The sequence below is a fragment of the Fundulus heteroclitus genome, unplaced genomic scaffold (assembly GCF_011125445.2).
Source record: "Fundulus heteroclitus isolate FHET01 unplaced genomic scaffold, MU-UCD_Fhet_4.1 scaffold_64, whole genome shotgun sequence".
In the NCBI taxonomy this organism is placed as follows: Eukaryota; Metazoa; Chordata; class Actinopteri; order Cyprinodontiformes; family Fundulidae; genus Fundulus; species Fundulus heteroclitus.
Genome location: NW_023397077.1, coordinates 1,071,554 through 1,351,239, shown reverse-complemented (window position 1 = coordinate 1,351,239; position 279,686 = coordinate 1,071,554). Strand labels below are relative to the sequence as shown.

Below are 279,686 nucleotides of genomic sequence, written 5' to 3'. Positions count from 1 at the left end.
AAAGCAAATCTGTCGAGCTCTATCTGGCATTGAGACATCAATTCCTATTGCCACATTGCTAGACAGGACACTGGGGGGAAAAAAATAAATATTTCATAAGGGATAACCAATGTAAATAAACTGTAATTATAATTCTGTTTTGTACTTATGTCTAAACACTCAAAGCAACATTACATGCCCTATTCATTGCCTGTCATGTTCACAGCTGCCGCTATGATTTTTTTCCTGTTGTCTGCTGCTGTAGTCATTCTCAGTATTTCCAGCTAAATCTCCTGATTGCATGCACCTGTCACTGCCCTGATTACTGCCTTGGTTTCACCTGTGTATGGCGCTACTTAAGCCTGCCTTCTCCTATGTTCTGGTGCCAGATTCTCAAAAACCCTTTTGTGAGTAGACCAACCAGCATTCCTAGCCTGCCTTTCTGTGAGAGACCCTGTTTGTATTTTTGCCTATTTGCCCTGCTCCTGCTTCCAACTGATTGAGGAAATTAATTCCTGCCAGCAGAAACTCTTCTGGACCACGTCATAAAAACCCTTGTGGATTCTGTGCCCTCTAACAGGGGATGGCAAAAACCGATAAGTCCCTCAGGGAAATCCCACTCTTGGCCAAACTGAGCCAGAAGACCCCATATTGATTTTGAAATTAGCATTACAATGTATTTTAAGGATCTTTGGTGCCAATCAGCTCCTGGTTCTTCCTATGTCAAAGCAAAAGATTGCATAAACCGTAGGTCTGTGTATGTGGGTCTGAAGTACACCATTCCCGTTCTTAATCATAGAACCATCAACATAATTCAATGTCACAGTATGACTGTCATAACACATAAAATGAAACAGGATCTTGTAAGTCAGTGGTACAGGGAAGTTAAAATAAAACAGTAATATCATGAAAAGAGTCCGTACACCAAGAACATAAAGAAAGCCTTCAAGCCATAGTAAGTGGTTGGCTTAGGGTTCTTAGGTATCTCTCCTCTGTATCAGGATAATAAATCATAGTTCTCTGTTTTTTTCCTTTCCCAGCTTCATCAGTCCTCTTGTTCCCCTACTTGTAGGAGATGATATGACTGGACGGGAATCTGTGTTTGTTTCTAGCTAGGGTAATCAGCAGCTCAAGTTGCATTTCTCCTTAATAAACTGCTCCTTGAAGATGCTGCAGAAAAACACAAGGCTTTGTTTGCTGTTCTAAAACAGAAACAAAAAGTGCAATTAGTGTTTTTGTCAAGCTCCTCATTCATGTGTCATTTATTCAAAACTTCCTTCAAGCACTTTCACTTCCAGGTATTCCTGTTCACAACTACTTAGCTTTCTGCTTAAAAATCCTGCTTTGTAATCATTAGATCCTGGAAGTAATCTAAATGTCCAAATGTATATTCTGTCATGATCTTGGCATAGATGCTGGTCTGATTACTCACGCAACACACCTGCTCAGCTCCGCCCAGTTTCTCATTACCTCTCACCTGATCCACATGCACCTGCCAGTATATAACTAGCCTTCAGACCATACATCAATGCCAGATTATTTCAAACAATCCGGTAAGATTTATTCCAGCGTTCCTTCCTGACATCTGATTGCCTGTTCCCGATCTGTTCTGCCTTTCGACCTCTGAGCCTGCCTGATCCCTGCCTGACCTGACTGCTTTCCTGTTCTGCCTGACCCCTGCCTGATCCGACCACCTGCCTGACCCTTGCCTGCTCTGACTGCCTGTGTACCAGACCGGACCTGCTACCTGAAACTGAGCCTGACATACCCTGTTCTGATCGTAAGCCTGACTGTGTACAGAACCTGGAACTGTGCCCCGACCTCATGCTGGATTTCCCTCTAGCGCTTCATCTGACCTCTGACCACCTGGCTCTGACCTTGGACTTCGTCCTTGACATCGGCCTCTAGTTTGTCCTCCTGATCTTCCTGCCCATGATTGTCTTCACGGTTCTGACCCTCCGCCTGTCCTCTGACCACCGTCTGTCTACAAGAGTTCCGCACTGGGACTTCCTGATTGCTGCACCGCCTCAGCAGCCTGCCAGCTGGAACCTGCACTCATCACTTGTCCACAGAGCTAAGCACAGAGTAAAGGTTGGCAACCGTTTGTTGGTCCCAGAGGTTCCTGCGGTAAACGCCGACGCAACTTGCTTCAGTTTAGTCTTAAAATAAACTTTTTATTTTCACAACTCCCAAAAAATAAAGTGCAGAGCAGCAGGGAAAATTTTTAAAAACGTATCTGGATACATACGTAATATTTACATCTCTTCCATCCGTTAAAAAAAATACTTATTTTTGTGCTGCACATCAACGTTACCTTCACTGTAACCAGGCCAGACTGACTCAGTAGGGCCAGTAGGTCTTCTTATAAATCCTAAGCTCCGCCCCACAATTAGATCAGCAATAATACACATAATTACACTATGAACTCAGTAATTTATTAAGTATTCAGTTCTCACCTCACATGCGGTAATTTAAACCCTGCAGAAGGAAAAAAAATTAACCAGACAGTCTTCAAAGTGATTTTCTTACATTTTCATTTCTCCATTATTGTTACTATTGTGTTTCTTCTAAAGTTAGGCCGCAGAGGTTGTGAATTTTCCTCACCCAGTGATGCATAAATACTTATTTTATATTTGTGCACTACATCTTATCCCAGCAGATTAATTGTGTCATTAAATTAGAAGTTTTGTCCAAATCAACAATTTGCATTTATCAAATAGCTGTTTATCGTGAATATTGGAGAAGTTGTGTAGTTCCTTCAAACCCTTTCAATATTGACCACCTGTGTTTAAAATGTCAGCATTAATGTCAGCAAAGTGGATCGAGCTCACACGAGGCACAGGCTTGCAGGAACGATGAAAGGAACGTTTCCTTTAAGTTGTTATTATCCAGGCCAATAACGACCCTAATGACTCCCTGTTACAGAGGAGTGGACCAGTTTCGGTTCAATCTGCTGTCTTAATGACTTTAACGACTTCCCATTACTAAGGGGATAGACCTGTTTCTGTTGATTTTGCATGTTATCTTGTTGGGCAGTAGTATAAAGCTTGATACTCCTCATTACTCCAGTCAAGTCCAGTTGTTTTGTTTTTTACTTTTTTTGGAATGACCATGACCTCGATGACTGAGAATCTTCATCAGCATTGAAATATACTGTTAATTCAGATAAACAGCATTCTATAGTGATGTTCTCTGGATGTTAATTTTATTTCTGTTATTAAATTCTTGAACTTGAGAAGTTGTCACTCTTTTATTCTATGTGTGTGCAGAGTTTGCTGTTAAAAGATCGCTAGTGCTCGAATTATCCCTTTCAACCATTGTCTTGATATCAGCTTTAGAGCTGATATTCACCAGACAATAGGCTATTTAACAGACAGAGCTATTTATTAAACATTAAATAACTTTAAACAGCGTATAATTGCACAACACTGATGCTTCTTCTTTTGGCAACCCCAGCAAACGCCAAAGAAACTCCTACAGTCAGTGTTAGGTTTAAGGTAATCCATGTGGGAACATCTCGTCGTCTCCTGTGTCCAACCTGGTTCTAAGTACCTCGGTCGTCGAAACACCTTCACCACTTGTGATAAATTCATAATAGTTTCTAACCACAGCAGCTTGTCCTGGGGGTCTCCACACACCCTGTGTGTGAAATGTCTCTCCACATCATCCTCTTGGAGCAGTTACATTCGTGCCTTCCCACAGGCTGAATTATGAAGCAGAGTTGTAAGCACAGGACATCACCTCATGTCCTGTTAAGTGTTCTTATGCCGATCCCTTAGAATATTGACTCTAATGGATCTGGATCAGTTCCTAAAAACATAATATTAAAACAAAACAGTATTTTGTTTAAAACACATTTGTATAATACATGCACTTATATTGCTCAGCTATTACCAGCTTTGGAAATTAGATTTTTGCCTTTTCTGATTATACCTTTGTCGCAATATGATGTATTTTAAAGATTCAGGGGGGGAATCTTCTGCTAGCTGGACATTTTGATTTATTGGCTTGAGGACAGCTCTCAGTGCTTGACACTTCATACACCTCTCATATTCATCATCAGCATGTTGTACAATTTAGCCAGCGGTGTGAAGCTAAATATGGAGGGAATATAGTCACTAGCCAGGATTCTTTGGATCATCAGGTGCCTGGCCTATACATGAATAACACACCAACTGTTAACCCTGGTTTGGTACACATTTACATTTATAAAAACATGTATATAATATACAGTTTAATGGCCTTCTAAAAGTTGCTGTCCATCTGTTGAATATAGCTAATTCTAGTCTTCCATGCTAACTATGCTAGTACTATCAGTGGCTTTGCATAATAGGTGACTTTGAAACACTGAAATGTTCTCATTATATGATGTTATTTAAACTTAAACATAGCAGAAACTGAGCAGATTCTATCCTGAGACTTTGCCTCCCAGGGTTTGGATGGATCATCCAATCGAACTCTCTTCATGACTATTAGCTATTGCTTTCTCATCATTTCATCAGCTAGATATGCCATTTTATGACTGTCTTTCTTCTGTCATTTGTGCACCCTACAGCGCTGCATGCATTAACCATACTGATTAGATTATATGACACACATACATTTGAAATTTAGAGCATTTTGTTAAAAATTTAACAGCTAAAAAGGCAGTTATTGTTAGTAAGTCTATAATTATGAGATACAAAGTCATAATTTCTACTTTCAAAGTCATAATGTTGAGATTCAAAGCCATAATTTGACAAAGTGATAATTTCTAACTATGAGATAAGCCTACCGGAGCCGTTGGGAGTCAAGCCTCCTTGGAGGAACAGAATGGCCGATTGAACAGTCAATGCTCCTAAATACTTGGTAAACATGATTAGCATCTATAAGTCACTGCGCCCTTTGAGGGTCATACTTCATGAGAGAGCGATTGCTGCAGGGAACCTGCTTTGATCACATGGGTTGCATTGTAGGCTACTTGTGTTAATTTTCTGTCTCTACTGGGACGTCTGCAGACTGGACTTACCAAATCATACAAATGTTTTTGAGGGAAATGTAAGTATCAGAAATAAGCTGCTGGGTGTTTTGGTTTGAGTCTTTCGTTTTAAAGTGGCTTTAGAATACTTGTTAAGCTTGTGCTGCTGATTTCAAGTTAGCATAGGAAAGTTAGCTAGCGACATGCTAGGCTGTTTAAATGGCTAATTTGAAGGAAATCATTTGTTAGATTGTTTTTATCTCAAAGTGTGAAAAGAGGTCGGTTAATGCACTGATTAAGGTGAGTTAATGTGTACGATTCTCAGCCTGATATTAACCACCATCTAATATTATCTTAAAACAAAGCCCTCAGCATGCATGTATGCATAGTGACGAGGTGTATTCTTGTTCGCAAATTCGGCAGCAAAGGAACAAAACAATTATCAGAGACAAAACACTTGGAATATACATATATTTATTAAAATTGGAATTCCAAGGGGAGACATGCACTTGCAACTTTATCCTAAAGCCCCATGTAGTAGACTACGGAGTCCCCCCATCTGTGTCGGCTGCAGTCTCTAACAAGTCCCCCAGTTGATGTGCCCAAAAAGCACTGCACAATGAAAGCAGTTCCAAAAAATGGGCTGGAAAAATATCAATGGAAACATTTATCACCAATCAGCATAACTCAAAATTCAGCATTTATCACTCAACTTTCCCACCAGAAAACGCCATCCCCTCTAAGAGATGGTAAAAACTGATAAGACCCTCAGGGAAATCCTGACTGAGCTCCTCACCCCATCTCTAAGGGAAAGCCCAGACACACTACGGAGAAAACTCATTTCGGCCGCTTGTATCCGGGATCTCGTTCTTTCGGTCACGACCCAAAGCTCGTGACCATAGATGAGGGTAGAAACATAGATCGACCGGTAAATCGAGAGCTTCGCCTTTTGGTTCAGCTCTCTCTTCACCACAACGGATCGGTAGAGTGCCTGCTTCACAGCAGACGCTGCATCAATCCGCCTGTCGATCTCCCGCTCCATCTTCCCCTCATTCGTGAACAAGACCCCAAGATACTTAAATTGCTCCACTAGGGGTAGCACATCCTCCCCAGCCCGGAGAAGGCACTCTGCCCTTTTCCGACCTTTACCATGGTCTCAGATTTGGAGGCACCGATTCTCATCCACAGTGATATAATATGAAAAGAGTCAGTACATCAAGAACGCAACGTAAAGAAAGCCTTCATGCCATTTAGAGCACATGGCAGACATAAACCTAATTCCCTAACTCCCATTTACGTGTAATTTGTTCAAAACCTCTTTTTGTCATGATTTTGTCTTTGGATGAACCAAAACAGAGCACGCGCACACAGAGCTGGTTTAAGAGAGTATATTGCAACAGTGGATGATGATGACATGAAGAACCAGAGTCAGTTACCAGACGGGAATGTAGGATGCAGGAGCTGGCTGGCAGTTGCAGAACGGAGTTGATAGTCCATGAAACAGAGGAGCTGCGCTGCTGCAAGATCGGGAGTGAGGACCAGAGACCAGGAACACAGGAACGGAAACCAGCAGCGCAGCAAACAGAAACTTAACTAACCAGACGGAAACCAGGACAGGAGCAGACAGGCGTGGTGTTGGAGTAACTGAACATTACGAGCCGGCAACAAAGAACAAACAGAGGTGAGCTTATGAAGGGGTGTGAACAGGTGGAACATGTCAAGGAATGATTACAACCTGACAGGTGCTCCCAATCAGAGCTGCGCTGGGAAGGGAGGAGGCAGGAAATGCTCAGAATGCAGCCTTCAGGCTGCATCCTGACACCTTCAAGCATTATTAAGGCAAGGCAAGGAAATTTTATTTATATAGCACAATTCAGTACAGAGACAATGCAAAGTGCTTTACATGATTAAAATATAGGAATAAAGCAAGTAGGGATAGAATGTAGAAACAAAAAAGAACATTAAAAACAGTAAAACAGTTTAACTGGAACATTCAAAGGCAATTTCAAACAAATGTGTTTTTAATCTTGATTTAAAAGAACTCAGGCTTTCAGCACTTTTACAGTTTTCTGGAAGTTTGTTCCAGATAAGTGGAGCATAGGAACTAAATGCTGCTTCTCCGTGTTTGGTTCATGTTCTAGGTATGCAGAGAAGGCTGGAGCCAGAAGACCTGAGTGGTCTGGAGGGTTTATACGCTGAAAACAAGTCTGTGATGTATTTAGGTGCTAAGCCATTCAGGGATTTATAGACTAACAGAAGTATTTTAAAGTCTATTCTCTGAGATACAGGGAGCCAGTGTAAGGACTTTAGAACTGGGGTTATGTGCTCTACTTTCTTAGTCTTAGTGAGGACGCGGGCAGCAGCGTTCTGGATCAGCTGCAGCTGTCTGGTCCACTTTTTAGGCAGACCTGTGAAGACACTGTTGCAGTAATCAATTCTACTAAATATAAACGCATGGATTAGTTTTTCCAGATCCTTCTGAGTCATTAGTCTTTTAATCCTGGAAATGTTCCTCAGGTGATAAAAAGCCGACCTTGTAACTGTCTCTAGATGCTTTTGGAGGTTCAGGTCTGAGTCCATCACTACTCCCAGGTTTCGGGCCTGATCAGTGGTTCCTAGCTGAAGCGACAGAAGCTGTGAGATAACTTTTGATCTCTCCTCTATTGGTCCAAAGATTATTAATTCAGTTTTATTTTTATTCAATTGAAGAAAGTTTTGACAAATCCAGGCATTGATTTCTTCTTGGCATTTACTCAGTGCCTGAACTGGTTCATAGTCACCTGGTGACATGGTGATTTAAAGCTGTGTGTCGTCTGCATAGTTATGGTAGCTGATGTTGTTATTTTTTATTATCTGAGCTAGAGGGAGCATGTAGATATTGAAGAGGAGGGGACCCAGGATGGACCCTTGGGGAACCCCACATGTATTTTTTGTCATCTGGGATGTAAAGTTACCTACTGATACAAAAAAGTCCCTGTCCTTTAAGTAGGATTTAAACCAGTGGAGAGCTGTACCAGAGAGGCCGACACAGTTTTCCAGGGGTTCTAACAGGATGGAGTGATCGACAGTATCAAATGCTGCACTGAGGTCCAATAGAACCAGCACGGTGGTTCTTCCACAGTCTGTATTTATATGGATGTCATTAAACACCTTGATAAGGGCGGTCTCTGTACTGTGGTGAGCACGGAAGCCAGACTGGAAAATGTCAAAGCGGCTGGTTGTTGTTAAGAAGGTGTTTAATTGTTGAAACACAGCTTTTTCCATAATCTTACTGATAAAGGGGAGGTTTGAGATGGGCCTGTAGTTCTGGAGTAGTAGTTTGTCTAAATTGTTCTTTTTCAGCAGTGGTTTGATATTTGCTGTTTTTAGGGACTGGAGGAAAACACCTGACAGAAGGGACGTGTTTATTATCTGAGTCAAATCAGACGCTATGACAGGTAAAACTTTCTTAAAGAAAACTGTGTGGAGAACATCAAGGCAGCAGGAGGAGGAACTTAGCTGCTGAATGATCTGCTCTAAGCTTTTGTGGTTTATTTGGCTGAATTGGGACATTTTGTCAGAAGTAGTTCCAGCTGAATACAGCATTGGTTCTGGTGTTGATATGGAAGTACAAAGTGATCCTCTAATTTTTAGGATTTTCTCAGTAAAGAAGTTAGCAAATTCATTGAAGGCCCTGGTGGAGTGGAGTTCAGAAGCCACGGACACAGGAGGATTTGTTAACCTGTCGACTGTGGAAAATAAGACACGAGCATTATTAATGTTTTTCTTGATGATCTCTGAGAAGAAACATTCTCTTGCATTTTTCAGTTGTAAGTTATACCTGTAAAGTCTCTCTTTATAGATGTCATAGTGAACCTGGAGTCTGTTCTTTCTCCACCTGCGTTCAGCTTTTCGACATTCCCTTTTCTCACCTCTAACTGCTGGAGCATTTCTACAAGGAGATTTTTTTCTTCCCGGAAACAACTTTCACTTTAACTGGAGCAACGCAGTCAATGATGTCTGAGACTTTAGAATGAAAGTTATCTACTAGCTCATCTACTGAGTTGCAGCCCAAGGTTGAAGTATCAGAGTAAGCTTGAATAAAAGTTTCCGCGGCATTGTCCTTAAAGGTGTGTTTTCTTACTGTGTCCCTTTGGCTAAATGAGTCCCTGGAAATTGTGCTTTCAAAGGTAACAGAAAAGTGATCAGATACACTGACGTTAGAAATCTTTAGACCTTTAGTGATGATTAAGTCTAATATGTGTCCCTGTTTGTGTGTTGGCTGTTTAACATGTTGAGTTAAATCAAAGCTTCTAAGTGTGTCACACAGTTCTATTGGACTTCTGTCTTCAGGGTTGTCAACTTGAAAGTTGAAGTCTCCCACAATAATTAAACAGTCATAATCAACACATATCACAGACAGGAGGTCACTAAAATCCTTAAAAAAGTTTGATGTGGACTTAGGAGGCCTGTAAACATTCAGAAACATAGTTCGTACCGGGCTCTTTACATGGAGAGCCAAATGTTCAAAAGAGTCAAATTTTCCCAAAAACACCTTCTTACACTTTAGTGAATCATTAAACAATGTTGCTACTCCTCCACCTTTCCTTTGCTGTCTGCTCTCACAAAGAAAATTGTAGTTTGGAGGTGTCGACTCCATCAGTATAGCTGCTTCACTAAATTCATGCAGCCATGTTTCTGTTAAAAACATTACATCAAGATTATTGTCAATAATGAAGTCATTAATTAAAAGGGATTTTCCTGACAGAGATCTAATATTTAATAAACCCAGTTTATATGACTTAGTGGTTGATGATGTCTCTGTGACAGGTTGCATCTGACAGTTTATGACTTTTAAGTATTTGTTCCTGTTTATCTTTTTGTTTTTCTTATTTCTGCCACGTGTCATCACAGATATTCCATAATCTCCGCCAAATGGCCCAGGTTGAATCTGTATCACAGCGAAGTAATTTGGAGTTCCTCAGTACCAGAGTGTTCTGTGATACGTAGAGGAGGAGGATCTGAGGCTCTCAGGCCTTTGGAAAATCCTGGTTTATTCACAGCAGAATGGCTATGTGGAGAGGATGTCATCTGTAGGCCAATCTTAAATACTTTGTTCATGTTGTGAGAAAATTCCAGAAAAGGAACTTCTGGGCTTTGTGGAGAAGAAGGCGAGGCGGGTGCAGTCTGGACCGGTGTTCGTGACGATGGAGGTTCTTGGTCCTCTCTTTGTCCTGCTGAGATCTGGGATGAATCCTCCTGGGCTTATCATTTGTTTTGGCACTGGTTGAGTTTTGTTTTGGAACAAAGCTGCTGGCGCATGGTTCACAGAATAGAAGACGTTTGAAATCAGCCGTTTTGCACCTGACCTATTTAGAGAGAAACCATTGTCACTGAACAGATGTCTCCTCTCCCAAAAGATGTTAAAGTTGTCTACCAAGGTTAAAGCTGTTTGTTTGCATGTTTTTTCCAGCCATTTGTTTAGCATCAGAATTCTGGAAAAAATCTCGTCTCCACAGTTAACGGGTGTATGAGGGCTGCTGAGAAACACCTTGACATTCAGGCCATCAACTAAGTTCAACAAACGAATGTAACCCTCTTTCAATACTCCTGATTTTCTTATCCGGATGACATTCTTCAGGGCTTCAGCTTGTATTATGAGTTTTTCCAAGGCCAGGCGTTCTTTCAAGATCCTTGGAAGGATGTCTGAAACATCAGACACCGGGCCACAGTTCCTGTCGTTATAAATCAACACCTCTGTGTTTTTCTTGTTACAGAAATGTTTAATCCCCCTTACAGATCCATTGCATAATATCAGGGTCCTTGGCCCTGTGGCATGTCTTTTCTCTGATGTCTTAGAACGAAAATCGTTGACATACCTCTGATTTTTGTCCTCCTGGGTCACATTTTGGAGCGGAGCGAATCTGTTTAGTAACGGAATTCCAACATTTCCAGCAGGTTTACTCTTATCATTTGTTTTGAGAACAGCCAGCTGTTGTTTCACTTGTCTTGGGACATCTCTATGTAGTCTCGGCCAGTTTTCTTTGTCTAGGCGTGGGGTTTGTTGATCCTTTGGTCTTTCACCCAGAGTTGTCCAGGGATTCTCATATTCCTCAGGGAACTGTTTGTTCGCTGAGTCGCTGGGCTGGAGGTTACCATTCGGAAACACAGGCAGGGTTGTTTCATTTCCATGCGCGGCGTTTACATCATAATTCACTTCGAGTCGACAGATTTTCTGTTCCATAACAGCTATCTTCTGTAAAAGCTTGTCAAAGTCCATTGTGGTGAAGGAAGGCATCTTTTCAAAATCAAAATCAAAAAATAAGTAAAAGTAAATTAATAAAATAACTAAATCCAACTTTCTGTGGTTTAGGTTAAGAGATAAAAAGGAGATAAAAAGTAAAAGGCAAGAAAATGCAAGCAAGCAGGGAGCAGAGAGCAGAGAAAAAAGTGCCTGAACAGGCAGAGAGGCGGAGAATCCTGCTCTTTAATTATTAAATCCTGCATGACCTATATAAAAGTTCAAATGTGTTCGCAGAAGTTTTTCCACTGTAATTCTTAAAAGAATTCATCTAACATATTATTCATCTTACCTTTCAATGTCTGACAGTTGAAAGTTCCCTACAACATAATTTTATCATCTTATTCATTTCATGGCCGTTTCTACTCCTTACTGTCAAGGTTCACCATAACTCATTCAACGCACAGTCAATCTCAACAAAGAACTAGAAAAATTTGCATTTCCTGCGAAAATGCACTGTGAATGCAGATGGCTGAATGATTGAGCAAAGATGCAGAAGATCTTTGAAGAAGAGAAAAAATAGCTGAAAAGCATTGAAGAAGTTGAAAAAGTTGAAGAAGTTGAAAAAGTTGAAGAATTTGAAAGAGCTGAAGAATTTGAACATGAAAGAACAATAGCTGAATGATTACAAGAAAAAACTGAGGGAATGGCACCAAACATTTCCTAACTCATTCTAAACACTGAATCGTTTAACAAAGCAGAAGTAGAATTTCAAACTTGAATATACTGTAGCCAGTGTATGAATATACTGTAGTGGGCCTAGGAGTATAAGGGGTTTCGCCCCCATTGAAAAGCATTGGATGTTTGACACCTCCTAACTTAGAGATGCTTTACGTGACGAGGACCAAACTTATTGTGGAGCATTCTGTATAAAGGAGGTACAGACTCTGTAAAGCAGAAGTTTGTCCGAGCTTCCTAGAGCTACTTCCAATTAGCAACATGCTAACCATTAGCCGCTAACATGGTTGTGCTCAGGATCACCGGGTGATTGTACTCTGTCAGTTTGGTCCAAATCATGTACTGGGAAGTGCCTCAAATAGGGGTGCCAATACTTAATGTCGCCAAACGTCACCAAAGTTCATGGGTCAGATTGGCCTCCTTTAGCAACTCAGCCTCACCACATCTGGGCCCAGAACTCAATATTTGACCAAAATTGTCAGTAGCGCCATTTCCCACATGTGGGTGGTGCTGTATTGGCCAATTGGGTCGTGTCTGGGCATCATGCCAGGTCCTGTTGGAAGCAAAGGCCCAATAGGAAAGCATGTGAAATCCAAAATGGTACAGAAAAATGACACATAGCTGAAAGTCACTTGAAAATTTTAAAATGTCAAGAGGAAGTGACTGTGCGAATTTCAGATTCCTACATTAATCACAGCAACTGCGGTGAGCGTCGAAAGTTGCCATTCTATCTCAATTGATCCTCTCCCTCTGGCCCTCAGAGTTCCGTTGTCATGGAAACTCACTCACACACCTGCAGCGGCCAGTCTACCCAAGTGCAGAGACTTTGCTCACAATAAGTCCCATTGGATTATAATGGAGAACTTTGCCCCGAACAACGCTTCATATCTCCTGATCCCTAAATGGTAGAGACGTAATTTTTTCTGCGTTTAGTTCGAAACGGATAGGGGAAGAAGAAAAGCTATCGTTTTTTGCTGGAAATACTTTAATAAAGGCGTAAAAAATTATGATCTAAAGGGGTTTTTTAAGGAATTTGCAAAATCCTCTAAAAACAGTCCCGAACAAATCGCTCTAGCTGAAAAAGTATAAGAGATATCAAAACAATTATTTCACTGTGAGTATCAGCAGGCTTTTGAGGACTATGTTGCTCATTTTTATGTTTGTACAAAAATCGGTGTAGGCACAGCGACGATGTAAAAAAGTGGATCATGTGGAACAATGCAGCTCTAAAGCATTTTCAGGATTTTGCACATTCGCTACTCCCGAACAAATTGTTCCTGCGGAAAAACCGTAACAGTTATCCACAAAATTCCTTTTTTGTGAGTGCCAGAAGGGTTGGGACATTCATGTGTGAAAGTCTCATGTCTGTACATAAAACGGTTTAGGAGTAGCGACGATGGGAAAACGTGTGATGTTTTGGATTTTCAGACGTAATTTTTCAAAACCGCTCCATAGGAAATGAATGGGGGAGGTTTCGGGTTTGTGTCGCTCTGAGGTGATTTGCGAAAAATCTATAAATGCTACACCAATGAGGGTTACATTTCCTGATTCCAGACAAAAATTCCTACGTTTTGATGTATAATTTATGTGGATAGGTTGAAAATTGAGCGAGTGAGAAGAAGTTGTTCGGAGAAGAAGAATTTGTTGAATTTCTAGAGTGCGCACTCTATAACTGCCTCCTTGACGACCATAGCAACGCATGTTATTTGCTGAATTTCTTGAAAAGCCAAAATTATTTTAAGGAGGTTCTATATGAAAATGGTAAAAGATATGAAAAAGCTGAAATAGACCATAATAGCTGAAAGATATCACTACATTTTAAAAGTTGAATGGCGTTTCTAGCTGAAAGTAGGCTGAAGCAGTAAGCTGTCAAAAAGCAGCTGAAATGAGCGGAATTTTAGTGAATTACATTCATTTCCTATAGGAGAAAAAAAAGCTGAAAATGTGCAGAAAAAGCTGAATATTTTAAAAAGTTGAAAAGATATAAGTACAAAAAGATATAGCCATCGATTCCAGAAGAAGCTGAATAGTTTAAAAGTTGAATGGTTGAAATCGGAAAAAAACTGTAGGAGGAGAAGCAAATCAAACTTTAAACAGTAAAAAGGTGGAAGAGGATCTCAATAACTGTGAATGCCTACTGCATTCACAGTAATTATACTAAAACCTTTCGGAAACTCCTTGCCGAACCAGCTCTAAAATACTTCACATGTGTTCTTAATACCCAAACAGTAAACCCCTAAGTATGTAAAAGATGCACCACTCTTTAGATTTCCAGAATTTTATTGTATTTTAATCAGAAGCATTCCTAAATATCTATTTTGAAAAGCTCAGTTGAGAAAAAGGAAGTGTTTGCATGCCCAAGAGCACACCAATCGTCATTGGTTGATATTCAGGAAGTGGGCGTAGCCTAGGGTGGAGACAGGAAGTAGACCGTACTCCGAGTGATTTTGTTACTTTTCATTTATCTCTTATTATTACCATTGCATTTCCTAAAGTTATTCCGAATTTAGGCCACAGTATTTGTGAAATTTCATTACCCAGGGATTCGTAAATCCTTATTTTATGTTTGCATTACATCTTGTCCCAGCAGATTAATCAAGTCTATATGTTTAAAGTTTTCTCCAACTCGACAATTTGCATTTTCAGATCATAATCAGTCGCTGTCCATCATGAATATTGAAGAAATTGTGTAGTTCCTTCAAACCCTTTAAATATCGACCACCTGTGTTCAACTCATCAGCATTCATTTTGTGCCTCTTTTAATTCCCTGTTTCCTGTTTTATTGGATCTTTGTGTTTTAAATAGAGATGTCCCGATCCAGGTTTTTACACTTCCGATCCGATACCGATATTGTTTTTGGACTTCCGATCCGATACCGATACTGGCCGATACCAGCCTATCCGAGCATGTATTTAAGTTTAGGTTAAGGTATTTAGCCTTAGTTGTAAGACTCATGTTGAAAAGGGTTTTAGTACTCTTGATAACATCTTGCCAGCTGAATTAGGTGAGATTGAGTAAAACACAATGATTGGTAACAACCACAAACTTACCCGTTTATTAAGAGATAAACACAAACTGGACAAAATTATGAATAGCAATCTGAAATTGCACAGTGAACAGTAAAACCATGAACAGTTAAAGGTGCAAGTATTACTGTAAATTGTAATAAAAATGCAGAACAGACAAGAGTGGAAAATAGTCTATTAACTCAGAATCAGTACTCTACTCTTGGAAAAAAAAACACTGCTTGAAAAAAAATCAGTGCAAATAATATTGTGAACTATTACACAAAAATGCCTTATACTCCCCAATCTCCTCCACACCTAGTCTCCATCTACACACTCCCTTCAACTGTTTGCCCTGACTGCTGTCCAAGCATGATGGGGAGATTCTTTTTTACAAAGACGAGCATTTCAAGATTCTCAGGTGTCAGCCTGCTCCTGTGTTCATCAATGATGAGTGAGACTGCGCTAAAAAGCCTTTCGCTTTCAACGCTGGTGCAAGGAGCAATGAGGAACTTGGCTGCTGTTGCTGCCAGGGTGGGTAGTCGAGCCTGATTGTCTCTCCAGTAGTGAAAAGGATTGTTCTCACGTCCAAGTGGAGGCTCACTGAGGCAGCTCTCCAACTGAAACAGTGCCCCTGGGGTGATCTGCTGCTCAGACGGACCTACTGTGCAGTTCTCCTCCAGTATCTCGTCAAAGTAGTAGCCCAGGCTGCTGGTTGAGCTTCCAGCCTGCATTCCTGGTGGTTGCTTTGCTGTCTCAGCTTCAGCCACACCTTCTCTAGAGGGCATGGTCTTCAGCTTTTGTTCCATTTTCCTCGCCTCTACTTTTACTGCCTCCTTTGCCTGATCCAGGTTGGTAGCAGTGAAGAACCTTAACATTTGGATAAAATGTGATAAAGATGTATCAATTAGTTTATATTGTTTCAGCCAGTGTCCACATATTAATGTTCAATTACAACAAGTAACACACAAAATAGATCACATAGATCAGATAACTGAACAATAATAACAATAATAATAATCAGCAGTCGAGTTGTAAAAAAAGAATGGGGACGATGTTTTTTTTTTTTTTTGGAAGAATTCATAGCCTAATTAATATATTCTATTAACCTAAAGCACTATGCCTGGTCTGGTTGTTCCATGTCAGGTACGCCATAGTTGGGGACTAATTTCCCACTGGGATCAGCTTCATAGTCATGGTAGGACACTTTATTAATAGATTTTACAGTGGAGAATCTTTTATTTAGAAATAAATGACAACTGTTGAGTAAAATATTTTAATTATTGTAATATAGCTTGTAACTCACTCAAATAATAATAATAAACACTTACTTGTCTTTGTAGCGTGGATCCAGCATTGTTGCCACGGCATAGAGGGGTTCAGTTTCCATGTAGTTAAAACGCGTGTGCACAGCATCCAGTAAGGGAGCCTTCATGGTTTGAAGCATGCTGTATCGTGGTTCCAGGTGTTGGATGGTGCGTCTAAAGCCTACTTTACTGATGAGAGATAATGGCTCGTCATCCAGAATTATTTCCACAGCAATGACTCTTGTTATCCCCTGGGCTTTAGCACTATTAAGTGGCAGCATGTCACGCTTCCCAAATGTTTCTGCTAGAGTTAGTTGTGTAGGACCTTTCTTTTTCTTGTTGTCGGTTTTCTTTAGAAACTCTTGATGTTCTTTATGATGATATTTTGCTAGATGCTTGATCATATTTGTTGTGTTAAAATGTCTCACAGCCTTACGCTTGACTCTAATGTGGCATGTTTTACACTCCACTTCATCATCTTTTTCGTTGTGCAGGATAAAATAATCCCACACCGCTGACATTTTCCCGGTGTGTCGAAGGTGTTCTGGAAAATGCGGACCGGATTAGGGGAACACTGCCGCAAAATAGTGGAATGGATTGTTTCAATCGGCGTAACTGGCAAATACGGACCGGATTTTTTAAAAACTGGATCGGCAGTCTGGATCGGCATTTTTATATGCCGATACGCATTTTTTGCCAATATCGGCGTCCGATCCGATACGTGGATCGGATCGGGACAAGCCTAGTTTGAAACGTGGACCTGGTCAGGACAGAGATAGTCTTCTCCGGTGCTTCTTCTTTCGGCAACCCCAGCAAACCCCAAAAATCGTTTGCAGTCAGTGTCAGGTTTCAGGTAATCCCTGTGGGACCACCTTGTCGTCTCCTGTGTCCAACCTGGTTCTAAGTGCCTCGGCCGTCGAAACACTTTCATCACCTGCAATAACTTCATAACAGTTTCAAACCACAGCAGCTTGTCCTGGGTGTTTCCACACCCCCTAGGTGCGAAATGTCTCTTCGCATCATCTTCCTGGAGCAACTATATTCATGCCTCCCCATAGGCCGAATCATGAAGCATCGTTGTAAGCCCAGGATATTGCCTCATGTCCTGTTAAGTGTCCTGCTTTAGACCCCATTTACCCCAAGATGCATGCTGCTGAATCACCATATTTAAATGTTCTTTCCTCTAGAATCCAAGAGTGTGTTCTAGGTGTGTTCCCTGAATGCCAACCCATCCAGATCACGTTCATGACCCCTTGCAGTCAAAATCCATCACCTGTAAAGCAAAGCAGTTCATGCATAGTCCTGATCAAGATGTTCCAATGTTGGGTGCCATTGCAGCTTTTAATGTTCCTCAGGGTCAACCTTCATGCATCAATTTAATCTTCAAGCTGTTATCCTTTTATTATCACCTTGAGTCCAGGAGTCGATCCGCTATCCTGACTAGATCCAAATTGTCCTACTAATCTAATTGGCCTTATTTCTTTTGAATAATGTATGTAAGAGGAAAATCTTTTCGAACTCTTCTTTGTTTCTGTTGCTAACAGGTCCGTTGAAGGTTCTCCAACAGCTCAGTCTTAGCCCCTGCCATTTGTTTTACATTTTCAGTGTCCTTTTCATGGCCCCCGTGTCTGAATTCTGGGCACCAGCACACCATCTTTCCAGCAAGAGCACTCATCCACGATCCCCATCATCCAGCCTTCGTCTCTGAAAGCAGAATGCACTCCGCCAACATTTTTGCCAAAGGAGGTTCTTGCAAAAATCCCATTTTGTTTAATATAAACATTGCACATTCTTCTTCACCCGTAGTGTAGTTTCCATAAATTGAAAAAGATTAGAGTAAAACAGTCACAAACAAACAATTTTAACCACAGTGTTCCCTCTAAAAAAGTGTCATAAAAAGGTCTTCACCTTTCCCCCTGGTGTGAATCCCTTCACACCAGGAGGTGTGTGTGTTTTGACGCGCGTTAATCCCACATCAAAACACACACACCGTTCCCTAATGTTTTTTTCCCCACAGAGCTTTTTTTTACCCTCTGCTCTTTCCGTAGTTTCAAGAATGCTAGAGACTGTAGCATTATAGACATTATATACGTAGACGCCTTATTGGGCAGGTTCTGCCTATGCTGCGGATGCGTCAGAGCGTCCGCCATCTTAAATGTGGCAAATCTGCAGTTACTCAGTCACTTAAACAGTATCAGAGGGACTTTAATCTCAGAATATACTTCGTATTCGTAATATTTTTATTTTGGTAATATTACGTGTTTATTTTCGTATCCCTTTGGCTTCAATCTCCTGACTTTATTCTTGTAAAGAATAAAAATAATTATAAGAATCTAACCTGGTCCTATTACTCCAGAACTAAGATAGTTCTGCAAACTGTGACTATTCTGGAAATGTTCCCCCATAATTGTCATAACTACTTTTGTCTTTTTTTAACTATGATTTTTTTTCTCATTATTTAGTAAGTAACTTTATCTCTTTAATACACCCCAAAAAGTCTGTTGCTAATCTGTGTCTATACCAGATCTTAAAAGATTCACACAGTTTTATGAAATAATGAAGACCACAATGTTTAGATTTAACCAATTGATTTTAATATTCATAACACATACACATATATATATTTCTCTCTCTCTCTCACATACATATATTATATATATATATATATATATATATATATATATATATTTCTCTCTCTCTCTCACATACATACATACATATATATATATATATATATATATATATATATATATATATATATATATATATATATATATATATATATATATATATATATATATATATATATATATACACACACACACACACACACACACACATACATACATACATACATACATACATACATACATCTATAATCTGTACTTTTACTTATACATAAACACACACCTATTTTTTTAGAATACTTCAAAATCTATATTTGCACATCGATCAAAACATCGATCAAAAACCAATCTGGCTGCTAATCTCGATCAACTAATTTATAGATTTTAAGTATAAGTATATTTAAGCTCCATCTATATCTTTTTATTTGAATACTTAAAACATATACACACTACTTTCTGCCACATACAATATGGCGGTGACCAGGCCCGGCCCTAAACAATTTGGTGCCCTAGGCAAGATTTTAGGTGGCGCCCCCTTGCATCACTGTACAGTACTTGCATGTCTGCTAGTGTACATATACTCACAATAAACTAAAAAGCTTTGTCTTGGACATTTTTTATTTACATAAAACAATATTCATATTAATTTTTTTTTAAATAATTAAAGAAACAAAACAAATGAACTCAACATATTAAATACAATATAAATAGCTTATATAAAGTATTAAATTAAAATACTCCCAAAAAAGTGTAAACAAGTGACATTAACTTAAATACAATATAAATATGGCACTGTGCAAAGTAAGAAATCAAAGAAATGAGAAGGCACACAAAATACAAGGATTTAAATAAAAGAAAAAAATAACATGAAAATATGATCTTACAAATAGCTCTAGTGGTGATTTTAGTCTGCCTTAACTTGAATTACTTCAAAAACTATATGCCACCACTTTTCTCATATCCTTACTCTCACATGACTACAGCTTTACTCTCCTGGATTTTCTTGAAGCAAAGTCATCTACAACATCATCATGTGACAACTGATTTGAGACCACATGATTAATGCTTATGATAGAAAGTGGTTCTTGCATCATAGTAGATCTCAGGTAAGTTTTAAGCAGTTTAAGCTTGGAAAAGCTGCTTTCAGCAGCAGCCACCGTAACAGGAGGAGTGGCTGAGATTCTTAAAGCAACCACATGTTGGGGTAAATTTCTGCTAGCTTCTTCTCATGCAGGAAGGCTAAATGTTCCAAGTTTGTCATATTTGTTGATGGCAATGGTGGGACATTTTGCATTTCCCTTGTAAGTTCTGCGCCATCAATGTCCTGCTGGCAGTCCTGGGTCAGAGCGGTACTTATGGTTTGGCACTTCTGTAGCAGCTCTTTTTCTTCTAAGTTGGGGAAATCGAGGAGCACACCAATGTTGTTCACGTCTCCAAGATTCTGAAATCTCTCATCAAGTGAAGAAATGGCAGTATCCATCACTACATTAAAAAATGTGGTTTCCATTTTTTGTAGTGCATCTTGAATGGGCTCATCTGGAGACTCATAGCTAAAGTGAGTTTTTGTGGTTCTCAATCGTTTTATTTCTAGTTCAGTCTCCACGTTCATGTCTTCACTCATCTCCCTGGCTGTTATCTGTGCATCAGAAAATCCAGTGTTCCTGTAACTGCTGAGGGAATCTCTGGTTTTCCTCAGCAGGTCGACAGTTACGGCAAGCTGCATGGAGGGTGACGGCATCAGTTTACTGACATGTTGGATTTAGCAGAGAACGTCATACCATATGGCTGTAGTTTTTCCCCTCACCTCCAGAAGAACCTCTTGGATTTGCCCAGCCTGATACCTTACTGCCTCAACGCTTTTTATCCTGCTTTCCCATCTGGTCTCAGTCCATGATTTCAGAGTGATTTTCACATATTTTAAGAGGACATCCCACCTTTGGGTGGAGGCTGAGAAGAGCTTGAATAATTTTGTCAAATGCCCAAAGTAGCTAAGGGCATCTGGTGAGCTTTTTGCAGCATCAGCTACTACCAGATTTAAAATGTGGGCACCACATGGGACATGAAAGCTCTTGAGTTCAGCTGAAGCAACTTTGCCTGAACACCTTTATTTTTTTCCCTCATATTGGCGTCGCTGTCATAGGACTGGCCTCTGCAGTCCTCAAATGGGATATTAAGTTCCTCTAGCCTTTTTAGGATTAGCGATGACAAATGTTCTTCAGTTGACTGCTCTGCCACTAGAAAGGTTAAGAAATGCTCTTTTACTCGAGGAATGTCTTCTTGTGACACTATCCTGACTACGACAGAGAGCTGTTCCTATGACTCAGATCAGGGGTGCAATCTAAAATGATGGAGAAATATTTGGAAATTTTGATGTCTGTCACAATGTGTTGTATTATTTTAGAACTGATGGAGTCAATCAATTCATTTTAAATCGTTTTGCCAAGATAATGTAGATGACGGCCAGCTCCACTTTCCACCCTACTGACATGCTGCTTCATCACTGGATCAAATTTGGCCATGAGCTCCACCTCTTTCAGAAAATGTCCATTGTCTGGTTTATTTAATGTGTCTGTGAAACCCCTAAAACCCATGTTTCTTTCAGCTAAGGACTGAATTATTGCCACCAGTCGGTGTAGAACGTCACGCCACCTTTTTCTCTCAGCCTAAGCAAGTGCCATATCTCGTTTATCTATTTTAATTCCCTTTGCAAACCGGACCTCCAAGTCCTTCCATGTTGCCATGTGAGCATAATGCTCCTGGCTATCCTCATGGACCTTGAGCAAGTGACTTGCATCTTCTCAGTCCTTTAGTCCTTCCCTGTTAAGTTTGTACTCTCTTTTAGAAAAAAGTTTGCAACAGAAGCAGTGCAGGCTATCATCTTTTTTAGAGAACATAAGCCAGCTTCTTCTGACTTTTTCTCCATTGATTTGGAGTCTATTAAAATAGTCATTGCTGACACCTTCGTCCGTATTTTGTTTTAGGGAATGTGAAATGGTTTTCTATTTGAAATGGACCTCTGTGAACCAACTCTGTTCGTACCTTATCAGTTAAAGGATGTGGCCAGTCAGCCGGGTCTACTGGAGCAACAGGAGGACCGCTTGATGCTTCATCACTGCTGGGTTGTGCTGCTGAGGTGGAGGTGACTGGAGGATTTTCAGGGGTTTGACTGAGAAACCTCAGCAGCGCATCTGAAAACATAAGAGGAATATGTGACACCAGTCTAATAATAAACACATGATTTCAAGAATAAAGTAAAGTAAAATTAAATTAAATAATATAAACAAAAAAGAGATGCATGCATGATGTACACTATCGTTTATAATTGTCATGATATTGTCTTGGATGAACCCGGACACAGCACACACACACACACACACAGAGCTGGTTTCCAAGGTTTATTGAGACAGCAGGTAGTGGATGATGAAGCCAAAGTCATTTACCTGACGGAGGTTGCAGGGGTACAGGAAAACTGGCAGGCGAGAACAGACCGGAGCAGACAGGAACAGAACCAGGAGACGAGCATGAACGAGACAGGCATGGTGTTCAGAACGAGACGAATCGGCGACCAGGACAAACTGAAGGTGAGTCTTTATAGTGGTGAGAGCAGGTGGAGTGAGTCCAAGATGATTGCAGTCCTGTCAGGTGTTCCCAATCAGGGCTGCACTGGGGAAGGAGCCAGGAAGTGTTCAGAATGCAGCCTTCAGGCTGCATCATGACACTACCCCCCCCTCAAGGTCGGCTTCCAGACGACCCATAACCTCCTCGACTGGGCGGGTGGAGGGGGGTATCCGGACGGCAGGAAAAAAACAAAACAAAAAGCCTGGAACCTTACGGGCGCAGGAACCTCACGGGAGCAGATACTCAGGAGCGCAGGATCCCTTGTCGGCGCAGGAACCAAGAGGACGCGGGGAAGGCGTCGGAACCAATGAGCGCAGGACCCTCTGTAAGCGCAGAAACCTTGAGAGCGCCGGAACCTTTGAGAGCGCCGGAACCAGACGAACCAGAGGCGAACGTCGCAACACAGCGACCCAGGCGAGAGGAATTCAGAGGCGAGGCGTCGCAACACAGCAACCCAGGCGAGAGGAATTCAGAGGCGAGGCGTCGCAACACAGCAACCCAGGCGAGACGAACCAAGATGCGGGGCATCGTGGACCACGATCCCGGCGAGACGAACCAGAGGCGAAGGCACCCACGGAGATCTGGCGCTGAAGCAAAGGTGAATCCAGATTCCGGCCAGCTCCCGTACCAAGCTCTGTGTGTGACCGGGTTCATCCTTTGGCCGATTCGTCCTGTCAGGATTTTGTCTTGGATGAACCCGGACACAGCACACACACACACACAGAGCTGGTTTCCAAGGTTTATTGAGACAGCAGGTAGTGGATGATGAAGCCAAAGTCATTTACCAGACGGAGGTTGCAGGGGTACAGGAAAACTGGCAGGCGAGAACAGACCGGAGCAGACAGGAACAGAACCAGGAGACGAGCATGAACGAGACAGGAATGGTGTTCAGGAGACTGAGACGAATCGGCGACCAGGACAAACTGAAGGTGAGTCTTTATAGTGGTGAGAGCAGGTGGAGCGAGTCCGTGGCTGATTGCAGTCCTGTCAGGTGTTCCCAATCAGGGCTGCACTGAGAAAGGAACGAGGAAGTGTTCAGAATGCAGCCTTCAGGCTGCATCATGACAATAATATACAATATAATTTTTGGTTTAGTAATAATTATAACTGTAATTTATTGTTATTACAGTGAAATGCTAATTAGAAGAATGCAAAGGATCAGTAAACTGCAGTATAATGTGCTGTAACGTGGGAGTGCTAACTTTGCTGTAACATTAATGATGTACACTTTAACACTAATATAGTTTAACATGATGAACACACTTTAGATAATATGAGCTGTAACACAGCTAATAGCTACGTTTATAACTATGGGAAATTAATAGTATTTTGAATGACTATTACCACCTGGGAAAAGGTAAAATAATCATGTCAATGCAACTAACATTATATCTGCTGAATAAATCTAATATATACACACTTGCCTGAGGATGACAATAGGGGGCACTTAAATCACTATTTTCCAACATCTGGGCCCTTCCATAACATTAACTGATGTTAAAACTAACAGATAACGCTCGCTATTTATTGATTACCCAACTATGTCATGCTAACGGCTAATGCTATTATCGATCATTGTTCTGCAACAGCAAAATAATATCATTATCATCATCTTTACTGTAACATTACCTCTGTCTTTGTCACATTTTTCCTCCTCTTCTTTTCTCTTTTTTCCTCCCCTGGGCACCAGTCAGTTTAGGACGCTTTGACATTATGAGATTTTAGATGCAACAAAGACCGAAAACCGAGTTGCAGGTAAAAGAAGTCAGACTTTTTTTTTTATTAAGGTATAGGTACAGGCCGGCGCCCCCTGGTGGTTTGCGCCCTTAGCATTTGCCTATACTGCCTAAGCCACAGGCCAGCCCTGGCGGTGACGTTGACGTGCAAACCTGCGCCCAATGAGGCGTCTACATATATATGTCTGTGTGTAGCATAACAAACCCGCGCTCACTGTTGCCAAATCCGCTTGTTTTATGCGACTTTGAGCTTCTTTTTCTAAAGTCGCTTGTAAATGTCATGAGTTGTTTCTGATAATGAAGTCGCTTATTTGGGCTCTAAAATAAGTGACAATAAACAGGAGTTATAAAGAAACCTGCTTGCACTACAGACACAGTGAGTATAACCAGCTGAAATATCCCTCGTCCTCATTACGTGCTGGAGCGCATCCTGAAATAGGAGCAGAGGGAGCAACTCTCCCCGTATTTTCTGCAGTTTACGGTTGCAGTAGCTGATGATGACTGCAGAAGGTAGATCATGCGGTGTAGATCACCATTTTGAGCAGAGATTGTTTCTGAAGATGTTTTTACACCCTGGAGTTACAGTGTCAGCACATGAAGCTGTGCTAAACAGTTCTCTTTCAAGGGTTTTAAGCTCCTGTCCCAGATGGAAGCAAAGTGTAAGACTCTGGAATGACCTGGAAATTTAAAACTTTTTTCCACGCTTTAAAATAACTGTATGTATGTGGATATAAACAGCATGCGAAGACATACAAAGAAATTATTGTTGATGTGAAAGCTCAGGATTAGATGTGTAAGGGAGACTGAAGAAATGTACAATAAAACTTGTGACTTTAATAAAATGTAAAATTAGTTTTAATTTATATGTAAATGCTTAATACCATGTCTGTCTTTGTTTAAGAGGCATAAAAAATATTTCAGCATGAAATATTAATTTATTTACACATTTGTTACGCATTGTGTAAACATCAGGGTGTTATGATTAATGATTTAGCCATTATAGGCCAGCGTTTAACATTTTATGGCACCAGGATCTTTTCATTCCGATTATGAAAAGTGCTTGAAAAATAAGAAATATTCTTTTTTTGTACAAGCATGTTTTTACTAGTGTCATTTATTGCAAAATTGTATATTAAATGCCCAAATAAGCTTTTACACTTTCAGAAATAAAAAGATAAAATATGCGATTAATTTGCGATTAATCTTGAGTTAACTATTGAAATTATGTGATTAATCACGATCAAAAAAATGTATTGGTTGACAGCCCTAATTATGACTTCTTACCGTATGCCTGTACCGTAAAGCTTACTTCTCACAGTGTTCTGTTGGAAGAAAGGTGGCATTTCAAGATCTCCGTCCAGCTTCTGGAAAGCAATAGCTCAGAAAATCATTTATGTTAGTTATTTAGGTAAGGCATGCAGTCAAAACCTGGTCCTCTTAGTGTCAGTTTAATGTGATGTTTCTAAGTTCTGGCTAATCCTTGGAAGGTATAGCAAACAACATATTTTCTTTCCTTTTCTTTTTAGTATTTTTTTTTTTGGAATAAAGTCACTTTATGTTACTGGAGATGACAAAAAATAAAAGAAAAGAAAAATGTAACAATGAAAGAACCAAAATACAAGAAAACAAACAACGGAAAAATGTCTCCTAAGGAGAACAATTATGTCTATTTCATTATTACATAGATTATTGACTTATTTCAGACTTTTGATTTCTTTCTGGTTCTTTTGACAATGTGAATTCACTGTTGTGCTTTTAAATATGTACAATTTTCAAAATCCCAGTTGATCTGAGGTAAAACTTTAAAGTGAACTGATTTACACTTGTACTGATGAATAAGTTCATCAGTACAATTTTGGAGTTTCTAGTGCGTTTTGCAATGATAATCGAGAGCACTACCTAAAACAAAGCCAAGAACAATAATCGAGCTATACAGAATTTGAATCCTTCAGATCTGAAGCTTCCATCATTTTGCTAAAGCCAGAAACTCCACCCTAGAACATCGTTTGACCATCATGCTTAACAGAGCACAACTCTATAAACAACACAAAACTCTCTAAGCAGAAAGCCATTCACTTATTATGTGACCAGGCTACATTTAGTTGATCTGATCGCAGACACTTTGTGTCCTTCAATAATAATAATAATAATAATAATAATAATAATAATAATCGAGTTCCCTTTCACCCCTCCGGTGTACATCTACTGGTATTCTTTTCATGCTCCAGTCCCTGACAAGACCAGAACACACAGACCCAGCCAAGCAATCACTTTCAGATGTTTACATCATGGTCAGATTTGTTTTTATCATATCTTTTTGTCGCTTTTCAGGTTAAACCGTCCCTCTGAGGTTCGCCTCAGCTTAGTATAACTAGATAATATCAAATGATTGCGCAACAGATGACGTGTTTAACGGGGTTTTTTGATTTCTTGAAGCTCCTCAAATTTCCTCTTTTAGCTGTATTAAATCAATATATATATACAGTAGATCTAGTAAAAAATCTCCCTTAGAAAAGGTATTATATCCAATTAAATTGTATACAGTTTCATACACATCAGAGCCAAATTACACACTATACCTGCATTTTTACATGTAATAAATCAAAAGCCATGAGCCTTGCCCATAATTTCTCATATTTTCCTCATTAATTTTATCATTACTTCTCAAAGTATATTTAAAGGCTTTTTTCAAATGGACTGGTTTTATGAATCATTGTTACAAGCAACATCATAATTGTAGTGGTAAAGTTGTTGTTTCAATTTGTTTGTTTTTACCATTTCTTTGTTTCTTTGTTTGTTTTCCTTAACAACCTTTCCCACCTTGGGTGTCCAATACTGTGGTCTGACGCGTGAAATTAAATCCGGGAGATGATTATTGTGTGTCCTTTGATGGTTTATTGTAACAAATTAAACTTGAGTATAACAAAAGATCAGTCCAAGTTTGCAGTGCCAATCACGGTCAATGACTGTCTCAGCTTGTATCAGACACAGCTGCTGTCCTGCATCACAGCCTTTTATAGGCGCAGTTCCCGCCTTTACCTATAGGTGGAAACATGGAAACAAACTGGCATAGAAATTAAGATATATAGAAATTAAGAAAGTATGTTGTCAAATAATTAAAATAAACAAATGGCTCCTACACACAGGCCCCTAACTGGGACCTGAAGTAACAATTACCATTAAAAAATAAAAAGAAAGGAGCCTAAATCTATAACAAACATAACAAATAAAGAGAATAAACATTGTACTCATCTTAGAGTTCTTTCAGTTGGATCTGGGTCTTCTGAACCCTCAAGAAGCAAGCAGACCTTGGTGATTGGCCTCTCTAGGAAACCAGTCTTGGTTCTAATGGTCAAGCTTCTAGCCAGGCCTTTAGAATCAGCTTGAACTTCAGTGACTCTTCCAAGGGGCCAGGAACCTCGAGGTGCAGTGTTGTCCACTATAAGCACTACATCTCCTCTTTGGAACCCCCTCTTCACTCTGAACCACTTCTGTCTCTCTTGCAGCATTGGGAGATATTCCTGGGTCCACCTTTTCCAAAACAAGTCTGCTAGATATTGCACTTGTCTCCAGCGTCTTCTTGTGTATTGGTCGGATTTGCTGAAGAGTCCTGGTGGTAGCACAGGTTGGGTGTTCAACAAAAGAATGTGATTGGGCGTTAGTGCTTCACCATCCTGCTCATCCTCCTTCACAGTTGTTATTGGACGGCTGTTTAGGATTGATTCAACTTCGCAGAAAAGTGTTTCAAGGCTTTCATCATCAAGTACTTGTTGCTTCAAGATGGAATAAAGAACTTGTCGCACCATGCGAATGAGTCTCTCCCAAACACCTCCGTGATGGGACGCTGCTGGTGGGTTGAAACTCCATTCCACTCCTCTCTGCAGCATCACACTCTGGATTTTGTGTGTGTTCCATTCAGTTATTGCTCTTTGAAGTTCATTTTTTGCCCCAACCAGATTAGTGCCGTTATCCGACCTTATGTGGGCTACTTGGCCTCGTCTGCATACGAATCTCCGTAAAGCATTGAGGCAGGAATCCGTGTCCATGGAGCGAGCCATTTCAAGATGGACGGCCCTACTTGACATGCATGTAAATATCACACCATACCTTTTCAGGAAACTTCGTCCCTTCTTTATCTCAAAGGGTCCGAAGTAGTCAACTCCAGTATTTGTGAAAGGTGGCAGGTCTGGTGTCAGTCTTTCTATTGGCAGATCTGCCATCTTTTGCTCTCCCAATTTGCCTCTCCAGCGTCTGCACACAACACCCTTGGTCAAGACCTTTCTAGTCGTGGAGTTGGCATTCACAATCCAATATTTTTGACGCAGTTTGGAGAGGACATGATTTCTTCCACTATGGCCAAGCTGCTGGTGGATGTGTCGAATCAGCAGTGTTGCCACATGATGGTTTTTGGGAAGAATCACGGGTCTCTTCTGTTCAATGGGCATTGCTGACCTGTTCAGCCTGCCTCACACAACATTCCATTTTCCAAAATGGGATCTATCTTGCAGATGCTGCTATGTTTGCTTACAGCCTTCCCTTCCTTCAACATTTTAATTTCCCTTGCAAAGCCTTGAATTTGACAAAACTGAACGATGCTTTCCTCTGCTTTGTCCAGATTAACCAAATTCAAAGTTGTGGGTTGGTCTATGTTAATAGTCATGTCCAAGCTAATTTTTTTGTTTTTCACCTTTTGCAAAAGAGTTTCTTTGAATTTCAAGTACCATGCTACTGCTCTTTTTAGTTTGTGCCAGTCTGAAAAGTGCTCTATTAGCTGGTTTGTTGGATTGTCCGTTTGGTACTCCTTCACAACAACACTGAACACAGTGGTGCTCCTTTTTACCTCTGGGTCATCTTGAGCAAGTGAGAGGGTCTCCATGGGGTTTTGAGGCCATTCCTCTTCCAATCTCCACAGAAATTCTGGTCCCTGTAACCATTGCTTGCACTTCACCAATGTGCTTGCACTCACTCTTCTTGACGCCATGTCAGCTGGGTTCAGTTTGGTTGGTATGTACTTCCATTGTGTTGTTTCTGTGTGGTTTCTAATAAAGGAAATTCTGTTTGCAACAAAGGTGTGGAATCTTGTGGTGTCATTTGCAATGTATTTCAATACGGATTGACTGTCTGTCCAGAATGTGGTTGCACTGAGAGGATATTCAATTTCCTTTTTCAGCATTTTGTCCACTTTTGCTGCTAGCACTGCAGCAGTGAGCTCCATGCGTGGAATGGTCATTTGCTTTAGTGGAGCAACTCGTGCTTTACCAAGCATAAACACGACATGGATCTTGTTGGTGGTAGTCATTCTTAGAAAGCTTACTGTGCCATAGCCATGGTCACAAGCATCTGAGAAGTGATGGATTTCAAAATGCAGAGGTAACTTAAGGTCAGGTGGTTTCAAACATCTGGACACATTGAAGTCCTTCAGAACCTCAAGACTGCTCAGCCATTTCTGCCAGCTATCAGAAGCTGATTGAGGTACTCTGTCATCCCACTCACATTTAGACTTGCATGACTCTTGCAAAAGTAGCTTTGCTGGAAGGATGAGATGGCTCAAAAAACCTAATGGGTTGTAAATTGAGCTTACTGTGGAGAGGATGTTTCTGCGTGTGTGTGGTCTATCCTTCACAATGATGTTGAATTTGAAGACGTCCTCCTCAACACTCCACAGCAGTGCAAGCGCTCTTTCAAGAGGCAGTTTGTTTCTGTCCAACTCAAGCTCTCCAATGTCACGTGCTCTATCTTGCTTTCGAACGCTTGCGATTACTGCTTTGCTGTTGCTCTGCCACTTGGTCAGGTGGAATCCTCCTTTTTCACACAGTGAAGAGACCTGCTTGACCAATTCAATGGCTTGTTGTTCTGTTGAGACAGATTTCAAGAGGTCATCCACATAGAAATTGCATTGCACAGTTTTAACAATGTCTGGATGGTATAAATCACTGTTGTCTTTGGCTGCTTGCTTGAGTGCAAAGTTCGCACAGCTTGGAGAAGAGGCAGCTCCAAAAAGATGCACCAACATCCGATATTGAAGAGCTGGCTTACTGATGTCCCCATTTGGCCACCATAAGAACCGCAAAAAGTCTATGTCTGATTTAGTGACTCGGACTTGGTGAAACATCTTCTGAATGTCTGCCATCACTGCGACGTGCTCTTGTCTGAATCTCAAGAGAACCCCTAGGAGAGAGCTTGTCAGATCTGGACCTGGCAAGAGTTCTGAGTTCAAAGAGGTTCCACAGTAAGTTGCACCGCAGTGAAAAACAACTCTAAGTGTTCCCTTCTTAGGGTGGTACACCCCATGATGTGGAATGTACCAAAGTCTTCCATCAGTTCTTTCAATTTCATTTTCAGGCACAAGTTCAGCATGTTCATTACTAATAACTTCAGAGAGAAAGTCAGTGTATTCAGCTCTGAATTGACTGTTCTTTAAAAATTTATTTTTCAAGGAAGCAAGCCGCTGTTCCGCCACTTGGTAGTTGTGTGGCATAACAACGCTTTTGTTTTTCGAAAAGATAAGTCTAAAACATAATGTCCATTGAGTAATTTAACAGATTGTTCTGCTTTAGTCATAAACATCTTGTCCTCAAAAGACATTTCAAGCCTTTCCTCTTGGCTCTCATAAAAGTCATGCTTGTATTGTTGCATCAACAATTCTTCTAGGCTTGCAACTGAGATTCTATTTGCAGAGACAACTGTATTACCATCATACCTTGGTCTTTGCATTGGTCCATTTATGTCCCATCCAAGAACTGTTCTCCAGCTCTGAGTGACACCTGTGCGCTGTTAACAGGAGCTGGAACAGATCGCTCTGCATTAATATGTAGCATACTGGGATGATTATTTTTACAAATTGAACAGTTAAGCCGCTTTGGGCAATCTTTACTCAAATGTCCAACCTTTTTTAAGCATCCAAAACATACTCCATTTTGTTTAAGGAATGCAATTTTTTTCTTTATGCAGTTTTGATTTGAAATGCAAGCATGCTTCCAATTCATGAGCTCCATTACAAAACATACACGAAAGATGTGCATTTCTGTGTTCTTGTGGACTCACATTTACATTTGTGGCAAATGTTCCTTTAGATTTTGGTTTCGGTGTTACCTTGGGTTTTCCATGGACAGAGCTTGCATCCTGGATGTTGCCATAGATTGGGTCTGACAATATGCTGGATTGTCTCTCAATGAAAGTGACTAAATCAAGCATTTTAATCCTACCCACGCTCTGCAGCTCGTGTGCTTCTGCACGCCATTTTGCTCTCAACCTGAATGGGAGTTTCAGCATAACATTTCTTAAGTTAGTCACAGTGTTCAATTCATCCATGTAGTGTAGATCTTCCATAGCATTACAACATGTTCTGAGAAACAAAGCGTATTCTTTCAATGACTTGGGATCTTCCGATTTGATCACAGGCCAATTTAGAGCCTTTTCCATATATGCACAAGAAAGTCTATACTCATTACCAAAGGTTTCTTTCAGCAGTTGCTTTGCTTTGAGGTAGCCTCTACTTGTCGCCATGTGCTGACAACTCTTCACAAGATCATGCGCTTGACCCTTTGTGTACTGCATTAAAAAGTGAAATCTGTCTTGGTCATCTTTGCTCTTCCTTTCAATAACATGTTCAAACGTTTGCATGAATGACTGATACTGAAGAATGTCTCCATCAAAAACAATCAGATTGATTTTTGGCAGTGTAGAGAGTCTTTGTTGTTTAACCATTATGTCTGTTAATTGATTCTGCTTTTCAAGAACAGTTGTTAAAATTGCAGCCTGTTGACTTGTGTTCGTTGAGAAATTATTGGGACTTGTATGAGTGGGAATCTGAGTCGGTAACGTAATTCTCTGCGTGTTTTCTTGTTGTAAGCTCTCAATATTTAACAATTGCGAGAGTGGTCTCCCAACAGGTTCTTTGGGTCTCACTACAGGCTGATTTTCCTCTGCCTGAACAGGTGAATTATGCGCTGCATTAAAGTATGCGTTCATAGCATCTTGTGATGTGCTCAGTGGGTCCATAACTTCTACATTCTCAGTGTTTTTCAAATAATTGATTTTCGCTGTTGTTGCTGCTATATCAGTAAGGATGTCTAGCGTTTCTCTTCTCTTTCTAAGTTCAGCACGTTTCTTTTCAAGTTGTTCTTGTTCGTGTTCTAATGCGTGCTTATCTTTTAAAGCTGCTGCTTTTGCAATCAGTGCGGCGCGCTCGGCCTCTGCCCTTATGCGTAAAGATGCGCTTGAGGCATTGCTCCTAACAGAGGAGCAAACAGAGCGCTTGTCGTCTTCTTCAATATTTGTTTGCGTATCTGGTGATGCCTCAGACAAAGGCGGTTCGACTGAGACACTGTCTTGCTTCAAATGTCTGAAATTTGCGAACCATGTTTCCACATTGGCAAGGAACGCGTTGATTTGCTCCATATGGGGCTCCAACCACGTTTTTGTATCAAGGATTTTGTCTTCTTCATCTGCAAACATTTCTTGATACGATACATTTATGGCTTTGAATTCTTTCAACATATCATTATACTTAAGCATATTGCCTTTAATCTCTTCCACATGTTCATTGTTTTGCATAAGCCTGTTCACAATATTCATCCGTCGCGTTAGATGCGACATTTTACCAGACCTCGAGGCACGGAGATTTGCTGCAACCTCTCTTGGCTCTGCAGACGGGCCTGGAGCTTCCTCTCTGTCGGAGTCATCCATTTCTCAACACAAAACAGTTTGTTAGAAACTTTCCAAACAAAGTAAATACTTTCCTCCTTTAGTATTTAAAACGAAATCAATTATTCGTCCTGCAGCGTTTCTTTCAACATTCTTGTTCTTTCAAGCAAAACTTAAGCTCCACGCTCATCCAAAATTAAACTTTCGTTTCTTAAATAATTTCTGAAATAATTTTTTTCCAACTGAAATCCATTTCAATCCAAGTTCACTTGTATAGTCCAAAGAACTTAATGTGGCACGTACCTCCTTCAAGGTGTATTCCTTTGTTTCCAGTTGGCGTGGCGGCCTCATTCAAACAATTCCATCTTTCGGCATCCACGCAATCCAATCTTCAAAGTCGTTTCCATACATCAAGCGGAGTCATTGACTAATTGTAGTGGTAAAGTTGTTGTTTCAATTTGTTTGTTTTTACCATTTCTTTGTTTCTTTGTTTTCCTTAACAATCTTTCCCACCTTGGGTGTCCAATACTGTGGTCTGACGCGTGAAATTAAATCCGGGAGATGATTATTGTGTGTCCTTTGATGGTTTATTGTAACAAATTAAACTTGAGTATAACAAAAGATCAGTCCAAGTTTGCAGTGCCAATCACGGTCAATGACTGTCTCAGCTTGTATCAGACACAGCTGCTGTCCTGCATCACAGCCTTTTATAGGCGCAGTTCCCGCCTTCACCTATAGGTGGAAACATGGAAACAAACTGGCATAGAAATTAAGATATATAGAAATTAAGAAAGTATGTTGTCAAATAATTAAAATAAACAAATGGCTCCTACAATAATCTAAATTTTTATATTACCTAGGGCTAAAAACAAGTGATAGGATCTCAGCTTTGTTTATGTTTGCCATTTTATTAATATTCTATAATCATAATATAAGAGCCTCTAATCTAGTATTTCTACAGCTAACTGTCATGAATCCATTGTCAAACACAAACTCAGTGCAGTTTTATAGTGTAACCCTGAATACAGCCCCAACGCCTCTGGAGCTTGATTATGGAGTAAAGTAAACAAAATAATTCTATATGTACAACTTATCCCCAATTATTTCTAACAAACCTGAATTATTTATTGTTCAAGCCATGTTAATCTCTCCGCATTTCAATTTAATTTGGGCCATACATTTAATGTGAAACGCCAAAGTCTATGTTATTAAGGTCTCTCTTTTTTTTCCTTCTTTCAAATCTTTCATGTATGTTTACGATCTCTCAAATGAATTTGTGCTCAGAGCTGCGGCCATCTCAACACAAATAAACATTTTTGAAACCATGGTATTTATGATTTAAAATGAATTACTTCATACAGACGAACAGCGATTCAGTAACATACAATGACCCATTCAAACAAACAAACAAACACACACGAAGGCCTGTTTTTTCCACAGTATTTTTTCCACTGATCTGTGGTCTTTCATTTTGAAATGTTTCGACTCAGAGCCAATGCTGAAATATATAGTTTTGTAATATCTGAACCACATTACTTACTGCAGAAAGGAGAGTGGGTGGGTTATAACGACCCCGATTATTGGACTGACATGCAGTTTTACACTTCGACTCCGTAAGGATAAATCTCTTTATCTCACAGACAATTGTACCCTTATTCCTTTTTAGCATTATACATCTATTAGCCTACCTGGTCTAGCTGTGCATGATGGAAGTGTAACCGGTTTCATCCCTAAACCGCAACCCCCGCGCAAAACTGTGCCTCTTTTAAAGGTATACTATGCAACCGGGGTTGATTTTCCAGCGAGGCTCCCCCCAGAGGGCGAAAGTAAAAGTGCACTGTCATAAAGATGCTCAGCTGTTCTGGTTTCTCCATCAAGCCAGGCGCGGTTGTTATGAGCTTAGCAGACAGGCGAACGCAACGAAAAGTGGAAAAAACGGCAGTACAAACAATGACTAACACAGTGAAGGTATGAACAACAGGGTTTCCCGCAGCGCTATCTTGGTGAGGCGGCCGCCTCGCCAAACTCACTCTACCGCCTCACCAACATAAAAAAATAAATAAAAATAAATAATAATAATAATAATAAAAAAGAAAACTCGATATGCTTGCATGTTTCAAAATCCTGTAGATAAGCTGGTTTCTTTCTATTTCTCGGTGGGTACTTTTTGGTCACAGTTTCTGTCAAGTGTCCTATAATTTCATGGCTTCCTACACTTGAAAAGGAGGACTTGAAGACTTCAGGAATTCACTCAGTCTTTTTATTTTCACCAATGAGTGAGAACCACTGAACAGAACAGGTGAAAAACCTACAAAACACATACAAAATATTTTAACATACATTTTAGACATATTTATCTTAATGACTAATTCCATTTTTAACCTTAAACATACATTTCTCTTACAATTTTAACCATAAACTCACAGTATTAAATTATTAAATTCCATGTCTGGTTGAATTTGAATCAAACAAATCCACACATTTTAGAACTACATTTTTCTTTTTCTTAGGACATAAGGTTTTTTACATTAGATATCTTAACATACATTTAGTGGAACCAAACTATAAAACTAACAGTGCAAACTGTTACTTCAATAAATTCTTTATTCCATTTCTCAAATGCGAACTACAATCAAATTTCATTCAATTGAGCCCAGTTAGTGGCTTACTGTTATAAGAATTATTATTCTGAAGTCACTATGGCCTCACACCACTCGGACAGAGGAGGCCTGGAGACCTGATGTCTGTGTATAAGATCCACTGTTTTCTGATTGCAAGGCCAAATGCTGCAGCTGCTGAGGGATACTGATTGTTTACGATAGACTGTCTTTGTTTTGTCTCATGGGAAGGCCACGGTGCAGTATTAGGGGAAGCCCGAAAAGCGACACAGACAGAGACAGGGCAGACAGAGACTGCAACGGAACCGAAGGGTGCGATTACTTTCCAACTATGTGAATCTCTGCTCTGTTTCTCAATAAAAGTGCTGGAACGTTATACCACCGTCTCGTCATTTAGTAAAGATGGGAACTCAGTTACTATTGTTTAATATTCCACCCAAAACTCCCACAACAATTTGGCGTAAACGAACAAGATCTCCGACCGACGAGCGAGGGAGTCCGGGGACAGGAGCTGCTTTGGCCAACCCGGAGAGGTTATCCGGCCTCTGGTACCCCGAATGGATTTTCAAGGGATGTGGAGGAGCTCCTGGTCTCGGAGCGTCTCTGGGCGTCGGCGCGAAGATCCGAACCTTTCTTTCATGAGACGGTAAGGGGATTATTTTCCAGCTCTTTTAAAAACAAACGCAATTGGTCAAAAAATGCTTGCAAGCTTTTAAATTTTAAACCCCATTTTAAAGTATACCTCAAGAAATTTTTAAATTTAAAACTGTAAACCTAAAAGGTAGTAAAAGTAAAAGCCGGTAGAAATAATGAATTATATTTAATCCTTAAGGCAAATAAAACAGGGTTCGCAATACCGAACGGTGACTAAGGTTTAAACATTAAACTAAAATTCAAAATTTAATTAGAATACGTTTTCAGCTGAAATACGGACTTTCCCACAAGGGGGAAGGAGGGGCAGAGTGATTTTCACCTGGAGAACAGGTGACCGGCTGAGCAGTTTGCAGCTGGTCCATTAAAGTCCTCTTGTCTTGGGTTTGTGCAAGAGGCTGTCCACTTCTGGTGTGGATGAAAGCGGCAGGGGTGCTTAAGTCCTTGACTGTTGCGAAGACGTTTGCAGCTTTGATAAGTGGGGACCCCGACCATTATACCAAAAAGCCGACCATCAGATGTGAGGCCTTTCATTTTAGTTGGTCGATCGTGCTAAGGACAAGTAGAAAATAATAATAAAAAACAAAAAAAGGATAAAATAAATAAAAACAAACAAAAAAAAAAAGTCTGGAAGCAGAAGAGTCAGTGTAATGGGTAAAAGGCAGAGTTTCTCAGGGTCAAGCCTAGCCCCAGGGTGAGACGTTTGATTTCATGCTGAAAAACGTAGGGGCCCAGACGCATGACATGCATAAATGATTTGAAATGATTTGATTAAACATGCAGATTTCTCACATAGGGGTTATTATTATTACTATTATTTTATTTTATTGCAGTACTGCTACTAAATAATAAAAATAAAATTAAGAGAAAAAAGAAAAGCGAAAATTGAATAAAATGGATAAAAACAAGGAAACGGAAACGAAACTAAAAAGGCGTTGCACCGGGGAAGCGTTTACGTGGGGACCGATTAGGCACTTCCGTTGTGGATAAAATTGGTCTAAACTGCTAATAGCGACGTATAACTTTCAAAAATGGGTAAGCGTCCAAGTGTCTGCGAGACACAGAGTTGTATCCTTGCGGGACTGAAGCGTAAAACCGCGTGTGGACGAAGCATCGGGGGGTCGTAACCAGCGCACGCTCTCCACCTTTTAAACTAAGCGGGAACTTAACGCGTTGAAAACATCTTTCGGCGTTGGCGTTTAAAAATTATGAAAAACATAGAACTATTTAAGATGGTGAAAAAGCAGGCCTGTACGTGTTTGTCTGTCTGAATGTCATTGTTTGTATGTAACCGTACGTGTGTATGTATCTATGTAACTAAACGTTCGTCTGTGTGAATTAATTCGGGGTAAAAGTAATGTTCATGGTTTCAGAATGTTCATTTGTTTTGGGAGAACTGCAGCTCCGTAATTCAAATGACATTTTAAGCATGGACTATGTTAACAATAGAGGTACAGTAAAAGAGAGATTTAAATAACAAAGTTTGTTTTTTAACATTAAATATCAGGACCAAATTAAATTGATACACGGAGAGATTAACATGGCTTGAACGGAAATATTTCAGCTTTGTTAGAAATTGGAAATAAGCTTTACATAAGCTTGTTAAGTTTACTGTTTTACAAATTTAGGCTGAGATCCTATAACTTGTTTTTTAGCCCTAAAGTAATTTAAAATTGCTGAGATCTCATTACTTATAATAATAATGATTTATCACAAACCAGTCCAGTTGAAAGAAGTTTAGATATACAAGATTTTTGATTTAAATAGATGAGGGAAAACTGTGCTTTGAACAAACTGTATGGAACTAAATATGGTTGCTTTTCTAGGGTTTTCTATTCATTTATTTTATTTCTTTTTACTTGGGATTTGAATGCAACTAATGAGAAATTTTGAGAAGCGTCAAAATATCAGAAGGCCACGTTACATGCGTCATCAGTTACGAAATCATCTGATGTTATTAGTTATGCTGCGCTGAGGCGAACCTCAGAGGGACAGTATAACCTGAGAAGGACAATAGATATGATAAACAAATCTGACCATGATTTAAACATCTGAATGTTTATGGCGAGGCTGGGTCTGTGTGTTCTGGCCTGGGGCCCGAAAACTATGTCAGAGGGAAAAAATAAAATAAAGCCAGCATCTGAAGGGTTAAATTCTAATTCTAATCTTGGTTTGTTTTGGGTAGCCTTCTCAATGTGCTGAATTATGGGGAAAACTCTTATAGAGAAACACTAGAAGCTCAAAAACTAAAAGGGAACAATCATTGCTTTAAAGTTTCACCCTTGACCAATTAGGTTTGATGAGGTATATATGAATAAAAGTATTACTAACAGCAAATACACATGGTCAAAGGACCAGAAGGATATCAAAAAGGTTTGTAATAAGTCAAAAACCTATGTCATATTGGAAAAGACATAATTGTGCTCCTTGGAAAACAATTTTGTTTTAGTTTTGTTTGGTTAATTTCTTTCGGGTTTTTTTCCTTCCTTTTGGAGGTGTTTTGAACAGAGTTTCAAAGGAAAGGTAAAGAATAGAAACCTTCCCAGGATCAGAGAAAAAAAAGGGGAAAAAAACATCATGTTAAAGGGACACTAAGGGGACCAGGGTTTTAACTGCATGCTATTAACACTCTTGTTTTTCTCTGAGTTATTGCTTTCAGATTAAAGGAGACGCCACCTTTTCTGCCAACAGGAGACTCTGAAAAGACAGTGATAGCAGTGCGGTAAGGAGTTATAATCAAATTTGGACACTAAATTATACTTAGTTTTAACTAAGCCAGGAGATCTTCCAGCAGGAAAGGTGGTGTCTTAAAAATGTTTGTTGCTTTCTGCTATTAACAGCTCTATCTTTCTGCTTCTTTTCTTTGCAAAGAAACCTGGTCAATATGATAGGATTGTGCTAACATAGAGATTTAGTCTCATTTTAGACATTCTCAGATGCGAGACAATGCAGAAACAGTGCCGCAGTGCCATGGGGGCTGATCCTTGGGACAAGGACTAAAGGTGATGTCATTGACTTCAGCCTGATCCAGTTTTGAGTTTTATTTTGTCAGAGACAAAGTTTGATTTATTTTTTTCTATCCTTTTGTTTCTTTTATGTTTGTCATGTTAGAGGGAACACTGTAGTTAAAATGTTTGTGACTGTTTTGCTGTAATTTCTTTTCAACCTATGGAGCGTTTTCTTTGGCAAAAAATGCTGGCAGAATTCATTCTGTTTGCAGGCGTGAGGACTGGAGGATGGACTCTTGATGAGAAGGAGAATGTTGGGCTGCTGAATTTAGACATTGGACTGAAAAGGACATTGAAGGACTATGACTGAAGCATCGGACAACCTTCGACAACAAACACAGATGAGTTCTGCAGACACGACTTCATGCATTTCACTTCAGATTTTGTTGTACACAATTAAAGCAAAACACACATTACGAAACACATTAAGATTATGTAAAGGTGAAAACTTTTAAAGAAGCACCTTGATGGAATCATGGAGCAACTTAATAAATTAAGTGGGTATTATATCAACAGTTAAATAAATAAATGAATGAATTAGTTTTCACTATATAGGTAGAGTAATCTGAACTTTTAAATAGCATTTCATTTAATGAACATCTTAGTGTAAGCTGATTTCTGCTACTCTGGCAGGCATCAATAAAACGCAAAGAAAAGGTTACTGGCTAAAATGGGTAATGTTGCAATAAAATTAGCATAATGACACATCCTACTAACTAACATGGGTAAATTTAGGATTAAAGCATCAGTGTAAAATGGGTACAATATTTATGGAGATTTAATATCTTTCAACTAGAACACAAATAACTCAATAGTCTTTTTAACCAGTTAAACATCCTAAGGGAAAAAAACACAACACTGAGTTTAGCAAACCTTTAACCTGACAGCTTTTAGATCAGGATAATTTAATGGTTATCGTTTTACATACAGAAAATAAGTAAGATTAATTTAATTAGATTAAATTATGGGGGCATTTTGGATCTGGTCAGGATGGTTGGGGGGCTGTGATGATAAAAGGGTAACAGCTTGAAGGTGATATCAATGAATGAAGGTTTTCTCTGAGGAACATTAAAGCAGCAAAGACACCCCACATTGGAACTCCTGTTTTGAACGGGACATAAGGTGAGATCCTTACAATGAGAGACGTTCCACACAGGGGGGTGTGGAGACCCCTGGGGCATGGCACCCAGGGACGAGCTGCTGTGGACTTGACACAGCTGGTGGAACCAGAGAGACGACAAGGTGGTCCCACAGGTTACCTGACACCTAAGGGTTCTGGGTTTTCAGGGTTGCTGAAAACAGAAAGCTTCGGAGAACCTTAACCTTTCCTGACCGGGCACTAAGAATACATAGATCATAGATCAGATTGCAGAGGCCTAGACAAATAGGAACGCAGAGACGCGTTCATCCAAGAACTTCTTAATAAAAGTCCTTAATCCTCAGTTTTAAGAAAATAAATAATCACATGTATGGTTTACTTTATTTTAGGATTAATTTGGGAACTAATTCTGATTTGCTTAAGTAGCTTTAGTTGTTCTACAATGTTAGAGCGTTTTCAAAAACTCCTGTTCTCTCCTGCTCTCTGCTTTGTTTTGTGTTGTAGAACCTTGGCATCCTTGAACAGTAGCAGCATGGTGTAAATATTTTGTCTTTTCTGTGCAGAACAGCACCTCACTTTAAAAAAAAAAAAAAAAAAGAGGGAGAGAGGGAAAAGGCTTTCACATGGAAAGTCTTTCTTTTTCTCAGTTGGGTTTTCAAAATAAATGGGAAATGTCATGAAACAAATATGTTGATGAAATTATGTTGCAGAGAACTTCAACTGTCAGACAACAACAGTTAAGACACACATTAAAAGCATCTGTTAAGAATTATTATGAATTTACTGCAGATACATTTGAACTTAAAGATTACTATTTTAATTAATAATTAAATTGCAGAATTCTGAGAGCTAAATAATTGTGCACAGAAATATCTTGAATGTGAAAGTGCTTGGAGAATGTTTAATAAATGACACATTAAAGGGGTTTTGATAAGAACACTAATTACACCTTGTTTCTGTTCTCCAGTGGAAACAAGGACTCGTGTCTGCAGACCATCTTCACAAAGTGTTTTATTAGAAAGAAATGCAAAATAAAATGCTCAGTGCCCATCCAGAACTGAACACTTATTACCATCCAGCTCAATCGTCCAGCCTGCGAGGAGGAACCCAGAAGAGGACTGGGGATGAAGAAGCCAGAGAACTCTGATTCCTTATTCTTCAACGGGAGGAGTTGCCTGAAGAGACCCTAAGCGCGATTAGATTAATTTCTGCCTTGTGCCTGAATGGCCTGAAGGCTTTCTTAACTTTGCGTTCTTGACGTTTAGGACTCTTCTCATATATTGTGTTGTTGCTGTTTGTTTAACTGCTCTGTTCCACTGACTCACATGTTTGATTTTTTTGTGTTATGAGATCTACACTTTAATATTACATCATGTTGATCAATATGGTTTTATGGGGTAAAAAATGGAAACTGTTTGCTTCAGACACACAAGGATCTATGGTTTATGCACCTTTTGATTTGATATAGGAAGAACCAGGATCGGATTGGCTCTAAAGATCCTTTAATATTAGCGGGTAATGATAACACTTAGATTCAATACAGGGTTTTCAGGCTCAGATTGGCCGAGAGCAGATCTCCCTGGGAGGGGGCCTTGCAGTTTTTACTGCCCCCTAGGGGTAGCGTTTTCTGGAGGTTCCCCTGCCCGCACTGAACCTCTCCTGCCTTTGCTCCTGATGTTGTAAGTTTGGAGTGGTGGATTATTGTCCATCGTAGGGGTGAGTGGAGAAAGGAGTAGGAGGGTATTCAGGGTGGGTCAGAGTAGACGGATTCGACCTTGGTTACTGAACAGGGTTTAGCTTACCATAGTCTAATGTAATTTTAAAATAATGTGCGCATAGGTACCTAAAACAGGCCTTACCTAATTAGATGAATCCTAAATTGTAGATGAAAGCTAAACCTTTGATCTTGTGTGTTAAAGCTCTATGAAGCATTCATGTTGATCTGTATTAAAAGTTCCAGCACTACCCGGTTCCAACACGGGAACCCTTTGGGTCCCACTTTACAAGTTTACAGAAATGGTTCCTCTGTGTTTTGTGATGGGTCATCTTGTTTTGTCTTGATGCTGACGACGCCATCATCAAAAAAAAAAAAAAAAAAAGAGAGGAATGTTATAAGAATTATTATTCTGAAGTCACTATGGCCTCACACCACTCGGACAGAGGAGGCCTGGAGACCTGATGTCTGTGTATAAGATCCACTGTTTTCTGATTGCAAGGCCAAATGCTGCAGCTGCTGAGGGATACTGATTGTTTACGATAGACTGTCTTTGTTTTGTCTCATGGGAAGGCCACGGTGCAGTATTAGGGGAAGCCCGAAAGCGAGGCAGGGAGAGACAGGGCAGACAGAGACTGCAGCGGAACCGTGGGGTGCGATTACTTTCCATCAATGTGAATCTCTGCTCTGTTTCTCAATAAAAGTGCTGGAACGTTATACCACCGTCTCGTCATTTAGTAAAGATGGGAACTCAGTTACTATTGTTTAATATTCCACCCAAAACTCCCATAACACTTACCGGTAGTCCTTATAAGTCCTTTGTCATGAGATGCTGCTTTGGAGGCTCTGTTTGCCTTCCTCAGCTCTGTTGCAAAAACCAGCAAAGTGGTTTGTGGATTCCTTATATACCTGAGTTGAGGGTGCTGCTGATTGGGCCAGATTTCTTTCACCTGCTGAGAAGTGCTGCAGAGTGGCATACTAATGTGTGTGTGTGTGTGTGTACACACCCAAATGTCTATTCATGCACCCACATCTAACCAATGAGCAGATCTGCGCAACAGTTTCTGTGACTTCACCTGGCTGTGTGTACTCAGTCTTTTCAGGTGAAGTCTCGGTAATACCACTTTGATCACCCTGATCTGGTACATTTTCCACATTTTCATCAACAACACTCTCTTCACTGTTGTCAACCCTTGGATGTACACCCCCATGTTCTATGTGTGACTAAGATGTTTGTGTTTCCCTTTCCTGGGTTGTTTTAATGGTGAATTTCACCAGTCTATGCTTTTGGACCCTCTTTGTGTCTGGATCGTATACTAAATAGGCTGGGCTGTTTTTCCCGTAGCCTATGAAAACGCCTTGCTCACATCTAGAGTCCAACTTGCTTTTCTCTTGCTTGTAAGTAAAACACTTTGATCCGAATTTTTGCAATTTAGATACATTCGGTACCTTGCAAGTGAATAACTCGTTGGGCGTTTTCTTTGTGCGTCTACTGTAGCACCTGTTTCTCACATAAGCTGAGGTCTGCACAGCATAGTTTCACAGCTCATCTGGCAGCCCGCTTTCTATCAGTAGGCATCTGCTCATATCGTAGAGTGTTCTCCAACCTCTCTCCGCAGTGCCATTTTGATGGGGTGAGTAAGGAGCAGACGTCTCATACCTAATCCTATTCTTTGTTAATATTGCCTGAAAGTCTCGACTTGTAAATTCAGTGCCGTTATCTGAACGGATAGACTTGACTTCTCCATAAGGCGCTGTGTCTGCCAAGAATCTTTCTGTGGCCTGCACCGTATCACTCTTAGACTTTAGAAAGTACACCAGTACAGTGCCTGAGTAGTCATCTGTGAAAAACTTGACGTGGAGAAGAATAAGCGGAGTGTCTATCCAATGTCATTTATTAAATGAACTTTCACATATCTGTGTCCCTCCTTGCTTGGTGTGGACATAGGTCCGGCTAAATCAGTGTGAACTAGTTCTAGGGGCTTCTTTGCTTTCCTATCTGGCTCCCTATTTCTTGTCTGAGTGAACTTTCCTTGTGTACACACATCACATGACTGATCCAAACCAACTGCACCTCCCTTAATCTCCATGCCCTTCACAACACCTTGTAACTTTTTAACATCCTAAAATTGCAGTGACCCAGTATTTGGTGCCAAGTCTGTAGATCATGACATACATTACACAGGTCAACATCTTTTTCAACAGTTGGCAAGTAATACAAATTCCCAGTCTCATGAATGTCAAACCTGCTACCATCCTTGGTGATCATGCGGCTGTCCCCCTTTTTGAAAGTGATTGTAGCTCCACCATTTGACGCTCTTGCCACTGAGAAGATGTCGTGTGGGTATGATGGCATGTAGAGTGTGTCTCTTAGCTGCGCTGTGTGTTGTCGTCCAGTGTTGTCTAGAAAGTGGATCACCGCCGTTCCTCTCTGTAGGGCCATTCCACTGCACTTGCTTCCGTCGGCTAATTCCACACAGTGGGTCTCTGGCTGGAACGAGCTGTCAAAGTTCTGGAACTTGTTGATGTCGTTCACAATGTGGGAAGTTGCCCCCGCGTCTACCATGATGCCTTTTGTTTTCACGTTAAGTAGTGGTCTTTCACTTTTCACATGTTTAGCCATGAACAGGTAATCTCCTTCATCGCCATCTTGTTCCGCAGCAACTTTTCTGGCGCCATCTTGTCCCCCCTTTTTCTTACATAGTGACTCAGCATGGGTATTGTTTCTACAGTAATTGCACCACACTTTCTTGTAACACTTTCTCGCCCTGTGTCCTTTTATTCCACATTTATAACAAGTCAAGTTGTCATCTTCTTCTTTTCTGTTACCTTGTGGCTTGCTGTGGCCTCCGCCCCGTCTTGTATGCATCTTCATCATGTTATCTGTAGTCTGTTCTGTCATTTTCATTTTTTCCGATTCTTCATAGACCCGTAGCCTTCTTTTAAAGTCCGAAAACGTAACGTTATCCTCATTCTGCGTTACATGGACTGCTAGCGGCTTGAATGAGTCTGGTAGCCCGCCTAGTATCATGGCTACGATTAATCCATCACTCATGGTTTCTCCAGCATCTCTTAACGCTATAATGATGTTCTCTGCCCTTATTAAAAAGTCTGTAACAGTTTAATTTTCTGCCATTCGCAGCTTTGTTAATGACGTGTACATATTTATAATCCGTGGCTTGCTTTTTCCTGAATAATGTTCTTTAAGTATGCTCAGCGCTTTCCTGCCATTATTAGCGGCTTCGTGCCTGATTAGCGATAGGCTTTTATCGTCTATTAGCCTTACCAGTTCGGCATAGCAGTCTGCATTTTTCCGGTTGTCCTCATCGCTCGCTTGAGTGGGCTCATGTAAAATGGTATCCTTCAACTTGAGAATGTGTAGACAGCTTAGGAACCTCGTTTCCCAAAGGTCATATTTCTCTTCAGATCCGTCGAATAAAAGCTGCGGTGCTGGGATTCCTGTTGCTCGGTTTGCCATCTTCCAACCTCGCCAATTTCTTAGTTTCTTGCTGGTTAGCTATTGCGTAATACGTCGCGTTAAACTTCCTCACACTCGCTTATCTTCGGCCCTGGGCCCATAACCTGTTAAGTTATCTTGCTGTCGCGCAGGATTAACTTGACGTGGTGAAGAATAAGCAGTGTCTATCCAATGTCATTTATTAAATGAACTTTCACATAGAGTACGGCTCTGTTCATCCGTCTCCTTCATCAACTACATACAAGTGAACACAGAAGTAGCATGGCATACATGCGGATATGAAAAACCGTAATACCCCAACACTCGACCAACGACCAACACTCTTTGGCTACCTTAATACAATATAAGAGCGCCATACACAAATAATGTTTAACAATAGATATGAAAAATTTACTGACCACCAGGCTATGAAGGGTAAATCTTGTAAAGTGCGTGTTACTAAATGCTTATCATTAAGCAGCCCTTACTACTATGTTTTACTGGCATTAGTAGATCTAGTTTCCCAGTGTCAGGGTTCTCTGTGTTGTTCTGCTCTATTCTACTCCTCAGGTGTGCCTAGTTGGCTGAGGGGGCGTGGCTCACACCTGCAGCTCGTTGCAGGCGGCTTCCTCTGGCTTCTTAAGCAGAGCGCTGACAGATGGAAGATGCCAGAGCCTTAACCAGTCGTGGTACGACGTGGCCTGTGACCCAACTCCTGAAAACCTGCTTGTGAGTTTTTCGTCTTTGAATTTTGACTAATTTTGGATCTCCCTGTTTTTGTCACAGTTTTTGGTGCTTGGATGCACTCACCCGTCTTGACGTCTTGTCCGAAGAGACAGAGCTACAGAATCCTCTTGCTCAGATTTTGCTCTGGCTCTCCCCTCATACTCCCTGGATGTTACCCAGCGGGGCCTGAGATTCCCCCTCCCGGATTCTGCTGGCTCTTCTCGCACTCTGGTCAATCCATCTGTCACCCACTGCCGAGGAGGCTCGCTCTGGATCCCTCACCAGTAACATCTGCCGCCCTCTGCCACTAGCCGCCTAACACCAACAGAGTAGGATCACAGAGTTCCCTCGGCGCAACTTCTCCCCGGTTTGGTCCGCCCAGCTTTATGGTAAGCAGCACAGCTTCTAGTAGTTCTCCTGGTTCACCTTTCAGAGTCACTTACTCTCCTTCTCTTTGCAGTCTCTCCAGCCGTGACGTTCTGACCCTGTCGAAGTTGCCTGTAGTTCCGTCCGTTATACCTGCCTGTTTCCTAAATAAACATCTTAAAACTGTGCCTTGCTTCCCGATCGTATCTGCATGTGGACTCGTCATCTGAAAACCATGACAGAAGAAGGCTCTGGCCACCAAAGTCCAGCAGATACGTTCGGGCGGCAGCTAGCCGCACAGCAGGAACAGATGCAGTCGCTTGGGTTAGCTGTTAATTCGACACAGGAACAGCTTCAGAGATTAGCCGCTCAGTTTAGCCAGTTGACGGACGCAGTCACTTCCGCGATGACTCCGCCTGTCACTCAAGACCCCGCCTCCCGCCGCTCAGAGAATTGAGAGTCATGTTCAGACTCCACCTCCTGAGAGCGCGTCACCTTGTCCAGAGAAATTCTCCGGTGACAGCGGGGATTGCGGCGGGTTCTTATTTCAGTGCAAACTCGTGTTTAACCGTTCCCCTTAGACATTTGCCTCAGATCAATTTAAGATAATGTATGTTTTACGACTTTTAACGGGTAGAGCTCTCAGATGGGCTAAGGCTCGTTTCCCTGATTGCCAGTCATTCGGGTGTTCCTTTCAGGAATTCGTTATTGAGTTCAAGACGGTTTTTTCAGCTGAGTTAGATTCGGCTCAACAGTCTCGTAATCTCATTTCTTTGAAACAGCGCAGCCGACGCGTATCTGACTTCTTGGTGGAGTTTCGCACGTTTGCCGCTGCAGCAGGTTGGCAACCTAAGCCGTTAAAGGCAGTATTTTTTCAGGCTCTAGATGAGGCTTTAAAGGATGAGTTAGCCCGAGTTGAGAACCCTGAGGAGTTTGAGGATTTTGTTGCGTTAGCCATTCGGTTGGATTCCCGGTTATGCAGTCGGAACCGGGCTCGACCGGACCGTATCCTGCGGTCTCCCCCTGTATCAACATTTACCAATAGGGTACCCCGGCCAGTAGTTACTCCACCCCCAGAACCTATGCAGTTGGGGCAGGTTCACTTAACTAATGAAGAGCGTAAACAGCGCTACTCGGGCAACTTGTACCTGTATTGTGGTGGCGAGGGTCATTTTTTAAGAGACTCTCTGGTTCGGCCAAAAGACCGGGTCCGCCGTTCGTAATGGGGAGAATGGCGGACAGTAACAGAACAATTCCCCAGGTAGCTATTAAGGCGCCGTCTCGCTCTCGTTTTTGTTTGCCAGTCACTTTAATTTTTGACCAGGACAGCTTTGACGTTTCGGCTCTAGTAGATTCGGGTTCTGATTTTAATCTTATCGACCAAGCCATAGTTGATCAGCTCCGTGTGCCTGTTGAGTCTTTACCAGAACCTCTACAGGTTTCGTCTTTAGATGGACAGCAGTTAACCTTGATCACCCATCGGACTCGACCCCTAGTGGTAATAGCCTCGGGTAACCACCGGGAACAACTCTCATTTTTTGTTTTTCCAGTGAAGCGTTCACCCGTGGTTCTAGGTTTAGCTTGGTTAACCCTCCACAATCCACAGCTAAATTGGGCCGAGTCCCGCCTGGAGTCATGGTCCCCTGCCTGTCATTCCAGGTGTTTACAGTCCGCTCGCCCCGTTTCTGTCCCTCAGACCGCCTTGTCTGAATCAGAGGATGTTGTAGACCTCTCTCGCGTCCCGGAGGATTACCACGACTTACGAATGGTATTTAGTAAGACTCAGGCTTGTTCCCTTCCTCCTCATCGGCCTTATGATTGCGCCATTGATTTGTTGCCTGGGGCTCCACTACTTGTCAGTCGGCTTTACAATATTTCGAGGTCAGAACGTCAAGCGCTCGAGAAATATATAGGGGAGTCTCTTGCTACAGGGTTGATCCGCCCTTCATCCTCCCCATTAGGCGCTGGTTTCTTTTTTGTCGGCAAGAAAGACGGGTCCCTTCGACCCCGTATCGACTATCGAGGGCTCAACCAGATAACTGTTAAAAACAAATACCCACTTCCGCTGTTATCTTCAGCTCTTGAACCAGTCCAGAATGCCACAGTCTTTACTAAACTCGATCTGCGCAACGCTTATCATCTGGTTCGGGTGAGACAGGGGGACGAGTGGAAGACGGCTTTTAAGACCCCACTAGGCCACTTCGAGTACCTAGTCATGCCTTTTGGTTTGTGCAATGCCCCGGCAGTATTTCAGGCACTGGTTAATGATGTCCTTCGGGATTTTTTGAACTTTTTTGTTTTCGTCTATCTGGACGATATCCTTATCTACTCTCGTGACTTAGAACAGCACAAGCAACATGTCCGTCTTGTTCTCCAACGACTCTTAGAGAATCGTTTATTCGTTAAGGCTGATAAGTGTGATTTTCACCAGACCTCTGTTTCTTTTCTTGGTTTAGTTTTAGAAGGCGGACAAGTAAAGTCAGACCCGGAAAAGATAAAGGCAGTAATGGAGTGGCCTGTCCCTGAGTCGCGTAAACAGCTACAACGGTTTTTGGGTTTTGCAAACTTTTATAGGCGCTTTGTCAGGAATTATAGCCAGATAGCCTCCCCATTACATGCTCTTACCTCCACCAAGGTCCCATACATCTGGAGTCCTGAGGCAGAGGAGGCCTTCAACAGACTCAAGTCCCGTTTCTCCCAGGCACCCATACTCGTTCACCCCAACCCAGCCAAACAGTTTGTCCTAGAGATAGATGCTTCTAGTACCGGTGTGGGTGCGGTTTTGTCCCAACACTCAGAGAATGACAACAAGTTACATCCGTGTGCGTTCTTCTCCCGTCGTTTGTCCCCTGCTGAGCAGAACTACGATGTGGGCGATCGTGAGCTACTAGCTATAAAACTAGCTTTAGAAGAGTGGCGGCACTGGCTAGAGGGATCCGAGCAGCCCATCATAATCTGGACAGATCATAAGAACCTCTCCTACCTGCAGTCAGCTCGTCGACTCAACTCCAGACAAGCCCGTTGGTCTTTGTTTTTCTCACGATTTAACCTCACCATCACCTACAGACCTGGCTCAAGAAATGTCAAACCTGATGCACTGTCTCGTCAATTTGCCCCTTCTGAACAACAGAAGGAGCCGGAACACATTCTTCCCCCCACATGTACTGTTGGAGCCCTGCATTGGGACCTGGAGGACAGGATCAACCAGGCCCAACTATTAGATCCGGACACAGGTACAGGTCCAGCCGGACTTAAGTATGTTCCCCAGTCTGTTCGCCCCGAGGTTCTACGCTGGTGTCATGATGCTAAGTTTTCCGCCCATCCGGGCATTTATAGAACCCAGTCTCGGGTGTCCCGGCACTTCTGGTGGCCCTCATGGACCAAGGATGTGAGAGAGTATGTTCTAGCCTGTCCCGTCATGCCTTTTGTTATGATTTCCACCGTGCCTGTCCCGAAGGTGGCTGAGTCCTCTACTCAGCCACCTTCCGGTTTGTTAAATCCTCTCCCCATCCCCAAACGTCCATGGTCCCACATCGCTATTGATTTCGTTACAGGCCTTCCGTTATCCCAGGGTATGTCAACTATTTTGACAGTTGTGGACCGGTTCTCAAAGTCATGTCATCTCATCCCCATCCGTAAATTACCCAACGCCCTCCAGACGGCCCAGCTCCTCATAAAACATGTTTTCAAACTCCACGGCATCCCAGTTGATATCCTCTCTGACCGGGGTCCTCAGTTCATCTCCCAGGTCTGGCGGCACTTTTGCTCTGCTCTGGGTGCCCGTTACACACTCACCTCCGGATACCATCCTCAGACCAATGGCCAAACTGAACGAATGAACCAACTACTAGAAACCACCCTCCGCTGCCTCACGTCATCTTCACCTTCGGACTGGAATAAGTTTTTGCCCTGGGTAGAATATGCCCTCAACTCTCACATCACTTCAGCTACCGGACGTTCACCCTTTGAAGTAGCTTTAGGATATCAACCTCAACTCCTACCCACGGATGAACTCAGGATTCCCTTCACCTCCGTCAACGATTACATTGCTCGCTGTCAGGACATCTGGAGAACCACCATCACTGCACTCACTCGCACCGCAGAGCGGAGCAAGAGGTTCGCCCTGCACTGCAGACCAGCTCCTCAATATCACCCTGGTCAGAAAGTTTGGTTATCTTCCAGAGGCGTCTTATCCAACCCGTCCGCTAAGAAGCTTGCTCCCCGGTTCACTGGGCCCTATGAGATAGTCACAGTTATCAACCCGACCACCGTCCGTCTACGTTTGCCTCCTCACTCCCGAGTACACCCCACTTTCCATGTCTCCCAGATCAAGCCCGTTTTGGACAGCAGCTTCCTCTGGCTTCTTAAGCAGAGCGCTGACAGATGGAAGACGCCAGAGCCTTAACCAGTCGTGGTACGACGTGGCCTGTGACCCAACTCCTGAAAACCTGCTCGAGAGTTTTTCGTCTTTGAATTTTGACTAATTTTGGATCTCCCTGTTTTTGTCACAGTTTTTGGTGCTTGGATGCACTCACCCGTCTTGACGTCTTGTCCGAAGAGACAGAGCTACAGAATCCTCTTGCTCAGATTTTGCTCTGGCTCTCCCCTCATACTCCCTGGATGTTACCCAGCGGGGCCTGAGATTCCCCCTCCCGGATTCTGCTGGCTCTTCTCGCACTCTGGTCAATCCATCTGTCACCCACTGCCGAGGAGGCTCGCTCTGGATCCCTCACCAGTAACATCTGCCGCCCTCTGCCACTAGCCGCCTAACACCAACAGAGTAGGATCACAGAGTTCCCTCGGCGCAACTTCTCCCCGGTTAGGTCCGCCCAGCTTTATGGTAAGCAGCGCAGCTTCTAGTAGTTCTCCTGGTTCACCTTTCAGAGTCACTTACTCTCCTTCTCTTTGCAGTCTCTCCAGCCGTGACGTTCTGACCCTGTCGAAGTTGCCTGTAGTTCTGTCCATTATACCAGCCTGTTTCCTCTTAAAACTGTGCCTTGCTTCCCGATCGTATCTGCATGTGGACTCGTCATCTGAAAACCATGACACCCAGTTTATTATATCTGTCGACAGATATAATAAACTGCAGAGAGGTGTCTCTACAACTACAAAACTATGGTTACCAACTATGGTTGGTATGGTTGCTACAACCATAGTTTCCTCAAAATGAGTCTCCCACCGCGCTGGGTGAATTACATCGGACCCTATGCAGAGCTCGCTTGATAAGAAAATATTGTAGTTGATTATAAAAGGCACAATATGAATTATCAGATTCACATGCAGGCAATAAAAAAACACTACAGATTATTATTATTCTATCCATCTTGGTCTAATTTGTGAATGAGGCGGAGTTTCATCAAGCCGGTCCAACATTTCCCCCTCAGCTGCAACATTTGGGGTTCACGCTGTGTCTTTACGCATGATCTAGCACCGCGGTGAAGTTGGTTTGAAGTTGAATGTTGGACATTCAAGCTCCGCGGAGTCAGCGGGATCTAGCTCATGGTTGAGCCGATTGAGGGACTCCAATGGGGTACCGCGCGCAAGCTATTTTTAGAAACACAACGTCACGATGACGTCACATCACGTGGTACGCAGTAGGGCAAACTCCCAAACCCGCCGCTGTTTTGCTGTGGAAGAGACGTGCACTAGCTTAGGTTGTACTCGGTTAAACAACTGCTTTTTCCAACATCTAAGACCATGGTTTATAAACATTGTTGCTATGGGACGTGCAACAGCGACTCGAGGTACGCTCATCGGCCGCATATGAAGGATGTTTTCTTCATTAATTTCCCGAAACTCAAGAGTGCCAAGGAGAAGTGTGTGCGCTGGGTACACTTGTGCGGGCGGCCTACACAGCATTTCACCCCGGAAAAAGCTACCAAATTCACCTACATATGTAGCAAGCATTTTGTCGGTGGAAAGGGCCCAACTGAAGAACATCCTGACCCAATTCCAGCGACATCAAGCAGTGAACAGGTGAGAGTATTTTGGTGTTTTACTGAAGCTTAAATCTGCTCAGGCGTCGAAGAGCTAACGACGAAACGAGCTATCCTTTGTTACACTTTTGTTATGTCTGCGTGTCTATCCTGCCGCGCGATATTGACTTAGGCCCCTAAGTTGACCATAGATTTTTTGTTTTGTCATCATTTTAGCTGGAGAGGTACGCCCGATTCAAAAGAAAGGCCCCAAAGCAACGACTTTTCAACAGTCCACCAGGCTCTAAGAAGAGGAAACAACTCGTTGCTGACGCGATACACAGTGTGATCTTGATGCAGCTGCTGCTTTGCTCGCACTGAGCTCCACTTCTGTTCAAACAGAGGACATAACTGCAAATTCCTCCATGGCAACAGCCGGCGATTAGCACTCCAGTGTATTATGTAGCTCTGTGATTTTAGCCACGGATAGGCAGGATAGGAGGCCGACATGTTAATAATGAAGCGCCTGCTGCCATGATAGCATATAGGCTAGCATGTTAGCAGGCGCTAACATGGTACCCTGCTACCGGGATAGCTTACTCAAAAACAAATGCCCTGAATCTCTTAAGCGAAAGATTCTGAGATGTGAACAATCGTTTTGTAGCTACCTATTGGCAAGATATACAGATTCCTGGACGTTGATTGCAAACAAACAAAAAAGGCACGGTGGAAATCATAACAAAGGCATGAACGCCGAGCAGGGAAAAAAACAAAGCTTACCGTTGAATCAACTCGGCCCGTCTTCCGGTTTTTTTGAGCCCTCGACACTCAAGCCACCGTTTCAGCTGAAGGTTGGTGTGCTCTTCCACAGTGCGACCAGTAAACCGTGCGCCTGGGACATCGTCTTGGGTAAGTTTAATGGCTGCAAAGTCGGTCATATCGCTGGTTCTGTTGCGCTTGTAATGGCTGGTTTGTATGTGCGTTCTACGACTGTTTGCCCTACCGGTGCGGCAAAAGGGGCGTTGCTCTTAAGGCCGTGACGTCACGTGCGCGGTACCCCATTTTGGCCAGCGGCTCTCAGCTGCTCCCTCCTCCCACACGCGGTGGTGCAGTGCGGGACCGTCAAAAAATCTTTGAAACAAGCACTCTTGAGAAACAAAAATCAATAAATTCCGTATCTTGTGACTACGGAAGAGTATTGCTGCCACACAAAAAATTTAAATTTCCAACTCATATTGTATAAACATGATAATTATATTGTATAAACGTGATGATTATGTTGTATAAACATGATAATTATATTGTGTAAACGTGATAATTATATTGTGTAAATGTGATAATTATATTGTATAAACGTGATAATTAATATAATATATAAACATGATAACTTTATCCAGATGGTGGCGCTAGTATGCTTTTAGTCTGTATCCCCTTTTTCCCCCTTTTTTAACTGTTAACTGTAATATTGTGTTTATTAAAAGAAAAGAAAATAGCAGAAGGTTTCTGTTTCTTGAAAAAACGGATCGATGGTGCAAGGCAGCAGTTTCGTGACGTTGCGTTCAGAAACGGAAATAATGACTTTGACAGACTGTCTCAGTTTAAATGATCCAGAAGTTACTCCGCTGTGTTTGTGGCTCTAAATAATCTTACAGGTGATGATGGGTCCTGATTATTTTTTTTCCGCTGTCAATTCAAGGATGTTGAATTGACAGAGAACATCTTTTCTCCTTCTCTACTGCATGTATCTTCTTCATAGGGAACTTACAAACATGCAACTTACAAATAAACTTACTATCAACTATACTTATTTGGCACACCTAATTTTTATTTTTGGCTATGCCACTGAGGACTGCCTTTCAGCACCTGGAGGTGGGTGTAGCCAATTTCCCCTATAGGTTATAGCTTAATGCAATGCTCAAAATCTAAAGTGGTATATTGGCCAGTCATCATCATTGGCAAGGCAATATTTGATCTCTGAAACCGTGTTTCCTCCTAATTCTTCCTCCAAGGTCCTCCAGTACTGTCAATGCATCCACCGCGCAGCATTACGCACAAGTATATTTGACCATTTATAACAATTAAAGTTATTGGCTCTCACCTTGTCACAGTAATTTTGTAATCTATGGTACTGTAATGCCGGTTCAAACGTGACAAACTGCATTTCCCATGATGCAATGTGGTCAAAATGGCCACCAACTCCCATCATGCAACACGGCCCAAAAATGGCAGCCGATCGAGATAAGGTTGCTAGGGTGATGGCTATAAAACCCAGCAACAGACCGAAATCTTCCTTCTTTTTGGCATTCCGTCGGTCAGGGAAGGCACGCAGCTGCTACTCCAACACCCCCTCCCCCCCCCCCCCCCCACGCCACGTGCTCGATAACTCTTTGCTGGACCGAAGATTAACGACGCAATTCCATTCCCTGCTCTGCTGATATAGAACAGGAGGTCGACTTAAAGAAGTACTTTTGATTTCCCTTTGATCAAAGACTGAGAGCCGCTTTATCTCCCAGTGATCTAAAGAGGACCCCACTTTTGTTTGACCAAAGAAAGCGACTATAAGCCCGGAGGAAGAGACAAAGGAATTTCCCCTCCCTCTGGTCCTCACTGCCGCCCGCTCCTGCCTGCATCTGGGTCGTCAAGACGCCTTCAGGACGCCGCGTTACTCGGAGGGCTCACGGACCCAGCCGGGACAGCCCTGATTCACAAGTAAACGGGGTTTTCCCCCCTTTTATTTCTTTTTTACCCACAGGGGTGGTTCAGAAGTGCCTGGGCAGGTGAAGGAACTTAGCAAATGCTTTTTACTCCAAGGCAGAGTGTTTTTAACCGTTGAATATCTTTCTATGTGTGTGTTATAAGAATTATTATTCTGAAGTCACTATGGCCTCACACCACTCGGACATAGGACGCCTGGAGACATGATGTCTGTGTATAAGTTCCACTGTTTGCCGAGTGCAAGGCTGAATACTGCGTAGAATGATTATTGTCTATGATAGACTGTCTTTGTTATGTCTCAAACCAAGGCCACGGTGCAGTATTAGGGGAAGCCCGAAAAGCGAGGCAGGCGGAGACAGGGCAGACGCAGACTGCAGCGGAACCGTGGGGTGTGATTACTTTCCAACTATGTAAATCTCTGCTCTGTTTCTCAATAAAAGTGCTGGAATGTCATTACCACCGTCTCGTCATTTAGTAAAGATGGGAACTCAGTTACTATTGTTTAGAATTCCACCCAAAACTCCCATAACAGTGTGTGCATGCCTTTTTTTATAAACGATTTTTGCTGTTTGATTTGTGGTGCGTAAAGACCCCGCCGTGGGTCCTTCTGTAACTCTTTTTTCATCTTCTTCCATCTTTCCCTCTCTCTCTCTCTGCTGTCCTTATCAGCGGAGGCGATCTTTTGTTTGAAACTTAGTTTGCGTTTTTTCTTTAAACTCACCAGTTAGCCGTGCCCTCTCGAAGCGAGGTAGTACCCCATCAGCGTAAGCCTGGTTACGTCATTGGGACTTCCCCTCATGCATCACACAAGGGTGCAGAGCATACGTCATCATAGTCGTCATCTTGGGAGAGTGTTGAGTAACTGACTGTCGTTAGCTCAGCTGAACTAAGATTTGCTACCTCTCATTTTAATCCATTGTTTTTTTTTATTTTATTTCCACATATATATTTTGCATGTTTAGTTTAGTAGTGAGTAAGAGTTCCAAGGTTGTTGAATCAGAGAATTACTGTAACAGGGAATTACGTTTGGTTTAATAAACAACAACTGCGGAATAGAAATTGTTTTGTGTTCATTCCAATTCACAGTTGCATGATTATACAGAATTCAGAGCTACCTCCTATCGGAGTTAACATCTGATATTAACACAGAGACATTATCATTGGATTGGTGATAAGGAATAAGGATTTAAACTCTAATTGCAGTTATATTGGGGTTCTCATAGTCTGCCGGATAAGCCTCTTTGGTTAAAATCCGACCAGATCATTTATTCCAGCATAAAAGAGTTCATAACAGCTAATTAATTAATGCATTAGTAGTGTAAATCATTACAAGCTTCTAGCTAACATCACCACCATTTGAACTATATTTTGTTATAGCTAAATTTTGAGTTGAATGACTTATTATTTAAATTATAATACCAAATTATAGTTAATAATGATAATAATAAGCATATTCAAACAGCTTCTGGCATAACAGCACACATCATCCTGGTAATCATTGTGGAGATGAATATGATGGTGGAAACCCTGACCAATTGTTGTGCGGACTTTTATTTAAGATTGAAGTTGACTTATGGGTATTTCATTTATTTATTTGCGAGTTCCTGTTGTATAGTTATGTGTCACTAGTGCATGCATGACTAACACTGCAATTCTGAACGCTTATGATAAAACTGATCTATGTCTGGTATGGAGTGAAATTGAATTTCTGAGAAGAATCATTAAGCAGTCTGGCTGTAATTCACCACTTCACCATCTGCATGGCCAATTTCCCCCCATCTCCAAAATGAGTTTACGCCTGGGCTACAGTTACTGTGAGGACCGCACATTTTCCCGTCAAGTTTTTAAAAAATAGATGCCAACTTTTTCGTGGAAAGTGGCATACGCAAGCTTTATAAATGAGACCCAAGGGCATTTGTTTCGTCCTGGCCGTGGAACACTCGATCAGCTCTACACCCTCAGCAGGATCCTGGAGGGTGCATGGGAGTTTGTCCAACCAGTCTACATGTGTTTTGTAGATCTGGAGAGGCACCAAACTTTCCGTGATTGATCATCATCAGGTCTTCTACAATTTCCAATGATCAAATGATGACATAATTTAGGCCACGCCCCCTGACAACAGAAAGTGTCATGTTTTGCTGTAAACGGTCGCTATGTTACCCCTCTGAGCTAATCAACATGAAACTGTGTCCATAGACAGAAGACATGTTGGTGTGTTGTGCATTCCAGCCCCAAGTGGATTCGATAGAGCAGGGGGGCGTGGCGGCGTGGCATATTCACCTCAAACACTGCGTTTGGCTACGTTTGGCTCTGAATTACACAGTTTTGGGTCGAACTGCTTAAAACTCATTTGGATGCATCCTTATCCACCCCCAACAGGAATCCACAACAAACTTTAGTGAGCGGGACTTAGTTTCTCTATCTCTATCAATCACACATATTATCACGTTACATCATCATAAGAAGTTATTGTAAGTTGCTCATCAGATCTATTCAGTCTTCCAGATACTGTAGGGTAACATTGGACTAATGTGCACTCACTGTGTAAAAAAGGATGCCAATGACAAAATTAACCAGAGAAATGCCTCACTTGTCATCATGGAAAGAAGGAAAATATATAATAACATAATATAAATTTTGATTTACTCAGTCATTTGTAAAAAGTATTTTATTTACCTAATTTCCTAATTTTCGATCATATTTTCTTTAAAATCGCAGACTTTTGCTATTTTTCATGTAAATCCTTGGTGACGCTTCATAGCGAAGCCGGTGAGGCCGCAGCGAGCTTGGCCTCCCCTGGGATTGCGCAATCCCATGTTAACTGCGCTGACTTCCATTCTGTGAATGCATCTTCCTGTCACTATATCATAAATTCAATTGTTCAAACAGTTATGAACTGATTTTCCACAATTTTATATATGTGGATTACAAATTGTGTTTTGGTCATCAAACTGTGTGCAGATAACATGTTTTTGTGCTGCTGGCCGATCATAAACAGCAAAGAACTGGTTGTAGGTGAGGCCGGCAGTTCCTTGGCCGCTAGGCAGGGGGCGCTCAAGGGGCACCGCTCGTGATCCCCAAATAATAGAGTCAAAACAAGTTATTGATGTTTTATTAGCGAGTTTTGGTAAACAAGTAAAGCACTAAAAGGACTCTAAACATCCAGCTGGAACAGGACTGATGAAGGAAGGCTTTCCTCCCTGGCAGTGAGCTCCACTGAGACTGAGAGACTTTTAAAACTGAAGAAGATAAAGAGAACCTTTACCGGAAAATGATGATATTTTTGTTCAGAAAGAGCGCCACAGGGACTTAAATTATAAGTAGAGGTAAGACAGCGATACTTATTCATGTTTTGTTTTTGTGATAAAATGTGCGTAATGTGGGTTATAGTTTTAGAATGTGTTACAAATGCAGAAATCCATCATAACTCATAAACTGTTACCAATCAAATGACAATTTTTTTTCATCAAAGAACCAATATTTTTCCATGTATCTTGGTGAATTTATTTGGCTCAATCAGTTTCCTTCAGCACTTTGCAACGAGTCTACTCTGTAGAGTGTATATATTAGTAAATCTGACTCTGATGACGTCAGTGCCTCACCAGCTATGAACTCTACCGCACGTACGTCACTGACTACAACCACCACCACCACCATATTTTACATCAGACACCGGAGCAGATGAGGGGCCTGCTGTTGGGAACATGTCAGTCAGTTTGACACATTTCGCAGCATCCGTTTGAAGAACTCGTTTCTTTTTTTCGTGCAGTTTCTCTGCGCCTCCCTTGCGTTTCTTATCCATTACTACTGTGAACACCGCTGCACAAAGTTCCACATGGAGCGTGAAGGTGTTTTTCTGCTTTATGATTGGCCTAGCCCTATAGACTGTCAGGAATGATAACCAATGGGCTGCAGTAGCCTGTGGTAAGGGCCGGATGATCGGAACAGACTCTTGCGCTGCTGATTTTATTTTTCTTCAGGCATTATGCAAATATAACGAGGCAGATATATAAAATAATAATAATAATAATAATAATAGTAATAATAATAATAATACATATTATTAATATACATGTCGGGTCTGCTGGCCCAAACAGCACGTCGGCCCACCGGGAAAATGCCCGGTACACCCGATTACCAGTCCATGCCTGCATGTCATCTAAAGGCAGTTTACAATGTCAAAATCAATCAGATTATACATATTAAGTCAGATTATCCAGATTGGTAAAAGGAATTCCTATATAAGGGAACCAGTTGATTGCATCAAAGTCGTAACAAGCAGCATTCACTCCTGGGGAACCGTAGAGCCACAGGGAGAGTCTTCTGCATTGTCCATGGCTTTGCTGCAATCCCTCATACTGAGCAAGCATGAAGCGACAGTGGAAAGAAAAACTCCCCATTAACGGGAAGGAAAAACCTCCAGCAGAACCGGGCTCAGTAAGAACGGTCATCTGCCTCGACCGACTGGGGTTACAGAAGACAGAGCAGAGACACAACAAGAGAGACAAAAAAGCACAGAAGCACACATTGATCCAGTAATCTGTTTTACATTAGATGGTAATAACAGGTGATCTGTCTTCCCTGGATGATGTCACAGTTAACAGAACGACAGACCAGGTGTACTTACTATGAAGAAAAAATAGAAAAAACAAAAAGTTAAAAGCTGAAATGACAACAGTCATGCAAAATTGAAGAAAAATAGACCCTGATGTCCTCCAGCAGCCTAAGCCTATAGCAGCATAACTATAGAGGTAGCTCAGGGTAACATGAACCACTCTAACTATAAGCTTTGTCAAAAAGGAAAGTCCCAAGAGCCAGCTTCTAGTGGAGGAGTTCAAGTATCTTGGGGTCTTGTTCACAAATGAGGGGAAGATGGAGCGGGAGATCGACAGGCGGATTGGTGCAGCATCTGCTGTGAAGCGGGCGCTGTACCGGTCCGTTGTGGTGAAGAGCGAGCTGGGAACGCCTTGGGATTCCTCCTGAGGAGCTGGCACAAGTGGCTGGGGAGAGGGACATCTGGGCCTCCCTACTGAAGCTGCTACCCCCGCAACCCGACCCTGGATAAGAGAAAGATGATGAATAGATGGATGGAAAAAGGAAAGTTTTAAGATTAGTCTTAAAAGTAGACAGGGTGTCTGCCTCACGGAACAAAAGTGGGAGTTGTTTCAACAGGAAAGAGCCTGATAACTAAAGGATCTGCCTCCCATTCTACTTTTAGAGCCAGTCTGAGAGTGAAGTGCTCTGTTATGAATTACGAAAGTTGGTACACAACATACACATGTGGAATATTGCTAAAGTGTTACTTTAGCAATATTCCAATGCGGTACCGCGCACGTGACATCACCGTCTCAAGAGCAACGCCCCTTTTGCCGCTTAGGTAGGGCATACAGGAGAGAACGCATACAGGAGAGAACACACGGATAACGGATATGACCGACTTTACAGCCGTTAAACTTTCCCAAGACGATGTCCCAGGCACACGGATTACTGGTCGCACTGTCGAAGAACACACCAACCTTCAGCTCAAACGATGGCTTGAGGTTCGATGGCTTAAAAAGACTGGAAAACTGGCCGAGTTGATGAACGGTAAGCTTTGTTTTTTTTTCCTGCGCGGCGATCATGGCAGCGTCGGCCGTTTTTTTTTTTTTTGTTGTTGTTTGCAATCACCGTCCAGGAATGGGTATATGTTTAATGTTTGTCTCATTTGAAATGTTTTTGAGTAAGCTATCCTGGTAGCAGGCTATCATGTTAGCGCCTGCTACCATGATAGCCTATATGCGATCATGGTAGCAGGCGCTACTTTATTAACATGTCGGCCACCAAAATACTCTTACCTTGACTTGATGTTGCTGGAATTGGGTCAGGATGTTCTTCGGTTGTGCCCTTTCCTCCGACAAAATGCTTGCTACATATGTACGTGAATTTGGTAACTTTTTCCGGGTTGAACTGTTGTGTAGGCCGACCGCCCCGGTGGTTCCAAGCGTACACATTTCTCCTTGGCAGTCTTGAAGAAAACATCCTTCATATGCGGCCGATCAGCGTACCTCGAGTCGCTGTTGCCCGTTCCATAGCAACAATGTTTAAAAACCATGGTCTTAGATTTGGAAAAAGCAGTCGTTTACCGAGTAAAACCAAGGCTAACGCACGTCTCTTTTAAAGCGAAACAGCGGCGGCTTTCCGGAGTTTGCCCCACTGCGTACCACGTGATGTGACGTCATTGTGACGTTGTGTTTCTAAAAATAGCTCGCGCGCGGTACCCCATTGCTAAAGTGTTACTTTTACATTATTACTTTTGGGTGTGTATCCACCAATTTAGATCTCAAACTTTCATAAAAGCTTTCCTATTGCAAGAAACAAAACCCTTAAACATATGAAATAACAATTAACTTTAAATAACTAAAAAGGTTTTGTTAACTTTTCACATTGAGCTGGATTAACAGCTAGTAAGATACCTTTAATTAAATTGATATACTAATGTTTAAACCATCATTGTCAAACCTATGGCCTGCGGGCCGAATCCGGCCCGCCCAACGATTTAGTCCGGCCTGATGGCCAAATGCATTATCATTATTCAACGGCTGTATCTCCTCGCTGCATCGACCGATCTGCACCAGATTTTTTGTGAGTCGTGGGGGAGCGCTGCCGAACACGTTTGTGTGAATCGGCCAGTGGACGGGCGGGCAAAATGCGTGACAGCATCTGCGGTGGCAGGCGGCCGGCGGTGCGCAAATCCCAGCAGTGGCCAATAGGCCAGAGCGGCGCTTGGCTGCGAGGGCCGATCATCACCGCTTGCGGTTTCAATTTCCTTTGTTTCTCGTTTAATAATCAACTTAATGTTCAAACTAAATGTAATGTGAATTGTAAATGAAGGGAAAGCATCGAAATGAGCTCAGCATTCAAGTGCAATGTATCAATGAATTTTTCTAAAATCAGATTTATTGCATCATCATGCACTGATTGCTTGTGAATGGATTTGACCCACCTTCATACTGGTGCTACAATGTGCTGAAGCAAATGCAGTTACTTGAGGAAATGTCTACTAATGTTCAAATCAGTGAAAATGCAGCAAGGTTTGAAAGAGACAAAATATGTATTACATTTATTGCTGCAGCTCCAAATCATTGGTAATCAACTAAATCTTATGTATAGATCAGTTGTTGCAAACACATTATCTGTGACACCCAGGTTATGCTCTGAAATCAGGTCCACACAAACACTGAAGACATCTTCATCACATGGAAAGTCTTTGAAAACAGTTTTCCAAGCAGGTTTCAACCTGGTTCAGATCTCTGCTGTACAGGTAGTCTCTGGTTCCATACACCTGAGGTACTGTGAACATGATGTATGGACGCCCATGAGAACTTTGTGCGCTGGATGTATCCTGTGGTTGTTCCAAGCTGAAGCAACCTCAATTAGTTCTTTCTAGGAGAACAAAAAAGCATCTATCTGAAAACAGGCAAATAAACAACAAGCACTATCCAGACATGCAATCTGTTGTATAGTTAAAACATGCTACATATTTAGTACCATACAGAGAAAAGAAGTCTTTGTATTAAAATCACTTGATAATATTAATGAATGCTATAAAAAGTATAGGTGAGATAGATCAGAGCAGTTCAAAGCAAGCTCACCTGTATTATGTTGAGAAAACAGAACTGAATCAGGGCTTTGTCCAAGAAGTTGTCTGACAAGTGTCCATCTGCTTTCAGATTGTCATAGAGGTTCATCCAGAACAGAACAAATTCACTTCGCAGGATCAGCCACCATCTTTCAATTTGCTGATTTCCAGTGCTTAGACCAAATATTATATTTGCTCTTTCAGTTTGATTTTCTGTAAAATGCAAAAATCTTTGTATATCAGCCACATGAACATTTTCTGTCCCTAAATTCAGTCTCAGTCTTTCAGGACAACCCTCGGCTTTAATCACAGCATCAATGACTGACTTTTGGATCATTATTTGTTTTGTTTGCCTCAAGCCATATAAGTCTTTTAGGAAAACTGACAATGCAGCCGCTAATTCCAATTCCAAATGGTTTGAGCTTATCATAACCATCCATATGTCAAACGTAGTTCGGGCCACAACTATGAAAAACTCGTCTCAGCAGTCGATTTCTGGACCTTAGGTCAACTCCTTCACCATCTAGTAAGTTTAGAAGAACTCAAACTATTTCCCTGTCCGTTTCAAGACTCCATCCATAGATATCCATGACATTGTCCAGATGTTTCAAGTTGCTGTTGGATGAATGCTGCCACAACACTAACATCAATTTTGTTCTTTCAGCGGCAAAGTTTCTTCTTACTAAGAATCCTTTCCAATGTCCTCTTGCTTAGAATAACCCCATGAACCTCGGCAAGCAAAGCAAGGATTTCATCATTTGTTAAACCACGTCGGAAATGACATTGAATCTCAATTATGACTTTCAAAGTTATGACTTTGTATCTCATGGTAATGACTTTGAATCTCATAATTATGACTTTGTATCTCATGATTATGACTTTCTATGTGGCATTTTTTTTTTACTTTCATGTGGCGAAACGGGCATAATTTTTGTTGTTTAATCGTCAGTTTTTAGATTTCTTTATCATTTTTGCAGCAACAACAGCTTTATAAAATCTAAATTGCATAATAAAAATAAAATAGCTAATAAGACGCATATAACTGTAAGCTGTTCAGGGGACACAGCCAGCTTGGTAAAAACTCAGTAGCTAACTTAAAGAAATGAACTAGATGAATGCACAAAAACACAAACATGTAGGAGTTTGGTCGCGTTTTCTGTGCAGCGTGTTGCTGTCAGTCTGGCCTGTTAATTCATCAGATCACAGAGGTGCGCTTTCCCTGTTTCACTCCGCTGTGCCAGAAAAATACCCCAAACTGTGCAGTCAGCGATCTGCTTCATAAGGGGAATGCATCCGTCTGCTCTAATCTTTGGCAGACCTCCCCCAACAGAGCCACAGCCACCCCGATTTAAGCATACTTTGCATTTGACGAATTCCTAACGCAAGCAAAACCAAATGAGGTTTGTAGTTTCAATCTGCAGGCAGCGCTCCGGCTTGGACTCCCGGATCCGTGCAGCTTCCGCTGCAGCTGAAAACTACGTCTTGACCGGGATCGTCGCTATCACAGGTTCGTGCGGCGTTTCACATATTTGTAGCAATGATGTAACATTGATGCAGGCTGTTGTACAACACAAACCAGGCTCATCTGGTTTTTTTTTTATTATTATTCTTGAATACTAACAGCAATTGATCTGGCGCTGCCGTTATGACTCACTGCGGCTCATTTAGACGTGAAAGGCGGGCATGAATTACGTAGTCAGCCAGATGCTTCTCGGCCTTTTTGGCTAAGCGCAGGTTTAAGCAACACACGGACAAGCGTCCGTGTGTTGTGGAAGGAAAATTGCTTATGCTGATGGGAGGTGGTTTTAGTAGTAAGAAGTCCTTCTGCAGAGCAGACGGTGGGTAGGCTTAAAGCCACAGAAAGAACTGATTAATAGCTTCACACTGTAAACGCCCTGATACTATATCTGCAGTCTGCTTTCTCTCAGCTAGTAAAAAAAGTACTATAGAAAACAAGGAAAAGGGTCAAATTAGTCTTCCATTCTCTAAACCACTGAGATTAGACTTTGGCCAAGTCTAATCTCAGTGATCGCTGTGTGACACACACACACTGTAGCTGTGTCTCAATTCTGATGCTGCGTCCTTTTTTTTATTATTGCAAAAAAGAACATACAAGAACAATATAGAACAATAGTAATTACAAACCGATACAATATCAAAGGGCTTTACAGAACAGAGCAATTATCTTACAGTGTCAAAATCAAGTCTGTACTCGAGGGTTGCAATTCTTTAAGGGCAGTTATGATTTGAATGGCTTTAGCATTTGAACTGAATTTTAAGGATTCTATATAGATATTAATAGAAGATAATAAAATCTGGAAATTAGGTTTTTGTTGTAAATATTTGGAGGTGTGTGTATGATATTTACCATAAATAAATAAAAAATTAACAACATATAAGGATTCTGTTTTGACAAGTTGACATTTCTCCATCCCAAACAAAACATCCTTATTTGTTAAAGTAATATTGAGATTTCTTTTATGAAAAAAAAGTGACATATCTCTCCAAAATATTTTTGTATAATTACAATCCCAAAAAAGATGAATAAGCTTTTCTTCATTATTTTTACAAAAAGTACACATTGGGTCCAAATCCCATTTATATCTTTTTATCAAAAATGCAGTAACAGGATAAACATTATGAATAATTTTATAAGAAATTTCTCTTACTTTGTTGTTTATTAAGTATTTTTTAAGGAGCAACCAAGTCCACTTCCAATTTATATTTTCAAAAGTGTTAGACCAATAAAATACACAAGCTGGTGAAAAAACAACATCTTGTAATATAATATTTCTTAATCTTTTGTTGGTTGTTTTCTTACTTATAAAAGGACAATCGTAATCAATATAAATGGAGTTTGGATCAAAATTTGGAATTGAGTGAATTTGATGTGTAGGGAAAGATGATAAAAGCTTTAATGATCCACTGGGGATTGCGTCAAACACAACAGCATATTCTTTAGGGGTAACAGGAAATTGGAAAAGTAACATAAAGTCAGAATAAGACAATAAATGACCATTTGGATTTAGTAATTGGCTTACAAGTAATATCATACCATTTTCTGTAAAAGATTGTCTAATTTTTGTATTTAATGTCTTCATTATTCCAGATATAATATTTATGAGGAGAAAAGTTGTGTTTGTACAAAAGTGACCAGCTTAACAGCATTTGTTTATGAAATGTAGATAATTTTAAGGGTATTTTGGGTATACTGTAATTGCATCTGAGAAGAAAGGGTAATCCTCCAATTTTGTCAAAGTTGTAAATGGGAATAGCATTCCATATAGATGTTGGGTTTTTTTAGAAAATTTTCAAATATTTAATTTTGAATTAATTGTTTAAAGATGTGAAGTCAAGGGCTTCAATTCCTCCTTTTTCAACTTTGTTCATTAGAATATTTTTCTTGATGAGATGGTATTTCTTTTTCCATATAAAGTTAAAGTTTATTTTATTAATGTTGGTACTGATCTGTTTGGGAACATCAAGAGCAAGGGCTGGATAAACAAGTCTAGATAAACCATCAGCTTTGACTAATAATGAGCGACCTAAAAGAGAAAGATCTCTCTGGAGCCATAGATTAAATCTTTGTTCAACTATTTTAATTATGGGGTTAAAATTTTCAATTGATCTTATATTTTGATCTTTAATTATTGTGATTCCAAGATATTTAACTTTGTCTTTTATAGGAGGGTTGAGGAATGTGCCTTTTAAATCAGATTTAATGGAAAGTATTTCACATTTGCTTAGATTTAGAGTCAAACCAGAAGCTTTGGAGAAGGTGTTGATGATTTCAATAGTTTTTTCAGTTTTTTATTTCACATTTATTCTTTAAAAAAAGTGCAGTGTCATCCGCAAGCTGGGAAATCATGATATTTCTGTGTGCAACATTAATCCCTGTAATTTTTTCCTTGATTGTAAATGAAAGGATTTGCATGGCCAGAATAAATAGATATGGGGAGACTGGACACCCTTGTCTAAGACCTCTTTTCAAATAAAATCTTTTGGAGCAGCCATGTGACAATTTTACATATGCATTACAATTCCTGTATAACATTTGACAACTTTTAATTAAGACTTGTCTGTATCCGAATACTTCTAATGCTTTAAACAAAAATGTATGTTTAACTGTGTCAAAGGCTTTAAAGAAATCTAGAAATAATATGAGACCATCCCCCTCTATTAAATCTGAATAATCTAGCAGATCCAATATAAGTCTGATATTATTAGTTATATGTCTACCTGGTATGAATCCAGACTGAGTTTCATCAACCACTTCTTCAAGAGTATTATTAATTTTTGAAGCAATACAGCCTGCAATAATTTTATAGTCATTTTGTAGTAATGTAATTGGTCGCCAGTTATCCAGAAGTCTTTTTGTCTTTTTGTGGTTTAGGGATCAGTGTAATCAGACCTTGGGTCATTGTTGGTGGGAGTGATCCAGAATTCAAACTTTCAAGATAAACTTGATGTAAAAATGGCGATAGATGTTCTGAAAACTTTCTATAAAATAAGGCCATCAATCCCTTACCTGACTCCGCCAGATGGATTTGCTCCGCATATCCATCTGGTAACCTTCCGTTGAAGTAATTTTAGGAAGGGGCGAAAATACTGGTTAGCTGATTGGCCTATGTTGGTGATAGACGGGCCAAATAAACCAATCAAATCAACGAAGCACATGACATACTCGTCAACATACTTCGTCGTCGCTCTGTTACGAGCGACGACGAAAACACAACCACAAGCCAAACTACTCTTGCTGCTGCAGGTAAAGGCTTGTTAGCTCAGCAAATAAATACTCTGTAATTCCGATAAAACTTGCTCGATAGCCACGCTAATGCTAGTTTCACCGGCTGAAGCCGCCATGTTCTTTAGACTGACCTGTCGCGCGTCTCCTTGCGTCACACCTCAACCCGCCTCAAAGCCAACGCTGATTGGACGTTCGTTTGGTGAACTGCTCCAAATTTTCTTTAACGGAAAGTAGCCAGACTGATCTGCGAGTGAAACCTTGAAAGCTCGCGAGATCAGGATGGTCTCACGAGGCTAATCAGTCCCCAGTGATTTATCAGTGAGAATGCTATACAGCATTCTCACTTATTAAGTTCCTTCAGGTCTTGATTATTATTCCGTACGTTTTTCAGCATCTAACTACTCCTGCATACTTCAACCGATTTAAACAATTTTCGTATCAAAACGTTCAGCTCGTTCACGACATTACTGCTATGTCTTTTTGTAATTATAACTTTTATAATATTTTAAATATTTAACTTTTTTTGCGTTTTTTGCTCTCATTGAAAATGAATGGAAAATCCTTCAAATTCTTCAAATATTTCAACTTTTTGACATCTTACTGCTTCAGCCTACTTTCAGCTATAAACGTCATTCAACTTTTTCAAATGTAGTAATATCTTTTCGCTATAATGGTATGTTTCAGCTTTTTCATATCTTTCACCATTTTCGTATAGTACGTCTTTAAAATAATTTTGGCTTTTCAAGAAATTCTGCAAATAACATGCGTTGCTATGGTCGTCAAGGAGCGTCTTTTAGAGTGCGCACTCTAGAAATTCAACAAATTCTTCTTCTCCGAACAACTTCTTCTCACTCCCTCAATTTTCACCCTATCCACATAAATTATACATCAAAACGTAGGAATTTTTGTCTGGATTCGGAAAATGTAACCATCATTGGTGTGGGATTTATAGATTTTTCGCAAATCACCTCAGAGCGACACTAACCCGAAACCTCCCCCATTCATTTCCTATGGAGCGGTTTTCAAAAATGACGTCTGAAAATCGTAAACATCACATGTTTTCGCATCGTTGCTACTCCTAAACCGTTTCATGTACTGGCATGAGACTTTCACACATGAATGTCCCAACCCTTCTGGCACTCACAAAAAAGGAATTTTGTGGATAACTGTTACGGTTTTTCCGCAGGAACAATTTGTTCGGGAGTAGCGAATGTGTAAAATCCTAAAAACGCTTTGGAGTTGCATTTTCCCACATCATCCACTTTTTTACATCGTCGCTGTGCCTACACCGATTTTTGTACAAACATAAAAATTAGCTCCATAGTCCTCAAAAGCCTGCTGATACTCACAGTGAAATAATTATTTTGATATCTCTTATACTTTTTCAGCTAGAGCGATTTGTTGGGATCGTTTTTAGAGGATTTCTGAAATTTCATAAAAATCCCCTTTACATCATAATTTTTTACGCCTAAATTAAAATATTTCTAGCAAAAACCGATAGTTTTTCTTGTTCTCCTATCCGTTATGAAATAAACGCTGAAAAAATTACATCTATACCATTTACGGATCAGGAGATATAAAGTGTTGTGCGCAAAGTTCTCCATTATAACCCAGTGAGGCAGAGTCTGAGCATAGTCTCTGCACTTCGGTAGACTGGCCCGCTGCACGTGTCAGTGAGTTTCCATGACGACGGAACTCTGAGGGCCAGAGGGAGAGGCTCCATTCGGACAGAATGGCAACTTTCAACATCCACTGCAGTGGCTGTGATTAATGTAGGAACCTGAAATTCGCACAGTCACTTCCTCTTGACATTTTAAAATTTTCAAGTGACTTTCAGCCATGTGTCACTTTTCTTTCCCATTTAGGATTTCACATGCTTTCCTATTGGGCCTTTGCTTCCAACAGGACCTGGCATGATGCCCAGACACAACCCAATTGGCCATTACAGCACCACCCACCTGTGGGAAATGGCACTACACACCATTTTGGTCAAATGTTGAGTTCTGGGCCCAGATGTGGTGAGGCTTAGTTGCTAAAGGAGGCGGATCTGACCCATGAATTTTGGTCACGTTTGGTGACATTAAGTATTGGCACCCCTTTTTGAAGCACTTCCCAGTACAGGATTTGGATCAAACTGACAGACTACAATCACCCGGTGATACTGAACACAACCTTGTTAGCGGCTAACTGTTAGCATGTTGCTAACCGGAAGTAGCTCTAGGAAGCTCGTACAAACTTCTGCTTCACAGAGTCTGTACTTCCTTTAGAGAGAAAGCTCCACAAGAAATTTGGCCTACATCAAAATTTTCAAATTCTTCAAATTTTTCAAATTTCTTCAAATTCTTCAAATTTCTTCTAATTTTTCAAATTTCTTCAAAATTTTCAAATTTTTCAAATTCCTTCAAATCTTTCACATTTTTCAAAATTTTTCAAATTTTTCAAATTCTTCAATTTTTTCAAATTTTACAAATTTCTGCAAATTTCTTCAATTTTTTCAAATTTCTTCAAATTTTCAAATTTTTTAAAATTCTTCAAATTTTTAAAATTCAAATTTTTCAAATTCCTTCAAATTTTTCAAATTCTTCAAATTTTTAAAAATTTTTCAAATTCATTTTTTTCAAATTCCTTCAAATTTTTCTATTTCTTTCAATTCTTCAAACTTTTTCAATTTCTTCAAATTCCTTCAAATTTTTACATTTTTTCAAATTCTTCAAATCTGATTTCAATGTTTTCTGCATCTTCTGCTCAATCATTCTGCAGATTAGCATTCTCACTCGCTGTTACGCAGGAACAGCTTTTTCTAGTTTAATTTTAATTTATTGATGGATTTTTGGATGTCTTCAAGCGTAATCAAGGAATCACATTGTTCTTTATTATTTTTGCTAATTTGTTGCATTTTATTCAGAGAGTTATTATATTGTGTGAGAGTTTCATCAGAACATTTTGATTGATGAATTTCTTGGAAAAAGTCTTGCAATAAGAAGAGATTTGACATCTTTGTTGGTGTATTTTCTGTGCTGACGGATTTGCGCTTACCACTTGCAGCCATTCTTTGAAGTTTTCAGGACTTCTTTTTTAAGCAACTTTAAGCACACTATTTAATGAAGGTTTCAGAATAAATGTTTCCCTGCGTTAAAACAGTAATAACAGCTCCTTATCCAAACAATCTCGGGAGAGCTTGAAAAAAATCAACCACTTACGCCGCCATCTTGCTCGGCTCCCGCAGGCTGCGTCCTTCAAAGGACGCATTTTAAGGCCAGTGACGTCACAACGATGCGCGGAGGCTGTCCCATTTGGCAAAAATTCTGAGGATGCTTAAAATGCAGCCTTCGAATAAGTCCTCCTTTTCCCCGAATTCTGAGGATGCACCGCTACCATCCTTAGTGGCCTTACCTGCCATAAGATTTTCCGAGGTGCTTTGCACGCTTTTTTAGTGATAGTGTAAGTAGTGATTTAAGTCAGTTATTTACAGGGTTTGTACACATTTAACTATTCAATTCAAATTACTAAAGTTACAAACCTAAGCTCATATCAAGTCTTACAAATAAATATAACATTTTATATCTAAACATATTTGTCAATCTGCTGACAAGCGTTTGTTTAATAACTGGTATATTATGATCATTAGCAGGCCCCTGGGTGAAAATAATATCAGGTAAATGTTACCTCTCCACTGCGCTCTCCCAGCCTGAGAAAAATTCGTCGCCGGTTTTACTGCCGCTAAAGCCGTCTAAACCTCCTCCAATAACAAGTAAATAAAAAAAATAAAATAAAAATTTCCATATCTATTTTTTTGTCGTCTGGCACTCCTTTTCCCAGGCTTGGGGACGTTGTGTCGCAACCAGGAAGTGCTCCAAAGGCTAGACCGTCCCATTTACCAACTGTTGAGGATCCTCCGGAGCATCCTCCGATGGCTGGGTCCTCCTAAGGCTGTCTAGGCTGGGTCCTTCGAAGGACGCAGCCTGCGAATTGAGACACAGCTTGTCTGTGTCATTTTTCCCCACACTTTATCATAAAGCTTTATCTATCAAGCTTTATGGTGTGGGGAAAATACGGTGGCCCTGAGGTGCAAAGCACTAGAACATTAACGAAAGCATAGACATCATATACGTAGACGCGTCATAGGGCGCAGGTTCGCACGTCAACGTCACCGCCATATTGTATGTGGCAGAAAAAAGTTGAGTTCTGTTATTGTGAACGTGAATCAGAAAAGATGCCTCATCCCTGTGCTGCATGGAAATGTATTCTGGCTGATTTCACTACTTGTATCTGCCTTCTATAAATTAAGGCTGCACCATGTTGCAAAACTGGACACACTAAAGCTGCAGAGTGGCAACACTAGAAAAAAGCTGTGCTTTCAAGGTTTTTAGCTTGCATACAGTACAGACTATTGTATTTAAACATAGATGTGCATATATAGATTTTCAGGTATTATAAATAAGCCAAATAAATAGCTGTGTGATTATATATAAATCTAAACAATGTGGTCTTCATTATTTCATAAAACCATGTCACATGTGAAACTTTAGGAACAGACTTTTTGGGGTAGTATTAGAGGTAAAATTACTAATATGAGAAAAAAAGACCTAGGACAATAAAGTAAAAAACAAAACAAACAAACAAACAAAAAAAAACACAAAAGTGTTAATGTTATGAGAAAAACTTCATATTATGAGAATTAAGAGGGAACATTTCCAGAATAGTCACAGTTTGCAGAATTATTTCACTCCTGGAGTAATAGGAACAGGTTAGATTATTTTGATTATTTTTATTCTTTACGAGAATAAATTCAGGAGAATGAAGCTAAAGGGATACGAAAATAAACTTGTAATATTACCAAAATAAAAATATTCTGAATACAAAGTATACGCTGAGATTAAAGTCCCTCTGATACTGTTTAAGTGACTGAGTAACTGCAGATTTGCCACATTTAAGATGGCGGACGCTCTGACGCATCGCAGCATAGGCAGAACCCGCCCAACGACGCGTCTACGTATATAATGTCTATGAACGAAAGCACTACAACATTAACAAAAACATTACAACATTAACGAAAGCGCTACAACATTAACAAAACGGAAATGGTACATCCCAGTGGTAAACCTAAGAAATCGCTGATTGGACTACAGTTAATTCTTACTTTTGAACCGGAAGTTATTCTGGCTTTAATCTATTTAAAAATAAATAGATTTTTGATATGAATACATTTTATCTGTAAAAAATTAAAATCAAAAACTGCAAATTTAATAAATAAATAAAATGTAGGCGGAGGTAGACACAATAATTTTATTTCCACAATTTTTGTTATGATGGTTGTGTTGTTGTAACTGCAAGCAAACTTTTTTTCTTTTTTATGTTATTGTAGTTCATAATGAAACTACAGTTTATCATTAATCTATCCATGTTGGTCTCATTTGTGAATGAGGCAGAGTTTGATCAAGCCTATAAGTGTCAGAATTTGTGTACGGATTAAACCAGAACCACACACACAGGACTAAAGTTGAGTCTTTATTGAAAGGTTGGATGTGATGGAGGGTAATGTAACCAGCGAGGTAGGACTGCACGGGAACCAGGGTGAAGATGATGGCAGGAGCTGATGGCCCGGAGCATAAGTTCATGGAGCTAGAGACAGGCAGCAGTGTCCACAGCTTCTCAGAGACAAGGCAGCAGTGTCCACAGCTTCTCAGAGACAGGCAGCAGTGTCCACAGCTTCTCAGAGACAGGCAGCAGTGTCCACAGCTTCTCAGAGACAAGGCAGCAGTGTCCACAGCTTCTCAGAGACAGGCAGCAGTGTCCACAGCTTCTCAGAGACAGGCAGCAGTGTCCACAGCTTGTCAGAGGCAGGCAGCAGTGTCCACAGCTTCTTAGAGACAAGGCAGCAGTGTCCACAGCTTATCAGAGACAGGCAGCAGTGTCCACAGCTTCTCAGAGACAGGCAGCAGTGTCCACAGTTTCTCAGAGACAAGGCAGCAGTGTCCACAGCTTCTTAGAGACAAGGCAGCAGTGTCCACAGCTTCTTAGAGACAAGGCAGCAGTGTCCACAGCTTATCAGAGACAGGCAGCAGTGTCCACAGCTTCTCAGAGACAGGCAGCAGTGTCCACAGCTTCTCAGAGACAGGCAGCAGTGTCCACAGCTTCTCAGAGACAAGGCAGCAGTGTCCACAGCTTCTCAGAGACAGGCAGCAGTGTCCACAGCTTCTCAGAAACAATGCAGCAGTGTCCACAGCTTATCAGAGACAGGCAGCAGTGTCCACAGCTTATCAGAGACAGGCAGCAGTGTCCACAGCTTCTCAGAGACAGGCAGCAGTGTCCACAGCTTCTCAGAGACAAGGCAGTAGTGTCCACAGCTTCTCGGAGACAAGGCAGCAGTGTCCACAGCTTGTCAGAGGCAGGCAGCAATGTCCACAGCTTCTTAGAGACAAGGCAGCAGTGTCCACAGTTTCTCGGAAACAGGCAGTAGTGTCCACAGTTTCTCAGAAACAATGCAGCAGTGTCCACAGTTTCTCAGAGACAAGGCAGCAGTGTCCACAGCTTATCAGAGACAGGCAGCAGTGTCCACAGCTTCTCAGAGACAAGGCAGCAGTGTCCACAGTTTCTCAGAAACAATGCAGCAGTGTCCACAGCTTCTCAGAGACAAGGCAGCAGTGTCCACAGCTTCTCAGAGACAAGGCAGCAGTGTCCACAGCTTCTCAGAGACAGGCAGCAGTGTCCACAGCTTCTCAGAGACAAGGCAGCAGTGTCCACAGCTTCTCAGAGACAAGGCAGCAGTGTCCACAGCTTCTCAGAGACAAGGCAGCAGTGTCCACAGCTTCTCAGAGACAAGGCAGCAGTGTCCACAGCTTCTCAGAAACAATGCAGCAGTGTCCACAGTTTCTCAGAGACAAGGCAGCAGTGTCCACAGCTTCTCAGAAACAATGCAGCAGTGTCCACAGCTTCACAGAGACAGGCAGCAGTGTCCACAGCTTCTCAGAGACAAGGCAGCAGTGTCCACAGCTTCTCAGAGACAGGCAGCAGTGTCCACAGCTTCTCAGAGACAGGCAGCAGTGTCCACAGCTTGTCAGAGGCAGGCAGCAGTGTCCACAGCTTCTTAGAGACAAGGCAGCAGTGTCCACAGCTTATCAGAGACAGGCAGCAGTGTCCACAGCTTCTCAGAGACAGGCAGCAGTGTCCACAGTTTCTCAGAGACAAGGCAGCAGTGTCCACAGCTTATCAGAGACAGGCAGCAGTGTCCACAGCTTCTCAGAGACAAGGCAGTTGTGTCCACAGTTTCTCGGAAACAGGCAGTAGTGTCCACAGCTTCTCAGAGACAATGCAGTAGTGTCCACAGCTTATCAGAGACAGGCAGCAGTGTCCACAGCTTCTCAGAGACAGGCAGCAGTGTCCACAGCTTCTCAGAGACAGGCAGCAGTGTCCACAGCTTCTCAGAGACAAGGCAGCAGTGTCCACAGCTTCTCAGAGACAGGCAGCAGTGTCCACAGCTTCTCAGAAACAATGCAGCAGTGTCCACAGCTTCACAGAGACAGGCAGTAGTGTCCACAGCTTATCAGAGACAGGCAGCAGTGTCCACAGCTTATCAGAGACAGGCAGCAGTGTCCACAGCTTCTCAGAGACAGGCAGCAGTGTCCACAGCTTCTCAGAGACAAGGCAGTAGTGTCCACAGCTTCTCGGAGACAAGGCAGCAGTGTCCACAGCTTGTCAGAGGCAGGCAGCAATGTCCACAGCTTCTTAGAGACAAGGCAGCAGTGTCCACAGTTTCTCGGAAACAGGCAGTAGTGTCCACAGTTTCTCAGAAACAATGCAGCAGTGTCCACAGTTTCTCAGAGACAAGGCAGCAGTGTCCACAGCTTATCAGAGACAGGCAGCAGTGTCCACAGCTTCTCAGAGACAAGGCAGCAGTGTCCACAGTTTCTCAGAGACAATGCAGCAGTGTCCACAGCTTCTCAGAAACAATGCAGCAGTGTCCACAGCTTCTCAGAGACAAGGCAGCAGTGTCCACAGCTTCTCAGAGACAAGGCAGCAGTGTCCACAGCTTCTCAGAGACAGGCAGCAGTGTCCACAGCTTCTCAGAGACAAGGCAGCAGTGTCCACAGCTTCTCAGAGACAAGGCAGCAGTGTCCACAGCTTCTCAGAAACAATGCAGCAGTGTCCACAGTTTCTCAGAGACAAGGCAGCAGTGTCCACAGCTTCACAGAGACAGGCAGCAGTGTCCACAGCTTCTTAGAGACAAGGCAGCAGGGCAGCAGGACTAACCTTAAAAGAGAAGCAGAAGTGGCAGGGTTCCTAAGGTACACAGGTTGACAGGCATGGGGAAGGTGTAGAACGATGACGGACCGGTACTGGAGTGAAACAAAGGGAGGCTTAAAGGCATACTATGCAGCATTTTTCAGTTAATTAATGTGTTCCATACCGTTTTGGATAATTAAATGAGTCATTTCAGGTCAAACTAAGGTTTTCTCGGCCGCCCTGGTGGTCTGTGCAGGAGCCCTCGGCCCGCACACACAGGCTCAGAAGTCTGGTGCAAGACCGCGAGAGTTGGTCTTGCTTTACGGCGAGAACTCCATGTGTTTTTGCCCTGCCATTCACTATATGCACGCGCGAAAGCAACAAAGAACCGCGTGTTAACGTCAAATAAACATGCAAGCATATCGAGTTTTATTATTATTATTATTATTTTTTTTTTTATGTTGGCGAGACACTACCGCGGCGGCCGCGGCGAGGCAGCGGCAGCTGTGACTTGGCGAGTCGGCGGCGTCAGCGTCTCGCCAACATAAAAAAAAAAAAAAAATAATAATAATAATAATAATAAAACTGGTGAGGCGGCGGCGGCGGCCGCCTCACCAAGATAGCGCTGCGGGAAACCCTGTTGTTCATACCTTCACTGTGTTAGTCATTGTTTGTACTGCCGTTTTTTCCACTTTTCGTTGCGTTCGCCTGTCTGCTAAGCTCATAACAACCGCGCCTGGCTTGATGGAGAAACCAGAACAGCTGAGCATCTTTATGACAGTGCACTTTTACTTTCGCCCTCTGGGGGGAGCCTCGCTGGAAAATCAACCCCGATTGCATAGTATACCTTTAAATAAGGAAGCTGGCAGGTGAAATGAGTCTGACTGATTGATTGACTAACTACCAACAGGTGTGACTGACTGCAAGGGGAGTGAAGTGAAGGCTGAGTGAGAAGGGGAGGAGAAAACTAAAAACTAACAATAAATAAAGTCAAATCATAACTAGAATCCAAATAGAGAGGAAAAACTGAAAACTAATAATAAACAAAAGCCGAGTCAAAACTAAACCATGACAATAAGGTCCAACATTTTCCCTTCAGCTGCAACCCTTAAAGCATACAGGGGTTCATGCTGTGTCTTTACGCATGATCCAGCTGCTGGATTTTACTCTCGCGCGCAACGCACGAGGGATAAACTGGGGAAAATGCATAAATAAAGACTGTAAAGGGCTCCTTTAGAGGAAAGAGAAGGAATAATGGGTTTGAACTGAAGCCCTTGATGTTACAAGTTTATTGAAATTACCCTTAAAAGTGCGCACCTAAATTACATGTAGCGTAATTTTGCGCACCTGAATTTAAGCCAAGCCAGCACGCCCACCGAAGCTCCACTGGTTCAGTGTCGTTAAAAAATAAAAGAGCATGAAACACAGCTACTGACTCTACTATTGATTTTAATTGGGACATTTTGGTAGGAGTGGAAAGACATTCAGAATCAGACATACTTTAATAATCCCAGGGGGAAATTATTGAAATTAAACATTAAACGTAGTGATAAGGCTGGCCGCTGATAGAAGCCCCTGGGTCCGAGGGAAGGGAGGGGAGAGGAGCAGACCAGTTAAAGCGTTGAGGCACAGAAACACAGCGCACGTAGTTAAAAAAGCAGAATTGATAAAAACTAAACTTATAAACAGACTAAGTAGCGTTTTAGACTGCATCTTATGGTTTGGATCACCGAGAACATTCATGTTTTTAAAAAACATTAAAGCCAGAATAACTTCCGGTTCAAAAGTAAAAACGAGCTGTTGTCCAATCAGCGATTTCTTAGGTCTCCCACTGGGACGTACCTCTTCCATTTTGTTAATGTGGTAGTGCTTTCCTTAATGTTGTAGCGCTTCCGTTAATGTTGCAGTGCTGTTTTATGAAACTTTTATTTCAGGGTCGAGAGAGATCGGTGACTCACAAGTAATGACTCAAACACTGATCCTGCTAGAATAATTGTGCCCTCTTTATTATTCCCCAAAGAATACAGCAAAAACAGCAAGCACTTTGCAAACACCAATTCTACTAGGATAAATGTCCCCTCTATATTCCCCACAGAATATAGCAAAGTAGCAAGCATTAAAGCAACAAGCTTTCAAACAAGCGTTCCCAGCATCTCAGCAGTGTGTGAAACAAAATAACCTCGCGAACTCAGAGTGCAAATATAAGCAAAATAAGGAATACAGAGATTGAATCAGTCTTTCCCACAACACATTGTCATAAGTTCCCACCACAAGTTAAAACAAGTTATAACAAAATAACACATGTTGTTCTTAGTTTTATGTGAGAAACAAAATAACAGGCAAAACTCAGAGCATGAGCATATATGTTGCTTCCAGTTTCATGTGAACTCAGGCAGATTAGCCTGGGAATATAAGAAACTCAGAGAAACAAAATAAGGTATGTTGCTGAACTACCAGTTCTTCCCATAATATAAATGAAACAAGTTATATAACTGGTCAGTTTTTACCATAATATATTGTCAAAGAGCAAAAATAATTATTTGGTATATCAAGTGCTTTCCTTAATGTTGTAATGTTTTTGTTAATGTTGTAGTAATTTCTTTAATGTTGTAGTGCTTTCGTTAATGTTGCAGTGCTTTTGTTAATGTTGTAGTGTTTTTGTTAATGTTGTAATGTTTTTGTTAATGTTGTAGTGTTTTTGTTAATGTTGTAATGTTTTTGTTAATGTTGTAGTGTTTTCCTTAATGTTGTAATGTTTTTGTTAATGTTGTAGTAATTTCTTTAATGTTGTAGTGCTTTTATTAATGTTGTAGTGCTTTCATTAATGTTGTAGTGCTTTTGTTAATGTTGTAGTGTTTTCCTTAATGTTGTAATGTTTTTGTTAATGTTGTAGTGCTTTCATTAATGTTGTAGTGCTTTTGTTAATGTTGTAGTGTTTTCGTTAATGTTGTAATGTTTTTGTTAATGTTGTAGTGCTTTCGTTAATGTTGTAGTGCTTTTGTTAATGTTGTAGTGTTTTCGTTAATGTTGTAGTGTTTTTGTTAATGTTGTATGGCTTTGCACCTTATGGACCACCGTAGAAAAAACACGGTCAGACCGCCATTACAGGTTTCATCTCGCGCACCCCCTAGTGGCAGCTCGCATGAATCCCTGTTATACAAGATATATGGAGCATCTTGCTGCAAACTTTGAAAGATCTTAGCTTCCTCAAAAGGTACAGTCTGCTCTGTCCTTTCTTGTAGATGGCTTCACTGTTGCGTCTCCTGTCCAGTCTGTTGTCCAGATGAAAACCAAGGTATTTATATTCCTTAACCACCTCCATTTCTTCTCCCATGATGAAAATTGGGTTTGATCCAGTTCAATTAAATTCGATTCAGTTTCATTTAGATACCGCCAATTTATGATACATGTCATCTCAAGGCACTTTCCAAAGTCAAATTGAATCAGATTATACAGATTGGTCAAAAAGTCTCCGATCTAAGGAAACCCAGTAGATTGCATCAAGTCTTGACAAGCAGCATTCACTCCCCATTAAAGAGGAAAGAGTTACAGTGGACAGTCGTCTGCATTGTCCATGGCTTTGCAGCAATCCCTCATACTGAGCAAGCATGAAGCGACAGTGGAGAGGAAAACTCCTGTTTAACGGGAAGGAAAAACCTCCAGCAGAACCAGGCTCAGTGTGAACGGTCATTTGCCTCGACCGAGGGTAGACAGAGAAGACCGAGCAGAGACACAACAAGAGAGACAAAAAAAGCACAGAAGCACACATTGATCCAGGAATCTTTTCTAATTTATATGGTAATAGCAGATGATCTGTCGTCCCGTGATGATGTCACAGCTAACAGAACGCCAGACCAGGTGTACCTACTATGAAGAAAACAAATGGCAGAGAACAAAAAGGTAAAAGATGAAATAACAATCAAGCGACAACAATCAAATTGGAGAACAGTAGAAGAACTCAGCAGAGTAAGAGAAATAGACCCTGATGTCCTCCAGCAGCCTAATTCTATAGCAGCATAACTATAGAGGTAGCTCAGGTCAACCTAAGCCACTCTATCTATAAACTTTCTCAAAAAGGAAAGTTTTAAGCCTAGTCTTAAAAGTAGACGGGGTGTCTGCCTCACGGACCAAAACTGGGAGTTGGTTCCACAGGAGAGGAGCCTGATAGCTAAAGGATCTGCCTCCCATTCTACTTTTAGAGACTCTAGGAACCAGCAGCAGACCTGCAGTCTGAGAGCGAAGTGCTCTGTTAGGAACATACGGGGTAATCAGAGCTCTGATATATGATGGAGCTTGATTATTAAGGGCGCTATATGGGAAAAGGAGAATTTTGAATTCTATACTTGATTTAACAGGAAGCCAGTGAAGGCAAGGCAAGGCTAATTTATTTATATAGCACAATTCAGTACAGAGACAATGCAAAGTGCTTTACATGGTTAAAATATAGGAATAAAAGCAAGTAGGGATAGAATGTAGAAACAAAAAAGAACAATAAAAACAGTAAAACAGTTTAACTAGAACATTCAAAGGCAATTTCAAACAAATGTGTTTTTAATCTCGATTTAAAGGAACTCAGGCTTTCAGCACTTTTACAGTTTTCTGGAAGTTTGTTCCAGATAAGTGGAGCATAGGAACTAAATGCTGCTTCTCCTTGTTTAGTTCTGGTTCTAGGTATGCAGAGAAGGCTAGAGCCAGAAGACCTGAGTGGTCTGGAGGGTTGATACACTGATAACAAGTCTGTGATGTATTTAGGTGCTAAGCCATTCAGTGATTTAGAGACTAACAGAAGTATTTTAAAGTCTATTCTCTGAGATACAGGGAGCCAGTGTAAGGACTTTAGAACTGGGGTGATGTGCTCTACTTTCTTAGTCTTAGTGAGGACGCGGGCAGCAGCGTTCTGGATCAGCTGCAGCTGTCTGATCCACTTTTTAGGCAGACCTGTGAAAACACCATTGCAGTAATCAATTCTACTAAATATAAACGCATGGATTAGTTTTTCCAGATCCTTCTGAGTCATTAGTCCTTTAATCCTGGAAAAGAAGAAAATGTTGGCACATCCAGGCATTGATTTCTTCTAAGCATTTACTCAGTACCTGAACTGGTTCATAGTCACCTGGTGACATGGTGATGTAAAGCCCTGTGTCGTCTGCATAGTTATGGTAGCTGATGTTGTTATTTTTGGGAAGCTAAAATTGGAGAAATATGATCCCTCTTGTTGATTTTCATCAGAACTCTTGCTGCAGCATTTTGGATCAGCTGAAGACTTCAAACTGCATTTTGTGGACTTCCTGATAGTAAAGAATTACAATAGTCCAGCCTTGAAGTAACAAATGCATGGACTAATTTTTCAGCATCACTCCTGGACAGAATGTTTCTAAATTTGCCAGTATTCTGGAGGTGAAAAAAGGAAACTCTGGAAACCTGTTTAATATGGGATTTAAATGACATGTCTTGGTCAAAAATAATACCAAGATTTTTTACTTTATTACCAGAGGCCAAGTTAATGCCATCCAGATTAAGTGATTATGTAGTTTATTTTTGAGGACTCTGCTCCAAAGATTACAACATCTGCCTTGTCAGAATTTAAAAGCGAGAAATTTAAAGTCATCCAGCTTTTGATGTCATCAAAACATGTCTTTAGTCCCATGTCTTTAAGATTCTACATGCATCCATTGGTCCACGTGCTTCCAGCCTCCTTTGGCAGACATTGGTCTTATTTCTGGGAACAGCTCCACAAACGTTGAAAAACAGACAACCTTATCTTGTCAGTTGACCTCTGTTTGGCTCACACAGGATGTCATGTCCTGGTCGTATTCTGGACTTGTGCTCCCTTCGCCTCGCTTTCAGGACAAACAGACTTCAGATGTTTTCCAACCCCCTGCAAGAGCAAACTGTCCTTATAGCTGTCTGTTACCGCTTATTAGACCAATTAAACCCAAAAAGTAATCATTACTAGCCTACATGCAGTCTAATTAAAAGAACATTAGATATGAGAAAAATTTCACCAGAATAATGATTGACGTGACGTCAGCATATTATTTGTAATGGAATAACCTTTCGCGCCCCAGTGTTGCCAATTCAGCGACTGACGCTATATTTCAGACCCCTCCAGCGACTCTTTTTCAAAAAAGCGACTAGTAACAAATCTAGCGACTTTTGGAGACGCTTACGTGAAAGCACGTATCGTTCATACTCTTGTCCTCCAGCGGCAGGTGCTGCCGTGGGGCGCCTCCCCCGTCCCAACCCCGTTCTCCCGCTACCGCAGGAGTCCCTCTCAGCGCTGCAGTCAGAGCCACAGCATGTTTACCCTCAGCGTCCAGACTGCAAATAAAGCGCACATGCGCTGGGATTGACGGCGCAGGTTGATCATAAATAACTGAATTTGAAATATTTTATCTTGAATAAATAACGGCGTTTGATTCACACAGCCACATGTTCATGTTTTACCGTGATTTGTAGGCTCCTTGGTGGACCACAAGGGAAAAAAGAAAACGTTAAAAAAAAGTTTAAAAAAAATTGTAACTCCGCCATAGTGTCTCTTTATGGTTCATTTTGCCGGTCTTAAACCCGGGTAAAGGAGGAGGGTTAGTATTGTAATAAATTAAACATTAATAAAAAATATCCATCCATTTTCTGATCCGCTTTATCCCTCATGGGGTCGCGGGTTGCTGGTGCCTATCTCCAGCGTTCACTAGGCGAGAGGCGGGGTTCACCCTGGACAGGCCGCCAGTCTGTCGCAGGGCAACACAGGGACAAACAGGACAAACAACCATTCTCGCACACACTCACACCTAAGGACAATTTAGAGAGACCAATTAACCTAACAGTCATGTTTTTGGACTGTGGGAGGAAGCCGGAGTACCCGGAGAGAACCCATGCATGCACAGGGAGAACATGCAAACTCCCCTATCTCCAGCGTTCACTGGGCGAGAGGCGGGGTACACCCTGGACAGGCCGCCAGTTTTTTTTTTTTTTTATAAAAAATAAATAAAATAAAAAATAATAATAATAAATAAACATGGACAGAAAAAAGTAGCTCTATATATTCTGAGTGTTTTTACTCACTTTTTGTCTCTCTCTAACAACGTTATTTCTCCCACAGCGTCAATAACTTGCACATCACATCATGTGGCAGATTATGCAAATTAGGTGATTATGTCATTCAGCGACTTCTAGCGGCTTTTAGCACAGCCAATAGCTACTTTCCTTACTGAGGAGTTGGCAACACTGTTGCGCCCATATATCTGCATCTGTATACATCTGTTTCGCGCCAATGGGTAAAGACTCGGTATTGCAGATGTCAGGGGGGAGAGAATTCCAGAGTGTGGGCGCAGAAGGTGAAAAAGCTCTGCTCCCCATGGTTTTAAGACGGGCTGAAGGAACAACTAAGTGAGTGGTAGAAGAAGATCTAAGAATGCGGGAGGGAGTAGAAATTTGAAGTAAATCAGAAAGGTATGGAGGGGAGAGATTGTGAATACCTTTAAAAGTAAGTAGGAGGATTTTGAACTGAATTCTATACTTCACAGGTAGCCAGTGGAGCTGCTGCAGGACTGGGGTGATGTGATGAAAAGAAGGGGTTCTAGAAATGATGCGAGCTGCTGAGTTTTGTACTGACTGAATTTTGTGAATGGATTTTTGAGGAAGACCGAAAAGAAGAGAATTACAGTAATCGATGTGGGAAGTGACCAGACTATGAACAAGAGTGCAGGTGGAGCTAGTGGAGAGAGAGGGGCGAAGGCGATTGATATTGCGTAAGTGAAAGTAAGCGGAGCGGGTAAGGTTATTAATGTGAGAGGAGAAGGACAAGGTGCTATCAAGGATGACACCCAGACTCTTGACCTGAGGTGAGGGGGAAATTATGGAGTTGTCAAATGAAAGGGAGAAACTGTCAGCTTTGGATAAAGTAGATTTTGTTCCCACTAAGAGGATTTCGGTCTTGTCATTATTCAATTTAAGAAAGTTGGAGGTGAACCAGGATTTTATTTCGGTTAAGCAGGAGATTAATGAAGGAGGTGGGAGTGAAGAGTTTGGTGTACAAGAAAGATAGAGCTGGGTGTCATCCGCATAACAGTGAAAATTGATGTTGAATTTCCTAAAGATATTGCCAAGGGGGAGAATGTAGATGATAAAAAGTAGGGGTCCTAGAACAGAGCCTTGGGGAACACCGGTGGTAACTGGAGAGGAGCTGGAACGATATGACTTAATCTGAACAAACTGAGTGCGGCCAGAAAGATAGGATTGAAACCAGGCTAGGGGAGTGTGAGTGATGCCAATTGTATAAAGTCGATGGAGTAGGGTAGAGTGTGAAACTGTGTCGAAGGCTGCACTTGGATCAAGAAGAATGAGGATGGAAATTAGACCAGAGTCAGCTGCTATTAAAAGATCATTGATTATTTTTAAGAGGGCGGTTTCAGTGCTATGACGGGGACGGAAGCCAGACTGGAACTGTTCATAAAGGTTGTTGTGAGTTAAGTGAGAATGAAGTTGAGAAGCGACTGTTTTTTCCAATATTTTTGAAATAAAAGGTAAATTTGAAATTGGCCTGAGATTATTGTAATTGTTGGGATCTAGTCCAGGTTTCTTCACAATAGGAGTGATAACAGCAGTTTTGAAAAGAGATGGAACAATTCCAGAACCAAGAGAGGAGTGAATGATGGCAGTTATGAAGGGGAGAAGAGCGTGGAGGTAGGATTTGACCAGGGCAGACGGAATGGGATCAAGTGGGCAGGTGGAAGATTTAGATTTGTTGATAAAATCAGAAATATCGGAGAGGGTTGGTAGATGAAAGCTGCAAAAAGGCTGGCAGGGTGAAGGGGTTATAGGGGAAGGGGGTGACAGGATAGGAGGCAGGCACTGGTGAATTATTTTGATTTTATCATTGAAAAACTGCATAATCGAATTGCAGGCGTCAGTTGAGCATAGGTGGGGAGGAAGAGAAGCTGGGGATTTGAAAATATTGTTAAACACCAAAAACAGAGTCCGAGAATGACCTTCGTGTGAGCAGATCAGGTTGGAATAGTAAGTGGATTTAGTTTTAGTGATTAGTTCTTTATACTGAGTTATCTGAGTTATATACATTTCGCTGTGAATTGTTAAACCGGTTTTCTTTTTAAGTCTTTCAAGTTGACGGCACTTAGCCTTCATGGTCCGGAGTTCAGGGGTAAACCAGGGGGCAGAGTGGGAAAAGGTGACAGTCTGGGATTTTGTTGGGGCAAGGAGGTTCAAAATGTCATTTAAGCAGTTATTGTATTGAGATGTCAGTTCATCCGGTGAGGAAGAAGGATCCAGGATTAAAGTTCTTAGGATGTGTGAAGAGAGAGTGTCCAAGTTAATGTTCTTAATGTTCCGGTATGAAAGGAGCCGTGGGGTCTTTGCTGTGAAGAGACGAGGGGAAATGCTGAATAAAAGGAGGAAATGATCAGATATGTGAAGATCCTCAGCTGAACAGTTAGAGGGGGTGAGACCAGAGCAACAAATTAGGTCAAGAGTATGACCTTTAGAGTGTGTTGGAAAATTTGAAAACTGATCAAAACCAAAATTGTCCAGACAAGATAGGAAATCTCTGGCGAGGTTCAAAGAAACTGATTTCTTTGTGTTTATTATGCAATGAAAAATAAAGTAAGTCTATTTTTTTCTATTCTGTCTGCAGCAGCTGCTGATTTTAGGTCTGCTGAGGAGGACCAGTTTATTGATATGACGTCTGACTCCACCCTGAGGCTCAGGTTTAATGCTCAGACTCTTAGTGAATTCTGGTTTGGAGTGGAGAGGGAGTATCCACTCATCGGGCAGAGAGCTGTGTGCATTCTTCTTCCCTTTGCCACATTTCAGCTGTTGCTTCACTGAAAACAAAATACAGATCTCAGCTGAACATTGAGCATGACTTGAGAGTGGCAATATCAAGCCTGCAACCCCGTTTTGAGAAACTGTGCAATGCAAAACAGACTCATTGCAGCCACTAATGCAGGGATAAATAGACCTGTCTTGCCAGATGGATTTCACTTCTTTTCTTTTATTAACAAATTGCAGAGTGGCACTTTAATTTTTTCTATCTTTGAGCTTGTTACAAATTTTGACACAGCTGCATTTTTATTTTCTTTCATTTTTGAGCTTGCTGTTATTTGATGTAGATATTTTGTATTTAGATACTACTTGTTACTTCAATAAAATTGGAACATTTTAAGATTGTTGCATATTTCATTAGCATTGTGTTGGGGCGATGGGGACAGGTGGGGCTTGGAAATTCCCCCTTGTCCAAAGTGGGGAATGACAGAAAAAGTTTGAGAACCACTGCTTTAGTCGAAGTAACTGATTGGATTCATCAGGATTTATGGATAAATATAGCTGAGTGTCATCAGCATAACAGTGGAAATTAATCCCATGCTGTCTGATAATTTTGCCAATCGGAATCATATATATAGTAAAGAGAATTGCCATAGACTGAACCCTGTGGTACTCCACAAGTAACTCTAGAGTTTGAAGAAGATTTATTATTAACATGAACAAACTGGAATCTGTCCGACAGATAAAATTTAAACCAGCCTAATGCTTTTCCTTTAATCCCTGCAATAAATTCAAGTCTTTCAACGAGAATATTTTTATCAACTGTATTAAATGCAGCACTGAGATCTAACAGGAAAAATATAGACACAAGTCTATTATCTCAGGCCATGAGAATATCATTAGTGACCTTCACCAGAGCTGTTTCAGTGCTATGATGAGCTCTGAAGCCTGACTGAGATTCTTCAAATAGGTCATTACTTTGTAGTGTTCACATACAGGACTGTCTCAGTAAATTAGAATATTGTGATAAAGTTCTTTATTTTCTGTAATGCAATTAAAAAACAAATATGTCATACATTCTGGATTCATTACAAATCAACTGAAATATTGCAAGCCTATTATTGTTTTAATATCGCTGATTATGGCGTACAGCTGAAGAAAACTCAAAAATCCTATCTCAAAATATTAGAATATTTCTTCAGACCAAGTAAAAAAAAATTATAACAGCAAAACCAAATCAAACATTTGAAAATGTCCATTAATGCACTCAGTACTTGGTTGGGAATCCTTTTGCACAGATTACTGCATCAATGCGGCGTGGCATGGAGGCAATCAGCCTGTGGCATTGCTGAGGTGTTATGGATGCCCAGGATGCTTCAATAGCCTTTAGCTCATTTGCATTGTTGGCTCTGGTGTCTTTCAGCTTCTTCTTCACAATACCCCACAAATTCTCTATGGGGTTCAGGTCAGGGGAATTGGCAGGCCAATCAAGGACAGTAATGCCATGGTCAGTACACCAGTTACTGGTGGTTTTGGCACTGTGGGCAGGTGCCAGATCATGCTGGAAAATGAAATCATCATCTCCATAGAGCTTTTCAGCAGATGGAAGCATGTAGTGCTCTAAAATCTCTTGGTACACAGCTGCATTTACTCTGGACTTGATGAAACACAGTGGACCAACACCAGCAGCTGACATGGCTCCCCAAACCACCGTTGACTGTGGGAACTTCACACTGGATTTCAAGCAACTTGGATTTTGCGCCTCTCCAGCCTTTCTCCAGACTCTGGCGCCTTGACTACCAAATGACATACAAAACTTGCTTTCATCTGAAAAGAGGACTTTGGACCACTCTGCAACTGTCCAGTGCTTCTTTTCCATAGCCCAAGTCAGACGCTTCTTCCGTTGTCTTGAATTCAGAAGTGGCTTGACCATGGGAATACGGTTATTGTAGCCCATTTCCTGGACACGTCTGTGAACAGTGGCTTTTGATACCTGGACTCCAGCTTCAGTCCACTGTCTTTGAAGCTCTCTCAAATTCTGGAAGCGGCTCTTCTTCACGGTCACCTCTCTTGGTTGTGCAGCGTTTCCTGCCACATTTCCCCCTTCCAACACACTTTTTGTGAATGTGCTTTGAAACTGCACTCTGTGAACAGCCTGCTCTTTGAGAAATTTCTTTTTGTGTCTTACCCTCCTGATGGAGGGTGTCAATGATGGTCTTCTGGACAGCAGTCAGATCAGCAGTCTTCCTCATACTTGTCATTTAGTTTACTGAACCAAGCTGAGTGTTTTTCAAGGCTCAGGAAACCCTGCAGTGTTTCCAGTTAATTAGACGATTCAAGTGATTAGTTGAATAGCCTACTAGTATACTTTTTCACGATATTCTAATATTTTGAGATAGGATATTTGGGTTTCTTAAGATGTAAGCCATAATCAGCGATATTAAAACAATAAAAGGCTTGCGATATTTCAGTTGATTTGTAATGAATCCAGAATGTATGACATTTCATGTTTTTTAATTGCATTACAGAAAATAAAGAACTTTATCACAATATTCTAATTTTCTGAGACAGTCCTGTAGTTGATTAGCAACTACTTTCTCAATAATTTTAGATAGGAAAAAAAGATTAATTATAGGTCTGTAATTTACTAACTCATCTTGATCAAGAGATGGTTTCTTAAGTAAAGGTTTAATAACAGCTACTTTAAAAGCCTGTGGTACATATCCATTTACTAAGGATAGATTAATCATGCCTAAAATAGGGGCAATAATCAAAGGGAATACCTCCTTAAATAACATGGTTGGGATTGGCAGTATGAGGGATTGCAGCAAAGCCATGTACAATGCAGACGACTCTCCCTGTGGCTCTACGGTTCTCCAGGAGTGAATGCTGCTTGTCGGGACTTTGATGCAATCAACTGGTTTCCTTATATAGGACATTTTTGACCAATCTGTATATGATTGAACTTGATTTTGTAAAGTGCCTTGAGATGACATGTTTCATGATTTGGCGCTATATAAATAAAATTGAATTGAATTGAATTGGGTCTAACATACAAGTAGAAGCTTAAGATAAGCTTTTAGATAAATCAGAAAGCTCTACTGATCAGGTGCTAAACATTCCTCCAACGCTGCCTTACTTACTGAGGATGAGGTAATTATGTTTGGGAGGTGCCAATGATTTTATTTTTAATGGAATACATTTTATTTATGAAGACTCTAATAAAGACATCACTGCTGAGAGAATGGATGGATCAACAGAGCTATTGGTAAGTTTGGCATCTGTACTAAAGGGAAACCTAGGATTATTTTTATTCTCCTCTATTAATGATGAAAAATATGCTGCTCTAACTATGTTAAGGGTCTTTTTATACAACAGAAGACTGTTTTTCCACATTAGGTAGGATTCCTCTTTATGTGTAGAGCACCATTTTCTCTCCAATTTCCTAACATTGTGCTTCAAAGAACCCAGCTCTAAATTACACCAGAGAACCAGCCTCCTGTAAATAATCACATTCTTTTTCAAGGGGGCTATTATGTCTAATACAAAACGCAATGAGGAAGTGACAATGTCAACAAAAGCATCAATTTGTGAATGGGAAGAAATAACATTGCTGCCATCTACTGGCCTTTCTGTGATACTGAAGAAATTAAAAGGAATCTGAAATCTACAATCATCTCATTGGTTTTGATCACATTCAAGATAAGATGATTGCTTCCACATTATACCACAAAGCGGTCCACCAGCTCTCTGTACTCAGCTTCTCTTCTGTCTCTGATGCACCTGACAACTGCAGAGTCATTTAAGTATTTCTTTAGATGACAGGAGTCAGACTTGTGCTGGAAGTCTTAAGTGTACAGAGGGAAAAGGAACCGTGAGAGTAGAGTCTCTTGTGGTGCTCCTTTGTTGCTGACCACCTGGTTAGACACACAATCCTTCACTCTCACAAACTGTGGTCTGTTTGTCTTGTAGTCTTTGATTCAGGTGATTATTGAGGCATTTGCCTTAGTCTTCTGGAGTTGCTGACAAAGCAAATCAGGCTGAATTGTATTAAATGCACTGGTGAAATCAAAGAACATGATCCTCACAGTGCTGCCTGCTTTGTCCAGATGATGGGTTTGTTGAAGCAGGTGTATGATGGCATCTTCAACTCCAACTCCACGGTGATAAGCAAACTGTAGGGGGTCCTGATATGTGATGGTTTGCTTACAAAGGTGTGCCAACAGGAGTTTCTCCAGGACCTTCATGATGTGGGATGTCAGGGCAACGGGTCTGTAGCCATCATTGATGACTGATGGGTAAGTTTTCTTTGGTACCGGAACCAGCTAGGATGTATTTCACAACAGCAGCACCTTCTCTTGGGTCAAGCTTAGCTCCTGCAGAGTCCCAAAAAGCTGCTCTGTACAGACCTTCAGGACTCTGGGGCTAACACCATCTCGACCTGCAGCCTTGTTCCAGTTCAGTCTCTCCAGCTGCCTCTTTGCCTCACTTCTAGAAACAGAAAAGTGGGAGGGGGAGGGAGCAACTGCAACTCCTGGTTTGGTTGAAGACAAACTTCTGGAAGCAGAAGGGTCCATGACTGAGGTAGAGGATAAAACATTTGAGGTGTGACAGGAAAACCGTGGGTCAAAGGAGGAAGGATGGTGAGCCTCTTCCCGAAGTGAACCTGTTGAAGAATGTATTCAGCTCATTTGCTCTGTCCAGACTTCCATCTATCTGATCCTCTTTCTGCTTGAAGCCTGCGATCTTCATCATCCCTGACCACACCTCTCTGATATTGCTCCTCTGCAGTTTACTTGGCAGCTTCTTCCTATACACCTCCTTGCTGTCTCTGATCTTGATTTTGAGGTGCTTCTATATACTCCTCAATAACTCGCATCCTAAAGGCTCTTTTTTCCTTTTCAACAGTTCCTTCAGGTCACTGGTGATCCAGGGTTTGTTATTAGGGAGGCATTTGTTGTGCCATCAAGCCATCAGTAAAAATCTGAATGGCTTGTGTTAGATATAAGTACATGGCCTGCTCCTGCATATCTATTTGAAGGCCCATCTTACCCCGGTTCCAGATTTGGCAGTAAATGAGGAATACGTTGATCAGAGGTAAAACATTGTAATATGCATATTTAATTTATTGGAATTCCAAGAGACAAAAGTGTACATTACCGTAGTATCTACGTCCTTCTCCTAGGTATAGCAGCTTTTGTCTGAAGTAAGTTTTGCCATGACATCCTTTTAATACAGTGTCTGCCCTCCTTCGCTGAGTTAGGGAGGGAGGGGTTCTGTAAGCTATCTATTTCTCAAACAAAGGGGCTGCTCTGGCCTACTCCCCCACCTACCATAAAACTAAAGCTGCGTGTTATCTTACCCAGCAACAGAGGTAAGACATACCTGGGGGGTTTGTTCTGTTATTTCCACATACCGCTGCCTGACTAAGATATTTTCCTCAACACTTGTAAGCAAAGGAATTTCACACTACTGCACCAAGAGCTGCCCCCCTCAGCAGGGTGCCCTGCTATGAAGCCAGGCTACACCTCACTCATCCTTCTTCTTGCCTGTGGACTCTCGAGGAGAGGGTCCGTGCTGGGGGACCAGCCACCGCATGGGGCTGAAAGACTCACAAGCAGGGTCGACCAAGCTGAGTAAAATGTGCTTTCAGTGAAACTCAGTGCCGTCTGTTCTGCCTGGGGTGACAAAGGGGGGATTTCTCTTCGTCCAGAGGAACTGACTGGACTTGGAAAACTGCCTGCTGTGTCAAGCTTAGTCTGCAGTCTGACTTCTACTTAACCAGACGTCGAAGTGAAAGAATCCGTCTATACCGAACACGCCTTGTTTTGTTTTCTCAGCTGTTGCAGGAAACTGAATCCAAAAGACCCCGAGCGGCCTCCCACCTGAAGCCAGAACAGGACCCATTTTTCCAAGCTGAGAGCAAAATATGGACTGAAATCGCCCGCTGCACCCAGGTCAGAGACTGCATGTAGAACCTCGGAGTGGCCTGCTCCAACCGTGTTTCGGCGAACCTGGAGCCACATGCCTGCTGCCCTTTGCTGAAATATGTTTCCTTGAACTGCTTCCAACTGGATGCCCTAAGTGGACCGAACTGACACAGAGGCACACACAGGTTTGGCAGATAAAAAAACAGGGAAAGTTGAATGGTTTATTTAGAAGGTTTACTTAATGCATTTTCACAGTGTTTTTAAACACATGGAGCTGACCAACATAGCTTCTGCTAGCTTCTTCGAACCATGCCATAACTGATGTAATTCGAGTGTGTTTTTACGGTTATAACAAACGTTATCTCCACAAGGGTTTTATACATTGATGGGATATTGATGTTTGTGCTATCCGGTCTGCTCATTACGACTAAAACAAAGTCGAAGCTTTTAAAATTTAGCCTTGAATGTCTGCTAGCTAATGCTATTAGCTAGCGGATAACTTCAGCTCCACCCGGATACACAACTACGGTTCGTTTCAATCATAAGGTTTGTTTCGTTTCACTCCACCATCGATGGATAGTGCTATGAGCGTTATTACCGCGTTAATATGGAATATTAATGTCGATTTAACGGTATTTTCGTATAACTTTAGGATTATCCAATTTTAGCGACTGATCGCTACAGCGACCCCTAGCCTCCCGGAGGGATAATCGCATTAATAAAATCAAGCGTTCTAGAAGTTTACTGATGTTTACTGAGAAAATGATTCTTTGAAATGTTTTATCATCAAAAAATGTTTTGTTTAACTCAGGGTGTGCATTGTGAATGGGTTGAAACACATACCAAATGTTGTTCTGAATTAGTTAAGCTGATTTAACCTCAATTCACATTCTTTGAGATGAACTTTGGTTCTTAAACTCAGATCTGCAGTGAACCAAGATTCACTTTGTTGATTGAAATATAGTGTTAATTCAGATAAACAGCATTCTATAGTGATGTTGTCTGGATGTTCATTTTATTTCTGTTAATACATTCTTGAACATGAAGAAAAGTTGTCACTCATGTATTCTATATGTGTGCAGAGTTGCTGTTAAAAAAACGCCAGTGCTCGAATCATCTCTTTTAACTATTGTCATGACATCAGCTCTTGGGCTGATATTCACCGGACAATACCTAACAGACAGAGAGTTATTTATTAAACATTAAATAACTTTAAAACAGTGTGTAACAGCACATCACATCTCACTGTTCTGGTGGGGATGATGCTGTCCACACAGAAGTTCATATAGTCGGTCACACACTCAGTCCACTCCATGGGGCTTGCAAAGACAAATCCAATTGGTAGTTTCAAAACAACCCTGTAGGGCTTCTTCAGCTTCCTGTGACCACTTTCTCACAGCTTTTTTATTACAGGTAGTCTCTTGACAAAGGCTTATTTTGTCAATCTGAGCAGAGAAAAACAAGGTTGTGATCTGATCTGGTCTTGATTTGGAAATATATGAATCTTTGACATTTCTGTAAAACAAATCAATGTCTTGTTTTCTCTGGTAGAGCAGCCGACAAACTGTTAAAATGTTGGCACTGTAGCAGAGAGTGAGGCGTGATTAAAATCACCAGATATTGCTATAAAAGAATTAGGGTGTTGTGTCTGTATCCTGGTAACAATGGAATTGATGACATCACATGCATTGTTGGCAACAGCTGAGGGTGAGATGTAAACAACCACCAAAACAACATTGGTGAACTCTCTTGGCAAATAATATGGATGAAAACTTACTGCCAATAGTTAAATGTCTGGACTGCAGAGACACCACTTCGCAGTAATGTGTGCTGGGTGACACCATCTGTTTTTGACAAGCACTGCCAATCCACCTCCTTTCCTTCTCCTGCTCTTTAAATCTCTGTCTGCTCGTATAGTCATGACAGGCATATCTTGATAACATGAAAACTTGGATGACTTTAAATTTTCTGCTTTTAAATTCTGACAAGACAGAAGTACTCTTTCGATTAGAGTCCTCAAAAAATAAACTTCTTAAGCATTGAATCTGGATGGCATTAAATTGGCCTCTGGTAATAAAGTAATACAAAACCATGGTGTTATCTTTTACCAAGACATGTCATTAAATCCCTTTTTTCATCTCCAGAATATTGCCAAAATTAGAAATATTTTGGACTGCGAAGATATCTCAGTGTGTATCCAGTGTCTGGGCATGGAATTGTGCACAGGGAACGGCTTTGTGTGGTACCAGGGATTCTCAGCAATTCAAACTGATAAGGGCAAGGCAAGGCAAGGCAAATTTATTTATATAGCACAATTCAGTACAGAGACAATGCAAAGTGCTTTACATGATTAAAATATAGGAAAATAAAACAGAATAAAAGCAAGTAGTATAGAAACAAAAAAGAACATTTGAAAACAGTAAAACATTTTAACTTGAACATTCAAAGGCAATTCTAAACAAATGTGTTTTTAATCTCGATTTAAAGGAACTCAGGCTTTCTGCACTTTTACAGTTTTCTGGAAGTTTGTTCCAGATAAGTGGAGCATAGGAACTAAATGCTGCTTCTCCTTGTTTAGTTCTGGTTCTAGGTATGCAGAGAAGGCTGGAGCCAGAAGACCTGAGTGGTCTGGAGGGTTGATACACTGATAACAAGTCTGTGATGGATTTAGGTGCTAAGCCATTCAGGGATTTATAGACTAACAGAAGTATTTTAAAGTCTATTCTCTGAGATACAGGGAGCCAGTGTAAGGACTTTAGAACTGGGGTTATGTGCTCTACTTTCTTAGTCTTAGTGAGGACGCGGGCAGCAGCGTTCTGGATCAGCTGTAGCTGTTTGATCCACTTTTTAGGCAGACCTGTGAAAACACCATTGCAGTAATCAATTCTACTACAAATAAACGCATGGATTAGTTTTTCCAGATCCTGCTGAGACATCAGTCCTTTAATCCTAGAAATGTTCCTCAGGTGATAAAAAGCCGACCTTGTAACTGTCTTTAGATGCTTATGAAGGTTCATGTCTGAGTCCATCACTACACCCAGATTTCGGGCCTGATCAGTGGTTTTTAGCTGAAGCGACTGAAGCTGTGAGCTAACTTTTGATCTCTCCTCTATTGGTCCAAAAATTATTACTTCTGTTTTGTTTTTGTTCAACTGAAGACAATTTTGACACATCCATGCATTGATTTCTTCTAGGCATTTACTCAGTGCTTGAACTGGTTCATAGTCACCTGGTGACATGGTGATGTAAAGCTGTGTGTCATCTGCATAGTTATGGTAGCTGAAGTTGTTATTTTTTATTATCTGAGCTAGAGGGAGCATGTAGATATTGAAGAGGAGGGGACCCAGGATGGACCACTGAGCTATATAATACACTGGAGTGCTGATTTTGCCGAAAAACTGAAGTCACTGGCCGCCATCTTGCTACTCCCTACTCTCACAGAATCCCATAGGATTTGGTTGCAACAACAAGCAGTTTTCTGGCTGTGTGAAAACGTTTCACAGGTAATTCTACAGTCAGTGGATGTACTAACACTATCAACTACTAGGAGATTAGGTGCTGAAATATTTTACAAGGTATTCATATTAAATATATATAAATGTATAAATAAGTATGTGTATATGTATATACGTATATATATGTATACACATATGTAAATATATGTTTTTGTATATTGTTATTTATATATTTATAAATGTTAAACATATATATTTAAATGAATAAAATGCAAAATATTTCAGCACATGACTTTCTCAGTACTTGATAGTTTTAGAACATAACATAAAACTATATGGCATTTGACATTTTAAAAGTCTTAAGCCCTCCTGAATATGAAAAAATCCTCGTTATTCGATGCTGTAGCGCACATATTCCCTAGTTACTGGGGGGAAATAGGGAGTACCAATATGGCGGCTGGTGGCTTCAAAGCGACTTGTTCAAACAGACGGTGATTAGCACTCCAGTGTATTATATAGCTCAGTGGGATGGACCCTTGGGGATAAGACGGCTCTACTTCTTCCTGTTTAATTCACTACGTCCCGCCTCATCCAGTTCGTAGATTTGGCAGCAGAGAAAGAAAACAATTATTAGAGACGAAACACTTAGAATATACATATATTTATTGCAATTGGGATTTCAAGGAGAGACACACACTTACAAGTGTTATCATAAAGCTCATGTAGTATAACCCGAAGTCCATCCGTCCATGCTAGTGTTTGCCCGAAACCGCCCAGGGGCACATTTTTTGATAGACTGTGTCAGTGGAGGGGTGGGTTCCACGCACAGTCTCAGTCACTATGGCGCTTATTTTCTCCCAACCAAAACAGATCCGTATTCCACTGTCAACTCAGGAACTAACCTTTAATTGACCAGGTGTTTTTAGGATTCTACCAATAAAAACATTCAAGAACAATCAAAAAACTTTCAAACCGTAAACCATCTTGAAGGTACCCTCAAGTTTGTTTGTTTGAGGTTTTGTTTGTTGAACCTCAGCAGCGGCAAGATGGCTCCAAGGAAGAACGCGTCTGAGGATATGGAGGAACTAAGAAGAGCGATTGAATTCCTAACCGAGGAGGTTTCCTCGGTCAAAACGCAGCAAAAAGGAATTTTGAGCTTAGTGGAGGAGATCAAGGCACTTCGTATTCAAAATGCAGAAAAGGACCAGAAAATCGAGCGACTACAAAGTCGGGTTGCAGAGCTGGAGCAACACGCGAGGTTAAACGTGGTAATTATTACAGGCCTCAGGGTGAAACCTCGTTCGTATGCTCGCGCTGTCACTGCAGACGAAGGAGAAACGAATATGGAGATGCAAGCGTCCACGGAGCAACAAGTTACTTCCTTTTTCCAATCTAAAGGAATTGAGATGGACAATGGGAGTATCGAGGCTTGTTTTCCAATCACGAAGAGAAATGCCGGTGATAGGCAAGCCATCCTGATACGTTTTTGCAACAGAAAACACAAGGCGGCACTGTTGAAAGAGGGGAGGAAATTGAAAGGAACCGATGTTTATGTAAATGAACATCTGACCAAGGAAAATGCGGAAATAGCCAAACAAGCGAGATTCCTTAAAAAACTGAAGAAAATACAACAAACGTGGACTGTAAACGGCAAGATATTCATCAAGTTAAATGGGGCTCCGGAAGTGGCTAAAGTTGTTCAAGTAAGGAGTATGGAGGAGTTGAGAAAGTTTGAATGAGGAACGTCTTGGGAGCTACCGTAAGGTAACGCAAAGACTACACCTACATGACAAGCATAAAAGAAGATTTGGCGGAGGCCAGTATGTCACACCTTCATAATTTACAGGACATTACGGAGTTAGGCCTACACCAATTTCAATACACAGAGCATACCCAACTAGATATGGAACAGGATATAGATCCCGACAACAACTTCTACACTCACATCAACAGTGACTGTCGTTACTACACCGACAAACAATACAATCAAATAAAGCAGGACGGGAAATTATCAGTACTACACATTAACAGCAGAAGCCTGTATAGAAACTTTGTAAACATAAAGGACTATGTGTGTCAAGTTGTACATCCCTTTGATGTCATAGCAATAACAGAAACGTGGATAAACAACGAAAGGGGGGCGGATTTTGGGATGGAAGGATATGAGTTTGTGCATCTGAATCGAAACAATAAGACTGGTGGAGGTGTGGGATTTTTTGTGAAAAATGAGTTGAATGCTAAGATTGTTGACAAAATGACGGTATGTGTGGATGACTTACTGGAATGCGTCACAATTGAAATTGGTTTAGAAAAAATGAAGAATGCTGTTATCAGTTGTGTTTACAGAGCACCGGGAGGAAATGTTGAATTATTTACTGAATGGTTTGGGCACTTCTTTAATAAGACACAGACGCTTTTATTCATCTGTGGAGATTTCAATATTAATCTCATGAATACAGGACATAGAAAGACGGAACAGTTTATAAATACAGTCTACAGCATGGGTCTATATCCAACCATTACCAGACCAACAAGATTAACTTGTCACAGTGCCAAGTTGATTGACAACATATTTACAAACTACATGGAAAATAGCATAGAAAGTGGTATATTAATTACAGACATATCTGACCATTTACCAATTTTTACATTATTTAATTGCAATTATAGAAGAAAGAAGCTTGCAATTAATGGGTTAAGATATAAAAGAATTAAAACAGAGGGAGCCATGATGGCTTTAAAACAAGATTTATTACATCAAAACTGGGAGCTTGTGTACATCGAAGAAAATGTAAATGCAGCCTATGAGAAATTTATGGATATGTTTAATATGGCGTACAATAAGCACTGCCCAGTAAAGAAATTTAAAGAAAGCATTAAACAGATAAATAGTCCATGGGTGACAGAGGGGTTGAGGAGGGCGTGTATGAAGAAGAACTCATTGTATAGACATTTTCTTAAAAAAAGGACAGTGGAAGCAGAAGTAAAATACAAGTGGTACAAAAATAAATTAACTAATATATTGAGGTCTTGTAAGAGGGAATACTACAATAAATTGCTGGAAGGAAATAAAAATAATATTAAAGGTATATGGACTATCTTAAACAGCATTGTGAGAAAGGAGTCAAAGGGAATAAAATTACCGGAATATTTTACTGAAAAGGACAAAATTATAAAGGATATGACTGACGTTGCAAATGGTTTTAATAGGTTCTTTGTCAATGTTGGACCTGAGCTTGCGTCAAAAATATCAGAGACAAATACATCTGTCTGCGAAGACATGGGGGAAAGGAACCCATACACAATCTTTCTGGGTGCAGTGACTGAGACTGATGTTAGAGAAATAATACAAAACTGCAAAAATAAAACCTCTGCTGACTGGATGGAAATAGATATGAAGACTGTTAAGATTGTTATGGAAGAAATTATTAAACCACTAACCTACATTTGTAACCTGTCCTTTCAAACAGGTACATTTCCAGACAAAATGAAAATAGCCAAAGTTATTCCACTGTTCAAAACCGGAAACAGACACCATTTTACAAACTATAGGCCAGTTTCTTTACTCCCTCAATTTTCCAAAATAATTGAAAAACTATTTACCACTAAACTAGATATCTTTATGGAAAAACATAACATATACACTGACAATCAATATGGTTTCAGGTCAAACAGATCAACATCCCAGGCACTACTACAACTCATGGAGGAAATCACAGATTGCTTTGACAATAAAAAAGTGGCAGTTGGGGTTTTTATTGATTTAAAAAAGGCTTTTGATACCATTGACCACAACATATTGCTGACCAAACTAGAAAGGTATGGGATAAGGGGAGTTGGGTTAAATTGGATAAGAAGCTACTTAGGAAATAGACAGCAATTTGTTCAATTAGGGGAACATAAATCAGAGCTCTTGGAAATTACATGTGGAGTACCACAGGGTTCAGTGCTGGGCCCCAAATTATTTATCATTTATATAAATGACATCTGTAAAGTTTCAAGGGCACTGTCATTGATTTTATTTGCAGATGACACAAATGTATTTTGTTCGGGCGAAAGTTTACCGCAGATCTTGGAGCTAATTACAACAGAAATGAATAAATTTAAAATTTGGTTTGACAAAAATAAATTATCTCTTAATTTGGACAAAACAAAGTTTATTATATTTGGAAGAAAGAATTCTGAGATTAATGGAAACATTTTAATTGATAATAAAGAAATCAAAAAAGTGAATGAAATAAAGTTTCTTGGTGTGATTTTAGACCACAAGATCTGCTGGAAACCACATGTAAGCTATGTAAAAAATAAGCTTGCCAAATGCTGTGCTATTCTTAGTAAGGCGAGTTATATATTGAACCCAAAATCTCTAAAAATGCTTTATTTTTCATTGTTCTTGCCATATTTGATTTACTGTGTTGAAGTTTGGGGCAACATCTATAAGAGCACATTACAATCCATATGTACACTACAAAAAAGAGCAATAAGAATAATATGTAAAGTAGGATTTAGAGAGCACACCAATCGATTATTTTTAAAGCTATATACATTAAAATTCACAGACCTGGTAAAATTTAAGACAGCGCAAGTAATGTATAAAGTAAAAAACAAACTCAAAACTAAAAATATAAATGAATTGTTTCAAGAACGAGATGAAAAATATAACTTTAGAGGAGATGCAGTATTCAGAACGAAGATGGTACGAACAACGATGAAAAGAATGACTATATCAAGTAGTGGAGTGAAGTTATGGAATAGTTTAAAGCCGTGTTTAAAGCAGAGTGTGAACATAAATTTGTTTAAGAGAAGGTACAAAAAATTACTTTTGGATAAATATGTAGACGAGGAAAGATAAAAAAACAGGTTTATGGAAGAGTGAATGTAATTAGTTAAATGAGCAACTTAGGTCACTTGAATCATTAGGGATGGGAAACTTAAAAGTTTATACTTCGTCCCATTCCTTTTCGAACAATTTATTATGGTTTATGTATTCATTGTGTTGTGTTGTATTTACACATCTTATATTGTTTTGTTGTTCGAATAAACTGAACTGAACTGAACTACCCCATAAAACCTCTTGTGACTTAGTTGCCTGGTATCCCACGAGATGGTTGGGTGAATTTATTGCTTTGAGTGAGTCTGGCGACTTTATCTTCTTTTCACTCCAAGCCACACAGTTTAACCATATTATTTAAAACATGGGTAATTCTTTACTGTATGGGAGTTAGGGTCATTTTGACCTTTTTCCCTGGCTCTCGCCGATGGGAGTAAGAGGAAACATCTGGAGTCGGTTTTTAATAGGACTGTTCCAAGATATGTCAAGTAGTGGAATTAATCGCTCTGTTGTTGTACTTTTTGTGATAAACACTTCCCAGAATTTAAGCCCTGTTGCCAATTGACGTCAATAGCGTGTAACGCACACACACCAATGGAGACACACAGACACTTGTGTTTAACGCACACACATTATGAGCCTTTAAAATTGCAAGCTTGTATTTGAATGTCAGAATTCGCTCCTGAAACCCGTTTGTACGTTTCTAGGCATAATAAAGACGAATTCTCGTTATTAAGACAAAGGAACGCCATTTTCTCGAGTCTTTCTTTCTTTTTAAAAGGTTAATACTTAAGTAATTCTCCCACAACTGCTTTAAGAAAAATACATGATTAACTAAAAAAATTGTTTTACATTTCTTTTTTTGAGGTTTTTACGGCACTAATGGCTTGTTTTTCCTATAGTGGGCTGAGAGGAAAGGGGGTACGAGAGAGGGGAGAGAGATGGGGCAAAGGACCACAGGTCGGAGTCAAACCTGGGTCGGCCGTGTCGAGGACTAAGGCCTCCATACGTGGGTTGTGCACGCTAACCACTGCGCCACCGAAGCACTCCTCGATTATATATTTCCATAACAAAACCCTCCTGTGTCGTTAAACTGAGGAAAGGTATCTTCAATTTGTGCCTTCATGATTTCCGGATCATAATCCCTACCTGTAAAGCACATTATCATCATTATTTAAAAAACTTATTCATAGTAAAATAGGGAAATGTTTGTACAAATGGCATGTTTGACCTTGGAATGAGATCTGTTTCTCTCCAAGTCCAGCTGCAGCAAGCACTTATTTAACTGCTTTGCCTTGGACACAGTCTGCAATGTGATCGTCCAACAAAAAAAAACTTGCGTGTAAATTGAGTGGCAAGCTTGCCTAAAAGTAGCGGTCAGAGGCGTTGATGATGGCTTTCGTCAGTAAGGGGCAAACAAGGTGACACTGTTTTTTCAACTTGCTAACTTTAGTGGTTGAAAAGTTTTACTATAAAAATAGGTGAAACCGTTGCCCTGATGACTGTATTAATTAAAGGTAGAGTCTGATTTTTCGAATAACTGCACATGCGCAAGTCCATCTTACCTGCTCTTTCACTCCAAATAACATCTGCAGAATTACAGGCCAATCTCCAACCTACCATTTGTCAGTATAATTATTGAAAAAGCTGTTTCAACAGTTAAATAGCTTCCTTTCAATGACAAACTGCTTTGATGATTTTCAGTCTGGTTTCTGTGCTCACCACAGTATTGAGACCACCCTCATCAAAGTGTTCAATGACAACCACATAAAAACAGACTGTGGCAGAACTACAGTGCTAGTTCTGTTAGACCTCAGCGCAGCATTGGACACTGTTTACCATGATATGCTATTAAACCAACTGGAGAGCTGGGTTGGACTCTCTGGTGCGGCACTCAAGTAGTGTAAATCCTACCTAGGTAACAGGGACTGCTTTATGTCAATAGATAAATTCTCATCAGAGTGGACAAAAGTCACATGTGGGGTACCCCAATGTTCAATCTTGTGACCCCTTCCATTCAAGATCCATATGCTCCCACTAGCTGAGGTTATAACACGAAACAGGATTAGTTACCATAACTACACAGATAAGATAAGATCAGATAGGCTTTATTGATCTCACATTGGAGAAATTTACTTGTTACATCGGCTCAATAGTCAGAGGAAGGCGCCAAAAGTAGGAAAAGGTGCATCAGTTATATACAGTGTATCTTCATATCAAAAAGATCAAAAAGAAAAAGAGAAAAAATAAAAAAGAAATAGACAAGAATTAAAAATACAGGCGAAATCGAAGTAGGCAGATGATGTCATATGTACATTCACTGTGATATGAATATATGTATATACATATGTATATTCACGTAGTGATAGCAGCAGAAGTTGCTTCTTTCAGGATTATTGCATGGGTTATAGCACAGTGTATTAAATAGATTATTGCACATTAGTTATTGCACATTAGTTATTACAGTTATGGTTACAGTTATAGTGCAGTATTGTATAATCTGGCAGCAGCAGGAATGAATGACCTGCGGTAGCGCTCCTTTTTACAGACAGGATGTCTAAGTCTGTCACTAAAGGAGCTGCTCAGCTCCTCTACAGTCTGGTGCAGGTGGTGGAAGGTGTTGTCCATGTTGTCCATGTCCATACACAGCTCTACATTATGATGTCACCAGGTGACTCTGATCCCATCCATGCACTGAACGGATGCTTAGAACAAATCAATGCATGGATGTGCCAAAACTTTCTCCAGCTAAACAGAAACAAAACTGAAGGTATTATACTTAGACCTAAAGAGGAACGAACTACAGTCAGCAGCTTCAGTTATTACAACTACAAACTATTGATCAGGCTCGAAATCTGGGTGTAGTGATGGACTCAGACCTGAACCTTCAAGGACACATAAAGACAGTTACAAAGTCAGCCTTCTATCATCTGAACAACATTTTCAGGATTAAAGGACTGATGTCCAAAGAAGATCTAGAGAAACTCGTCCATGGGTTTATCTTTAGTCCCATTGATTACTAGCCTCGTGAGACCATCCTGATCTCGTGAGCTTTCGAGGTTTCACTCGCAGATCAGTCTGGCTACTTTCCGTTAAAGAAAATTTGGAGCCGTTCACCAAACGAACGTCCAATCAGCGTTGGCTTTGGGGCGGGTTGAGGTGTGACGCAACGAGAAGCGCGACAGTTCAGTCTAAAGAACATGGCGGCTTCAGCCGATGAAACTAGCGTTAGCGTGGCTATCGAGCAAGTTTTATCTGAATTACAGAGTATTTCTCTGCTGAGCTAACGAGCCTTTACCTGCAGCAGCAAGAGTAGTTTGGCTTGTGGTTGTGTTTTGGTCGTTGCTCGTAACAGAGCGACGACGAAGCATGTTGACAAGTACGTCATATGCTTCGTTGATCTGATTGGTTTATTTGGCCCGTCTGTCACCAACATAGGCCAATCAGCTAACCAGTATTTTCGCCCCTTCCCAAAATTACTTCAACGGAAGGTTTCCAGATGGATATGCGGAGCAAATCTAGGGAACTTTTATCTTTCTTCAACAATAAGCTGATGGAAGCAAAGTTCCAAGATGGAGGCACACCTCCAGCCAAGATATCATTCATAGCAGATAAAAAGATAGGATGGATCTCGGGCCAGAACTTCTTAAAAAATTCCAGTGGAAATCCACCGGGACCAGGACACTTTCCATTAGGCATCGATTGAATTGCAGCTCAGACCTCCTCAGGTGTGAAAGCAGCGTCAAGAGCAGAGCAAGCCTCCTCTGAAACTTGGGGTAAAAGAACACCATCTAAATAGGAACCAATATCTGATTCTGTTTTACCAGCTGTATAAAGGGATTTATAAAAGTCTCTGAAAGTGTTATTAATAACAGAAAGATCACAAGTAAAATCTCCATTACATGTTCTTATCATATTGATAGAGCAATCGCTGATTTGTTTTTTTAACTGATAGGCAAGCAGGCGGCTAGACTTGTTTCCAAATACATAGTGTTTCTGTTTAGTATAGAGTAACAGCTTCTGAGCCTGGCAAGTATAGTCCATTTTCAGCTTGGTCCTGGCAGCAACCAATGCCCTGAGATTCTCAGATGTAGGAAACTGTTTGTGTATATGTTCCAGCCTAGACACCTCATTCTCCAGTTCTCTTCTGTTTTCCTCCGAAATTCTTTTCTGAAAAGAACTATAGGAAATGAGCTGCCCTCTTAAAGTGGCCTTGGCCGCGTCCCAAATCATGGCAGAAGAAACTGAGGAAGATTCATTATCAGACCAATACTGTAAAAGATTGTTCTTCACAAGGGCACAAAAAGAATTGCTATTCAAGAACGAGGTATTAAATCTCCACCTTGGAGTCCTCACAGTATTAAATGATGATTCAAGTCGTAAGTATATAGGCGCATGGTCTGAAAGGGTGATTGAGCCCACAGAGCAGGACAAAACAGAGTGTAAATAGGTTTTTTGGATAAAAAGTAATCAAGTCTAGAATAAGAGTTATGGGGGTGAAAATAAAAGGAGTAGTCTTTGACTGTGGGGTTCAGCTGACGCCACACATCAATCAACCCAATATCCGAACATAGTTCTTTAAGAGTAGATGAAGTTTTGGGGTTAGACACGTGAGCAGCAGAGGATTTATCTAAACCGGTATCCATTATGCAATTGAAGTCGCCAGCCAGCAAGCCAAAACCATCACAATACTGACTAAACAATAAAATTATTTGCAAAATAAAGTTGGGTGAATCACTATTAGGGGCATAGACATTGAGTATGGTTATAGATTGACCAGCAATTGAACCTTTAATCAGAATAAATCTACCTTCCGGATCTCTTTCCTCATGTAAGAGGGTAAAAGGGAGATTTTTATTAATAAGAATGGCTGTGCCCTTTTTGTTCTGTGGATGAGAAGAAGAATAGACATTGCCCACCCAGTCCCTCTTTAGTTTCAGATGCTCTACCCTAGATAGCCTGGTCTCCTGAAGAAGAGCAATATCAGCTCCCTGCTTCTTCAAAAAGGTCAAAATTTTCTTCCTCTTGATTACGTGGCCTAAACCATGGACATTACAGGAAATGAGACTAAGTGGCTGAGGCATAATGGCGTAAGGTAATATGAATGACGTTAGAAGGAGATGAATGAAGTATTGATATAAAAAAAAGACCTGAGGAGGAGATAATCAAAATTGTGGTGGAGTAATTAAAAAAAACAACAAAAAAACCCTTTGACAAACAGCACAAACCCTCCCATATCCTGCCCCCAAATGGCAGGGAAGAAACATCCCAAAAGAAGTCACCATAAAATCTAAATATAACTTCACAATACTGTGTCTAAACAATGTGATCACAGAAACAAACAGGACAACAAGAAACCGCATCAGTGCCCCCGGGTGAAAGATGAACAACACCTACAAACCACCCTCTATAGAAAATTGGACAGTAAAAATATAATAATATTGGTAAAAAAGTGAAATAACAAAGGTGCATGGGTAAGTGAACTAAAGACCAATAATTGCATGCAATGCTATGCTTATAATCAAATCCGATCTCTCTAACAGAAGAGAGAATAAACATTTAGATACAATACCGTAACTCAAGACAACTTAAGTATACAGAACGAAAGTGTTCTTAGTGTAGTCATGCTTACATAGTCAAAAACTTGGCCTCAGTTAATGGAGTCCAAAAACACAGCAGCTGACTCCGGAGTGTCAAAGAGGCGAATCCGACCCTCATGCAGACAACGGAGACGGGCCGGGTAAGCAAAACCACAATACTTGTTAAGCTGGGTCAGCGCTCTCCCCACGACATCAAATTCTCGTCGCTTACGCAGGACCTCAGAGGACAAGTCGGGGTAGAAACGTAGCTGAGAGCCACCATGCCAAATATCACGTTTCTTCAAAGCAATTATTTTCAGATCATTGCGGCGGCTACGGTTCTCCAAATCGTCAACTTTCAACAGAAGACGCTCCATTGTTTTCTCCATAGTGGCTAAGCGAGAGCTGTGATTCTCAAAGCGGTCCTCCGCAGCGGAAATCCTTTCCTCGGCCTCCTCCGTGCGCTTCTCCAGCTGAGACGTTCGGTTGGACAGAGTCGATAAGGAGTCCTCAACAGAGGTAATGGATATCTTTATCTCGCTCAAAGTGCCATCGATGCCATCAAAACGTGCACCGACAGATTCATCCAGTCCATTCACCCGGGAGACTACGGATTTTATCTCGGCCAGAATCTGCTCCATAGTAGCTCGGTTAGCTAACGCCGGCTCCGAAGAGCTAGCAACAGTTAGCTCTGCCTCGCCAGCTGTACGAGTATGCTGCTGAGTGGATCTTTGTTTGCCAGTCGATGAAAAAATAGGGAATTCCTTGTCACGCTGCGACTTCGGCATCTTCAGTGGGCAGTTTCACAGGCAGAATGCAGGTGCTGAAAGCAGAAATTCAGAAAATAATAAAGTCCTGGGGCAGAGCAAGTTCCTATGCGTCCATACTGGTCCGGATCACGTGACCCTCCTAAATGAGACATTTCTAATTGATTAATACCATGCAGCAAGTTTTAAGTTTCGTTACAGAACTCCTCATTGTCTAAGAGGCTGTTATTGAACTTCCATAAAGAGGAATTTCCTGTCAATTTCCTGTCAAGTAGAAAGAAAATTTAAATGCCACAGTGATCTGTTAAAGGTGATGCCAGTATTTCACATTTATGGACATAATTTATCAGGTTGGTAGAAATTAACCAAAAGTCTAATCTTGAGAATTGGCCATTATTGGCTGAATTATACGATGTGTATTGTTTGTTATTAGGCTGTTTCATTCTCCAGTAGTCAATCAGATCTGTTTTCGTGGTGAATTCGCATATGATTTCATCATAAAAGTGGCTTTGACATCTTGGGGGAAAGCGATCCATCCAGAGGTCGGGAACCAAATTAAAATCACCCCCAGAAATAACTTTGTCAGTAGTATAGGTAATTTTCCATTCTTCCACCATCTTGCTTAAGGAAGCATAAAGTTGTTTGTTTTGTAACCTTCTGTTGTATTCATATACACAGATCAAAATATAATTTACATCACTAGATTTAATCACCATAATTATCCAATGACCATTGATGTCACTTATGTGGTTAATCACATTTCCAGAAAACCTATTGAACATAATCATCACTCCAGCTGAATGTGAAGCGCAATGGCTGGAAAAAATACTGTCTCCCCATTGTTGTTTCCAGAATTCCGTGTCTGCCAACACTGAGTGACTTTCTTGCAGGAAAATAATATTGCTCTTTTGCTCCTTACAAAAAAAAATGTTGCCTTACGTTTCACATTGTTTTTTAATCCCTTTGTATTTAAAGAAGGAAAAGATAACATTTACGAAGTACCAAGTGTGCGCTGAAAAAAATTTGAGAAGGAATGAGTAGCTTATATCCCAAACAGAACTTAATAATAACATCTGCAACAACCCTTCAGGTAATCAAACATTTAATTAACAAGGTAAATTCACAGTACCTGTTATAGACCAATATAACTAAAGAATGTTGGTCAGTTAGGGTCCACACGATGATTGTCCATCAGAGCATAGCCCTCCTTCAGGAACGCTCTTTTCCCCTTTTTCCTGGCATCCTGGACCAGAAGCCATAGCTTAGAACGTGCATCCCGATCTTCTTTGGAAAAGTCCTCTTTGAAGCAGATATGCATCTCACTACACACCCGCGCGTCCTTCGACTTTTTCTACACTTCGGTTCTCATCCCGAACTGGATGATAATCGTCCTCGGCGTGTTGTTGGAAGTAGCTGCGGAGCCACGTTTACCCAGGCGGTGAACCGTGTCCACAGTGTCTCACAGCTGTCCACGGAGAGGGGAACAACTCTGGTAAGTATTCCGATGACGATTTCTCTTATGTTTTCTCCCTCTTTTTCTGGTAATCCTATCAGCCACAGATTCCATCTCCTTTTGTGCCGAGCCTGGTCCTCGGTTGCTCTTTTTAGCGTGTTGTTTTCTTTTTGAAGCTCATCGATCTTTTCTTTGAGCTGAATAATTTCTTGTTTGTTTTCTCTTGTAGCTGCAGTGTTAGCTTCAATGCGTTTATCAAATTTCTTGAAAAGTTCAGCCTGTTCATCCATTTTCTCAGTCAACGCCTGAACAGCTTAGAGAATAGCGGTACCGATATTTCCACCACCTTGGTCTTTCCCCTTCATTTTTTTAGGTTTAGGGCTTTTTTTGGTGTGTGGTCTCTGCCGCACTGGTCGTCGCCATCTTGGATAATAGCGTGCAGCGACACACAACCTCTTCTTCTTCTTCTCTTTTTTTATGGTGGTTGGCAAACAACTTTTAGGTGCATTACTGCCACCTTCCAGATTGGAGTATGGATCAACTTTCATTCTCCACACAGAAAAAAGGTATGATGATTGCTAGAAAATGTTGATAATGAGAAAACATGGGGTTCTTACAAGTTGTGTAAAGTTGTAAAGTAATGCAATTTTAGGAAAACTTTTTCCAGTGACGGGAAAGTTATAAAAAATTATTTTTTGTTGCACAGTTTTTGAAAAGTAATGAAAAAACAGTGTGAAGTTAAAAAAAAAATTAAGCAAAATTAGTGGACATTGACACGCATACAATAGTCATTGTGTAGTGTGTATTGTCTGGTCTAAACCTGTTAGTGCCACATGTGTTGTATTGTTAAAACTAAGAATGGTCTCCTTTATGAAAACATACTAGGCTTAAAACTATTGCCAAGCAACTTGCATATGATGAACGATGAGAGTTCATCATATGCAGTGAAAACTTTGCTAATGTCGACTATGGGACAGGAAAGGTTTGTGGCTTTGCTACTTATGTATGTCCACAAGGATATTAATTTGGACATCAACAAAATCATTGACATATTTGCCCAGAAGCATCCCAGAGTGTTGACATTTGTAAACCCATTATCATCGTCATCATAGAGTTGAAGGTGTTGTAGAAGACAACAGTATTCTTTGTCAAGTCTTACAGTTCTATTATAGACTTATAGCTTAACTTCACCATACATGTTGATTGGTTTAACTTACTTTAAAGTTTTTTTTTCTTAACATAGTTTATCTTGTTAAAATATATTCAAAACTCCTTTGTCACTTGAACCATACCAAACTGTTCTTAAGTCCTTGGGTCTTTTTATTTCATTTTCTGTATAAATATCATTTCTGGAAGTAAAGAAAATCTTTGTTTGATTAATTGTTGATAAGGCTAATTTTTTTCTTCAAACTACTTATTAACCTTGTGCATGCTGTAAAACCGAGATATTTTGGCTTGAAAATACTTTTTCAATTACAATAATTTAATCATGCTTATTCCACTTATGTTCATCCATTAAAATTATTATCAATTAAAAAAACCCTTAGATGAATAATCAGGGTAGTGTGAAAGAGTAAAGATGGCATTCTTTGGTCATTTAGCCTCACATTGTCTTGACATGACGCTTGACCCTTGACTCCATGACCCGTAGGTGCGCACCCCCCTTTGGAAAATCCTGGATCCGCCCCTGCCATCGATGTATAAAAGCCTTATAGAAATAACTTTTGTCATAACTGTGAAAACGCACACAAACTACATCAGCAAAACTAGCGGGAGCTAGGCTGTGAGCTTTAGTTTTTTTTACCCAATCAAACCGGACGTGGGGACCTCCACACGGCCTACCTGGTCTGGCTGCTTCTTGTTAGGGCTTTTGCACTCAGACTGCGAAGGGGGGGGGGGGTCGCAAAGTAACCTTCTTAGCGTGGCCGTATTCCTAGGTACCCTGCACAGCTTGAGGGGCAATTTTCAGATCAGCTTTTCTCCTGCAAAAGCTAGGGAAAGGTGACAAGCAGACTGTCTCCATGGCAGTCGGCTGGTTAAGTTCCGATGTTGGTTTTACAGAAAACAAACTTTACTCAGCTTGGTTGACCCTGCAGATGTTTGTGAGTTTCCGAACCCCATGCGGGCCCATAATGGCTTGTCTCCCCAGAGGAGAACTCCTCTCTCAAGGGTCCACAGGCAAAGAGGAAGATAAATCGTAGGAGGCTTGGTCCATAGCAGTGTTGGCACCCTCTGCTGTGGTGGGCTGTCACCTGTAAGCCTGTAAAAGTCTCACATTTCAGTGGCTTTAAACTTACAATCTGAATTTATGTTTCTGCATGGTAGTAAAAGTTTGTAAATGAAATGAGCTCAAATTAAAGCTATTAAAAGGTAGTAAAAGATAACAGAACTTGACTTTGCAGTAAGTCTTTTGTCACCCTTTCAGTATATTCTAATTTTTCCATTGATGGTGACTTTTTGTTTTAATTTTGTTTAACCCCTTAAGCCCAGAGGGGTATAGGAGCAATTTCCACCTGAAATTAGTACAACTCCAAAGTTAGAAAGTGTAGAAGGTGTAAATATTAGTATTTGTGTGACACATAGGCATCAGCTGTACAGTCTCCTGTACACATGGCAATTACGTCTCCAAGACACATTGGACAAAGATGTGCTATGCCACAGTCTCTAGTTTCTAGTCTGCAACAAAACCAGCCCTTGGGGTATGGGATGGAGGATACGTGCAGTGAAGCATTTTTCTGAGTCAGCAACTATTGATCGACATTTAAATGGCATGTCCTTTTTTTAAAGTGCTGTAAAACCAAAAAACATGTATGAATTTTTTTTACTGTTTCAGAAAATTTAAAGCCTCTTTTTTTTAGAAGGATTTAGAAAAAAAATGAAAGTTTTTTTTACCTAACTTTAAAACTGGACGAAAAAGGGACATGGGCTTAAGGGGTTAACTATTCGATTACAATGCAAATTCTAGTTGACAATAAAGATTGATTGATTAATTGATTGATTGATTGAACTATAAAATCTGTATAACAACACTCGATTGATTGCACTGTAGCATGCGCGCTTGTTGGAACGGCTTAATATATTGAGACTAGCAATTCATTTTCTAGTCTCACTAGCTCTCTGCTAAGGTGTTGCTAAGTCTTCACTAAGTTTTCATAACTTCCTGTCCAGTGTTTCCCATACCATTCTTCAAGGGGGACAACCAGCCCTGCTAACAAGACCCCTCTCCTCCACGAAGATCATGGCATGTAGTAAATCATTAAACATTTGTACATGTTCACAGTTAATTCTAAGAAAATTACTAGCCTAATTAGAACCGTATTCCATCCTAGACTATTCCTATCTGAATGTCATTGCTTCTCTACTTTCAGCTCACCATGTCTGAGTCACGTTCGTCGCGTTGTATGCAGTTAAACTCCAGCTTTGACAAACATATCTGCATTTTTAAAATACACCCAAGTTCTAAGTTTGGCTGCACTTAAAGCTCCCATAGAGTCAAGAATACAAAGAGTCTACTAGCCGTGCAGATGTTAGCAGAGCTTGTAATTGTAATTGTAATTTTATTAAGGATCCCCATTAGCTGTTGCCATGGCAAACAGCTAGTCTTCCTGGGGTCCACATTAAAAACATACAGTAAAAAACAGTTACAAATATAAAAATTTCCAAAAATGTAATTTCTTAAAAATTACTATAGGAAGTACAAAAGAACAAGTAAAATAAAACAGACAATAAAACAAGAACAAATATAATAAAACAGCCAATAAAACAAAAACACTTCAGGGCATCAAATGGAGTCTCAGATTCTTTTTAAAAGATAATTTACTATCAGTGTAGCGGATGTAGTGAGGTAGATTATTCCAAAGGTGTAATGATCTATATATAAAGGATCTCTTTAGAGCATTGGTTTTTGGACCTGGTAAAACAAGCTGCCCATTACAAGAACCTCTAGTGTTGTGATCATGAACAGAATTACTATAAACAATTTGTGAATGTATAAAAGCAGGAACATTACTGCTCATGACTGACTTAAACAGGATAAGTGTATTAAAAAGCAACTTGTTCTCAACCGTAAGCCAGGAAAGGCAGGAATGCATCTGGATGACAATAGATCTAATGGGGCAGCCCAGTACCAGCCGTGCTGCCTGGTTCTGAATAACCTGGAGCTTTCTGAGTTCACCCCTGGCAGCAGATGTCCACACTGTAGAGCAATAGTCAAGATGACATAACACTAGACTCTGAACTATTTGACATAAAAGGGGACGGGCCATAAAAGAGCAACATCGTCAAGTCACAAAACTTTAAGTCAAGCTTTGGGCTTGCGGACAGCTTGTGCCTTGAACCAATTACCATGCACTTAGTCTTAGAGATGTTGAGGGCCAGTTTGTTACTCACCACCCAATCATATACAACATTCAGTTCTCGGCTCAAAACCTGATTTAATTCACCGCATGAAGGTGCAGTATAATACAAAGTGGTATCATCTTCGTACAGGACAGTTTTGGCACTTTTTGTAGCCCAAGCTAGATCATTAGTAAAGATTGAAAAAAGTAAAGGACCTAAACAGCTGCCCTGTGGAACTCCACACTCCAAACTTCTTCTACTGGAGAGACTGCCATTCAGATAAACCTTCTGTGATCTAAAAGACAGGTAGCTTTCAATCCACTTTAATGCCGAAGAATTAAAACCATAAAATTTAAGTTTCTCAGTTATTAAAGTATGGTCCAGAATGTCAAAAGCAGCACTAAAATCCAGGTACACAACACCTACCTACATAGATTTATCTATCGCTTTAAGCCAGTCATCAGTCATATGAATCAATGTAGTAGAGGTTGAGTGGCCAGCTCTATATGCATGTTGAGAGTCTGTAAAATGTTTGTTTGTTACAAAATAATCTTAAACTTATGCATTTACCAATCTTTCCATAATTTTACTTAAAACAGGTAAAATACTTATTGGTCTGGAGTTCCCCTCATTAAAAGCAGATTTAGTACCCTTAGGTAAAGGTAATAACTTTAGCCTCCTTCCAGATCCTTGGACATAGGCCCACATCCAAGCAACGATTAAAAATATGACAGATGGGAGCTGCTATGACACCAGCAGTCATTCTCAGCAATTTACTATCCAGGTTATCTAATCCAGCTAGTTTACTGTCAGGAAGAGAACGGAGCAAATGTTCCACCCTATGGACGTCAACTTGTTTAAATACAAATTCACAACTTTTACCTTTCATTATAATGATCTTAATACATTCATATGATCTAATGTTGTGTGAAGTGTTCATAGCCTACCTTAATTGAGATACTTTCTCAACATAATAGTCATTAAAATGATTAGTAATATCACCTGGCTTTGTGAGAACAAATCCATTTGATTTAACAAAAGGTGTGCACACAGTTGTGTTCCGACCCATGATTTCATTTAAAACATTCCATATTCCTCTACTATCGTTCCTCGCCTCATATAACCTTCGTTTAAAGTAGTCCCTTTTTTTTTTACCTTATTCAATTTTGTGACTTGATTACGTAGAGAACAGTATTTCCGCCTGTCATCAATAGATCCAGAAAGTACAAAGAGTTTTTTAGCTGAATCTCTCTCTGCCATTAGCGACCTAAGACTAAGGTCAAGCCAAGGGGCAGACCTATTTTTGACAACAAACTTTTTTAAGGGAGCATATTTGTTTACAGCATCCATAAACATTGACATAAATAGATCCAGTGCCACTTCAGGGTTATGCTCACTACAAACCATTTTCCAGTTTGCATTAGCGATTTCACTTACAAATAAATCTTCATTAAATCGCTTATAGGACCTTGTTAAAATGATTTTAGCTTTAGGTTTTGGAATCTTTGTTTTTCTACTAATAGCAATTATATTATGGTCACTAAAACCTACAGGCACAGATATTGCCTTAGAGCACTGCAGAGCAGCATTTGTGTAGATGTGGTCAATGCATGTCCCAGAAATAGTTCCATCACTACCAATATTTATTCTTGTGGGGTCTTCAACAATTTGAGACAGACTACATGCACTCAATATAGAGAGTAACTTTTTCCTGTTAGGACAAGAATGCACCAACCAGTCAACATTTGCATCACCCAGCAAACTCTATTTTTATCTGATATTGTATCAAACATTTCACACAACCCAGTCATAAATACAGCATCTGCATTAGGGGGTCTATAGAAGCAACAAACTAAAAGTGGTTTTAAATAAGGCACGTGTATTTGTACACAGCATGCTTCGATGTCCTCCCTCATCAAATCAAAATGTATTTTGGCAGGTAAATTATTTTGTACATAAATAGCCACTCCACCCCCAAATCTATTTCTGTCTTTCCTAAAAACAGAAAAACCATCAATGGCTATGCTTGAGTCAGAGAAGGAATCATCAAGATGGGTCTCAGAAACAGCAATGATGTTAATACAATTATCTCTGACAATTTGCTCCACGTCCAGGTACTTGTAACGTAAACTACATACATTCACGTGAGCCAACACAAGTCCCTTATGCAAGTTCAACTTAATGCAAAGCATATCCTTACTGGGCACAGTCATGAGCTATCAAAAAGAACATTAAATATATCCAACTATAAAAACTAAAAACAGCATGACATCAAACCACAGACTCATACAAATTTTTCTAAATCCTTCTGACTCCTGACTACTAAAACTCGTGCCTGCTCAGGTGCACCATTAAGTTTTATATAAATCTTACAATTTGAGGACCATGTTGCCTGTATTTTTCCGTCTTTACGCAGGTAATGAGCTCTCTTTGCAATATCAGCATTGCTCTTGGTCAAATGTTCATTAATATAAACTGTTGAACCTTTTAGCTTCTTGGCTTGTCGCAAAAGACTGACTTTATATTTTCTGCTTGCAAATCTCATGATGATGTTAGGTGGTTTGCTTTTGTCTATTTGAGGAAAAGGGTGACAAGCTTCAATGTTCTCCTTGCTTATGCTAATGCCTTTTCCGTGGAGAAAATTCACCACCTGTTGCTCCACAGAGTCCAAATCCTGGTCCATGGGCAAAGAACCCTGGATGCCAGACCTCACTGCAGTAGCAAATGAAGAGGGTCTTGTTGAAAGTCCTGTAATAATAACATCATTCATCCGAGTATATTGCTCTAACTCAGACAATCTGCCTTCGAGTTGTACAATCTTAGCATCTTTCTCCTCATTTTGTTTTTTTTGTGTTTTGTTCTGTTGGAGTAAAAAAATACAGCAGTCATTAAAGCAATAAATGCTTATATGACTCAACTAGTTATCCTGACAGAACTCGTAACCCTTGCATCGGGAGCACATTTGTCTAATACAAATATGAGGATGGTTGCGTCTGCCTAAACTCAAATCATGAACATTAACGCTCAATATAACACATTCTCTACAAGTATGTGATCATTTTCAGGTGTCCTACAAAAATACAGTTTCCTCTGATTGTCACATACCACCAAATGTCTGCCTACTGGAAACTAAAATCTACCTTCTTGAGTCTGAAAACAGATGAAAATTCATGGTTGCGTTGTTCTTGAAAAAAAATTGTAGACTTTAACACTGAATAAAGTTACACTCACATTTATTCTAAACTCTGGCAGATCTAGATTTAGAAAGATTTCTATTCAATCAAGAAGTAGGAAAGAAGAGAGGCCTTCAAAATATAACCATGTATAAAGAGACATGATAGAGACAGAAACACAAAAGGAGACAGAAAGATGGATAAATAAGGATGTAGAGAGACAGAAGCTGGCTGTCCATTATGAGATAGTAATGGAAAGTTATGTGGAGAGAAAATCTTTGCCCTCCCCAAGACAATTCCTAGGGGAAACACTTCTGTCCATTCATCTTTTGCTTGTCTCCTGTCTCTTTTTATTCTTTCTGAATATATTTATGTTTCACACTCTGTCTTCAGCTGTATTTCCATCAAATTCTCATTAGAATTTTCAGCTTCCTTTAAAATGTCACAAAAAAAAAAAAAAACGAATCAGACGTGTTTCCACCTACTGGTTTATTGCAAATTAACCTGATGACACAAAGGGTAATGTCATCATACGTTGACATTACGGTGTGATAAACATGACATAGAGATTGCTAACTTTCACAGACCACAGATTAGTAATGGAGCGAGGGTTTAATAAATGTGTTGCTATTTTTTTTCCACAGATGAGACTAAGAAATGCTTGAGTCTCTTTGTCGTTCCACACATACCTGTTGTTTCTTCCAGTCATGTTTTCGAGCATTATGGGAACATCCGGGAATATTGTTAGCAGCAAAAACTGCTGATCAGTCACATGTTGTAAATGTTCGCTAAGTCAAAACTAAGTCTGGAAATAACATTTCCATCACATCTTTACAGTTTTTTTGAAAAAGTCAAAACCACCTAAAGTGAATAGACTTTTTTTTTTTTGCAAAATTTAGAGTAATTTTAAACTTACCATTTACAGCAACCTTTTCTAATGTGATATTTCAAAATGCGCATTAAAAATGTTGAGAGAAGCATGGCTTGTGTGTGTCTCTCTGTGTGAGAAGGAGTCCATTTCCCTGTCCGTATTTTCTTATTCTTCTTCTTCTTGTGGGAGGAGTGTGAGTGAAGGAGCGGAAGAGAGAGCGAGTGAGAAAACTTTGTTTGAGTGTTTTTTTTCCTACTTTTTTCTATCTTTCACAGGGTGTATGTAAATATTGTGTATATAGGTGTTTTTTGTGCTTTAGTGTTTTTTGGTGGGTTTTGTGGGGTTTGGTGGCCGTCAGGTTTTGCCCGGCGGCAGGTCGACGTCTTGAACGGCATGGTGGTTGGTGGTGGCTCTGGTGTCTTCTCCATGCCGACACGGAAGAACGGCATCAAAGTGTGTGCTGGTTCTCTGTGCAGCGTGGAGGAAGTTTATTTGGTGGTGGGGGAAATTATTGGTCATGGTGCGATTAAGTCCGCAGCCTGCATGAACTGAGCAGTGGTTTTGTTTGTGGAGAAGGTGGAGCAGGCACACCTGTTGGTCGAGTCGGGCATTTCTGTGAACAGCTCGTTCCTGCAGGTGTTGCCGCTCATGCAGCCTGCCACAAAGGTTATTTTGTCAAATGTCCCTCCCTTCGTCAGCGACGAGTTCCTCGTCAAAGAGCTGTCTCGGCATGGAAAAGTAGTTTCCCCGATTAGAAAGATCTTGTCAGGGTGTAAATCACAACTGTTAAAACACGTCGTTTCGCACAGGAGACAGCTCTATATGATTATGAACAAGCGTGACAAGGAACTCAACCTGTGCTTTAAGGTCGCTGGAGACCAGCAGGAGAGTTTGGAGGAGGAAAACACTGTGGATAAAACATCTGATCCACAAAGGAGTGATTGTGTGGTGAGTGAGGGCAGCACGGTGGTGTGTGGTGGTGGAGAAACTTGTGTGACTGGTGAGGAGGGGGAGAATCAGGGTGAGATTGAGCAGGATGGTGTGTGTGGAGAGCAGGAGGGTGAGACTGGTGGTGAGGTGACTGGTGTGTGGAGATCAGGGAGGGAAAGGTGAGATGGTGGCTGATGGAGGGGAGGTGAGTGTGGAGGAGCCTGTGGTGGCTCCTGTGGAGAAGAAAGGTGAGGGGGAGCAGTTGATGGAGCTGGAGGCTCCTACTAAAAGGCGCAGCAAGAGGAGGAATGTGGTGGTTGCTGTTCAGGTTAGCAGGCAGGCTGCAGAGAGGAGGGAGGTGTCGGATAGCAGCGACAATGAGAGCTGCTTCTCTGACACCAGTGAGGCATTGGTGTCACAAACTAGTAGCAAAGAACCTAGGTACCCTGTAGAATCTTACAGAACTTTTTTACAACAAACTAAAGGATTGAGAGGAGTAAAAATTTAAAGTTATTTTCCTGATGTGAGATTATTTTATTTCTCTGCAAGATATCATATTAGGAACAAGGAGGTATCAGGTTTTACATATACAGAAGTTTATAGACTAAAGAAAATAATGTCCAAAGCAAGAAAACAATTTTGAATAAAATGACGCACAGTAGCATTTTATTATTATTTTTTATAGTTTTTTGGTGTGATGGTTTTAGCTTCTTACCCATTATGGATTCTTTTAAAATAGCATCACTGAATCTTAACAGGGTGAGGGAGGCTGAAAAACGTGCTTTAATTTACCAAAAGTTGAACCAAAAAAGAATTGATGTAATTTATTTACAAGAAACTCATAGTGACCTTTTAACTGAAGCAGACTGGGGTAGAGAGTGGAGGGGGGAGGTCATTTTAAGCCACGGCACCTCCCAGAGTGCAGGGGTGGGCTTCCTGTTCTCTAAAGCTTTCACCCCAAACTCTACAGAAGTTGAACATGTCATTGAGGGGAGGTGTATTTTAGTCAAAGCAAAGTTTGATCATTTTAGCATAGTTTTTATTAATATTTATGCTCCCATCACCAATGCAGAGAAAAAGCGTTTTTTTTAACAAATTGGGGAAAGGTTGGGTGATTGTGGGTCTGAGGATTATGTTTTTATAGGTGGGGATTTTAATTGTACTGAAAACAAGTTTTTAGATCATAATCATGCAGAGCCGCAGCGGCCCAACATGCTCTGCGGCAGCTGGTCTCGTCTCACGGCCTAGTGGACATATGGAGGAGGATGCATGCAGGCTCCAGGCAGTACACATGGTCTCACATTAAGGAAAACCGAATCTTTTTAGCTCGTCTTGATCATTTTTATTGTTTTAAACACCATTTTAACGTGTTTAAAACCTGCCAGATTTTACCGGTGGCTTTTACAGATCACTCGTTGCTTTTAGGTAGTGTTTTTATTAGAAACATTTTAACTAGAAGCGCTTACTGGCATTTTAACTCAGCTTTAACTTATGATCAGGGTTTTAGAGAGATTTTAAGTTATTTTTGGACTGGTTTTAGACAAGGAAAGTCTGATTTTACCTGTCTGAGACAGTGGTGGGACCATGGAAAAGTTCGAATAAAACTGCTGAATCGGCAGCACACTCTCAATGTTACTCGCGACATTACCGGATCTATTAGAGATCTGGAGATAAATATAGTGGAATTAGAACAACCTAGTGAATCCACAGGAAATCGAGAGCACATTGAAGCTCTCAAATCTAAAAGGCTAGTTTTAGCCAACCTGCTGGAAAATAAAGTCCAAGGCGCACTGGTCAGGTCCCGGATCCAGAACATCTCGGAGATGGATGCTCCCTCTAGCTTCTTCTTCAGCTTGGAGAGGAAGCACGGGCAGAGGAAGCAGATCCACGCTTTGCTGTCGGACACAGGGCAGCAACTGAGTGAACCAGGGCAGATCAGGAGGAGGGCTGTGGGTTTTTACCGTTCTCTGTTCCACAGCGAATACAAAGAGGACGAGGAACTGTTCCAGGAGTTCTGCAACGAACTACCCCAGGTCTCTAAGGAGACCAATACTGAGCTGGAGCACCTGAGCGCGGCTTCAGGAGCTCCACAAAGCCCTCCTCAGCATGCAGGGCCAGAGGTCCCCAGGAATTGACGGATTCACGGTCGAATTCTACAAGGCCTACAGGGACCTTCTGGCCCAAGACCTGCTAGACGTCTATAATGAAAGTCTGCACACTGGTTCACTCCCCTTGTCCTGCCGCAGGGCGGTCGTCACCCTGCTACCAAAAAAGGGGAACCTCCAGGACATCAAGAACTGGCGCCCTGTGTCCCTCCTCTGCACCGACTACAAGATCCTCTCCAAGGTCCTGGCCACTCGGCTGGGAAGGGCTATGGAGCAGGTCATCCACCAGGATCAGACCTATTGCGTCCCCAGCAGGTCCATGGTAGATAACATCTACCTAATTCGGGATGTTTTGGAGGTCTCTGGTTCATTGGGTTTGAATACGGCCTTGATCGCACTAGATCAAGAAAAGGCATTTGACCGCGTTGAACACAGCTTCCTCTGGAAAACCATGAGGGGGTTTGGGTTCAGCAATGGTCTCATTGCCAAGATCCTGGTGCTGTACTGCTGGGCTCCCAGTTCTCCCTCGAGGTCTTTTATGGAAGAAAGATGGTTTTAAATATCTTGGTGTGTTTTTAGGCAGTAAAGATACTGTGAGTAAGAACTGGGAAGACATTGAACAAAAAATTAAAAACAAGTTGTCAAAATGGAAGGGGCTGCACTCCCAGTTGTCCTATAGGGGCAAGGTGCTGGTTTTAAACAATCTTATTGCATCACAGCTGTGGCACAAGTTGTCAGTTTTAGACCCACCATCTGGTTTACTTGTAAAAATACAATCAGAGATGGTCAACTTTTTTTTGGAACGGTCGACATTGGGTGCCACAGTCTGTTTTGTTTTTACCAAGAGAGGAGGGGAGTCAGGGCCTTGTCCACCTGGCCAGTAGAACAGCAACGTTTCGTCTACAGTTTATTCAGAAGTTCCTAACAGGATCACCTGTATGGAGAGATGTGGCCAGCTGTATTCTCAGACGTGTTAATTTTCTGGGCCTGGATGCTGCTTTGTTTTTAACTGATTTTAGTCGTTAAAATGTAAAAGGGTTGCCTCAGTTTTATCAAAGTGTTTTTAAATATTGTGCCTTTTTTAAACCACACAGATCAAGAACGCATAATTCTCTGCATTGGCTTTTAGAAGAATCACTAGTGTGTGGAGCAAGACTGGACGTCCACGACAGCACCGTGCCGGGCCTTTCTGAGGCGTTGTCCAGGTCTGGGACGGTGACCCTGCGGCGGCTGGTGGAGGTGGCTGGACCGGATTTTTCCAACGTCCAAGAGGTTGGCTCACTGCTTGGGGTCCGGTCCGCCAGACTGGCACAGCGTTTTCTGGAGCGGATGAAGGAGCAGATGACAGGTGGGGAGAGGCAGCTCCTGCGGCTACACATTATGAAAAAGTGCCTGCCCGACCCGACTGACCCGTTCCCGGACGTGTTCCTATATCCAGATTTTGAGGATGGTAGTGGTCCTTTGATGCAAAGCGTGGTCCCAGGGATGGAATTAGGCAAAACGCACCCAAAAGCACTTTACAAATGTTGAATGAAAATCCTGAACAAGAGAACTCTCCACAGCAGAGCAATCAGTGTGTGGAGTGACAAACTTGGAGGACAAAAACCTCAGTGGAGGACTCTATACAAGCCTCCGATAAAAAAAATGGACTGTTGACCTTCAGTGGAGGATACTCCACGGGGCTATCGCATCAAACTCGTTTTTATCAGTCATCAGTCCTGGGGTTTTAAATGAGTGTCCTTTTTGCAGATTGTCTGAGAGTGTGTTTCATATTTTTATGGATTGCGTATGACTGACTGTATTTTTAAAATTTTTATCGAGCATTTTTACCCTTTTTGGCGTGATTTTTACAAATTCCGTTTTTATCAACGGTGTGCAATACAGTCAAGCCACTACTTTCAAATCCCGGATTTTAAATTATTTAATTGCAGAAGCAAAGATGGCTATTTATTTAACACAAAGAGACAAAATGCAGGCTGGACTTCAACTCGATGTGGTGGCTCTGTGGAAGTGTAACATCAAGGCCAGGGTGAGGTTGGAGTTTTGCTTCCACAGAGCCACAGGGGATTTGAAGGTTTTTTTTACAACTGTGGGGTTTTAAGAGTTTTTTGTGCACCATCTCTCAACAAGAACTAAAATATAACAAGCTGCTAATGTAAACATTTACTATTTCTTGTTGTTTCTTTTTTTACCTGAATTTGTGAAAGTTTACTGTTAAATTATTGTGCAATAAATGATTTGTTAAAAAAAAATCTTCTTCTTCTTCTCTTGTCTGTCTCTCTTCTCTCAGCACTGTCTTCCTCCCTTCATCTGCCATCTCACTCCCCACAGCATACTCTCTCTCACTCTCTTCTTAATTTGACAATAAGTCAGTTTAATGAAATTTTATTTACCGTATTTTTCTGACCATAAAGTGCACTGGATTACTGTGAATTAAAGCGTCTATGTAATGGATAATGCTGGTGAACCTGGTATCCAGCCAAGCACAGAATTACATTTTAAAAGTTTTATTGGAAAGGATGAATAGTGGCAGGTGAGGCAGGTAAGCAGAACCAGACTTGACCAGATGCAGGCTGAACCAGACTTGAGCAGATGCAGGCTGGCAGGATGAGCAGAACAGGCAACGTGGATCGAGGAACCACCATAACGGGCAGAGCGAGTGGCTGGAACTCACTGGGAAACAGACAGACTTGTGCAGCACCCAGCTGGCTGACCACACAGGAACTGGTAGGGGAAGGGCACATCACACTATACGAGACAAGGTGAGATGAGACATTCTGGCAGGGATGAGTTGGCTGAGGCAGGTATATATGGACAGGTGAACTTGTGAGCCGGTTTGATTGTAATTAGTGGCAATAGGTGGAGCTGATCTAGAGCAGATTGGTGGTTGGAGGGAGACTGAGGTGATTGGATGATGGCTTAGAGGGGAAGGCTGATTAAGAAAAGTCCAGAAAAGTTAAAAAGCAAAACAAACAAAAACCTAAGTCATGACAGTCTATGTGTGTCTTTTGTTTTGTTTCTTACCCCCATGTTGTGAACCCCTGACTCCGCCTGCCACTTCTTTGATGTCTGATAATAAAGGCAAATGGACAGAGGTAACCAGCGCAGATGGAGCCGAGACTGTGATGAAAACGGCCTCACGTTTCTGGCTCTTCTGCCCTCTGTCTCTTTGAGAAGAGTCGAAAAACTTGTTTGTGTTGGCTTTCTTTCCAGAATAAAGGGGTTATTAAACTTAACTCTATCAGTAGGGGTTCCCCAAGGGTCCATCCTGGGTTCCTCCTGTTCTAGATCTACATGCTCCCTCTTGCTCAGATAATAAAAAACAACAACATCAGCTACCTTAACTATGCAGACGACACACAGCTTTACATCATAATGTCACCAGGTGACTATGGACCAGTTCAAGCACTGAGTAAATGCCTAGAAGAAATCAATAAAAAAAGTAATAATATTTGGACCAATAGAGGAGAGATCAAAAGTTAGCACACAGCTTCAGTTGCTTCAGCTAAAAACCACTAATCAGGCCCGAAATCTGGGAGTAGTGATGGACTCAGACCTGAACCTCAAAAAGCATCTAAAGACAATTACAAGGTCGGCTTTCTATCACCTGAGGAACATTTCCAGGATTAAAGGACTAATGACTCAGAAGGATCTGGAAAAACTAATCCATGCGTTTATTTTTAGTAGAATAGATCACTGCAGCGGTGTTTTCACAGGTCTGCCTAAAAAGTGGATCAGACAGCTGCAGCTGATCCAGAACGCTGCTGCCCGCGTCCTCACTAAAACTAAGAAAGTAGAGCACATCAGCCCAGTTCTAAAGTCCTTACACTGGCTCCCTGTATCTCAGAGAATAGACTTTAAAATACTTCTGTTAGTCTATAAATCCCTGAATGGCTTAGCTCCTAAATACATCACAGACTTGTTATCAGTGTATCAACCCTCCAGACCACTAAGGTCTTCTGGCTCCAGCCTTCTCTGCATACCTAGAACCAGAACCAAACATGGAGAAGCAGCATTTAGTTCCTATGCTCCACTTATCTGGAACAAACTTCCAGAAAATTGTAAAGGTGAGTTCCTTTAAATCAACATTAAAAACACATTTGTTTAGGATTGCCTTCAACTGTTCTAGTTAACTGAATCACCACTTTTTTGTTCTATTTTCTATCTACATTTTATTCTTACTTGCTTTTATTCTGTTTTATTTTGCTATATTTTAATCATGTAAAGCACTTTGCATTGTCCTTGTACTGAATTGTGCTATATAAATAAATTTGCCTTGCCTTGCCTTGTCTTGAGCTACCTATAAACCTGCTATAGGCTTAGGCTACTGCAGGACATCAGGTCCTATATTTCTCACTCTACTGAGTTCTACTGTTCTCCAGTCTACTGTTCTCCAGTTTTGCATGACTGTTGTCATTACAGCTTTTAACTTTTTGTTCTCTCTCTTTTTCCTTAATAATAGGTACACCTGGTCTAGCGTTCTGTTAGATGTGGCATCATCCAGGGAAGACTGATCACCCGCTACTACCCGTTACTACCATCTAATGTAGAACAGATTACTGGATCAATGTGTGCTTCTGTGCTTTTTTGTTTCTCTTGTTGTGTCTCTGCTCTGTCTTCTGTAACCCCAGTCGGTCGAGGCAGATGACCGTTCACACTGAGCCCGGTTCTGCTGGAGGTTTTTCCTTCCTGTTAATGGGGAGTTTTTTTCCCCCACTGCCGCTTCATGCTTGATCAGTACGAGGGATTGCTTCAAAGCCATGGCTCTACGCTTCTTCAGGAGGGAATGCTGCTCGTGAAGACTTTGATGCAATCAACTAGTTCCCTTATATAGGAATCTGTATAATTTGATCCAATGTGTATAATCTGATTGATTTTGACTTTGTAAAGTGCCTTGAGATGACATGTTTCATGAATTGGTGCCATATAAATAAAATGTAATTGAATTGAATTCAATAGCTTAAAGCATGGCTTGGGGCTGATCATTTAAAATATTCTAGGGGGCACTAGAGAGATATTGGGTCACGCCCACCAAGGTTTGTTATGGATTCCTGTCGGGGGTGGATAAGGATTCATCCAAGTGAGTTTTAAGCAGCTCGGCCCAAAACTGTGAAATTCAGAGCCAAACGTATGGCAGCGGCATTTGAGGAGACTTCGCCATGCCGCCACGCCACCCTGCTCCATCGAATCCACTTGGGGCTGGAATCCACAACACACCAACATGTCTTCTGTCTATGGACACAGTTTCATGTTGAGTAGCTCAGAGGGGTAACATAGCGACCGTTTACAGCAAAACATGACACTTCCTGTTGTCAGGGGGCGTGGCCTAAATTATGTCATCATTTGATCATTGGTTATTGTAGAAGATCCGATGATGATCAATCATGGAAAGTTTGTTGCCCTTGTGTGTTTCTGTGTAGGAGATATAACACTTTTTTTGTGGCGAATAGGTGAACTTTGACCCCTCCTAACGCCCCTTCAGCATGCTCAAAAACTCACCGTTTTGATAACTTTTAATTGGCCATGCCTTATGATCAGACTGCCCGAGTTTTAAGCTGCTCGCTCAAAATCTCTACGAGGAGTTTTATCAAATACCAATGCTATAAACGTCAAAAATTGGGTCAAAATCAGACCTTCAATCTAAAATGGCCAACTTCCTGTGATACTTGCACTATGACATTAATTGTAAATTCTGAGCGTCTTGGTGAGCTCTACAACTGCACCAAATCTCATGTCTCTACGATGAAGTAAGTGAATAGCAAAGGGTCCTTTGAAAATTGCTAGGTGGCGCCGTTGAGGCATTTTTCTTTAGATTTTTGTGACGACCTTAAAATACAACATTTTTTAACAGTCTTCATGCATCCGCCAAGTTTGGTGAGTTTTTGAATATGAGAAAGCCCCCAAAAAGGCCCCTCTGAAGGGTGGCAGATTAATAATAATAATAATTTACAATACAGATACAATAGGCCTTCGCAGCGCTTAGCTGCTCGGGCCTAATAATAATAATAATTATAACTACAGATACAATAGGCCTTCGCAACGCTTCGCTGCTCGGGCCTAAAGCCGCAAGCGGCATCGAGCGGCCCTCGCAGCCAAGCGCCGCTCCGGCCTATTGGCCACCGCTGGAATTCGGGCACCACCGGCTGCCCACCACCTCAGATGCTCTCACGCATTTTCCCCACTCGTCCACTGGCCGATTCACACTAAGGTGTTCGGCAGCGCTCCCCCACGACTCACAAAAAATCTGGTGCAGATCGCTCGATGCAGTGAGGAGACACAGCCATTGAATAATGATAATGCATTTGGCCACCGGACCGGACCGAATCGTTCGGCGGGCCGGATTCGGCCCGTGGGCCATACATTTGACACCCCTGGTTTCAAATGCACATCCTCCCCAACCCAGAGAAGGCACTCTACCCTTTTCCGGCTCAAGACCATGGTCTCGGATTTGGAGGCACTGATTCTCATTCCGGCCGCTTCGCACTCGGCTGCAAACCGCTCCAGTGAGAGCTGTAGATCACCCCCTGATGAAGCCAATAGGACCACGTCATCCGTGAATAGCAGAGACGCAATCCTAAGGCCACCAAAACGCATCCCCTCAACACCTTGGCTGCGCCTAGAAATTCCCTTGGACTCTGCCAAGGGAAACCTTGGCAGAGTCCAACCCTCACTGGAAACGAGTCCGACATACTGCTGGCAATGCAGACCAGGCTCTGACATCGGTCATACAGAGACCTAACAGCCCTTCTTAGAGGGCCCGGTACGTCATACTCCCAGAGTACGTCCCACAGGACCCCCCGAGGGACACGGTCGAATGCCTTCTCCAGATCCACAAAACATATGGAGACTGGTTGGGCAAACTCCCATGCCCCCTCCAGGATCCTGCTGAGGGTGTAGAGCTGATCCAGTGTTCCACGGCCAGGACAAAAACCACACTGCTCTTCCTGAATTCGAGATTTGACTATCCGACAGACCCTCCTTTTCAGAACCCCAGAATAGACCTTACCAGGGAGGCTTAAGAGTGTGATTCTTCTGTAGTTGGAACACACCCTCCGGTCCCCCTTTTTAAATAGGGGGACCACCACCCCAGACTGCCAGTCCAGGGGAACTGCCCCCGATGTCCACGCAATGTTGCAGAGTCGCAATAACCAACACAGCCCCACAACATCCAGAGCCTTAAGGTACTCAGGGCAAATCTCATCCACCCCCAGGGCCTTGCCACCAAGGAGCTTTTGAACCACCTCGGGGACCTCAGCACCAGAGATGGGAAAACCCGACACAGAGTCCCCAGGCTCTGCCTCCTCAATGGAAGACGTGTTGTTGGGATTAAGGAGGTCTTCGAAGTATTTCGCCCACTGACACTCAACATCCCGAGTCGAGGTCAGCAGCACACCACCCCCACTATAAACAGTGTTGGTACTGCTTCCCACTTCTGAGACACCGGATAGTGGACCAGAATCACCTTGAAGCCGCACAGAAGTATTTCTCCATTGCCTCTCCGAACTCTTCCCACGCCTGAGTTTTTGCATCAGCGACCAGCTGAGCCGCCTGCTGCTTTGACTGCCGGTACACATCAGATGCTTCTGGAGTCCCACAGGCCAATAAAGCCTGATAGGACTCCTTCTTCGGCTTGACAGCTTCCCTCACCGCTGGTGTCCACCAGCGTGTTCAAGGATTGCTGCAGTGACATGGAATAACCTTGCAGCCACAGCTCTGACTAGCTGCCTCAACAATAGAGGCACCTACCAGGTCTGACCAGCTTCCTCCCCCACCATTGGAGCCAACTCACCACCAGTTAGTGGTCACTGGAGAGCTCCGCCCCTGTCTTCACCAGAGTGTCCAAGACATGCGGCCGCAGGTCAGATGAAACAACAACTACTCTCCTGCGGCCAGGCCAAGCTGAGAGGAAAGATTATCTGAAGTTACCCAATGCAACCTGCACAGGCCCTCACAAGAAGCAGCTACGGCAGGGAAACCGAGAGGAGAACCCCCCCCCCTTTACAGGCCACGCTGAAACCCGCGTGAAGGACCCCGGAGCCACCTCCTCAAAACCAGACTTCGAGCTAGCCGCCTGCTTGCTGCTGAGATAACCAGCTTTACCTTAAAGTAATTCATTCCAACTAGACACCCGTTGCCACAACCAGAGACAATGGGAGAGGTCTGGCAGAGAAATAAACAGGGAAAATTTTGAATAGTTTACTTAATGAGGCTGATGAGGCTTAAACAAAGGAAAGCCTCAGGATCGGATGGCATCCCCCCCCAGACTGCTGAGGACCTGTGCAGATGAGCTCTGTGAGGTCCTCAGCTACATCTACAACCTGAGCCTCAGCCTGGGGGTGGTGCCCACCCTGTGGAAGACCTCCTGTGTGGTACCGGTTCCCAAAACACCGCACGCTAGGAAACCGGCCCACTTCAGACCAGTCAACCTGACCTCCCACCTGATGTAGACCATGGAGCGCCTCATCCTAGCACACCTACGCACCATGGTGAGCCCCACCATGGACACGCTGCAGTTTGCCTACTGGCCCAACATCGGAGTAGAGGAAGCCATCATTTACCTGCTGCAGCGGGCGCTCACCCACCTGGAGACCACCGGGAGCGCTGTGAGAGTCATGTTCTTTGACTTCTCCAGCGCTTTCAACACTATCAGACCGGTGCTGCTGAGGGAGAAGCTGGAGGACGCTGGAGTGGACAAACATCTTCCTGACTGGACCATTGACTACCTCACTGACCGCCCTCAGCATGTGCGGCTGCACGGCTGTCAGTCAGAGGTGGCACTCTGCAGCACCGGGGCCCCCCAGGGCACCGTTCTGTCTCCATTCTTTTTCACCCTCTACACCTCGGACTTTACTTACAACATGGACAGCTGCCATCTTCAGAAGTTCTCTGATGACTCGGCCATTGTGGGCTGTGTGTCTGAGGGGAACGAGTTGGAGTACTGGTCGGTCATCATGGACTTTGTGGACTGGTGTGAGAAAAAACATCAGTGTTTAAACACCAGCAAAACCAAGGAGATGATGATCGACTTCAGGAGAAGACCCCCACCTCACTCCCCCGTGAACATCCAGGGGCAGGACATAGAAACTGTGGAGAGTTTCAAATACCTGGGTGTTCACGTCAACAATAAACTGGACTGGACTCATAACACAGATGCTCTGTATAATAAGTGCCAGAGCCGCCTCCACCTCCTGGGGAGGCTGAGGTCCTTTGGAGTGAACAGGCCCCTGCTTAAGACCTTTTATGACTCTGTGGTGGCCTCTGCCCTCCTCTACGCTGTATATATATATATATATATATTAGGGCTGGGCAACGATTAAAATATTTAATCACGATTAATCGCCCTGATTAATCGCGATTAATCGCGATTAATCATATCATACATACATATCATCGCGTTGTATTTACAAACTCCAAGAATGAATTCAAAAGTAGTGTAAAGAGCACTTTTATTTTAATGTTCTGCTGCCATATGAACAAAAGTGTTGTAACATTTGTAGCACTTATTTTATACTGGATATTTTCAACCCATCTATTGAATTTAGTGCACTAGTTGATCTTTTATTCATAAGAGAACAGCAAGCACTGCAGCCAAAATATGGCCTTTTTTGACCTGCTGTATATTAGCCAGTCCCTAAGCTTGATGTATCATGAAACTGTTGACCTTTTGGGTTTTGTGGTTTTTATTTTATTATTACAATTAAATAATAATAATAATAATAACAATGTTATGTTCAGTGTTTTTTCGCTAATCCACCTCTTATATATTTCAATCCTTATGTAATTTTGTCTGTGTTGTGTGCACCTGCCTGTTGCTTTAATCCTATAAATTTCCCCGTCGTGGGATAAAAAAAGGATTAGCTAATGTTATCTTATCTTAAATAACACTTTTTAATATATGTACTGGGTTCTTTCAAGGTCTTAATTACATGTTATGTGTGGGCTCCAGTAACATCCATCCATCCAGCCATCCATCCATCCATCCTTCCATCCATCCATCCATCCATCCATCCACTGATCTACCTGGATGTTCCCTGGAGGACTGAAACGCCTCAGTCAGAGACGTCTGTGGGTCTGTCGGGGCAATGAGAGAAGTTTCGTCTCCTCTCTCCGTTTCTGGGGCTCGACGTTTTCATGTTTTTTCACGTGCTTAGATAAATTTGTTGTGTTTCCACTGAAATGAACCGGCTTTTTACAAAACATACAGCTTGATTTCATTTACGGTATTAAAATAAAGCCAAAAGGTGCTACTTCCCCTGTTCATGTTTTTTCGCTGCTGCGGTCTCTCTCAGCTGTTTGTTTGTTAAGTTAGTGTGAGAGCTGAGTGGGCGGGCCAGGCTGAGCCTGCGTGCTGATTGGCTGGCGCCGCTGAGCCATGTACGAGAGGGGAGGGGGAGCGGGAGAGTGCTGCCGTGAGACAGCGCGCTGCAGTCAGCGCGCCTGCTGACTGACACTGACTGAAAGCATGTGAGCAACATGCGTTAATGCGCGATAAAATAAATATCGCCGTTAATAGTCTAATGAATTAACGCGAAATTAACGCATTAACTTGCCCAGCCCTAGTATGTATGTATGTATGTATGTATATATATATATATATATATATATATATGTATATATGTATGTACGTATATATATATATATATATATATATATATATATATATATATATATATATATATATATATATATATATATATATATATATATTAGGGCTGGGCAAGTTAACGCGTTAATTTCGCGTTAATTCAGAAGGTTCAGAAGGTTTAGATGAAGCTAAGATTTTAGATAGCTCAGAAAGCTCTACTGCTTCTAAACAGTTCCTACTTAGATTGCTGGTCAGTTCGTTTTACAAAGATAGCAGTGCTGAGTGTTTGGGATTGAACTGATGTCATAATTGGCTATCAACATGTTCAAATGACCGCCTACTTCATAATGTTTAGGCTTGAGGTTTGAGGATTTTATTTGTTAGGGTATCAGTGTTAAAGAGCTAGTGAAAACATTGGCTTCTAAAGCATTTGCAAAATAAAATGTAGTTTATGCGTCAGGGTACAGCAGAGACTGGGCGCTGCCGTTTTTTTCATCCTTCTCCACAGGTAGTTGCTGATGAGCAAGGAGCCGCCGCTCGCAGGTGTTTGGCGTTTCACCATCACTGAGGAGGGTTCTTAGGCAGGCAGCTGTCACTTCATTGCCAGAGTGTCAGCCTTATGTGGTAGGACTCAGTAGGCCAGCGTCTCTCCTTTCTTAGAGAAACGTTTTATCACCGTTTCCCTGTCTCCCAGGTTGTTCCGCTTAGGAGAACCTCCCCGAGTTCTCAAGCCTTGATCGAGCTGGCCAGCCTTCGGCCCGCTCTGCAAGTCTCAGAAAATTCCCACAAAGACCTCCGATTGATCCCACAAGCCCAGCGCCGACCAGCTGACAGCCTCCCAGCCGCCGCCTCGCTGCGTGCACGACCGCACTGCTTGCCCTCCTCGCATCTGACTCTCCACCTTACAGCCTCCACTCCGATCACCTGAACTCATCTGGCATCCTTCCCCTGCTGCTGGCATGGCAGCCTCCCAGCTTTGGGTGTCCCGCAGCTTCTGCTCACTCTCCCCCAGGCGAATCATTCATATACAGCCACGGTAAGGGTCTCACCACCTACTCCTCCTGGTCTTACTCCGGTGTACTCACGTCTCTCTCCGTTTCAGATCGTCACCATCCTTGCATCGCTCCCTGACGCTCAGAGGGTTCTCTGCGCGTTCAACCTCTGATTAAAAATAAATCACTTTAAAACTTGGATTTCTGCCTCCTTAGTGTGTTCTGCATGTGGGTAAAAAAACTCAGTACCATGACAATATCATAAACATTTTTATTTCTAATCAACAGATTGAGCACCTTTTCAAGATAAGTAAAAGTCTGATCTCTTGTTCATTGATGCTGCAGGGATTAAGGTAAGGTCATTCAAGTTTGGGTAGTATTCTGTCAGCACACCACCTCTTCCTTTATGTAATGGTAAGTACATTATTCTAAACCATAACAGTTTGGATAAGTGCATCAGGAAGGTAAGTAGAAAAATATGGACAGTTTATAGTTGTCACTACAAACTATCCATATTTTATATAAATAGTGTGACATGAAGGACTGTAATATATATATTAAAAATAACTGTTCCTTTAACTTTGTGAAAAAGGTGCAGTTTGCCGTGGCCAAAGGTCTGAGTGGATAGTCCTGCACAGATAAGCAGCGTCATCCCCAAAAGGTTGAATGATAGATGTTTCCTGCACCACAAAGAATTAAATGGCCTACAAATATGCCAAAAGTGAAATGTTTAAACTTAGCAATGTTTTACCATTATAAAAGTGAAATGTAATTACATTTAATGTAAACAAATTAAATAATTTAAAACATTTAATTAATGAAATACTGTATCTTCTTGCCAGTTTATGTACATAAGATACACTTTAGTTCTTTACGTGTGCTTAGGAGAACATTCACCTGATCAAAATATGAATAAATGTAAATTACAGTAGTCAGAAAAATAGATTTAAAAAAATAATACACATTTTAGTTGGACACAACTTTTGTATATGTAAACTGTTAAACGGTCTGAAAATAAGGATATACAATACTTGAAAAGTTATTAAAAAAGGAAAAGTAATCCTAAACTGTAAATCATTAAGGTACTAAACAAAGAAAGATTTAAAGGCTGAGATCCAAAACACATGCTTATGTATTATAACTCCACTGGCTTATAGTAAAATCTAACTAATCAGCAGTGCAGAATAGATACCTAGAAAAATAAAATGTTAAAGACAAATGTTTACAAATGAAAGTGCAATCAAGGCACTGCAAGGCTGTCAAATTATTATTTACAAATCTTAAGCTTCAGTGCAAATCAGGATCTTTTTGACATGTAAACTTCCTTGCTTAATCAGCATCATTGTGGATGATTTCCCCCTGCATGTTCACAAGGGCTGCACAGATTCTAACGATGCCAAGTTGATGGGTACAGTCTTGGAGATTATTTTGAAAATTTTGAGACCTCTGATAACTGTTTCCACATGTATGTGGATATATGCAATTCTCCTTGTGGCAGTTACATCCTCATCAGACAACTGCTCTCCTTTATGACTGAATGCTGGTAGAACAAAGTTAAATCTCTCAAACAGCAGATTCCGATGGTAAAGCCTCTGTCTCCCATCACTTCATCACCAGGACGAAGATACTCCAAGAAGCCAGTGTTTTCCCTGCCACATACATTCTCTTATTTTCTCCTAATATGTAGGTGTGTTCCATCAGTGCCTGTAGTGTCAGCATCTTTTTTTTTATAGGTGACTCTGACTATGGAGCGGTCTGGTCATGCATCTGCTTCACAGTGCCTGTCATCTGACAAACACAAGACCACATAAGCCCACAATCAGCTTAGCAAACAACATAAAACATATCAAGACTACTTAAAACTACGTTAACACCAAGCTAATAGAGCACCACCTGCATCATTACTCATACTCATTCAAATATTCATATCACACACATTCCTTCCAATTAAAAAAAAAAACCCTGTGCTAGTATCTGAGTTGCCATTTGAAAGGTTATGCAGTCAAACTCTAACAGCAAAATGTTGGGTTTTTCAGCCTATCATAAGAGAATAAATGGGTTTTCCTTTTTAAAGTCAGATTTTCACCATGTTATACATTCGTACAAGTCACAGTTACAAACTAAATATTTAATCAGCTAAATGTTTAGTTTGTAAAATATATATTAAGTTCTAAACCAAGAATTTAGTTTTCAAACTTAATGTTTAGCTACACATTAAATGTTTAGTTTACAAATTAAATGTTTACTTTGGAGCTAAATATTTAGCTTGCTAATTAAATATTTTACTTGGAACTGTGATTTTTATTTACAAATTCATGAATAACAAAAATATGAAAAACGAACCCTGCCTTTTATCCCTTATGACAGTCTAAATATATTTTGATGTAAATCTTTTATTGTATATATTTACAAACGGAACCCCATAGACCTACTAGCAGGGATGAAAAATATACAGATAATAATGTACAGGGAAAACAAACCTAAAAGACTGCTGGCCTCATGTGACAGCATAGTAGTATCAAGAGGGACACAGACTAAGGAATTTGATTTAAAGTTGTTCTTCTGTTGGTCTTTTGTCAACGAAATGAAAAGAACAAAGACACGCTTGCTTCGGTGGTTTCTTCAAATTTAAAGCTTTTAACCACAAGCGAAGTGATTTTTAATTCTTTGGCTGGGGGTGAAGGCCGTAGGGCACCTTGCATCTGCAGCTGTTGTACACGGTCGATGACTAAAACACTCCTGCTGCACATAAACATTTCTTTTATACCAGTTATTATGACAACTTCTAACTGTACAAACTATCCCAGTCTTCCTTGAAGTCATAATAACAAGTAATTTGATACAAAGTCTTGTTGCATTAGATGCTTTTCAGATAGCTAGCCAGTGACAGAAAGTGACAGAAAGTCTCGCACAAAAATAACCTCAACTCACTGTGTCCATATTTCCGCTGAAATTAAGGTGGATAAAGACTGTGTGGTTCAAAAGGTTGTTCTCCACAGCCACAGATCAAACCAGTATTGTGTGTGTGTGTGTGTGTGTGTGGCAGAGGGCAGAGCTGCTGCTGCCACTGCAGCCTTCTTGCTGCAGAGGGGATGCTTAAAGGCAGGGTGGATGAAGCGCATCCACCAGGGATGAAAATCAATGCCTCCAAATCCGAGACCATAGTCTTAAACCGGAAAAGGGTAGAGTGCCTCCTCCGGGTTGGGGAGGATGTAATGCCCCTAGTGGAGGAGTTCAAGTATCTTTGGGTCTTGCTCACGAATGAGGGGAAGATGGAGCGGGAGATCGATAGGCGAATTGGTGCTTCGTATGCTGTGAAGCGGGCGCTGTACCGATCTGTTGTGGTGAAGAGAGAGCTGAGCCAAAAGGCAAAGCTCTCGATTTATGTTCCTACCCTCATCTATGGTCACGAGCTTTGGGTCGTGACCGAAGTTTTCTCCGTAGTGTGTCTGGGCTCTCCCTTAGAGATAGGGTGAGGAGCTGAGTCATCCGAGGAGGACTCAGAGTAGAGCCGCTGCTCCTCCACGTGGGGAGGAGCCAGTTGAGGTGGCTCGGGCATCTGGTCAGGATGCCTCCTGGATGCCTCCCTGGTTAGGCGTTCCGGGCACGTCCCACCGGGAGGAGGCCCAGAGGGAGACCCAGGACACACTGGAGGGACTATGTCACTTGGCTGGCCTGGGAACGCCTTGGGATTTCCCCGGAGGAGCTGGCCCAAGTGGCTGGGGAGAGGGATGTCTGGGCCTCCCTACTGAAGCTGCTACCCCCGCGACCCGACCCTGGATAAGTGGAAGAAAACGGACGGACGGACGGATGAAGCGCTAGCACCAAGTACCCCTGACCGCAGAACGTAGATCGTTGAGCCATGCCCCGATCTGCTTTCTGCAGTCAGGGGCTACTCACAAGCACCAGACTCTGGGCGCCTGCTAAGTGGGGACACCACTTCGCCCCCCTCCCTCCCTCCACTCTCTCCGTCTCTCTCTCTCTCCTGTGCACGTGCGCGCATGCACGCGCACACACACACACACACACACACACACACACACACACACACACACACACACACACACACACACTTGTTTAATGGACATAGTGAGGACCCTACCCCAAATCATAGGTCCAGTGGATTACTTTGTCCTTAAAATAATTCAACACATTCTTACATTACTTATATGTTTTGTGTTGTGTTTTTATTTATAATGATTTCTTTACATTTTTATTCTACCATTTCTCAATATATTACTTCAGAGAACGAGGAGACCAGAGCCCCAGATGTCCAAAAGGGCCCAACAAGGACCAACACTGGTATAACTGCATCACCCATCTCAGGAAACCCCCCAGCAGCCACAGTGCAGAAGCCTCAGGCTCCACCAGCAGCCTGCTATGCCAGGGAGAGATCCAGGGACAAACCCGACAGAGTTGGAGGGCTCAGGCCCCTGCAAAGCGGCCACCAGGAGTGAGCTAGCACATACCTGAGTACCAAGCACAGAGAACCACCAACAACCAGCGGGTCAAGGTGCAAAAGCTACTGGCAAGGAGCCTTGTGGGGAGATGGGGCCCATGCTTAGTGGAGACCTGAGATGTCCCAGTTTAAAACCCAACCAGACAAAAAACAAGCACACAGCTGTAGGCATGCAGTCACTCATTCACATCATAATTTCCCACATATGTGAATGCTTATAACCATAAACTCAATCTAATAATACACAAGAGTATTGCACACATTTGCACCCATGACACACACCCTATACCCCCAGGTCCAGGTACTGATACCCCATAGGGTCTTCCAAACCAGGAAGGTGATTCCCTTGACCCCCATGGAGGAGAGCAGACTGTGAGCCATAAGCTGAGACCAGGGTCGAGCACTGCTCCAACCTAGCAAACCTGGTCCATACCCCAACCCAATGATCCCCGAATTCATCCATCCAGAGACGGGGTCAACACAGTTCCAATGAGCCAGCCAACCACAGCCCATCCTATGAATCTGAAGATGCCCAGAGCAGCCGGTCATGCCACACCCTCACAACACACTCTTGCCATCAAGATTGCACCGATACATTCTTTAAAAAGACACACATTTTTTTCCTTTTTTTATAGTGTCATGTCTGACAATGTGGCAATACGAATTGTTGTCTTAATGCCAAAAAGAACCCAACAGATTTTATTTTCACAAGCGGAGCCTTACCGCTTTCGCCATGGTGCTCTGCTTAATTTATGTATGCAAATTGCTTTATTTCTTTATCTAATTTATGCAGAGAATATTTCATGTTATATGGACACTAAAACAAGAATGTAGAAGAGGAAAAAAAAGGAGAAAGGGTGAAAAACAGAGGAGATAAAGGGGAAAGAATGATACACCCTCAGTCTGCTTCCTCACCTGCAAAGTGAGATGTAAAAAGAACAGCACAACCAGCTGAAGTATTACAGATACAATCAATTAATGCCTTAGTACCATCACTAAAGTATATACAGTATTAATTAATACAACATGTATAAAGTGACAGCTGAAGATAATACGTTTTTTTTTTGTATGGAGGTAAGTCTGTAATTACCTGACTGGACCCAAGCTGGCACCCATCCCTGGACACCGAGCACCACCAATGCACTAGCGGGCCAAGGCGCCAGCCAGCCAGCGGAGGGAAGAAGGACCGGGGGGGGGGGGGGGGGGGTGCTCCACACTTAGTGAGACCTGAGATGTCCTGGGAGAGGGGGAAGTACAAACTCAACCTGGCAAATAAACAGAAAACTACATTCACCATCTCATTCACTCTTTCCCACCCTAGTGCCCCACATGTAAACACTCCTACAAAAGAAAAAAAAAAGGACGCAGTACACACACTCACAACCCAACCTACCCGACCATGCTCCGGTCCCGACCCCCCATACCACACCCTGACCCGATGACCCACTGGAGATGGGGCCAACATGAACCGAACGGGACAACCAAGCAGAGGCCCCCACCACAAACCCGGGAGTGCTATCTCCCCCACACCCTCCCCCTCCATACCCTAAGCACATATTCCAGGGGAGAGCAGAAGTGTCAGGTGGCCTGCTCCTCCTCCAGGCCCCAGACTCCAGGCAGTAATCGGAGAACAGAGATGTGAGGAAGTTGTTAGCCTGCCTCCGCTAAAAAGACACACATTTTAAAGAATGGATCAAAGTCCTAAATATATTGCTGTGTCAAGACAGTGCAGATTTCTGCCGGTCCTGCCTTTTCTCTCTCTCCACAGGTGATTGCAGTTAACAGGTGGGCGTGGCACACACCTGCACCTCGTTCGGCACCGTGGTTGGGAGTATTTAGGCAGTGAGCTGACAGCTGGAGGACGCCAGAGTGTTAACCTTGTGTGGTACACCTCAGTTGGCCACTGTCTCCTTACAGCTCTCTTGTTTCCTATGTTAACCTCTCCCTCCTGTGTCTCTCAGGTTACCTCATGCTCTGGATCACGCTCCAAGTGCTCAATCTCGTGCTCAGACGTCCCTGGTCAGCCTCCTCACTCTCGCTGTTCTGGATCCCGCTCCAGGCTCTCTCTCGTGCTCAAGCCAAGACCTCTCACTGTTTGGATCCCCCCCCAAAGCTCTCTTGGTATTACCAAGCCGGGCTAAGGACTTCATTGGATCACCCTGGTTCCTCCAGCTGCACTACTGACCACAACTCCCACCATCGGTGCTGCTCGGATCCCGCCATAACTCTTTCAGCCCGCTCACCAGCCACTCAGTCACCTGTTACCATCTCAGAGGAGATACCTGCTGAGTCCGTCTCTCAGCCTCACTCCACCCCGGCTAGGTTGCCCGAACTCGGCGGTAAGCTCTCCACTAACCTCGCACATATTTCCCACGGCTCTGCTAACTCTGTTCTCTCTCCCGCAGAGCAAATCGGCCCCGGTCTCACGTCTCAGTTAGGCATTCTTCCGTCGTGAGTCTTCCACATCTCTGCATCTCTCTTTAATTAATAAACACCTCAAACTGGTCTCTGCCTCCCGACTGTGTTCTGCATGTGGGCTAAACACATAAAAAACATGACATACTGTTTATTTATTTTTATATACTGTACAGGGCCTAAAATATCTTTGCTACAAAAGAACTGAATGTAGACTTTGTTGCAAAAGATTGCAGTGGTGCAAATATTTTTGAAAGGTTAGGATTTACTCTTTTATAGAAAATAGTTTGCTTTAGTTTCCTTGAATGCTGTAAAATGTTCAGAAATAGCTTCAGCTGCAGATTATTTCTGGCTGGATATCCTGTTTTGGTCCACAAGGTGGTGTTAAATTTAATTAAACTGAGTAAATGTAATTTGTTTTCAGAGTTTAAAGTGTTTACCTTTTCAAAGCGGTACTTTTGGGCTATTATCAATAGGTGACATGAAAAATAAAAATAATACCCTGTCAACTTGTATAAAACTGAAGATTAGTTTAAGCTGTTTATGAAATGATACTGCAGGCTGATCTTTCATCTAGTCATACAGTTCTGTTATTAGCGGTAAAGCTGAAGTTTTAACAAATGCAAAAATGACACCTCATATGTCAGTGTTGTTTAAAATTTAGACATATTTAGATCTACAACCACTGAGGAAGTGAAATGTGTTCATGTCCCTTATGGTGAAGACAAGACAGTATCTACAGAGTCGCTCTAAGGCAGCATGACAAAGATCACAAAGTGTATAATCCACTTCACATAGCATAGATTTTCCATTTCACAGTTCACTGACTCCATGTGAACCTAAGCCTCCGCATCCCGAAGGGGAACATAAAGTCTATGTTATCTCTTTAACTTGAAATGTCACACCATTGCACAATCTTTCATGCTGTGTTGAATTTAGCTCTGCTCCTAGCCTTACGCCTTCAGACAGCTACAAAGAAGTTACAGCTTCAGATCGCTCCTTCTTTATGCAAAGTTTGTCTCAGGGTTGTGGCTTAACTTCTATCAATTAACCATACTGAACAGTCTTTTGTTTACCAGATTAGTTTCCCAAATAAAATTGCTTGGTCAGTGATTCTATCATAATGCAGCAATCATTCATTCAAACCTAATAAAAAGCTTTTTTTACATTATACAAAATTCCAAAAGTTAATTCAAAGAAAAAATAATTGGGCTTTCACTTATTTTATTCATCTAGGGGTGTTAGTGTGTGCATGTTTTTCACAAACCTTTCAATTTTGCGTTCATCTTTGTCTAGTATAAAGTGAAAGATATTAATCTGTTTTTAGCAAAATCAGCCTGAATTAATTTTAGAACAAGATAAAAAGCTAATTTAAATTTTAATTCCGAAACAGGCTATGACAATGGTATTGAGTGGACATAACAATAGTATACACTATTAAAAGCTGTTAACATCGTAATGTACAACATAAATAATAATAAAAGTACTAGCTATTATTATTTTGTATTTTGACTTTTCTCTAGAATCACATTTTTTTTAATTTTGGTTTCATAACTTTAGTTTTTATATTGGTTTCTTTTCAATATTACATTTTGGTTTTGTAACTTGTACTTATTTGGTAAAGACAACAAGATTAGGATAACCTACTAAAACAATGATTTGAGTCTACTTACTACGAAGTGTTTATGGTACCAGAATTTTTATTTTGGTTTAATAATGAGATTTAAATTTGCAATAATTTAATTTCTAATGACTATAGTGAACCAACAATCCAAAGCTGTCTGTATTTTAGACTAATGTAATTTCTGGCATTATTTTCAAAGAGCAAAACATTTTAAATAGATGCTAACTATAGAACATTTAACTGTATAACGTTCTTTCATTCTTTCCTGTTTTACAGCTGACATGTTGGTCAGTGGGTAGATTTAAATAAGGAAGTAAAAGAATAAAATTGTTAAGGAAGTCGTTGAAATGAGGAAGTTTAAGAACACGCACGTAGCACTTAGACTGAAGGTTAGTCTGCTTCTGTTGGACAACACTGCCAGGATCACCTGTAACTTGCTCGGTTTTTGGGGGCTTGTTTAGATATTTGTAGTGTTTAGCAACTGGCTGAATTTGATGTCCTGTTCATACTTCTCTGTCAACTACTGAAGGACTGGTAGAACTAAGCTGGAGAAGAATCTGTCTTTGGAACGCCCGCTTGTTTTCCGTAAGTGCAGTGAAGTAATTTTATTTGCCAAAAATGTATATGACTGTTACTGAATCAAAATGTCTCTTTAATATTCCATAATAATTTATCTTCAAAGTAAGAAAAACCTTTCGCATTATAAGGATCAATCTATTTGATCTACTGTATTTGCAGAGTGTATTCTTTAAAAAAAATAATAGATGTCAAGTTATTTAACATTTTATTTGTTGTGACAATTTTTTTGTTCTTAAGTACTTCTAGAGATGTGCTTGAGTATTGCATTATTGTGGTTGAAGTCTACATAACTCTCCTGAATCAAGAACTTAAGTAGATAAAAACGCACACTTTAGTGTATGCAATGAGATACTATTATGTTCTACCTAAACATGAATTTCCAAGTAAAATATAGATAAACAATCAACACCAGCATGATCACGCTGAGAGGAAAAACACATGTTATTTAGGTATTTGCATTATTAAAACCAAAACTTTATCCTCTTGTAAAGGAATGTTTATACACTGAAACATAAAGCTTTGAAGGTTCGATGAAGTAAGTTTAGAAGATTTTTGTTGGTAAAACATCCTTCATATAGCCAAAGCACATGAATTGAGACAGATTATTTATACCTGTCTCATTATATAGATTATTTAAATAGATTATTTTGATTATTTGTGAAATACTTTTGTTAGGGCAAAAGTATGTCACAGGGCAACCAAAATACATAAACACAGGAAGTCAACCCTGCCTACAAGATGCATTTTACATAGACTAACTAAGTCTCTATACAGATTTCCTCTCTCTCAAAGAAAGACATTTTTTTGCTTTAGAATTTTGGTCATAATCTTTTGTTCTATCCAATGAAGTTTATGAGGTTATTCTGTCATATTTACTTTACGTATGCGATATTTTAATGAGTATTAAATATATAATTGTTTGCATGACTTTTCCTTAATATTCATGAACAATTTTATTCCTGGTTGAAGCAATACCAAGGCACAGTAACTTACTGATTCTGAAACGCAGATTTTCTGGTTCTTTTACCCTGCTACCCTTGAAAGTGTGGATCAGAGCATCCACATATTACTGCTTTAGCATTGTTAAAAAATCTAAACTTTCAGTGGTTACAGTGGTTTGAGTCGTACCTAACAAGTCCATTGGTACTTTTTTGCTTGCATTTGTGGCAGTTTGTGTAAAGGTTTTTGAACACATACGTTACATTTTCTAAACAAGTTCAGTTTGCTATTGAATGCCATTAGGCTTTTTTTTAGCTCTAAAACTACCCTTTGGTATACAGGGTATGTGTATATATATATATATATATATATATATATATATAGATCGATAGATAGATAATGCTTGCTGGCCTATCCACTAGAAAGTGGATTCTGGAAAGAATCGTAAAAGTGTTGAAATACAGTTCACTTTTGAATATTTTTTCCCATTCTCGAATGAAAGATTAATTCTAGACTGTAGATTATACTAACACATTGCCACACCATTAAAGGTAAGCCAAAAGATAAAAGGTTTTATTCATCTTGGATGCACATTTTGGGGTAAAACCAGAACGAGAGTTCCCCAAATGATTTGTGCATGCACAAAACCTCTGTGGTGCGACTGTGGTGTTTAACTAAAGTAGGGGCAGCATGCTCAAGTCCTGGTAGCAACTGTGGTAGCTTTACATTGTAATTTGCCTTTTCAAAAGCCTTCTCTGAATGTCATGAAACAAGATACAGTTGACATCAAAACCTCAGTTTGCTTAAAGTGGCCATAATGAAGCTGAAAATTACCCAGTGAACTTGAGCATTTGTCTTCTGACTTTCATGTCTTGTTTTGAGGGCTCTAGTTCATCCACTCACCTTGGGATTGGATTCCATTAACAGATCACTCTTTATATGTCTTCATCAGCATTCTATGTGCATTTGGGTCCTCTTTGTCATCATCTAGCCATTTATAATAATATATGTATGTACTCTTTCAAAGGTTCAGGTTCAGCTTACTTTATTAATACCCAAAGATAAATTTGCTTTACTGTGAGATGAAAAAAATAAATAATGAAATGAATAAATAAAAATAGGCCTATCCATGTAGTCCATTAAATGTGAAAAGTGTTAAATCAGTTCCTATTGAACAACAAATCTAAATGATTTGTAAATGAGGTATTTTAAAGCTGATATCTTTAATTGTTGTCTGAAGTTATTCTTTTTGCATATTTTTCCATCTTTGTGACAGAATTTTGAAGAAGAAGCCACCCACAAGAGATCAACATGACTGACAATGTGAATGCCTTGCCGTTCTTCTATGGCAACATAACTAGGGAGGAGGCTGAGGACTACTTGAGGCAGGCTGGAATGAACAACGGCTTGTACTTATTACGACAAAGTCGAAACTATCTTGGAGGCTTTGCATTGTCTGTTTCTAATTCAGGTCGCATCTACCACTACACCATTGAAAGACAGCTCAACGAAATGTACGCTATTGCTGGTGGTAAGAGCCATAGGAGCCCTATGGATGTGATTGACTATCATTCCCAAGAGATGGATGGTCTTGTGTGTCTGTTAAAGAAGCCCTGCAACAGGCCAAAAAATATGCAGCCAAAGGTTGGGCCATTTGAGGACTTAAAGGAAAGACTTATCCGGGAATATGTGAAGCAGACTTGGAACCTGCAGGTGAGTTTGAGCTGGATCCTTAAATTAGACGGGTTCACTTTATTTTTAACTAGAATAACCACATTTGTAATAAAGTAACTACTTCGATTGTGATACCTTGATGCAAAAATTAACCACAAAATAGTTATTCTATAAAATAGAAAAATTAGGTGAAACATTGTAATCAATGTGGTATTGCTTCATATGTTAATGTTTATGAAGATTGCTTACAAATCTATTAGGGCTGTCTGTCAACTCTTTACAAAAACGATACAAAATACAGTAGACTTAGAAAAACTTTATTGTATGTACAGTGTATACAAAATTAAATTTTGTTGTCTACAGCTTATGACAATGTAATGATATTGCAATTGAAATAAAAAATAACATTACAATATAGAGTGCAGCGGTGATAAGAATGAAACTGCAGGAGAAAAGCAGTGTGCAGAAGAATGTTCAACCATGTTTATAGTGCAAAAATAATGGTGCAAAAAAGGCAATAATAGTGCAAAAATGCAGTAAACGTTCAGTTGTGTGCTTTTAAATTTAAATCTATCATAAAAGTTCAGCAACATTGGCAGTGCAAAATTATGATGCAAAATGGCCGGAAAGTTCAGTTCTGTGCATGTGTGATTCAGAGTCCAGTTTAGAGTTCAACAGTCTGATGGCAACGGAAAAAAAGCTGTTGCAGAACCTGGTGGACCTGCAGCAGTAGTTTAAAGCTAAAATACAATGGAAATGTGTTGCATTTTTTTCAACGTAATATCAGTTTAATAATAATAATAATAATCTCTTTGTATTTCTTGACATATTCAACATTTCAAATTGTTGTTGACTAGAATTTAAACTGACCAGAAAAGAACCCAAAATTTGCATTGTTTTCCCTGAACCTTGATGTTGGTAAATGGTCTTTTGAAACTAAATTTATGTAGTGGATGTTTTAAAAATAATAAAAACTCAACTACTGACATTGTTTGTTTCCAAGTCAGAGTGGTGCTAACAGGTCATTCCAGACTTTCAAACTTTCAGTTCAAACTTGGAGCTTAAAACATTTTTTATATGCACATAGGGGGCAGCTCTCGAGCAGGCCATCATCAGTCAGAGGCCTCAGCTGGAGAAACTAATTGCCACCACAGCTCATGAAAAAATGCCCTGGTTCCATGGATCAATAACAAGAGAGAACTCTGAGCCCAGGCTTCAGAATGGTTCCCGTACAAATGGAAAATTCCTGTAAGTATTTTAGAAGTTGTATGTAGTGGCTTTGCAGAAACTAGGGGTCTGTTAAAAGAGATGCAGTCCCTTGTAGCCTAAAAGGGTTGTTTAGTACTCCACAATTTTACTGTGCAGATCTGTTAGTAGCTTTGAATCTAGTTACTATATGGGAGTTTAGTTTTAACTCACATGTTTAAACTTCTAAATTTGATAAAAACGTGTTTTAGGCTGAAACTTTGAGAGGCAAAAATTTTGAGAGGCGGTGGTCTAAGCAAAATAGTTGCAAGATTACACACACACACACACACACACACACACACACACACACACACACACACACACACACACACACACACACACACTGTGGTTTCCGCTCTGACGGTTTGCAAAGGACTTCCTGAAGTAGCCATGTCAAAAGAAGCCTTACAGTAGGGTAACGGCTGACTACCCCTTTTTTCATAAAACATCTTACAGGAAATGGCCTTTTTTCACTGAAACAGGGCCTCAACTCATGATACTTTTCAGTTCAGAGAACCATTGCAGTCCCTCTTTACCTATTATATTTTGAATATAGGGCTTCAACTTGTAGTTTGTTACATAGGTTTTTGCAATTTTATGTATTTTAAAATACATAATTACACAATAGCCTGTGTTTACTGTGCCCTTTAAAATAAATTTGAGAACACTATTGTTTTAGTATGACACTGGGGATTTATTTATTTATTACTGTTTAATTTCTATTACTCTGGTTTTGTTTGTTGTTTTTGTTGTCTTAGTTGGTACTGTTTTACTTCCTGAGTTTGGAAATAGCTTTATCAAGTCACAGCTATCACTTTTCACATACTGTGTTGGAACAGGTGGGGTTGTTTTACTGTTAAAGCTTTGCACAAGTAAAAATAAGTTGAAACAAATTTATACAAAATGAAAATTTGTAGCAAACATAGCCTAAATAGCCTTCAACACTACATTCAATTATGATCTGAAATACATATATAAATAATACACAAACATTTTCTATTCAATTAATTAGATAAAAATAATATATAATAAAAACACAAACAAATCAGAAATAACTCCTTTTTGCAGGGAACAAAATATTAAAATTGGTTGGCTGAATAGACATAGGAACATGATTTTTCCACTGCATGCTGTAGCATGCAAGAAGTTAAATTTCATTGAAAAATGTATTTGTTTTTGTAACACAAAAACACATTTGTGTTACAAAAACACATTAAACTTTTAAAAATATACTTTTAATCTGACAAACGAGACTCTTTGGAACACATACTCAAATACTCACATATGACTACAAAGCACATCAAAAAGATTTTTTTTTTGACTACATTGTTTGATAACTGGGATCAAACTGAATTATACTTTCAATATGTCTGTATGGTTGGATAGAATTGATCTCTTTGTAAAGTCTCTTGAGACAACATTTGTTGTGAATTCATGCTATATAAATAAACCAAACAGAATTTAGTTACGAGTAATTAGTTCAGAAGTGAATATAAATACACATAGTAAGGTAATCAGATTAATGTACCCCCCTTAAAGTGACATTAATCTGAGACCTTTGTTCAAAAATATGAAAGTCTCGAAATCTTAGAGTTGCATTGAATTTGTTACTTTTACCTAACGCTACTATACTTAATACTAATACTGTTGACTTTATGTTCTGTTAAAATATGTCTTTTTAAATCTTATCAACTGGACAAGAAATTATGGTTTTCAACAAACAAAATCCTGCTGGGCCAGGTTCTATAAGCGTTTTCTCAACTTCTCATGACATAAGTTCCATGGCTTCTCCTGGTAGTGGTATAGCTTGAAAATAGAAGTCAGAAAAGTCAGCAGTATTGCTCATGTATTTTTCTTCATAAATTGTGGCTTTTGTATTTTAAAGGTTCCCCTCTAAAATAATCTTGTATTTTTTCCATATTATACATCATAAACTCTTATCTCTTGCTATAAAGGATTTTTAGGCATACCTTTCGCTTCTGAAAATATATTCCACCTTTGAGACAATCCATCCATTTTCTATAGATTTGGGGTGGGGGTGGGGATAACTTCCAATGAAAGCAAACAAATGTTGTATGCTACACTATTTTATTTGTTCTGCTACTTATGTGTGCAGGATTCGACAGAGAGATCAAAATGGATCTTATGCTTTATGTTTACTGCATGAAGGCCAAGTGATGCATTATCGCATTGACAGGGACAGCACCGGCAAGCTCTCTATCCCTGATGGAAAGAAATTTGACACCCTGTGGCAGGTTACCAGCTCTCTTTAGATCGATTCTGTTTCACTTGAAAACTAATCAATAGTATTACTGACATCATAAATATCCCTATAATATGATTATTATTTTTGTCCATTACACAGGTCATCTTAAAGCATGTGTGACATAGTCATCTGCACGGTTCAAGGATGTAAATACTTTCTAGAGCCGATATCTGTTTTTCTTTTGCTGGGATGTTTTAAATTAATGTAACATGTTATTGATTATTTAATTTTTTATTAATTTAGGGAATGTCTTGGGGTTGATAATGGTTCTTCTTACGTTAAACCCTAAAATTTTGTAAGATAGAATAGAAATAGTATAAACTTAATTTTGTGACTGTAGCTGTATTAGATGTCCTTTTTCACAAAGAATGAGCATAAAATTTTATCTGATTATTAGCATTCACAATGTTCGTTCTCTATATTAAAACTGAGTTTTTTGAGGGTTTACTTTCTGTTATGGAAAATTTTTTTAACAATTTCTTTCCATACAACAGCTGGTGGAGCATTACTCATACAAACCAGATGGACTGTTACGAGTACTCACAGAGGCATGTCCAAGACCTGATGGCGAAACTGGTAGAGACCGACACAACTTTTGAAAAATTACCAGATCACAGCATAAACAGAACTGATCATATTTCACTTTTTTTAACAGTACCAATTGGGCGGCCTGTACCTCCGCTGAACCATCCTGGATTAGGTTCTGCCATTGTAAGTTACACATGTGTATTTTTGAAAAAAAAAAACACACAAAAAAAACACGTATGATTTAAAAAAGGAAATTGGAAAAACATGTGACCAGTCTTCTGCATTGAATGCAGAGATATTATAGTTGTGTTCTTAACTAACAGATGGTCAAAATATATAGCAAAAATTTTGAAAAATATATTATGTGATGCAAGTTGATGTGAATCATGTGTGACTGGGTAACAACATTCTGCTACATAAACTGGACTGACTCATGCTGTAGACTATTTTTAAAAACATTTTATTTCCACTGAATTTGTAATTATCTGTTCAATGTTGATATTAGTATAATACAAACGTGGCAACAATATTATTTATTTTAGCTAAATGTATAATTGTGCAACAAGTTGGAAACATATATTGTTTACACATGCTGAGACAAAGTACTCTAGGCAGCACTTTGCGTGGTGTTGGTTAGGTTAGTAACCTGAGTTAAGAAACAAGCAGTTGTGTAAAAAAATTTGGTAATGTGCAAAGACTGGATTAATTAATTGGATAAGATGTAAATTCCTATAGCAATAATTATTTACTTTTCCCATAAATTGGCACTGAAATATTTTTCAAACATAGGTTAGTTTCCAAAGACAGGTTAGTGGTAACAATCTAAAAGGGAGTAAAAAGCAGTTGGCATGGGGATAGACGAAGTCAGACTAAGTTAAGAACCAGAGATGACAAAACCAATTCAGAATTGATCTGTGACCACTGATACCGTTGAGTATAATGTTTAAGCAAGTAACTACATTGTGATTATTATATTCATTATGTCATCGATTTGTATCCCCTTGAAGCTCTAAAATATTTCAAGCAAAGATGTCTACAGGAAATAGTACAAAGTTCTTAAAATAATGTCACTCTAAACATATGTGACCGACCACAGCAAAACCATGAACAAGTCTCTCCAGGGCCGTTTTGAGTTATTTACAGATTCTGAAAGCGTAGAATCTAAGCTTTCCGGTGATGTCAAGCTAGTGGAAAACAACAAAGAATTGAAGAAGATATGACCATTAAAATGTTGTCCATGGAGCCACACAAAGGTGGCATACAAATTAGATGTTGCTTTCTCCACCCAGACATGCAGATATCGGTCGGGGATTTTAAGCTGAAAACATCCTGAGTTTAAACACATAGTTTACTGTTTTAAAACCTTTGAAACTGTCATTTTAAGCACTGAGTGGTTTCTTCATAAATTCAACAAGCATATTTTGCAATAAAACAAAAATCACAATTTTCTCCATCCATCCATCCATCCAAACCAGACAGTCTGTTACAAGTATTCACAGAGGCATGTTCAAGAACTGGCAAAACTGGTAGTGATAGGCACAACCAGTCAAATTCTGTCATAGAAAAGCCCATTTATTTCAGAAACTTCATTTGCTAAGTGAAACACTACATATATTAATTACACATATACTGATGTATTTGTGTTAAATATGATGATTATTTTTTTTGTTATTCATTTATTTTCTCAACAAAACATAAAAACAGAATCATGTTTCATTAAAAAAGAAGAAAATGTGATGGACATCTGCTAAAAAACCCTCAAGGGGCTTAATGAGTGGCAGTCTCCAGAATAACAAATATGTTTCAAAAACAACAACATTTCAATATATAAAACAGTTAAAAATATCATTTAGACCATAAATCCATATGGAAAGTTCAGACAACTAAGTAGCAGCAATTTTACTCTCCGTTTAAATTGTTCTTTAGAAAGATCTGTCAATGATGTGGGAAGACTGATCCATATCTTTGATCCTCTGTATAATACACTTAATTATTCCACTTAACTCTAATTAAAACATGGCATTTAAGAGTAGAACATTACATCAGACTAATAGAGAAACCATTTTTTACATGAAAATGTGGGCCTAATGAAAAGTATGTATAATACCCCAAGAAAGGACTTTATTTTGAAAAATACTTTAATCTGACAAACAAGCCTTATAGGTACAAACCTTGTGATTTACTGAATATGCCATTAAGGCCTGTATAGGACATAAAAATCTAATCAGAAATTTGAGTCCCCAGCGGGCAAAACGTAGGGCACACTCTGGAGTGGCCACTAGCTCAAGGACATGAATGGCTATAAATGGACCACATCATCAAACAATAACTTGTTTGACATTTTTCATTTCAAGCTTAATGCAGCAGATGGACTTCGCTCCATGTTTGGTCAGCTCAACATACCTGGAAGAAAGGTAAGCATAATTCACATCACTTGACTAACTTAAAAGTAACAACAACAAACAGCAGTGTCTAGCCTCACCCCTACACTGTGCAAGGATGAGACGCGACAATCGTGAAGCGTTTCCATATTTTTCGGGGTGTGGTGACCTAGTGGTTAGAGCAGTGACAAATAAAGATTTCTGCCTCAGTGTGTACATATTTTTCATTCATAAGCACTTGTATATTATTATGTACAAGAAAAATTACATTGTCACCGTTCAGAATCATAGGAAGAGTTGTGTCATTTCCAAATCTGTTTACCTCCAAATTTATTTCAAGTTGATGAATTTTCGTTTCCATGACAGTAATTGTTTGTATAAGCTTGTCAAAGTCCTCGGGGGTGAAGGGAAGCATCTTGTGCTGATTAGCTGGCATCAGCTGGTCTTTCTCAAAAAGGAAAAAATAAAAATTAAATGCCTAAATCCTTGAGTCTAAATTGCTTTGTACAACTTTTCTGTAGTTTTGGTTAGGTGATAAAAGTTAAAGGTGGCAAAATATCAAAGCAAGTAAGCAGGGAGCAGAGGAGCTGAGGAGAAAGCATTAAAGTGTCATAATTTAAGAAATGATGTTTAATGACCACAGTCATAAACATTCATAAAGACGCCTTCATTTCAATTAAATTTATATAGCAACAATCACCAAACTGAACCTCCATGTATCCAACCTCTGTATTCTCTGAAGAACCCCACCCTGTAGTGATCTACAGCTTTCCTCGCAAACCAAATGAATATTAAAATATACATTTTTTCCAAAGAGGCAGAAGACATTTTTTAATTTCCCAACCTATTACATATACTTGTATGTTCTTGAACATTTATAGGCCTCCTAAGTCCAAATCAAACCTTTTGAATGATTTTAACCCATTAAGCACAGAGGGTTTCAGGAGGAGATTCCACCTGAAATTACATATCCGATACAAATCAAGTAAAGCCCTAAATAAATGTAAAGTTTAGTATTTGCGTGAAGCAAAGGCAGTACTATTTTCAACTGGAACCACTTTTAGGTGATTAAACAACAAAATAAATAAAATTTTTGTGAAATAAATTGTGAACTCCACTCCACCAAGGTCGGGATCATTAAAAACTAGAAAGTCCTACCTTTAAACTAGATACAGCATGTCCCTGCCTCATCTGTGCTGGTGAAATAATCCCACTGTGTAATGGATCTTACAAAACTCTCAGTCCCTGCTGCTGTGTGCCCAATTACCAATATAACTTTCTTTATCACAATCTTCACTCCTCAGAGGAGTGAACAGGCCATTCTATAGAAGTTTCTTAAAAAGATATGAGTTATGATTTATGCTTTGCACAATGGTACATGTTAATGAAATTAAGGGTAAATCTTATAACCAAAGACTTTGTCATGTGCAGAAGGAGTCCAACAATGGAAATATGCACTTTAATTTGACCTGCTGCCTTTTTACAAGGTGAAAAGCAAATTTGACACAATTTTGGCAAAAGTGTACTAAAATCAGAGGACCCTCTGGCACACTGCCTATTAAAACCTTTATGAAACAAAAATGCTTCAGTCAATTCAATTCAGATTTGCTGCAGTTATATGGCAATGCAATGCACTGCCTCCCATGCAATGAATGGAGGCACCTATTACTATGCACCTCTAAACGCACTCTTTATTAATATTGTTTATTATTTCACGATTAATGCGGCCCGAACCGTAGCGTGCACCCCCACAATACAGGTATCAAAACGTCCAGCTCGATCGGGAATGGTGTGCTATTACATTTATTGGGGTTTCAAGTTACCATGGCAACATCATTAGCGAAAAACCACCCCCAAAATCCCTATAGGAATGAATGTAGTCAGGTACAAAGAAAGCCTCGAAAAAGCCTCAAAAAGACCATTTTCAACGCTGTGTACTGTATCGTCATACTTGCACCTACAAACACCGTTTAACTTCCAGTTTGTACATATATCTTTGATCTACTCAGAAGTGAACACGGGATGTGGATGTATTTTATGGTTTTCCTACAGTTACTCCTCAAAGCTCATGTCCAAAAATCTGCAGAATTATCATTTATAATGGAAGTCTATGGCGGAATTCTCCAACTGACAGTGTGCACTCTAGGAATTTTAAAATATTTCAAAACTCCGAACAACTTCAGCTTACTCGCTCAATTTCCATCTACGTAGACAAATTATACATCAAAATGTAGGTATTTTTGTCTGGATTAAGAAAATGTAACCTTCATTGGTGTGAGATTCATAGATTTTTTGCAAATAGCCCCAGAGCGCCAAAAAGTCAAGACCCTCTCAATTAATTTCCTATAGAGCTGTTGTGAAAAATGACATCTGAAAAGTCAAAACAACACATGTTTTAGACATTGTCGCTATTCCTAAACCGTTTGATGTAAAGGCATGAGACTTTCACATTTCATGTTCAGACCCTTCTGGCACTTACAATAAAGGAATTTGTTTGATAACTGCAACGGTTTTGCCACAGGAACAATTTGTTTGTGAGTAGAGATTTGGCAAAATCCTGAAAACGCTTTGGACCTGCATCCTTCCACATGATCAATTTTTTGCCTACAACGATTTTTGTACAAACATAAAAATAAGCACCATAGTCCTCAAAAGCCTGCTGATACAGTGAAATAGTTAGTTTGATATCTCTTATACTTTTTCAGCTATAGCGGTTTGTTCAGGACAATGTTTTGGGCATTTTTGCATTTCTTCAAAATTGCCCTTTATTTCTAGATTTTTTCCGCCTACATCAAAATATTTCCTACAAAAACAGATCATCATTCTTGTACCCTATCTGTTCCAAATTAAACACAGAAAAAATTATGTCTCTAGCCCTTACGGTTGCTGAAATATCGGGTGTTGTGCAAGGCAAAGTTTTGCCATTGTATTCCAATTAGACAGACACTGAGGCAAAGTGTGTGCATGCAGTAGACATGCAGCAGCTGATGTCAGTGAGTTTCCATGACAACAGAACACTGCTGGCCAGAGGTTACTACAGGTCAGGGACATGCTCCATTGGCTTAGCATGGCAACTTTTGACGCCCACTGCAGTGGCCGTGATGAACGTAGGAATCTGAGATTTGCAAAATCACTTCCTCTTAATTTGTTTAAATTTTCCGGTGATTATCACGTGTCTCTCACGTAAACTACAAAAGCTTAGAAGAAATCATTCACCAGCTATGTTCCTCCTCCTGCTGGCTCAATGTCCTACCAACAGCTTTCTTTAAGAAAGTTTTGCCTGTCATAACATCTGATTTGACTAAGATAATAAACACACCCCTTCATTCTGGTGTATTTCCCCAATCTCTAAAAACTGCAATTATCAAACCACTGTTGAAAAAGAACAATTTGTACAAACTACTTCTGCAGAACTACAAGTCCATCTCAAACGTTGCCTTTATCAGTAAGATTACTGAAAAAGCTGAGTTTCAACAATTAAACACCCTCTTAACGATGACCAACTGCTTTGATGTCAGGTGACCGTGCTCACCACAGTACAGAGACTGCCCTTGTCAAGGTATTTATTGACATCCATATAAATGCAGACTGTGGAAAAAACCACAGTGGTGGTATTATTGGACCTCAGTGTAGCATTCAATATTGCTGATTACTCCATTCTGTTAGTGCGCCTGGAAAACTGGGTCAGCTTTTCTGGAACAGCACTCGACTGCTTTAAATTCTATTTAAAGGACAGGGACATTTTCGTGTCAGTAGGTAACTTTATATCAGAGATGACAAAAATCCCATTTTGTGGTGGGTTCCCCAAGGGTCCATCTGAGGTCCCCTCCTATTCAGTATCTACACACTCCTTCTAGCTCAGATCATAAAAAATCAATATTAGTTACCATAACTATGCAGATGACACAACTCTACATCACCATGTTACCAGGTGACAATGAACCCATTCAAGCGCTGAGTAAATGCTTAGAAGAAATCAATGCATGAATGAGCCAATGATTGGTCATTTTTTAGACAGCTTTGAAATAAATGCTCTTTGCTTATTAAAAGGGCCAAAGCAGAATTATTTTTTTCTGTGACCACTGAAAACCTCAATGATCCACAGAAATTCTGAAAAGTGATCAAATATCTGTCAATAAAAATTCACAGACTGTCATGCTTTGCTAAGATGAACCAAACTCACACCACACACACGGAGCTTTGTTTTAAGAAAGTTTATTGAAGGGAGGATGAGTTGTGGAAGGAGGAGAACCAGAGTCTATACCAGAATGGAGCAGGTGGAAGGTGAATGCAGGAGCCGGAGAACTGGAGGGACTGAAAGACTGGAGGATGCTGGAGTGCTGTGGGCGCTGCGGTGCAGAAACCTGAAGCCTCCAGAGCAGATTAGAGAGTCCTGGCACAGAGGAGACAGGATTAATCCAACAGTGGAACAGGCCTTACTTGAAGCTGGGAGGTAGCAGGTTGGCACGTGGAACTCTGACGACCGGACGTGGGATTATCTCCGGTTTAGCCAGACTAGGGACAGTTGACGCTCAGCCAAACGTGGGAAGATCTCTGGCTGAAGTGCAACAGAAGGTTGAAGCTCAGGAAGACGTGGGAACCAGCAGGGAAGTGAAGGCGGAGGGAGACTTATGTAGGGAGGCTGGCAGGTCGAGTGAATTCTGTCTGGATAAAGCCTAACGGGTGTGACTGATTACTGGGGGAGTAGAGGGTAAGCCGAGTGAGAGGAGATGAACTGAAAACTCACAGGAAAAGAAGCTAGACCAAAACTAAACCCTGACACAGACTCTTCCAACATATGTACTTAAAGACTCAGTCCAAGTTCATGATCGAACTAAAATCTTGAATTGTTTTAACCAGCATTTTTTATTGTCTGGTTCTCTATTTGATTCAAAAGGGACAACTACCAGGAATGTACAGAATCTCTCATGTTTTATGGAGATCCTTTTAATTTTGCTCTTTTTACTTGTCGCAAAGTACATAAAGCTTTAGGAACATTAGACCACAGAAAGCCCCCTGGACCTGACTTGATTGAGCCTTACATCCTAAAACTGGCAGCTGATTTCATAGCAGAGCCACTGTCAATTCTTTTTAATCTTTCAGTTGAAAACATGGACATCCCATCTATTTGGAAATCTGCTTTTATCCTTCCTTTATTAAAAGGAGGTGATCCATCAGTTCTTACCAATTATAGGCCAATTTCAAATGTATGTGTTTTATCCAAAATTCTGAAGTCTCTTGTTTGTGATCAATTGAAAGAGTTTCTCCATTCAAATGAAATCCTTTTTAAATGTCAATCAGGTTTCAGAAAAATACACAGCACTATCACCGCTACTATGAAGGTGATACATGATATAATTGTAGCACTTGATGAAAAACAGTACTGTGCTTCAGTTTTTCTTGATATTTCAAAAGCCTTTGACACTGTACAGTAAACCATGCTATTTTAAAACGCAGGCTACTTTTCCAAGCATGCGGTTGCTTGGTTTTCAAACTATTTAGAAAACAGGTCCCAGTGTATAAAATGTAAGGGCCTTTGTTCTCAATTTGTTTAACAGGGTGTGCCACAAGGATCTGTTTTGGGGCCCCTCTTATTTATCTTGTACATCAACAATGTTGAACAAAATTTTCTCTGATGCTAATATGTATTTTTATGTGCAGTGTAGTAGTGACTTAGATGTAGTAAAATATAATGCTCACAGTGTCTTAGCTTTAACACTTGTTTTATCAAATAACTTAACAAGAGATTTTATTTACCCAGTTACTTTAATAAACTACCTATTTCCACATTGTGTTGTTTTTTTCCAAACATTTGCTGATTGGACAAACCTATAGAGCCGAAGACATCGACCCAACAACACAGACCTCAATCCCTATGAAACTAGGGTGTCCAGTAACCAACCAGCAAGCAAAGGTAAGCTCTGGGAATTTTTATAGGAGTTTTCTTTACAATTAAAATTTTCCTGCATCAAAGTAAAAATAGTTATTGTCTAGTTTTGTGGAGAGTTCTGGCAATATTGTAAGAACGTCCTCAAAACTTTAGTGAGGGATTCAAACAACATTTCTTGGTCAAAGTTATTACCAAGGTTCATTAGATTATTACTTGGTGACCTAGTTGATACTATTCAGTATAAAAGACTAACTGAGCAGTTGTTTTTAGATGAGCTGATCCAAAGATGATAACCCATGTTTTGTTTTAAGGTTAAATTTATGGATAAATATAACTTCCATGTCACCCAGAGGTACCCTGGGGAGTGGTGGTCAGTTAGAGAGCCACCTCAGGCTGAACAAGATTGCTGTGTCAATATTTACAAGGAATCCTAAGACTAAAAGTAGTTCAATATTGAGAGACTCACAGACAAAAAGAGGCAATTAGAGAGATTTATTGGCATAAATTAGAAAAGTTCAGTGAAAGCTTGTGAGCGTGAAGGAGGAGATGGGGTGGAGGAGGGTCGAAGCTCAGCTGAAGAGCAGGAGAATTTATGGGTGGAGAACCGTATAAGCAGAGCTTTGTGAGACGATAGTCTGTGTCCGTGTGCAAGATTGGCTGGCACACGGACACAAAGAAATTTTTTTTTTTTTTTTGTGGCCTGACGGGTTAATGTTGCAGCTTTAATTATGTCATTTTAATGAGGATAAGCAAATATTAGGAAACATTTTGATTAGTAATGAATAAAAAGTGGAGAAATATGCAAAAAATATAGTACAGTGGAATATTAAAATTATTTACAGAAAATGCTCTCAAACATTTTAGTTTGAGAGCATTTTCAAACAAAAATGTTTAAAAAAGTCGTAGAAAAGTATTTAAATAAATACATATATTTTAAGTGCAGCCCTGGCCATTTGAACTCTGAATTCAACCTGAAGCCTTTATTCAACCACCTTTTTACCAAAACTGCAACTTAGAAAAAAAAAGAAAAAAAAAGGAAAAACTAGAACTACAAGCAGTTATTAACGGGTTCCAAGCCCACCCACGCCCCGCCCCTTTGAGCATGCTCCTGGACTTCAGTTCAGCGTTCAAAACCATCATGCCAGAGCATCTGGTGGAAATACTGCAACATCTGGGCTTCAGCACACCCCTCCGCAACTGGCTGCTAGACTTCCTCACCAACCGACCTCAGTCGGTCCGGGTCAGACAGAACACCTTTTATGTCATCACCCTCAGCACGGGCTCCCCTAAGGGCTGCGTCCACAGTCTCCTAACAGTGGTTCTAGAGATGTGTCTGCTGCTAGAACTCTGTGTGGCATTGACCTGGTCTCTAATCTGAGCTGCTGTCAACCTGCAATTTCTGAGGCTGGTGACTCGGATGAATTTATCCTCCACAGCAGAGGTGACTCTTGGTCTTCTTTTCCTGGGACGGTCCTCATGTGAGCCAGTTTCTTTGTAGTGCTTGATGGTTTTTGCGACTGCAATTGGGGATACTTTCAAAGTTTTCCCAATTTTTCGGACTGACTGACTTGGCCAATTATGGCCACTCGTTTTTCTTTACTTAGCTGCTTTTTTCTTGCCATAATACAAATTCTAACAGTCTATTCAGTAGGACTATCAGCTGTGTATCCACCTGACTTCTGCACAACACAACTGATGGTCCCAACCCCATTTATAAGGCAAGAAATCCCACTTATTTAACCTGACAGGGGACACCTGTGAAGTGAAAACCATTTCAGTTGACTACCTCTTGAAGCTCATCAAGAGAATGCCAAGAGTGTGCGGAGCAGTAAACAAAACAAAAGGTGGCTACTTTGAAGAACCTAGAATATAAGACATATTTTCAGTTGTTTCACACTTTTTTTGTTAAGTATATAATTCCACGTGTTAATTCATAGTTGTTATGCCTTCAGTGTGAATCTACAATTTTCATAGTCATGAACATTAAGAAAACTCTTTGAATGAGAAGGTGTGTCTAAACCACCTCCTCCATTACCATCTGGTACGCTGGTGCCACTGCCAAAGACAAGAGCAGACTGCAGCGTGTCATCCGGTCTGCAGAGAAGGTGATTGGCTGCAATCTTCCATCTCTCCAGGACCTGTACGCCTCCAGGACTCTGAGGCTGCAGGAAGATTGTGGCCGATCCCTCACACCCCAGTCACAAAATATTTCCCTCCCTCTGGCAGGAGGCAGCGGTACATCAGGACCAAAACCTCACGACACAAAAATAGTTTTTTCCCATCAGCTACCAGCCTTATGAACACGGCCCAGAGGACCCGTGACACTTGACACTGCCTCTCTCCCCGTTCAGGTCCTACAAGTTACACCAACGTAGCATCTCCAGACCTTCTGCGTTACATTAATGCACAGTCTACCGTGTATATAGCTTTGTATATATATATATATATATATATATATATATATATATATATATATATATATATATATATATATATATAGCGTTCACTGAGCGAGAGGCGGGGTACACCCTAGACAGGTCGCCAATCTGTCACGGGGCAACACAGAGACAGACAGCACGAACAACCTTTATTGCACACACTCACACCTAAGGACAATTTAGAGAAGCGCAAATTAAACTAACAGTCATGTTTTTGAACTGTGGGAAGAAGCCGGAGTACCCGGAGTGAACCCACGCATGCACAGGTAGAACATTCAAACTCCATGCAGAAAGACCCAGAGGATTTGAAAGACCCAGGAATATTTGAAAGACCCAGGAGAATTTGAAAAACCCAGGAGGATTAGAAAGACCCAGGAGGATTTGAACCCAGAAGGCAAATCTGGGTTCAAATCCAACGCTACTCACTGCTTCACTGTTCAGCCTCTGTTTATGACAGTATCATGTAAAACTTAGGCACAAATAAAGTGTTACCTAAACAGAAGTAATTTGTATAGTAAGTATAACATCGACTGACTGTAAAATTACCTGTGAAACGTTTTCACACAGCCAAACTGCTTGTTGTTGCAACCAAATGCTATGGGTTCTGTGTGAGAAGGGAGTAGCAAGATGGCGGCCAGTGACCTCTCCTAGTGACTGGCCGCCATCTTCCTATTCCCTACTCTCACACTTTTGCAAATAGGCCCTGCCCACTTGTTTCAATCATTACCACTTTAGTTCAGGGCTATGCCTGGAAGGCAATAAAGAAGGTTATGTAAAAATACGATCAGCCATAATTATGTAGTAGATTTCTTGACATTACAGCGTCCCCTGGTGATGGACGATCCTCAAACACAGGTCACATGTGCAAAATCTTATTTGGACTATGGGTTATGAAGGACATGTTAAAATTTGGTCTTAGAATAATCAGCGATTACATTCAGAGCTAGCTAGCTAACAATCACTTATTTTAGCATTACTTTTCAAAAAAGTCAAAATTAAAAAATCCGCCTTGTTAACTATTTTTATTTGTCCATGACACTGTCATATATAAAGTTTTGTGCGGATTGCACAAAAAATGTAGGAGGAGTTCAACAGGAAAGGTTTAACCTTCCTAGCCATGTAGCACGAAAAGTAGCTGGGAAACGAAAGGTGTGGCAATTCCCTTTTTGATGCAGAATCATCCAATAAACAAAGTGATATGAAGTTTTTGAGTATGGGACCAGTAGTTTGGTGTTTACAGGCCAAAACGCATTGTCCTTTGTTATAGCACCCCCTAGTTGTTGAGGGGTCTGAATTTCTGCGTTTGAGTAGCGGTGCACGTTCTGTACTTAGATACCTAATTCAATGGGTTCATTACAAATCGGCATGGGCCGCCCAACGCGTTTTAGCGGAGAATAATAATTCCCTATAATAATAATAATAATAACTAGAACTGCAAGCAGTTATTAACGGGTTCCAAGCCCATCTATGCCCCGCCCCCTTTGAGCATGTTCCTGGACTACAGCGTTCAACACCCTCATCCCACAGCATCTGGTTGAAAAACTGGAACATCTGGGCTTCAGCACACCCCTCATCACTTCCTCACCTCCTGACCACTATTGGTCCGGGTCTGACAGACCACCTCTGATGTCATCACCCTCAGCATGGGCTCCCCACAGGGCTGTGTCCGCAGCCCCCTGCTGTTTACTCTGATGACACACGACTGCACCCCCAGGTTCACCCCCAATCACATCATGAAGTTCGCAGATGACACAAACTCATCAACAGCTCAGCTGTGGAGGTGGTTAGCAGCACCAAATTCCTCGGGGTGCACATCACGGACAACCTCACCTGGTCTGTGAACACCACATCTGGTGAGGAGGGCACAGAAGCACTTGTACTTCCTGCGGAAGATGAGGAGAGCCCAACTGCCCCCGCCCATCCTCACAACCCTCTACACAAGTACCATAGAGAGCATTCTGACCAGCTGTCTCTCTGTGTGGTGTGGAGGCGGCAGCACCTCCGACTGGTTGAAAATAAGGAGATTGGTGGGGACAGCAGAAGGGATCATCGGGGCTCCTCTTCCCTCCATTAAGGACATTTCATCCCAGTGCTGCATGTCCCGAGCCCATATCATCAGAGACCCCTAAAACCCCCACCATGAACTGTTCCCCACATATATATACACACACACACATATACACATGCAGTAATGTAATAAATATATCTATCTATCTATCTATCTATCTATATATATATATATATATATATATATATATATATATATATATATATATATATATATATATATATTTATTAAGGCTGGGCAACGATTAAAATATTTAATCGCGATTAATCGCCCTGATTAATCGCGATTAATCGCGATTGATCGCATTGTATTTACAAACTCCAAGAATGAATTCAAAAGTAGTGTAAAGAGCACTTTTATTTTAATGTTCTGCTGCCATATGAACAAAAGTGTTGTAACATTTGTAGCACTTATCAGTAACACATATTTAGTGTAAAGCTCAACTTAAACATGTAAAACAAAAAATAGCAATAATAATAAATTAAAGCTTATTGCCACTGACAGGTAATTCTCTTTATGGGGAAAAAATCTACCAAAAACAGGCAATTTCTGAGGTAACAGCAGGGAGCAGCATTACCATTTTATGTTCAATACCAAAGTTTAACTTGGCAGTGGTTACAACTAACTTGTTTCTGTCATATTCGTTGCTGGAAGAACTTTAAACTGAAATGCTTGCTAACTCGATATGCTTGCGTTGCTTGCGTTTATTTGACGTTAACACGCGGTTTTTTTGTTGTTGCTTTTTCGCGTGCATATAATGAATGGCAGGGGGAAAACAGGCAAAAACACACGGATACTTTGAAACGAGAAGCGACTTCACCGACGGCTCGATGCAGACCCCCCCCGCTCCGCACAAAGCTTGTTCCGGCCGCCAACTCACCGCCTCGCCTAAGCAAATTCCTGCGGGAAACACCGCCTTCCCCATGTCGGCTTTGTTTTTTTCCGGGCAGCACTTTTCTTCCTCTGAATCCGAGGCTTGGCTGACAGCGAGGTTATTGGCGCATTATCGCCACCTACTGTTCTGATTCAAACCCCTACACCGCAGCAACAGACCTTCACAAAATAAAAGCATGTGAGCAACATGCGTTAACGCGCGTTAAAGAAAATATCGCCGTTAATAGTCTGAGTTAACGCGAAATTAACGCGTTAACTTGCCCAACCCTAATATATATATATATATATATATATATGTGCAAACACACATATACACATGCAGTAATATATATGTGCAAACACACATATACACATGCAGTAATATATATATATATATATATATATATGTGCAAACACACATATACACATGCAGTAATATATATGTGCAAACACACATATACACATGTATATATATATATACACATATATATATATATATATATATATATATATATATATATATATATATATATATATATTGAATGTTCTTCATTATATATATATATATATATATATATATAATGAATGTTCTTCATTTACAGTGACCTTTAAACCATTAATGCTATTACTCATTTTCATATCTATCTATCTATCTATATTATATTATATTATAGTGTTACTTTTCGAATAAGTCTGATCTATATCTGAACTATGGATCTTTGCAAATGTTCTTGCCATTACTTCTACTTTTTTTTCATTTGTTACTGCTGTTCCTTCTTCATGTTTTAGAACTGGAAATGTTCTCTCTGGTCTATTTCCCTTCATTTTCTTAATCATTCCCCATACCTTAGCTATAGGAGTTGTTCTGCCTATTGAATCACAAAAATCTCTCCATTTTGTCTTCTTTGCCTTCTAAATAACTTTCCTTGCTTCTGCTTGATCTTTTTTACATTCAATAAAATTTTTTAAATTATGTGTTCTTTTCAAAACTCTAACAGCTATCCTCCCTCTTCAAGTTTATGCTCTGCTTAGAAAAATCACGGGATGTGACGTCTCATCCTGTGATGTGCCCATATATGGGCAAAATGGCCGCCTTGTTCACAGTTCTGGATGGTCAGAGCTCTGGATGGTGAGAGCTGTGACCAGATCATAAAATTCATTAAATCGTTAAAAATCAACGGTTCGCTCTAAAATTCTGAAAATATTCACGTATCTAACTACGTGATTTTTTAAACGCCCATTGAAAAAAGCGTTTCAGAGAAAAAAAAAAATCATCTTTATAGTCTTGCACATGTGAATTTCAAAGTCTTTTAAATAGTTAAAAAAATTTTACCAAACTGAAGTCCACGTTTAGTCTGAATGTGCTTTACAAATAGTGGCCATTTTTATTGGGATTGATCAATATTTAATGAGTGTGCAACTTTCAAAAACCTCAATACATGCAGTGAGAGAATTGTTACTCCTTATTCAAGGAATACATCCTGAAAATCCAAGATCGTTACACCACAAAATGGATTTTTGGTCATTTTTTGAAGTTTTCAAGGTTTTTTTCACACTTTTGGAAATAGGCCCCGCCCACTTGTTTCAATCATTACCATATTTATTACTTTCGTTTAAGGTTATGACTGGAAGGGGATGAAGAAGGTTTTGTAAAAATCTGATCAGCCATTCTTGCATAGTAGATTTCTTGACATCACAGCGCCCACTAGGGATGGACGATCCTCAAATGCGGGTCACATGTGCAAAATCTTATTTGGACTATGGGTTATGAAGGACATGTCAAAATCTGTGATGTTTTAGAATAATCAGCAATTACATTTAGAGTTAGCTAGCTAACAATCCCTTATTTTAGCGTTACTTTTCGAAAAAGTCAAAATTCAAAAATCCGCCGCGTTAACTTTTTTTATTTGTCCATGACATGCTTATGTGTAAGGTTTTACGCGGATTGCACAAAAAATGTAGGAGGAGTTTAACAAGAAAGGTTTAACCTTTGTAGCCATGTAGCGCGAAAACTAGCTGGGAAACGAAGGGTGTGCTAATTCCCTTTATTTTGCAGAATCATCCAATAAACAAAGTGACGTTAAGTTTTTGAGTGTAGGACCAGTAGTTTGGTTGGTTAAAGGCGTAAACGCATTGTCCTTTGTTATAGCGCCCCCTAGTTGTTGAGGGGTCTGAATTTCTGGGTTTGAGTAGGGGTGCACGTTCTGAACTTAGATACCTGATCCAATTGATTCGTTACAAATCCGCGTAGGCTGCACAACGCGTTTTAATTCCATAATAATAATAATGAATAAATAATTTAAAAAACACACGAAAAACAATAGTGTTCTCTGCTCACAGACCAGACGAAAGGCGTAGCCGTTCGCCTGAAGGGGGTGCAGCCTGGTGACGGAGCATTCTTGGGTCTACATTTAGCTGGAAGGGTTTAGTGACTTAATTTACATGACTAGCTAGGATGCAAAAGAAAACAAAACTGTTCTATTGATCTTTTGACTGACTCTTTTTTGTATTGTAATACATGTCTATCCATCAATATATATTGTTATTGAATTATCGTTATAACCATAAAAACACACTCATACTGCATCAGCATAGCATGGTTTCAAAGAAGCTAGCGGGAGCTGTCCTGGAAGTTTAGTCAAACCTTAAAAACAAAATGAAAACACATTAAGTAAACCATTCTAAACTTTCCCTTTGTCTGTGGTTGTGGCGACAGGCGTCCGCTTGCCAGTGAATTACTCCAAGTGAAAGCTGGTTATCTCAGCAGCGATAGGCTAGCTCAAAATGTGGCCATTAGGAGGCGGCTCCGGGATCCTTTATGTGGGTCTCAGGCCTGTGAAGGGGGGATAACAGAATGGGGTCTCTGCACTCCTGCTGCAGAGACACCATTGTGACTCAGCTCCCAGGTCAGCTTTCTCCTGCAGAGGTTAGACAGACCACCACTGGTTTGATTATGATGTTAGTGTCACAGAAAGCAGACTTTACTCGGCCTGGCCGACCCTGCTTGTGAGTCTTTGAGCCCCATGTGGCCCGCATCGGTGGCTGGTCTCCCCAGCGTGGACTCTCTCCTTGGGGGTCCACAGGCAGAGAGGAAGATAAGGCTGGTGTAGTTTGGCTTCATAGCAACAGCACCTTGCTGAGGGGGGCAGTTACTTTGTGCCTGTAAAAGTCTCAAATTTCTTTTTTTACAACTCTGATTTTTCCTCATGGCTTGATTGCACAACACTAAGTTTCAACAAGACACATTTCTTAATACCGACTAATACATTAACTTCTCTCCATCGATTATTAGTGTGTGTGTGTGTGCGTTTTAGTTTTTTTTGGTTTTTTTTGGTTTCCTGTTTCAACCAATCACAGCTCTTAGGAGACAGCATCACACCAAGCAATGGAGTCAACCACACTTCCGCACTAAGATAAAAAATTGAACAGTGGCTATTGCATTGAATTTTCTTATTGGTTTAAAGGAATACAGCCACATTATATGCTTAAAAAAAGACCAAAAAACATTTGATCATGATAAAATAAGGTTATATACACCAAGCCCTTGGTGGTCCTTTTTTGGATAAATATAGCCCCAGTGCTGGGCATAATTAGCAGATATAAACAGATGCAGTGTCACCTAGCAACACAGGTGTCACTAAGTGACACCCTCTGAACTGTCACATAATTATCATAATTCTGGTGTGCTTAATTAATAAATCAAATTTAAATCATGCCAGATCAAGCCTGTGTCATGATCGGGACAGATAGACCCAGTATTCAGCTGGACAAGAGGTACGTTTTTAAGAAGGTTTATTTCCAAAAACAGGTGTGAGCAGGAACCAAGAAAAACAAGCAGGCAAAAATGAAGGGCAGGACAAAAACAAGGCTAGTGGTAAATAAACAGTCCAAGGCAAAAAAGGCAGGTAGTCAGATCAGGCAGGAGAAACATATAACAGGGAACAGGGACTGCTGGCCAAAACTCACCCATGGGCATGGAAAAAAACAACAATGATGTGGCAGATTGCAGGGGGCAGAGGCAGGTATAAGTAGGGGAGTGAGCAAGTGAATGGAGTGAAACTAATTACTGGCATGGGTGGTGCTAATCAGGGAAGGGGAAGTGACTGGACGTAAACTGAAGCTGATAGGATGGTGACTGGAGAAGGGGCGTGAAAGGGTGGTGACTAAGAGGTGAAAGAATGCTGGCAGGTGAACTGAATTAAGACTGGTGACAGAAGTGATCGGAGCAGGCCAGAAAAACTGATAACATAAAACAAAATCAAACCACAATAAAACCCAAACTATTCCAAAACTGACACAGAACCTAAACTGAGGCTAAATAGAACACATGCTATAATAGAAACCAAACAAGAAAAAAACCCAAACAGAAACTGAACTTAAGGCAGGAGAGTGAACTAATTAATCAAATAATAAACATAAACCATCACAAAAACCAAATCATGACAGCCTGACCCTCTGAAATGCCTCGCAGTAAAGCGGCAACTCAGCGTGATCATAGACCAACCATTATTACTTAAATAAAATGACCTAACAGCAACTTCTATAGCCTCATATCAGAACATTTACTCACTTCAGTCACCTCTGCAGTCACATCTGTGCAAACGGCAGGTTTAGCGTCCGCTCCGGTGAACGTCAACGTTAATAATGTATTCCCAGCAACATTCCATTCTTATCCCTGTTGGAATCATATTTTTTTTGCGTTTTTTCCCCACTAGATCTAGGATTATTCTTTATTGATTCACCTGGAGATGCCAATAGCCGTTAGCCGGTTCCTTGTTTTAACCTTGCTGCGCATGCACAGTATGTACTAAAATAAAACTAAATTAAATAAAGCAAATAAACACAAAAGGCTTTATTCACTAACAAATTGAGCAAAAACAAAGCATAAAACACCAAAATTACAACTAATACGCCAGCAGGGTTTGATAATCTTTCATAAAAACTTTGTATGCAACCAGAGTGAGCTACTGACATATAAATTTAAAAAAGTAAAATAACGTCACTTTGCACCTTTAAACGGTACATGCTTTCATCACTGGTACATGCTTCTGTCACCTTGCATTTGGGTATAAAAGCACCTTACACACAACCCTGTCCTGTAGCGAGTCAGACTCCAAAGTGGGAATCATGACCCTTGAGAGCATTGAACTATAATTAGCATTTGTTACTGATTTTAACATTAGTCCATTTCAGCAATAATGCTGCTAACATCAGCACACAGTAGAGGACCCATCCTGTCTTCCACTGCCTTGGCAGCACGGTGTGGGCATAAAAGATTAATTGAAATAAGGCTTTGATTCAGACAGGAAAAACCTCTGCAGGAGTCTGGCAGAGTGACAGGGCTGAGGCTTGAAGCAGGTACACAAGGCAAGCTTGATCACCGACAGGCAGACCTATCTGATGGGCTTGGCAGTTGTCGTGGTCCAGAAAACAGTCCTGATGTTACCCAGAAAACAGAAGGCACTAGTCAAGTTAGCGTAAGTTGGTGGGATGATTTTATTTGTAAATTCACCTCACTTTATTCTGTTTCGCGCCCGACATTTTCCTGTTTGGCTCATAAAATTCAGGAGCTTCAGGAGCTTGATCTGCTCCTGGTAAGCTTGAGCTGCGGTGTCCGGTCAAACTTCCTTCTTGCGGAATTATCTGCAGCACCACACAGCCTTGGTGACCAGACCTGCAACCAGACGTGCCTGATGTGTGTGGACACATTCATTTTTAAGTATCAGGAGTCCTTGTGGCACCGCAACCGTATCTTCACCATACATGGCATAAGCCTGGTGTAATATGGTTGAGACACTGGACTCTTACAACAAAACGACTCAGGTAACGTATCAAAGATGACGAGCCTGAATCAAAACCACTTGGTATTTTTCTAAGCTGAGACACACCCCTCAAAGGGAATGGATTCTACACGTGATGTCTAAAGAGGGAATGTTTTGTAATGGAAACGTTATCTGTTTCCCAGTGTATGTTATTTTGTAGGTGTCTTGAGCTGACTAAGTAAATACACACCTTTAAATCCCAGGGAGAGCTGCTCCATTAACTTTTTTAACCTGTCTGGCCCGATCTTGGTACTAGCAGAGCCATGCCTATTTTATCACGCTTTAAAAGTAGTTCAGAAATGTTCACGTCTCTTTCTTTCCTAAATACCTCTAAGGAGGAAGCTTTAATATTTATAAAACAAGTCCCTATTTTTTCTTGCCCAAACTTGGAAAAATGGCTGGTCATCACCATGAAGGACGCTAGGCGGAACTCAAGTCCTTTCCAATTGTGTTTTATTTGTTGAAAGAGGTGTTTAGGTTTGTTGGAGGATTTAGGATTAGGATTTAGGTTGAAAACCTAAAAAAACAGAAATTGAATTAGTTCCAAACAAACATTTTACATCAAACATTTCCACTGTGGCTCAACCATAAGCACAATATAAACTGAACATTACCAGGCCACAAGCCATAATACCATATCTTCAAAATTTCCAACTCAACTTCTATCTTTTAATAAACAATATCTTCATAACTGTAACTTAATTTCCTCCAGATGTTTTAACCACAGGAAGGCCTACACAGCACCAATTCACTCCTCTTTTCTCCTACCTTTCTTCTTTTTTGACATGACAAACACTTTTGATTTTACAGCGTTAAACACAAAAACTACCATTTAACTGTCTATCAAACATTGCTGACTCTCTCTCTCTCTCAGAAAAATGCTTCACTGTGCAGACATGCTGAACTCCATCCCAACAAGGTCGGGATCATTAAGAATTAGACAGTCCTACCTTTTGAACTAGATACAGCATGTCTCTGCCTCATCTGGCTGGTGATATAATCCCACTGTGTAACAGAGCTTACAAAATTCTTACCTGCTTTCTCACAAGCTGTAGCTGTTACCAGTTCTGTTACCAGTTAACAATGGAACTTTCTGCAGTGCTGTTTTTTCACCTCTCTCAACCCTTATCACCATAGCAATGCAGGAGTGAACAGGGCCTTCTAGCAATGTCTTAAAAAGAAATGGGTCATGTTTCATGTTTTTTGCCTTTCTTTCTAAATGTATGCTGTGCACAATGGTACATGTTGATGAAAAAGGGTAAATCATATTTCCACATGCTTTTTCATGATCAGACGGAGTCCTACAATGGAAATCAGCATTTTTATTTAACCTGCTGCCCCTTTATAAGGGGAAAATCACATTTGGCACAGTTTTGGCATATTTGCCTAAATCAGACGTCCGCCTGTCACCCTGCCCACTAAAACCTTTGTGAAACAAAATGCTTCAGTTGATCCAGTCCAGATTTGCTGCAGTTTTAGTCAAGATGTGGATATACACAGTCTAAGGTTTCTCCTGTATTTTCAAAAGTTTTCATGTAGTTAAAATACTTAAGTGAAACTCAGACATTTAGATTATTTTTCTTTGTTTAATCACCTTTAAATCAGACAGTGACATTTGTAATAGTGGTTCCACTTGAAAAATAATCGTTAATGCCTTAATGTGACACAAATACTAAAATTTACATTTACATTTTATAACTTTGTAGCTGTATTTGGTTTATATCAGGTATGTAATTTCAGGCAGAGATTGCTTCTAAAACCCTCTGGAGTTAAATGGTTAAGAACTCCACACAGCCTATGTCTAATTAAACTAGCTTTAGCTTTTAACAAAAGATTACACAAATGAAACAAACTATAACAGCCAGGAACTTGGGAAGGCAAGTAAAAAACACTGTCCATTAACTCACTGTAGGCTTTCAATAATCTGGCAGCAGTGGAGTGAAGAAGCTCAGTATATAAAAGCTGAGGAACAGATGAACAGAGTAAGAGTGATTATGCTGCGGCAGCAGAGCTCGGGCACAGTGGGTAGTAGGCAGCGGAGCACAGGTGCAACTAGTGATCCAGTTTACTGAATGCAGACACAAACAGCCAGGCCAAAATATGACAGTTGTTTTCTAGAGTCATTGTTCAAAATTTCTATAAAAAGAAATCAGTATTGAAAAATTTTATTATTGGAATTACAGCAGCCTCCACACTTATTATGTCACCCATGAGAAAACTGTATAAAAACTAGGGCTGTGAAATTAAAGATTTTAATGGCGATTAATCGCTAACTTGAGAATAATGGCAAGTTAATCGCATATTTTATCTTTTTATTTCTGAAAGTGTAAAAGCCTATTTGAGCATTTTAATATGCAATTTTGCAATGACACTTATATATAAGTTTTATATACTTTTATATAAAATATTTTTATTTTTTCAAGCACTTCAGAATTGGAATGAAAACATCCTGGTGCCATAAAATGGTAATAATGGCTAAATTACTAATCATAGCAGCCTGATGTTTACACAATGTGTAAACAAATACACATTTTACATTTTGATAAAGTCACAAGTTTTATTGTTCATTTTTTCACTCTCATACACATCTAATCCTGAGCTTTCACACCAACAACAATAATTTCTTTGGATATTTTTACATGCTGTTCATATCCACATTCAAATAGTTTTTTAAAGCCTGGAAAAGGGTTTAACATTTCCAGGTCATTCCAGAGTCTTACACTTTGCTTCCAACTGGGACAGGAGCTTAATACCCTTGAAATATACTGGTGAAGATTCTCAGGCATTCTCATGGTCATTCCAAAAAAGTAAAAAAAACGACACAACTGAACTTTTTCTCGAAGTTTGAAGTTGTTTTGCTTCCTATCCAGAAAGCTTTCTCAATTCAAAATGTCTGGAGTAGTGTGGAGTTGCAAAATTTATAGTACTGCCCAACAAAGGCCTTGTAATGGCTTAGATGACATGCAAATTGAACCAAACAGGTTTAATGGGGGTAACCCACTTGTCCAGGAAAAGTGGGTTAAAAACCTGTCTAGCAGGTCGCTAATGAATCCAGAGATGGATGTACTGAGTAAAGACCTGAATTTTGCCATTTCCCCACAAGAAATACCCATTGTGGAACTGATCATTGCCACTGAATCTGCCATCAGGAACAACAATCTGGCTGAAACAGATGCAGAGCAACTCACGATGAAAATAACAGCTACCTAATCCAGCCCTAAACCACCTCCTTCTAATCTCACACCACAGGAAAGGAAAGCCATAACATCTCTAAGCCAAGACCAAAGCATCACCTTATTACCAACGGACAAAGGAAGATGCACCGTGGTCCTTAACACTTCGGACAACCAGGACACAACTCTCACTAGTGACACCACCACATATGAGTCCTTGAAAATAGATCCAACCAACACCTACAAAAAGAAAATCACGGACTACCTCCAACAACTAGAAAAAGACAAGGTAATGAACTGTTCATCTTATTATAGATTATATCCAGGGGAAGACATTCCATGCTTATATGGACTCCCAAAAATTCACAAGGAAGGAACACCACTTAGACCCATTGTCAGCAGCATTAACTCAGTAACATATAACATTGCTAAACAGCTTGCTAGTATTTTAGCCCCCCTGGTGGGAAACACACCACATTATATAGAAAACTCAAAAGACTTTGCAAACAAAGTCAAACATTTAAAGATGGCGCCATGGGGAAACTCTGGTGTCTTTTGATGTCACTTCACTTTTCACCTGCATACCTACATCAGAGGCAGTAGAAACGTCAGGAAACGTCTTTAACAAGACAGTGACCTAAACAACAGGACCAGATCTGTACCCTACTGGACCTTTGTCTTTCCACAACCTATTTCAAGTTCAGTGATCATTTTTACAGACAGAAGCATGGTTGTGCCATGGGATCTCCAGTGTCACCAATTGTAGCCAATCTTTACATGGAAGAAATGGAAAAGAGAGCTTTGGGAACCTTCAGAGGAACACCACCAAGCCACTGGTTCAGATATGTGGATGACACCTTTCGTCAAAATCCAGTTAAAATAAGTGGAAGCTTTCACAAGACACATCAACTCGGTGGACAACAACATCAAGTTTACCAGAGAGGATGCCAACGACAACAAGCTACCTTTTCTCGCTTGTTTGGTGAACATGGAAGGAGATGGAAACCTCAACATTGAAGTGTATAGGAAACCCACTCACACAGACCAATATCTTCTTTTTGACTCACACCACCCACTGGAGCACAAACTTTCTATCATCAGAACCGTACAACACCGGGCCCAGTATGTCCCTACTAAAACAGAAGGGAAGCACAAAGAACAGAAACACATTAAATATGCCCTCCAAACCTGTGGGTACCCTAACTGGGCTTTTGTCAAATCAGCAAGAAAATCCAAAAGACCCGCTGCAGAACATAATGGTGAGAAGAATAAATGCAAGACATAGTCATCCCATATGTTGCTGGAGTCTCTGAAAAACTCAAGAGGATTTTTACATACACAAAACCCCAGTATATTTCAAACCAAACAGGACCCTCAGACAGAGGCTGGTGCATCCCAAGGACAAAACCCCCAAACCTAAGATGAGCGGAGTGGTGTCTGCAGTTCAGTCAGTGAGGAATGTTCTGATCTTTATATTGGAGAAACCAAACAACCTCTCCACAGACGCATGGCTCAACACAGGAGAGCTACCTCCTCAGGACAAAACTCTGCTGTCCACCTACACCTTAAGGACAAAAGACACTCTTTTGAGGACCAAAATGTTCACATTTTGGACAAAGAAGACAGATGGTTTGAAAGGGGCATGAAGGAAGCCATCTACGTTAAGAGAGAAAAAACAACCTTAAACAGAGGAGGAGAACTTAGGTTCCAACTCTCATAGACTTACAACACAGCTATAGGGTCAATTCCTTCCAATTATCGCCACAATCCTCACCTCCATACGGGTGATCAAAACATCGCTCTGGTAAGCCAAGCCAATAACTACCCTAACGACTCCCCATTGCAGAGGCGTGGACCAGTTTCGTTTTTTTTTTGCAGGCCAACAATGACCTTAACGACTCCCCATTACTAAGGGGGTGGACCTGTTTTGGTTCAATTTGCATGTTATCTAAGCCATTACAAGGCCTTTGTTGGGCAGTACTATAAAGCTTGCAACTCCTCACTACTCCAGACATTTTGAATTGACAAAGTTTTCTGCATAGGAAGCGAAACATCTTCAAAGTTTGAAAAAAAAGTCCAGTTGTTTTGTTTCTTAACATTTTTGGAATACCCTTGAAAGAGAACTGTTCAGCACAGCTTGCATGTGCTGACACTGCAACTTAAGGGTACTTCATTGGGCAATGTGATTCAGCCTTAGTTTGTTAAATACAGAGACAACAAATTAATAACCATTAAAGTATGGTTTATGGGCTGGGTTTCTGCAATGTTATCAACGTGTAAAAACTCATCTTCAAAACTAATCTGCTCAAAATGGTGATCTGCATCGCATAATCTACTTTTAGCAGTTATCACCGGTTATTGCAGCCATAAACTGCAGAAAATACGGGTAGAGTTGCTCCCTCTCCCTTTACTCCTGTCGGCCCCTATGTCAGTCTAGAGGAGGATGGAATATTTCAGCTGGTTATTCTCAAGGTGTCTGTATTGCAGCAGTGCCACTTATTTTAGAGCCCAAATAAGAGACTCACTTTCAGAAACAAGCCCAAAAAGCCGGAACCTGCGACTCATGAAACTTACAGGCGACATTAGAAAAAAGAAGCCCAAAGCCTGAGCAACAGTGAGCAAGGGTCTGTTCTGCTACAATCTCTTCCGCACACTTAGCATTCTTGGAACTACGGAAAACTGCATGGGTAAAACAAACAAGGTCCGGAAAGCGCTGTGGGGAATAATTTACTAGAGAAATGTGTGTGTTTGGAGAAAAAAAATGTCTGCTGACAGCCCTAATAAAAACATGTATAAAAGCCTTAAAATACTTTTGAAATTAGTTAATTTCAACCCCACCTGAGAATAATTAGCATTTTTAGATAAACTTAGAAGTGACATGATTCCAACTTTGCTTACATTTTTTAGAGGATTTTAAAATCTTTGCTCTAAAATATGTAAAGTATACTAATAGGTGAGTTATTTCAATTAAATGAAATTTTATTTATATAGCGCCGATTCACAACACATCATCTCAAGGCATGTTAAAGGTCAAATTCAATCAATTCATTCGGATTGCTATCTAAGGAAACCCAGAAGTCAAGTCTTAAAAAGCAGCAATCACTCCACATGAAAGAGCGTAAAGCCACAGTGGACAGTTGTCTGCATTGTCGAAGGCTTTGCAGCAATCCTTCAGACTAAGCATGCATGAAGCAACAGTGCTCCCTTTAACAGGGAGGAAACCCTTCAGCAGAACCAAGCTCATTGTGAACGGTCATCTGCCTCGACCGACTGGGGGTTAGAGAACACGGAACAGAGAAACTAAAAGCACAGACGCACACATTGATCCAGGAATCCTTTCTATGTTATATAGCAGATGATCTGCCTCCTCTGGATGATGTCACAGGTAACAGAACGCAAGACTAGGTGTACCTACTATGAAAAACAATGACAGAGAATGAAAAGTTAAAAGTTGAAATAACAACAAACAATTGAAATTGGAGAACAGTAGGAGAACTCGGTAGAGTGAGAAAAATACACCCTGATGTCCTCCAGCAGCCTAAGCCTTCCTGTTTGCGGTTAGGGCGTATTGCGCCACTTCCTGTTTTCTGTTGCTGTGATTGTGATTCAGTGTTCCAGACTCTGCTTTTATCTTTAATACCTTTGCTGTGACATCTATCTGTTTCTAACACATAAGCACATTTAAAACATTCTCTGTTACTGCACTTAACGTTTGGGAACTCCTCGTGTTTCACGCGGTTTGCCTTTCTCGATGTGGTAAGAGTTTGTTAGCATAGCTTTAGCCTAGCCTAGCTTTAGTCTCAAATGGCTTCCTCCCATATCCTTCCATCAGCTTCTCCATTTCTGTCTAAATCTCCCCCTCTCTCCAGCTCTCTGTGTCTGACGTTTAGTTATTCGTCTGCATTCTTTAGTGGTAATGGTACTTGTAATAAATGTAGTGTTTTTGTAGCTTTGGAGGCGAGGGTGTCAGAATTGGAAACCCGGCTCCATGCTCTTGAAGAACCAGCAGACAGCCACCTCTTGGCTAGCGCGGATCCACAGAGATTAGCTTCACGTAGCGGTCCTCCAGCAGCACCTGAGCCCCCGGCTAACCAGGCCGGCTGGGTGACAATACGGAGGAAGCATAGCTCTAGATTCCAGCCCCAAGGTCACCACCAACCCGTCTGCGTTTCTAACAGATTTTCCTCACTCAGTGACACACCCGCTTGTAAGCCGACTCTGGTAATTGTCAGCTCCATAGTCAGAAGCGTGGCACTAAAGACACCAGGGACCATAATCAAATGCTTGCCAGGGGTTGGAACTGGCGGCATCAAATCCTACCTGAAACTACTGGCTAAGGATAAGTGTAAATACAGTAAGATTGTTATTCACGCTGGCGGTAATGACACCCGGTTACGCCAATTGGAGGTCACTAAAGTTAGTCTTGTTTTGTGTGAAAGTTTGCTAAAACAGGCAGTGGACATTTTCTCTGGTTCCCTGCCTGATCTGACCAGTGATGACATGTTTAGCCGTATGTCATCATTCAACCGCTGGCTATCTAGGTGGTGTCCTGAAAACGATGTGGGCTATATTGATAAGTGGTGAACTTTCTGGGGAAAACCTGGTCTGATTTGGGGAGATGGAATCCATCCCACTTTGGATGGTACAGCTCTTGTGTCTAGGATTCTGGAATCAAAGGGGATACATCCTTAAATAACTTGATTGGAATTGGGTCTAACGTTAAAGTTTTAGATGAAGCTACATTTTTAGATAACTCAGAAAGCTCTACTGTGTCTAAACAGTTCAAACGTCAATCAGGTTTCAAAGATTTCTCCAACGCTGCCTCACTTACTGAGGACAAGGTAATTATGATTGGGAGGATGCCAGTAATTTTATTTTTAATAGAATCTATTTTATCTATGAAGGATCCCATAAAGTATTTGCTGCTGAGAGCTAAGGTTTTGGATGGATCAACAGAGCTGTGACTCTGTGTAAGTTTGGCAACTGTACTAAAGAGAAACCTAGGATTATTTCTATTTTCCTCTATGAATGATGAAAAATATGTTGCTCTCACTCTGTGAAGGTCTTTTTATACAACAGTAGACTGTCTTTCCAGATTAGGTAGGATTCCTCTAGATGTGAAGAATGCAATTTTCTTTTCACTTTCCTAACATTGTGCTTGAAAGAACGTAACTCTAAATTAAATCAGGGATCCAGCTTTCTGTGAATAATCACCTTCTTTTTCAAGGGGCTATGTTGCCTAATGCAAAACGAAACGAGGAAGTGACACCATTTATGAACGGAGAAGAAACAACATTGCTTCCATCTACTGAGCTTTTCCGTGATATTGAAGAAATTAAAGGGGACATACTCTTTAAAGTTTGACACAGCAGTATCTGACAAAGATCTACTATAACAAAAGCATTTGGGGGTTGGGAACTCAGTTAAAATAAACTCAAAGATTATTAAAACTATTGAGATAGGACAGGGCTGTGAGGAAATATTATTAATTCTTTGCAATCAATGCCATATGTCAGCAAAAGGACCAAAGTATGATGGCAAGAGTGCGTTGGTTTATCCACATTTTGATCAAAACCAGTTGAATCTAGGATAGTACTAAAGGCTACATTATGGTTATCACATTAAGTGTCAACATAAATGTTAAAATCCCCCTCTATAATAACCTTGTTATTACAGTTTAACACTAAATCAGATAAGAAGTCTGAGAACTGATCTAAAAACTGAGAGTAAGGGCCTGGTGGACGATACAAAACAACAAACAGAAGAGGTTTTATTGCTTTGCAGTTTGGATGAGGGAAACTGAGGGTTAAATGTTCAAAAGAATTATAGTTATTAATTGGACTTGGGCTAATTCAGAAATCAGACTGAACAATGGTTGCTACTCCTCCTCCTTGTCCTGTATTCTGGGAGCGTGGAAATTTAAGTAATTACAGAGAGTTGACTCATTTATATTAACATAGTTCTCTTGTAGCCAGGTTTCTGAGACAAAATAAATAAATCTGATTATCAGAAATGGATTCCTTAACTAACAAAGTCTTTGGAGGGAGAGACCTTGTATTTAATAAACCACAGTTAAATGTTTTATTTTTTGGTTCAAGTTGAGTCATATTGATTTTTATGAGATTTTTATGATTTGCTCCTTTTAGATCAGTTTTAATCTCTTTAGTTTTGGCCATGGGTCTCAATGGGGTAATGGGTGGGTAGGGTTAGAGAAACTAGAAAGGTATGTTAAACTATGGGTCTTCTACCTGGTCTGGACCCTGGGTTGTCAGCCTTTCAGAGAACTAATAAATCCAGCCAGATTCCTTTCAAAGAAGAGCTGCACCATCCAAGGTGGGATGGATGCCGTCTCTCCAGATCAGACCAGACTTTCCACAGAAAGTTCGGCAGTTATCAATGTAGTCCACACGTTTTTTTCTGGACACCACCTAGACAACCAGCGGTTGAATGATGACATGCGGCTAAACATGTCATCACTGGTCAAATCAGGCAGGGGACCAGAGAAAATAATGGAGTCAAACATTGTTTAAATGTAATTTACCTCTGAGATAAAGAAAGTATTTTTGAATTTGAATTGAAGTTGAATTTAGCAAACTTACACATCAAAGCAACATTAACTTTAGTGAACTCCGACTGACGCAACCAGGTTTCATTACTGCCAGCGTGAATAACAAGCTTATCCTTAGCCAGCAGTTTCAGGCAGGATTTGATGTCACCGTTCTGACCCCTGGCAGGCATTTTACTATGGTCCCTGGTGTCTCTAAGGCCAAGTTTCTGACCATGGAGCTGCTAATTACCCACTGAGTTGGCTTCTCAATGGGTGTGTTGCTGAGTGGGGGAAATCTTTTAGGTTGGTGGTGACGTTGCGGCTGGAATCTATGGCTATGCTTCCTGCGTATAATCACCCGGCCGGCCTGGTTACCCTGCTGCATGGATACTGTTGCGGGACCGCTATGTGAAGCTAATCTCTGTGACTCTGCGCTAGCTAAGAGGCGGCTATCTGCTGGTTTTTCCACAGCATGGAGCCGGGCCTCCTATTCTGACACCCTCACCTCCAATGCTATAAAACACTGCCATTATCACTAAAGGAGGCAGAGGAATAACTAAACATTAAGTTAAAGCTTATCAAAATTGTAAATGTGACATGTTTTAATGAAGGTTAGAGAGTTGTTTATATTTTTTCAGAAATGTGTTTTTCATTTGAATTTTCAGAGGCAATGCCAATGGATACAGAGGTATACGAAAGTCCTTACGCAGATCCAGATGAACTGAGAAGCTCCACCGTGGATCGCAACCATTTATTGTTGGAGGATGGAGAATTGGGTTCAGGAAACTTTGGCACTGTCATGAAAGGAATCTACAAGATGAGAAAGTATGAAGCAGCATTTTGGTACAAACAACTTTACCCCTTCTGTTTAGTAATTCAGAAATCCACAATGACTTTAGATATCTTAAAGTCTTACATAGCCATGTTTATTAGCACTGTAATGAAAAACCATTCAGGAATTGTTTACAAACTCCACCCTTGTTTTAAAACAATGACATCACTTTTCTCTATTTTGTCACAGTCTTTAAGCAAATTTATGGAAAAAAGAAATAAACATACACATTGTGCAAATATAACCAAGGTTATATAGATAGGATAGGTACACAGTGTGTTTTTTCCTCAATTTTGAGATGTCTTTTCATCCGGTTTATACAATGTAGGAAAGCAAATCCTTTTCTGAGGACATTTAAAAAAGGTTAAATATGTTGCCAAACATATTTGACCTTGCCAAAGAAACTATTTCTTGCCAAAGAAACCATTTGAGCAGAACAAATATTGGAAAGAATTTCAGAAACTTTTGAAATGATTAGAGTATTTATTTTCCTAAATGATACTCTTCCAATGTAATTTTAACTTGACACTGAATTAATACTGCACCGCGACTTAGAAATATAGAAAATGTGAATAGTTATTACCAGCTTTTAGAAAAAGCTGGTAATACTAGCAAAGGTTTATTTTATGGCAGCATAAAAACCTAAAACAGTTTTTATGCTGCCATAAAATAAACCTTTGAGAAAGGTAAGGGGTAGTGTAATGAGAGCATTGTGCATATCAATCTTGTGAGACTTGCATGACCCTGCACAGTTAAACTTGCTAAGTAATCACACGCATGATGGCCTGGCAGTTTGCTTTATACCTATATAAAGTGGATTGCAAAATTAATAATTGAACCAAAATTTAACATTTTGTTACACAAACACCACTAATTTCAATGTATTTTGGAGAAAAAGATATATCAAGATAAATGTATTTGTGTACTGCCTGCTTTTATATTCAGCCTTCCTGTCATGGTTTTAAGGTGTTTGGCCCACATGCAGTGTTCACTGGATAACACAGACTTGATCTGGGAAACATGAAACGTTGGATGGACACGGGAATGTGGTGGCAGGCGAAGACAGACAGATGACGGGCTGATGATCCTTTCAAACTCATACGGGCCAGTAAATCGGGGAGCTAGTTTCTTGGCGGATTGGTTAGAGAGGACGTCTCTGGAAGATAACCAAACTCTTTGACTGGGGCGATATTGGGGGGCAGGAACTCGGTGTATATTTGCAAACCTTCTGTTCCGCTCTGCGGTGCGGTGAAGAGAGGTGATGGTTGACTTACAGGTTTCCTGGCAACGGAGGATGTACTAATTGACAGAGTTTACTGGTATATGAAGTTCATCGGATGGCAGGAGGGATAGTTGATAGCCTTGGGCTATCTCAAAAGGCGAGAGTCCGGTGGCTGAGGAAACGTGTGAGTTTAAAGCATACTCAACCCAAGGCAGAAACTTTTTCTAGTCAGAGGGGGACGAAGAAGTGATACATCGGAGGGTGGTTTCAAGTTGTTGGTTCATGCGTTCTGTTTGGCCGTTAGTTTATGGATGATAACCGGAGGTGAGTGTGTAGCGAGCACTGAGAGCAGAACAGAAGTGTCTCCACACCTGGGAGACAAACTGAGGGCCCCGGTGAGAAAGCATGTCAGCGGGGATTCCGCGAAGTCTGAAGACATGTCTAATGAGAAGTTGAGCAGTTTGTAGGACGTTGGGCAGCTTACGGATGGGTATGAGATGGCAGGACTTAGAAAATTGGTCGACCATAGTCAATATGGTTGTCATGCCTTGTGATGAAGGCAGACCAGTGATGAAATCCAGAGTGACGTGAGACCAAGGGCATTTAGGAATGAGAAGCGGATTGAGGAGTCCACAGGGGGGTTGATTAGACGGTTTATTCTTGGCACAGACTGGGTAGGCATGAACGTACTCTCGGACGTCATTACTCCATGACGGCCACCAAAATCGATGAGAAACTTGGGACTGGGTTCTATAAATTCCAGGGCGAACAGAAAACTTAGAGTCATAAAACCAGCGCAAAACATCGGGACGAACGGATCGGGGAACAAACGTGAATCCAGGTGGCCTGGTGCCTGGGTCTGGGTCCAACCGTAAGGCCTGATTAATCCGATCTTCGAGATCCCACCAGCGGGCTCCAAAGGTGCATGTGGGAGGAAGGATGGGTTCAGGTTCCTTGTCCTGTTCCTGGGGAGCATAAAGTCTGGACAGGGCATCAGGCTTGACATTTCTGGAACCAGGGCGTGATGGACAGGTTGAACCGAGAGAAAAAAGAGACCAGCGGGCTTGTCGGAGATTTAGGCGTCGGGCGGACTGCAGGTAGGCGAGGTTCTGCCAGTGTCGCCACTCCTCTAAGGCTAACTTAATGGCCAATAACTCTCGGTCACCTACAGTGTAATTTTGTTCGGCTGGAGACAACCGACGGGAAAAAAAGGCACAGGGGTGCAGTTTCTGATCAGAACTGGCTTGTTGGGACAAAACAGCCCCGACTCCTGTGTCGGAGGCATCGATCTCTAAGGTGTATCAAAATAGGAGCTTGTGAAAATCTATTCTTTAGCTCCTTAAAAGATGCCTCAGCCTCTGAGCTCCAAATAAACAGAGTCTTGGGGGATGCCAGAGCATGAAGAGGGGACGTAATCTGGCTGTAATTTCTGATGAATCGTCTGTAGAAGTTGGCGAAACCTAAGAAGCGTTGCAGCTGCTTCCTAGAGTCAGGCGTCGGCCACTCAACTACAGCCTTGATCTTATTAGGATCAGACTTTACTTGTCCTCCTTCTAAGATTAAACCGAGAAATGAGACAGATGGTTTGTGAAACTCACACTTCCCAGCCTTGACAAACAGGTGGTTCTCAAGCAGGTGTTGTAAAACTAGACAAACATGTTGCTGGTGCTGGATGGGATCACGGGAATAGATTAAAATGTCATCTAAATAGACAAAAACGAAGACGTTCAAATAGTCCCGTAGCACATCGTTAACAAGGACCTGAAAGACTGAAGGGGCATTACAAAGGCCGAAAGGCATAACCAGATACTCAAAGTGACCAAGGGGAGTTCTGAAGGCCGTCTTCCACTCATCCCCCTGGCGGATTCGGACCAAGTAGTAAGCATTACGCAGGTCAAGTTTAGTGAAAATGACCTGGACTGGTTCTAAAGCAGAGGACAACAGAGGAAGTGGGTATTTGTTCTTAACGGTGATCTGATTTAACCCTCTGTAGTCACTACACGGACGGAGGGATCCATAAATACAGTCTAGAATTCACTTATGAATTAATCAAAGGAACAGCTGAACGATCTGCAGTCTGGGAAGTGAGCCTCGGCCTATCTCAGGGCTCTACCAGTGAATAAACGTAAAACAAAAGAGATCTTAGCATGATCTGCGACAAAGGTAGCCTCGTGAGACCATCCTGAACTTGCGAGCTTTCAAGGTTCCACTCGCAGATCAGTCTGGCTACTTTCCGTTAAAGAAAATTTGGAGCCGTTCACCAAACGAACGTCCAATCAGCGTTGGCTTTGAGGCGGGTTGAGGTGTGACGCAACGAGAAGCGCGACAGTTCAGTCTAAAGAACGTGGCGGCTTCAGCCGATGAAACTAGCGTTAGCGTGGCTATCGAGCAAGTTTTATCAGAATTACAGAGTATTTCTTTGCTGAGCTAACGAGCCTTTACCTGCAGCAGCAAGAGTAGCTTGGCTTGTGGTTGTGTTTTCGTCATCGCTCGTAACAGAGCGACGACGAAACATGTTGACGAGTACGTCATGTGCTTCGTTGATCTGATTGGTTTATTTGGCCCGTCTATCACCAACATAGGCCAATCAGCTAACCAGTATTTTCGCCCCTTCCCAAAATTACTTCAACGGAAGGTTTCCAGATGGATATGCGGAGCTAATCCATCTGGCGGAGTCAGGTAACGACAAAGGTGCAGGGCGAACGATTAAAATTTAGGGCACACTGAAAGAGGAATCCTCCGCAATCACCACTTTCTACGGAGAATTTTTCTGGGTTCGGAGACGAACCCTCGGTGACAGGGGTAGACTGGTCAGAGGATTCAGCTGATGGGTCACTGGGAGGCGGAGCGCTAGGAGTCACGGAAACCGGCGGACAAGACGTGGCTGATAAGGCAGCAGTCAGCTGGTTTAGCTGAGCTGTCACATACTGCAACTGTTCATGCGCCGAGTTTACCGTGACGCCGAGAGCCTGTAACTGTTCCTGCTGGGCAGCAAGCTGCCGACCGAAAATGTCTGCTGGGTCAGTTTGGCCAGATTGTTCTTCTGTCATGGTTTTAAGGTGTTTGGCCCACATGCAGACACAGTCGGATACAGAAACAGTTCTTAAGATATTTATTAAAGGCTCTATTCGGACTTTGCACGCAACGTAAGCAACAGGCAAGGGCAGAAGGAATGCACACAGCGTGAACGGCAAGCGAGGTCGGAACATCAGGTCGGAGACTTCTGCGGGGAAAAAAGGAAACAAGATTTAATTTTAGTCAAACCAGGGGAAGGTCTCCAGATGCTGCTATGCTTACTGCTTAGTAGAGAGGACCTAGCCGAGGAGGATGAGTGGGAAAGGAGTTCTGTGACCGGAAGCTCTCTGATGGTAGGAGGCGGCTAAGTGACGGGAGGGCTGGCAGATGTTACACTGGCGGGGAGCTTGAGCAGCACCACAGCCGCAGTAGACAGAAGGGGCAGCTGGAAGAACCAGGGTGAATCCAGGAAGGGGGTCCTCGTGCCCAGCTTGGTATCACCAAGGGAGTTTGAGGGGGAAATCGCCAGAGCAAAATCTGAACCGGCACAGAATCAGGAGACTGGTCTTCGAGGCACAGAGTCACACGGGTGAATAAATCCAAAAACACGACAAACTGGAGAAGACAGGAGACAAAAGTTAGATCCAAAAACAGGGATTTCAAAACTCACAGGTACAAAGCTCAGGAGACAGGACTATGGCCTAGGCATACCACACTCCTTTTAAACCAGAGCAGAGCAGCCCTGATGAGCCGCAGGTGTGGGCCACACCCACCCGTCAAATGCAGCCACCTGAGTTAGTAGAGCACGAAAAACCAGAACCCTGACACTTCCTAATCTGCCTTCCTAAAGGCCTCAGAGGTTTATTAGAAAACATTGTTGAATGAACAGCACCATGAAGATCAAGGAACACAGTAGACAGCTCAGGAAATATGATGTGTAGAGGTTAAAAGCAGCTTAGAATTAGTATAACAGAACTGCAAACCTACCAAAACATGGCTGTTTTGTAGTTAGGTAATTTTAATATTTTATGCATGAACAGACTGGCAAATTTCTTGTAATGGTCAATGCTGGTGAACCTGATATTCAGCCGGAAACAGAGTTAGTTTCTTTTTTTAAAAGTTTTATTGTGAGGGATGAGTAGTGGCGGGTTAGGCTAGCAAGAAGAACCAGACTTGACAGATGAGTTTTGGGTGATGGTGCAGGCAGGCAGGGATGAGCAGGGGACAAAGCAGTAGTGACAAAGCAGAACAGGCAATGTGGACCGGGGAACCATCAGAACGGGCAGAGGAAGCTGGTGGGACTCATGGGGACACAGGCAACTTTTATCTGAAGAGTCCAGCTGACTGAGCACACAGGAACTGGTAGAGGAAGGGCCCATCGAGATGAGATCAGATCAGACAGGAAGAGAAAAGACGGTCTGGCAGGGACGGGTTGGCTAATGCAGGTATATGTAGGCCGGTGAACAGGTGACCACAGTTGAATGTAATTACTGGCAGCAGGTGGCGTTAATGTGTGGCTAATTGACTGATGGCGAAGCTGATTGGATAGTGGCTGATGGGTGACAGGCTGATAGGAAAAGTCCAGAAACGTCCAAAGCAAAACAAACAAAAACCTAAATAATGACATTTCCATCAATCCATGTATTAGTGACAGCGGTAAAATATGGGTTGCTGCTGGTCCCCACCTGTCTTTCCGAGTAGAAGGTTTTGTCAATCAAATGTTGCTCTTATGTCACAGGAGACAAATTTGAGATCTCATTCCATGCTGACTTTTGTGTCAGTTTAACCTCAAATGTTTCTCCTAAAATTCACTTGAGAAATAGAAAACATTTGCAGGAGCCATATTAGAGACTTCAGGGTGATATTGTGATCTACATTTAATGTTCTTTGTTGCTCATTTTGTTCTAATTTTTTTAATTTAAGCTAATTTATGTCTCAACTTAATGTTTTTGGAGGTCATTTTCTATGTAGTTGTAATGCCAGAAGAAGATCCTGGAAATTCAATCAAGTACAGAACATGTTTTCAAATATTTATTGAAAAAATTTGCTAGTAGGAAACAGGGATCTGCCGGGAGCACTCACAGGAAACAACTGCAAGGGAGAGAGAAAGGTTAGTGGTTTAGATCTAATTAATAAGTGACGGAAACACAAAATTAAAGCCACTAAAGCCCCAGTTCCACTGGCTAGGTTTTGCCACACAATACTCGTCTCCACCTGCTTGAGAGTGTTTCAGGCAGGGCCTGAAACACCCAGGGGCCCCTACGCACTGAGGCCCACAGGTCCCCCTCCTACCCTAACATCCACACCCCGTAAAGGAAGCGATAAAGTTATCAACAACAAACTGCCGGCACACCTGAACCTTTGTCAGACACACACGCACGCACGCACACACAAAGTTGACCTAGTGGTTAGAGCAGCGCGCTTGCACTCAAAGAAGGATGCAAGTACCCGGTTCGAGCACATGACAGCTCACTGCTCCCCAAAGGGGATGGGATAAAAGCAGAGAACACATTTCGTTGTAATGTATGTTTCAATGACAATAAAGATGATATTACTATATTATCACTATTATTACACACACACACACACACACACACACACACACACACACACACACAAAGTAAGGACCTAATTTTCAACCCTTTCTTTGGTCCAAACCTAACCTAAACCTAAATGACACGTTAGACCAAAACGTAACCCATTGCCCAAAAAAAGTGAGGGCCAAATAAAAGGTCCTAAGATGGAGCCCTGAGGTACCCCACAATTCAAAACGGCATCAGAGAAGGAAAACTGACCCAACAAGATGGAAATGGTTCTGCCATACAGGCATGAACTGTGCCCTTAAACCCTAGAGGTTGGTCCAGGCATGATAAAAAACATCCTGGTCCACCGCGTCAAAAGCAGAATTTAAATCAAGATTAAAACATCATAATATCCAAAGTCTGCAGTTAAAAACAGATAATTAAAAACTCTTAAGAAGTGCTTAGAAATGCTTTTGCCATCTATCTGTCTCTAAAAGTATGGTGAGGACCCTGCAGGTCCAGATGGTGTCAGCCCTCTGGACCTGAAGGCCTGTGCAGAACAGTTCTGTTGGATTTTGCAGTAACTCTTCAATTTCAACTCTCACAGGAAAAGATTCCAGTGTTGTGGAAGAAATCCTGCTTTGTTTTGATACCAAGATCAGTCATCAGTGACTGAAGAATTGTTGCATGGACACCCCATATCATGAATGTCCTAGAGCAGCGGTTCCCAAACTTTTTTTTTTTAGCAGCGTACCCCCTTAAACCAGGTTGATGCACCCCAATCCCCCACACCTTCAAAAATAAATAAATAAATAAGTAAAAAAACAAAACAAAAAAACCCCAATGCAACAAGCTTTTTTGTAGCCACATTAAACATGGCATGTTTAATGTGGCATGTTTATATGAATAGAACAGACAATTTAAAAATAAAAGTTGCAGTTGCAGTTACAATAACACAACCATCATAAAATAGATTATGGAAATAGAATTAGAACAGAATTTCAATTAAACTGCAATAAAGTTACACACAACATCCACAACAGGATCCTGGGGATTTTCAGATTCATCAGTGGCACAGGCTGGAGTGAGAGAAAGAAAGAAAGAGACACTCAGATCAGTCAAACCTCCACAGACAACCTGAAATATCTCTGCAGCAGATTCATGGACTAGACTCTGATAATCTACCTGTGTGTGTGTGTTCTCACTTTGTTTATTTTATTTACCAGCTTCTAAATCTGAGTTTGACTCACAATTTACAGCACAAAATAGAAACGCAAATAAGTTTAATTTGATTTGTGTCCGATGACGAGAGGGATAACACTTTATTAGAGAGCCATAGAGTAAAAATAAGAGAGCGGCCTCGATAAAGCTGTTAATAATAAGACAAAAAAAAGTTATTGGTCACCACACAATTTAAGTGTCCGACCTGAGACCACGACTGGACCTGCAGCCTTGTTGATGGTGACCTTTTTTAGGGAAGAGGTTACTTGGTGCAGCTTCAGGATGAGAAGCTATGTCTCTGGCTGGGGAAGATGTTCAGGCTCCCTGCTGCTTGGAGAGTCAAAGAGTGCAAAGAAGCTGTTTAAGGTGTCAGGGAGAGCCAGATCATTGCTGAGCCACTGGTCGCTGCGCTTGTAGTCCGTAATGTTACTGATGCCTCTCCACATGTCGCGTGGATGCCGTCTTCAGCCCCCTCGCTTCATCGGGGATATTGCCATCTAATCACGATTCTGTGAAAATCGCTACACAGCTGTCCATCTTATGTGCGGCAATTCATAACCGGATCTCGTCTGTTTGTTAGCGAGGGATCTTACGTTGGCCAGAATAAGGCTTGGAAATGGTGGTCTGTATGGGTTAGCTTTCAGCCAAGTCAGCAGGCCTGCCCGACTGCCTCGCCGTCTCCTTCTTCACTCAGCCTCCAGAGCGGATAGAGTGGAGCCTCTATTGTCAGATTGGTATGAATAAAGTGCTGTTTCGATGGTCGGTACAATCTGTGCACTCGGGTTGGATTGCAGTTCCAACAGCTCGTCTTTTTTGTATTGTATTAGAGCTTGGAGTGTTGACAATACGAACAAAAACACAAAAACAAACAAAATAAGCGCAGTGGCTGCTGCAGACTCCTGCGCCACCATCTTGATCCCATCTTCACCCCATGTCACAGCTATATTTAGTTCCTGATTGGTGGCGAGACCAAAAACAAAAGTTCTGCTTTTTTAACTCCAACAACTGTCGCTGCGCATCCCTCGCTGTCACGAACCAGAGACAGAGGACCCAGTATTCAGCCAGACAAGAGAGGTTTTAAGCAAAAAACAGGATTTAATAATAAAACAGGGACAGGCAGACTCAATGATCAAAATGGCAGTCCAAACTCCGGTACACTAAAGGCAGTCCAAAATAGACAGAAGTACAGACAAGGATAAGGCAAACTCAGAATATCACAAGGCAGGTCCAGGTCAGAAAAACAGGTAAGCAATCATTCAGGGCAAGAAAATCAGGTTTAGGGATCAGGCTGGCTCAGAGTCAAAAAGGCAATCGGGTCGATATCAACAGGGCTATCAGAAATACAACGCTGGATAAGACTCACCAAGTGGCTCGAATTGATCTGGCAGATTGCAGAGGTTTGTGACAGGACTATATAGGGGAGTGAGCAGGTGAACAGGAGTGAAGACTAATTACTGACATGGGTGGAGCTTATCAGGAACAAGGAAGTGACTGGAAGAAAACTGACACTGATTGGATGGTGACTGGAGAAGAGGAGTGACTGGGTGTTGACTACGAGGTGAGCTGGCAGATAGCTGGCAGGTGAACTGAGTGACTGATTAAAGGCTGGATACAGAGAAGTAAACAGAGCAGGCCAAGTGAAGTGATAATAAACAAAATCAAACCACAATAAAATCCAAACTAGACCATAACCCAAAACAGAACCAAAACCTAACACTAAACAGAACACAAGCTATACCAGAAACCAAACAAGAAAGAACCCGAAACCAAAACTGAGCTTTAAAGCTGGAGAGTTTAACTAATAGATCAAAATAAACAAACAGTCAAAACAAAAACCCAGATCCTGACACTCAATTCGTGTCACTCTGGCTTTGCTTTAATCGCTAAAATCATGCAATTTGCATCGCCAGGACTGCCTCTGTGGGTTTGCGAGGCGTCGCTTTGAGTGACGTCACTTTGTATCATGTCATTTAGTGTCACGTCGTTTTGTGTCACGTCGCTCACATGTGGGACCTGTGCTAAGGGATATCATGTAAATCTCTCTTGGCCTGCCACATTCACCCTCAGTGTAAACACAGTGTGAGAAGCTAGATTAAAGGAGCTATTAATGTCATTATTTTAGATAGAAGGAACTAAAAATAGTAACAGTATCTTTTTAGATGGACTATGATTAAACGTCACACATTCTCTCTTTGTGTTGTTCTCCAATCTCTTGTTTACAAAGCCAGGTTGGCTGCCCACTCCCGGGCTATAAAATATGAGTACCATGTGTTGGTGAATGACAATACTGGAAAAAAATAGAAAAAAAATATTGCAAACGGCTGTTGTCCTCAATACTATATTTAGGACCTTGCTATGTCCTGTCCTCATTAGTGAAAAAAGGCACAGCACAACGAAATCAGCTCCAAAATATATGCTAGACAAACATCAACTGGAACATTTTTTAATAATCAAGACCAAAGTCTAAGCATTTATCTATAATTTAGGTTTCAACTAATTGAATAAGGCCTGTTTTAAGTTCCTATGCACACATTATTTTGTGTGCAAAGGAATGTGTGGCTGGAGCCTACGTCGCGACGCCCCTCCCCACCTGGGTCAGTCAGATCACCTTTCTTTGTTCCTCATCCCCAAATATGCACCTCTCATCAATCTTGTGAAGCCATCAGTGAAAACCATCAAGGTGTGGCCTGCAGGAGCAGATTCATCACTTCAGGAAAGGTTTCTACACACAGACTGGAGGATGTTTGCTTCTCAAGCCATCAGTGGTTCTCACAGAGACATTGACTGTTACGCCTCCTCTGTACTGGATTATATTAATACCACTATTGACAATGTTACAACCCAGAAGCAGATCACCACATACCCAAATCAGAAGCCATGGATGAACGAGAAGGTGTGACTCCTATTGAAGACACGCAACACTGCCTTCAGATCAGGAGATGCACAAGCATCTACAGCTCAGCCAGAGCAAATCTGAAAAGGAGCATCAAAGAGGGCAAGTACTGCTACAAGCTTAAGATACAGGGACACTTTTCCACGCTGACCCCCGACGCATGTGGCAGAGAATTGAGGCCATCAGTGACTATAAACCCACTCACTCCACCTCTGCAGCCACTGATGTCAACTTCCTGACTGAGCTGAATGACTTTTATGTTCGCTTTGAAAGAGACAACAGTGAACTTGCCACCAAGCTCAAATCCTCAGCCGACCACCCGCCAATCACTCTCTCCTCCACAGATGTCTGCAACGCACTGAGCAGAATCATCACGCACAAGGCAGCTGGACCAGATAACATCCCTGGACGCGTGCTAAGGGCATGTGCGGAGCAGCTCATTTTCAGCAGCTGTACCAACATGCTTCAAATGCACTTCCATTGTGCCAGTGCCAAAATACTCCAGCCCAAAGTGCCTTGACGACTACTGCCCTGTAGCACTCACACCAATCGTAATGAAGTGCTTTGAGCGGCTGGTCCTGGCACACCTAAAAGACTTGCTACCATTCACATTGGACTCACACCAGTTTGCATACCGCAGCAATAGGAGCACAGAGGATGCAGTTTCCATGGCACTGCACTCTGTGCTCACATATCTGGACAATAACAACACTTACGCTGTTTGTTGACTTTAGCTCGGCATTCAACACTGTCATCCCATCTAAGTTAATAGCCAAACTTCAATACCTGGGCATCAACACCTCCATGTGCAACTGGATTTTGGACTCTCTGACCAACAGACCCCAGAACGTCTAATCAGGCTCCAACTGCTCCACGTCCATCACACTCAACACTGGTGTACCACAGGGCTGTGTGCTAAGCCCGTTTCTCTACTCCCTCTTCACCCACGACTGCAAACCTGTGTACGCATCCAACTCCATCATCAAGTTTGCGGACAACACTACGGTGATTGGTCTCATCAGCAACAACAATGAGACAGCCTACAGGGAGGAGATCCAGCACCTGGCCACATGGTGCACTGACAATAACCAGCTCTTCAACACCATCAAAACGAAGGAACTCATCGTGGATTTCAGAAAAGATTCAAGAGGCACGCATGACACCATATACATCAATGGAATGGCTGTTGAGTGTGTCTCCAGTTTCAAGTTTCTGGGGACCCACATCTCAGCGGACATGTCCTGGTCAACCAACACCTCCTGCCTGGTCAAGAAGGCTCACCAGCGCCTCTTCTTCCTGAGGACACTGAGGAGAAACCAGCTATCCTCGACTATCCTGGTGAACTTCTACCGCTGCTCAATAGAAAGCATCCTGACCAACTGTGCAACAGTGTGGTATGGGAGCTGTACTGTTGCAGAGCGTAAGGCCCTGCAGCGGGTGGTGAAAGCCGCCCAGTACATCACTAGGACTCCACTACCCACCATTGACCACATCCAGAAGAAACACTGACTATATCGAGCTCGCAGCATCCTTAAGGACTCCTCTCACCCAGCCCACAGACTGTTTTCTCTCCTGCCCTCCGGCAGGCGTTTCAGGTGCCTCCGGACCAGTACCAGCAGACTAAAGAACAGCTTTTTACCCAGAGCTGTCTCTTTATTTAACTCTAACCCTCACTGATAGACTCTCCTCTCACTCCTCACACCTACCTCTATTTTGTTATTCTGTTATTTACAAGACTGTAATGTTCACCTGCACTCCTGAATGTTACTATTGTAACAACTGTTTACATGCATCCTGCATTACTATGACTGAATATTGATTTGCACTGCTGACTGTTTATTCACAGTACCAAATGTTTACATATACATTTGTAATACCGTACTTTAACTGTAATATGCAATTACCTTCCACTGCACTTTAATTTAAATAGCTTCTGTCCAAACTTTATTTATTCATTTTATAGTAATAGCTACCTGTATATTATGCTCACAATTCTGCTTATAGTAATAGCCATCTGTACATATATTCATAGTACATGTAAACTGTTATAATAACAATCATCTGTATATTATGCTATTGTACAATAGCATAATATACAGAAAACACTATTTATAGTAATATCCACCTGTATATTATATTCGGTACATATCCAGCAGTAAATTTAGTTCACAATACTAGTTATCTTTATATTATATTCATAGGACAAATCTGTCAGTAAAATTCTGTTTATAATAGTATTCATCTCTATATTTATTCAGTACATATCCATATCCTGTACTTATGGAACCATTGAATATCCTGCACTTGCTGCTATTGCACTTCTGCTTAGACCTAAACTGCATTTCGTTGCCTTGTACATGTACCTGTGTAATGACAATAAAGTTGAATCTAATCTAATCTAATCTAATCTAATCTAATCTAATCTAATCTAATCTAATCTAATTATTTTACATTAGGTAAGATAAGTCTGTTTACTAACAAGGTCAAATCCGTCTACTCTTCCCCCGCTCCGAAAAACCTCCTACTTGATTATCTGCTCACCATTTCTATGGATAAACATCCATTATCTCCATACCTTACAAATTCAAGAGTACCAGTAGGGGGCATTACAGGGCGGACTGGGCCTTTCACCATCAGAAAACACCATCTTCTCTTTAAGAGATCCCACTCTTGGCAAAACTGAGCCAGAAAACCCCGTATTGAATCAGAAAATTACCATTACCAAGTGTTATAGGGATCTTTGGTGCCAATCAAATCCTGATTCTTCCTATGTCAAAGCAAAAAGATTGCATAAACCCTACGTCTGGTGTGTGGGTCTGAAGCAGACCATTTCCACTCTTTATCATATAACCATAATGATCAACATGATTCAACATCCCAGTATAACTGTCATAACACATAAAAATTAAACAGGATCATGTAAGTCAGTGGAATAGGGCAGTTAAAATAAAACAGTAATATAATATGAAAAGAGTCCATCAAGAATGCAACGTTTAAAAAAGCGTTTGAGCCGTGGTCAGAGCACATGGCAAAAAATGTACTTGATCGTGCAGAAAGTTGTGGATTAGGATTCTTCTGGTGTCTCTCCTACGTATCAGGATAATTAATCATAGTTCTCTGGCGCCTTCTTCCACATCTTCGTCAGTCTTCTTCTTGTTCCCCTGCTTGTAAGAGATGATTCGACTGGATGGCAACGTGTGTTTGGTACTGGCTCGGGCAGCTCACTTTTCATTTCCCCTTAATAAGCTGCTCATTTAAGATGGCTCGGCAAAACACAAGGCTTCATATTCTGTTCTAAAACATAAACAAAAAGTACAATTAGTGTTCTTTTCAAGCTTCTCATGCATTCGTCATTTATTCCAAACTTCCTTCACACACTTTTACATTCCAGATATTCATGTTCACAATTACTTCGCTATTAGCTTAATATTCCTGCACTGCAGTCATTACATGCAAGTAATCTAAATGTCTAAATATATATTCAGCAGTTCTCAGTAATTCTTATTACAAATCATTCAAGGTGTGTCTTACCTTTCAATGTCTGACAGTTTAAAGTTCTCTGTAACATAATTTTATCATCTTGTCCATTCCATGAATGTTTCTACTCATTACTATGTGTCAAGGCTCATATTACTTCATTCAATGCACAGTTAGTCTCAATAAAGAATTATATTAAAAATCTTTATGTGGAAACTTTAGGTGAACCAGTTAGAAATACATGTGTTTTTTTTAAACCCAAACAGTTTGTTAAAGATGTACTATTCTGTAGATTTAAAAAAAATATATATTCTATTTTTAACCAGAAGCATTCCTACATATTTTTTCTTATTATTAAAAGCTCAGCTGAGTAAAAGCAAGTGGTTGCGCCTAATAGCTTTACATTGGTTCATATTCAGGAAGTGGGCATAGCCTAGGGAGGAGACAGGAAGTAGTTTTGTGAATCAGTTTAAGCTTGACCGTGCATCAAATCAAAGGACTTCTAAAGTGTACGCCGATTCTAACCCCTCTAATTACATATTTTAATAATCTCTCTTGGCCTCAACAGACAGTTTATCTACTCAACCTTGGACATTTTTTCTAACCTCCTGTTTGAATGGGTTGGAAACAAACCGTTAAACTTTAAACTCACCTGTGAACAGTAACCCATCATTACTCTTTAAAAACATCTCCCCCTGTTCATTTAACTGCTTCATACAGCTTTAGATAAATAGTCTGAGACTTTAAACCTGTTTCATACACTTAACATTTGTTTTCACACATAACACACACAATTTCATTTTCTGGTTCAGTCATTTATTAAGCATCCAGTTCTCAGCTTTCATGTTTTTAATTTAAAGGTATATAGCCACACTATATGCTTAAAAAACAAAAAACGTTTGATCATGATAAAAGAAGGTTTTATACACCAAGCCTCCACCCCGATAATGTCTTGATGGTCCTTTTTGTGGAGAAAAACAGCCCCAGTGCTGGGCGCGATTAGCAGATAAAAACAGATGTGCTGTCATCTAGCAACAGTATTGCAGAACCATCATAATGCCGGTTTGCTTAATTAATAAATCAAAATTAAATAATGCCGGACCGAGCCAGACCCTCTGCAATGCCTCGCAGTAAAGCGGCAGCTCAGTATGATCAAAGACCAACCATTATTAATTAAATAAAATGATCTAACAGCAATTTTAAGAGCCGCATACCAGAACATTTAGTCATGTCAGTTAACTAGGCGGTCATATCCGAGCAATCGGCAGGTTTAGCATCTGCTTCAGCGAACACCATCGTTCACACTGTATTCCCAAAATAACAACTAATATGCCAGCAGAACGAGATAATCTTTCATAACAACTTTGTATACAGCCAGAGTAAGCTACTGACGTATAAATGAATAAAAACGGCAAATAATGTGGCTATGCACCTTTAAACCCTGCAAAAGGAAGAAAAATTAACCAGACACTAATCAGAGAGAGAGATTCTCTTCTACAATTTAAATTGATCTACTACTACTACTACTACTACTACTACTACTACTACTACTACTACTACTACTACTACTATTATTATTATTATTATTACTGTTATTATTATTATTTCTACAGTTCTTCTGAAGTTAGGCCACAGTCTTCGTGAAATTAACTAGTGATCCTTAATTTCTTATATTATGTTTGTGTAATTGCTCCTATACCTTTATATTGATCACCTGTGTTTAAAACCTCAGCATTAATTTTGTGCCTATTTTAATTTTCTGTACAGCCTTAGTATCTGCAGTTTAATCGGTGGATCTTGTATGAATGCGTATGTGTGTCCACATGTCTGGACCTGTGTATTTGGATCTTTGTGTTTTATGCGTGGACCTGGTCAGGACAAAGAAGGTTTTTCTCTGGTGCTTCTTCTTTTGGCAACCCCAGCAAACCCACAAAGTGTTTACAGTCCATGTTGGGTTTGAGTTAATCCATGTGGGATCACCTCGTCATCTCCTGTGTCCCACCTGGTCCCAAGTGCCTCGGCCATTGAAACACCTTCACCACTTGTGATAAGTTCATAACAGTTTCAAACCATCTGAAGTGAATGCTGAAGGTGTGTTTGCCGAACTCATCATTGTTTTTGTCGCTGACAAGTCAGCTTCAGAGGTCTGTTGAAGGTTCTCCAACGCCTCTGTTAGCCTTGTGTTTTTCTGTCCATTTTCAGTGTTCCTTTTGTGGCCTCTCCATGTCTGCATTCTGGACAGCTGCAGACTGTCCTTCCAGGAAGAGCAATGTCCATCAACCACCATTCTCCAGTTCTCGCCTCTGAAAGCAGAATGCGATCTGCCAGCATCTTTGCCAAAGGAAGTCTTTGAAATATCAGATGGTCTAATACAGTGGTTCCCAAACTTTTTTAGCCATGCACCCTCTTCTGTGTCCCAACTGGGCTGACACACCCCTAATCCTCAAAAAACAAAACAAAATAAACAAAAAACAAAACACAAATGCAACAAGCTTTTTTATAGCCATATTAAAGAAGGTATGTCCATGACCAGCACACACATAACAAAAAAGAAAGAAAGAAAGGGCTGTTGCAATAACACAACCAAGCTCTGTGTGTGAGCATAGTCAAGAAACTGCATCTACGACCAATTTTCCCACCAGCAGCAGCGATGTGACCATGTCAATGCTTGTCGCCGGTTCAAAGTCACAGCACCATGGACAGCGCTGTTTGTGTGTGAAGGTGCTGCGTGATCAATAGAGAGACCGAGTCACTCAGTTTAATCTTGTAAATAAAACTTTTGGCCCAAATTCAATTTCCTTCTGCTGACGATGTGAAGTGAGGAGAGAGATATTTTCTAAATCCCACTTGTTTTCTTCTCCCGGATCCATTGCAGTTCTCTCATCTGTTGCCTCCGATTCCTCACTCTCTCTTGGATGATTTCTCTTGATTTCTTTCTGGACCTTTTTATCAAGTTAATTCACGGCTAGTATTGCATTCCAATATATGCACCTTTCCAAATCTCCGTTGGTCTTAGATAAAACTTTTAAGTGAACCAATTTACAGTTTACACTTTCCTACATAGTTATTTATCAGTTCAAGCAACAATTTTCTGTAAGTTTATGAACATCTTGTGCTTTTTGCAAAGATTGTAGTTTTCCCCCAGGAATTTAGCACATTGACAACACTGTCTAAACCAACGCTTAGAGTCAATCTTTGAGCTATACAGATACATACATTTTTTTTAAATTTAAACCTTTAGATCTGAAGCTTCCACCATTTTGCTAAAGCCGGAATCTCTGAGAATCTAGAACATTGTTTGTCCCTTCATGCTTAACAGACCTCAACTCTATAAATAAAACACAAAAACGTGATTATCATTATACTCAACTTCAATTATTCTGGAATGAAAATCCTACCTAAAAAAAGGGAACTTAAACCTTTAAGCGTATTTACAATCTAAGGGTGTACATATTATATGAGCAGGCTACTTTTAATTGATCTGATTGCAGACACTCCAGGTGTCCTTTAATATTTCTTAATAAGAGTTTCCTTTGACCCCTTGTGAAAATCATCAAGTCAGATATTGAGCAGAACACACCGACCCAGCTGGTTAATCTCCTTAAATGTTTATATGATGGTCAGATTTGTTTTATCATATCTTTTTGACCTTAGCAGACTTACTGTCCCCCTGGAAATCTTTCAAGGTTCGCCTCAGCTTGGCATACATTTATGGCTTTAATGAAATTAACAAGGCCTTCAGATATCCTGAAGCCCATCTAATGTCCTCTTTTAGCTGTATTAAAATTGTGTCAAAAAGCTTCCCTCAAAAAACTATTCATATTTAATTCAATTTCATACATTTTTCATAACAAATTCTGTATTTTAATTAGGCTCTCCTACTATCTAAAAACTCCCCCTGGATGTTATGGCGGAATGGCACAGAACTACCCCCCCCCCCCCCCCCCCCGCAAACGTCTGTGGATGCTTTAAGCTGGGGCTTGAGTGATAAAGACTTTCCAACGTATCAAGGACACTTGCCTTGATACTCCATACAACAAGCACACACTACTGACTGAAATTTATCTCATGAACTTACACGCGACTGGTCTCCAATGTTAACCCTATGCTTATATGTGTCTCGTCTTATTTGTGCTTCTCATGCCGAGGTTTTTGATATCTCAAACAGTATTCTGTATTAGGATAAAGTTTGGTTTTTCCACCCACCTTCCTTTTGTTGCCCCTATCTTTCCACAGAGTAATGGCAGCGCCCTGTGGGCACCGTATAAGCGGTGTCCTTGGCAGCAAGGCCGCAGTAAATCGTCTCCCCCTGAAATGTTTGTGATGTATGTGATGGCGGTAGTACTGAAACAGTAATTTCCCTCTGGGATTATTAAAGTATTTCTCATTCTGATTTTGATTAAAGTTAAACTATTTAATTTCACCTGTTTCACCTGTGATTTTGACACATTTGTCAAAATCAAAAGACAATGAGCCTTGCTCTTAATTTCTCAAAACTTGTTAATCATATCATGTATTGCTTCTCAAAGTCTATTTTATGACTCCCTTTAAACGAACCGGTTTGTGATGAATCATTATTGTTACAAGCATTTTACTGTTCGCTGTTATTTTTCGTTTTACCTAAGGGTAAAATCAGTGATATAATCTCAGCTTTGTATCACTTTGCTATTTTATTTCTAATAATATTCGATGATTACAGTATAACAACCACCAATCTGGTATTTCTACAGTTAACAGTGTGTCTTTTATCTATTTTTAATTATATCCCATGTGCAATTTTATACTGAAATACTGAGTTTTTACCTAAATCAACACAGCATCAATGCGTCAGAAGCTTAATTTGTCTTACAGTAAATCAACTCAACCCTTATTTACTGCTTATCCTCGGTTCCAATTATTTTAGATTAACCTGAATTATTTTTGGGTCAAGTTATGTTAACCTTTCTATTTATTTAATTTGGGACAGATATTCAATGCAAAAATGCCAAACTTTATTTTTAAAAAGTCTATCTCTTTTTTCAAATTTTTAACAAAAAAATATTTGCCAGTCGATCTGCGAAATGTATTTGGATTCAGAGCTGCAGTTCTATTGACACAAATTAACATTTTCGAATCCATAACATTCAACCTAATTACTTCGTACAAAAGAGAGGTTTAGTCACACATTCACAAATAGAAGGTTTTTCTCTGGTGCTTTTTAAAATATATAAAAAAAACAAAAAAAAACTTGTAACACAAACGCAGGGCTAGTTTTTCCTCACTCTCCTTTTACACAAATCTGTGATCTTTTATTTATGAAAGGATCCATTTCTTTCACTTGGAAACTGTTCCTTTTTAACAACTTTACGTCAATTTCCATTGTAAATTCAAGTTTACCCACCGAGGCTATAAGGAAGTGTTCATCAAAACGTGTCCCCCCGCAACGCTGCACCTCTTTTATTTCCACTACATCACATAATCCGGGGAGTCGTGGCCGAGTGGTTAGAGCAGCGCGCTTTCACTCAGAGAAGGTTGCAAGTACCCGGTTCGATCCCCGGTCCCAGTACTCTGGGTCCCTGAGCAAGACCCTTAACCCCTGATTGCTCCCCAGGCGCCGCACAGTGGCAGCCCACTGCTACCCAAGGGGATGGGTTAAGATGTGAGATCAATAAAGTTCAATTATTTTTATTATTAATCATTACTTTGCCCTATTTAGATTTCTATTAGTTTCCGTTTTATACTCTTTACTGGCCAGTTTCGTCTCTCTTCTCTTGTTTTTTGTTGTTTTCATTTTTTCTTTCACATATAATCGAGTTTAAGTGCCTTTTAGGTCTCTTTAACAGAGATTTTGGAGCCACTGAAACCATAAAGCCTTGGTTGAAGCTTTTACAACTGCTTAAGGCGATCGATGGGGTTTAAACCATAAACTGAGATTGGCATGCCTCTAGTATTAACTGACTCCGCCAGATGGATTTGCTCCGCATATCCATCTGGAAACCTTCCGTTGAAGTAATTTTGGGAAGGGGCGAAAATACTGGTTAGCTGATTGGCCTATGTTGGTGATAGACGGGCCAAATAAACCAATCAGATCAACGAAGCATATGATGTACTCGTCAACATGCTTCGTCGTCGCTCTGTTACGAGCGACGACGAAAACACAACCACAAGCCAAGCTACTCTTGCTGCTGCAGGTAAAGGCTCGTTAGCTCAGCAAAGAAATACTCTGTAATTCCGATAAAACTTGCTCGATAGCCACGCTAACGCTAGTTTCGTCGGCTGAAGCCGCCATGTTCTTTAGACTGAACTGTCGCGCTTCTCGTTGCGTCACACCTCAACCCGCCTCAAAGCCAACGCTGATTGGACGTTCGTTTGGTGAACGTCTCCAAATTTTCTTTACCAGAAAGTAGCCAGACTGATCTGCGAGTGAAACCTTGAAAGCTCGCGAGATCAGGATGGTCTCACGAGGCTACCTCTGGTAACAAATCGGTAGCTTTTATGCTATATTAAAAAGAGAAACATTATAATTCCTCTGTACCATATTCTTTGTACATTTTTTTTAATTTTTATTCAATATTTTTCCTGTCATTTATTTATCCTCAGTAAAATTATGTTCCTATGTTATCTATATATTGATAATTGTTCAAGAAGTTTATGTGCTAATTTTCTTCACTTTTTGGGTGGTGGATCAGCCAATCAGCTCTGTCATTACTCCTAACATTTTTTCACTTGAGGAGATCTTTTAAGACTGGAGGTGTTTTGTGAATAACGTATATCTCATCGAGGTAACATTTTAAGTACATTTTTAGAATGTGGGAAATTTAAGATTTTTCCTAAAATGACGTCTCTTCTTTAAGAACATGGGCACAGTTTTTCTCCTTCATGGAAGACCCTGTGATCTATTTCCAACACAACAGTGGCGTACATCATCCCATTATATTTTTAGGCTATATCCTAAAAATATAGCCTTACATTTATGTTTCATTTTTACTATACTTTAAAAATCACAGACTGACACTCGAAGATGTGTGAAATGATATAGGTAAAATGGGTTTATATTAGCTGTGCCATTCTCATAGAAAAAAATAACCACATGTAACAAAGTAGTTGATGGAGCATGTCTGTTCCATTCAAATGTTAAAATTGGTAAATGGTCAACAATCCTGCACGGTGGTTATGGCTTTAATAAATATCTCAGAACATAAATGCTAAAAAATATTTGATGTAAAATTTCCTCTAACTTTCTGTGTTGCCATGAAGATGCTGAAATTGGAAGTCTGTGTGTCCCTCTATTAAATATTTCCACTAAGATTTGCATATTTCATTAATATATTTGAAGCCAACCTAGCTGATATACATCCAAAGCACCTTATTGCTCATTGACAATGGGTGTCTTGGTGTCGATATAGTTTACTGTTTTGCATAGCTAAATATGGTAGAATGGATTTTTCTCTGTGTTTGGTGTTTAAAATCAACCATTTGCTCCTCCTCTTCTGGTGAAGTAACACAAAACATTCTAATGCTTACCTTTCTTTGTATTAGAACGGAGAAACCAGTTGCTGTTAAAATTCTGAAGAATGATGATAACAACCCATCAGTACGTGAAGAAATGTTGCGAGAGGCAAATGTAATGCAGCAGCTGGACAATCCTTACATCGTTCGGATGATTGGCATCTGTGAGGCAGAAAATCTCATGCTTGTCATGGAATTGGCTGAATTGGGACCACTGAACAAGTTTCTCCAGAAAAACAGGTTTGTAATCAACAGGGCAAATTCTTCTGTTTTATGCATTTTATCAGTTATACTGTTTATTCTGGGTATTAAATAAAAATACAGACCAGTTTTCTTTGAACTGTAGGTTATAACAGTTCTGGGGTCTCATTTATAAAGCTTGGGTACACACACAAATGGGGCCTGAAACTTGTGTAGGTCACTTTCCATGCAAAAGATGGGACATATAAAAATAAACTCCGCCCCATGCCTGCACTCATTTTGGAGACAGGGGGAATTGGTGACCCAGATGGTAAAGTGGTAAATTGCGGCTAGACTTCATGATGATTCCTCTGAGACATTCAATTTCACTCCATATGAAACTTTAATTATAGATTGACTTTATCATAACCATCCAAACCAGCAGTGTTTGCTTTCGAAAAAATAATAATGAAAAATGCCCATGAGCCACTGCTGGGTAGCAGTAGAGGGCGGGGACCTTGGCGTTCCGATCCTCGGCTGCAGAAGCTGGCTCTTGGGACATGGAATGCCACCTCTCTGGTGGGGAAGGAGCCTGATCTCGTGCGCGAAGTTGAGAGGTTCCAACTAGAGATAGTCGGGCTCACCTTGACGCACCGCTCTGGCTCTGGAACCAGTCTCCTCGAGAGGGGCTGGACATTCTTCCACTCTGGAGTTGCCCATGGTGAGAGGCGCCGAGCTGGGGTGGGCATACTTGTTGCCCCTCATCTCGGTGCCTGCACGTTGGGGTTCTCCCCAGTGAACGAGAGGGTGGCCTCCCTCCGCATTCGTGTGGGGGGATGGGTTCTGACTGTTTGCGCTTATGTGCCAAACAGCAGTTCAGATTACCCACCCTTTTTGGAGTCCTTGGAAGGGGTACTGGAGAGTGCCCCTCCTGGGGCCTCCTTCGTTTTGCACGGGGACTTCAACGCTCACGTGGGCAATGACAGTGGGACCTGGAGGGGCGTGGTTGGGAGGAATGGCCCACCTGATCTGAACTCGAATGGTGTTCTGTTGTTGGACTTCTGTGCTCGTCATGGATTGTCCATCACGAACACCATGTTCAAGCATAAGGGTGTCCACATGTGCTTTTGGCACCAGGACTCCCTAGGTCGCAGTTCAATGATCGACTTTGTTGTCGTTCCATCTGATCTGCGGCTGCATGTCTTGGTGAAGAGAGGGGGGGAGCTCTCCACCGAACATCACCTGGTGGTGAGTTGGCTCCGATGGTGGGGGAGGAAGCCGGTCAGACCTGGCAGGCCTAAACGTATTGTGAGGGTTTGCTGGGAACGTCTGGCGGAGTCCCCTGTGAGATGGAGCTTTAACTCCCACCTCCGGGAGAACTTTGAACACGTCCCGAGGGAGGCGGAGGATATTGAGTCTGAATGGACCATGTTCCATGCCTCTGTTGTTGAGGCGACTAGTCTGAGCTGTGGCCGCAAGGTTGTCGGTGCATGCTGCGGCGGCAACCCTCGAACACGCTGGTGGACAACAGCGGTGAGGGAAGCTGTCAAGCTGAAGAAGGAGTTCTATCGGGCTTTATTGGCCTGTGGCACTCCGGAAGCAGCTAATGCGTACCGGCAGTCAAAGCGGCAGGCGGCTCGGCTGGTCGGCGAGGCAAAAACTCAGGCGTGGGAAGAGTTCAGAGAGGCCATGGAGAAAGACTTCCGTACGGCTTTGAAGCAATTCTGGTCCACTATCCGGCGTCTCAGGAGGGGGAAGCAGTGCGGTACCAACACTGTTTATAGTGGGGGTGGTGTGCTGCTTACCTCGACTCGGGACGTCGTGCGTCGGTGGGCGGAATACTTCGAAGACCTCCTTAATCCCACCAACACGTCTTCCATTGCGGAAGCAGAGCTTGGGGACTCTGTGTCGGGTTCTCCCATCTCTGGTGCTGAGGTTGCTGAGGTTGTTAAAAAGCTCCTCAGTGGCAAGGATCCAGGGGTGGATGACATTCGCCCTGAGTACCTTAAGGCTCTGGATGTTGTGGGGCTGTGTTGGTTAACGCGGCTCTGCAGCTTTGCGTGGACATCGGGGGCAGTTCCCCTGGATTGGCAGACTGGGGTGGTGGTCTCCCTATTTAAAAAGGGGGACCGGAGAGTGTGTTCAGACTATAGAGGAATCACACTCTTAAGCCTCCCTGGTAAGGTCTATTTGGGGGTTCTGGAAAGGAGGGTCCGTCGGATAGTCGAATCTCGGATTCAACTAGTGGAACCTGGCCGTGGTTCCACGGCTAGGTTTTCGTCCTGGCCATGGAACACTGGACCAGCTCTACACCCTCAGCAGGATTCTGGAGGGGGCATGGGAGTTTGCCCAACCAGTCTACATGTGCTTTGTGGATCTGGAGAAGGCATTCGACCATGTCCCCCGAGGGATCCTGTGGGGGGTACTCCGGGAGTATGGAGTACTGGGCCCTTTAATAAGGGCTGTCAGGTCTCTGTACGACCGGTGTCAGAGTCTGGTCCGCATTGCCGGCAGTAAATCTGACTCGTTTCCGGTGAGAGTTGGACTCCGCCAAGGTTGCCCTTTGTCACCGATTCTGTTCATAACTTTTATGGACAGAATTTCTAGGCGTAGCCAAGGTGTTGAGGGGATCCGTTTTGGTGGCCTTAGGATTACGTCTCTGCTATTCGCAGATGACGTGGTCCTATTGGCTTCATCAAGGCGTGATCTACAGCTCTCATTGGAGTGGTTCGCAGCCGACTGCGAAGCGGCCGGGATGAGTATCAGTGCCTCCAAATCCGAGACCATGGTCTTGAACCGGAAAAGGGTGGAGTGCCTTCTCCGGGATGTGCTGCCCCTAGTGGAGGAGTTCAAGTATCTTGGGGTGTTGTTCACGAATGAGGGGAAGATGGAGCGGGAGGTCGACAGGCGGATTGGTGCGGCGTCTGCTGTGAAGCGGGCGCTGTACCGATCCGTTGTGGTGAAGAGATTTACCAGTCGATCTACGTTCCTACCCTCATCTATGGTCACGAACTTTGGGTCGTGACCGAAAGAACGAGATCCCGGATACAAGCGGCTGAAATGAGTTTTCTCCGTAGTTTGTCTGGGCTCTCCCTTAGAGATAGGGGGAGGACTCAGAGTAGAGTCGCTGCTCCTCCACGTCGAGAGGAGCCAGTTGAGGTGGCTCGGGCATCTGGTTAGGATGCCTCCTGGATGCCTCCCTGGTGAGGTGTTCCGGGCACGTCCCACCGGGAGGAGGCCCAGGGGAAGACCCAGGACACGCTGGAGGGACTACGTCTCCCGGCTGACCTGGGAACGCCTTGGGATTCCTCCTGAGGAGCTGGCCCAAGTGGCTGGGGAGAGGGACGTCTGGGCCTCCCTACTGAAGCTGCTACCCCCGTGACCCGACCCCAGATAAGCGGAAGAAAACGGACGGACGGACGGCCCATGAGCCAATCTTCTGTCAGTCTGCCCTAGTGCAGCTGTGGCTACTGTCATAGCTCACCACCATCAGGGTGTGAATGTGTGTGTTTATGGGCGAATGACTGACTGTATTGCCGGATAAAGCACTGTACAAAAAAAAGCCATTTACCATTTAAATAAAAGTTCTCCCTGATACAAAGTCCTCACAACATTTTATCAGTGCTTTCTCCTCCACATTCTACTCCAAGGTTGCCGCGTACCACAGATTAACAGATACATTTATGTCCTTCTCCGATCTTCCTCCTTCTTCTCCTCTCTCTCTTTTCCTACTCCTCTCTCCCTCTCTCTGTACTCCTCCTCTCCCTTCGTCCCACTCCTCTCGCCTACTGCTCCCTCTGTCCTCCTACTCCTCTCTCTCCTTCTACTCTCTCTCCTCCTCTCTCTCTCTTCTCTCTCTCCTTCTCCAACTCCTCTCTAATCCTATTTCTCTTCTCTGAGACTCCTAGTACTATCTCTCTTTTCCTCCTCTCTCTACCCCTCCTCTCTTTCTTCTCCTCCTCTCTCTTTCTTCTCCTCTTCTTTTGTCCTCTCTCTCCTCCTATCTCTCTTCCCCTCCTCTGTTTTTTCTCCTCCTCTCTCCTCCTCATCCTCTCTCTCCTCCTCCTACCCCTCTTTCTATTCTCCTTCTCTCTCTTCTCTTCCCTCTCTCATACTCCTCCTTTTCTCTACTCTTCACTCTCTTCTTCTTCTCCTCTCTCTTCTCCTCCCCTACTCCTCCCCCATTCTACTTCTGTCTCTTTTACACCTCCCCTCTCTCCCTCTCCTCTCTCTCTTCTCTCTCTCCTCCTATTCCCCTCTCTCTTCTCCTCTCTCTCCTCCTACTCCTTTCTTTCATCTCCTTCTACTACTCGTCTATTCTTATTCCTGTCCTCCTCCTCTCTCCTGATCTCTCTCCCCTACTCCTCTCTCCATTCTACTTAGGTCTCTCTTACTCCTCCCATCTCTCCTTCTCCTCTCTCTCTTCTCCCCTCTCCTCCTCTCTCCTGCTCCTCCTCCTCTCTCTCCTGCTCCTCCTCCTCTCTCTCCTCTCCCTCTCTCTCACTCCTCCTCACACTCTCATCCTATTCCTCTCTCTGCTCCTACTCTCTCTTCTCTCTCTCCTTCTACTACTCCTTTCTCTTCTCCTGTCTCTCCTCCTCCTCGCTCTTGCGCCTCCTCTTCCTACTCCTCTCTCTCTCTTGTCCTCCTCTCTCTTGTGACAATAGACCAGTTCATTGTTATTGTTTTGATGCGGGTTTTTCGCGCATGCGCGCCGGACTGGTAGGCAAGAGGCGAACACAATGGCGGACGCAAACAAAGGAAACAACGAGTTCTTGACGTATTTTTCTTCTTTAGATAACGTATCACAAGATCGTTTTAAGAGTAAGCTGATGGTTGATGGTATCAGATTGCCAGATCCACACAGCAAAAGCCTGAAGGGACGGAGCGAGTCTGTGAAATGCTGGCCAAGTGTTCCGTACCGCGACATACAGCTGCCTTATAAACACGGCAGGCCAGTACAGACGAGAGAGCATGGAAGCCCCTGAAACCACTGGACGGCTACAATTATTTTATATCAGGAAAAAGGCTCCAGCAACCCCCGCGACGCCATGAGGGATTAAGCTCGTCAGAAAATGGATGGATGGATGGATGTTCAGACATGTTTATGTAACATATGAAAGCAGAGTCGGACACAGATAGCGCCTCAGCAGAGAGGAAGACCCACCACCGGTAGGTTAAAAAAAACATTGTTCACTAAGGATTATTTTGGTGTTTTTGTCTTTTTAATCCTTTTCACAGACTCATGCCAGAGGGTTTGCATACATTGTACATGTAGGTATATTATTACGAAACCAACTTTTACGTCTTGACTTAAGTATATATCCTAATTTTTTATTTATATAGTTATTTATGTAGAACAATGACCAGCGCAAAATTAAATTGTATTTACCGGAGATGAAGTGTAGACTGCAAATTCTGTCGTAGTATGATGGCTCCAACAGTCGATTGGGATTGTCTGCCTGCGCTCTTTCCATTGAAAATATCCATTTCTTTCTTCGTCCTTCCTCCTTCGGTAAACGTACATCCAACGATTTGGAATGCCTCTGTGTGCAACCGGGAGCACAACAAGTCGTAGGCATTGTTTAGATTCCAAAAATAAACAAACTAAAAGTACGCTCTAATTCACCCGTTTTGTCATGGTAGTAGACGAGAACCATGACAAACTAGTGGGACCCGGATCTAGCGCAGATGTAGCTCGTGACGTCACGCACGTACTGGTCTATTGTGATAAGGTGCGGGGCAATTACCTTAATTATTGTAAGCAGTCAAATACTCTGCAGTGCCCCATCCACTGTGGTGCACAGAGTGGACGGGGCACTGCTCGATCTTGTAAATGAAAGAATCAGGTAGGCATTTTCAGGGATCAAAGATTTCCTGGCCAATGAGGGTTGGCTAATATGCCGCTTTAGACTTTAAGCATTACATTCTGTTATAACCAACAGGGGACAGTGGCTACACCCCCCCATGAACTTTTTTGCAGTGGTTGGGTGGGTGAGGGGATTCTTTGTCATTTGGGGAAACCTCTAATTCCTCCTGGTCTCACAGCCTCAGGATGCATAGCCTCAAGCAGACACATTTCAGGAGGTTTTCCTCTGAGTTAAAACTGCAGTCAAGTTCACTTTTTTAACAATTTCTTTTAATGTGGATAACATCTGTGCATTTTCACATTTAATAAATTGCTGTCTGTGAATTTTGTTTCACAGTTTCTTTGCTTTTTCTCCATGGTTGCCATTACATCATTAAAAAAACTGATCAGCTACCTTATTTTTAATACACATCAACATTCATGAGCTGCTTTGCATTTGACCATTTAGTATCAATATAGAGAGTAGAATGATGAGGCAGCATATACCTGTTAAAGCAGCTTTGCTGTTCTTGCATGCCATGATATTTTCTCATTTATCTTATTGTGTTACTGTATGGGGTCAAGCCTCCCAGACAACAGTTAAACCTATTTTATCACTATACAAACAAGCATTGAAAATTATGGATCAGAAACCAACTAGGTGGCATCACTGTTTGATTGTACAGAAATATAAGCTTTTAGATTTTGATAGTTTTATTAAGTTTTCTTTTCTTAAGATGATTTTTAAATGCACAAACAATATAGCTCCAGCCGTACTCTGTCCTTTTGTGACAAAAATAAATACACGGAGAGTTAACACTAGGAGAGCAGCGGGTGGCAACTGTATAGCAGAGGGGCGCAAAACCACTTTTAGACAGTCAAGTTTCTCAGTGATAGGGATCCGTCTTTGGAATGATTTACCAACGGAAATAAAAATAGAAACTGACCTGAAAACATTTAATAGAAAGGTGAAACATTGGCTGAAAGAAAATCAAATATGTGGACATTGAGTCATTATGATTATGTTGGATGTGAGGTGTTGTTTTGTGTAATGTTGTTAGGATTGTGTAAAATGTTAATGGTTGTCTTTTATAATGTATTTTATATATGATTGTGCAATGTGAGCTACGTTTTAGGAAAATGTATTTTATAAAGGCCTGACTGGGGACTGGGGTTGCAAATTAGCCTATAGGCTAGAAAGCTTTCATGCAACACATTTACACATTTTGTTATGGCTCTGCCTATTACAATTATGAATGTAATAATGTGCGCTGCATTGTCCCTGACAAATAAACTAATAAAAAATAAAATAAAAACAAAACATGAGGCGGAACCTGGGATAGAAACTTTCAGGTACAGCTGTGATCTATAAAGGAAAATTGTGTGCTGGTGTCCCTGTGCATTGTTTTATAAATCTTTTTGATATGCCATTTTAATTTTTTAGGTGTATGTACACTTTAAGTATGGATCCTACACAGTTTTATAATTGAGACCCCTGAACTTTTAAAATTAGAATCTTTTTAAACACTTGAATATCACTAAAAGGTCTTTGATTTGTTCTGTGTACTCTAGCAATCATTCAGAAGGTAAACACTGTCACAATAATTTGTGTTCATTCTGTCCTTAAAAACAAACCTCAAACTTTGTTTGGAACAAGATAACTGATGTTGACATTAGTTGCCACTAATGTAGAGCTGTAAATTTTCCTGTGGATACTTGCGCACCAGTTTCTGATTTTAGCTGAACAATTAGCATTCTTGTAAGATAAAGGTATAGTGGATGATTTTTTTTAGCTTCAAGTTCCAGGGTGAATCATCTTATCTATAGGTGGTCCCACATCCAAATCCTTGTGATGTGCTCATCTAACACCAATGTGCGTACTTGTTCTTTCATAGCTTCCGCTTGCTGCACATACACAAACACCTCTAGTGTTTATGTATTCAGTGAGCTTTGATTTCATTTGTTCATTGCAGCTCCACTGCTCTCACATATACTTTAAAAATAGCTGAAAGTGTAATGAATCTAGGAATTGAACCAGATATTCAGCCAGACACAGAGAAGAAGTTGAGAAAGTTTATTTGGCAGAATGTACAAAACAAAGGATGAGACAGAATCAAACTGAGACTGGCTTCGGGTGAGTCCAGAGGGGAAACAGAAGGGATGCACTGCTGGTAGCAGACACAGACCTGGAAACGTGTCCAAGGGTGATGCAGAGTTTCAGTGGTAGTCCAGACTGGGGAAACCAAGGGAACAGTCCACACAGAGTCCGGGTAACTGGCAACTGAGAGGCACAGGGTTTAGCAGGCTCGGCAACTTGCGGCTTGGGTCGGGCTCACAGGCAGGCAGTCCAGGAAAAAACAGAATCTGAGGTCCAGCAACAGATTAGAACCGATTACCAGGCAGGCAAAACAGGAACAGACAGAGGTCAGGCTGGCTCGGTAACGAGCAGAAATGAAGCAGAAACAGGGTCGGAAACAGGCTGGCAGACAGAGTAAAGGATTGCTGGAAGCTCACACCGTGCAGATGGAGACATTCTGGCAGAGGAGGCAGGCTTAAGTAGTCAGGAGAACAAAGGTGAGCAGAGTGAGTTAATCAGACAGAACAGGTGGATGTCATCAGGGGAAGGGAGGTGACAAAAAGAGGAAACAAGCTGACAGAAAATAAGTAGAAGGGACCAGAAACCAATATAGAACCCCAAACTAACCAAGAATTCAAATCATTACAGAGAGTTGCAAAAAACAAACTGTCTTACAAGTTTATGAGAAGAAGAGGGAGGCCTCACTAGAAACTGGGGAGGGGAAGAGCAGGTAGGATGCTCTTGTGTAGGCACAGTTATTCAAAAACTCACTTGAAAGTTTGTAATCTACATCAATTGTCCACTATACCTTTAACTTTCAGTACGTCAGATTCTAACTGAAAACCATATGTGCTTCAACTTAGGAGTGTAATGAATTTTGTTTTTCATCCTTTTTCCTTTTGTTATCCCTTATTATCTGTTTTATTTTGGATTTCTTAAAGAATGAGTAAAAATAATTTGAGATTTGTCTACTATTAAACTTTGGCTAACTATCGATTTTCCTCAGAAACACGTCGGTAAAGAACATCACAGAGCTGGTTCATCAGGTGTCTATGGGAATGAAATACCTAGAGGAGCATAACTTTGTTCACAGAGACCTTGCTGCCAGAAATGTTCTGCTGGTCACACAACACTATGCAAAGATCAGTGACTTTGGCCTCTCTAAAGCTGTTGCAGAAGAACAAAACTACTACAAGGTAAAATGCTGAAAAGGAGCATTTGTAAATTTGCTCAAAGTCATGTTAGCCCAGGTCCGATTAAGGTCATGGATCCTTTGAATTTTTGAATGAACAAACAAATAAATTCACAATAGAACAGCTGAACACAAGTGACGGAAGAAACATGGGTGGGGTTGTAGGGTGGGTAGAGATAAAAGCTGCTTGAGGAAAACCTAAAATTTCCTGTCCTTTTTTAAATTAAACAAAGAAAACTCAACAAATGTTTTTTAATGTGTTAGTTTGAACTAAATTCCATAATTCCCAAACTAACCACAATAATAATATGTTCAGTTAGGATTTTATTAAACTTATGGCTGTAGTGTCTAGACATTTTGCACCCGGGCAGAAATCTGCAAGTTAAAAATCACTTTTTTATAATTAAAAATGTATATAATTTTGATCTAAATAATTTTTTTAAACTTCTGCTTAAAAATTAAACAAAGTAAGGCAAGGCAAGGGAAACTGGTATAGCACATGATAGTAACAAGGCAGTTCAAAGTGATTTACATGAATACAATTTCAACAAGAAAGAAATGTACTTTACAGGGGCATATTACAATCAGGTAAGGAAAAGTTGGACTGAGGATAAATTGAGCAAAATGTAATTTTTTAAACCCTTAAAAATTGTGTTCTCAGAGTCTCTAGGAATGCAAAAAAGGTAAATGCAACCTGAGCAGGTATACGTAGATAAATTTAGATTCTGTTTGGGTCATATTTTTCAAGCCGCACAGTTTCCTGTCTTCTATTGTCCTTTTTGAAAAACAGTGCCACAGTATTCGCTGTGGAACTGTTAAAAAAGGTCATAAACTTCTGGGTTACCAATTTTGCAAATCAGACATTTTTATTTCCTGCCATGATTTTGTAGACCAATCACAAGGATGCCAAAACTACAAGTGGATAAGTCAAAATGAAGGATTACTGGGTGTATTTTCTTTTTTTTTATAGTGTCCTATCTGGCAATGCGGCATTAAAAATTGTTGTCTTAATGCCAAAAACACCCCAACAGATTTTACTTTCACAAGTGGAGCCGTACAGCTTTCGCTATAGTGCTCCACTTGATTTATACATGTAAATAGCTTTATTATAATTTATGTAGGGAATATTTCATGTTATATGGACACTACAATAAGAAAGTAGAGGAGAAATACAGAGGAAAGAAAAAAAGGAGAAAAGGTGAAAGAAAGAGGAGATAAAAGGGAGAGAATGATAGAACATCACCAGTCCGCTTCTTCACCTGCAAAGAGAGATGTAAAAAGAACAGCACAAAGTATTACAGATACAATATAGTAACAATATAGTAGCGCCTTGATACCATCACTATATATATACAGTATATACAGTATTAAAGAATAAGACATGTATAAAGTGACAACTGAAGATAATAATAGGGGTTTTCTGTATGGAAGTGACTCTGTAAATACCTGAATCCAAGCACGTGTAAGTGTTTGTGAGAGTGCGCTTGTGTATGTAAAGTTTATCCAAAAGAGAAGTGCTCAATAGTGGTTATAAAGAGCCAAAGACCCCTCCTCCCCCCAGAGCCTCGAGGCAGATGGTGGAAGCAGAGAGCTGAAAACAACCACCGGGTTAATACAAAAATTTTAATTACAATTATCATTAACCGAATACAAATAAAATCATAATAAAGCTTTTAAAAGGCTCTTTTAAACACAAATGTCTTAAGGACTTTTTAAAAGACCTCCACGCTTTGTGAGGTTCTCAGGGTCTCTGGAAGGGCATTTCAGAGCTGAGGGCAACTGCCTGGAATGCCCGGTCTCCCATAGAGGAGAGTTTGGTCCTGGGTTGGTGAAGGCGGTATGAGGAGGTGTCGGAGCAGAGTTTTCGGGAGGTAGTGTGTGGGGTGAGTAACTTGCTGAGGAAGGCAAGGTAATCCAACCTGCAGGAGACAAAGGCATGGGCTAACCTCTCTGCATCTGGTTGCGAGAGGGAGTGGCAGAGTTTGGCAATGTTTTTGTGGTGGAGGAAGGAAACCTTGCAGAGGTGGCGGATGTGGGTGTCAAATGTGTGGTGCAAGTCCAGGCTGACTCCAAGATTTGTTGCAGAGGATGGCGGGGTAACCTCATGACCAAAAACAGGGAACTACGTGAGGATAACTGGGTTTGATTTGGGGCGCCAATGAGGATTGCTTCGGTTTTGCTACTGTTCAGCTGAAAAAAGTAGTCAGCCAATCAGGCCTTTATTTCCTCCGGTACATCCTGAAGTGAAGGTGGCAGAACTGATGGGAGTGTAGATTCCATTTTTATGCATAACTGTGTGTGATCTGTATACCAATGAAATGAAACCTTATGTTTATGGATGATATGACCAAGTGGGAGCATGTAGGTGGTGAAAAAGAACTCCACAACTGACTGTATGGGGTAGTGAATTTGACTGTCCTAGTGCCAAATGTTCAGTCCTGTCTGTGAGATATGACCGGAACCATTTCACTATGGGCTGACCGGAAACTGGATTGGAATTTCTCATAAAGGTTATGGATGTGAAGATGATTGTGGAATTGGGCTGCTATGACCTTTTCAAGGACTTTTGAGAGAAACGGCAAGTTTGAAAGGAGGAGACAAAGGCGTGGGCTAACTTCTCTGAACAGTAATCTGAACTGCCAAACAGCAGTTCAGATTACCCACCCTTTTTGGAGTCCTTGGAAGGGGTACTGGAGAGTGCCCCTTCTGGGAACTCCCTCGTTTTGCTGGGGGACTTCAACGCTCACGTGGGCAATGACAGTGGGTCAGACCTGGCAGGCCCAAACATATTGTGAGGGTTTGCTGGGAACGTCTGGCAGAGTCCCCCATTAGACATAGCTTTAACTCTCACCTCCGGAAGAGCTTTGAACACGTCCCGAGGGAGGCAGGGGACATTGAGTCCCAGTGGGCCATGTTCCGCGACATGGTCCCAGTGGACCATGTTCCGCGACATGCACCGACAATCTTGTCGGAGCATGTCGCGGCAGTAACCCTCGAACACACTGGTGGACACCAGTGGTGAGGGAAGCCGTCTAGCTGAAGAAGGAGTCCTACCGGGCTTTATTGACCTGTGGGACTCACTCTGAGTACCTTAAGGCTCTGGATGTTGTGGGGCTGTGTTGGTTAACGCGGCTCTGCAGCATCGTGTGGACATCGGGGGCAGTTCCCCTGGATTGGCAGACTGGGGTGGTGGTCCCTCTATTTAAAAAGGGAGACCGGAGAGTGTGTTCCAACTATAGAGGAATCACACTGTTAAGCCTCCCTGGTAAGGTCTATTCAGGGGTTCTGGAAAGGAGGGTCCGTCGGATAGTCGAATCTCAGATTCAGGAAGAGCAGTGTGGTTTTCGTCCTGGCCGTGGAACACTGGATCAGCTCTACACCCTCAGCAGGATCCTGGAAGGGGCAAGGGAGTTTGCTCAACCAGTCTACATGTGCTTTGTGGATCTGGAGAAGGCCATCGACCGTGTCCCTCGAGGGATCCTGTGGGGGGTACTCTGGGAGTATGGAGTACTGGGCCCTTTAATAAGGGCTGTCAGGACTCTGTATGACCGGTGTCAGAGTCTGGTCCGCATTGCCGGCAGTAAATCTGACTCGTTTCAGGTGAGAGTTGGACTCCGCCAAGGTTGCCCTTTGTCACCGATTCTGTTCATAACTTTTATGGACAGAATTTCTAGGCGCAGCCAAGGTGTTGAGGGGATCCGTTTCGGTGGCCTTAGGATTGCGTCTCTGCTATTCGCGGATGACGTGGTTCTAATGGCTTCATCAGGGCGTGATCTACAGCTCTCATTGGAGCGGTTCGCAGCCGAGTGCGAAGTGGCCGGGCTGAAGATCAGTGCCTCCAAATCCAAGACCATGGTCTTGAACCGGAAAAGGGTAGAGTGCCTTCTCCGGGTTGGGGAGGATGTGCTGTCCCTAGTGGAGGAGTTCAAGTATCTTGGGGTCTTGTTCACGAATGAGGGGAAGATGGAGCGGGAGGTCGACAGGCAGATTGGTGCGGCGTCTGCTGTGAAGCGGGCGCTGTACCGATCCGTTGTGGTGAAGAGAGAGCTGAGCCAAAAGGCGAAGCTCTCGATTTACCGGTCGATCTCCGTTCCTACCCTCATCTATGGTCACGAGCTTTGGGTCGTGACCGAAAGAACGAGATCCCGGATACAAGCGGCTGAAATGAGTTTTCTCCGTAGTGTGTCTGGGCTCTCCCTTAGAGATAGGGTGAGGAGCTCAGTCATCCGGGGAGGACTCACAGTAGAGCTGCTGCTCCTCCACGTTGAGAGGAGCCAGTTGAGGTGGCTCGGGCATCTGGTTAGGATGCCTCCCGAACGCCTCCCTGGTGAGGTGTTCTGGGCACGTACCACTGGGAGGAGGCCCAGGGGAAGACCCAGGACTGGAGGGACTATGTCTCTCGGCTGGCCTGGGAACGCCATGGGCTTCCCCCGGAGGAGCTGGCCCAAGTGGCTGGGGAGAGGGACATCTGGGCCTCCCTTCTGAAGCTGCTACCCCCGCGACCAGACCCCGGATAAGCGGAAGAAGATGGTTGGATGGATGGATGGCAAGTTTGAAATGGGTGTGTAATGCACTAGGGTCTCAGGGTCGAGCGAGGGCTTTTGCAGGTGGGGGTCAATGACTGTGGTTTTGAGAGCTGGAGGGACCTGACCAGAGTGTATTGACTGGTTAATGATTTCTGTGATTAATGGACTGATGGCTGTGATGTTTGAGCTTTGAGGGTTTTAATGATCCTGTCCACCTCTTTCTGAGTGACAGCTGAAAAAAACAGATATTGTGTTCAGTGGCTTTGGGAGAGTGGTGTTGGAGGGAGATGGGCAGTAGTGGAGTGGGCAGACCAAAATGATGCCACCTTCTTGGTGAAAAAGTCCTTAAACTCGTTGCATTGATCTGTACCAGAGTTGCCGTGTGTGTGTGTGTGTGTGTGTGTGTGTGTGTGTGTGTGCGTGCGTGCGTGTGTGCGTGTGTCTGTGTGTGTGTAGACACATACCATCTAAAAGGTACTTTACAAAGTCAATTTCAATCAAATCATCTAGACAGATTTGTAAAGATGTTTCCTTTCTAAAGAAACCCACCATGTGACTCCCAAATTATTGTCCAAAAGAAAACAAATCTTAGAAAAATGCCTGGCATTTGATTGAAAAGAAATATAAAACCAAGTGATCTACACAAGCATTGTTGTTGATACCAGACTACTTTACTGAGCTTACTTTATTCTTGCCAAACTTTACCTGCATGTGTGTACTTTTGTGGGCACTTCTTACAACACTATCCACAGGGGTCAAATTGAAAGTGCTGCCTCAAGTCTTAAAATAACCAAAACAACACAATACAACTAACATGTTTTTCCTGTTTCAGGCCAAGGGTCACGGAAAGTGGCCAGTAAAATGGTATGCTCCTGAATGCATAAACTACTTCAAATTTTCATCCAAAAGTGATGTGTGGAGCTTTGGTGTGCTCATGTGGGAGGCGTTTTCCTTTGGCCAGAAGCCATACAAGGTAACCAAATAAAATCAGGGCAACACAACACATCAACTCATATACTCACATGGAGTATTTGCTCATCATAATTTAGGGATTCAATGCAAATATCCTATTATGTGCTGGGCAATGTCAGAGGAATCCAATTGTATAGAGTCATTATAATCATTTGTTTTTGTTTTTATTCTCTTTAGTTTGAGGTTACATTGTTTTACATGCAAAGTTAAATAACTAGACCAAACCCCTGAAGAACATTAGTTTTTGTTTACATTTTTTCTTTGTTTTGATGTTTTCAAATTGTATATGATGCATAAAGCATGATCCTCATGGAGAGTTTGTAGTGGCATAATTAATACTCAGATGTTGTTTCAGAATTTTAATTAAAATACAGGTTATGCAAAGCATTTTAAAGCAGTCTCTTTTTATTATAAATCATTATTTACAGGGAATGAAAGGCAATGATGTCATGCAGATGATTGAGAGTGGAAAACGCATGGAGCCACCAGTGAACTGTCCAACAGAGATGTATGACCTCATGACGTCCTGTTGGACATATAAGTAAGGACCATGTCTCATTAACACTTAGATAAATAACATATACTCATTTTAGCATACATCTGTTTTGTTCAACTTATGCTATTTTCCTTTCTTCCAGAGTGGACCAAAGACCTGGATTTGCTGTCGTTGAGCCAAGACTGAGAGAATATTACTATGACATTGCGCAGTGATTCATTACATAGAAGATTCTAGGCTATGCAATGTTTTCATAAAGCAGATTTTTCATTTATAAGCAATGCATCACAAATGCCTTATGAAATAAAAAATATTGTTCTATATATGCTTGAAGCCAGGAATTTACTTAGTATTTTAGTGATGCTGTGGCTCTGTAAATGTGAATGGTTGTCCTTCACAATCAGCTGTAGTTATTCTAGCCCAAGATAATATCCTGAATCCTAAAATTGTCTCTGATTTATTCATTAATGTTGATGACACAGAAAATAACTACATAGGTTATGACTATTGCAGACTTAGAAGCATTGCATAAATGAGTTTAGCTTGGTAAATGTAGCTTTTAATTTTGTGACAAAAGAAGAAATGTGGCATAAATATTCATGATATTTATAAGATGGACAATTAAGCAAATATGACATATAATTCAACTAAAAATTTCCTGTTAGCATTTTTTGTGTAAATCTTTGTTACAAACAGCATCATTTATCAGTGCTTCCCTTTGAAAGCTTTGGAATGCAAATATATAACACTGTTTTATATTTATTACATGTCTTAAAGTTTTTTTTGTTGCAGTGTAACAGAAAGAAATTTCCCTTCAGTTTTGGTCTCATTAGGGTTTCTGTATTCATACTAATTAAATTATTGTACCTCAAGCTGCAAACAATATAAATAAATAGAAATTAAAAGAGTAATTGTTGTTGGGAAAATTAAAAAAGAATTTATGCGGTTCTTCAACCCTGATGGAGTAGGTTGCACTTGTTAGAAACAAAAAATAATAAATAAACAACAACAAATTATTTCAGAGCAGCCACCAAGGGCTATCAAAATGATCTTGTTAAAACAATGATCAGTCTATATTTGACTTCTTTTGGTTAGAAGTAATGCACTTGACAGAAGTGGTTTGAATAGAGTAATCACAAAACATATAATTGACAAGCTGGCTGTAAAGTCGAAAACTAAAAATATTGTTTTAGGGAGTTAATTCTGTTTTGCAGTTGTCAATAAAAAAAGAACATTACATTTTTTTTCAAACATATGAGGCACAGTGTGTGATTTGAAAGCTTGTAGACCACCAGTGAGCATGTGTGTACATCTTGTTCAGATGATGGAAAATGAATAAGGCCGTGAAAAGATTAGTGTCCGTATTCACAAAGAATCCTTAGACTAAAACTAACTCATATTTTCGATTTCTACTAGTACCAACTTGGGGTGCTTCATTTTGGTATATGTCACTTCTTAGGCCTTCCCGTTGGTAACGGTTACCTGGAACCAGTACTATTTCTGGTACTTGCCTTGTTGTGGTTCCTAGTGAAGCAAGTTGACTTGGAAGACATCACAACAACAGAAGACCGTCTCTGATTGGCTAATGGGTGTCACATTTTGCGTAATAACAGCAACTCGCCATATTTAAAAAACACTGCCACAACAGATACCGAATATCTATCTATCTATCTATATATATATATATATATATATATATATATATATACTGTTACGAATTGAACTCTTCTCTCAGGTTCTTTGTCTGAATAACGGGGTGTTCTCTAATGGTAGACTTCAATGACTTCTATAGTAATAAAAAGACTCTTGAAACAGAAACTTTACTTAAAATGAGGGATTAAGCGGTTCAGAAAATGGATGGACAACACAGAGACAAACAACCATTCACGCACACACTCACACCTAAGGACAATTTGGAGAAGCCAATTAACCTAACAGTCATGTTTTTGGTCTGTGGGAGGAAGCCAGAGTACCCGGAGAGAACCCACGCATGCACAGGGAGAACATGCAAACTCCATGCAGAAAGACCCAGGGGTGTACTCGAACCCAGGACCTTCTTGCTGCAAGGCAACAGCGCTACCCACTGCGCCACTGTCCATGACTTCCATAACTTACAAATTCAAGAGTACCAGCAGATTTTTTTTCCAGCGTTCTTTTTCCTGACTTCCTGATACCTGACTTGTTCTGCCTCTCGACCTCTGAGCCTACCTGACCTCCGCCCGATTCGACCGCCTGCCTGACCCCTATCTGCTCAGACTGCCTGTGTACCGGACCAGATCTGCTTCCTGACATCTGAAAAAGCAAGTGGTTGCGCACCTAAGAGCTTTACTAAGCCATGATTAGTCAAGAAGTGGGCAAAGCCTTGGGCAGAGACAGGAATTAGTTTAGTAAATCAGTTTAAGCTTGACTGTGCATCAAAACGAAAGGACTTCTAATTGAAAGCAGATGATACTTCTTATGTTCGAAATGTACTGCAATTCTAACCCTTTTTAATTGCACATTTTATTAATTTCTGTTGGCTTCAACAGTCAGTTTATCTACTCAATCTTGGATATTTTATAACTATATTTTATAAGTTTTAAACAAATCATTAAACTTTAAACTCATCCTGTGAACAGTAATCCACCATTACTCTTTAAGAACGTCTCCCCCTGTTAATTTAACTGCTTCATACAGCTTTAGATAAATATAGTCTGAGTCTTTAAATCTGTTGTATACACTTAACATTTGTTTTATTAATGATACACTCACAATATCAATATTAACTTTGTTTGATTCATTTATTAAGTATCCAGTTCTCAGCTCTCATGTGTCTAGTTTAAACCCTGCAGAAGGAAGAAAAAAATTAACCAGACAGTATTCAGACAGAGTGAATTCTTTTAAATTTTTATTTATTCATTAATATTATTATTTCTTCCTACAGGTCCTCTGAAGTTAGGCTGCTGTGGTCGGGAAAGTTAATCAACCAGTGATCTTTAATTTCTTAAATAATGTTTTAACGTTACATCTTGTCCCAGCAAATTAAACATGGCAATAAATTAAAAGCTTTGTCCGAACCTAGAATCATAATTTTCATTTCATTATCAATCGCTGTCTGTCGAGAATATTGGATAAGTTGTGTAATTGCTCCTAAACCTTTAAATAATAATAAAAATAATAATAATCTTTCTCAACACTCAAGGTCACCTTACAGAATCAACAATAAAACACTCAATTCAATAAACACTGAATCAACAAAGAGCAGGAATAAAATAAAAAGAACAGGAGAAAGGATGGGATCCTTACAATCAAATTAAAGTTAAAAATTATAAAGAGTATGCCTGTGTCATGGTTTTTAGGTGTTTAGCCCACATGCAGAGGGAGAACAAGTCCGAGTTTTGCAGGTTTTATTTAAAGCACAAGAGGAAAAATGCTGAGGATGGTGGGACGCTGGAGTCTCGGGACTCAGGGAACGATGGGACGTTAGACTACCCAGGAGGTGAAGGGGCATCAGATTCTAGGGTGAGAAGACAGATTTAGATTTCGCTTCCCGAACCCACCCATGAGGTAACTTGGGACACAGGAGACACTTTGTTAGCGAGGGGAGAGAGAAAGCTGTTGTGAAACAGTGGCCAGCTGAGGCGTACCACACTAGATTAACACTCTGGCTGTGTTGTGCAGGCAGCTATCTGCTTAAATACTCCCACCGAGCGCCGCATAATGCCGAACACCTGCATTTGCGCATCTCCCTGCTAAGGGACTCGAGCAGACTGGCTTGAGCTTGGAAACATGGAAGGTCGGGTGCATACGGGAATGTAGGTTCAGACGAAGGCGGACCGCAGTGGGGCTGATTATGGAATCGATGACGTAGGGACCAGTGAAACCAGGGGCCAGCTTTCAGGGTGCCAGAATTCGTCTCCGGTCAGTGAATCTGCTGGTTTGTTCGGTGGAGTGGCAGAGGATGCTTTGGGTTTGGTCCCAAATCTGTTTGCACTGACAAATGTGGTGCGCAACAGACATGACTGCGATCTCTCTCTCGTCTGGAGGGAAGATAGGAGGCTGGTACCCTAGTAAGGCCTCAAAGGGGGAGCGGTCAGTGGAGGTGGAGACGTGGGAATTATGGGCATATTTTACCCAAGAGAGGAAGGTGCTCCAGTGTGCGGGATTGGCTGAGGTGAGGCATCGGAGGGAGGATTTGAGCTCCTGGTTCAGGCGCAACATCTGTCTATTGGTCTGTGGGTGGTATCCAGAAGTGAGGATGTACTGGGCGCCAAGAGCAGTGGAGAACTCCTTCCAGACACGGGAGATGAACTGAGGGCCGTGGTCTGAAAGGATCTCCTGGGGAATGCCGTGGCAACGGAATACATGCCGCACTAGGAGTTGGGCAGTTTGAAAGGAGGATGGGAGTTTACACAGGGGAACCAGGTGACAAGCCTTAGAGAAGCGATCTATGATCATCAGGATGGCGGTCATTCTTCGGGACGGGGGAAAACCGGTAATAAAGTCTAGGGCGATGTGGGACCAAGGGCGCTAAGGAATAGGGAGCGGCTGAAGGAGGCCCACAGGGGATCTGTTGGTGGGTTTGTTTTGCGCACATACGGGGCAGGCGAGGACATATTCACGAACGTCCCTGTGCAGGGAGGGCCACCAGCACCGGTGGGAGATCAGGGCGGAGGTTCTTCTAGAGCCAGGGTGCACAAAATGTTTTTTAGCGTGGAACCAGTTCAACACTTGGGACCGGACCGAGCTGAGGACGTAAATCTTGCCTGGTGGCCCGTTTCCTGGGTCAGGTTCAGTCAGCGCAGCCTTGGAGAAAAAGTCCTCAATCTCCCAGTGAAGGGAGCCAATTGTGCAGGAGGGAGGGAGGATGAGTGCAGGTTCCTTGGGAAACTCCTCAGAAGAATACATGTGTGAGAAAGCATCAGGCTTCATTTCTTTGTAACTGGGGAGATAGGAGATTGAAATGTTGAAATGAGGAAAAAAATAGGGACCAGCGGGCTTGTCTTGAATTTAGACGTTTGGCAGCTTGCAGGTAGGCCAGGTTCTTGGGATTGGTCCAAATCTGGACAGGCTGTTCTGTTCCCTCCAGCCAATGACGCCATTCTTCTAGTGCCAGCTTTATTGCCAGTAGTTCTCTTTCTCTTATGTCGTAGTTACGTTAGGCAGGGGATAAGCGTCGGGAAAAGTAGGCGCAGGGGTGCCATTTTTGGCCTGCGTCTGAATGCTGCGAGAGAACGGCTCCAACCCCAGAGGCATCGATTTCGAGGGTGAACTGCTTACATGGGTCAGGAAGCACCAGGATGGCAGCTTGGAAGAAACGTTGCTTAAGTTCCCAGAAGGCAGAGTCGGCCTCAGGGTTCCAGGCAAAGGTGGTCTTGGTAGACGTCAGAGCGTGTAACAGGGCGGCGATCATGCTGTAATTTCTGATGAAATGTTGGTAAAACAGGAAAACCCAGGAACTGTTGTAACTGCTTTCGGGAGTCAGGGACGGGCCAGTTAAGAACTTTGATCTTTTCGGGATCCGGGCGGACTCGCCCAGCCTTGAGTATGAGGCCCAGGAAAGTGCCTGAGGGCCGGTGGAACTCGCATTTTTCGGCCTTAACAAACATTTTATTCTCCATCAAGCACTGGAGAACAAGGCGTACATGGGTCTGGTGTTCCTTGAAGGTATTTGAGTAAATCAGGATGTCATCAAAGGGGAGGAGGACGGACGGAGGAGGACGGACGGATGATTCCGGCGGCCAGTGACTCGTTAATTTAATCCTCGAGCGCCTGTCGCTCGGCCCGAGAGATATTATGTAATCGGCTGGAAGGTAACTGAGCGCTGGGCAACAGATCTATTGCGTAATCATAAGGCTGATGGGGTGGCAGTGACTTCGCCTTATTTTTACTGAATACTGTTTTTAAAACCCAATATAATTTCGGAACCAAACTAAGGTCTACGGCAGTGGTCCCCAAACTACGGCCCGCGTGCCGGAACCGGCCCGCCTCCACATTTGGTCCGGCTCCCTGAACAATACCAGAGAGTAATTTCATATATGTGTATTTGTATTTGATAATAAAGTTGGACCTTACTGTAGGGTGTTATCCTGCCTGCCTGAACTTTCCAGAACCTGCTCCGTCTCCACTTCACTAATCGTCCTCACGTGTTCAGCCTCAAATCAGCCCGAACTGATTTCACCTGCCAGCTTCTCCATATAAACCCTCCTCAGTTACCATCACACCACCGGTCCGTCTTCAGGCTGCTGTTGAACCTCAGCCGGAGATCTTCTCACGTCCAGCTGAGCATCAACTTCCCTTTGTCTGGCTCCTGAGATTCTCCAACGTCAGGTGGTCAGAGCTCCCTGCTTCTGCCTGCACCTCCAACGGTTCTCCCTGCTGCATCCCTGGTCCTGCTGCAGCTCTCAGCTTCAAGAACCGTCTCCCATCCGCTACTGGATTTTGGCGCTGCACCCGCAGCTCTCCCACGTCCTCTGGTTCTCCAGCTTCCTCCAACCCTCCAGCGTTCCTCTTCCATCTTCTCCACCCTGGTAAAGACTCTGGTTCTCCACCTCCATCCATCCACCCATCCTTCAATAAACTCTCTTAAAACTTAGCTCCGTGTGTGGTGTGAGTTCGAGTTCATCAGGACAAATCCTGACAACTATTAGTTAGTAACCATTTCATACACGCATATAATGTGACATTCTGTTCCACCCTTCTGGGGTCTGTGCCCCTATCTGGCAACACCCAGCAAACAATCTTAAACCCGCCCCTCTCAAAGTGAGAATGGAATAAAGGTGAAAAGATTAGGTAAGAGAAAAATGGATTCAGAATGCAGGGCATTTAATCTGCAGTGGACAAACGATTATTTTTTTGTTCAATGCAAAGAAAAGGCTGTCTGTCTCATCTGTCAAGAGGCGGTGGTGGTATTCAAAGAATACAATCTGCGGAGAGACTATGAATCCCGTCATAAATACAAGTATGATAACTTGCAAGGCCAAATGCAAGCAGACAAACTTTCAAAGCTAAAAAGTGGACTGTTAGCTCAGCAGAATACGTCATCTGTTTGGGCCAGCTTTCGGGTTGCTCAACTGATGGCGAGCAGCGGTAAACCTTTCACTGATGGAGAGTTTGTCAAGAAGTGCATGAAAGCTGTCGTGGAGGAGGTGTGTCCCGAGAAGAAAGACGTCTTTAATGCCGTGAGTCTATCAGCGAGTACAATCGCCAGACGCATTGAAGAAATCGGGAGCAATGTATATACCCAGCTGCAGCAGAAGACAAAAGAATTTAATTTTTTTTTCATTAGCACTGGATGAGAGCACAGACATGCAGGACACCGCGCAGCTCCTCATTTTTATTTGTGGAGTTACTGCAAACTTTGAGATGTGCGAGGAGCTGGCAGCCCTCTAAGTCTCAAAGGGACTACGACGGGGGAGGATATTTTCGGCAAAGTGTACCAAACCATGGAAGAGTTGGACCTGGACTGGTCAAAGCTGGCCAGCATCACAACTGACGGGGCTCCTAGTATGGTGGGCATGTCTCGGGGTCTAATAGGATGCATGAACCGGGAGATTGAAGAACGAGGTCTCAATGCCCCACTACAAGTCCACTGCCTAATTCACCAGCAAGCACCATGCTGCAAAGTGTTGACGTGGAATTCTGTCATGAAGGTTGTGGTGTCATGCATAAACTTCATCAGAGCAAAGGGACTTAAACACAGGCAGTTCCAATAATTCCTGTCTGAACTGGAATCTGAGCACGTAGATTTGCTGTAACACACAGAGGTCTGATGGTTGAGCTGAGGGCAGCGTTTTGAGGCGTTTTAACGCATTTCATAAGTCACAAAACAAAATGGTGCCAGAGCTGATCGACCCAGAATGGAAATGGCACCTCACATTTTTAACAGACCTGACAGAAATGCTAAACATCTTTAACTTACAGTTACAAGGCCAGGGGAAACTCATTTGTGAAAGGTATTCCCACATCAAAGCATTTGTGGTGAACTAGAGCTGCTTTTGGGACATGTGAAAAGCACAGTTCTATCCATCTCCCTGCTACACAAAATCTCTCTGCAGAGAACCCAGTGGTCCCTTTTCCAGCTGAAAAGTGTGTGGAAGCATTGGAAATACTAAAGGCGGAGTTCAGTATGTGATTACGTGAACTACATGTTTATGCAAAGGAAATCTGTCTTTTCCAGAACCTCTTTGTTGCCGACATTGATGAAGCCCAGCCTTCTTATCAGTTTGAGTTGGCCAAATTACAGAACTGTGACGTTCTGAAAGACGTGTTCAAGCCCAACAGTCTCATTGACTTCTAGGCCGCCCTCCCAAATGACACATACCCTAACATCAGAAAACACGCAATAAAGATGTCCACACTATTTGGCAGCACATATATCTGCGAGCAAACCTTTTCACGTATGAAACTGCTGAAAACATCATTGATATCAAGATTGACAGATGAACATCTGCATCGGCGTTTGAGACTGGCAGCTACTAGAATGGAACCTTACGTTCAACTTCTCACCAGCCAGATGCAGGCCCACAGTTCACACTGATGAACGTACAAAGGTAAGCTGACTTTTCTCATTTGAATGAGTCATTCTGAGTATAAAAATATAATCATAATAAAATCTACTGGGATCAAATCCATTCTGCTCTGACAACTAAGCTGAACTTGGACCTGTTAAGATTGTGCACGGCACAACAGAAAGTTTATGTTCCATGGACTTTTTTATGTGAAGAACCCAGAGAGTGTTATTTGGTTATTATTTATTTCATAAATAGTGTTGTTATTTATTTCCTGACTTTTGCTCCGTTAAGAATCCAGAAAGAGTTATTTAATTGTGCTTTCTGGAAAACAGTAAATTTTTACTTTTAGGCACTTTTGCAATCGTCACACTTTTTCTCTTACTGACCCCGGCCCCGCATCAGAGAAGGGAAAAGTTATGTGGCCCTCACAGGAAAAAGTTTGGGGACCCTGGTCTACGGATCCTCTTTAAGGGGTCCTTCCAGTAGGGGTGCGACCGGTGCGGCGGACTGAAGACAGTGCGAGTGGCAAAAGGGTGACCAAGACTCAATTCTGCACTCGGTCCAGTTCAGGTATGGGTTGTGCTGTCGCAGCCAGGGGAAGCCAAGAACCACGGAGGCGTGTCTAATTGGGAACACATAAAAGGTTGTGCACTCTCTGTGGTTACCAGATACGAATAACTTGAGAGTCTTAGTCCGATGGGTCACCTCGGGAAGGCTTCCCCCATCAAGGGCGGAGACCAAGAGCAGTGCGAGAAGTGGTTCTAGTTCTATTTTTGCCTGGTGAACGAACGCGGGAATAAAGTTGAAGTCGCAACCAGAATCGACCAAGGCAGACAAGGTGAAATTTACTCGGGCTGAGATGATTGCAGCTGGCAGACAAAGTCGTGGGGATAAGGGTGCATAGGAAACCTTTTGGTCTGCTGGTCTCCCCACTAGAGTTCACAGACCTGATCTTTTGGTCGCCCGGGACACAACGCGATAAAGTGGTCCGAAGACCCGCAGTAGATGCACTGGTTACGTTCACAGTGCTGACTATGCTCTTCGGGAGTGAGGCGAACCCGGCCAATTTGAATAGGCTCAGGTGGAGATGGGGCGACTACTGTGGGCCTCGCTGGGGTTAATACGGTTGGCAGAGCTGGAGGGCGCGGTGTGAATCTCTCAAAACGGGCTCCTGAGCCGATTGCCCAGCCTCATTGTCAAGGCTATGACCTCATCGAACGATTCAGGTTCCTGTAGGCTTGGTAGCTCATCCTTTAGAGACTCATCCAGCACTTGGAAGAAGGCTGCCTTAAGGGCACGCATATCCCAATCCACTGTGGCAGCAAGTGTACGAAACTCTATAGAAAATCCCAGACTGGGCGCCAGCGCTGTTTTACAGCCCAAAGGTGACGAGAGTGTTCTGTGGAATCAACATCGGCAGCAAAAACTGTTTTGAGTTCCTGCGTGAAAGAATCGAAAGTGTGGCCAAACTGAGGGCTCGCCCAGTCAGTAGACTGAGGATAAAGGAAATCTTGGCATCGTCATCCGAGAAGGCATGTGGGGTCCATTCAAAAACTAGGGAACTTAGGAAAAGAAAGCTGCCGCAATCTCCACCCTCCCCGGAGAACCTTTCAAAGGGTGGGTTCGGGAAGCAAACCCACCGATGAGTGCTTACCGTTTGATGCAGAGAATTTGCAAGAGGGAAGGCGGTTAACTAGTTGTACGGGCACTTGGGATCACAGGTGGCTTTGAAGCAAGAAGGCTGAGGGGTTGGAGGGTGGGCCGGGTCCGGCTGAAGAATGCTAGGGGAGTCTTGGGCCGGCTAGCAGCTAGAGATCGGCAGAGAGAGATTGATGAGACAAGTCATCGGGAGGTTGAACACAGAGGTGCTGCGGAACGGGATCCGAGGCTTGAGGTAACCTGGGACACAGGAGACACTTTGTTAGCGAGGGGAGAGAGAAAGCTGTCGAGAGACAGTGGCCAGCTGAGGCGTACCACACTAGGTTAACATTCAGGCGGTGTTGTGCTGTCAGCTATCTGCTTAAATACTGCCACTGAGTGCATAATGCCGAACACCTGCCGCTGCGCACTTCCCTGCTCATCAAAGGTCACGTGTGAGGAGAGAGGGATTGCACTCTGATCAGGCGCAGCCCGCAGAACCCTAATAGTCTGTCTAAAAAGATACGTTTTTAAGTGAGTTTTAAAAGTAGTTACGGACATGGGGTGTTGAATGTAGTGGGGCAGAATAACTGAAATCTCTAAACCTCATGGTAACCAGACGAGCATGTGGGGGGATGAGCTGAATGGAAGAAGAGGACCTGAAAGAGCGAGTAATAGTAAATATTGATCCCCTGTATTTAAAGCTTCAGCATTGTTTTGTGCCTGTTTTAATTCTCTGTTCAGCCTTAGTATCTAACCCTATTACCACTGATGGGGGGGGGGGGGCATGTATATATATATATATATATATATATATATATATATATATATATATATATATATATATATATATATATAGTGTATTAGAGGCTTCCTCGTAAAATTGCGCCGGCCTTTGTTTAGCATCAAAGTTTACCATCATCTCTGCCAGTAAATGAAAATGTACATGGACAAATAAATAACTCCAAAAAATAATAAAAAGTGCACGAATTTTTTTTTTTTTTTTTTTTTTTTTTTCCCAGTGTCCTGTCTAGCAATGTGGCAATAAGAATTGATGTCTTAATGCCAAATAGAGCTCGACAGATTTTACTTTCACAAGTGGAACAAACAGCTTTCGCCATAATGCTCCGCTTGATTTGTGCGTGTAAATAGCTTTATTGTGATTCCTGCAGGGAGAATTTCAAATTATATGGACACTACAATGGGAAAGTAGGAGAGTAAAAGAAAAACAAGAAGAGAAAAAAAAAAAAGAGAAAGAAGAGGTGAAAGAAAGAAGAGATAAAAGGAAGAGAATGATAAAACTTCCTCTGTCTGCTCCATCACCTGGAAAGAGACACAAAAAGAACAGCACAACCAACAGACATAAAGCAACAGATACAATCGTGTAACACCTTGATACCATTGCTAAATCATATATATTATTATTTAAGCTGACATGTGTAATGTGATACCTAAAAAAAAAAGGTAAAAGAAAGTAAATAAATTATAGCCTTTCTGTATATAAGTGAACATTTAATATAAAGTGCACGAATTTAACTCACCATAACACAAAATCAATGGGAGCCCTGAGCTTGTTTCTCTGCAACAAGATGGTCCCATCTGGGGGTAATGTCTTCAGAAAGTTCATGACAGTGATATTTAACTTCCTGGTCCTGGTTGCTTCAAACTGCGTTTAACTCTATTAAAACGCTGATGCCGTTGTGCAGAAGAGTCAATGCTTTCAGTGCGTTTATGCACTCAAGAATCTTGTTTTGCATGTTGACCAAAAAAATTTAAGAAAATTTACTTTTGGCATTCGTGAGCCACTTGCTTTACTACGCTCCTCTTTTTTGTCACTGGTCAGGGATATTTTGATGAGAGCTTTATAATCTCACCATATCTGTTCCTCAACGCAGAAATTGCATTATGTGCAGATGATCAGCGAGTGGGGCAGAGGCGTTTTATTGTGACAGTTCTTCTCTCTGCCGTGATTAACTCACCGGGGAGCGCCCATAGTTATACTGTGACCAAAAGAGTTGTTCAGGCTCTCTAGTGTCATAGAACTACTTAACTCCGGGCTTGATCAGTCGGGAAATACTCCAGATGAGGATGAGCTAAGCGCCTGGGCTGAATCGCTGCTAACAATTAAGTCAACTTCATCTCCTGGACAATTTTTGTAACTTGGCTTTTCCTTACTCTCTTTTTTCCTTTTCTTTTCACTTTGCCACTCCACTTTTGTGCTTATATGTGTCATGAAGCTCAGAGACAGGAAGACCCAGAATTCGACCAGACAAAGAGGTTTGAGATCAAGCAGGATTTAATGATTAGATTAAGGCAAAACAGTGGTCAAAAATCATAATCCAAAAATGATACAAAAATGTCAGTCCAAAAACTCATACCGGGAGGTGGCAACTTAAATGATCCAGAGGTAGACATTACAGGAAAAAAATGTGGAACTTAAACTCACCGGGAACTTGACATGGAAAGACACAATTGACATGACTAGAATTGACGATGAACTGGCAGGGAAGTGGCAGAGGAGACATACTTAAAAAGGCAGGAGAACAAAGGAGAGAGAGTGAGCCAATTAACCAGAAACAGGTGGATGTAATCAGAGGGAGGGAAGAGGCTGCAGGAGGAAACAAGCTGACAGAAAACACGTGGAAAGGAACAGACACTAAACCAACCCTAGAACATAACCATGAAGAACAAACCTAAGACAGAAGATAAAACTAAGACTAAACAGAGCACAGAAGGGAGATCATAACTAATACGAAGACCGGATAAACTAAAACAGTAATAAGCTGAAGAATCCAAAACAAGACAGAACAGAAACAAAACCTGAGGTGGAAGAGAGGAACAGCTGATCAAATAATAAATAAACCAAGACAAAACCCAGATATGACAATATGAAGCGTTCATGTTAATTCAGTAGTTAATTAACTAAAAAAAAATGTCCCTCCACATCATCCACTTGGAGCAGCTACGTTCATGCCTTCCCACAAGATGAATTATGAAGCAGAGTTGTGAGCACAGGACATCACCTCATGTCCTGTTAAGTATCCTGCCTTCCATCCCATTTACCCCAAGATACAGGCTTCTGAATCACCTTATTTAAATTTTCTTCTCTCTTGTCTAAGAGTGTGTTCTAGCTGGGTTCCCTGAACACAAACCCATCCAAGTCATGTTTGTGAAACTGCAGTTTCAGCACCATGCATAGTCCTGTTTAAAATATTCTCTCCACAGCAGGTGTGCCAATGTTGGGTGCCATTGCAGTTTTAATGTCCCTCAGAGTCAACCTTCATTCATCAATTTCTTCTCCAATTTGTTGTCACTTATAAAAGTCACTTATTAGTTCTGTAATCCAGATCCAAAAATGTCCAACGCAATCTAAATGGTTGTATTTCTTTTCATTTGTATGGGTAAGAGGAAAATCTTTAAATAATCCTTACATAAAACCACCTCTTGGCAAAGAGATGTTATGACAGGAAAAACTATTTGGTTATTCGTGTCTGAGCAGAAGGATAATAAACCCAACAAAACCTTGCAGGTGACTGCGTATAATTTTACCTTCTCCCATATTTCTATTATAATTTTCCCCTGTCACTTTAACCCTTCATTTACCATTGTTGTACACCACTGTATAATGAGTCATTATGTAAATTTTGCAGTTTTATTAATTTGACCCTGTAACCTTTGATGTCCGCTGGTGTCACAGATTTAAGCAGCATCCTAACTTTTTGCTTCTTATTTGCGCATCTATTTACTTCAAAATTTCTGATAAAGGCAGTTTCTGCAATGTCTTCTTTGCTTCAGCTGGTTGTGTAAAAGGGCAAAGTTTCAGATTTTATTGCGCTTATATGGAATTAATCATGGTAAATATCCATTCATTTATTTCCTGTCCATGTCATTTATATTTCTCATAGCTTCTGAATTGCATTTATTTTTGTCAGACCTTTGTGTGAACATTTCTGTTATTAAATTCTTGAAATTGAAAAGAAGCTGTCACTCCTTTATTCTACGTGTGTGCAGGTTTTGCTGTTAAAAGATCGCTAGTGCTCGAATTCATCCCTTTCAACCATTGTCCTGATATCAGCTTAAGAGCTGATCATCACCAGACAATACTTAACAGACAGAGAGTTATTTATGAAACAATAAATAACTTTAAACAGTGTATAATTGCACAACATCCCTAACAGTTTTTATGTAATTTAATGTAATAAATCAGACAACTTAAAAAGCATTAATGTTATGCTATAATAACGCCATGATGAATAATTGATTGAATTCTGAACAGTAGTATGTATGTTTAATTCAGATAAACAGCATTACACAATGATGTTCTCAGGATGTTCATTTTATTTCTGTTATTAAATTCTTGAAATTGAAAAGAAGCTGTCACTCCTTTATTCTACGTGTGTGCAGGTTTTGCTGTTAAAAGATCGCTAGTGCTCGAATTCATCCCTTTCAACCATTGTCCTGATATCAGCTTAAGAGCTGATCATCACCAGACAATACTTAACAGACAGAGTTATTTATGAAACAATAAATAACTTTAAACAGTGTATAATTGCACAACACAGAAAACTCTGCACACACATAGAATAAAGGAATGACAACTTCTTTTCAAGTTCAAGAATTTAATAACAAATAAAATAAACATCCAGAGAACATCATTATGTAATGCTGTTTATCTGAATTAACACTATATTTCGATTAACAAATCCTCTCTACAAGGCTAGTGAAACTTAACTACTAAGCAAAATGAAGATAAAAAGAAACTAAGCTAACAAACTATTTACATGCAAAGGTAAACAAAAGACAAAACAAAAGTGGTTGATCATAATCAGAATAATTCAGTGAATCCTGTTTTATTTTATTTATTTACCCTTTATTTAACCAGGAAGTCCCTTGAGATTAAGATCTCTTTTTCGAGGGAGACCTGGCCAAGACGGCACACCAGTTAAAATACAAACAGAAGTACAACATAGATAAAATCTCACATAGAGAAAAAGACAGGTCACATATGGCAGTTACATTTTTCAATTACATGACATTTTAACATGGCTTTTTATTCATTCAATGGGATTAGATAATTTAAATGGAGCAAGTTTTGTAAGTTATTCCAAGACCATGGAGCAAAGTAAGAGAAGGATTTCTTCCCCAGCTCAGTAAAAACCATTGGAACCTGGTAAGAGCGCCACCTGGTGGAACGGAGATGAAGGTGACTGGAATTTAGCTTGAGGAGATTACATAAATATGGCCTTGTATAAAAAAATATACAAATGAAGTTGTCTACGTAGACTTAGTGATGGCCATCCTACCAGTTCATACAGCGTACAATGATGAGTACGGGAATAAGAGTTAGTTAAGAAGCGCAGAGCACTATGGTACACAGAATCTAACAGGTGGAGAGTACTAGAGGCAGCATGCATGTAGACAACATCGCCATAGTCTAAAACACTTAAAAAGGTAGCCTGCACAAGTGTTTTTCTGGCTGACATGTTAAAACAGGTTTTATTTCTAAAATAAAACCCCAGCCGTAGTTTCATCTTTTTTACAAGTTTCTCAACATGAACTTTGAAAGAAAGTTTGTTGTCCAGCCAAAAACCTAAATACTTATATGAAGAAACATTTTCAATTAAGTCTCCATTTAATGTGTTAATAGTTATATTATCTGGGGATTGGGAAAGAGCCCTTGAAAACGTCATAAATTTGGTTTTCTTAGTATTTACCACTAACTTAAAGCCATGTAGAGAAACTTGAAGCTGCTGAAAGGCCAACTGAAGGTCATGCATGGCTTGGTTCAGTGAAGAGGCAACTGAATAAATCACAGTGTCATCTGCATAAAGATGCAGTTTAGCAGTTTAACAGGGGGGCTAAAATCGAACCTTGAGGAACACCCATAGAAATTTCTAAAAAGTCTGATTTAAGACCATCTATAGAAACACATTGCGTTCGCTCTGTATGATAGTTTTTGAACCAAGTAATAGCTGGGTTTCCTATACCAATGTTTATTAATCTATCTAGTAATAGCTTATGGTCAACAGAGTCAAATGCTTTGGACAGATCCACAAATAGTGCAGCGCAGTGTTGCTTCTGGTCCAAGGCATTTATAATGTCATTTAATAGTAGCAAAGTTGCTGTAACAGTGCTGTGTCCAGCTCTAAAACCCGACTGTACATCAGTTACAATGTTGTGCTCTGCCAAGTAGTCTTTTAATTGACAGTTTACTTGAGCTTCCAAAACTTTTGCAAGAATAGAGAGCTTGGAAATTGGTCTACAATTGTGAAGATCTGAAGGGTCGCCACCCTTTAACAAAGGAAGCACATAGGCTGCTTTCCATATTTTAGGGATTGAATTGGTCTGCAGACTACAATTAAAAATGTATGCTACAGGCTTAGCTATAAATTCAGCTGCAACTTTTAATAAGAAAGGTTCTAGGTTGTCTGGTCCTGCTGATTTTTTTGGATCAATAGCTTTAAGAGCAATACAGACATCCTTTTTAAGAATAGGTCTAAAACCAAAGGTTTTCAGTGGTGTTTCAGAGCTGGAGTTGGAGCACTGATAACTAGATTTGGACTCAATTGAAGATACAGCCAGCTGATACAAAGTAATTGTTAAAATGACCAATTATGTCAATTTTGTTTTTAATTTCAACTGAATCTACAAAAATATGTTGTGGGAGACCTGCAGACAAAGAATTGAAATTAGACAGAGACTTAATTTGTTTCCAGAATTTAGCGGGGTTATTGAGATTTTCAGACACATTTTTTAGATAGTAATCTGATTTAGTTTTTCTGGTGATGCTTGTGCATTTATTTCTTAAGGTTCTGAAAGCAGTCCAGTCAGCAGTAGAATTTGTGGCTTGAGCTTTTCCCCATGCCACATTTCTTTCTCTGATCTTATGACTTAATTTTTCAGTAAACCAAGGGTTGTTCCTCCCACTGATCCTAAATTTCTTTACAGGAGCATGCTTATTACAGATAGCTGAAAAGGCATTATGAAAATATTCCCAGGCATGTTCCACATCAGGTATCTGACAGACATTTTCCAAATTACAATTGTACAAATCATGAATAAAAGCCCGTTCATTAAAAGTTTTAGAACACCTTTTAAAAACATAACGAGGTTTATGTTTAAGTAGTTTTGTGTTTCTTATACAAGCAATCGCACAGTGATCACTGACACCATTACAAAAAACAGCAGACGATGTATATTTATGTGGCATGTTTGTAAGAATGACGTCCAACAGTGTTGATTTGCTATGATCTCTCAGGTTGATACGTGTTGGGGTGTCAATAAGTTGTGTGAAATTTAGAGAGACAGATAGATCTTTAATATTCTCAGAGGCAGGGGAAAGCCAATCCCAGTTAAGGTCACCCATTAGAATTACTTCGGAGTCCTTAAAGTTTAGTAGTACATCATAAAGAGAAGAAATTGTTTCTTTTATAGCGGAGGGTGGCCTGTAACAGCCAACAACAGTCAGGTGTGTGTCCTTGTATAAATTTACTTTCAGTGCCAGTAGATCAAATTGTTTGGCTCTACGTACTGACAATTCCACTGAGCTTAAAAATTTTGATTTCACATACATAGCGACTCTGCCCCCTTTACCTAGACGATCTGCTCTGAAAATATTACAGGCATCGATAGCAATCATATTGTCTGTAATTGTAGATTTTAACCAGGTTTCTGATAAGACCATGATGTCCATATCAGTTGCATCTACCCACAGTCTTATCATGTCCATTTGTGGAAGGAGACTTCTAACGTTAAAATGCATGATTCCAAGTATGGATCTGTTTTTGAAGTCACGTGGGAATATATATTTTGTAGTGTATCAGGCCCAGGTTTTGGCTGTACATTCCCAGATAACAGCAAAAGTAGTAAGACAATAGCTTTGGTATTCCCAGTGTGTTTTTCATCACAGTCATTGGCTGACAAGTGTGATAAGAGTCCATGTTGCACAGTAGAGTAGTTTTTTAAGACATTCACTATTACCAGCTGTAGCGAGGGTCTCATTTGTGTTAAATGGTTGTAGAGTGTTTGTTGCTGTGCAGGATGGATAGGCTGGTGATAGCTGCATGCATTCTTAGTTGGAGAATGAGATATTTGCAATGTACTCACACATTTATGATCATCAATAAATGGGGATGGCCTTGACTTAAATCCATCATTAAATGCTGTGAGTATTAAAAATGGTAGAAAATGCATTGTGCTTTCATAAAAATAAAAACATAAAACATAGGTTTAGCAAACAAAAGGTTTGCAAGGGCTCACTGTAGAGTTTAGGGAATCTTGTAAAGTAATCTGAGATGATTCACTGGTCCAAATGTGCTGATCAACATGCAGGCTTTTCACTGATCCATGAAACTGGTTGTGATTTAATTTAATTTAATTAATCCTGAGACGCTTCACATGTGCAGCATGTTAACCAGCAGGTTAACCAGCAGGCAGCATCAAGGATCATCACCTCAAGTCCACATTGCTGTTTTGCAGGAAGAGCATGGCTAAGATAATCCAGGCTATTGTTTCAGGGTACTACCCAGGTGCGGGGGGACGAACCAGGCTCCAACCCGATCAAATGTCTCCACAATTATCAGTTTTTTGGTCACCATACAAGCCATCCAAGCCATCCATCAGTAGTCAGGTGAAGAAGACCCCCAAGAAGACAAAGCGGACTTCAAGTTCCCCCAGTTCCTTCAGCAGGCCAGTGACAGTAATCCTTCTCCTTTTATGATAGATCCAAGTATAACGAAAATAGCGAAAATACTCAGCAGAAGGAATATATTCCTTGGTTAGGATTTGTAAAAGCCAAGGACATAAAAACACATAAAAAGGACAAAAACATAAAAAGAGAGTAGCTCAGCTCAAGCACACAAGCAAAGACCCAGACCGTCTTGGTTCAGATCTGTTCACTGCAGATCTGATTCCAAAAAGCATGGAATGGAGCTAAATTAGCTTAAGTAATTTAGAACAACATTTGGCATATGTTTCAACCCATTCACAATGCAAATCCCAAGTTAACCAGAACATTATTTTGAGTAAATAACATTCTAAAGATTGATTTGCTCAGTAAAATGATTAACTTAGGAGCGCTTGAATTTATCAATGCAATGATACCTCCGGGAGGTAGGGGGTGCTGTAGTGATCGGATGCTAAATTTGGTAACTGTTAAGATTATCAAAATTGCCTTTAAACGACATTAATATTCAATATTAATGCGGGAATAAGGCTCATAGCTCTATCAAATGATGGCAAAGCAGAACAAACAAGGTTTATGTTTGGAAAAGGCTATTGTAGAAAAATCGGAACTGGAAATTACCAGAAGCTAATAGCATTTTGGCTAGCGGACTTTCGGCGCTAACAAATAAAAGCTTCGGTTTTATTTTAGTCATAATGAGTGGGCCGGATAACATAAACATTAATGTCCCATCAATGTATGAAACCCTTGTGGAGATAACGTTTGTTATAACCATAAAAACACACTCGACAGTGACATGGTACCGAATGCTAACAATGAGCTATTTCGTTAGCCCTTTGTTTTAAAACGACCATGTGTAACGCATCACACAACATTCCCAATAAACCATTTAACCTCTCCCTTTGGGTCCCTCTGTCCAAACTGTCTTGTGTGAGTTCAGTCCACTTTGGTCATCCAGGGAAGGCAGTGAAAAGGGAACCGTTGTTCCTTCAGCAGCGGCTAGTGGATTAGCTCCACAGCAGCATGTGGTCGGGGGGGAAGGCCTTGACCGACAGTCCATGCAGTCTCTATGTCAGCAGTGTTGCCAACTCCTCAGTAAGGAAAGTAATTATAGGGTGTTTTCAGCTGACGTCACGCTCACGTGACTACTCAGCGCGTCCGCCATATTGGGTGGCAGTCGTTTCGCACCGTTGACCTGCATTGTATGACGCCTTAGGCAGTATTGGAAGTGAACAATGGGGAAAACGTGTTTAATGGTTGGTTGCACGGCCCGTGGAGGTGGAGATCAACAATCTTTCTATCGCCTACCAGCCGTAATAGTGAATCAGTGTGAAAAAAAAACAGCTATCTGAACAACGCCGTCACCTATGGCTGACACGGATATCCAGGTCCGATTTGGACGGTGTTAAGCTGGAATACGCCAGAGTCTGCGGTGCTCACTTTGTCACAGGTAATTAACTGTTAAGTATTTAAAACATGTAAGAAGAATATATTAATAATAGGGCTTGGGCGTCATGACTTATTACTTTCCGCGGCTGTCATGTTGACTGCCTCCGCCGCCTCTACTGCCTATTACTACCGCATACTGTACTCCCTCTCTCAGCCGTGTTTTAATTTGATTAATTTCACCTTAACTTGATTTCAACCATGGTAAACCGTTGCTGTATTGTGGGCTGTAACAGCGCAACACATGATCGCCATGGGAAAAACATAGAAACAGATTAATTTTCCACCGCTTTCCTGCCTGGAGGCGCAACCACGGAGAACAACTGTTAGTGATAACAAAGAGTCGTCGGCTCGCTTGGATCGCGGCTGTAAGTCGACCGAACATAACTTTCCACAGTATCCTGATGTCAATGAGAGTGTGTTCTAAACGTTTGAAACACATAGCAGCTAGTTAAAAGTACATTACATGCGTGAGTGGTTGTTAGCGCTAACGGTTAGCATGTGCTAACCCGTCTGAGCACAGCTTACCTTCGAACGAGTTACAGACATAACAAAGAGATCGTCGGCTCGCTTGGATCGCGGCTGTAAGTCGACCGAACATAACTTTCCACAGTATCCCGATGTCAATGAGAGTGTGTTCTAAACGTTTGAAACACATAGCAGCAAGTTAAAAGTACATTACATGCACGAGTGGTTGTTAGCGCTAACGGTTAGCATGTGCTAACCCGTCTGAGCACAGCTTACCTTTGAACGAGTTGCTGTGTTCCCACTGTTTGCTGGCTTTATGATCTGCAGCTCCTACCGGCGCCAATACGGTAAATACAACTTAATTTTGCACTGGTCATTGTTCTGCTTAAATAATTAAAGCCGCGAGCAGCGTCGATCGGCCCAGAGCCCGTCCGCCCTGCGGCGGGCAGTGCGCCTTCGCGCACCGCCCGCCGCCGGCCGCCAGCCACCGCAGAAGCATGCGACACATTTGCGTAGGATTGTTTACATTTTTACCATCTTATTAAAACTCACCCGTCCACGTATGATGGCGATTTCCTTGATGTACATAACCAGATGTGAACTGGTTGTGAGCCTCTAGATCCTTGTAAGCTCTCATTTCCTCAAGAGTGTGCAGAGGGTTTTCACCGAACACCAGGTAATGCATCTGGATTACGGCTAAACAAGGCACCGTGGAGGGCATAGGGGTCCATATGGTCGATCACGGAACATTTCCTCAGATATACGTCCTTATCTGGTCGCTCTAGCGTGCTGGCGTACTTATCCATTCGCGATACGATAATACGTGTAAGACAACTAGAGATAAGGAAGTGTGCCACCCAATATGGCGGACCGGAAGTTGGCCAGTGACGTCAGTGAAAACACCCTATTGGCTGGTCTAAAAGTCGCAAGAAGTCGCTGAATGATGTCATCGCCTAATTTGCATAATCTGCCACATGATGTGATGTGCATGTTATTGACGCTGTGGGAGAAATAACGTTGTTAGAGAGAGACAAAAAGTGAGTAAAAACACTCAAAATATATAGAGCTACTTTTTTGTCCATTAATGTTTATTTATTATTATTATTATTATTTATTTTATTTTTTTATTTATTAATTTTTATTAATGTTTATTTTATTACAATACTAACCCTCCTCCTTTACCCGGGTTTGAGACCGGCAAAATGAACCATAAAGAGACACTATGGTGGAGTTACAAATTTTTTCTTTTCAACTTTTTTTTAACATTTTCTTTTTTCTCTTGTGGTCCACCAAGGAGTCTACAAATCACGGTAAAACATGAACATGTGGCTGTGTGAATCAAATGCCGTTATTTATTTAAGATAAAATATTTCAAATTCAGTTATTTATGATCAACCTGCGCCGTCAATCCCGCCGCATGTGCGCTTTATTTGCAGTCTGGCGCTGAAAGCATGCTGTGTCTCTGACTGCAGCGCTGAGAGGGACTCCTGTGGTAGCGGAAAAACGGGGTTGGGACGGGGTAGGCGCCCCACGGCAGTGACAGTACGTATCATTCATAAAGAGTATGAATGATACGTGCTTTCACGTAAGAGTCTCCAAAAGTCGCTAGTCGCTTTTTTTAAAAAGAGTCGCTGGAGGGGTCTGAAAAGTTGCTAAATATAGCGACAAAGTCGCTGAGTTGGCAACACTGTATGTCAGCTCCGTTTTTCTCTCAGCATACAAAGTAGGCCCTTCTGCCGGCTTTTCAGCTCTGGGTTGCTTGGAACCAGCTCCGCCTGGAGTCCACTGAGAAAGCAAAACAAAGCTGGCATAGACGGATTTATTCACTTCAGCATCTGTTTTTAAGCAGAAGTGAGAGACATATCTTTGGATCGGCTGGCAATTTCTCCCGATGCCTGGGAGGAACTGAGTTTCAGAGATCCTCATGTCTCACTCAGCCGGTGGCCTCTTCCAGGCCCCATGTGGCTGCTGCAGGGAAGCCCCCCTCCTCGAGGACTCCAGGAGAAAAGCAGGCTGAGCTTTTTCCTGTAGAAGTGGTCTGAAAGAGAAGTTCTGAGAGAAGGTGAGGGTCTTTTGTCTGTGGGGGTGGTTTACAGCAGGCACCCTGCTGAGAGAGTCCTTGCTTACTCTCCTTTGTGGCTGTGTGGTCAGAATTCAATCTGACATCAATTATTTTCATCATGGCTTTAATATGGCACAACACCTAAGACTTTGTACATCCACATGTTGACAATAGCTGCAGCAAATCTGGACTGAATTAGCTGAATCATATTTGTTTCACAAAGGTTTTAGTAGCCTGTGTGACAGGCAGACCTCTGATTTTGGCAGAGTTTATCCAAAACTGTTCCATATGTGTTTTTCACCCTATAAAAAGTAAGGAGATCGAATTAAAGTGCTGATTTTCATTTTAGGACTCCTCCTGCACATGAAAAGCGTTTGGTCTTAAGCTTTACCCTGTTTCATCAACAAGACCATTAATAATTTAATTTAATTTCCCTCTGGGATAAAATATATTTGAAATGAATTGAATTGAATAAATCAATAAAATAAAGAGGAATTCCAAAAATCATGACTCACGGCAAGGCAAGGTGTTATTGGAATATTATCCTAAAGTCACTAAGGGCTGACACCCCTCAGACATGGGAGCACTGGAGACACGAGAGCTGTAAATCAGCTCCACTGTCTGCTGATTGCAAGGTCAATGCTTGCGTGTTACTGTGCAGGATACTGATTGCCCGGGATAAGACTGTCTGTTTTGTCTCACGGCAAGGCCACTGTCGGGTATTAGGGAAAGCAAGGAGGGATGGAAGCAGGGCAGATGGGCTGGCGGCCGGACCATGGGGTGCGATTACTTTTCATCTATGTGATCTGTGCTCTGTTTCTCAATAAAAGTGCTGGAACTTCATCACTCCAACGTTTCATTATTAAATAAGTCTAGGAAGTCAGTTATTGTTTTGAATTCCTACCACACAAGGCAAGTTTAGTTATATAGCACTTTTCAGTAATAGGACACTGAAGTGCTGTACATGAACAGAAAAACATTACAGACAAAGGAAAAAACATTACAGACAGGTAAAACAACGGAATAAGCTAAATAAATACTTGACTAGACTTGTTTCATACAGTAACAAACACACAAAAAGCCTTAATTTTTCCAATTAATAATAATGTTGCGACTGGAAAGAAAACCAGCCTAGTCGTTTGAGAGGGAAAAGTAGGGTCTTGTCTGTCTGACGCGTTACCGTTGCTTGAGAAGTGAAGCGCACTGAATCCGAGATTACATGTTTGTCAAGCGCTTTTGCAAATGCACCCCACACTTGAAGGGGTGGACCCACGACAACAAGAGTGTAGCTGGAATTACTCAGACTGAACAGTTCTTTTTTCCCATTCTTTATTTTGTTTGATTCTTTTCTTCTCAGTCAACAGTGCTTGACACCAGTCAGGTAAAAACCTTTGAAAAACGAATATCACAATTAATACACGCCCAATATTTACAACATACAAATTCCTTAATACCATTAACAACAATTAAACCAAACTAATTCCCATGTCCATTAGCAGAGCTTTACAACATTTCTTGTACGTTTATATACCAACTAACCTAAAATCCCACTGGCCCATTCACCATCATATTGCACTATGCCCAAACATACCCACGTCACACATTTCCCCAAGATTATTATTTACAATGTGAAATGCATGTTTGTTTTAACTCACTGCAGCCACCTTCAAAGTCCAGGTGCACAAACCATGTAAGCAGGACTCCACACACAGCAACCATCACACATTAAGCACTGGAACAGCAGCAGGAATCCTAAATAACACTTTTCTTACCGGCTGCCCCTTCAGTGTTTGTCGGTGGGTCCTTGCTTCTCTGCTGTCAGTTTGCAGTGTGCCTCTCACACATATCTGCTGATGAGCACAGCTGCTCTCCCAGGTGTCATGGGAGGTGTTTATGCCCTAATCATTGTCTTTCAGGCAAAGTGCCGGCAGGTCAGCTGAACAATGTCGAATGATTTATTGAAACAGCGGCTTTCAACATTGATTATTTTAAGTGGAAACATGTCTATATGGTCTAACATGATCTGAAATTCATTGAAAAAACGGTCAACAAAAAATACAGCTACCCCACTCCCCTCTCTCCTGTCAAAACCCGGTACAGGTAAGCACGCCTCTTTTGAAGCAACCTAGCCTGGGTGCCATTCCGAACTTAGTCCCGCCCACAACGTTTGAGGTCGGGAAGTTTGGTCTGGCATTGCTCAATAGTAGCGCGAGTATGCTCACCCAATATCTGGCGGACCAATCAAATTGTCAGGGCGGGCTTTATACGATAATGGACAGATGATCAACAGTAATGTAATCAACTATGTCACCAAAGTGAACTTGGGTTAAATTTTTTTACAACAACAATGGCTGCCGCTGGAGAGTTGAGGTGTGTAGATTCTGCTATTAGGTCTGTTCTAGAAGATATTGACAGCAAATAAATTTTAAAAGAGGAACAAAGAAACACGATCAAGGCATTTGTTGAAAAGAAAGATGTTTTTGGCGTTCTTCCTACGGGATTCGGCAAAAGTTTAATTTATCAGCTGGCTCCGTTGGTCGCTAAGAAGATGGGACACAATGAAAACCCATTGGTCATTGTTGTTTCTCCTTTGGTCGCACTCATGAAGGACCAAGTGAAAGAAGCAACTGAAATGGGCATCACGGCGATGCAACTTGCCGTGAACGACGAGGTGGATATAGCCAGCGGTCGTTGCCAGCTGCTTTTCGGAAGCCCGGAATCCTGGCTGCTGAACAACAAGTGGAGGGACATGCTAGGCTCCGATGTTTTTCAAGCCAACGTTATGGGTATCGTCGTGGACGAAGTTCATCTAACTTACAAATGGTAAGAGATCATCTGACTGTCTGACTTAGTAAATAGCTCGTAATATCGTGATATGAATCCCATGTTGTAAACATAGTAGGTTGGTCTCCTTCGTCGTCTGCCCTTTTTTTTAACACAAGCATGTCGCGTTCTGACAGGATAACATTCTGAAAGGACCGATAAATGCGATGCGATTTATTTAACGTTTTGTAGAGTTGTAATCCTAAACGGAGAACTTGTTCGTATGTGCAGCCGCCCTATTGTTTTTCTGAAAAATGAGGTTCGTGTGTTGAATGACTCCTTGTATCCTTACATTCTTTTTGCAACACCAGCAAAAATCTTTCACGCTCATCTTCTTATTCTAGGCTACTTGTTTTCCAGCGTGCAGTTGAGTTCTGTTGACAACAACTATGCGTCGCTTAACATACGTCACACACTCCGTTGCTCTTATTGGTTGTAGGTCTATCCAATTGAGTGCAGAGGCATTTTTTTCCTGGTTCGTTCGGAACACGCCCCATAATCACAGCTCTATGGAGCAGTATCAGACTCAAATTCTGACTAGAATTGAGTATGACTACGTCAGGCTAGAAGCAACCAGCCCCCTTCACCAAATGTGTCACATGACACACACTCTACGAATCACCACAGCAACCCTACACCATGTGACGAAGAAACATAATGCATTCATGGCTCCTACACACTAGCCCCGTAATTAGTACTCAATAATTAAACAACAATTCAGCGAATAGGAAGGATAAATTAATTAACGATAATAAAGCCTGCAAATTAGTGTCTATCAACAATGATAATAATCCATGCTGGAATCTTGTTTCTTCATGTTTAAGTCATGAGTAAAAATTAAGTTAAAAGGAATGTCTCAAGAAAGCAAGTCTACAGTCAAAACGTGGGCAAAAGTCATAAATCCAAAAGTAATCTACAACTTGAGCTCAGCAAGGCTCCATGGAGTCCACAGAATTCTCGATCTCTACTGAGGCTAGTTCATTCTTAACCAGCCTCAGCCTCCTGCACCAAACAGACCTTTGTAATAGGCTGGTCCAGGCAGCTAGTCCAAGTTTTTATTTGAACATGTCGGATCAATCCTCTTCTGTCTGGGAAGGTTTGAACCACTCGTCCAAACCATGAGTTCTGAGGTGCTATGCTGTCCATGATGAGGACAAGGTCTTCTGCACTGAGGTCCCTCCTTGCTCCTGTCCAACCATTCTGGGGAAAATATTCTTTCAACCCTCTTTTCAAAAAGAGATCAGACATCAATTGCACCTGCTTCCATACATGTCTGTTGGCTGAAACACTCTTGGTGATAAGGATGGAGAGGTTTTAAACAATATCAGGTGATTAAGAGTCAGTGCTTCTAAATCATCCCTTGCAATGATCGCAGCTTTTGCTGTGACAATTTTCCCTGTTGTTTGTCTCAGCCTTCCAAATATGCCTGCTCTGTCTTCTGATTGCTGGCACTTGTGATGGTCCTGATTACTGGCACCTGTGTCTGGCACTATATAAGCCTGCCTCTGTCAGTGTGCCAGTGCCAGATTCTGAAAAACCTTGTGTGAGTAGACCTTTCAGCATTCTTAGCCTGCCTGTCTGTGTTTGACGTTCTGATTGTTTTGGATTCCTGCCTGTTGCCTTGCCCTTGTCAGATACTCCTGTGGTTCTTGACCTTTCGACTCTGCCTCTCTGCTCTGCCCTCTCCGTACCTCTGCCTATCGGATTTTGGATTCTGGATTTTGGAAACGGACTTGGACTGGACCTGCTGGATTTCCCTTTTTGTGCCTCAGCCCCTTCTCATTCTACTGTGTATGACTCTGGACTGCCTCTGTGTTATTCCACATTGCCTGCCCCTTTCTGGAGATAGTGGATTCTGCACCGGATTCAACGTCACTTACGGATGCAGTTAAGGTTAGTGGTTTTTTCAGCACAGTTAATATTTTCCTGCGCGAACTCCCAGCCACTAACCAGCCTCTCTTCCCTGCAGTGCTGCCAGTCCCGCTCACTGAAGTTTGTCAGTTCGCCTAAACTTTCTCTTTTAATAAAATAATTGAAACGTACTCTTGGTGTTGCTTAAATTACCGGGTCCGGCTCCTGAGATTCGTTACATCCATGGAGGTCTTTGTGATTGGTTGGCTGTTGATGATGGCTTCAGATTCGCAAAGCACTATATGCAAACCCTGCTCATCAAGAGGAGTGGAATTAAGTACTTTGCGGATGGATCTTATTAACCATTCCTATTGTCCTCCGTGGTGCGAGCCAGCAGGTGGATTAAAATCCCATTTTATTCCTTTCTGCAGCATAAAATCCATAATCTGTTCACTGTTCAACAGCTGTCCTTAGTTCTCGCTCTGCTCCAACAAAGTTGGTGCCATTGTCAGAATGAAGCCCTTGGACTTGAACTCTTCTTGCGTCTGAATGCATTGATGAAAGAGTCAGTCTCCAGGGGTGGTGCAAGTTCCATATGCACTGCTCTGATGGCTAGACAGGTAAAAATCACACCATATCTCTTCACCATGCTTCTTCTGCTCTTTACTTCAAAGGGCCCAAAGTAATATACTCCCACACTAGTGAATGGCGGTTCATCAGGGACAGTTCTTTCGTGGGCCAAATCTGCCATCTGCTGGTGAACTGGCATGGCATTCAGGCAGTGCCAGATAACACACTTTGACAGCACCTTCGTTATGGCTGTAGTTACCCCAGTTATCCTGTATCTGTCTCTTAACTTATACATGTGGTTACGGCCTTCATTTCCCACTTGCAGATGTATGTCAGGGTTCTCTGTGTGGTCCTGCCTCTATTCTACTCCACAGGTGGTTATAGTTGGCTGGGGGCGTGCACTACACCTGCGGCTCATCTGAAGTGGCTTCCTCTGGCTTTATAAGTAGAGCTCAGACAGACGGAAGACGCCAGAGCCCTAAACCAGTCGTGGTATGACGTGGCCTCTGACCAAGCTCCTGGAACCTATTTGTGAGTTTTTTCGTTCCACTATTTATGACTAATTTTGACTCTCCTGTTTGTCATAGTTTGTGCTTGGATGCACTAACCTGTCCTGAAGTCCTGTCCGAAGAATCAGACCAGTGGAACCCTCCGCTCAGATTTCCCGAAGAATCAGACCAGTGGAATCCTCCGCTCAGATTTTGCTCTGGCTCTCCCCCTCATCCTCCCTTGGCATTACCAAGTCGGGCCTGAGCTCCCCTTCCCGGATTCCACTGACGCATCTGAACTCTGGTCAATCCGTCTGTCGCCCTAGTCAGCTGAGGCTCTCTCCGGATCTATCGCCTGCTCCATCTGCCACCCTCCAGCCACTAGCCACCTACCCAACCAAGAGGTAGACTTTGGAGTTCCCTCGACACACCTCCCCCAGTTAGGTCTGTTCAGCTTAATGGTAAGCAGCGCATGTTCTGGCTTATTTCTTGGTTCGAGCCATTAGTCATTTCTCCTTTTTCTCTGCAGCCTCGCCTGAGCTACCTGTGGTCCGCACTTTCCTAAATAAACATCTTTAAAACTGTGCTTGGTCTCCGCTCGTATCTGCATGTGGGCTAAACATCTAAAAACCATGACAATGTCTATGTCCTAAGAAAAGCTCTAAAACATGTAGATCTTTGGCCAATATCACAGGCTGTTTAACTTTCACAGGCATAGACAATCTACTCGACCCCCAACTCTCAGGACTCCATCTTGCAGTTGTGGCCAGAGCTTTCAAAGATGACTGGTGATCTTAATGGGGTGTCCTTTCCCCAGACTGGCCAGCTCCTCGGGAAATTGTTTTTGTTGACAGTACTTGACAATAGCCAGCTCTTCCACTGTGAGTAGCTTGGGTACAGTGGTTCTTTTAAACTTGGTCATCTCCTCATTCACAGAGGATTCCTTTTGCTCTCCAGTGAGGTCGGAGTGTGCAATGGTCAGACATAACTCTCTTCTTCTTCACACAGGACAGAAGGCAGTGTTTCATTCTCAGGATCCATGCCACAGATCTGTTCAAACGTGTCCAGGAGGAAAAATACTGGATCAAGATACTGGATCCTTTTCTGCTTGTATAGCATTCACTATTGCTATTCTCTTCACCTCAAGATCTTTAGTTCCTGAATCAGGAAGCTGATATTTTGTGGACTGACAGGCCTCTCACTCACAGGCGGTAACAAAAAATGAGGTCCTGACAACCATGTAGGATGTTTGATGAACGCCTCAACTTTCACCCCTCTAAAAGCTATGTCTGCTGGATTACTGGCAGTGTCCACATATCTCCACTGTGCAGCACAGAAAACCTTCAGAATTTGAGAGACCTAGTTTGCCACAAATACTTTATAACGTGAGGTCTCATTCCTACTGTACATTCCTACTGTATACAGATTCCTGCAGCTCCATCTGCAGTTCAGATCTCCAGAGTATATCCACATGGCTGGCCATAGTCACAGCTATAAGCTCCATCCTAGAAATAGTTACAGTTTTCAAGGGAGCAACTCGAGGTTTTCCCATTAAAAAAAGCAGAGTGTAGTTCAGAATTCTTGGTCTTTCACACCAGTTAAGTAACTGTATCCACTATCACTGGCATCACAGAAATGGTGCAGCTGGGCTGTACAGACTTTTCCAAACTGAAGTAGTTTCAAACATCTACAGACCTCAAACTTGTCCAACTGAGGAAGCTGTTGTATTAATTTCACCCACCTCTTTGAGATTACCTCAGGTATAGTCTTATCCCAGCTGATCTCTCTGCTGCACAGATCTCAGGATTTTCTTGGCTGTCAAAATCACTGGGCTCAGCATTCCAAGAGGATCATAGATGGAAGCGATGGTTGAAAATATTCATCTTCTAGTAAGTGGTCTGTCCTTAAGCTTAATTTATAACTTAAATGAGTCAGATTTAATAGACCATTCAAATCCTATCACTCTCTTAATAGGCAGATAATCAAACTCCAGGTCCAACTGTTCTATGTATTTTGTCCTGAGACTCACAGAGATCATATTAAGCACACTTGGTCCATTACTCATCCACTTAGTGAGAGAAAATCCTCCTTTGGAGCACAAAGAAACTAGTCCCTGGTACAGTGACAATGCTTCTTTCTGTGGCCACAGACACGAGGCAAATCATTGACATAAAAATAATGATGTAGCTTGTGTACTGCTTCCTCACTGTAGTGATGCCCATAGACTTCTGCACATCTTCTGAGGGCATAGTTAGCATAGCTGAGAGATGATGTAGCCCCAAATATATGCACCCTCATTCTGTACTCAGCAGGCTGTTTCTCAAGATCTCCATTTTGCCACCTGAGGAACCTGAGAAAATCAGTGTCATCAGGAGTAACTCATACCTGGTGAAACATGGACTCAATATCAGCCATTATCTCCGCAGGTTCCTTTCTGTAGCGAGTCACCACTCCAATTAGAGAGCTCGTAAGATCAGGGCCTTGGAGAAGTTGAGCATTCAGAGATGCTACCTTGTAACTCCCTCCTCAGTCAAACACAACTCTGAGTTTTGCCTTTGTGGGATGATAAACTCCATGGTGTGGAATATACCAAACTTTTCCATCAGCGTGGTTAAGCTCCTCTTCTGGTATCTTATCCGCATAGCCTTTGTCCAGCAGATCATTTATCAAGATGTTATACTCATTATAAAATGTTCCACTGCATCCTCCGTCTAAGATGTTGTAAACGCTGCTCAACAAGTTTTCTGTTATTTGGCATGCAGATGGTACTTTGTTTCAGAGGTAGGCTGATCTCATAATGGCAATTTAGATGTTTTACTGAATTGTTGACCAATTCAAGAACCTGTTGATCTGTTGACATAGCTAGTTCTTCATCAAACCTGCTCTCGGGGAAGTCATTTTTGAACTTTAGTTGCCAAAGCTCATCTAGATTCACAACAGATACCCTGTTGACAGTTATTTGTGGCTGATTACTGTCTACAGTCACTGTCGCCTCCCAGTGGTCCACTTACAGTCCATCCCAACATAGTCGTTGTAGCAAATGGTCCTTCATCCATACTACACACCACCTCTAATGTTCCCAGGGCCTTTGACACCTTGGTCCCAATCAGGATCTCAATTCCTGAATCAACCTGAGGGAAGTGAATGTTTTTCAAATGAGGCCATTTTTCAATATCCCTTTCAGTAGGAATATTTTCTTTATTCACTGGCATGGACTCCTGTGTGTACACTGTGGGCAACTCAAGAAATGTATCTCCATACAGCGGGGATTTTCAAAGTGTGGCACACCCCTGGGGGTGTGCGAGCTGCCGCTAAAGGGTGCGCAAGACGAAGAATGTAATGCCGGTCTGACAGTGTTTTTTCACCACACCATAAAGAGGTGCAAATAAACATTTCCTTTAAATCAAAAACTGTAAACTGTAAGTAAATAAATAATAACTGTTCACTCCGTAATTGAATGTCCACAACTTCTAATATAATTTTATATGGTTCTTTAATTAGTATGTGTCATGCTTTTAAGGCGTTTGGCCCACATGCAAAACACAATCGGGAGGCAGAAAGCAGTTTAAGGTGTTTATTCAGCACAGCGAGATACAGAGACTTGGGGGAATCATGACAGGCAAGCGTCTGACTAAGACGTGAGATCGGGACTGATATGTTTTTGGCTGTGTTTTAGTCTTTCCTCTTGGCCGTTTCAGCCTTCCAAACAGTGGTCCTGTTCCCTGATTGCAGGGGCGTGTTTTTGCCATGATTACTGGCACCTGTGATTGGCACCATTTAAGCTTGCCATCTTCAGCAAGCTGGTGCCAGATTCTCGAATGCCTCGTGTTAGTAGACCTTCAAGCATTTCCTAACCTGCCTGGCTGTGTTTGACCATTTAGTGCTTTCTGGATTACTGCCTGTTGCCTTGCCCTTGTCGGTTTTTTATCGGTTCTCAGTTTCTGGACACTGACCTATGCCTCTCTCTCGAGCCTGCCTCTCTGCTCAGCCCTCTCTGTACCTCAGCTTGTTAGAAATTGGATTTGGACCCTGGAAACGGACTCGGACTGGATCTGTTGGATTTTCCCTGTTGTGCCTCCACCTCCTATCGATCCTCCGTGCATGACTCTGGACTGCTTCTGTGTTTTCCCATATTGCCTGCCCCCTTCAACAGAAAGGATTCTGCTTCAGATTCAAAGCCCTTTGAGGATCCAGTTAAGGTTAGTGGCTTTTCTTGTGAGCGCTAAGTTTCCCCTGCAAGCTCACAGCCACTAACCTCTCCTTTGCAGACCAACCAGTCCTGTTTTCTGAGGCTTGCCTTTTAAGCTACACCGTTACTTTTATTAAAGTAATTTTAACAAACTGTTCTAACCCCCCAGTGGATCCAAATTAAGTGGTAAGCATTTCGTAAGTCCAGTTTGGTGAAGATCACCACATCTTGGACTGGCTCTAGTGCCGACGAGAGGAGAGGGATCGGCTACTTATTCTTAACAGTGATTTGGTTCAACCCGCGATAGTCAATGCGGGGGTGAAGGGAACCATCCTTTTTTCAAACAAAGAAAAAGCCCACACCTAGTGGTGAGGAGGAAGGCCGATTCAAGCCCGAAGCGAGGGACTCGTTTATATATTTTTCGAGGGCCTGGCGCTCAACCCGAGAGATGTATGGGCGACTAGTGTGCAACAGAGCACCAGGCAGGAGATCGATGGTAAAGATGAGCGAGGCAGTAAAGATTCAGCCTTACTCTTGCTAAAAACCTGTCTTAGGTCGTGATAAGTCTTGGGGACAAGGCTCAGATCTACGGTATCCTCATTCTTAGTAGGAGGTCCAGACGGAGGAATAGAGGGAACGGCGGATTGAAGGCAGCATGAGTGACAGGCCGACAACCAGGACTCTAATCGTCGCTCAGCCCAGTTAAGGTGGGGGCTGTGCTGCTGTAACCAAGCTAAACCCAGGACGACAGGAGCGTGTTTAACGGGGAAGATGAAAAAGGAGGTTCATTCCCTATGATTATCCGAAATTATGACCTCCAAGGGTTTGGTCTGGTGGGTGATCTTTGGATGGCTTCCTCTGTCCAGGGCGGAAACCTGGGGGGGGGGGGGGGGGGGGGGCGTGGGCAGCGGCACTGTCAATCTTGGATTGACAAACTAAAGTCAGATCGATTAAGTTAAAATCACAACCGGAGTCAATTAATGCAGGGAGGCTAAGACTGTCCTGGGCTGTAAGGAAAGTTGCCTGAAGACAGAAACGCGGCGAAGTGGGTAAACCTGGAGGCCTGGGGGGTGAGAATTTAACTTGGTCCGCCAGGTTCCCCACTACAATCGGCGGACCCGGTCTTTTGGCTGTTCGGGGCAAGCGCTGATAAAATGCTCCAGTGAAGCACATTGAATGCACAGTTTAGCCTCTATGCATTGCTGTCACTGTTCCGGGGTGAGACGGACCCGGCCGATTTGCATATGTTCTGGAGAGGGAGGAGGAGCGGCTACAGGCTGAGAAGGAACCTGCCCGGGGAGAGGAGAAGACGGTTGTCCAGCCGAATAGCAAAGGAAATGAGTTTGTTGAGCGAGCTGGGTTCCTCAAGGTGAGCCAACTCGTCCTTGAGGGAGTCATCTAAAGCGTGAAAAAAAAGGGTGCACGTCTCCCATCCGGCGGCAGCTGCTAAGGTGCGGAATTCAATGGGGAATTCAGAGATGCAACGACCCCATTGTCTAAGGGATAGTAACAGGCGGGACTGCTATACTGGGTCGTACTCGGCCAAGAAAACTGTTTTAAACTCCTGCACAAAGTCATTAAAGGTGCAGCCGAAATCTCGGCAGTCAGGAAAGCAGGCTTCAGCCCATCTTAAAGCTCTTCCCAATAACAGACGTAAAACAAAAGAGATCTTGGCGTCATCTTGGGCGTACGTTTGCGGGGACCGGTTAAAAACAAGAGAGCACTCGAACCCCCCACAGTCCCCACTGTCACCGGAGAACTTCTCAGGGCTAGGAGAGGAGCTCTCGGGGACAGGAGGGGGCTGCTGCGTGAGTGCAGGCTCGGAGGTGGAACTGGGTGACGTGGAGGTGGGAGGTTGGAGCGCGAAGCGCAGGGTGTCTGACAGCTGGCTAAGTTGGGCTGTCAGACCCTGCAGCTCTAACTGCCAACCCGAGAGCCTGAAGTTGCTACTGTTGGGCAGCAGGCTGCCTCCCAAATGTGTCTGCTGGGTCTATGTGGCCAGAGTGTTCTTCTGTCATGGTTTTTAGGTGTTTGGCCCACATGCAGTACACAATCGGGAGGCAACAAGCAGTTTAAGGTGTTTATTCAGTACAGCGAGATACAGAGACTTGGTGGAATCATGACGGGCAAGCGTCTGACTGAGATGTGAGACCAGGACCAATTGTTCTGCGGATGAAAAAGACAGGGAGTTAAGTTGTTCCATAGGAAATACTACATAAAGGGTCTGTGGTGAGCTTACCGCCGAGTTCGGGAAACCTAGCCGGGGGGAGTGGAGCAGAAGGACGGACCCAGCAAGTCTTCCCTCTATGATGGTAACAGGTGACCGAGCGGCTGGTGAGCAGGCTAATGGAACTATGGCAGGGTCCGAGCAGCAACGTTGGTGAGAGTTGTGGCCAGTAACCAGCTGGAGGAACCAGGGTGATCCGAAGGAGTCCTTAGCCCGGCTTGGTAATACCAAGGGAGCTTTGGGAGGAGATCCAAGTTGAGAGCGGTATTGGTCTGAGCACGAGAGGGATCCTGGAGTGGGATCCAGTATGGCAGAGTCAGAAGGCTGACTGTGGAAGTCAGAGCACGAGGACGAGCGCCCGGAACGGGATCCAGAGCGTGAGGGGTGTTGTGAAAATTTTTATTGATACATGTAACGCTGATCATATCTTCTCTGGATGCACCTGCATATTTCCCGTGTGAAAGAAGCTCTCATGCTCACAGATTCACTATTGTGTTTCCACATCCAAGGACACAGAGAGGAGTCGAGTTGGATAAGAACTGGATCGTACCAGTGGGTGCATCCCACCTCATTTGTTAACCCAGAATGTATAAAAGTTAGTGTGTTCTTTTTCTCATTGCTCTGTTTCCTGACTGCGTTGGGGGACAGAGACATTCAAACGCTTACGCCTTTGAATAAACAACTTACAAGAACAAGGTGCACCTGTTCTTTTCATGAGTGGTGTGCTCACTTAATTGATAAATATTAATATCCACTACAGGGGACATGAGAGACACAGGAGGAAGAGGATTAACATACGGAAAAGGAAATCTGTCATGAGACAATGACCAACAAAGGTGTACCACAAAAGGTTAACACTCAGGCGTCCTCCAGCTGTCAGCTCACTGCCTAAATACTCCCAGCCACGGTGCTGAACGAGGCGCAGGTGCGCGCCATACCCACCTGCCAACTGCAATCACCTGCGGAGAGAGAGAACAAGGCAGGACTGACAGAAATCTGCATGGCGCCACCTGCTGAGTCCTGACAGTATGCTGTAGCAGGAAATTAGTAACAGCATTATTAATCAACCACAGTAATCACGAATCAAAATTTAACCAACTTCCTAACTCTTATCTAAGGCTGCTTACTAACATATTCAGGAGAGCCTTTTGTATTTAGAGGAGCAGACTGACCCATACCGCAGATGAAATCCCATGGTGACTGATTTCTGGGTGGAGTTGTTCAGCCGAAAAACTTTCCTCCTCTCGATGGCAACACTGATGTTCTATTAATGTCCCATTCACAAAGACTCACGTTTTGAGCCTCTGCTTTGATACCAGTGTCTGAGGTTCATATATTCAGCTCAACAAGTTGTTTCAGCTTCATAACTGACATCCAATGGGTCCATCTCTGGAACATCCAGGTTGTTTTCATCGTCCAGTTCAAAACCACAGCAATTCTTCTTGACAGAACTTGTAGATCAACACAGAAAAATTTATAATTCGACTCAGTCTCTGTGGTTCTCAGAGACAGGGGCACTGTGTTCATCCTTTGGCCAGTTGATTTTCTCTCCGTCTTCTTTCTTCTGCTCTGTGTTGCATGTCTTCTGAGATGAGAACGGAGCAACAAATACCTAAAACATGTCACTTTTATGTGTCGAGAGAACCGTTGGGAGGTTGTAAAACTCCAAAAAGTCCCCTTTACTAGGCAATAGGGAGCAAGTCAGTCCTTCCCCTTTTTTCAACTGGTTAAAACCTACTTAAAGGACAGGGACTTTTTTGTATCAGTAGGTAACTTTACATCCCAGGCGACAAAAACTACATGTGAGGTTCCCCAAGGGTCCATCCTGGGTCCCCTCCTGTTCAATATCTACATGCTCCCCTTAGCTCAGATCATAAAACAACAACAACATCAACTACCATAACTATGCCGATGACACACAGCTCTACATCACCATGTCACCAGGTTACTATGAACCAGTTCAAGCACTGAGTAAATGCCTAGAAGAAATCAATGCATGGATGTGCCAAAATGTTCTTCAACTGAATAAAAACAAAACTGAAGTAATAATCTTTGGACCAATAGAGGAGAGATCAAAAGTTTGCACACAGATTCAGCTGCTTCAGCTAGGAACCACTGATCAGGCCTGAAATCTGGGAGTAGTGATGGACTCAGACCTGAACCTCCAAAAGCATCTAAAGACAATTACAAGGTCAGCTTTCTATCACCTGAAGAACATTTCCAGGGTTAAAGGACTAATGTCTCAGCAGGATCTGGAAAAATGAATCCATGGGTTTATTTTTAGTCGAATTGATTACTGCAACGGTGTTTTCACAGGTCTGCCTGAAAAGTGGATCAGACAACTGCAGCTGATCCAGAACGCTGCTGCCCACGTCCTCACTAAGACTAAGAAAGTAGAGCACATCACCCCAGTTCTAAAGTCCTTACACTGGCTCCCTGTATCTCAGAGAATAGACTTTAAAATACTTCTGTTAGTTTATAAATCCCTGAATTAGCGCCTAAATACATCACAGACTTGTTATCAGCGTATAAACCCTCTAGACCACTCAGGTCGTCTGGCCTCAGCCTTCTCTTCATACCTAGCAGCATTTAGTTCTTATGCTCCACTTATCTGGAACAAACTTCCAGAAAACTGTAAAAGTGCTGAAAGCCTGAGTTCCTTTAAATCAAGATTAAAAACACATTTGTTCAGGATTGCCTTCGACTGTTCTAATTGAACTGTATTACTGAAATATAATTAGTTTACTTTGTATTCCAACTGTTTTACTTGTTTGCTTTTAATTTTTATTTTCCCATGTTCTATTTTGTTTCTGCATAAGTGCTTGAGCCTTTAATAAAGAGAAAACAATCAATCAAATCATACAATTACAGAGCTTTTATGTTATCTGTTTTACTTAATACCTTCAGTGTCCAAATTATCTATTAATTTGTGAATAACATGGAAGATGGACGAGCTCACCACACCATCGACTTTGCAATAACTTGACAGAAATCTTCTTCTGCGCTTAATTTTAAGATGAAATCTTCTTCTACGCATTGTGCTGTATATGCACACCTAGCTTATGGCCTTTACTTCATTCATTCTTGCAAATATGCTCAACTGGCTGAAATCGGGGAAACTATCATGCAGATGAGACATCTAAAATCAAAGTTAGTGATGAAGGAGGAGCGGAACCAGGAGAGAGAAGGCAATTGGACGCAACAGATGAGACAATTGCAATGGATACGGGAGAGGAAAACAAGCGGCAGTCAGAAAATGTTTCTCTTTCTCTCTCCTCACTTAACGTCGTTTATGTCGTTTGAGGGAAAATTTAATTCGGGCCTAAAGTTTTATTTACAAGATTAAATTGAGTGACTCTGTCTATTGCTCACACAGCACCTACAAACAGCGCTGCTCATGGTGCCGTGATTGAACTGTTGACAAGCCTGCTACTGCTAGTGGGAAAATTGGTGGTAGACGTAATATCTTGATATCACGCACAGAGCTGGAATTCTTTTCATTGTGAGTCAGAAAGTTGCAGTTCATTTTAAAGATGTGGTTTTAGCGCGTATTCAGATCGGAACAGGGAAACCGGCAACCGGTGGTGGGGGCTGCGGGGAGCTGAGTCCAATACATCAAAAGGAACAGAACCAAAAACAACCCCAAAAAGGGTGAACTAAGAGTTTCTGGCAGACATCCCGGCGGCAGACCCTGGCGGAGCCTCAACTGGATCCCCTCTATGTAGAGCTCCAGAACACAGATTGGAGGGGGGTCCACCCGGATCCCCTCCTCTAAGGACTCTGGAGCGAGGACTAGAGGTGGATCCACCCGGACCCCCTCCTCGCAGGACACTGCAGAGCTCACTGGAGGCGAATCCACCCGGATCCACTCCTCGCAGGACACTGGAGAGCAGGCTGGAGGCAGATTCAGCTGGACCCCTCCTCATAGGACACTGGAGAGCAGGCTGGAGGTGGATTCACCCGGACCACCATCTCACAGGACACTGGAGAGCAGGTTGGAGGCGGATACACCTGGACCGCCACCTCACAGGACACTGGAGAGCAGATGGGAGGTGGGTTCACCCGGACCCCCACCTCACCGGACTCCAGAGCCAAGACCAGAGGATCGGCGAGCGTCGCACCCAAGAAGACCAGAGCAGTGGTGAGCGCCGGACCCTCTTAGACCGGTACACTGGAGCCTGTCGGACCCTCTTAGACCAGAGCACTGCCACCTGTTGGACCCTCACAGACCAGAGCACTGGCGCCCGTCTGACCCTCACAGACTGGAGCAGAGGCAGAGAATGGAGCAGTCTCGTGCTCCGAGTCTTCCTAAACATCTTTCAGAGCACCAACGCCATGTCCCTACCAACACACCCATGAGGGGCCCATGCGGGTTGGATGTGGGCTTGTGAGTGGGCCCCAGCTATTTTTGTCTGTGGGTTCCATGGTGGCCCCTTGTGGACAAGCCCACATGGGCTGAGGGTGGGTTTCACATGGGCAACCCAGTTTTCACCCACATGGGACCCTCGGCTGATTATGAGTCTTACACTGTATGGCCTTTATTATTACAGGCTATTTAATTTTGGAGTGGGTCATTTTGTGTTATTATTGTAATATGTATTATTTTTTGTAAATGCTGCTTGTGAAGACTTTGATGCAGTCAACTGCGAGTTGCCTCTATGCACTATATAAATAAAAATGCCATGTCATTGTTCAAGGTTTTTTATTATTTCAAAAGCATATGTATTTTACAGATGCATAATACACACAATATGATACAGATTATGAAAGTTTTATACAAGACAAAAAAATGGAACAGACAAAAAAAAAATGGTCCCATAACAAATTTTCTTCGGCTGAGCGAGAAGTGGATCTTGTGGGAGAAGGACGGACCTGTCTGGCCTGTCTATTGCCTCCCCTGTCCCTTAGACTTAGACAACTTTGTCATTCGGTATGCACAGAGTGCGTACAAAACGAAATTTTGTTTCATACAGCTTTTGTAAATCGCAGTAGAAGTTAAATTGCAGTTTTAGGTGCGGCAGAGATTTAGAAGTAAACAGTAGATTTTAAGTATACAAACAATTGAAATGTAACAAAAAATACATTATTTATGTACAGATTGGATTGTGCAAGGGCATTTGTGCATGAATGCATTTATTTGTGCAATTTTAGACTAGGAGTCCGATAGCATTTGTAATGCTATATGAGCTGCAATGATGCAAAAAATGCAAGTTTTGTGCAGAGTTTGTGGGTTGTAGTTTAGCAGTTCAACAGCAGTCTAACAGTCTGATGGCAGCAGGGAAAAAGCTTTTTGCAGAACTTGGTGGACCTGCAGCGGATGCTGCGGAACCTCTTCCCAGAGGGCAGCGGGGAGAACATTATTCTGATGATGTTACAGGCTCGGGACATGCAGCGCTGGGATGAAATGTCTTTTATGGAGGAAGAGGAGCCCCGATGATCCATTCTGCTGTCCTCACCACTCTCCTCACGTTCTTCCTGTTGGAGGCACTGCAGCCTCCACACCACACAGAGAGACAGCTGGTCAGAATGCTCTCTATGGTGCTTCTGTAGAAGGTCGTGAGGATGGGCGGGGGCAGGCGGGCTCTCCTCATCCTCCGCAGAAAGTACAGTCGCTTCTGTGCCCTCTTCACCAGTGACATGGTGTTCGCAGTCCAGGTGAGGTTGTCCGTGATGTGCACCCCCAGGAACTTGGTGCTGCTGACCACCTCCACAGCTGAGCTGTTGATGAGCAGTGGAACGTATTGAGGCCGGTTCTTCCTGAAGTCGACGATGATCTCCTTCGTCTTCTCCACGTTCAGGATCAGGCCGTTGTCTCTGCACCAGCCCACCAGATGCTCCACCTCCTCTCTGTAGTCCTGGTTGTTGTCATCCCTGATCAGGCCCACCACCGTTGTGTCGTCTGCAAACTTCACGATGTGATTGGTGGTGATCCAATCAGCCATTTTGACACTGCGCTCTCCACATCCTTCCTGGTAATCTGGCTGTTTAGGCTGTTCTTCTTTAAAGCTCCTGCAGGAAACATATGTTACGGTCACTTCACATGTGCCAACAACACTCTCAGCAAGGATTGTAAAGTCAACCATGTTGAAGTGATATTCACCAAAAACTGATTACTTTAATATCCCAATTACATTAAATTAAGCTTTCTAGCATGACTGAAATGACATTTCAGTAATAACCATAGCCAATAAATGAGTGTAAATGTATCTTGACAAAAGTTACTATATTACAGTTATTAATTATCCATTATGCACTTACCAAATATAACTTCAAACAGCTTTAAAGACCGGAATTCCCGCTTGCCATTCCGGCCCACTAAATTATACAGCCTTGACAGGTCATGTTCCATGATGAAGACCATCATCCGTCTTGTGGCCTCATCCACAGTGCTCCCTCCAATGTCTGCCAGTGCTGTGATCTAAGGGAGAACAGAGTCAGTACAAAGTTAAATAATTTTTTTATTTTTATTTTTGCACCTTCTAATGGCTCGCTTTTATTGACAGTAGACTGACAGGAAAGGGGTGGAGAAAGGGGAGAGACATGTTGCAAAGGACCGGTGGTAAGAAAAACTCGGGATCTAGATTATTTTCATTGTTGTACCATTCTACTGGTATGGATTACTGTATAGTTGTTGATTATTTCAACAATTAATAGATTGGTTGCTATAATCATGAAATGTTAAAACATTTTGAAATATGTTGGTGCTTCTCAAATCCCTTGTTCTGTCCACAAAAAGAGATACTCAGTTTATGGCCATGAATGAACCGAAATATTCTTATTTAGGAAGCTGAAATAATAGAATTAGGAATTTTTTGCTTTACCAAAGCTATAACAGCCAATTAATTGAATTATTGATTACTGTTCAACTTAGAACTCAGAATTAACTGCCAACAAATCAGCCGACTCCTTTTCTAGGGTAAGCAAATGTTCCTCCGCTTTTGCCAATATTTGCCTTTGCGTTCTTTCTGAATGATTACTTGATAAATTGTCATCACTAGCATCAAAAGTGTCCATGGAATCCATGTTCTCAGAATTATGCCAACAAAGCCATAGACTTATTTTCAAGCTCAAGCAAATATTGCTCCACTTTTGCCTTTATTCTCCTCCTTTTTGTTCTTTCTGAAGACATTATTTCTAAAAAAAAATAATAATAATACAAAAAAGAAACTTTCAGCTATGTTAAACACAGCAGATGAACTCCAACCAACAACTGCAAATGATTTGGTTAGAAAAAATGTTCTGGGGTTAATCACAGATCTAAGTCCATTAAGTGAAGCTAGATTTGTTTTGAGTTTATCGCATCACAGAGGTGACTACATCAATGTGTGCATTATAAGGCTGAGGGATTTCAGCTGGTTATATACACTGCATCGTCACTTATTTGAGAGCCAAAAAAGCGACTTCATTTTAAGAAACAAAGTGAAAGAACAGCAACCCCGCATATATATATATAAAAAAATTAAGTCGTATTAAATAATAATCAGGCTTGCAAACAGTGAGCGCGCTCACTGGCCCTTTAACAGCGCGTTAAAAACGGTCGGCGTTGTGGTCTACTCACAGCACTTTTTAACTTTCGGTCAAATACCGACTGCCAAAAAAAAAAAAAAAAAAAAAAAGGAAATACACTAACCAGCCCAAACAACTACGGTCTAATGGTGCAAATCTAGCTCTGATTCCCTTAAGACGATAGAATGTGCCGCAGAGCCAAAGCTCCAAGCCGACGGCGGTAGCAGCTGCGGTCGTGGTCACCTAACACTGTGGCTTTTTTTGTTGCTGCTGATACTCTCAAACCCCTAGAATTCTCTAAAGTATTCCTGTATTCCAGTATTTATTAGATGTAGAGGCATTCTTACCTGTATGTCGTCCGAAAGATACCGTCTTCGTTGCAAGGATAAAAAAAACCCATCCTTCCAATGACGCCGGAACACGGTAGGCTATGTGCACAAAATGGCGCCTGCTAACTTCCGGCTAAGCGTGGTCAGAATCCACTTCCGGTGAAATATAACTGTTTTGTTAGCAAGACTATCGATGATCCTGGACGATCCAAGGTTTAGTTCTGTTACAGACCATTTTCGTATTAGCTTGGGTGATCGTAAAAGATACTAATTTAGTTGTGAAATTATTAAAATGTGAACATTATAAACATTCCCCTGTCTCGTGTTCACTGCCCCCTAGTGACTGAATTGAGAATTGTGGTAATTTATATCCCCTTCTAAAGTTTGTTAATAAAGGCCACAATTAATGAAATACTAAATTCTTAGCATCCTTCGTTTGCAAGACATCTTAGAAAAAAATGTTTTTTAAAAAAAAAAAGCTCTTAAAAGCTACTAAATCCACAGCGTGATGACGTTAGAACAGAATTAACTAGATAAAAAGTGTACAAAATCATTACGCTATACATATAATAATAAAATAACAAAGCACATATAGTATTTGGTTTGTATCAATATGAAAGTAGAATTCACCTGTGTGAAAACATAAAGGGAAGAAACATTAAAAATTTTTAGAATATTGATCCAGTTTATTATGAAACATCTCAAAAACATCTCAAAATTTTTAGCCGCTTCACTGAAAGGTTGTGAAGTGATTTAAATGTCAATTATTTAAATAATTTATGCATGATCTAGGCTGGATTAGTGTGATATTAAAGACTTTTACTTATTAAAAATAAATAAATAAAATAGCATAAAAAAGGAGACCTTTCAGTCGCTGTAACATGTCGATTTGACCATTTTGAATTTGTAAGGGCTGCCCAACTGGAGCCCACCTATTGCCCATGCTTGGTCTAGCCCAGTGGTTCTCAAACTTTTTCTGTCATTCCCCACTTTGGACAAGGGGGGATTTTCAAGCCCCACCTGTCCCCATCGCCCCAACACAATGCTAATGAAATATGCAACAATCTTAAAATGTTCCAATTTTATTGAAGTAACAAGTAGTATCTAAATACAAACTATCTACATCAAATAACAGCAAGCTCAAAAATAAAAGAAAATAAAAATGCAGCTGTGTCAAAATTTGTAACAAGCTCAAAGATAGAAAAAATTAAAGTGCCACTCTGCAATTTGTTAATAAAAGAGTGAAATCCATCTGGCAAGACAGGTCTATTTATCCCTGCATTAGTGGCTGCAATGAGCCTGTTTTGCATTGCACAGTTTCTCAAAACGGGGTTGCAGGCTTGATATTGCCACTCTCAAGTCATGCTCAATGTTCAGCTGAGATCTGTATTTTGTTTTCAGTGAAGCAACAGCTGAAATGTGGCAAAGGGAAGAAGAATGCACACAGCTCTCTGCCCGATGAGTGGATACTCCCTCTCCACTCCAAACCAGAATTCACTAAGAGTCTGAGCATTAAACCTGAGCCTCAGGGTGGAGTCAGACGTCATATCAATAAACTGGTCCTCCTCAGCAGACCTAAAATCAGCAGCTGCTGCAGACAGAATAGAAAAAAATAGACTTACTTTATTTTTCATTGCATAATAAACACAAAGAAATCAGTTTCTTTGAACCTCGCCAGAGATTTCCTATCTTGTCTGGACAATTTTGGTTTTGATCAGTTTTCAAATTTTCCAACACACTCTAAAGGTCATACTCTTGACCTAATTTGTTGCTCTGGTCTCACCCCCTCTAACTGTTCAGCTGAGGATCTTCACATATCTGATCATTTCCTCCTTTTATTCAGCATTTCCCCTCGTCTCTTCACAGCAAAGACCCCACGGCTCCTTTCATACCGGAACATTAAGAACATTAACTTGGACACTCTCTCTTCACACATCCTAAGAACTTTAATCCTGGATCCTTCTTCCTCACCGGATGAACTGACATCTCAATACAATAACTGCTTAAATGACATTTTGAACCTCCTTGCCCCAACAAAATCCCAGACTGTCACCTTTTCCCACTCTGCCCCCTGGTTTACCCCTGAACTCCGGACCATGAAGGCTAAGTGCCGTCAACTTGAAAGACTTAAAAAGAAAACCGGTTTAACAATTCACAGCGAAATGTATATAACTCAGATAACTCAGTATAAAGAACTAATCACTAAAACTAAATCCACTTACTATTCCAACCTGATCTGCTCACACGAAGGTCATTCTCGGACTCTGTTTTTGGTGTTTAACAATATTTTCAAATCCCCAGCTTCTCTTCCTCCCCACCTATGCTCAATTGACGCCTGCAATTCGATTATGCAGTTTTTCAATGATAAAATCAAAATAATTCACCAGTGCCTGCCTCCTATCCTGTCACCCCCTTCCCCTATAACCCCTTCACCCTGCCAGCCTTTTTGCAGCTTTCATCTACCAACCCTCTCCGATATTTCTGATTTTATCAACAAATCTAAATCTTCCACCTGCCCACTTGATCCCATTCCGTCTGCCCTGGTCAAATCCTACCTCCACGCTCTTCTCCCCTTCATAACTGCCATCATTCACTCCTCTCTTGGTTCTGGAATTGTTCCATCTCTTTTCAAAACTGCTGTTATCACTCCTATTGTGAAGAAACCTGGACTAGATCCCAACAATTACAATAATCTCAGGCCAATTTCAAATTTACCTTTTATTTCAAAAATATTGGAAAAAACAGTCGCTTCTCAACTTCATTCTCACTTAACTCACAACAAGCTTTATGAACAGTTCCAGTCTGGCTTCCGTCCACCTCATAGCACTGAAACCGCCCTCTTAAAAATAATCAATGATCTTTTAATAGCAGCTGACTCTGGTCTAATTTCCATCCTCATTCTTCTTGATCCAAGTGCAGCCTTCGACACAGTTTCACACTCTACCCTACTCCATCGACTTTATACAATTGGCATCACTCACACTCCCCTAGCCTAGTTTCAATCCTATATTTCTGGCTGCACTCAGTTTGTTCAGATTAAGTCATATCGTTCCAACTCCTCTCCAGTTACCACCGGTGTTCCCCAAGGCTCTGTTCTAGGACCCCTACTTTTTATCATCTACATTCTCCCCCTTGGCAATATCTTTAGGAAATTCAACATCAATTTTCACTGTTATGCGGATGACACCCAGCTCTATCTTTCTTGTACACCAAACTCTTCACTCCCACCTCCTTCATTAATCTCCTGCTTAACCGAAATAAAATCCTGGTTCACCTCCAACTTTCTTAAATTGAATAATGACAAGACCGAAATCCTCTTAGTGGGAACAAAATCTACTTTATCCAAAGCTGACAGTTTCTCCCTTTCATTTGACAACTCCATAATTTCCCCCTCACCTCAGGTCAAGAGTCTGGGTGTCATCCTTGATAGTACCTTGTCCTTCTCCTCTCACATTAATAACCTTACCCGCTCCGCTTACTTTCACTTACGCAATATCAATCGCCTTCGCCCCTCTCTCTCCACTAGCTCCACCTGCACTCTTGTTCATAGTCTGGTCACTTCCCGCATCGATTACTGTAATTCTCTTCTTTTCGGTCTTCCTCAAAAATCCATTCACAAGCTTCAGTCAGTACAAAACTCAGCAGCTCGCATCATTTCTAGAACCCCTTCTTTTCATCACATCACCCCAGTCCTGCAGCAGCTCCACTGGCTACCTGTGAAGTATAGAATTCAGTTCAAAATCCTCCTACTTACTTTTAAAGTTATTCACAATCTCTCCCCTCCATACCTTTCTGATTTACTTCAAATTTCTACTCCCTCCCGCATACTTAGATCTTCTTCTACCACTCACTTAGTTGTTCCTTCAGCCCGTCTTAAAACCATGGGGAGCAGAGCTTTTTCACCTTCTGCGCCCACACTCTGGAATTCTCTCCCCCCTGACATCTGCAATACCGAGTCTTTACCCATTGGCGCGAAACCGATGTATACAGATGCAGATATATGGGCGCAACAGTGTTGCCAACTCCTCAGTAAGGAAAGTAGCTATTGGCTGTGCTAAAAGCTGCTAGAAGTCGCTGAATGACGTCATCGCCTAATTTGCATAATCTGCCACATGATGTGATGTGCAAGTTATTGACGCTGTGGGAGAAATAACGTTGTTAGAGAGACAAAAAGTGAGTAAAAACACTCAGAATATATAGAGCTACTTTTTTCTGTCCATGTTTATTTATTATTATTATTTTTTATTTTATTTATTTTTTATAAAAAAAAAAAAAAACTGGCGGCCTGTCCAGGGTGTACCCCGCCTCTCGCCCAGTGAACGCTGGAGATAGGGGAGTTTGTATGTTCTCCCTGTGCATGCATGGGTTCTCTCCGGGCACTCCGGCTTCCTCCCACAGTCCAAAAACATGACTGTTAGGTTAATTGGTCTCTCTAAATTGTCCTTAGGTGTGAGTGTGTGCGAGAATGGTTGTTTGTCCTGTTTGTCCCTGTGTTGCCCTGCGACAGACTGGCGGCCTGTCCAGGGTGAACCCCGCCTCCCGCCCAGTGAACGCTGGAGATAGGCACCAGCAACCCGCGACCCCATGAGGGATAAAGCGGATCAGAAAATGGATGGATATTTTTTATTAATGTTTAATTTATTACAATACTAACCCTCCTCCTTTACCCGGGTTTAAGACCGGCAAAATGAACCATAAAGAGACACTATGGCGTAGTTACAATTTTTTTTAAACTTTTTTTTAACGTTTTCTTTTTTCCCTTGTGGTCCACCAAGGAGCCTAGAAATCACGGTAAAACATGAACATGTGGCTGTGTGAATCAAACGCCGTTATTTATTTAAGATAAAATATTTCAAATTCAGTTATTTATGATCAACCTGCGCCGTCAATCCCAGCGCATGTGCGCTTTATTTGCAGTCTGGACGCTGAGGGTAAACATGCTGTGGCTCTGACTGCAGCGCTGAGAGGGACTCCTGCGGTAGCGGGAGAACGGGGTTGGGACGGGGGAGGCGCCCCACGGCAGCACCTGCCGCTGGAGGACAAGAGTATGAACGATACGTGCTTTCACGTAAGCGTCTCCAAAAGTCGCTAGATTTGTTACTAGTCGCTTTTTTGAAAAAGAGTCGCTGGAGGGGTCTGAAATATAGCGTCAGTCGCTGAATTGGCAACACTGGGGCGCGAAAGGTTATTCCATTACAAATAATATGCTGACGTCACGTCAATCATTATTCTGGTGAAATTTTTCTCATATCTAATGTTCTTTTAATTAGACTGCATGTAGGCTAGTAATGATTACTTTTTGGGTTTAATTGGTCTAATAAGCGGCAACAGACAGCTATAAGGACAGTTTGCTCTCACACGTTCTACATTTATAGTCACACAACACACACACACACACCGGAACTTGGCGCGCTCCACCTGTCACGTCTCAATTCCCCACCTGTGGGTCGCGCCGCACACTTTGAGAACCGCGGGTCTAGCCCATCTACTGCCCACATGATTCATGTGGGCAGTAGATGGGCTGCCCACATGGGTCCCATCAACACAGCCCACCCTGAGCCCATGCCCAGCTGAAGCCCATCTAGCCCAAGTGAGGCCCTTATGGGCCCCACCTGGACGTGTTTGCTGGGGTGAGTTGCCTCTATCCACTATATAAAATAAAAATGCCATGCCATTAATCAAGCTTTTTTTATTAAGTGAAAATCTACAATAGTATTTTACAGATTAAATCAGATGCATAATACACGCACACACAATATGATACAGATTATAATAACCATTATAACCAGTTATGAAAGTGTTATACTTAGACTTAGACTTTCTTTATTGTCATTTTGTATACACAGAGTGCATACAGAACGAAATTTCGTTTTCACATAGCTCAGAAATATTGCAGTAACTCTACAGGATACCTTGCAGTGAATTACAGTACAGGATAAAGTGCAGTGATCAATTGCAGTCACTTACAGGATAAATTTCAATTTACTTCCGGATAAAGTGCAGCAGTGAACAGTAGGCAGTTGAAATGTAAACAATGTAAACCAAATGTAGACAAATATGCAGTAGGGTGCAGCAGTGATTTAAAAGTAGACAGTTGCATTGTACACAGTTTTTCAGTACGTTTCCGGTTAAGGTGCAGCATCAATTTTGCAGGATACGATACAATGTGCAAATGTGCAAATGTGCAAATCAGCGAATCTAGTGTGGTACACTTTTATGCTTCAGCAGTTCAGCAGTTCAACAGTCTGATGGCAGCAGGGAAAAAGCTTTTGCAGAACCTAGTGGACCTGCAGCGGATGCTGCGGAACCTCTTTCCAGAGGGCAGCAGGGAGAATAGTCTATGGTGGGGGTGTGAGGGGTCCCTGATGATGTTACGGGCTCGAGACACACAGCGCTGCGATGAAATGTCTTTAATGGAGGGAAGAGGAGCCCCGATGATCCCTTCTGCTGTCCTCACCACTCTCCTCATGTTCTTCCAGTCGGAGGCACTGCAGCCTCCACACCACACAGAGAGACAGCTGGTCAGAATACTCTCTATGGTGCTTCTGTAGAAGGTCGTGAGGATGGGCGGGGGCAGGCGGGCTCTCCTCATCCTCCGCAGGAAGTACAGTCGCTTCTGTGCCCTCTTCACCAGTGACGTGGTGTTCACAGTCCAGGTGAGGTTGTCCGTGATGTGCACCCCCAGGAACTTGGTGCTGCTGACCACCTCCACCGCTGAGTTGTTGATGAGCAGTGGAGCATGGTGAGGCTGGTTCTTCCTGAAGTCGACGATGATCTCCTTCGTCTTCTCCACGTTCAGGATCAGGCTGTTGTCTCTGCACCAGCCCACCAGCTGCTCCACCTCCTCTCTGTAGTCCTGGTCGTTGTCGTCTCTGATCAGGCCCACCACCGTTGTGTCGTCTACAAACTTCACGATGTGATTGGTGGTGAACCTGGGGACGCAGTCATGTGTCATCAGGGTGAACAGCAGGGGGCTCAGGACGCAGCCCTGAGGGGAGCCCGTGCTGAGGGTGACGACATCAGAGGTGTTCTGTCCGACCCGGACTGACTGAGGTCTGTTGGTGAGGAAGTCTAGCAGCCAGTTTCGTAGGGGTGTGTTGAAGCCCAGATTCTCCAGTTTTCCCACCAGATGTTGTGGGATGATGGTATTGAACGCTGAACTGAAGTCCAGGAACAGCATCCGCACGTGCGTGTTCTTCTCCTCCAGGTGTGCCAGGCTCAGGTGAAGAGCAGAGGAGATGGCGTCCTCAGTGGAGCGGTTCCGTCAGTAGGCAAACTGGAACGGGTCGAGTGTTGATGGGAGACTGGAGACGATGTGTTCCTTTACCAACCTTTCAAAGCACTTCATCATGATGGGAGTCAGTGCAACAGGCCGGTAGTCGTTGAAACAGGTGACTTGAGGTTTCTTTGGCACCGGAATGATGGAGGCAGACTTGAAGCATGCTGGCACTGTGGCTTGGTCCAGCGAGGTGTTAAAAATGTCTGTGAGGACACCAGCCAGCTGACCTGCACACTCCTTGAGCACCCGCCCAGGTATGTTGTCGGGGCCTGGGGCCTTCCGCGGGTTGACTCTCCTTAGAGTCTTCCACACGTCGGCGGTGTCAAGGCAGAGGACCTCCTCTTCCTGATGGGGAACAGCTTTCACTGCTGGAGTGCTGTTTAGTGCCTCAAACCTCCCAAAGAAGTTATTTAGTCCATTGAGGAAGTCAGCATCAACTTCACCCACCGGGGGGGAGGGCGTGTTGTATTCAGTGATCGCCCGGATGCCTTTCCACATGCTCCTGGTGTTGCTGGCGTCATGGAAAAGCTCCTGGATTTTCTGACTGTGGTTCCGCTTTGCTAGCCTGATGGCACGGTTCAGGTTGGCTCTCGCTGTCCTCAGTGCCTCCTTGTCTCCAGACTTGAAGGCTGAGTTCCGTGCTTTTAGCGCTTGACGGACCTCCGCAGTAATCCAGGGTCGTTGGTTGGCTCGGGTGATGATGGTCTTGGTGGTGCTGACGTCCTCAATGCATTTGTTGATGTAGGCTGACACAGTCATGGCGTACTCATCAATGTTGATCTTGTCCTTATAAGTTGCAGCAGCTTTGAACATGTTCCAGTCAGAGCACTCAAAACAGTCCTGGAGCGCCTCCATTGCTCCCTCAGTCCACACCCTCACCTGCCTCGCTGTTGGTTTTGCTCTGATCAGCAGGGGCCTGTATGCAGGAATTAGCATCACAGAAAGGTGATCTGAAGAGCCCAGGTGGGGGCGGGGGGCTGCCCTGAATGCTCCTTTAATGTTTGTGTAGACTAAGTCTAGAGTGTTCTCTCCCCGAGTTGCAAAATCCACGTGTTGGTAAAAATGAGGGAGAACAGTTTTCATATTTGCCTGGTTAAAATCCCCAGCAATGATGAAAACACCCTCTGTGTGTGCAGATTGCAGCTCAGAGATAGTCCGATAGAGAACACCCATAGCATCTTTAGTATTAGCGCTGGGAGGAACATAAACCGCTGCGATGATAACAACAGTGAACTCTCTAGGCAGATAGAAAGGTCTGCAGCTAATAATCATAAGCTCAATGTCCGGAGAGCAGAGACTTGTGACTAATCTAGCATTTTTACACCAGGTGTTATTGGTGTAAACGCAGAGTCCGCCTCCTCGGGACTTACCGCAGAGTTCTGTCTGTCTGTCGGCGCGGAAAGTAGCTAGCCCCTCCAGGCTAACGGCGTTGTCTGGGATTGATGATGAAAGCCATGTTTCGGTCAGAATGAGAGCGCAGCAGTCCCTGAACTCCCTCTTTGCAGAGAGCTCGAGTTGTAAATGGTCCATTTAGTTGTCCAGTGAGCGAACGTTGGAAAGCCAGATGGATGGTAGCGGCGGTCTGAATGGGTTAGCCTTTAGCCTCGCTGCTAAGCCTCCTCGGCACCCGCGCTTCTTCAGCCGGCTACACCGCTTCCGCGTCGCTCTTCTCCGGCGTGAGCTGCTCGTCGAGGCCGCCGCTTCACAGGCCTCCGGGGCTGGTCTCCGTAGGACGCCACAGTCACGTAAGCAGTCGAGCGTGGTATTTAAAAGTCCAAAAACACAACTTGATCGTAACTCCAACAGGCGCTCGCGGTCAAGTACTGATCGGCTGGGTAGATGAGTGGTTTCCAGCGAGTTTGGCGGCATTTTTATGCATTTTTATGCAAAAAGTCCGCGAGTTGGTACAGAGCTGTGTTCGGCTGCTGCCACCAGGGGCGCCGCCGGAAGTCTATACATCAAGAAAAAAAATGGAACAGGATAAAAAATGGCCCCATAACAAATTTTCTTCCGCTGAGCAAGAAGTGGATCTAGTGGGAGTAGGAGGGACCTGTTGGACCTGTCTGGCCTGTCTATTGCCTCTTCTGTCCAATCAGCCATTTTGAAACTGCCCTCTCCACATCCTTCCTGGTGATCTGGCTGGTTAAGGTGTTCTTCTTTAAAGCTCCTGCAGGAAATATATGTTATGGTCACTATCGTCACAATAAATGAGTATAAATTTCTCTCGACAAAAGTTACTATATTACAGTTATTATTATCCATCACGCACTTACCAAATATGACTTCAAACAGCTTTAAAGTCCTGAATTCCCGCTTTCCATTCCCACAAAGTTATACTGCCTTGACAGGTCATGGTCCGTGATGAAGACCATCATGCGTCGTGTGGCCTCATGCACAGTGCTCCCTCCAATGTCTGCCACTGCTGTGACCTAAGGGGGAACAAAGTCAGTACAAAGTTAAATCATTTTTAATTTTTTTGCAGCTTTTAATGGCTCGCTTTTATTGACAGTAGACTGACAGGAAAGGGGTGGAGGAAGGGGAGAGACATGCGGCAAAGGACCGTGGGTCAGACCAAAGGCCTCCAAACATGGGTCGCGCTACCAGCTATGCCACGAGCGCACCCCCAGCTAAATCATCTTTATAGCCACTGGAGTAAACCTGACAAAAAGACAAACTCTGGATCTAGATTATTTTCATTGTTGATTAATCTATCGATATAGATTAATGTATAATTGTTGATTATTTCAACAATTATTCGATTGGTTGCTATAAAGTAAAGTGTTAAAACATTTTGAAATATGTTGGTGCTTCTCAAATCACTTGTTCTGTCCACAAAACAAAAAAATACTCGGTTTATGGCCATGAATGAACAAAGAAGACAAAGATATTCTTATTTATGAAGCTGAAATCATAGAATTAGGACTAATTTGCTTTAAGAAAACTATAGTTGGCAATTAATTGAATTATTGATTACTGTTCAATGGGGTACCGTGCGCGAGCTATTTTTAGAAACACAACGTCACGATGACGTCACATCACGTGGTACGCAGTGGGGCAAACTCCGGAAAGCCGCCGCTGTTTTGCTGTAAAAGAGACGTGCGTTAGCCTAGGTTTTACTCGGTAAACGACTGCTTTTTCCAAATCTAAGACCATGGTTTTTAAACATTGTTGCTATGGAACGGGCAACAGCGACTCGAGTTACGCTGATCGGCTGCATATGAAGGATGTTTTCTTCAAGACTGCCAAGGAGAAATGTGTGCGCTTGGTACACCGGGGCGGTCGGCCTACACAACAGTTCAACCCGGAAAAAGTTACCAAATTCAAGTACATATGTAGCAAGCATTTTGTCGGAGGAAAGGGCACAACCGAAGAACATCCTGACCCAATTCCAGCGACATCAAGTCAAGGTAAGAGTATTTTGGTGGCTGACATGTTAATAAAGTAGCGCCTGCTACCATGACAGCATATAGGCTATTGTAACAGACCCAGGGTCTGAGTCTGTAGAACAGATTAAATGTTCCTGTAAAACACAGGGGAATGATGAGACAGACGAATAATGGTGTTTTCTAATGCTTTGCTTCTGCCATACTTTATTAATACAATTAAAAGTATTTTCCAACCACAGCACAATACTGTTCTTCATATTCAGTGACATTTCAACCATTAATGTTATCACTACTTTACATTGCAATCCACAACATATAAGTTAAATGCTTTCCGTAACTTATTTCCTTCCACTCAAAGTTCAACCAAGATTTCCTCCATTTATCCCTGTAGCTGCATCATTTCCAAACAGACACCAGTGCTTTATATGCAACTGTCTGATTAAACAGTTTAGCGATAGCATGAAACTAAACACATGCATGTTGGCAGGCTTAGCTTTAACACACAACATATATCTTTAGAAACAGTCACACAGACATTACTTACTGCCAATGGCATATTAACAATAAAACACATGTCAGGATACCAAATAGGGCTTGTGCAACACAGGAAATAACATTAAATAAATATAAAACCGAATCAAAATGGCGCCCGCAGCATTGCCTCTACTCAGTTTCTTCTCTTCCCAGCCCTTTTTTTATATATTAAAGGAAAACAAAATACAGGGTTACTTAAATGTTCCCGTTTGGCTGTGTCTCTTAAAAATATTTTACAACCCCTTTTACATGGTTATTTAACTCAATACTGACCTGTAAAACACAGGGGAATGATGAGACAGACGAATAATGGTGTTTTCTAATGCTTTGCTTCTGCCATACTGGAGAAGAACGGCATTTTACCTAACTAGACTGTCCCACGGAGCAGTGCGCCCCCTGTGGCATGGGGGTGTAATTACAACTTAAATAGTCATTACAACGTGACATTTAGTGCATTTTTTTCCTCTCCAACAAAAAGATTTAATGTGATTACACATTAGTGTGTCACACTATCATGGTAGCAGGCGCTAACATGATAGCCTGCTACCAGGATAGCTTACTCAAAAACATTTCAAATGAGACAAACATTAAACATATACCCATTCCTGGATGGTGTTTGCAAACAACAACAAAAAAAACGGCCGACGCTGCCATGATCGCCGCGCAGGAAAAAAAAACAAAGCTTACCGTTCATCAACTCGGCCAGTTTTCCAGTCTTTTTAAGCCCTCGACACTCAAGCCATCGTTTGAGCTGAAGGTTGGTGTGTTCTTCGACAGTGCGACCAGTAAACCGTGTGCCTGGGACATCGTCTTGGGAAAGTTTAACGGCTGTAAAGTCGGTCATATCGCTGGTTCTGTTGCGCTTGTAATAGCTGGGTACTCCGTGCGTTCTCTCCTGTGTGCCCTACCTAAGCGGCAAAAGGGGCGTTGCTCTTGAGACGGTGACGTCACGTGCGCGGTACCCCATTTATTGATGATTTGTTGCAGCTCAGATCAGATCTACTGCCAGCCCCCCAATAAAACTGAATGAAATTTCACTAGCCTAGACTTTACATACATACCAGTTCAGACATGAAGCTTTGGTCAGACAGTTTTTCCTCTATTAATTCGACCTCTCTAACTGTCTTTAGGGGGAAACCATCTGGGCTGAAAGAAAGGGTGTCGCCACTGTTGCCACACTGTGCCATGGTTTGTAGCATCCTTCTAGTGACTCGATTGTCTTCTTTGAGTTCCTCAAGGAGTGTCAGGATGCAAACAAGGATGTTGTCCCTTATTTGCATTTGCGGGGTTTCAGGTGGTGACATGGCTGACCTAAGGAGGAGTACAAGCAAAAAAGTGTCATTGTAGACCAGTTGGACAGAGGCAAAGGAGATGTTAGCACAGACACTTCAATCAGACAATTAAACGGGCCGATTGTAAAGTACACATTCTAATCAATTTCTCTTGCTCGCATCACTGTGTGTCAGGATTGGAGGCAGTAGAGGTGTTGAGGGAGACCTGAGGGTGGATGGAGTCAGAAGAGGTGTAGACCTGTGGGTGAATGAAGATAATGGAGGCGTCAGCACAGACCTGAGGGTGGATGGAGGTAGTGGAGATGTAGGGCTATCATTATCTTCTTCCTCACTGGACAGAATCACTCTCCTAAACCTGTAAAATATACCAGCACAATCAGATAATTCATTTGTTACAGTTAAGTAAATTGAAGTGTTTTAAAAGTAGTTGGGTACAGAATACAAAAACAATATATTTTGTACAACAGGTGACACAGTTGTGCATATAATCATACAATATAGACATCAGTGTTTCCATAGACTGTCAGCGTGTGTGGTGCTGAGAGAGGACACTAACATACATGCATAATCCAAACAGCCTTACCTCTTTTTGCGCTTCCCCCTTCCCATGTTCTCCGCAGAATCAGACTCTGTCGGGACATCTGTGTTCTGTTCAAACTCAACCAGTTTTATACGGGCTATCTCGTATGTTGCTGTCCGAGAGATACAAAAGAAAGAGTTACAATTACTTTCATTTCAGCGAACAAATTCTAACCAAATCAATGGTGAACTCATCATGTCGCATCATATCATACATTAATTAAGAAAGATGGTTACACTACCTGCTTTTCTCTTGACAGTCAACTTGTAGGTTACCCAGTCAGGGTGGGGGTCCTGTTGCTCTATGACCGCCTTTGCTATGTTAACTCTTGCTGGTGGCCAGTAGCATTCATCCTCCTAAGGCCCGATAAACCATTTGGTCGAAGTCACTGCCAATCCTCCACCATTTTCGAAATCAACAATTGCAAAAGGCAACATGCTTAAAGATAGAACAATAGAAATTCATACATGCATAACAACAACAACAACAAAAAAAACAACCAAAAAAACAAATAGGTAGCACACTAGTGCAGGAGTGGCAATGCCACATATCCAGTCTTGTGTGGTATCAGAACCATTTTTGTTTTTAAGTCCTCCACAGGTAGTAGCTGCAAATGTTCAGATAAATTGAAGACAAAAAGAATTCCAATAAGTGAGGAGTCCATTGGATAGGTGAAAAACGGTTGGGCGTTTTCAAAGGAATTACACAGTACTTTAACGGTTCCGGAATGTGACAATATGTTTTGCACAATAACAACATTTCCCCCAACAGAAAAACAGTCATTGCCACGAGAAGAGGATATGAGCGTCTGTCCATCATTGTAAGATCTATACTGTTCCCAAGTACCAACTGAATTATTCATTGGTCCAGAAAAGTGTAGCCGTTTCAGTGGGGTAAACACTGGTGCTTGACACTTTCTGCTTCTCATGGATGCGCCTGACAAGTTGGCGGACAGGGTTTTGTGGTCGACGGACAAGTTTTTTCAGTTTACCTAAAAATGTCTTAAAGGGAAAAGCTGAAACACCATCCAAGGGGCCAAAATTTCGTGCATCCTGAGCTAGGTGTATTAATGAATGGATATTATAGCTGAGAAATTCAGGGCCATAAATTAAAGCAAAATCTGTTACAAAGAGCTTCAAAAGCTCCTCTGCATAGTCACAATTGTCAAGAGAACATAACCCAGGACAAAGAAGAATTCTCATAGACACAAATAGAAGTAAAACGTTTCTGTACATTCTACTAGGTATACTATTGAGGAGGACAATAGGCCCAGTGTACAGCAAAAATTGACGAAGCTCTGTAGCTTTACATGTGCTGAATTCAAACAAGGATCGTGGATTCCTTGCGAAATAAACTGGTAACCAAACCTATACCTAGACAATTTAAGGGGGACACTGACAGTTGATGCTTTTGATAGGCCTGCTTACTCAATTGCTCATTTGTCCTGAGCTCTGCTGATACCTCAGGAAAAAAAACCCGTCCATCCTTGTGCTGGCCTTTTTGAGTACACCTCTCACATCCATAATAGGCTGTATGGCCTTTGGAGCATTTAAGAAAGGCGCGAGCAGGTGCATCACAAATAAAAGCATCGGGTACCATGAAATGAGCACCACTGTAAACAATACCCCTCTGAGAAATAGTTTTCAAATCTTCTATGAATTCTTGTAAATACTCCTGCACGTTTGTATGCACCTGAGTACATTCCAATTACAAACACATTACACATTGGAATTTCCTTAATTCTACCCAGAATAGGCCACAGACTCACACTAGAGCAGTGCAATAAGGGAATTCCATCGATATTAATCCGAAATGTGAGTGTATCAGTTGCTTTAAAATGCTCTAAAGATTTTAGTTCAGATATGAGAGCATTTTCAATCCCAAAGTGATAGTAGGATCCCCAAGCCAAATTTGTCACTTTGCAGGACCTTTCAGTGGACATAAGAGTTCTGACATCCATTGGGACATCAAGGCCCTTCCTGCTCAAGATTTTCTAAAGTGCAGACAGCGCTGTTTGTGAAATGTTGAATTCTGTGGCCCACTCTGCAAGCCCATATGAAACTTCGTCGTCATCTACCATGTCGGCATATTCATCTCCATGAAAATCACAGTCACTATCTGGCATATCATACGAATGCCAATTTTCATTAATATGATCAAATGATGGACTGTTACAGTCATAAAAATCATCAGTGGAATTTCCATCTTCATGATTACTTGATAAATTCTCATCGCAAGCATCATCAAAAGTGTGCATGGAATCTATAATCTCAGAATTAACTGCCAACAAATCAGTTGACTCCTTTTCGAGCATAAGCAAATGTTCCTCCACTTTTGCCAATATTTGCCTTTGTGTTCTTTATGAATGATTACTTGATAAATTGTCATCACAAGCATTATCAAAAGTGTCCATGGAATCCATGTTCTCAGAATTACCTGCCAACAAAGCCATAGACATGGAAGTTAATTTGTGTAGCTGGGATTTGAAGTAAAAATGCCACTGAAATTTAAATGATGTATGTTACAAACATACAACATTTAAATGTTGTTCTCTTTCGGTGTTAGAATATATTCAAAAAACATTTTTAACCCCCCAAAAATTCATTGTCATTATATCTACATAGTTGAAATTTCATTTGTTATTTTCACTGCAAGATAAAAATTCACATTACTATTTCAAAGTGATAAAATTTTCAATACCTGTTTTTCAGTTTAACTATTCAGTTTTAAAAAAAATCTGCATATAAAAAAATTCAGCCTTTCAAAATTCAAACTCAATAATTTCAGCCTCCCAAGATTCAACTGGCTCAAATTCACCGTCTTAAATTCAGCGTCTAAATTCGGTGTAAAAAGGGAAGGGTTACGTCAGGTCACAGACATTACCAATGGATTGTGGTGTCCAACACCCAGCCAATCCCGTTACGTTTTCTTAGTCACGTGACGTGACGCTTGTGGCGCAGACTGAAGGAAAACAAGCATCACGGAGGCAGTCATGGAAGCTAACGCTAACTCAACTGTGAATTTATTACTTTCATTTTTCTGTAGTATTGCTTTTCTTTGCGCATTAATTTCAATACATAGGGTGTGTCCCAATTCAAGAGGTCCAACCCAAGAAGGATTCGACATTGTGGACCGTGTCTTTCGCACACCGCAAAAACCACAGAAGCCGGCTGTGAATTGGAACCTTCTAGCCTTCGCCAGCTCCCCCCAGGCCGCCACTCTTACCTCAGCGTAACTTATGTTGCCTAGCAACCATGACAGAGTGAACGACAGCTGTGAAGCTGAGTTGAACTCAGGTTAATGTTCAGTGATATTTATGTAAAATAAAAACCCTAATTAACTGATGACAAATTAAACTTTTATTAAATTAAACATACTAAACTTTTAGCAACTTAACCTCCAAAACCTTTTTTTTTTCTATTTTTTTTTTGCTTGTTGAGCATGATAAAAGTAAATGCACCGAATATCAACATTAACATTATTTCCATCTTTTTTCTTTTTCCTAACTCGTGATTTTCTTTTGGTGTGATAAAGATGCACCAAACAACCATGCAGGTGTTTCCGCTGTTGCAGCCGCTGCCAAATTCTGGCAAGTCTGCACTGTGTCATGATTTTGTCAAGGATGAACCCGGACACAGCACGCACACACAGAGTAGGATTAAGAGAGTTTATTGCAGGTGGATGGTGGTGACATTAGGAACCAGAGTTTGTTACCTGGCGGAGGTGAAAGATGCAGGGGCTGGCTGGCAGGTACAGAGTCCACGAGACAGAGAGGAGCTGGGCTGCCTGCAGGACCAGAGACGAGACCAGAGACCAGGACGAAGACGGAAAAACTGAAGCCAGCAGCGCAGCCACACAAAAACCAAAACTTGACGGGCCGGGAACCAAGGCTGGGGAACAGGAGCAGACAGACACGATGGACAGCAACGAACACTACGAGCCAGCAACGAGGAAACAACTGAGGTGAGTTTATAAAGGGAGCCTGACAGGTGACGGGAATGAAGACTAATTAGAGTCCAGACGGGTGTGACTAATGGCTGTGGGAGGGTGAACTACAAAATAACCAGAAGCCAGACAACTTAAACCATGACACACTGATGCAGCCCCTGAATAGAGACACACCTTTACCGCTTGATTTAAAACATGGATTTGGGAATCAGTTTCTGTTTTTTTAATAGTACTTTAATTTACATTCTTTTTAGTGTAGGGTACCAAGTGTTCTACTTGGCAACACTATAAAAAAAACTCCTTTTGGTTTGTCAATTGATTAAAAAGCTTACTATTTTGAAAATTAGAAATATGCTGTCATGGTTTAAGTTGTCTGGCTTCTTTCTTGTTTTGTAGTTCACCCAGCTCTCCCTCCCACAGCCATTAGTCACACCTACTCTAATTAGTTTTCATTCCCGTCACCTGTGAGGCTCCCTTTATAAACTCACCTCTGTTGTCTCCTTGTCGCTGGCTCGTAGTGTTTGTTGCTCTCCCTCGTGTCTGCCTGCACCTGTTCCCCGTCTTGGTTCCTGGTCCGTCAAGTTTTGGTTTTGTTGGGCTGCGCTGCTGGCTTCAGTCTCTTCGTCTTGGTCTCGTCTCTGGTCCTGCAGCAGCCCAGCTCCTCTCTGTCTCGTGGACTCTGTACCTGCCAGTCAGCTCCTGCATCATTCACCTCCGTCTGGTAACAACTCTGGTTCCTCATGTCACCACCATCCACCTGCAATAAACTCTCTTAAATCCTACTCTGTGTGTGCGTGCTGTGTCCGGGTTCACCCTCGACAAAATCATGACAGTACGAGCCAGCCACAGGGTGAACCCGAGCATGCACAGAGTCACGATGCAGGAGCTGGCAGGATCTGCTCCGCCTCAGTTAATGTCTCCGTGGGTGCCTTCGCCGCTGATGAGTTCCGCTGGAGGGATCGTTCTCCGCGGAGCCCGCCTCCGACGCAGCCCAGCGTCTCAAGTTCCTGTCAGCGTCTCAGTTCCTGTCTGCGTGCTCAACTTCCTGTCCGCGTCTCAAGATCCCCGCTCTCGACTTCCTGTCCACGTCTCAAGATCCCCGCTCTCAAGTTCCTGCCTGCGTGCTCAAGTGCTTAGAGTTCTTTAGTTTCAGTTTGTGTTCCTGCTTAGATTACTTGAGTTTTTGTCTCGCTTGGGGTTTTATTTCTTTCAGCTCAGTTGTATTGTTCTGGGTTTGTCTTTAGTCTTTCGTGTTTTGTTTCTGAATTCTAGTTTTACCTTAGATTTTTTGTTTGTGTTCTTTTTTTCTAGTTTTAAGTTATCTAGTTGTTTATTAGTTGAGCTGCCCCTGCCCTCGTCTCCCTGTTTGGCTTAGTCTCATAGTTCTTCTTTAGGTTTTGGTCCCCATCCTAGTGTTCTGGTTTGTTTCGGTTTTCTAGCTGTACCCCCTGTAGTTCTTGTTTGGCCCAGTAGTTTTCTGTTTTTCCCTGTGGATCCCTGTCTAGTTTGTCAATTCCGGTCTTAGTTCCAAATCTGTTCTTAGTTTTGTTGTTTTATCCTCTTAATGTCTGTGTCATAGTTCCTGCGCTGTCTGGGTTCTTGCATTGTTAAAGGTTCCCTGCGCTGTTAAAGGTTCCCTGTGCTCTTAAAGGTTCCCTGCGCTCTAAAAAAGGTTCCCTGCGCTCTTAAGAGTCTCTACACTCTTAGTCCCCCTGTTTAGTTAGTTTGATGTTTCCGAGCCCCCATTAGTTTCATTTTAGACTTCCCTGTTTCTTTTTATTTCCTTGTTGTACCCTGGTTTAGTTCGGTTAGTCCTGTTTCCGTTTAGTTGGGCATCCCAAGGTCTCTGGTTTCCGATCACCTTTTCCTGTTTTCTTCCCTTCCCCGGGAGGTGGCGCCAGAGCCCTCCGACGCACCTTTATGCCGGCTGAGCCCTCTGGTCCTCTCGGCCTGTCGCTGCCCAGTTTAGATACCGCTGCCAGAGCCCTCCGACGTTTCATTAGTCGTCGGCTGTGCCCTCTGGTGTACCCGGTCAGTCGCTGCCCAGCATACGCAGGTCGCCGCCAGAGCCCTCCGGCGCTCCTGTGTCGTCGTCTGTGCCCTCTGGTGTACCCGGTCAGTTGCTGCCCAGCACATGCTTGTCGCTGCCAGAGCCCTCCGGTGCATCCCTGTCGCCGTTTGTGCCCTCTGGCGCGCCTGGCCTGTTGCTGCCTAGCTCGCCCTCTAGTTCCTGAAGTTTGCGTTTTTTCTTGGTTTCTCGGCGTGTTTAGACGCCCTCCGTTCTTGGTTCCCCGGCGTGTTAGGACGCCCTCTGACTCCTAGTGTCTGGTTTCGTGTTCCCGGCGTGTTAGGACGCCCTCTGACTCCTAGTCTTTAGATTCCTTGTTCCCGGCGTGTTAGGACGCCCTCTGACTCCTAGTGTCTGGTTTCGTGTTCCCGGCGTGTTAGGACGCCGTCTGACTCCTAGTCTTTAGATTCCTTGTTCCCGGCGTGTTAGGACGCCCTCTGGTCCCTGGTATTTTGTAGAAATTCCCCTCAAGCCCCCGCAATTTCTTCCCTTGCGCCCCGGCGTTTCCCTCACGCCCTTGCGATCTTTCCCTAGCGCCCCGGCGTTTACCTCACGCCCCGGCGAACTTCTCCCTTACGCCCCGGCGGTTCCCTCACGCCCTGGCGAACTTCTCCCTTGCGCCCCGGCGGTTCCCTCACGCCCTGGCGATCTCGTCCTTTGGGCCCCAGCGTTTCCCTCACGCTCCGGCGGTGTCTCCCCTTGGCGTTTCCATACGCCCGTTCCTTCCCCTTGGCGTTTCCATACGCCCGTTCCTTGCCCTTGGCGTTTTCGCACGCCCGTTCTTTCCCCTGGCGTCTCTGTGCGTTAGTTGTGCCCCAGCATTCCCTTACGCTGTTGAGCCCTAACGTATCAGTCCGCCTGTCCTTCCCTTTGGCGTTGTGTACGCCCGTTACTTCCCTTTGGCGCTGTCGTGCGCCCGTTCCTTCCCTTTGGCGCTGTCAAGCGCCCGTACCTTTCCCTGATGTGCCGCGCCCTGGTTGTGCTCTGGCATGTCTGTGTTCTCTGGCCCCTTTGGTTCCTCCGTGTCTCTTGGCCCTTTTGGTTCCTTCGTGTCTCTTGGTTCCTTCGTGTCTATTGGTTCCTTCGTGTCCTCTAGCACCTTGGTTCCCCAGTGTTCTCTAGCCCCTTGGTTCCCCAGTGTTCTCCAGTCCCTTGGTTCCCCAGTGTTCTTGAACTTTTGGTTCCTTAGTTTCCTGTTTTGGACTCGTTTACCCTGTTCCCCGTCTTGGTTCCTGGTCCGTCAAGTTTTGGTTTTGTTGGGCTGCGCTGCTGGCTTCAGTCTCTTCGTCTTGGTCTCGTCTCTGGTCCTGCAGCAGCCCAGCTCCTCTCTGTCTCGTGGACTCTGTACCTGCCAGTCAGCTCCTGCATCATTCACCTCCGTCTGGTAACAACTCTGGTTCCTCATGTCACTACCATCCACCTGCAATAAACTCTCTTAAATCCTACTCTGTGTGTGCGTGCTGTGTCTGGGTTCACCCTTGACAAAATCATGACATATGCTTGTAAGCACATTGTGTAATTTATTTTAGAATAAATATTTTACTGTAATTTCACAGAATTTTTAGCAATGACCATTCAATTTCAGGATTAAAATTCAATGTTTTACCGACAATTTAATGACTTATTTGTTTTCTTTTTCTCTCTGTTCAAGGAACTTTTGCTGGGTCATATTTTTGATAGACTGCGTGATCATTTGGAGCACATACTGGAGCGAATGCCATTGAATCTGGGCTATATAGATTTCATCTGCACTCAAGAACTTGTTTTTAAATGCTTTGTCTTCTCAAGTAACTCTACCTTCAGAAATTTTGGATGCCCTGGCTCATTTGCTCATTTCTGGATTTGTCAGGCGGTTTGAAATATGCAGTCAAAGTAGTTTATTGATACAGCATTTTGTTGTGAATGTTTACATCAGTTTGAAAATAAATACTAAAAACTTTCTGATTCTAATGTTACCATAAACTCAAAGTACTAAAATAAATGTATAATTGTACCTCTTTGTAATTTGGAGTAGAGTTGTTCCTACAAGGAAAAAATAAATTTAGAGATTTGATAAATCAAATTTGTTATGTTCAATGTTTTAAGTCTTTATCCATCTATTTGAGTAACATCTATAAAGGGTGTTTCTTTATTAAGCAATATTGAACAAATATTTTATTTTAACCTGAATTTATTTTCAGCTGCTTCAAAATGAAATGTATTATAGAAAGAAAAGAAAAACACATTTATTTTTAGAAACACATGAACAGCATTATGCATTACATTTTAGAAATGTTCAGTTTTAATTGTGGATAACTTAGAGAGGAAAAAACTGTTCACAAAAGTGAACAGCGGAAATGAAAACATCGGAGCCAAAAGACAGAGATGTGGCTTTCGGGTTTACTGCATCTCTTAAAGCTGCCATTTGTTCAACAGTCAGTTGTACATTAGAACTAGGCACTGTCACACTGGACTCGTCTTCAGGAAGGAGCCCACTGTCTTCCCATTCAATGTCTGGCAGCTGTACACCCTGTAAAACAAGGAAGGGAGGAAGATAACTCAAAATTTACTTTGTCAGATATTGTAAGTTACTATTTTATGAATAAAATATACATGCAATTGTCTAATTAAAATGTACTTTTGTCAAGGAACTGGGTGGTTCAGGAATTGGATGATGTGCATGACCAAGAACCCAGAGCTGGTTAGGAGTCATGTTATTTTCAGTACGAAGTGGGTGATTGTCCCAGCCACTGCGGAAAGTATCCAGATCATCCTGCAGGCGTGGCAGGAAGACATAATGGCAACAGAAGAGGTGTGCAACATTTGAAATGTTGAGGTATCCCTCTGCTTCAAGGTAGTGTAGCACATCATAATAGATGCATGTTACAGCTGCCCACAGGTCTCTCCACAGTCGCTCAATCCTTCAGTGTTGGAGTAATAAACAGATGAACAGTTAAACATTGTCCTGTGAATCACACAAAGCTAATGTTATTGTAGACTTTAAAAATACATCAAATATTCAAACTTGGCAGATAAACAAACCTTTGATTGTGATATGATAAGAAGCAGCTTCCCAGTGTTAGGATATCAACGAGGTCAAGTGGAACGAGCTGTTTATCCCAGAACTGCATGGCACACTTAGATGGCACTGACCCAAAAAATTGGCACATATCTATCAGATACCACCCCGGAGGTGACACAGTTTCCCTGCTGATGTCACAGTTTGGATGTGTACAGCCCTTGTATGGGTGTGTACCTAGATCCCTATATAATGTTTGTGTGATGAGTAATCGAGGCCTTTCTGCCGATCAGGGGCCCATCAGCGCTGGTGTGACTGTAACTATTTCTCTGTCTTTACGTAGATAAAATATAACTAAAAGCATACTTGTCTGTTTTATGCGTCCTACATTCAAGGTAATAAGTAAGTGGGGGTCGCCTGACTGGGTAAAACGAACTGGGTCCACCGAGGGTGCTTCACCGTAGACGGGACACGGTGAAACAATAACACCAGATATGAAGCTGCTTCTTCCTGTCCCACGAACCATGAACATGAGTCGTGCCACCTCCACATTTTCCACTCCTTGATCAGCTCGTATCCTAAAAGCAAAGTATGTGACTTAATCAAAATTTGCCCAATCAACGAAAAAAGTACAAGACTACATTAATGAAAGTTTTAACAGCTCAAAAATTCTTTCTAACCAAAAATATGTAATGGAGATAGAAAATATTGGTGTTCAAAGGGGCAGTATCTTGTATTTTCCAGCCACATAGAATATTTTTTTAGCCCAATCAAGTAACTATGTTACCTTCAGTTGTTACAAAAACAAATTTTTTTTTCTCTTTTTTTCATCAAATATGATCTACAAGAAATCTGACTTCGAAATTTAACACATTGAAATTAGGCCTTTGTTTCTTTAAGAAAGTCAAATATATTAGTATACTTAAAATAATACAAAACTAACTTTGAAGTAAATTTTCAAGCAGACAGAGGAGCATGTTTTAAGTAATAAAGTGCTTGATACTGATGATAATTACTACTTATAAGTGACATAATCTGCCAGTTGAACAAGATATCTCTCCCAAGTTATAAAATGGAAAGATGTTTTGAGATTTTATTCATTCTGATTCTGTACCTTCTCCTCATAGAAGGTACACCCAGCCTGGCATTTGCCTGACTGTGACACCATCCTGTAGGAGGGCGTTGGCTGAGCTCCTGCTGCCAACACCTTCTGTGTTTTCTGTCCTTCAAACCCCCAGTCAGTGGCAGCAGGTGGCTTCTCACATTGAGTCTGGCTCTGCGGGAGGTTTCTTCCTGTTGAAAGGGAGTTTTTCCTCTCCACTTTAGCTACATGCTTGTACCTTTAGTTGTAAACTTAACTAATTATTGGAATAAATTGTCTTAGACTTCACTGTTCTGTAATAACTTGGATTATTTCGAATTAATGTACTTTACACTGGAATATGTTTCACTGAATTAAATTGAC

General features: G+C 41.7%; 1 protein-coding gene and 1 long non-coding RNA gene across 10 annotated transcripts; both read left to right on the top strand.

The window, feature by feature from the left end:
- Positions 1-37,023: 37,023 nt before the first annotated feature.
- On the top strand, positions 37,024-53,209 carry LOC118561483. Its single transcript, XR_004930076.1, has 5 exons — positions 37,024-37,036; positions 37,115-37,118; positions 43,027-43,031; positions 43,796-43,799; positions 53,109-53,209. It is a non-coding gene; the product is annotated as an uncharacterized LOC118561483 (long non-coding RNA).
- Positions 53,210-63,930: 10,721 nt separating this feature from the next.
- On the top strand, positions 63,931-214,275 carry syk (spleen tyrosine kinase). 9 transcript variants are annotated; one of them, XM_036133574.1, is made up of 15 exons: positions 63,931-64,227; positions 91,311-91,585; positions 141,772-142,208; positions 143,257-143,417; positions 145,534-145,672; positions 146,178-146,259; positions 146,339-146,394; positions 148,566-148,625; positions 154,428-154,506; positions 176,069-176,228; positions 198,104-198,313; positions 207,185-207,374; positions 212,729-212,869; positions 213,297-213,409; positions 213,507-214,275. In XM_036133574.1, exons 3-15 carry the CDS (start codon positions 141,807-141,809, stop codon positions 213,577-213,579), a joined length of 1,866 nt encoding a protein of 621 aa, XP_035989467.1. In that variant the 5' UTR covers positions 63,931-64,227; positions 91,311-91,585; positions 141,772-141,806; the 3' UTR covers positions 213,580-214,275. The 9 variants fall into 9 exon arrangements, with proteins under 9 accessions (XP_035989467.1, XP_035989468.1, XP_035989465.1 ...); XM_036133572.1 differs by lacking the exons at positions 63,931-64,227; positions 91,311-91,585 and adding exons at positions 136,146-136,818; positions 136,900-139,562; XM_012856021.3 differs by lacking the exons at positions 63,931-64,227; positions 91,311-91,585 and adding exons at positions 136,146-137,277; positions 139,507-139,562.
- The last annotated feature ends 65,411 nt before the right edge of the window (positions 214,276-279,686 follow it).

Bases quoted from the DNA above. Each gene is read 5' to 3' on its own strand.
- syk (XM_036133575.1), top strand. From the start codon at position 141,807: ATGACTGACAATGTGAATGCCTTGCCGTTCTTCTATGGCAACATAACT. The intron at 146,260-146,338 runs GTAGAGACCGAC...TTTTTTTAACAG, and splicing joins AAGACCTGATGGCGAAACTG to TACCAATTGGGCGGCCTGTA. The intron at 213,410-213,506 runs GTAAGGACCATG...CCTTTCTTCCAG, and splicing joins ACGTCCTGTTGGACATATAA to AGTGGACCAAAGACCTGGAT.